Here is a 259,425-nt window from a genome sequence, read left to right as displayed (position 1 = left end):
GGCAGCGGTTAGCATTTCCACCGCTGTCTGTAGGGAGTTTCTACGTTCTGCCTGTGACCGCGTTTCCTCCTGGTGCTCTGGTATCCTCCCACCTTCCGAGACGTACGTACAGGTCAGGGTTAGTAAGCTGTGGGCGTGCCGGAAGCATGGCGACACTTGCGGGCTGCCCCCAGCACGTCTTCAGACTGTGTTTGTCGTGGACGTAAACGACGCATTTCACTCCACGTTTTGAAGTGACAAATAAAACTAATATTTAATCCAGAGGAAGTATGAGGAGCATTTGATGGCTCTGGGCCTGTACTCGATGCAGTTTAGAGGAATGAGGGGGAACCTCACTGAAACCTGTCAAATATTGAAAGGCCTCGAAAGAGTGGGTATGGAGAGGATGTTTCCTGTAGTGGTTGAGTCTAGGACCAGAGGACACAGCCTTAGAATAGAGGGATATCCCTTGTATTCAAGAGATGAGGAGGAATTTCTTTATCCGGAGCATGATGAAACTGGAATTCATTACCACATGTGGCTGTGGAGGGCAAGTCATTGGGTATAGTTAAAGTGAAGGTTGATAGGTTCTTGATTAATCAGGGTGTCAAAGATTACAGGAAAGCAGGAAAATGGAGTTGAGAGAGATAATAAATCAACTATGATGGAATGGCGGATCAGTGATATAGCCTAACTCCGCTCCCGTGTCTTATAGTTTTATTATCTTAGTCTTTAATCTTTAATCTTCCCTTCTCTCCTCCTACTTTACCATTCATTAAGAACCTTTCACCTCAGTCCCACCTTCCTTTAATCACCTTGTCGCCCTCAATGTCAACAAATCCCCATCTTGATCAGTGACTGTCTTAGGAAACTCTCTTGGGACGAGAGTTCTAATGACTTTAACGTGGGTAAGACAATTACAAAAGGACTCACAGTTGAAATATCGTTGTGGTTAACGTCAGCAGTAACATCAGCAGCTCTAAAAACTGCTGGGTCTCTAAAAACACAAACACGAGGAAACCTGCAGATGCTGGAAATTCAAGCAAAACACATCAAAGTTGCTGGTGAACGCAGCAGGCCAGGCAGCATCTATAGGAAGAGGTACAGTCGACGTTTTGGGCTGAGACCCTTCGTCAGGACTAACTGAAAGAACAGCTAGTAAGAGATTTGAAAGTGGGAGGGGGAGGGGGAGGGGGAGATCCAAATGATAGGAGAAGACAGGAGGGGGAGGGATGGAGCCAAGAGCTGGACAGTTGATTGGCAAAAGGAATATGAGAGGATCATGGGACAAGAGGCCTAGGGAGATCGTTTCGCTGAATACCTATGTTCTGTCCGCCAGAGAAAGCAGGATCTCCCAGTGGCCACACATTTTAATTACACGTCCCATTCCCATTCTCATTCTGATATGTCTATCCACGTTCTCCTCTACTGTAAAGATGAAGCCACACTGAGGTTGGAGGAACAACACCTTATATTCCGTCTGGGTAGCCTCCAACCTGATGGCATGAACATTGACTTCTCAAACTTCCGCTAATGCCCCACCTCCCCCTCGTACCCCATCCGTTATTTATTTATATACACGCATTCTTTTTCTCTCTCTCTCCTTTTTCTCCCTCTGTCCCTCTGACTATACCCTTGCCCATCCTCTGGGTTCCCCCCCCCTCCCCATTTTCTTTCTCCCTGGGCCTCCTGTCCCACAATTCTCTCATATCCCTTTTGTCAATCACCTGTCCAGCTCTTGGCTCCATCCCTCCCCCTCCTGTCTTCTCCTATCATTTTGGATCTCCCCCCCCCACTTTCAAATCTTTTACTAGCTGTTCTTTCAGTTAGTCCTGACGAAGGGTCTCAGCCTGAAATGTCGACTGTACCCCTTCCTAGAGATGCTGCCTGGCCTGCTGCGTTCACCAGCAACTTTGATGTGTGTTGCCTCTATGGGTCTGACAGGTTCCTCGTGGTGATAAGTCTGCATGAGGACTGTATCCAGCGCCAATGTCACACCTCACAGCTGAGTGACGTTTACAAGCTTGTGGAGTCCGAATAACATGTCACCGTCTGTGGTCGTACATTTTCACAACAGACTGACCAATCTAATCAGCAACACAGGGTAATGGACGGCACACACGAGTGTTAGTTCAAGTTCAAGACTATTGTCATTCACCCGTACATGTGAATACAGCTCAGCAAAACAGCAGTCCTCCGGGGCCAAGGTGAAACACAGTACACAACACATAGTATATATAGTTACAATCGCAGGAAAATATACAGTCACAAAAAACATTTAAAAATCTGCCTGACATTTGATGACAGTCGGATAAACTGCAACCCACGTAACCCCTGACATCAGCATTAGATCACATCAGACTCTGAACTATTCATTCAGGTGACTTGTTCTACTGAATACTAATCAGAATGACAACAAAAATAAATCACATCCTTTACTGAGCATTCATTTTGGGCACATTATTCAGTGCAGCAAAATAAAGATCTTTTATCCTCCTAGTGAACTACTGAATATACTTTCCCTGCAGAGATTTCTGGAGCAGAGTGAAAATAGAAACAGAACATAAAAAACGGAAGAGGCTCTTTGGCCCATCATGGCTGACCAAGACACAAATCTACTTAATTAATTCCTTCTGTCAGCACATGGCTCTTATTCTTCTATTCCAGGGGTTCCCAACCTTTTGTATGCCATGAACCTCAACCATTAACTGAGGAGTCCGTGAACACCAGGTTGGGAACCCCTGGTCTATTCCTGCAACTTATACTTTGCTATTTTATCTGCTTCTATCACCTCTCCAGTCAAGTTTTCCAGGCAGCCACCATGGTCTTTGTAAAATATTTGCCTAGTAAATCTCATTTTAATTTTCCCACTCTCACCTTAAACCATGGCCAACGTTTCCAAGTTGAAAAGCATTGAATAGTTACATAGAATTTCAGAGTGAACACAGAAACTGGCCAGTTCCCTGTCTGCTGTATACCAGTGTACGTACACACACACACACATACACATGCTGCATATTAGTATCTGTAGACTCATTCCAAAAACAACCTGCCGCACCATCGAGAACACCTTTAAGGGGCAATGCCTCAAGGAGAAGGCATCCATCATTGAGGGCTTCAGCATCCAGGTCATGCCCTCTTCTCATTACTACCATCGGGGAGGAGAAACAGGAACCTGAACAACCACACTCAACGATTCAGGGACACTTTCTTCCCCTCCACCCGGATTTCTTACTTAGTGCATGTTATGCCACTGGTGTTTAGGGCAACAATTAAGGTCTATCCTTGGCCAAAGAGATGTAGAAGGATTCTTCATTGCTATTTCTGTAACAGTTTTGTTTTATCAGTGAGGGTTGTTAGCCCTGAGTTGAACCTCCAAACCTGGAGGACCGGTGGACCACTCTTGTTCTGGCCTCTACTCTTTGACCTGTTTGGCATGGGTGACCTTACCAAGAAACAAAGTACAATTCTGATCATTACAATCTGTCACACGGTGTCCTTACAATGTGATGAATTCTCTATAGTGATGGTGACTCACAATTTTCTGAGAGAGCTTCACCCTATTTCTGTTGTAATGCATTTTTGTAAAAGGAACAATAGTGTGGGCTATTATTTAAATGGAGAGAAGGTTCAAACATCAGAGATGCTGAGGGACTTGGAGTCCTCGTGCAAAACTCCAGAAGGTTAATTTACAGGATGAGTCTGTGGTAAAGAAGGCAAATGCAATGTTGGCATTCATTTCGAAGGGAATAGAATATAAAAACAAGGAGATAATGCTGAGCCTTTATAAGACACTAGTCAGACTGCACTTGGAGTATCATCAACAATTTTGGGCCCCATATCTCAGAAAGGGGTGTTGTCATTGGAGAGAATCTAGAGGAGGTTCACGAGAATGTTTTTGGGAGTGAAGGGGTTAACATATGAGGAGTGTTTGGCAGCTTTGAGCCTGTACTCACTGGAAGAATGCACGGGGGCTACCAAATGTTGAAAGGACTAGGCAGGGTGGATGTGGAGAGAATGTTTCCTATTGTGGGGGTATCCAGAACTAGAGGGCACAGCCTCAGAATTGAGCAGTGACCTTTCAGAACAGAGGTAAGGAGGAATTTTTCCAGTCAGGGAGTAGTGAATCTGTGGAATACTCTGCCACAGACTGCAGTGGAGGCCAAGCCAATGGGTATATTTAAAGTGGAAGTTGATAGTTTCCTGATCACTCAGGGCATCAAAGGATATGTGAGAAGGCAGGTGTATGGGGTCCTGGATCAGCCATGATGGAATGGCGGAACAGACTTGATCAGCTGAATGGCCTAATTCGGCTCCTATGTTTTATGGTCTCATGGTCTTATGGTCTCAGATGGTTGAAGAAATTTGGCATAAGTCCCCAAATCCTAAGGACTTTCTACAGGGGAACAATCAAAAGAATTCTGACTGGCTGCTTCACTGCCTGGTCTGGGAACTGTACTTCCCTCAATCGCCAGAACTCTGTGGAGTGGTACGGACAGCCCAGCACATCTGTGGATGTGAACTTCCCAGTATTCAAGACATTTACAGAGATAGGTTCGTAAAAAGGGCCTAAAGGATCATCGGAGACCCAAGTCACCCCAACCACAAACTGTTCCAGCTGCTACCATCCGGGAAACGGTACTGCAGTGTAAAAGCCAGGACCAGCGGGCTCCGAGACAGCTTCTTCCACCAGGCCATCAGACTGATTAACTCATGCTGACACAATTGTATTTCTACGTTATATTGAATGTCCCGTTGTACATACTATTTATTACAAATTACCATAAAGTCCACTGCTGTTCACTCTGCTGACCCACGACTGTGCTGCAACACACAGCTCGAACCACATCATCAAGTTCGCCGATGACACGACCGTGGTGGGTCTCATCAGCAAAAACGACGAGTCAGCATACAGAGAGGACGTGCAGCAGCTAACGGACTGGTGCAGACCAACAACCTGTCTCTGAATGTGAACAAAACAAAAGAGATGGTTGTTGACTTCAGGAGGACACGAAGCGACCAATCTCCACTGAACATCGACGACTCCTCCGTACAGATCGTTAAGAGCACCAAATTTCTTGGTGTTCACCTGGCAGAGAATCTCACCTGGTCCCTCAACACCAGCTCCATAGCAAAGAAAGCCCAGCAGCATCTCTACTTTCTGTGAAGGCTGAGAAAAGTCCATCCCCCACCCCGCATCCTCACCACATTCTACAGAGGTTGTATTGAGAACATCCTGAGCAGCTGCATCACTGCCTGGTTCGGGAATTGCACCATCTCGGATCACAAGACCCTGCAGCGGATAGTGAGGTCAGCTGAGAAGCTCATTGGGGTCTCTCTTCCCACCATTACAGACATTTACACCACACGCTGCATCCGTAAAGCAAACAACATTATGAAGGACCCCACGCACCCCTCATACAAACTCTTCTCCTTCCTGCCATCTGGCAAAAGGCAACGAAGCATTCGGGCGCTCACGACCAGACTATGTAACAGTTTCTTCCCCCAAGCCATCAGACTCCTCAATACCCAGAGCCTGGACTGACGCCAACCTACTGCCCTCTACTGTGCCTATTGTCTTGTTTATTATTTATTGTAATTCCTGCACTGTTTTGTGCACTTTATGCAGTTCTGGGTAGGTCTGTAGTCTAGTGTAGTTTTGTCAACACACATCAAAGTTGCTGGTGAACGCAGCAGGCCAGGCAGCATCTCTAGGAAGAGGTACAGTCGACGTTTCAGGCCGAGACCCTTCGTCACTCGTCAGATGCTGCCTGGCCTGCTGCGTTCACCAGCAACTTTGATGTGTGTTGCTTGAATTTCCAGCATCTGCAGAATTCCTGTTGTTAGTGTAGCTTTGTGTTGTTTTATGTAGTTCAGTGTAGTTTTTGTATTGTTCATGTAGCACCTGGTCCTGAAAAACGTCGTCTCGTTTTTATTGTGTATTGTTCCACAGTCATGGTTAAAATGACAATAAAAAGTGACTTGACTTGACTTGACTTGACTTGACATTTAGACGGAGATGTAACATAAAGATTTTTACTCCTCATGTATGTGAAGGATGTAAGAAATAAAGTCAATTCAATTCAATTCAATTCTCTAAACATGTGACCTCAATCTAAACAAATCCTAATTACCTCTTTATTCATTCACAGAATGCAATTGTCACTGACAGGCCAGAGTCATATCCATCATTGAAGTCCTGGAGTCATAATGCACGGAAACAGGCCCTTCAGCCCAACTAATCCATGCTGACTAAATTGCCCATCCAAGTGAAGTTCAATTTCAAGTTTATTGTCATTCAACTGTACACATGTATACTGCCAAATGAAACAATATTCCTCTGGACCAAGGTGCATAACACAATACATATAACTCACACACAGCACATAAGGTAATACTACCACAAATAAATTAACAGATAATGAGCTTTTACAATACGAGTCAAAAAATAAACAGTATATGTTACTGGCACTTCAGACGTGATAAGAACTGGGTGGTGGCAGGGAATTCGGTAGTCTCATAGACCGGGGGGAGATGCAGTTTCCCACCCTAACAGTCTTTGTCCGAATGCTATAGTACCTCTTACCTGATGGTTGGGGGTCAAAGAGATTGTTAGAAGCCCATACTAACCCCTACTCTCGGGGTCCATGGCATAAAAATGGTTGGGAAACTTGGCTCTAAGCATTTCCAATCCATTTATCTGCCCAACTGCCTTTTAAAAGTTGTTATTGTACCTGCCTGTCTCCAAAGATGAAGTCCCAAATATGCTACACATGAGGTTGCTTAACAAGATAAGCGCCCATGGCATTACAGAAAAGATACTACCATGGATAGAAGTCTGGTTGAAGAATGGGTATAAAGCAGGTTTTTTTATTATTATTATTATTATTTATTAATCCGCAGTGGTTGGTGTTGGGACTACTTCTTTTCAAATTATATATCAATACTTTGGATGGCAGAATTAATGGTTTTGTGGACAAGTTTGCAGATGATATGGAGACAGGTAGAGGGGCAGGTAGCATTGAGGAAGCAGGGAGTTTACAGAAGGTCTTGGACAGCTTGGGAAAATGGGTAAAGAAGTGGCAAATGGAGTATTGTATAGAGAAGTGCACGGTGATGGACTTTGGAAGAAGGCATAAAGACGTGGACTACTTTCTAAATGGGGAAAAATTTCTGAAAAAAAAGTACTGTTTGGGTTACTGTTTACATGCAATTTTAATTATATTTTAACTTATTTGTGGTAATATTTTGGTTTTATGTGCAGTGTGATATATTCTTTGTGGCTGCACTGTGGTCTGGAGGAATATTGTTTTGTTTAGTTGTATATATGTACAGTGGGATGACAATAAGCGGGGTACTCCTTCATTTTAGACAAAGGAGACTGCTGAGCCCTCAAGGTGCATCAGTCTAGTACAGAGGTTCAACTGCAGACAACATAGACATTGGCAGAGGTGTTGCATTGTTGGAGGTCGACTCCAAGGGCAAAGTAGGCAGTAAATGGTAGGACCCTTACAAGTATTTATGCACAGGAGGATCTTGGGCTGCAAGTCCACAGCTCCCTGTAAGTAGTATGTACAGCATGGTAAAGAAGGCACAGCGTGTGCTTGCTTTCATTAGTTGGGGAATAGAGGATAAAAGTTGAGAATGTGAAATGAAGAGTCCTTGAAATGGAGGTCGTGGGTTGTGAGAACGGTTCAGTGTTGGGGCAAGTGAAGCTGAGAAAAGTTATCACACTAGTCCAAGAACCTGATGATTGAGGGGTAATAACTCTTCCTGAACCTGCTGGTAGTAGATAGGTAAACAACAGGAATTCTGCAGATGCTGGAAATTCAAGCAACATCGACTTCTCTAACTTCCGCTAATGCCCCACCTCCCCCTCGTACCCCATCTGTTACTTATTTTTATACACACATTCTTTCTCTCTCTCTCCTTTTTCTCCCTCTGTCCCTCTGAATATACCCCTTGCCCATCCTCTGGGCTCCCCCCCCCTTGTCTTTCTTCCTAGACCTCCTGTCCCATGATCCTCTCGTATCCCTTTTGCCAATCACCTGTCCAGCTCTTGGCTCCATCCCTCCCCCTCCTGTCTTCTCCTATCATTTTCGATCTCCCCCTCCCCCTCCAACTTTCAAATCCCTTACTCACTCTTCCTTCAGTTAGTCCTGACGAAGTGTCTCGGCCTGAAACGTCGACTGCACCCCTTCCTAGAGATGCTGCCTGGCCTGCTGCGTTCACCAGCAACTTTTATAGGTGGTAGATAGGTAGTGTTTTATTGCAGGGTAGAGGTGTCAAATATGAGAGGGCATGGGTTTAAGGTGAGAGGTAAGGGGGAAGTTTATACGGATTTAACAAGACCATTCACTTTCACAAGGAGTGTAGGTGCCTAGAATGTACAGTATAGTTGGGGCCAAGGTGTGAAGTGGTGAAAGAAGATATAATAGCAATATTCAAGAGGTTTTTAAGACAGTCACATCAACAGGTAGGGAATGGAGGGACATGGACCATGTACATGTGCAGTCCAATATGATATCATGATCATCACAGACATGATAGGCTGCAGGGCCTGTTCCTTAGGCTCCTCCGGGACTTGAATGTGTCTGGTTTGGAGGGGTGTCTGCACAGGTCAATAAAAGCTATATAAAAAGCAACAATTTTTATGACATATGATATTAAACCTGATTCTTATTCTGAGAATGTAATAACAATATTTTAATTTGAAATTCTAAATCATGTTTTTTATATATTCTTAAGTATTGTTTGTAGGTTTTTGGTGTGAAGCATTGTGAATATAAAAAACGCACGATTCCTGTGCTGTACTGTGTTCGACGTTCCAAAATACGAGGAAGAATGTGGTTTGAAATCGAGACAACATGGCCGGTGTGATCCCCATGGACAGAAGTCACTGACAGGCACGTGTGTTCTTCTGACTGGCAAATGGTGCAATTAGCCACACACACCCATCTCCCGAGCAGCTGAACCTCCAGTGACGTTCCCCAGCTGTGAGACCGGAGCTGTTCCCCAGTGGGATGGAACGGTGCACAGCACAGCAAGTCATGTAACTGAAGCTCGGCTTGCAACACACTGCAGATATCCGACACGGGAATCACTTTCGACTGCACCTTGCTTATCCCAAGGATATCCAACCAGATTCAGTAAATAATGTGTTCATTTCCCAAACCAGGATTGGACCCTACCTGTGCAAAATACACATCTGTGGAACAGTTCCAGTACTTACTGAACTTTGGTTCATAGAACATAGAAATGTTCAAGATTATTTAATGTCATTTCCAGTACACATTGTAAAGGAGAATAAAATAACTGTTAATCCAGACATATCAGTCCATGACTTCCTCTTTTGCCACGATGACGCAACTCTCAGGTTGGAGGATCAACATCTCATATTACGACATGGTTGCTTCCAACCTGATGGTATGAACATCGATTTCGCCTTCTGACAATTTTGCCTACATGTCCATCACCTCTCCCCAGTGCCGCTCCTCCTTCCCTTTCTCCCACGGTCCACTCTCCTCTCCTATCAGATTCCTTCTTCTCCAGCCCTTTACCTTTCCCAACCCAGCTGACTTCACCTATCACTTTCTATCTATCCTCGTCCTCCTCCTCCTCCTCCCAGCTTTTTATTCTGGCATCTTCCCCCTTCCTTTCCAGTCCTGAAGAAAGATCTTGGCCCGGTATGTCAATTCTTTGTTCATTTCTATAGATGCTGGCTGACCTGCTGAGTCCCCAGTTTGTGTGCTTTGCTCTGGATTTCCAGCATCTGCAGAATCTCTTGTGTTTGGGAAAGGGCCCTTTGCCTGGCATCAGGCCTCAAGGTCTTCCACCTCATCTCATTGTCATTGTTGGTTAGTCCCTCCACTATCATGCCATTGGCCAACATGACTATGGGATTACTTGGGTGTTTGGCCATGCAGTCATGTGTGAGCAGAGTGCACAGCAATGGGCTCGGCACACAGTCCTGGGGGGCACCCATGTCGAGATGTTGAGGATTATGGGGAAGGAGAAGTGGTTGTGCCTCCTGACCATCTGAGATCTGTTTGTTAGGAAGTCTAACACCCAGTTGCACAGTGGTGTATTTAGACCAAGGAGTAGGAGTTTCTTCACCAAGGTCTGTGGGACAATAGTGTTGGACACTGAACTGAAATCCAGAAACCGCATTCTGACATCAGAGTCCTAGAAAATAGAACATTACATCACAGTACAGGCCCTTCAGCCAACCTTTAACCTACTCTAAGGTCAATCTAATCCTTCCCTCCTACATAGCCTCCACTTTTCTATCGTCCATGTGCCTATCTAAGAGTTTTTAAAATATCCCTCATGTATCTGCCTCTACCACCACCCTGACAGAATGGTCCACACGCCCACCACTCTCTGTATAAATAAAACCTACCACAAACATCCACCCCATATTTTTACTCAAGCACCTTCAAATTATGCTCCCTCATATTAACCATTTCCACCCTGGGGAAAAAGTCTCTGGCTGTCCACTCAATCAATGCCTCTTATCATCTTGTACACATCTATCTAATCATAAGTCGTGCCCTTTAATCCAGGCATTATCCAGGTAAATCTCCTCTACACCATCTCTAACGCTGCCACATCTGTCCTATAATGAGGTGACCACAACTGAGCACAACATTCCAAGTGTGGTCTAGCCAGGGTTTCATAGAGCTGCAACGTTATCTCATGGCCCTTGAATTCAATAATTTGTTTGCCAGTTTGAAAAAAAAAATTAGACGGTGTTCCTATAACAGCACATGTAGGATAGAGGAAGGCTGTTGTCATGGTGAGTACTGAGGGAGGGTCACACGATGGGAGAGGTGATACTGATGGAGTGTCACACTGTGGGAGAGGCAGTACTGAGGGAGGATTTCACTGTGGGGTGGGAGGGAGAACAACACCAGGGGAGGGTCACACAATGGGACAGGTGGTACTGAGGGAGGGTCACATTGTGGGAGGGGTGGTACTGAGTGGGGTCTCACTGTGGGAGGGGTGGTACTGAGGGAGGGTCACACTGTGGGAGGGATGGTACTGAGGGAGGGTCACACTGTGGGAGGGGTGATACTGAGGGAGGGTCACACTGTGGGAGGGGTGGTACTGAGGGAGGGTCACACTGTGGGAGGGATGGTACTGAGGGAGGGTCACACTGTGGGAGGGGTGATACTGAGGGAGGGTCACACTGTGGGAGGGGTGGTACTGAGGGAGGGTCAGACTGGGAGGGGTGGTACTGAGGGAGGGTCACACTGTGGGGGGGGTGGTGCTGAGGGAGGGTCAGACTGTCGGAGGGGTGGAACCGAGGGAGGGTCAGACTGGGAGGGGTGGTACTGAGCGGGAGTCACACTGTGGGAGGGTTGGTACTGAGGGAGGGTCACACAGTGGGAGGGGTGGTACTGGCGGGGGGGGTCACACGGTGGGATAGTTGGTACTAAAAGAGGATCACACTATGGGAGAGGTGATACTGAGGATGTGTTGCACTGTGAGAGAGGCGGTACTGAGGGAGAATCTCATTATTGGGAGGCAACACCAGGGGAGGGTCACACAATGGGAAAGGTGATACTAAGGGAGGGATTTTCAAGGTCCAGAGGGAGTGGGGTGGTATTACTAGTCAGGGAAAATGTCACGGCAATGCTCAGTCAAGACAAACTGGAGAGGCCATCCAGTGAGGCTTTATGGGTGTAAGTGAGGAATAAGAAAGATATAATCAGGTTAATGGGGTTATATTACAGGCCAACCAATAGTCTGTGGGATTTAGGGGAGCAAATTTGTAAAGACAATTGCAAGAAAGGTAAGGCTGTAATACACACAAAATGCTGGAAGAACTCAGCAGGCCAGACAGCATCTATGGAAAAAAGCACAGTCGACATTTTGCGCCAAAACCCTTCAGCAGGACTAGAGGAAAAAAAGCTGAGGAGTAGATTTGAAATGTGGGGGGGAGGGGAGAGAGAAATGCCAGGCAATAGGTGAAACTTGGAGGGGGAGGGATGAAGCAAAGAGCTATGAAGTTGATAGGTGAAAGAGATAGAAGTCCATAAAACATTGGAGCAGAATTAGGCCATCTGGCCCATCGAGTCTGCTCCACCATTCAATCATGGCTGATCCTTTTTTTCTTCTGCTCCTCAACCCCAGTTCCTGGCCTTCTCCCCGTAACCTTTGATGCCATGTCCAATCAAGAACCTATCAATCTCTGCCTTAAATACACCCAATGACCTGGCCTCCACAGCCGCTCGTGGCAACAAATTCCACAAATTCATCACCCTTTGGCTAAAGAAATTTCACTGCATTTCTGTTTTGAAAGGGCGCCCTTCTATCCTGAGGCTGTGCCCTCTTGTCCTAGACACTCCCACCATGGAAAACATCTTTTCATATCTACTCTCCTCTTTTGACTCATTAGCCTTCATAAATCAATGTTTTCAGTACAGGAGATGGGATGTTCTGTTGAAGGTGTATACGATGTTGGTGAGGCTTAATTTGGAGTATTGTGCCCAGTTTTTGGTCACCTACTTACAGGAAAGAGGTAAATAAAATTGAAAGAGCGCAGGGAAAATTCATAAGGATGTTGCTTAGGCTTGAGGACCTGAGTTATAGGGAAAGATTGAACAGGTTAGGACTTTATTCCCTGGAACGTAGAGGACTGAAGGAGATTTGATAGAGATATACAAAATTATGAGAGATAGAGATAGGCTTTTTCCACTGAGGTTGGGTGAGAATACACCTAGAGGTCATGGGTTAAGGGTGAAAGGTAGAATTTTTTAAGGGGAACATGAGGGAGAATTTCTTCAGAGTGTGGTGACGGTGTGAAATGAGCTGCCAGAAGCGATGGATGTGGGGTCGATTTCAACATTTCAGAGAAGTTTGGGTAGGTATATGGGCGGGAGGCACATGGAGAGCTATGATCCAGATACAGGTTGATGTGACTCGGTAGTTAATGGCTCAGCACAGACTAGGTGGGCTAAAAGGCTCCTTTCTGTGCTCCAATGTTCCACGACTAGCGGAACTACCCCCAGGGCAACGGCTTTTCCACTTTAAAACCCTCCTGTCATCGTTGGATACGACAGACAACCAACAAATCTGGATATGACATACTGTGTCCAGCTGGCAGTCCCAGGTTTTATTTCAGGGTAGATTACTCAGGGCTGAGCCCAGGACGGAGAGGCGGAGTCAGGATGTGGCGATAATCTAATAACAGGTTTGAGGCTCTCTAGTTACGTAAATCAGCCAACAGCTGACTTGTTAAAAATACCATCTCTCAATCCAAGGCCAGCGATGTGAAATGAGAGTCCTCGTAGGCTAAGCTTGACTGACAAACCTAGCCTTTTTTTTTGAATGGTCATCTTCTCCCTAGCCAGTGCCCAGGTCAGCACCCTCAGTGAAGGTCCTGAACACCAATGCCCTGGAATGGAAAAATCTGCACGGCTCAGTCCAGAGGCAAAACCCTCCCAACCATTGAGCACAGCTAGATGGAGCAGTGTCACTGGAAAGCAGCATGCACCATCAAGGTCCCCCACCATCCCCATCAGGGAGGAGGTACAGGATACTTGGGTCCTATACCACCAGGCTCTGGAACAGTCATTATCCCTTAATGATCAGGCTCCTGAACCAGTGTGGATAACTTCACTCATCTCAATGCTGAACTGATTTCACAACCTATGGACTCACTTTCAAGGACTCTACAACTTATGTTCTCAGCATTATTAATTATTGTTTTCACATATTTGCACAGTTTGTCTTTTGCACACTAAGTATCAGTTTTTGTGTGTGTAATTTTTCATTGATTCTATTTCTTTGTTCTACTGTGAATGCCCACTAGAAAATGAATCTCAGTATTGTAAATGCTGCCAAATATATATTTAGATAATAAATGCCTGTGGCCATCGAACTTTGCAGCTCCTCCCGTGGAGGGTCAGACACCCTGAGACAATAGGCTGGTCCTGGACTTATTTTCCATCTGGCATAGTTTGCATTTTGTTGTTTGATTGTTTGTGGTTTCTGTATTGCTATATTTATGCTCTATTCTTGGTTGGTGCGGCTGTAATGGAACCCAATTTCCCTCGGGATCAATAAAGTATGTCTATCTATCTATAAATATACTCTGAACTTTATTTCAGATTTTCAGCATCTGCAGTATATCAATTCCTAGAAGGGCTTACATGACAACCCAGTGAATCCCACATCCCGAGAAACTGCCTGAAAGGAAACTTTTTGGATGTGGGCAGCCGAATCACTGACAATGGCCAAATTAAAGTAGGCAAAACAATCATATATTTCAAATGCTCAAAATGACTTACTGGAGAATAAAGCCTCTTCAGGCATATTTATCTTTGAACAAAGAAGCCTTCAAATTTTTTTTCCTCCTCAGGAGCTAAAGGCTGATTTCTCATTTCCATTAAAAGCCAGTCTCAGTCTTCATTTTCCTTTGTATATTGACAGCGACCAAATATTTTCTTGGGCTGCAGACAGTGGGTATGTTTGTAGATGAGTACAGGACCTCCAGACTCTGAATGCTCCCTTTACATTCAGAACCAAAGACGGGAGCTCCAAATGTTAACATTAACATGGATCAGCAAGAGCAGGCTGGCATGAGTTCATTCATATCATGAGATTAACATCGGAGGCATAAACACATATTGTTGGCCTGAAATGTTTGGAATTCTAATATTTGTCAGAATAATCATTGCGAAGCAAAGATGAAATATGCATGAAATCAGTTTTCGTTCATTCTCTTGAACTGAGATTGTGTGTCAGGGGTTAATTATTCTGTTTGCTAGCAGTCTTTAGTGGGGACTTATAAATGCAAATTTAAATCGCTCAAAGAATGGAGACTTTTAATAAACATCTCTGCTGGCTCGAACCCATCAGGCCAAAGACCAGGAACAGCAGCACATGGAGACCCAGGCCAGCCTGACAGAGGGAGCTTTCCCCAAGAATCTGCACTCTGTCCATTGTCCTTGTACATACCCGGCCATGTACAAAGATCAGCCTGTTCCTACAAACGTAGATTGTATGGTCAACAAAGACTAGCTCACTCACCCATGCTGGTGTATGGTCTGACTTCTGCCTAAACCCTTTAATACCAGACCAGGAAATGGTAAATGGCAGGGCCCTGGGGAGTGTTGTAGAACAGAGCAACCTCAGGATAAAAGAATAGTTCTTCGAAAAAGGTGTGACATCCCCGCAGAGTGAAGCCCTAGCTCGCTCAACCAATCCTCAAGACGTGCTCTAATCCAGGCAGACAAATGTGGTCCAACAGGGTTTATTGAGATGCAACATTACCTCATTGCTCTTCAACTCAAGTCCCCAACTAAAGGAGGCCAACACACCATATGCTGTATTAACCACCCTATAGAATGAATGAGGGAGACAATTTAGACCAAATGGCGAGAGATTTATTTTTCTTCCAAAAGACAAGCCTCTCAGGCTTAATTTACAACATCCCTGGTCTGTTGTCAAATTTTTCAGTACAGATTAATTCTCAATTATACATGGTTCTTAAGTTAAAAACAAATACTTGAATTATAGACAATTTTACAATTCAGAGACAAATATCCAGTCCAGTGGAGTGTTTCCTTATCACCAGAATTCAGGGACACCTTTGAGTAATCCAACCAACTAAAGTGACGTTCAACTTGTGCCCTTCAGTCCCCAGTGCCAACAGAAAGGAACACAGACAGTGAGCAGAAATACACAACGGAGTTAGCAGAGACCGACCCCAATACCAGCAATTTCCAGCGTTTATTGTGGTTTACACAAGGACTAAGGTTTTCAAACTCAAACACACAGTGGTTTATTCTAGTTACAAAGAGTGTTTTTCCTCATGGTCACAGTGTATAATACCCTTCAGCCCATTCAGCAAGCTCAAAAGCCCCTCATCCAGACTTCTGTTTTCTTCTCCAGTGCCATAAAGTTAAAGGATTCTGGTCCAAATGCTCGAGGTTAAAGATGACACAAGGCCAAGTGACCTTGAGACAACTTCAGTTGAAGTCACAGTCCTGGATATGTACACTACCTGTCCTGGTCTGGACTGGTTAACGGCACAGCCAATTCCTTCAGAACAGAGGGGGATGTGGTCACCTTAGTCCAAGGGCCTTTTGCAGCTTAGGAACAAGTCACATATCCAACCGAAGTGAATATAAAAACAGATAATTTATTCCCCCCCCCCCACCATTCACTTCACCCATTGTCAGAGTTTCTCTCCTGCACAGATTCAGAATGTCAGGTTTCTATGTCTTTAACTTCAACCTGTAAAACAAAAAGGGAAAAGGATACAAGCCCCGTGATACACCACAAGTTGTCAAACTAACGTTGAACAGGTAGACATCATTTACCAGTGGGTCTGAGAGAGCAGCAGGCAGAAGCAGCCTATTTCCCAGGCCTAGGTGTACCAGGGGTTCCTTAAAGTCATCATAGCCAGTGGGGAAGGGAGGCAAGTGTGGGCAATAGTGGGGATAAACTCCTACTACCTATTAAATGCTCTCAATGGCATTCATCTCAAATAGCCTCTGACAACCAAGTACGACTCCTCTCCTTCACATGTGGCTTAGTATCCAAGCCCAACAGAACTGTTTCTACTGACAGGAGAAGTTGCAAAGGCAGATTACTGATACCTTAAAACCAGTCATTTTGGGCAGATGGGGCTCATCAGCTCATGTAGGAGGGGGAAAAACTGATCTCAAACATTAGCCAGAGGAAACACGCGTGTTCACAGGGAGGATATACAAACCCCTTAAAGATAGCAGCAGGAATTGAACTCAACACCCCAAGCTGTGCTAACCACTATGCTACTGTGGCACCCAAATCTGCAATCAAATTTATTCAGTAGCAAGTAGCTGCTCTCCACACCATCCCGCCCCCCCGCCATTTCCTTCCTAAAGGTTCATTTTATCAATGTATGCAAAATACAACTGAGATGTCTTCTCCAGATAGCCATAGAAGTAATTGAAAGGCACCAATCCCCCTGCAAAATAAACACCGAACCCCCCCCCCAACAACTTGCACAAAAGCCAACAGATCACCCACATGAAGAGAACAGCAACAAGAACAAACCCCAAACCCACCAACCAGCAAGACTGGGTGAAAACACAAAGGAACTGGACTCTCTCACGGTGGTTTCTGAAAAGAGGATGCTGTCCAAGTTGCATGCCATCTTGGACAATGTCTCCCATCCACTACACAACGTACTGGGTGGGCACAGGAGTACGTTCAGCCAGAGACTCATTCCACCGAGATGTAGCACAAAGCGTCATAGGAAGTCATTCCTGCCTGTGGCCATCAAACTTTACAACTCCTCCCTTGGAGGGTCAGACACCCTGAGCCAGTAGGCTGGTCCTGGACTTATTTCCCAGCATAATTTACATATTACTAATTATTTATGGTTTTATATTGCTATATTTATACTCCATTCTTGGTTGGTGCAACTGTAACGAAAACCAATTTCCCTCAGGATCAATAAAGTATGACTATGACTAACAGAAGGTCCAATATGAATTAGTCTAATCTACAACTCTCAGAATTCCAGTGACGTCTCTGAAAGTATCAGCAACTTGAACCAACAGCTTCTGTGGGCAGTTGTCCCCATCCCTGTAACTGTGCCCTAACAGATCAATTGACTCAGGCTGGAATGGGTGTAGGAGCATGGGAGCAAGTACTTGCATTTAGTTAATATTTGACATCCATTGACCCCTTTCTAATGCATTAGGTCTAGAAAGGTCAACCAGGAATATCAGAACAGAAAAGCCAATCACCTTAATCTGCATATTGTGTTCAGTTCTGGTCCCCTCATAGGAAGGATGTGGCAGCTTTAGAGAGGGCACAGAGGAGAATTACCAAGATGCTGCCTGGATTACAGAGCACGTCTCCGAGGATAGGTTCAGAGAGCTAGAGCTTTTCTCTTTAGAGGGAAGGTGGATGAGAAGTCACTTGATAGAGGTGTACAGGAGGCATAGATTAAGTGGACACCCATAGAATCTCCCCACACCCATCCCCCACAAAAAGGTGGAAACCGCTAATACGAGGAACCACAATTTTATGATTGGAGGGAAGTATAGGGGATGTTAGAAGTATGTACGTGCCCGGGACATGCTGCCAGGGGCAATTGTAGTAGAGGCAGGCCCAATTTATTTATCTAAAATATTACTGTGAATGCCTGCAAGAAAATGCATCTCAGGGTTGTAGATGGCGACGCATGTACTTTGAATATTAGGGCCATTTAAGAGACGAGAGGCACATGAATGATAGTTACATTGGAGGGAAGGGTAGATTGATCTTGGAGTAGATTAAAAGATCAGTACAACATTTGGGCCAAAGGGCCTGTGTTGTACTGTTCCAAGTTACACCCTCTGTTAACCTCCTCCGCCCTGGGAGAAAGGTGCTGGCAGTCCAGCCCTCTCCTCATCAGGGTGTCACCAGTCGACAGTCAACATCTGAGGATCTGTCCTGGGCCCAACACATCAACGCAACTGCAACAGCGGCACGACAGCAGCTATATTTCATTAAGGGTTTGGGAGACTTGGTATGTCACACCAAAGACACTTGCAAATTTTAAAAATGGAGAGCATTCTAACTAGCTGCATCACCACCTGGTAATAAGGGTCCACTGCACAGGATTGGAAAGGGATATCTGATTGTAATCTATAGTTTTTAAACCTATGGCATTGAACTACTGCCATTACAACACTACTGGTGACTTTAAACCCAATCCTGATTCTGTCTCATTATGAGTGTTTCTAACATTTACTGTTTCAGTTTCACCTTTCACAGGCTAGCATTTGGACCCGACGGCCACCTTTCCCGCACTCACCTGTTGCAACAGCAGTAGAGGGAGAAAGGAACCTCCTCTTCCACTCGGTACCTCCCAGACTCCGGCAAGTCTTTACACTCTGCTACGAACATGTGCAGGTCTGTCTGTGGAAACCCGTTCTGCTGGTAAAGCTGAAGCAAAGAACAGAACAGAAACGTTGTGCGCCTGGGTATGTACCGAACAAAGCAGTGGCCTCTTCACCCCACCCCACCCCTTTCTCCAAAACCAGAGGGAATCCTCTGAAGGGTCCCAATGTGAAATATCAATTCCTTCCCAGCACAGATGTTGCTTGAAATGCTGATTTTGCCACTTGAGCACAGGGGCTAGTAGTGTGGCCATCCATGTACGGTGCCACCGATCAGTGCTCTCTTCCTGCAGCTATATGCAAGGAGTTTGATCACAAGACATAGGAGCAGGATTAGGCCATTCAGCCCATCAAGTCTGCTCTGCCTCCCCATCATGGAATATTATACTCAACCCCATTCTGTATTCTCCCCTTAACCTCTGACACCCTGACTAATCAACAACCTATCAGTAAATATACCCGATGACTGCCTTCACAGCTGTTTATAGTAATGAATCCCACAGATTCACCACTCTGGCTAATGAAATTTCTCCTGTTCTTCTACTGAGGCTGTGCCCTCTGGTCCTAGACAGCCCCACTATCGGAAACATCCTCTCCAAGCCCACTCTATCTAGGCCATTCAATGAGATCCCCCACCCCTTCGTTCTTCTACACTCCAGCAAGTACAGCCCAGAGTCATCAAATGCTCTGGTTAACCCTTTCATTTCTGGGATTATTCTCCTGAACCTCCTCTGGACTCTCTCATCTGGGAGCATTTGTCAGACAACCACAAATTCCATCTGTGGGCAGGTGGCCCCAGCTCCTCACTTTAATGGTTTCGTAGGTGTCAGTGATGAGGGCGATGAAGAGACTCAGCACCATGTAAATGAAGAGGCTGATGAAGGAGTACAAATAAAGCCGGCTGAACAGCCAGACCAGGTAGCTCTTGTCCGGCATTGAAGCGAAGGTCGAGAACATGTCGTCGCCATTCATGAGAGAAAAGAGGCACTCCAACACCATGTTCAACGATCGAAACTAGAGAAAGAAACAGGCATAGAATCATTCCCAAATTGTCCAAGCAGATCATTAAAGATGACTGACACATTTTCAAATTGTTCATCAACATGAGGAATGAAACAAAAAAACTGAGCTGTTGGATCATGAACATGAGATTGTGCAGATGTCACTACTGGAAAGACTAGACTGAAAGAGGGTAGAGAAAATTTGCAAGGATGTTGCCAGAACTGGAAGACACAAGTTACAGGGAAATAACGAATACGTTTGGACTTTATTCCAAAGAGCACAGGAGAATAAGGGGAGATTCGATAGAGGTATATAAAACTATGAAGGATATAGATAGGGTAATGGATGGAGATATGTCTAGCAATTTGCCAAGGCCACTTGCCTCCATGTCCAGCACAATTCTGAAATTTCTGCCATCTGCAACAGGATCCCACCACCAAGCACACCATTCCTCCCCCCCCCCCCCACTTTACCTTCCACAGGGATCACTCCCTTCGTGACTCCCTTGTCCATTTGTCCCTCTCCACTGATCTCCTTCCTAGCACTTATCCTCGCAAGCAGAACAATCTGCCCCTAACCCTCCTCCCTCACTAACATTCAGGGCCCCAAACAGTCCTTCCAGTTGAGGCAACCTTTCACTTGAGAGTCTGCTGGGGTCATTTACCGTGTCCAATGTGGCCTCCTGTTTATTGGCGAGACCCAACGAAGATTGGGAGACCACTTCACTGAGCACCCATGCCCCGTCCACCAGAAAAAGCAGGATCTCCCAGTGACCACCCATTTTAATTCCACTTCCCAGTCCCATTCCGATATGCTTATCCATGGCTGCCTCCACTGCCGTGATGAAGCCACACTTACGTTGAAGGAAAAATACCTTATATTCCGTCCGTTAGCCTCCAACCTGATGGCAGGAACATCTCAACTTCCAGTAATGCCCCTCCACCCTCCCTCATTTCTCATCCTTTTCCCTCTCACCTATCCCCTTGCCCATCCAATCACCTTCCTCTGGTGCTCCTCCCCCTTTTCTTTCTTCCATGGCCTTGTCTCTTTCACCAATCAACTTCCCGGTTTTCACTTCATCCCTCCCCCTCCAGATTTCACCACCCATCACCTGGTGTTTCTTCCTCTCCCCACCTTTTAAATCTACTCCTCAGCATTTTCCCCTCCAGTTCTACTGAAGGGTCTCAGCCCGAAACATCCACTGTACTCTTTTCCTAGGTGCTGCCTGGCCTGCCAAATTCCTCCAGTATTGTGTGTTGCTCGGATTTCCAGCATCTGCAGATTTTCTTGTTTGTTCAAAGATAATGATCACTCATGTCATGACATGGCACATAGCCAAATGAACAAGTTGGGGTAAATGAAAGCAAGCTTTTTAAAATTTTTAAACTGAGGTTGGATGTGACTAGAACTAGAGGTCATGGGTTAAAGGTAAAAGTTGAAACACTTAAGGGGAAACAGGTGGTCTTATCTCCCCTGCTGCCAGGTTCGGGAAGAGTTCTTGCATTGGGCTCCTGGAGTGACATGGGTGGCTTCGCTTGCCTCACTGACCAACTCCACAGCCTGCAGACTCTCTTTCAGTGACTCTGCCTTTGCCACGTATTGTTTGCATGGAGATTATGGCAGGTTATGGTCTGGGTGCAAATCAATGGGAATCAACATGGACTAGATGTGCTGAAGGCTGTGATACTCAGACACCATGCTGGAAATCCCGAGTAACACACAAAATGGAAGAACTCAACAGGCTTCTATGGAGATGAATAAACAGTCGACATTTCAGGCCAGGACACTTCAGGTCTGGAAAGGAAGGGGGAAAGAGGTCAGAATAAGGTGGTGGGAGGGGGCTGGTGGGGAGAAGAGGGAAGGATGACAGGCTAAGTGATGGGAATTAAGTGAGAAGATGGAAGTGATAGGTGGAAGAGGTAAAGGGCTGAAGAAGGAACCTCAAACATGGGATAATTAAGGGTCTTGGCCCAAAATGCCAACTGTTTACCCTTTTCCATGAATGTGCCCGACCTACTGAGTTCCACCAGCAATCTGTATGTTGTTCTGGATTTCTAGCATTGGAAAACCTCATGTCTGAGGGACTAATCTGGCCAGAGGGGGCAGCTGGCCTCAGGGTGGTGGTGGTGATGGTGGTGGTGGGGGGGGGGGCGGGGTTAAAAGGCATTAGCTTTGTTACATGTACATTGTATTTCACTGGATGTTTCAATGTTTGTGTCAAAGACCAATAGTCCAAGGATGTGCTGGGGACAGCCCACAAGCATCCTCCCATGCTTCTGGTGCCTGCAGACAGCATGGCCACAATTCACAAACACTAGTGTCTTTGAAATGTGGGAAGGAACCAGAGTATCTGGAGGAAACCCATGCAGTCACGGGGAGAACTTTTTCTCCCGCATTCCAAATACGTATACAGTAGTTGGGGTTAGTGAGTTGCGGGCATGCTATGTTGGCAGTAGGAGCATGCCTCCACACAACCCTTGGACTGTGTTGGTCATTAACACAAATGACACATTTCCTATATTCCCCCCATACATGTGGCAAATCAAGCTAATCCTGAGTAACCAGGACACTATGGAACTATCTGCTCTGCAGTCTCCCCAAACTTGGTCCGCCAGGGGCTGCATCGCCCTTGCTTGTGTCCCCACACCTTCTTGTGATAAGGTCCCAGCACGATCCAGCCACAGAAGCAGTAGCCCAGGTAGATCATGGAGGCACAGCAGCAGAAACGGATCACGTTAGGAAACGCTGCCCGGAGGGTCAAAATCAGGACCTGCAACCAAAATAGGGACAGTTAAAGGAGACAGACAAGCAGCATTTGAAGGCCCTGGGCCTGTACTCACTGGAGTTCCAGGCAGGGGTGGGGGAGGAGGGGTGTGAAATCTGATTGAAAGTTAACTTGCAAGTCGAGTTAGTGGTGATGAAGACAAATGCAATGTTAATATTCATTTTGTGAGGACTAATATATTAAAAACAAGGATTTAATGCTGAGACTTTATAGACATTGATCAGACCCCACTTGGTGTGCTGCAAGCAGCTCTGGGCCCCTTAGCTAAGAATAGATGTGCTGATATTGGAGGAGGTTCACTAGAATGATTCCAGGAATGAAGGGGTTAACATGAGTTTAGGAAAATGAGGGAGGAAACCTATCATTGAAAGGCCAAGATGGCGTCGAGGTGGAGGGGAAGTTTCCTAGAGTGAGGGAGTCCAGAACCAGAGGGCACAACCTGAGAATAGAAGGATATCGCTTTAGAAGAGGAATTTATTTAGCCAGACGATGGTGAATCTGTGGAATTCATTGCCACATATATCTGTTGAGGCTACGTCACTGGGTGCATTAAAAGCAGAGGCTGATAGGTTCTTGATTAGTCAGGGCATCAAAGGTTATGATAGGCAGGAGAATGGGGTTGACAGGGATAATAAGTCAGCCATTATGGAATGGTTGGGTGGATTTAATGGGCCAAATAGCCTAAATTCTGCTCCTACACCTTATGACCATAGATCACACTATACACAAAGTACAGGAAATAGCAGGCATCACCCCTCCTGCCCTTTAAGAATTTTCCACCATTCAAGATTATGGCTACTCTAACAAATGCAATGTTAGAATTAATTTTGAGAGGATTAGAATACAAAAACAGGGATGTATCGCTGAGGCTTTATAAGGCAGTGGTCAGACTGCATCTGGAGAATTGTGAACAGTGTTGAGCCTTAAGAAAGGATGTGCTGACATTGGGGAGGGTCCACAGGAGGTTCACGAGAATTATTGTGGGAATGAAAGGGTTAATGTATGAGGAGTTTGATGGCTCAGTCTGTACTCACTGAAGTGTGTTTATTTACTTACTGACACAAGGAGGAGCTTAGGAGGTTTACTGGTGCCTAACAGCAACTCCTTTACTTGAATCTTCAGAAACAGCTCTATTTCCATCTTTAATCTCTCTATTTTCCCTTTCAAAGTTCTTTTGAAGATCCTGACCTGGAGTTACATGCTGACTACGGTTCTTTATGGGAATGGGACCCGCTGTCAGGGTTTCATAACTGGCTGTTGTTCAGCATGCCAAGGGCTCGGCCAAAGAGCTCAGATTGCCTTTGGAGGACTGAGATCTCATGGCTCTGGAGACAGGCGAATTGAAGATTGGTGTCCCTGCAGGAAATCGGTGCGTTGTCAGGGGAGTCCACAAGACATAGGAGCAGAAGTAGGCCATTCTGCCCATTGAGTCTGTTCTGCCATTCAATCATGGGCTGATTCAATTCTTCCAGTCATCCCCACTCCCCTGCTTTCACCCCATACCCTTTGATGCCCTGGCTAATCAAGAACCTATCTCTGCCTTAAATACACCCAATGACTTGGCCTCCACAGCTACTCAATGCAACAAATTCCACAGGTTTACCACCATGACTAAAGTAATTTCTCTGCATCTCAGTTCCAAATGGACATCCTTCAATCCTGAAGTCATGCCCTCTTGTCCTGGACTCCCCTACCATGGGAAATAACTTTGTCGTATCTAATCTGTTCAGGCCCTTTAACATTTGGAATGTTTCTATGAGATCCCCTCTCATTCTCCTGAACTCCAGAGAATACAGCCCAAGAACTGCCAGACGTTCCTCATATGGTAACCCCTTCATTCCTGCAATCATTCTCGTGAATCTTCTCTGAACCCTTTCCAATGTCAGTATATCCTTTCTAAAATAAGGAGTCCAAAACTGCCCACAATACTCCAAGTGTGGTCTCACGAGTGTCTTATAGAGCCTCAATACATCCCTGCTCTTATATTCCATACCTCTAGAAATGAATGCCAACATTGCATTCACCTTCTTCACCACTGACTCAACCTGGAGGTTAACCTTTAGGGTATCCTGCACAAGCACCCCCAAGTCCGTTTGCATCTCTGCATTTTGAATTTTCTCCCCATCTAAATAATAGTCTGCCTGTTTATTTCTTCCACCAAAGTTCATGACCGTACACTTTACAACATTGTATTTCATTTGCCACTTTGTCCATTTCCCTAAACTACCCAAATCACTCTGCAGGCTGTTTCCTCAACACTACCCGCTCCTCCACTTATCTTTGTATCACCGGCAAATTTAGCCACAAATCCATTAATACCATAGTCCAAATCATTGACGTACATCGTAAAAAGCAGCGGTCCCAGCACCGACCCCCATGGAACTCCACTGGTAACCAGCAGCCAGCCAGAATAGGATCCTTTATTCCCACTTTCCGTTTTTTGCCGACAAGCCAATGCGCCACCCACACTAGTAACTTCCCTGTAATTCCATCGGCTCTTATCTTGCTAAGCAGCCTCATGTGCGGCACCTTGTCAAAGGCCCTCTGAAAACCCTAGTACACCACGTCCACTGCATCTCCTTTGTCTACCCTGCTTGTAATTTCCTCAAAGAATTAAAGAAGGTTTGTCAGGCAGGATTTTCCTTTCAGGCCAAAGCCAGCATGGTTTCCTATCCTGTCATGTGCCTCCAGATACTCCATAATCTCATTCCTAACAGTCGATTCCAACAACTTTCTTACCACTGATATCAGGCTAACAGATCTATAGTTTCCTTTCTGCTGCCTCCTACCCTTCTTAAATAGCAGAGTAACATTTGCAGTTTTACAGTCATCTGTTACAATGCCAGAATCTATCCATTCTTGAAAGTTCATCGTTAATGCCTCCGCAATCTCTCCAGCTACTTCCTTCAGAACCTGAGTGCATTCCATCAGGTCCAGCAGATTTATCCACCCTCAGACCATTAAGCTTCCTGAGCACCTTCTCAGTCGTAATTTTCAATGCACAAACTTCACTTCCCTGACACCCTCAAATCTCCAGTATACTGCAGACATCTTCTACAGTGAAGACTGATGCAAAATATGTAATTCAGTTCCTCTGCCATCTCTGTCTCATTACAATATCTCCAGCATCATTTTGTACTGGTCCTATATCTACCCTCAACTTTAAGTATATAAAGGGTAAAAGTCAGAATATCTACAGCTGTGTGCCTAGAGACCCAAGATCTTTGGACACAGAGCTCGGAAAAAGCAATTTAACGGACTTTTAACATTGCAAGCCAGTGAGTTGTTTGTTATGTCTCCCCTCTCGCTGTGAAACAGAGACACCCCTTTCTCCCATATTAGGGGGAGAGCCTGTGGTATGTCAAATACCAGGTGAACAAGTAGTCTTTGGGGTAACTGCAAGTTTGGCTTTGTTGTTGTCTTGCTCATGCTTGAGTGTTTGGTGGCGGGTGTCGATGCTTTTTTTTTGGTTAGTGTGGGGTGGAAGAATTGTTGCTTGCTGCCACTTACATGCGGGAGGGAGGGAAGGGAGCTGGGGGGGGGGACTTTTGGGGTTCTAACCAGTCATTCATTCTTTGGGGGGTGCTCCTGTTTTTGTGTATGGTTTGAGGAAAAAGCATTTCATGCTTCATGTACATTGTATACATTTAACATTAGGCCCTTCCAACCACAACACCCAGCAATCCCCCGATAATCCTAGCTTTATCACAACAATTCATTTGAATGACCTGGGTCTCCTATGTTTTATGTTAAAACAGACTCCAGACACTCAGCGATGCTTACATTGTACTCCTGGAAGAAGCCCAGGTATCGAATCACACCAATCCAAACAAGCAAGGTGGAGGTTCCCAGCAGAATGCTGCAGACATCATACAACGCAAAATTCTGCAAGACAAAAGGACAGAAGTTGGTGTTTGGTGCTGAATGACAATGGCTGGAGGGACAGTGACCCGAGCACAGACCGGGCATGTATTCACCTCACATGGGACGCCCCTGCGCATGCGGCAATGTCTGGGAGCAAGGCAGTTCCCATCACGGCCAACCCTGAATACCAAGCGAGGTGAGGGTCACACCAGGTACAAGGCAAAAAGGACTTGCCCTTTGTCTGCTCAATCAGGTTTTTAAAATACAGGTCATATGCCCACTCAATGTGGAAATGCCTGTTCCACAAATCAAGAGATTCGATAGATTCAACTTGTACAAGACAAATATATTAAAGTTTGCAACACTGAACAGCAACAGGCCCTTCAGCCCATCGTGTGTTGACCATGATGCCAATTTGAACCGGTTCTATCTGCCTGTTAGAGCACTGCAGCACAGAAACAGTCTCTTCAGCCATCTAGTTGCTGCCAGCTTAGACTTTTCAGTCAGGTCATCATTTACAATTTAATCAGAGCTTTGTGCCAGTTATCCGCGAGTTGAACAATTGAGATCAGGGAGTGTGTAAACAGCTAGCTTTCAATCAGAATGGTGGTCAAGAGTTGAAAGAGCTTTGTGGCAATTTGAGCTGAGAAGCAACCGAACATCAAGAGGGATTCATTAGCGAGGCCAATGAAAGTAGCCACAGGCACATGTGGAGCAGCATTGATTAGAGGGTGTCAGAGGCTTCGGCTCTTCAGGCTTGTGTGAGGTAAAGTAACTTGCAAGTTACTCTTGTGTTGAGAGAGAAAGGATATCAGAGGTCTGGGAGACATCCAGTCTCTCAGGGGGGAAAAAAACCACATCTGCACCAGGTGCAGCGAGCTACATAAAGCTCCTTAGAGAACTTGTTAAGGACCTGGAGCTGAAGCTCCATTTTCAACTCATACTGGAGAATGAGGTGGTGATAGATAGGAGCTACAGGAAGGTAGTCACCCCAAGGTTACAGGAGACAGGGAAAATGCACAGCCGGTGCAGAGTACACCGGTGGCCACACCCTTCAATAATGATACAACTTTGGATACTATTGAGGGGGTTGACACTACTTGGTCCATGACTGGACCTGGCACCGAGTCTAGTGCTGTGGCTCAGAAGAGCAGTGGGGTCAAGAGGCCTTGTGTTGATAGTAATTCCTTACTCAGAAAGGTGAGGTTTTGTGAGCACAATAGAGATATCCAGATGGCATGTTGCCTCCCTGGTGCCAGGATCAGGGATACCTTGGATTGGGTCCATGGCATTCTCAAGGGTGAGGTGAGCAGCCAGAAGTCTTGGTACATACTGGCACCAATAACAGTTAGATAAAGTGAGGAAATCCTGAAGAGGTCTTTGGAGAGCTAGGTAGAAAGTCGAGAAACAGGGCCTCTAGGGTAGTAATCTCTGGATTGCTGCCTGTGCTATGTGCCAGTGAGGGCAAGAATAGGATGATCTGGCAGGTGAATGCATGGCTGAGGAACTGGTGCAGGCTGCAGGGGTTCAAATTTATGGATTATTGGAATCTCTCCTAGGGAAGGTATGACCTGTACAAAAAGGACAGGTTACACCTGAACTTGAGGGGGTCCAATATCCTTGTGGGCAGGTTGGCTAGAATTATTTGGGTGGGTTTAATCTAATTTGGCAGGGGGATGGGAACTGGAGTGAGTGCTGAAGATGAGGTAGCTAGTTTACAAAGAGGCAATGTGTAGTGTGTGACGAGAATACACATAGATTAAGATGTTAGCTGTCCTGTGCTGGCACCAGTGGGATCAGCAGTTGGTCTGCCACCTGTCTTCAGGAGAGAGAGAGATAAGGAACAATGGAGCAGCATTTGGAGATGTTAATGAAGGGACGGAAGGAGAGCTGTCAAGATCGGCTCCCCCTTTGAACCCTGAACTGTTTGAAGTGATGGACAGGCGGTACCCCAGCAAGGGGATAAAAAGGGACAGGTTCGCTAAGGCAAGACACACACGACACCCCGAGGTAACGAGACCCTGGAAGCGGTGCCTCTCCCACAAGTCGGTGGGAAGTTTTGGAGGGCTTGTCGCGGGACCAAGCCATAGACCCACTGGTTGGAAAGGCACGATCGGCGGGAACCTGGTGTGTGTCCGCCCTTGCCTGGGTGCCAGGTTCACCGCAGAGAAACGATCGTATCTGGAAACGGAGGGGTCACGGTCGGTGACCTCAGAAGACATCACAAAGGGCTAGCCCGAAAGCTGACTGCGAAGAATATCGAAGGTCTGTGTGGAAGTCGTTTGAGTATTCATTCGTTTTTGCTCTCTCTCTCCTTCCCCCCACTGTCCATCTCCCACGGCAGTGATTACGGTGAACTGAACTGAACTCAATTGAACTGAACTTTGCATCACTTTGAAACTGGTCATTTACCCCTAGACGACGATAGAGCTTGATTGATCCTGTTACCCTAATTCTGTGTACATGTGTGATTATCATTGCTGAACTGTTGCATTTATTATCCTTTTGCTTAGAGTAGTGTTGCTTGTTTCTTTAATAAAACTTTCTTAGTTCTAGTAATCCAGACTCCAACTGAGTGATCCATTTCTGCTGGTTTGGCAACCCAGTTACGGGGTACGTAACATAAGTGGGGTTCTCGTCCGCGATTTTGAACGCTAAATTTGGGATGGGGTAAATTGATTGGGTTAAAATTCCCGTAAGAAAGAAAAGACAAACAGCAGAAATGGAGATTGAGGAATTTCTAAAGGCGCCGACCTTGGAGGCATTAGAGGATGCCAGGAAAGCGAAATTGGCAGCTGTGGCCAAACGGTTGAACCTTGTTAAGGGGAAGCCGACAATGAGGAGAGAGGAGATACATAGAGCTATCGTAAAGCACTATGTATCTAAAGGTGTGTTTCCCCAAGGGGAGCTGGAGGTGGTGTCTATTGAAAAACCTGCTGGAGACACGGTACAGGTGCAGCTTGAAAAACTGAGACTCGAGCACGAGTTCCGGGTACGGCAGTTAGAACACGAAGAGAAAGAGAGGCAATGGGAGCGAGAAGAGAGAGAGAGAGGCAGAGAGAAAGGGAATTTGAGCTGGAGAAGTTAAAGATAAGGGCAGAGCAGGGGCCCGTGCCGAACCAAGGTGGAGGGTTCCGGGCTACCCAGGAGGTTAGGCTGGTTCCCCCATTTGATGATACCTACGTGGATCGGTACTTTCTCCATTTCAAAAAAGTTGCTACAAGTCAGGACTGGTCGAGGGATAAGTGGACTGTTTTGCTTCAGAGTGTACTGAAAGGGAAAGCCCAATAAGCTTACTCAGCTTTGTCCGCGGAAGATGCCCAGAGGTATGAGGTGGTGAAAGAGGCCATCCTCAGGATTTATGAGTTGGTCCCGGAGGCATACCGGCAGAGGTTCCGGAATGTGAGGAAGCAGTGGGACTGCACGTATTTAGAGTTTGCCCGTGAGATGCAGACATATTGTGAGCATTGGTGCGCCTCGAAGGGGGTCAGTGGGGATTATGACAGACTGCTACAGCTCATCCTGATTGAGCAGTTTAAAGGTTGTGTCCCTGAAGGTATGAGACCCTACCTAGATGAGAAAGAGGCAGCCACGTTAGCCGCAACTGCTAGGTTAGCGGATGAGTATGCGTTGACGCATAAAATGAAGATTGCCCCGAGTAAAGGCTACCAGAAGGGTAGTCAGGACGGCGGGGAGAGTCCGCCAGAAAAGTCAGAAAGTAAGCCGGGGACTAGTGAGAAGGATAAGGTAGACTGGGAGCAGTCTGGTAGGAAGTCTCCTGGGGTAGTCTGTTATAATTGTGGGAAAGTCGGACACTTTGCGTCCAGGTGCTTTGCCCCAAAGAAGGAGACAGGAAAAGGAAAAACGGCGATTTTGACTGGCTGTATCGAGCTGGTAAACGAACCGCTAGGAGAGGAAAGGTCTGCCAAAGTTCAGGAAGGGCGCGAGAGGTTTATCTCGGCCGGATTGGTGTCAGTGAAGGAGGGATTAAACCCAGTTCCAGTGCGGATCTGGAGAGAAACGGGAGCGTGTCAGTCACTAATACTGAAGAGTGTATTAGAGTTTAGCCCAGAGACCCAGACTGGGGAGGTCAAGGTCAAAGGTATTGGGGAAGGGACAGAGGCAGTCCCTTTGCACCAGGTACACCTACAAAGCAACCTGGTCTCCGGACTAGTCACAATCGGGGTGAGGCCCAAATTACCGATGAAAGGTGTGGAGGTCTTGCTCAGTAATGACCTCGCCGGGGGAATCGTGTTCCCAGCCGTGAGATTGACAGGTCAGCCTGCCAGCATTGAGGCCCCGCCCATGGACTCACAGGTCCATCCCGGGACTGCCGAAGTAAATTTAGCTGAGATGTACCAGGAGAAGGTAGAAAGTGAAAAGAAGGAGTGTAGTGAAACAAGAGGTAGTGAGGGAGCTGAGACAGACTTAGCATTAGCCAGGAAAGAATTTGTGCAGGCGCAGGAGCGAGACGAGGGGCTGATGGTTTTGGCGGAGACAGCTCTCTCTGATGCAGAATTAAGAAGGGAGCCAGTAGGCTATTGTGTGGAGGAGGAAGTGCTAAGGAGGAAAGGCAGACCAAGTACTGTACCCGCAGATGAGGAATGGGGTGTGGTACAAAAGAGTTATGGGGATGAGATTTTTAACCTGGCCCACAAGGTACCCCTCGGTGGACATTTTGAGGTGCTGGAGGAAACAGTTGGTGGAATCATGAAAGAGGTTTACCGGCTGCACAGGAGGAAGGATGTTATTGATTATGGCAGACGCGAACTGAGACGGTCACAGGCTTTCGATATGCTAACAAACCTAGTCGGTATTAGCGCAGAAATCAATGAAGCTAGGGTCCCCCTGATAAGAAAAAAAAACATTTTGAAAAGATGAGCATGGTATCGACCAGATGGGAGAAGGCTATTGTTTTGGCCAGCTCTGCTGATAAGGTCTCTCCCTTAATCCCCGAACAAAGCGACTCTTTAGGAGAAGTAATTAAATGACTCGCACACGTGTGTTTGATTGTCCCGAGGCGATGCAAAGAACTGGGACGTTGGGTGGTGTTTGTTATGCTAGGGAAGCCTAGTGAGCAACATCCCTATAGAATGAGTAATTCAGTGACGAAAGGGCTAACGAACACAGAGGTGTGTATTGGCGATGTAATACAGCTGTCTGAAGCCAGCTTGATAGTGGACCTTGAAAAAAAAAATGAGTTTGGCCACACGAAGGTCACTTATCTGGGAATTGTGGTGACACAGGGGCAGCTGGCAGCGATGCAAGCTACAGTGCGGGCTATCTCTGACATCCCAACCCCGACAGACAAGAGGGCCCTCAGAAGGCTCTTGGAGATGGTGGGGTACTGTAGGAAGTTTTGCAATAACTCTGCGGTTACTACCCCTCCCTCTCCTGCTAAGCCCTTGCGAGAGAAAACTAAGTCGGAATGGGACGACCCTTGTTATTGTGGTCCGGGACGAAACCCAATGAGAGGTTACATTGATCGCAATTCATCAGTGTTTTCGGCCACTATGAAGTTTGCTAAGTTGGAGCCTGGGTTAAGGGATTATTAATAACACATATAAAAGGAACAGAAAATGTGATTGCTGACTGTCTGTCAGGTGTTGACAACTTAAAATTCGCTGTATTAGCCAGATAGCTGATAAAGATGTATATTTGTGTGTATCAAATAATGTATTCATGTTTGTAATTTTTACCCTGGTAAAAATCCTTAAAAGTGAGAGGTGTGACGAGAGTACACATAGATTAAGATGTTAGCTGTCCTGTGCTGGCACCAGTGGGATCCGCAGTTGGTCTGCCACCTGTCTTCAGGAGAAAGAGAGATAAGGAAAACAATGGAGCAGCATTTGGAGATGTTAATGAAGGGACGGAAGGAGAGCTGTCAAGATCGGCTCCCCCTTTGAACCCTGAACTGTTTGAAGTGATGGACAGGTGATACTCCAGCAGGGGGATAAAAAGGGACAGGTTCGCTAAGGTGACACACACGACACCCCGAGGTAACGAGACCCTGGAAGCGGTGCGTCTCCCACAAGTCGGTGGGAAGTTTTGGAGGGCTTGTCGCAAGACCAAGCCATAGATGCACAGGGTGGAAAGGCACGATCGGCGGGAACCTGGTGTGTGTCCACCCTTGCCTGGGTGCCAGGTTCACCGCAGAGAAACGATCGTATCTGGAAACGGAGGGGTCACGGTCGGTGACCTCAGAAGACATCACAAAGGGCTAGCCCGAAAGCTGACTGCGAAGAATATCGAAGGTCTGTGTGGAAGTCGTTTGAATATTCATTCGTTTTGCTCTCTCTCTCCTTCCCCCCACTGTCCATCTCCCACGGCAGTGATTACGGTGAACTGAACTGAACTCAATTGAACTGAACTTTGTGTCACTTTGAAACTGGTCATTTACCCCTAGATGACGATAGAGCTTGATTGATCCTGTTATCCTAATTCTGTGTACATGTGTGTTTATCATTGCTGAACTGTTGCATTCATTATCCTTTTGACTAGAGTACTGTGTTGCTTGTTTCTTTAATAAAACTTTCTTAGTTCTAGTAATCCAGACTCCAACTGAGTGATCCATTTCTGCTGGTTTGGCAACCCAATTACTGATGATGGGACAGAATTGTAGTCAACAGGATGAGTTACAACATAAAAGCTGGAAAAAACTGAAAAGGGTGAATGCAGGACTGAAGGTGATATATTTGAATGTGCGCAGTATACGGAATAAGGTAGATGAACTTGTTGCACAATTACAGATTGGCAGGCATGATGTTGTAGGCATTATTGGAGATGGCTGAAAGTAGGTTATAGCTTGGAGCTTAATGTCCAAGGAGGCATATTGTATCAAAAGGATAGAAAGGATCAAAAGGATAGGGGGCAGTGTTCTCTTTTGGTAAAAATAAAATCAAATTAGAAAGAGGTGACATAGGTTCAGAAGGTACTGGATTGTGGATAGAGGCAAGGTACCACAAAGGTAAAAAGACCCTGATGGGAGTTGTACACAGACAACCAACCAGTAGCAAGGATGTGGTCTACATATTACAACTGAGAGAGAATGCACCCCAAAAGGGCAATGTTACAATAGTCAAAGGGGGACTTCAATATGAAGGCAGATTGGGAAAAATCAGGTTAGTGCTAGATTACAGGAGAAAGAATTTCTAGGCAACACTCACAACACGCTGGAGGAACTCATCAGGTCAGGCAACATCCGTGGAAATGATCAGTCGACGTTTCGGGCCGGAACCCTTCGTCAGGACTGAAGAGGGAAGGGGCAGAGGCCCTCTAGAGTGCCGATGAGATGCTTTTTAAAGCAGCTCATGGTTGAGCCCACAAGGGGATCAGCTACTCTGGAATGCGTGTACCAGAATTGATTAGAGATCTTAAGGTAAAAGAACTCTTAGAGAAAGTGATCATAATATCAAATTCACCCTGAAATTTGAGAAGCTAAAGTCAGAATGTATCAGTGTCAGTGGAGTAAAGGGAATTACAGAGGCATGAGAGAGGAGTTAAACAGAATTGATCGGAAAAGAACACAGGCAGGGATGACAGCAGAGCAGCCATGGCTGGAATTTCTGGAAGCAATTCAGAAGGTACAGGACATACATGTCCGGAAGAGGAAAAGTATTCTAAAGGAAAGATGACAACCATGGCTAACAAGAGAAGTCAAAGCCAACATAAAAGCCAAAGAGGGCATATAATAGAACAAAAATTGGTGGGAAGTTAGAGGATTGAGAAGCTTTTAAAAACCAACAGAAGGAAACTAAAAAGTCATCCATACAAGATGGAATATGAATACAAGCTTGCCAATATTAAAGAGGATACCAAAAGTTTCTTCAGATACAAAGTGTAAAAGAGGCAAGTGTGAGTATTGGACCACTGGAAAACTATGCTAGAAAGGTAGTAATGGGAGACAATGAAGTGGCAGATGAACCAAGTATTTTGCATTAGTCTTCACTGTGGAAGACACTAGCAGTATGGTGGAAGTTCCAGGTGTCAGGGGTTATGAAGTGTGTGAAGTTACCATTACTAGAGAGAAAGTTCTTGGGAAATTGAAAGGTCTGAAGGTAGTCAAGTCATCTGGACCAGATGCTGTACACTCCAGAGTTCTGAAAGTGATGGCCAAAAAGATCATGGAGGCATTAGTAATGATCTTTCAAGAATCATTAGATTCTGGAAGATTGGAAAATTGCAAATGACACTCCACTCAAGGGAGAGAGGCAGAAGAAAGGAAACTATATTCCATTTATCTGACCTCAGTGGTTGGGAAGATGTTAGAGTTGATTATTAAGAATGTGGTTTTAGGGTACATGATAAAATAAGCCATAGTCAGCATGGTGTCCTCAAGGGAAAATCTTGCCTGACAAATTGTTGGAATTCTTTAAAGAAATAGCAAGTAGGGTAATTAATTGAGAATAGGCTGATGTTGTGCACATGGATTTTCAGAAGGCCTTTGACAAGGCGCTACACATGAGGCTACTTAACAAGCTACGAGCCCATGGTATTACAGGAAAGATGCTAGCATGGATAAAGCGGTGGCTGATTGGCAGGAGGCAGAGTGGGAATAAAAGGGAGTATTTTATGGTTGGCTGCCAGTGACTAGTGGTGTTCCAAAGGGGTTGATGTTGGGACTGAATCTATTGTAGTCGGTGCTCCTGATGCAGTTTCCTCTGCATTGGTGAAACCAGATGTAGATGGGGCGGGTGGGGTGAGAAAAAAAAAAGGGGAGGGAGAGAGGGAGGGATGTAGATGGGGGGGGGAGAAAAAAAAGGGGAGGGAGAGAGGGATGTAGATAGGGGAGGAAAGGGGGGAGAGAGAGAGAGAGAGAGAGAGACAGACACACACACACACACACACACACACACACACACACACACAGACAGAGAGAGAAAAAAAAATCAGTTGAGCATCTCTGCTCCATCCACAAAATACAGGACTTCCCAGTGGCCATTCATTTTAATTCCCATCCCAACATTAGTCCATGGCCTCCTCTACGGTCACAAGATCCTTCTCAGGTTGGAGGTGCAACACCAAAGATCCTTATGAAGGATTGAGCATCATCTGAAAGGACAGATGGCCCAACAGCAGCAACTGGAGGAGCCAACAAGAACAGCATCTCATATACAACACCAACTCCGATGGACAAGTCACGTCACCTGGATGCCTAACTCACGTCTCCCCAAGCAGATTCTTTACTCCCAGTTGAAGGTCAGTCAGTGAGTCCCTGGTGGACAAAGGAAACACTTCAAAGATGACATCAAAATCAGCCTGAAGAAATTCTACATTACACCTGAAAACAGGGAAGACATCACACTCAGATACACCTGGAGGAAATCTGTTCCAGAGGGAGCCGCACTACTTGAGAGCGACTTCCACTGTGTGGCAGAGAACAAGCGGCAGCTATGAAAGGGAGAGGCTGAACAACCAAAAGACCCAACCACAAATCACAGACAACACTTACTCTTGACCACGCTGCACCAGAACACGTGAATCCCGGATCAGCCTCTACAGCCACCCGAGGACCCACCAATTGACAACCCCTCCAGGAGAGCATCATACTAGACTTGAGTAACTGCATTACTGCTAGTTTCCTCTAATAATCTTATGTCCCTTCATATTAACCTTTCTACCATGGGAAAGTGTCTCTAATTGTCCACTCGATCCATGCCTCTCATCTTGCACACCTCTATCAAGTCACCCCTCATCTTCCAAAGAGAAAAGTACTCTAGACACTAAGTGGCTTTCCATCACCACACCATCAGGCTGACCCCTACCCATGCACCCCCCCCCCCTCACCTTGGCTTCGATCTCCATTTTCAGAATGGATCCAGTAATGGTCAGGAGGTCGCTCACAATGATCAGAAGGTACCAACCATTCAGGAACTCCAAGCGGTCGCTCCACGTCACCTGCTTATTGTAGTGCAGCGAGAAAAACTGGGCAAACTCCTGGAAGGATGCAGCAGAGACAAATCATTGGCCCTGGACCCAACTGGACCGCGCCAACCAAGATGAAACAGAACACTCCAGCAGCAGACAGGCCCTTCAGCCCAACTAGTCTATGCTGACAGAAACAGAACATAGAAAGGCACAGGTCTTTCAGCCATTGTGCCTACCTTTTAACCTATTCCAAATCAATCCAACCCTTCCCTCTCACACAGGCATATAGACAGTAGTAAAGTAGAGGTTAGAGTATTAAATGTCCTTAATATATTTCCCTGTACCACCATCCTTGGCAGCACATTCTACACACCCGCAACTTAAAATCCTACCCAACATTCCCCCCCCCCAACCAAACTTTCTTCCAATCACATTAAAATTGTGCCCCTTGCAAAGATGCCCAATCCAAGCTGTTCCCAGTTACAATCCTTCGGTTTGTAACCTTCGGAAGAGGTTCACAACCTGGGATCCACAGACCTTTCTGTTAATGGCAGGGGTCCATGGCACAAAAAGGTTGCAAACCTTTTCTATCCCAGTCACCAACTTTTAAAGGCTGGTAACTGGGAACAGCTCCATATCCAAGTACCTATCCAATGGTCTTTATCATTTTACTATGTCTGCCTGACTCTGCCTCTTCCAGCCTGCTCCACACTTCTATCACCCTGAGTGAGCACAGAGCCTTAATATTAAATCTTTCCCCATCTTCTTAAACCTTTGTCCTATAGTTTTACCCTGGGAGGTGGGAGGAATTGTGTGCATTCACCCTATGGCCTTCATGATCAATACACCTCCATAAGATCATCTCAGTCTTCTACCTACTATGGAATAAAGTCCCATCCTGTCCAACCTCTCCCTCAAGTCGTGACATCCTCAAATTTTTCTGCCTTCTCCCTGCATCCCTTCATACCCTGACCAGTCAAGAATCTACCAACCTTTGGCTTAAATATACCCAAAAGCTTGGCCTCCATAGCTGCCTGTGGCCATGAATTTCAGATTCACCACTCTCTAGCTAAAGAAATACCTCCTAATCTCCATTCTGAAAGGACACTCCTCTATTCTGAGGCAGTGTCCTCTGGTCTCATAATCTCCTACCACAGGAAGCATCCTCTCCACATCTACTCTATCAAAGCCTTTCACCATTCGATAGGTTTCAATGAGGTCACCCCTCATGCTTCTGGATTTTAGTGAATACAGGCCCAGAGTCAAATTCTCTTCATGTGACAAGCCTTTCAATTCTGCAATCATTTTTGTGACCCTCCTTTGAACCCTCGAGTTTTAGCACATCTTTGCTAAGGGTCCCAAACCTGCTCACAATGCTCCAAGTGAGGCCTCACCGGTGCTTTACAAATTCTCAATGATACATCCTTGCTTTTGTATTCTAGTCCCCTTGAAATGAATGCCAACATTGCATTTGCCTTCCTCACAACAGGCTCAATCTGCAAATCAGCCTTTAGGGGACACTGCACAAAGACTCCCAAGTTTCTTTGCCCCTCAGATTTTTGTATTTTCTCTCAATTAGAAATAGTCAACCTTTTCATTTCTATCAAAGTGCATGACCAAACACTTCCTCAACACTATTCCATCTGCCATTTCTTTGCCTATTCTCCTAATCTGTTTAAGTCCTTTTGTAACCTCTACTTCAAAACTACCTGCTCCATCTAGCTTCACAATGTCTGCACACTATGCAACAAAACCATCAATTCCATCATCTGAATCATTGACATAATGTAAAAACAAAATACAGTCTCACAGACCCTTGTGGAACACCACTAGTTACTGGGAGCCAGTCAGAAAAGGCTCCTTTATTTGCACTCTGCCTCCTGGTGATCAGCCACTGTTTCATCAATGCTAGAATCCTTTGTAATACCATGGGCTCATAGCTTGTGGAGCAGCCTCATCCAGCACCTTGTCAAAAGGCCTTCTGAAAATCCAAGTACACAACATCAACTGATTCTCTTTTGTCTATCCTACCTGTTACTTCCTCAAAGAATTCCAACAGATTCATCAGGCAAAATTTTCCCTTTAGAAAAAAATGCTGGATACAGCCTATTTTGTCATGAGCCTCCAAATACCCCTGAGACCCCATCCTTAATCCACTCCAACATCTTCCCAACCACTGAAATCAGACTAAATGGCCTATGGTTTGCTTTCTTTTGCCTTTCTCCCTCTCTTTTTGAAGAGTGGAGTGACATTTGCAATTTTCCAGTCTTTGGAACCATTCCAGAATCTGGTGATTATTGAACGATTATTACTAACGCCTCCATGATCTCTTCAGCTACCTCTGGAATGTACACCCTGGTCCAGGTGACTTATCCACCTTCAGATCTTTGTTTCCCCAATAGCCTTCTCTCAAATTCTGGTAACTTCATGCCCCCGACATCCGAAACTTCCACCATAAACCTAGTGTCTTCCGCAGTGAAGACTAATGCAAAACAGATATTCTGTTTGTCTGCCATTTCCTTACCTCCATTACTAATTCTCCAGCATCATTTTCCAGCAGTCCAATATCCACTCTTGCCTCTTATATCTGAAGAAACTTTTGGCATCCTCTTTAATACTGGCTAGCTTACTTTATTCCATCCTCAATTTCTTAATGATTTCAGTTGCCTTCTGTTGCTTTTTAAAAGCTTCCCAATCCTCCAACTTCCCACTAATTTTTGCCCTATTGTATGCTGTTTGGCAGCATCCTTGTGATCTAGACAGCGTGAAAGCTCAGGGCAAAGACAGATGTGGAATCATTGCAGGCAAGGGGGGGATAGGTACAGTTGTCAGGATAGGGCAGCACGGTAGCATAGTGGTTAGTTCAATGCTTTATAGTACCAGCGCAGGTTCAGTTCCCACTGCAGTCTAAGGATTGTACATTCCCACTGTACGTTCTCCCTGTGATCGTGTCTGTTTTCTCTGGGTGCCCCAGTTTCCTCACAGTCCAAAAAAGTACTAGTTGGTAGGTTAATTATACATTGTAAACTATCCCAAGACTAGGCTAGGATTAAATTCAGGGGATTGCAGGGTAGTGCAGTGCAAAAGACTGGAATGGCCTATTCCTTGATATAGCTCAATAAACAAATATCCTCTCCATAGCAAGGCGACCAAACTGGAACACAATACTCCACGTGCAGCCTCTACAACCCACCCCCTCTGCAATTTCCACACTCAGTGCCCTGATGGATGACAGCCAGCCTACTGAAAGCCTCCAGCACCCTGACTACCAGTAAAGTAGATGTACACTATTCTACAACACGATCCAGGACCCCTGCTGATCATCTTGATCCTGGGTCTCAACACCATTCTTCCACCCTCCCCTGGTAACTTGACACATTACAGCATTCACAGAACCACAAGGTCAGATCAGAACCAGGCCCTTCAGCCCATTAAACCTATGCTGATGACTACCTATCCCCCTGCCTGCAATAATTCCACATCTGTCTATCCCCTGCTCTTTCAAGCTGTCTAGCTGCACAAGGATGGTACCAGGAATGGAGGGTTTGAGTTACAAGGAGACCCCGTTTACCCTGGGCAAAGGAGGCTGAGGGGTGATCTTATAAAACCATCAGGTGCCTAGATTAAGGACCATCACAGTCCTTTCTGGACCATAGCACTTCATTCCCCTCCCATCCATGTACACATCCAAACTTAAATGTTTTAAATCAAACCCATATCCAACACTTCTGCCAGAAGCTTGTTCCACCCTCACCGAGTGAAGATCTCACTTATGTTCCCTTTAAATATTTCACCTTTCACCCTTAACCCATGACCTCTAGCTCTAGTCTCACTTAACATCAGTGGAAAAAGCCTGCTTGCATTTACCCTGTCTATACCCCTCTAACTTGGTTAACCTCCATCAAATCTCTCACCACAGCACTCTGGTGAAAAATGATGTCATATCTGATAAATAGGGGCCGTGGACAATTCTGATTTGATGGAGAATGGATGTGAAATCACAGAGGAACATCTGGAGAAATTTCTGAAACGCCCGTCCGCTGCTGTTGTTACTGTGTGGTCCGGAATCTTTCAGAGGGTAGGCCTCAAAATCCCCAGCCTTGCCTGCCGTTGGCGACCGAGGTTGAGGTCGAATCGTTCGGACAGAGATGGCGCTCAGTACTCGGTGTCTGAGAGTTGATCAGAGTTCGAAGTTTTCGGATGACTCAGAGTCGGATTGTGGGTCAGCATGGCAGGGAGAGTTTTTCTTCCCTCTCCCGACTGCGTGAGATGTGGGACATTTGAGAAACTTTGAGCTTTTACTGTGCTCACGGACTTCTTCGTCAAGTTATGGTATTGTGCACTGTTGTAACTTTATGTCATAATTATGTGGTTTTGTCAGTTTTTTCAGTCTTGGTCTGTCCTGTGTTTTGTGATATCACACCAGAGGAAATATTGTATCATTTCTTAATGCATGTATTACTAAATGACAATAAAAGGGGACTGCATGTCTTCATAATCTAAAATCTCCTACACTCCACGGAATAAAGATCTAACCCACTCAGCCTTTCTCTACAAGAAAATCTCCAAATTAGTAGTAAATCTTCAACTCTCCACCCAACCACCACCCCCATCCATGTCCTGAAACTTCCATTCAAGTGGAGAGATATTTTAAGTCATCTGGAAATCCAGAGACCTCTGCTGGCTCACCGTTTATGCTAGCCACTGATGACGCACAAATAGTTAACAAGGATGATTAAACATGACCGGATACATACGTGTTGCAGCTGTATCCCATTCACCACAGACCGTGTACACAGGATCAGCGAGATCACACAAATTCCAACAATAAAGATGTCAAAGATCATGGAGTGGGTCATCCTTTGTGCTGGGAGAAAGAAATCCAGTTTGGCGTCAAGAGTCCTCTAGAAAAGTACAGCACAGAGGCATGCCCCTCGGCCCATCTAGTCTGTACCAAGCCATTTATTAATTTGAGATACAGCGCAGAATAGGCACTTCGAGCCACGCTGCCCAGCACTCCCAGTTTAATCCAGGCCTAATCATGGGACAATTTAGTGACCAATTAACCTACTAATCCCCATATGCCTGGAATGTGGAGCACCCGCAGGAAACCTATACATTCATGGGGAAGACTTAAGCTCCAAGGAACGAGAATTAAGCCCGGGTCTCCTATACTGTAAAACATTGTGCTAACCGCTATGCTACTACACTGCCCCACTTAAACTGCCTAGTCCCATTGTCCTGCACCTGGACTATAGTCATCCACACCCCTCCCATCCTTGTAACCTATCCATACTTCTCTTAAACATTTCTTTTGGTGGTTTAAATTAAACAAAAGCCACTGCTCACTAATTTTTTTTTTTAAAAAAAAAAGCTCCCAAAGTGTATTCACTAACAAATATATACAATCAGGGGTCCACAAAACTACTTACAATTTCAAATTAAAACATGCTACCTGGGGTGGTGGTTGAGGCAAATATATCAGGGATTTTTAAGAGATATTTATATAGGTGTGTGAATGCAAGAAAAATGGAGAGATATGTGCATTGTGTAGGCGAAAGAGACCAATTTATTTGGCCATTTGATTTCTAATTTAATTGGTTCTGCACATCGTGGGCCAAAAGGCCTATTCCTGTACTGTTCCATGTTCTATAGAATTCAAGCCTCCGGAAATCCCCCAGTGTGCCCATAGAGATTGCATGCCCTTTCTCCAGGGACACCCAGGCACAGGTGCCACCCCAGACATGGGGCATGCAGTTTGCTCAGGCACAGCCCCTGTCTATTCACTGTCCAGACCCATGAATGGCTGGATTGGCCAGGCCCAGGAGCAAAGCAGACCATAGTTTGTCAGGGAACATATCGCCATCTCATGGAGAAGTAGAATTTTACAGTTCATCTGTTCCACAGCTACTTAAATACACACAAAAACACCGGAGGAACTCAGCAGACCAGGCAGCATCAATGAGGGGAATAAACAGTCAACCATTTGGCTTAAGACCCTTCATCAGAACTGGAAAGGGAGAAGGTAGAAGCTTGAATAGAGGACGGGGAAGGGGGGTACACAAGCTGGCAGGTTCCCATTCTAATTCTATGTCTGCCCCTTAACGAGCCAAACTCAGGTTGGAGGAAGAGTACCTCATTATGTCTCAGTAGTCTCTAACCTGACAACAAGACCCTCAATTTCTCCAGCTTTGGGCAATTTATTCCCCTTCCTCCTCATCATTTTGTTTCCCCACCCCCACCCCTTCTCTTCACCTGCTCATCACCTCCCCAGTGCACTCCCCTCCCATGGCCCGCTCTCTTCTATCAGGTTCCTTTTTCAGCCTTCTTGTCTTCCACCATTCCCCTTCTAGCTCTTCACTTCATCTCCCCTCTGCCACCTTTCCCCTTTCCCCTCAGCTTCTCACCCATCACCTGCCAATTTGTACTCCTCCCCCTGCCTCACCTTATTCTGGCTCCCCCCACCACCACCCTTCTTTTCCAGCCCCGATGAAGGGTTTCTGCCTGAAACGTTGACTGTTTATTCACCTCCACAGATGCTGCCTGACCTGCCGAGCTCCTCTAGCATTGTGTTGCTGCTCTGGATTTCCAGTATCTGCAGAATCTCATATTTATGATTTGATTTTAAACTCCATTGTTCTTCACCTTGGAATTCAGGTCTTTCACCTTTCGGTCTCCTCATTCATGATCAATGCCTTCTGCTATTTTTAAAAAATCAGCTAACAATGACCACAAATAGATGTGACTGTTTTGCTTTCACTGAGGGAAGATCCCATCACCAAGCACCCAAGGTGATGCAAGACCAGAATCCCTGAACCGCAGAGGCATCTCAGACACTCAGGGCAACAAGTGGAAGTGTTAGTGACTTTGAAGCCCAGGGAATGAAGAAATTGTGGGGAAGGAGAGGCAAAGGAGATTTAAAATTAGCAAGGAGCCTGTGGATTAGCTGAAACAGGATAGTACAGTACAGGAACAGGCCCTTCTGGCCATAATGTTGTGCTAAATCTGTTAAATTTGTAATCAATGGCCAACTAAACTAATTCCTTCTCCCTACACAGTGTCCATTTTCCTCACATTCACGTGCTAACCTCTTAAAAGTTTAGTGTTTCTCCTCTACCCACACACCGGGCACCCAGCACTGGGGAAAAACTTGCCCCTCACATCTGTTTTAAAATTAACCCCCCCCCCCCGCAAACCATAAATGTATACCCTCTGGTATTAAACATTTCAGCCCTGGGAAAAGATACTGTCATATTGTCTATATACAATATCTCAATCTCACAAATCTCTATCAGACTTCCCCTCCGCTTCTACCAGTCCAGAGAAAACAAACCCAAGTTTGTCCAGGCAACACACATCAAAGTGGCTGGTGAACGTAGCAGGCCAGGCAGCATCTCTAGGAAGAGGTACAGTCGATGTTTCGGGCCGAGACCCTTCGTCAGGACTAACTGAAAGAGCTAGTAAGAGATTTGAAAGTGGGAGGGGGAGGGGGAGATCCAAAATGATAGGAGAAGACAGGAGGAGGAGGGATGGAGCCAAGAGCTGGACAGGTGATTGGCAAAGGGGATATGAGAGGATCATGGGACAGCAGGCCCGGGGAGAAAGAAAAGGGGGAGGGGGGGAACCCAGAGGATGGGCAAGGGGTACAGTCAGAGGGACAGAGGGAGAAAAAGGAGAGAGAGAGAGAAAGTATGTGTGTATATAGATAAATAACGGATGGTGTAGGAGGGGGAGGTGGGGCATTAGCGGAAGTTAGAGAAGTCGATGTTCATGCCATCAGGTTGGAGGCTACCCAGACGGAATATAAGGTGTTGTTCCTCCAACCTGAGTGTGGCTTCATCTTTACAGTAGAGGAGGCCGTGGATAGACATGTCAGAATGGGAATGGGATGTGGAATTAAAATGTGTGGCCACTGGGAGATTGTCCAGCCTCTCATTAGAACAGAAAAACAGATCTTCCACTTTCTCCACAGAACACTCACCCTCTCCCGTTACATGTCGGCCTTTGCATTTCCTAATGGAAATATCGTCGTCCAGATTAATCTGGATTCTTCCACTGTGAGCTTTATTGTCAAAGGTTATCTAAAAACAAAATAATTAGAGGAAAAAAGATTTACCAGGATGTTGCCCATATTAGAACGCACGTCTTGTGAGGATAGGGCAAACAAGCTAGGGCTTCTCTTTGGAGAAAGGAGGACGAGGCAACTTGATAAACATGTATATACCAAGAGGCACACAGAGCATGGACAGCTACAGACTTTCTCAAGGCAGAAATAGTTAATACCAGAGGTAATCATTTTAAGATGATAGGAGGAAAGAATAGGTGGGATGTTGAGGCAAGCATTTTTTCATCTTAGTGTGTGGAACACCTTGCTAGATGGTGGTAGGAACAGGTGCATTAGGGGCATTTAAGACAGCAGTCTCCAACCACTGGGTCACGGACTGGTACCAGGCCACGACGAAACGGTATGTTTTGGCAATACGCGTCAGCTGCGCCTTTCCTCATTCCCTGTCACAGGCTGTTGGAACTTGAACGCACGCGAGGTCATTACGCACGCGTCATTCATGTCCACGCGGGAAGGAGATCAACTCCTCGAGCTTGCAAATGACAGCGAGCTGAAAAGTATGTTTGACATAACATCTCTGCCGGCATTCTGGATCAAAGTCAAGGCTGAATATCCTGAGATAGCCACGAAAGCACTGAAAACGTTGCTTCCATTTCCAACATCAGATCCCTGCAATGAATGCAACGAAAACTAAATTGCAGAATAGACTGGACATCAGGGACCCCTTTCGAGTATCACTGTCCCTCGATGGGTCCGTCTTGTTGCAGGGAACAAGTATTCAGCCCAGGGCTCCCACTGATTCAGCGATATTGGTGTGTTGCAATGATTTTGTATGTTCATATGGGGAATATGTGCTGTATGTTTAATATCCAGAAATTACTTAAAATGTTATGATGCTATTGACTTAAGTGACCTATATAACCATATAACAATTACAGCACAGAAACAGGCAGTCTCTGCCCTTCTAGTCCGTGCCGAACCTAGTCCCACCGACCTGCACTCAGCCCATAACCCTCCATTCCTTTCCTGTCCATATACCTATCCAATTTTTCTTTAAATGGTAATATCGAACCTGCCTCTACCACTTCTACTGGAAGTTCGTTCAACACTTACTTCAAGCTCCCCTGTCCTTCCCTGATAATTGACATCACTATATTCATGCGAGGAAAATATGCGGTGTGTTTAATATTAAATTCGTTAGATAAACCCTTTTAGAAACAAAATTGAGTGTATTAGCCACTTATCACCTATATTCCGGTCATGATTAACCAACCCCCCCCCCCCAAAAGAGAATCACCAAAACAATTTGTAGAAAAAAAGATCAGCACATACACTCATGCGCACTAGTGCCCGCGCAAGGCTTCATGGTCATTGTAGTCTTTCTTGGGGTAAACAACGTATTTGACTGCTACTCTTGTCCGTTGGTAACCCTACACACCCCGCCCCCCCCCCCCCCAGTCAGAAGAATATTGTCAATATTAAACCGGTCCACAGTGCGAAAAAGGTTGGGGACCCCTGGTTTAAGAGACTCTTAGAGGGGCATATGGATGATAGAGGAATGAAGGGTTACATGCGAGGGAAAGTTAGATTGTTCTTAAGAGGTTAAAAGGTCAGCACAACATTGTGGGCCAAGGGCCTGTACTATACTGTTCTACAGAAAACTAAATTACTGGAGAGCTCTTCCCATTGGGCGTGGGAGTGAAGTGACCAGCTCCTGCAAGTCTCTGCATACAAACGAGTGATATTTGTAGTCAGACAACATGGATATGGGCCCTGTGGGATCTTACCATGCTCAGTGGCTGAGGCCAACCACCTGTCAGAGCACAGAGACCGAGAGCTTGGTCCCAGAGCAGGTGCACAGTTGACAAGGTAGAACTCCAAATAGCTTTTGATACATGGAAACTTGGGGAGCTCCAGGGGATCAGAAATAACTGCAGAGCGTTGCAGACACAACAGGCTCCATGATGGGCACAAACTTTCCCACTAGAGGACATCTTCAAAAGACAATGCCTCAAGGAGGCAGCAACCATGAAAGGACCCTTACCATTCAGGATGTGCCATCTTCTCTTTACTGCTTTTGAGAGGAGATACAGGAGCCTGGAGACCCACACGATGTTTCAGGAAGAGGCTTGCCCTCCCCCATACATCTTAACGGTCTGAGCTCTACCTCTACTTTGCTCCCTTATTGCATTTCATCACATTGAGGTCACATGTACACAGACACACAAAATGTATTTTGTGATTACAACCAACACTCCTAAGGATGTGCTGGGGGCAGCCCGCCAGTGTCGCCACACAGCGTTCAACACAACATACACAAGAGCAAACAAGCCCCTTCCCCACCCTCTCACATACACAGGTTCCGGCCTCCAGTCCTTGGCCCTGGACACTCAAACACTGGGCCTCCAACCTTTTGTTCCTGGCCTGACTTGTTGTAAGTTGCATAAAGAACATGTCAAGTAACAACTCATGTCTTGCACTTTACTGCTACCACAATAAATAAACAAACAAACAAACGCCAGTGATAGTAAGCCTGATTCTGATGCAGTAGGGTTGGATTCTGAAGTTTTTAATCCAGGTTCCTTTTAGAAGTCAGGACAGAGGCACAACGCTCATTTCTTCGATCATTGTATTAAGTGTTAATAGAACAAAGAAAAGTTGGAAACATGCAGCAACAGGAGCAGAAGCTAATAGCCAAGAGCAGAGACTGAGGCTAAGACGATGCCACCTTGTGGTCAGATCTTTGTACTCCACAGCCAAGATAGCTACAATTTTGAGTGGAATCTGAAAATCAGCCACCTCAAAGTCTATTTAAATAACGCTGCACCAAGAGAAGCTTCCAGAATCTCAGTGTAATCACTAAGGGACACACTGAACAACTACATACTGTGATCACTAGGAAGCATGGTAAGCAATTACTGTATATAAAATACAAGTAGACAGTTAATTGTTAAATTGCAAAAACAATTATTAAATAGTCTAAAACCTACAGTTTAATCCAGCAGTGGCAACACCAACCTCACGAAGACAAGGCAGGGGGAAGCTACTTACAGTCACAAGGAAATCGTAGCAATCGGGTAGCTCATGACGCCGGATGGTTTGAAGGTTGATGGTTTTCAGTTTAAACTGGACTTGAATCATTAATAGTCTGCAAGAGACACGGCAACACAATTAAATAAAATGAGGCTCACTCCATTTCAGATCAGAAAATAATCCGCAAGCCTTACCTGTGGAAATGCAGAGTCAAATTCAGCTTCCCGTCCACCAGCAGAGCACGGAGGCTTTGGCTCATTGGTTTGATGTCCAGGCACTCTGGCACAGAACATACAGCAAGACATTATACTGGTGTTATCTCTATTGAGTTCACAGCCCTACCAACCTCTGGCTTGCACCCCAGCCCAATGTGGCTGTGTGGCCAATCATGCTGAACATAGACAAGGTCATACCAAGCTTAGAACAGCCACATTGGGCTGGGTGCAAACCAGTGGTTCATAGAGCCATGAACTCAATGGATGCTACAGCACAGTACAGGCCCTTGGGCCCATAACGTTGGGCCACACATAAACCCTCTCCAAGATTAATCTAACTTGGTCCCCTAATTTGAGGAAAGGCATTCTTGCCATAAAGGGAGTACAAAGAAGGTTCACCAGATTGATTCCTGGGATGGCAGGACTTTCATATGATGAAAGACTGGATGGACCAGGCTTATACTTGTTGGAATTTAGAAGATTGAGGGGGGATCTTATTGAAACGCGTAAAATCCTAAAGGGATTGGACAGGCTAGATGCAGGAAGATTGTTCCCGATGTTGGGGAAGTCCAGAACGAGGGGTCACAGTCTGAGGATAAAGGGGAAGCCTTTTAGGGCTGAGATGAAGAAAACTTCTTCACAGGGAGTGGTGAATCTGTGGAATTCTCTGTCACAGGAAACAGTTGAGGCCAGTTCATTGGCTATATTTAAGAGGGAGTTAGATATGGCCCTTGTGGCTAAAGAGATCAGGGGGTATGGAGAGAAGGCAGGTACAGGGTTCTGAGTTGGATGATCAGCCATGATCATACTGAATGGCAGAGCAGGCTCAAAGGGCCGAATGGCCTACTCCTGCACCTATTTTCTATGTTTTTAATGTAACTGTTCCTCCATTTATCCTATCATTCATGTGAATATCCGAAATGGCTTCAACCCATCTGCCTCCATCACCTCCACTAGCAGTACATTCCATGCACCCACCGCTAACAAAAAACCCTACTTCTGACATTCCCCCCCCCAATATACTTTCCTCCAATCACCTTAAAATTATGCCCCCCCCCCCCGTATTCACTATTTCCATCCTGGGAAAAGTCTCTTGCTGTCCACTATCAATACTTCTCATCTTGCACACATTTATCAAGTCACCCCTCCTTTGCCCCAAAGAGAAAAACCCTAGCACACTCAACCCATCCTCAAGACGTGCTCTCCAATCTAGACATCCTGGCAAATCACCTCTGCACCCTCTCTAAAGCTTCCACATCCTTTCTGTGTTGAGATGACCAGAACTGAACGCAATATTCTAAGTGTGGTTAATCAGGGTTTTGTAGAGCTGCAACATTACCTCCCAGCTCTTGAACTCAGTCCTCTGACTAGTGGCCTGACAGATGCAGGAATCAGGCATTGAAGGTTTGAGTTACAAGGAGAGACAGGCCACATTTTCCAGAGCAAAGGTGGTTGAAGGGTGGCATTATATAGGTTTAAAAAATCATGAGGAGCTGATAAGGTGGTCAGTCCCTGGTCAAGAGAGTCTGACACTAGATTCAAGATTGCTTAATGTCATTCCCAGGACACAAGTTTAAAGGCAAATGAAATAATTGTGACTCCGGATCTGATGCTGACAAAAATGCACAAGATAAAGAACACGATAACAGAAAATGCACAAGTTAGATCATCTCCACAGATTGTGTCCATAAAGAGAGGAAATGATAAAGTAGTGGTGGTTGGGGTGTGGAGGGGTGGGTTAGTGGGTGGAGGTGGTGATCAGCCTGTTTGGGGAAAGTAACTGTTTAGACCACGAGACCATAAGACAAAGGACCGGAAGTCGGCCATTCGGCCCATCGAGTCTGCTCCACCATTTTATCATGAGCTGATCCATTCTCCTATTTAGTCCCACTCCCCAGCCTTCTCACCATAACCTTTGATGCCCTGGCTACTCAGATACCTATCAATCTCTGCCTTAAATACACCCAATGACTTGGCCTCCACTGCTGCCCGTGGCAACAAATTCCATAGATTCACCACCCTCTGACTAAAAAAATTTCTTCGCATTTCTGTTCTGAATGGGTGCTCTTCAATCCTGAAGTCATGCCCTCTCGTACTAGACTCCCCCATCATGGGAAACAACTTTGCTACATCCACTCTGTCCATGCCTTTCAACATTCGAAATGTTTCTATGAGGTCTCCCCTCATTCTTCTAAACTCCAAGGAATACAGTCCAAGAGCGGACAAACGTTCCTCATATGTTAACCCTCTTATTCCTGGAATCATTCTAGTGAATCTTCTCTGTACCCTCTCCAATGTCAGCACATCCTTTCTTAAATAAGGAGACCAAAACTGCCCACAGTACTCCAAGTGAGGTCTCACCAGTGCCTTATAGAGCCTCAACATCACATCCCTGCTTCTATACTCTATTCCTTTAGAAATGAATGCCAACATTGCATTCGCCTTCCTCACTACTGACTTAACCTGGAGGTTAACTTTAAGGGTATCCTGTACGGGGACTCCCAAGTCCTGTTGCATCTCAGAACTTTGAATTCTTTCCCCATTTAAATAATAGTCTACCCGTTTATTTTTTCCGCCAAAGTGCATAACCATACACTTTCCAACATTGTACTTCATTTGCCACTTCTCTGCCCATTCTTCCAATCTATCCAAGTCTCTCTGCAGACTCTCCATTTCCTCAGCACTACCGGCCTCTCCACCTATCTTCATATCATCAGCAAACTTAGCCACAAAGCCATCTATTCCATAATCCAAATCGTTGATGTACAACGTAAAAAGAAGCGGCCCCAACACGGACCCCTGTGGAACACCACTGGTAACCGGCAGCCAACCAGAATAGGATTCCTTTATTCGCACTCTGGTTCCTGCCAATCAGCCAATGCTCTATCCATGTATGTAACTTTCCCGTAATTCCATGGGCTCTCATCTTGTTAAGTAGCCTCATGTGAGGCACCTTGTCAAAGGCCTTCTGAAAATCCAAGTATACAACATCCACTGCATCTCCCTTGTCTAGCCTACTGGTAATTTCCTCAAAAAATTGTAATAGGCTTGTCAGGCAGGATTTTCCTTTAAGGAATCCATGCTGAGTTCTGCCTATCTTGTCATATGCCTCCAGGTACTCTGTAACCTCATCCTTCACAATCGACTCCAACAACTTCCCAACCACCGATGTCAAGCTAACAGATCTATAATTTCCTTTTTGCTTCCTTGCCCCCTTCTTAAATAGCAGAGTGACATTTGCAATCTTCCAGTCCTCCGGAACCATGCCAGTATCTATCGACTTTTGAAAGATTATCGCTAATGCCTCCGCAATCTCCACAGCTACTTCCTTCAGAACGCGAGGGTGCATTCCATCTGGTCCAGGAGATTTATCGACCTTTAGCCTATTCAGCTTCCTGAGTACTTTCTCTGTCGTAATTGTGACTGCGCACACTTCTCTTCCCTGCCACCCTTGAGTGTCCGGTATCCTGCTGTCTTCCTCAGTGAAGACTGATGCAAAATACTCATTCAGTTCCTCTGCCATCTCCTCATCTTCCATTACAATTTCTCCAGCATCATTTTCTATCGGTCCTATATCTACTCTCACCTGTCTTTTACTCTTTATATACTTGAAAAAGCTTTTAGTATCCTCTTTGATATTATTTGCTAGTTTCCTTTCATAGTTAATCTTTTCTCTCTTAATGACCTTCTTGGTTTCCTTTTGTAAGGTTTTAAAAACTTCCCAATCCTCTGTCTTCCCACTAATTTTTGCTTCCTTGTACGCCCTCTCCTTTGCTCTAACTTTGGCTTTGACTTCCCTTGTCAACTATGGTTGCATCCTTTTTCCATTCAAAAATTTCTTCTTTTTTGGAATATACCTGTCTTGCACCTTCCTCACTTCTCGCATAAACTCCAGCCACTGCTGCTCTCCTATCTTTCCCGCCAGTGTCCCTTTCCAGTCAACTTTGGCCAGTTCCTCTCTCATGCCACTGTAATTTCCTTTACTCCACTGAAATACCGATGCATCAGATTTCGGCTTCTCTTTTTCTAATTTCACAGTGAACTCAATCATGTTATGATCACTGCCTCCTAAGGGTTCCTTCACCTCAATCTCTCTAATCACCTCCGGTTCATTACACAATACCCAATGCAGTACCGCCGATCCCCTAGTGGGCTCAACAACAAACTGTTCTAAAAGGCCATCTCGCAGACATTCTGCAAATTCCCTCTCTTGAGATCCAGCGCCGACCTGATTTTCCCAATTCACTCGTATGTTAAAATCCCCCACAATCACAACATTGCCCTTCTGACAAGCCTTTTCTATTTCCAGCTGTAATTTGTAGTCCACATCCCTGCAGCTGTTTGGAGGCCTATAAATAACTGCCATCAGGGTCCTTTTACTCCTGCTATTTCTTAGCTCAAGTCTGATGTCCTGGCAAGGATGCTATGTAGCCTTTTCCTTGATAGGAGTGGGACAAACAGTCTATCAGTAGGGCAAGGGATCCTTCATGATGCTCCTAGCAAGAAATAAAGGAGCTCCATTTAATGAGGGGGAAGAAAGCTGAAAGATTATATGGGGACATTTTTGTTTTAAATACAAAAGCACATAGTGGTAGGTGCCTACAACAGGATGCGAGAGTAGGGCAGAAACAGATAATTGTGGCATTTGAGGTATCTTGAATAAACATGCGTGTCTGAGAGCCCGGGGCCAAGGACTGGAGGCCCAGCAGAGGCCTGTGTGTTGAGAGGGGGTAGGTAGGAAAGAGGCTTTTTGTTCCATTATTGCTGCTCATGGTGTTCTGCAAAACATTGTGGGAACGCCAAGTTGGTGCTGGAATGTGTGATGACACTTGATGTGCTGAGGACAGCCCACCCTTAAGTTGAGTTGGTTGTTAATGCAAATTAAAATTTATATTTTAATGTACGTGATACACAAATCTGAAATGCAGGGGAAGGGAAGGATATGGATTACGTGCAGGCAAATGAGATGGAGTTTAATTGGCACTAATGCTGGCACTGACTGTGGGCCAAAGAGCCTGATCCTGTGCTGCGTTTCTGAGGGCAAAGGGTTTGAGCAGACATTTACAAATAGAGTTCATTCCACCTCCATCGCAGGAGGTGCAGGCAAATGGATGTGGTCTCCAAGCAAGAATATCTGATGCACATCAGAAGGAAGAGATTCTGCAGATGCTAGAAACACAGCAACTTACAAAATGTTGGAGGGACTCAGGTCGAGCAACATCTATGAAAGTGATAAACAGTCGATCCCCCCCCCTTCTATTCCCCACTCTGGCCTCTTACCTCTTCTCCTGCCTATCCACCTCCCAGTGCTCCTCCTCCTCTTTCTCCAATGGTCCACTCTCCTCTCTGAGTCCTTCTCCAGCCCTTGACCTTTTCCATGAATCACCTCCCAGCTTCTCACTTCATCCCCTCCCCCACACACGCGGCTTCACCCATCACCTACCAGCTTATCTTCCTTCTGTGCGCGCCCCCCCCCCACTCCTATTTCGGCATCTTTCCCCTTCCTTCCCAGACCTGCAAAGATCGTGGCCCGGAACGCTGACTGTTTATTCGTTTCCATGCATTGCTGCCTGACCTACTGAGTTCCTCCAGCACTGTGCGCGCCGCTCTGATGCGCACACTCACCTTTCTCCACCATTGGGTCAATGTTGAATGACTCGTTGCCAGGACTGACAGTCCCCCACTTGTAGAAATACTGACACACCGTCAACGGCATCAGGTCACTTCCTCGCCTTTCGTAAGCATGGTTACCAACAGAAATCTTATGCAGTTTGACATACTAGGAGAGAGCAAGGGAGATCTGTCCAAGTGTCTTTTTAAACACTTTAAAAAATAAAACTTGCCTCAGCCACCTCCTCTAGCAGCTTGTTCTAGATGCCTACCCTCTGGATCAGGGGTTCCCAACCTGGGGAACGTGGACCTCTTGGTTAATGGTAGGAGCCCATGGCATGAAAAGGTTAGGAACCCCTGCCCTGGGTGCGAAAGGTTGCCCCTCAACTTTCCATCAAATAAAAGTTAAACAGCATGGAAGCAGGCCCTTTGGCCCATCTTGGGCATGCCAGCCAAGAATCCCTTCCAAACTGGTCCCATTTGCTTGTGCTTGACTCATATCCCTCTAAGCTAGGGCTCCCCATGGACCCTAACCATTAACTGAGGGGGTCATGTACACCAAGTTGGAATCCTGTATCTAACCTTTCCTATCCATGCACCTGTCCAAGTGTCAATTTGACATTCTTTTCCTTTATGCCTCAATTTTTAATTGGAAAGTTTATTGTAAATTTACAATTCTACAATAAAGGAAAATCAGTGACCAAACTAAATTAAACCTTCACCACCTCTATCTAGGAAGACATTTATTTGCACATGGAGAAGTTTGGAGGGCAAGCATGCAGGGGGAGGACAAGGTTCCAGGCAGAATAACAGTTCAGCATGGACTAGATGGGCTGAGGGGCCTGTGTTCAATGACTATTGGATGGTAATTTTGTCTTTGCGCAGTACTGCACCCGCAAAACATTTTGCACGGAAGACATTGATACTAAAGTGGTTTTCAATTCAGATTCTGAGAAATTTCAGATTCAGGTAAAGCCCACCCAAACACTGAACACATCTACAAAGAGCACTGTCACAGCAAAGCTGCATCCAGTAAGGACCACCAGGAGCCCGGCGTGCCCTCTTCTCACTGGCAGGAGGTGGAGAAGCCTTGGGTCTCATACCACCATGTTCAGGAACGGTTATTACCCTTCAACTATCAGGCGAACTTCACTCACTGAACTGAATTCACAGCCTATGGACTCATTTTCAAGAGCTCTACAATTTATGTTCTCAGTATTTAATTATTTATTATTACTACTGCTTTTCATGCATTTGCAGTTTGTCTTTTGTACATTGGTTGTTTGTCAGTCTGTAGTTTTTCACTGATTATTTTATATTTTTGTTCCACTGAATGTCTGCAAGGAAATTATTCAGGGTACTATATAGTAACACGTACCGTGAAAATAAATTGAACTTTGAGAAGGGGCAATTATTTAAAAATCAATAGACATAGGAATTTCTTTTCGAGGCTGGTGAATCTCTGGAAATTCCGTACTCCAGGAGGTTATGTAGTCTGGCATATTGCAAGTATCTAAAGGCAGCCCAAGTGGTTCAAAATGGCTCTTACAACTCATGAAATTCCAGCATTGACCTGCACATCTTTCCCTAATTAATACTGCAAAACTGAATTCACTACAAAAAAAAGCAGTACACAGTAATATAATATTAAGTTTCCAGTGAACCCAAAGGGAGGCCCACAGGGAGGAGCAAAAGCCAGAAGCTCTTGATAAGGTCTAGAAGACAAACTTGCCTTGCCGACTGATCATTTCATTGTGACATCAAGGTAGTACAAGGGAAAACAATTGGAGAATACAGAATAACGTGCTACAGTGCAGGAGGGCAAGAAAGTGCAAGGCCATCACAAGGTAGATTGTGAGGTTAAGAAACATTGAACAATTTGAGAGATAGAAGCTGTCTTTGACCCTGGAAGTACATGCCTTCAGGCTTTTGCTTTGTCTGCCTGATGGGAGAGGGAGAGAAGAGAGCAAAACCCTACAATCCACCCAGAATGGGTCTAAGCACAGAATAAAAATACAAACAGGCCGTGAATCATAAGTACAAAATAATCTGCAGATGCTGTGATCAAAGCAACACTTTCAGTACGCTGGATGAACTCAGCAGGTGGGGCAGCATCAGTTAGAAACGATGAGTTGATGTTTCGGTCCTGACGAAGGTTTCCGGCCCGAATCTTCGACTCATTGTTTCTAACTGATGCTGCCTGACCTGAGTTCGTGCAGCGTACTGAAAGTGTTGCCTAGACCGTGAATCAGCACCATGGACAGTAAAGAATTTCTAAGCAGCTTCGCCTTAAAGTGGTAAAGTTACAGACACATCTGGATTCAGGTTATTCTTACATATCTCTCAGGAGAGGGATTTCCCACAATAATGGGTTATGTTACAAGACAACAGTACTGGAAGCCCTTTTTTTTTTAAATCTAGAAATTAAACTGAATATTGACAGTTCAGTAAAGTCAATAGACTCCAGACAAAATCTGCCTATAAAGCAGGCTTCCCAACATTATGCCATGGACAACTGCCATTAAGCAAAGGGTGTGTGGATCCCAGGTTGGGAGCCCCTGTTATAAAGGGAGAAACACAGGGAGCATGTAAACAACATGCTGGAGAAACTCAGCATGAAATGTCAAGTATTTATTTCCCTCCATAGATGCTGTCTGACCTGCTGTGTTCCCTCAGCATTTTCTGCATTGCTCTGGATTACCAGCATCTGTAGAATCTCTCATTTATAAGCACTTAAAAGTCTGGTTTAGGTTTTTAACAAATGCAGCTCATTTACAATTAAACTGACCCACAGTAAACATTAGACTTTGACAAACCTGGGTCAGGTTGATTGCTGACCCTACAGTCCAAAGAGCAAACAGAAAGATCAAAGTTTCAAAATAAATTTATCAAAGCACTTGAACGTGGAGTAGAAGGGCCTGTTTCTGTGCTGTAGTGTTCATGCTGATACAAGTTCATGTTTGATTATCATTCAACCATACACAAGTACAGCTGCATGAAGCAGCATTCCTCTGGGGCCAAGATGCAAAACATTACCAGCAGCAGACACTACAAATAGCATATATTGTTACGATTTCAGAAAAACAAAGTCAAAAAGAAAATATAGTTCAAGTCAGAGTGTCCAGCTTGTTGTTTCACTGAACACCAGAAGGCAGCATAACACTTCATGGCATACAGTGATAGAAACCTGATTCACCATCTCCCAGAGCCCAGGAGCAAGTTCACATCCTTTAGCCCATCAAGAACTTCACCCCCCTCATGGAATCACTTGTACTCTTACTTCCCCTGCCTGCCTTGGATTTGTAAATTTATAAACCTGCTCCTAACAGCAGTCTATCAATCTCAGATTTAGATCAAAAAGAACAGGATCTTACGCAAAAGAACAAAACATGCAGCAATGTTCAAAATAAATCAAAGTACACACGTCACCATATACAACCCTGAGATCTCTTCTTGTGGACATACATAGAAAAAGTTATAGGTGTTATGAAAGCTCAAAGACTAATAAACAATGTGCAAAAGGCCAAGTGCATGTCAAGGTAACACAGCACCACAAAACCAGAATTAGGTCACTCAGACCACTGAGTCTGTGACACCATTACAACATGGCTGATCCATTTCCCTCTCAGCCCATTCTTCCTGTAACCATTCACACCCTGACTAATCAACACCCACTTTAAATACACCTGATGTCTTGGCCCCCCACAGCTGCTGTGGCAATGAATTTCACAGATTCACCACCCTCTGGCTAAAGAAATTCCTCTTCATCTTTGTACTGAAGGACATCCCTCTATTCTGAGGCTGTGCCCTCTGATCCTAGTCTCCTCCACTACAGGAAACATCCTCTCCGCATCCAATCTAGGCCTTTCAATATTTGATAGATTTCAATGAGATACCTCCCATTATTCTACATTCCACCAAGTATAGGCCCGGAGCCATCAAACATTCCTCATACAATGCCTTTCATTCCTGGAATCATTCTCGTGAACCTCCTCTGAACTGCCCCCCACCCTCCAAAGTCAGCACATCCTTTCTAAATAAGGGGCTTCCAAACTGCTCACAATACTCAAAGTAGTGGTTACCATGACGCTATTAGAGCTCAGGATGTCAGAGTTCAGAGTTCAATCCCAGCATCCTCTATGAGATTGTACACCCTCCCCCTAGAATGCATGGGTTTCCTCCAAGTTCTCTGGTTTCCTTTCAGACCAGAGACGTACCAGTTAGTTGGTGAATTGTCATTGTAGTTGCCCTGTGATTAGGCTAGGTTAGATTGATGGGTTGCGTGTGGCACAGCTTAAAGGGCCAGGAAGGCCAGTTCTGCATCTCCAAGTATAAAGTGCGCAATAAAAAGTAATACTGAGGAACACGAGTTGTCGAATCCTTCAAAACAAGTGCACCGGTTACAGAATCAGTTCAGTGTTGAGGTGAGTGAAGTTACCCATGCTGGTTCAGGGCCCTGACGTTTAAGGGGTAAGAAATATTCTTGAAACTGTGGTGGGAACTAGACAGTCTTCCAAAAAAAGATGAAAATGCTCAAAATTCAGTCAGAGTTAGAGAAACATGACAACCAGCTCAGAGAAATCTCAAATAAAAGTAAAATAGAAATGGGAGCAGTTCACTTGGTCCATCAAGACTATCCTACCATTCAGTACAATGTCTGATCTATGCCAGACTTTAAGACTAGTTTGATTTGTCACACACGTCAAAACAGTGAAACATCATATCAAATCAGTAATGAGGGCAATCTCTTCCAGCACCAAAACAGTACACACTAAGCACTAACCCGAATCTTTGGAAGGTGGGAGGAAACCCATGCAGTCACGGGGAGAACAATCTCCTTGCAGACCCCAATTTGTGATCACTGGCACTGTAATAGCATTATGCTAACCACTACACTACCATGCCATCCACTCCTCACTGAGCCACCACCAGCTCTGCCAATTCCCCCGTATTTCTCAGTTCTTTGGCTCATTTGTTTCCACAGATTCATGACTCGGACTCCACTACCCTCAAGTGGAGAATTCCAGACATTACATGCCTCAGGGCTCCTGCAGTACACACCTTCATGTGAGGTGACTATAGAACAGTCAGCACAGGTACAAGCCCTGCAGCCCACCATGTCATAGCTGACTACTTACCCACCCCAAGATCAGTCTAATCCTTCCCTCCAACATAACCCTCGATTTTTTCTTCATCCATGTGCTAATCTAAGATTCTCTTAAATGTCCCTAATATCTACCACACAAAACCTTAGACATCCTCTATACCTTCCCTTCAATCACCTTAAAATTATGACCTCTTGCATTAGCCACTTCCACCCTGAAAAAAGGTCTATCTACTTGATCTATGCCTCTTACAAACCATAGAAACCATAGAAACTACAGCACAAAAACAGGCCCTTTGGCCCTTCTTGGCTGTGCCGAACCATTTTCTGTCTAGTCCCACTGACCTGCACACGGACCATATCCCTCCATACACCTCCCATCCATGTATCTGTCCAATTTATTCTTAAATGTTAAAAAAGAACCCGCATTTACCACCTCATCTGGCAGCTTATTCCATACTCCCACCACTCTCTGTGTGAAGAAGCCCCCACTAATGTTCCCTTTAAACTTTTCCCCCCTCACCCTAAACCCATGTCCTCTGGTTTTTTTCTCCCCTTGCCTCAGTGGAAAAAGCCTGCTTGCATTCATTCTATCTATACCCATCATAATTTTATATACGTCTATCAAATCTCCCCTCATTCTTCTACGCTCCAGGGAATAAAGTCCTAACCTATTCAACCTTTCTCTGTAACTGAGTTTCTCAAGTCCCGGCAACATCCTTGTAAACCTTCTCTGCACTCTTTCAACCTTATTTATATCCTTCCTGTAATTTGGTGACCAAAACTGAACACAATACTCCAGATTCGGCCTCACCAATGCCTTATACAACCTCATCATAACATTCCAGCTCTTATACTCAATACTTTGATTAATAAAGGCCAATGTACCAAAAGCTCTCTTTACGACCCTATCTACCTGTGACGCCACTTTTAGGGAATTTTGTATCTGTATTCCCAGATCCCTCTGTTCCACTGCACTCCTCAGTGCCCTACCATTAACCCTGTATGTTCTACCTTGGTTTGTCCTTCCAACATGCAATACCTCACACTTGTCTGTATTAAACTCCATCTGCCATCTTTCAGCCCATTTTTCCAGCTGGTCCAAGTCCCTCTGCAGGCTCTGAAAACCTTCCTCACTGTCTACTACACCTCCAATCTTTGTATCATCAGCAAATTTTCTGATCCAATTTACCACATTATCATCCAGATCATTGATATAGATGACAAACAACAATGAACCCAGCACTGATCCCTGTGGCACACCACTAGTCACAGGCCTCTACTCGGAGAAGCAATTCTCTACTACCACTCTTTGGCTTCTTCCATTGAGCCAATGTCTAATCCAATTTACCACCTCTCCATGTATACCTAGCGACTGAATTTTCCTAACTAACCTCCCAAGCGGGACCTTGTCAAAGGACTTACTGAAGTCCATGTAGACAATATCCACTGCCTTCCCTTCATCCACTTTCCTGGTAACTTCCTCGAACAACTCCAATAGATTGGACAAACATGACCTACCACGCACAAAGCCATGTTGACTCTCTGTAATAAGTCCCTGTCTATCCAAATGCTTGTAGATTCTGTCTCTTAGTACTCCCTCCAATAACTTACCTACTACTGACGTTAAACTTACTGGCCTATAATTTCCCGGAATACTTTTCGATCCTTTTTTAAACAACGGAACAACATGAGCCACTCTCCAATCCTCCGGCACCTCACCTGTAGACAGCGACATTTTAAATATTTCTGCCAGGGCCCCCGCAATTTCAACACTAGTCTCCTTCAAGGTCCGAGGGAACACCCTGTCAGGTCCCGGAGATTTATCCAATTTAATTTTCCTCAAGACAGCAAGGACCTCCTCCTTTTCGATTTGTACAGTTTCCATGATCTCACTACTTGTTTCCCTTAATTCCATAGACTTCATGCCAGTTTCCTTAGTAAATACAGACGCAAAAAACCTATTTAAGATCTTCCCCATTTCCTTTGGTTCCGCACATAGCCGACCACTCTGATCTTCAAGAGGACCAATTTTATCCCTTACAATCTTTTTGCTCTTAATATACCTGTATAAGCTCTTTGGATTATCCTTCACTTTGACTGCCAAGGCAACCTCATGTCTTCTTTTAGCCCTCCTGATTTCTTTAAGTATTTTCTTGCACTTCTTATACTCCTCAAGCACCTTATTTACTCCCTGCTTCTTATACATGTCATACAACTCCCTCTTCTTCTTTATCAGAGTTGCAATATCCCTTGAGAACCAAGGTTCCTTATTCCTATTCAATTTGCCTTTAATCCTGACAGGAACATACAAATTCTGCACTCTCAAAATTTCTCCTTTGAAGGCTTCCCACCTACCGATCACATCCTTGCCAGAGAACAACCTGTCCCAATCTACGCTTTTTAGATCCTTTCTCATTTCTTCAAATTTGGCCTTCTTCCAGTTCAGAACCTCAACCCTAGGACCAAATCTATCCTTGTCCATGATCAAGTTGAAACTAATGGTGTTATGATCACTGGAACCAAAGTACTCCCCTACACAGACTTCTGTCACTTGTCCTAACTCGTTTCCTAACAGGAGATCCAATATTGCATCCCCTCTAGTTGGTCCCTCTATATATTGATTTAGAAAACTTTCCTGAACACATCATACAAACTCTAAACCATCTAGACCCTAAGAGTATGGGAGACCCAATCAATATATGGAAAATTAAAATCCCCTACCACCACAACTTTATGTTTCCTGCAGTTGCCTGCTATCTCTCTGCAGATTTGCTCTTCCAAGTCTCGTTGACTATTGGGTGGTCTGTAATACAATCCCACTAATGTGGCCATACCTTTCCTGTTTCTCAGCTCCACCCATAAGGACTCGGTAGACAAGCCCTCTAATCTGTCCGGCCTGAGCACTGCTGTAATATTTTCCCTAACAAGCAATGCTACCCACCCCCCCCCCCCACCTTTCATTCCTCTGCCTCGATCACATCTGAAACATCGGAACCCTGGAATATTAAGCTGCCAGTCCTGCCCCTCCTGTAGCTAAGTTTCACTAATTACTACAACGTCATAATTCCACGTGTCAATCCACGCCCTCAACTCATCTGCCTTCCCTGCAATACTCCTAGCATTGAAATATATACACCTCAAGATTTTTACCACCACTCACAACCTTTCTATTAGCAGATTTGCTTGAACACCTCCATAAATTCACGTCATCCTCCTCTCCAGAGAGAAAAGCCTGAGCTCACCCAACCCATCCTCACAAGACATGCTCTCTAATCCACGTAGCATTCTGGCAAACCTCCTCCAATGAGGCAACCAGAACTGAACACAATATTCCAAGTGTGGTCTGACTGGGGTTTTATAGAGCTGCAACCTTCCCTCGTGGCTCTTGAACTCAGTTGATTTTATAAAGTTGATTTTATAAAGTTGATTTTATAATCAAAGTACATATACAACCGAGATTCATTTTCCTGCAGGCATACTCAGCAAATCCATAGAACAGGAACTAACAGGATCAATGAAAGACCAGAGTACAGGCAACAAACTGCAAGTATAAATAAGCAGCAATAAATAACAAGAACACGAGATGAGACACCGAGTCATTAAAGTGAGATCATTGGTTGTGGGAACAGCACAATGACCCCAATTCAAGGACCATTTTGTTACCTAAACTAATGAGGGCCAACGCCTTACACCTTTTCAAATCTTTTTATTGTTATATTATACAAAGAAATAACACGAGTACATTGAAGTAACAACACTTACAATGTCTCAAAAAAGACATTATCTTAAAGACTGAAAAAAAGCACATCTTCTTAACCAGCCTGTCAACTTGTGCAGCAATTTTGAGGGATCTATGGAGGTGCTCCTCCACACTGCTAAGAATCCTGCACTGACTACTCTTCCTTCAAGATTGACCTTCTAAAATGAACTCCACCCACTTTCACACTTTAAACATTTGAAGGAAATCTTAAAATAGACACTACACATTTCATTAAAAGCTGATGAAGATGAAATAGAAGAGGTAGAGAAATGGAACACAGTAACTCACCTGGCTGAATATGAAGGAAAGATACTCGTACACTTCACTTTGGGTATAGATTGCAAAGTCACTGCTGGTACCGTCCACGTAGTTCTTAATGAAGAGGTGCTTAAAAGCCACAGTATTCTCCTCTTTGAAGAGAACAACCATCTGATTGCTGAGCCCAAAGAGAACCAACTGCAAGAGAAGAGAAAGCTGATTGCGCGACTGACACCGAGGATAACACAAGTGGCTGTTACTCACAGTCCCATTTCTCAAGCTTCAAGTGGTCGAGAAACATTTCCCAAGTCAGCGTCCCCTACCAGTTTAGTTCAGCACGCCTAGCTGGGTGTGAGAGCAGTTTTGGGCCCCTGATCGAAAAAGGATTTGCTGGCCTTGAGGAGCTAGGTGGTTTATGAGAATGATGCTGGGAATGAAAAAAAATTATGAGTTTGATAGGCCTGGACCTGTACTCACTGGAATTAGAGGATAAGGGGGTAGGGATCTCAAAACATATTCAATATTGAAAGGCTTACAGTGGATGTGAAGAGGATGTTTCTACAGTGGTGGTGGGGGGGGGGGGGTGGTGAAGAAAATCAGACCAGAAGATTCAGCCTTAGAATAGAAGAATGTCCCTTTAAAACAGGTGAGGAATTTGTTTAGCTAGAGGGTGGCAACAGCTGTGGAAGCCAAGAACTGGGTATATTTAAAGCAGAGGCTGATAGGTTGTTGATTAGTCGGGGTGTCAAATGTTACAGGGAGAAGGCAGGAGAATGGGATTATAAATCAGCCATGGAATGGCAGGGCAGACTTGACAGGATGAATGGCCCAATTCTGCTTCTGTCTTGCCTTGTACTGTATTGCTGCTGCAAAACAGCAATCCTCATGACAAGAATGATAATAAATAAACTGATTCTAATTTGTGAGCATGTTAATTGGCATCTTCATTCTAACTCAGTGGATTTGTGCCCAAATTCAGATTTACATTTCACATGTACATTGAAACAGTGAAATGTTAGAAGAAATGTGCCCCATTGAGCACCTTTACGAGAAGCACTGTCAGAAAAAGCAGTACCCTTTAAGGACCACCACCCAGACCATACTTACTGCCATCAGAAATGAGGTACAGGAGCCTCAGGAACAGTTACTACCCCTCAACCATCAGGCTCTTGAACCAGAGGAGAGAACCATACTCACCCCAACTCTGACCCATTTCCACAACTTATGGATTCACTTTTAAGGGCTTGACAACTCAGAGTTATAAAATAGTAATGGGGAACAAGAAAACGACAGACACGCTGAACAAGCATTTGGCATCAGTCAGATACTTATTCTACTAGGTTACTGTGTTCCATTTCACTGTGGAAGACACTAGCAGTATGGTGAGAGTTCCAGGTGTGAATGGTCATGAAGTGTGTGAAGTTACCATAACTAGAGAGAAGGTTCTTGGCAAAACTGAAAGGTCTAAAGGTAGATTGTACACCCCAAGATCCTGAACTAGGTGGATGAAGAGATAATGGAGGCATTAGTAATGTTCTTGCAAGCACCACTAGATTCTGGAATGGTTCCAGAAGACTGAAAAATTGCCAGTGTCACTCCACACTTCAAGTGAGGGTGGGAGGCAGAAGAAAGGAAGCTATAGGCCAGTTAGTCTGACCTTAGTGGTTGAGAAGATGATGTTGGAGTCAATTGTTAAGGATATGGTTTTGGGATACTTGTAGGCACATGATAAAATAAGTTGTGGTCAGCATGGCTTCCTCAAGGAAAATCTTGCCTGACAAATGTGTTGGAATTCTTTGAAAAAACAGCAAGCAGGATAGAATCAATTGATGTTGTGTACTTGGATTTTCAGAAGGCCTTTGACAAGGTACTACACACAAGGGTCCTTAACAAATTACAAGCCCATGGTATTACAGGAAAGATTCTAGCATGGATAAAGCAGAGGCAGATTGGCAGGAGCAAAGCATGGAAATAAAGGGAGCCTTTTAGTTGGCTGCTGGTGACCAGTGGTGGTGGGACAGATTCTTTTTTACATTAAATGTCAATGATTTGGATGATGGAATTGATGGCTTCGTAATGTAGGTTTTCAAAGCTTGCAGAGAGATTTAGGCCAGTTAGCAGAGTGGGCTGAAAGATGGCAGATGGAGTTTAATGCTGATAAATGTGAGGTGCTACACTTTGGTAGGACTAATCAAAATAGGATATACATGGTAAATGGTAGGGCATTGAAGAATGCAGTACAGAGGGATCTAGGAATAATGGTGCATAGTTCTCTGAAGGTGGAATCTCATGTGGATAGGGTGGTGAAGAAAGCTTTTGGTATGCTGGCCTTTATAAATCAGAGCATTGAGTATAGGAGTTGGGATGTAATTTTGAAATTGTACAAGGCATCGGTAAGGCCAAATTTGGAGTATTGTGTACAGTTCTGGTCACCGAATTATAGGAAAAATGTCAACAAAATAGAGAGAGTACAGATAAGATTTACTAGAATGTTACCAGGGTTTCATCTCCTAATTTAAAGAGAAAGGTTGAACAAGTTGGGTCTTTATTCTTTGGAGCGTAGAAGGTTGAGGGGGGACTTGATAGAAGTATTTAAAATTATGAGGGGGATAGATAGAGTTGACGTGGATAGACTTTTTCCATTGAGAGTGGGGGAGATTCAAACAAGAGGACATGAGTTGAGAGTTAAAGGGCAAAAGGTTAGGGATAACATGACGGGGAACTTCTTTACTCAGAGAGTGGTAGCTGTGTGGAACGAGCTTCCAGCAGAAGTAGTGAGGCAGGTTCAATGTTGTCATTTAAAGTTAAATTGGATGGATATATGGACAGGAAAGGAATGGAGGGTTATGGGCTGAGTGCAGGTCGGTGGGACTAGGTGAGAGCAAGAGTTCAGCATGGACTAGAAGAGCCGAGATGGTCTGTTTCCGTGCTGTAATTGTTATATGGTTATACAAGTGTGGGCACGTGGCCAAGTGGTTAAGGCATTAGACTAGCAACCTGAAGGCTGAGGGAACGTGTTGTGTCCTTGAGCAAGGCACTTAATCACACATTGCTCTGTGACGACACTGGTGCCAAGCTGTATGGGTCCTAATGCCCTTCCCTTGGGCAACATTGGTGTCATGGAGAGGGGAGACTTGCAGCATGGGCAACTGCCGGTCTTCCATACAACCTTGCCCAGGCCTGCACCCTGGAGAGTGAAGACTTTTCAGGCACAGATCCATGGTCTCACAAGACTAATGGATGCCTTCATATTTATGGTTATATAATGTTGGGACTTTATAAAGCACTGGTGAGGCATCACTTGAAGTATTGTGAACAGTTTCAAGCCCTTTATCTTAGAAAAGGTGTGCTGAAACTGGAGAGGGTTCAAAGGAGGTTCATGAAAATTATTCTGGTATTGAATGGCTTGTCCTATGAAGAGCACCTGTACTTGCTGGAATTCAGAAGAATGAGGGGTGACCTCTTTGAAACTTATCAAATGGTGAAAGTCCTTGATAGAGTGGATGTTTGCTATGGTGGGAGAGTCCAAGACCAGAGGACACAGCCTCAGAATAGAGGTGTCCTTTTAGAATAGAGATGAAGAGGAACTTCTTTAACTGGAGTGATAAATCCATGGAATTCCTTGCCTCAGGCAGCTGTGGAGGCCAAGTCTTTACGTACATTTAAGGCAGAGGCTGATAGATTCTTAATTGGTCAGGACATAAAGGGATATGTGGAGAAGGCAAGAGATTGGGGCTAAGAAAATAAATCAGCCATGATGAAATGACAGCAGACTCAACAGCCCAATAATAGCCCAATTCTGCTGCTACATCTTATGGTCTCCATATTATCACCTTTGTCTTTTGTATTTACAGTTTGCCATCTTGTGTACATTGGTTGTTTGTCCATCTTTCTGTGTGGTCTTTCATTGATTCTATTCAGAATCTTTGTATTTATTGTGAATGCCTGCAATAAAATTAATCTCAGGTTTGTATATAGTGACACATGTACTTTAATAAGTTTACTTTGAACTTGACGGGAACATCTTTGGGGAGGGAATCCTGTACTGGATTTATTTCAATAATTGCAGTTGGAATGACCGTCTGACTACAGAAGTGGAACCCAAGCCACCGCCCTCAACTCCAGCGAACAGCCAGGGAACTGGTACCTGTAGAGTAACCATCGCTATCTTCAGGATCTGCACGCCTAGCTTCCAGGGTTTGCGGCCACGAGCCTGGAATTTCTCGCATGGGTTCATGAAGAAGAATTTGAGCTTCCGCCGGACGTGGTCGGCCGAGGGTGGATTGATGACTGACCCTTCGTCCCTTCTCTGCAGTATCGAGCCCGCCACAGCTCCACCACCGCCATTGGTGGCCAGGCCAGGACCCGCCATATCTAATGGAACAAGAACAATAGTGATTCCACATCACCAACCCTTCAGGGTCTGCACTACAGCACAGTAATAGGCCCTTTGACCCATCTAGTCCATGCAAACAATTAGTCCCTTGGATCCATACCCCCTCCCATCTATGTACCCCTAAATTTCTTAAATGCTGCAATCGAACCCGCATAACAAGACCATAAGAAATAGGAGCAGAATTAGGCCATTTGGCCCATTGATTCTGCTCTGCTATTCCATCATGGCTGATCGATTTCCCTCTCAGCACCAATCTCCTGCCTTCTTTGTAACCCTGACTAATCAAGAATCAAATAAGATTCTTGCATTCACCACTTCTGATAGTAGCTCATTCCACCCACACTGAGTGATGCTCCTTATTTCCCCTTAAATAATTCACTCTTCACCCTCAACCCATGGCCTCTAGTTGTCTCACCCAACCTCAGCGGGAAAAGGTTTGCTTGTATTTACCTTATCTACACCCCTCAATTTTGTATACCTCTATCCAATCTCCCATCATTCTCCTAAGCTGTAGGAAATAACATCCTCACCTATTCAGATTTTCCCTATAACTCAGGTACTCAAGACCTAGCAACATCACAATGAAGGGTTTTGGTGCACAATGTTGTCTCTTTATTCTCCTCCATAGATGCTGCCTGACCTGCTAAGCTTTTTGTGGTCCTCTGGGCTTTCAGCATCTGCAGAATCTGTTTGACATCCTTGCTTCACTTTCTCTTCATTTTCAATTTTATCGATGCCTTTCCTGTGTGGTAGGTGACCAGAACGGCACACATTACAAATTTGGCCTCACCTACATCTTCAAGTTCAACATACAGTAACATCCCAATCTTGTCTGTTAGAGAGTCAGGGTAAATAGCATTAATGAAGGCTCTTCAGCCCAACTAGTCAATGCTGACCAGTGCCACCCAGCTGGTCCCAATTTCCTGTGTTTATTCCATAATCCCCCAAACTCCATTCCTCCATAAAACAGGAGCAGAAGTAGTCCATTCAGCCCATCAAGACTGCTACAAATTTAGAGATCACCACCATAAACAGGCTCAGCAAGGCCACACCACCCAATTACACCCATGTGACCGAATAACCTCCTGACCTGTTCATCCAGGCACCTTTCCCAGTGCTCCTTCAATGGTATTTTTGTACCACTTCCTCCGACAGCTTGTTCCATATGCTTACCTCCTTTCCTCTCTTCCCCCTGCTTTGGGGAAAAGACACTGCTACTGGGCAGCAAACAGAGTTGCTACCTCACAGTTCCAGAGCCCTGGGTTCGATCCAGGGAGGGACTGTCAAGAGCACAGAACCTGAAGCCACAAAGCCTCCCAATGGTCAGGGTCGACCATGAAAGGTGAATCCTTGTTGTCACATGGAAGCCGGGGCAGTACGATATGGAGAGCAAGCTGTTAGCCATGCAGGCCTCCCCTCTGCACACAACTGATGAATCTAAAGGAACAGCAGACTGATGCAGTTTGGCACCAGTCGCGTTGCAGGAGTTGCCTGGTCAGTGTTGAATTCAATGTAGGATTGCCTTGGGGACTCCAACTGCAGATCTTTCCCTTGGGGTTTACTCCCAAAGCCTTCCTCATGAGTGGGTATAACTGCAAGGTAGCGGAGAGTTGAGATCAGAGGTTTTCTTCTCCTAGATTAGCTCCAATCATGGCTGGTGAGCCCCATCTACCCGAAGTGATGGGTTTCAAGGCTCCAGTAACCCACCTTTGCCCCTTCTCAGTTCTGCGTGCTTAGTCGCTAAGCCACACGTGAAGGCTAGGACCTGGAATTGGTAGTCAGAGGCTATTTGAGATGCACGCCATTGGGAGTGTTTAAATAGGCAGTGGGAGCTCAAACCCACTATGCCCCTTCCCCACCATCTAGGACGACCTTACGAACAACAAAAAGTAGAGCCTGCTCTATTTGCCTTGTGCCTATGACTGTGTAGCAAGTACAGAGCCAACACCATATACAAGTTTGCTGATGACACCACTGTTGTGGGCTGCATACAGGAGATTGAAAATTTTGCTGAGTGGTGCACAACAACAACCTCCCACTCAATGTCAACAAGGCCAAGGAACTGATTGTACACTTCAGGTGAGGGAAACCAGAGTCCATGAGCCAGTAATCAGATGGAGGGGATCAGTAACTTTAAATTCCTGGCTGTTACCATGTCAGAGCATTTGTTCAGTACCCATAATATTATGAAGAACAAACAGCACCTCTACTTCCTCTGGAGTCTGAGGGGGTTCAGAATGTCAAAAACCTTGGCAAACTTTGATAGATGTGTGGTGGAAAGTGTGATGACTGGCTTTGATAGATGTGTGGTGGAAAGTGTGATGACTGGCTTCATTGTGGCCTGGTGTGGGAACACCAATGCCTTCAAATGGAAAATCCTACAAAAGATAGTGGATTCAGCCAGTACATCACAGGTAAAACCCTCCCAACCATTGAGCACATCTATGTGAAATGTTGCCATAGAAAAGCAGCATCCATCATCAAAAGATCCTCACCACCCAGGCCATGTTCTTTTCTCACTGCCGCCATCAGGAAGGTGATACAGGAGCCTCAGGACTCACATCACCAGGTTCAAGAACAGTTACTACCCCTTAGCCATCAGACTCTTGAACTAAAAAGGGATAGCTACACTCATTGAAGACTCTGCTAATGTTATTTCATGCTCGTTATTTATATCTGCATCGTTTGTTGTTCATTGATCCTGTTTACAGTTATTCTATAGATTTGCCAAGGACAACTGCAGAAAAAGAATCTGGATACAAGGTGACATGCAAGTACTCTGATAACACATCTTACTTTAAAATGCTAACCAAGATGTCTTTACTTAGACCACGAGGTACAAGACGCAAGAGAAGAATTAGGCCATTCTGCCCATCAAGTCCATTCCACCGTTCCATCATGGCTAATCCTAGATCCCGTTCAACTCCAGACACCTGCCTTATAGCCATTTCCTTAGATGCCCTGACCAATCAGGAATCTATCAACTTTTGCTATAAATGTACCCACAGACTTGGCCTCCAGTGCAGTCTGTGGCAGAGCATTCCACAGATTCACCATTCTGGCTTTAAAAACAAAACAATTCCTCCTTACTTCTATTCTAAAGGGCTTGAGGCTATACTCTTCATATGTTAACCCATCATTCCCAGAATCATCCTCATGAACCTCCTCTGGACTCTCAAATGAGAACACATCCTTTGAGAAATGGGGCCCCAAAACTCCAACTGCAGTGTCTTATAAAGCCTCCCCCTCCAATTCACTTGGGAAAGCTCCTCTCTCATGCCTTTGTAATTCCCTTTATTCCATTGCAATACTGATAAGTGTTTTTTGTGCTTCTCCCTCTCAAATTACAGAACAAATTCAATCATATTATGATCACTGCTTTTTAATGGTTCCTTTACATTAAGCTCCCTTATAAGATCTGGGTTATTACACAACACCAAACCTAACAGCTTTTAAGAGCAGCTTGTTCTTGAGCCTACTCAGGGAAAGGCCATCTCAGGCATTCAACAGATTCCCTTTTGCGATCCAACACCAACCCAATTTTCCCCATACCCTGGCATATTGAAGTCACTTATTACACTGGACAACAAAGATTTTGCTTCCTGAATACCTTTAGGTGTATCTTATGAATTTTGGGCTACTGATCACGAAAATCACCATGAAACTTCCCTATCACACACTTTTTTTAAAAAAAAAGGTGTTTACTATTTCAATTCATAATTCAAATCAATTAAAATGTTGCCTACAATGCAAGCTGGAAAGTTTCCTATCTTGTCCAGGCATGCTTGGGAATGGTCAGGCAGTGCGGCTGCTGCATGGCAGGACAGGTTTTAGTAATAATTATTGGGTTCAGGACTGTAAGGATGGAATTTGCTATCACCAGGCACAAACATTTCTATGAAGGATTTTGATACTTGAGACAGATGCTTCCCAGAATAACTGATGCCAAGATTAAGGAAAGAATTTTTGTTGGTCCACAAATCAAACAGGTCATCAACAACAGGAAATTTTAAGAATTCATAGTGGGACTGGAGAAAATCACATGGAAGGCATTCAAGGAAGTTGTTGAAATTTTTCTCGGCATCTACAGAGCACCAAACTACATGCAGCTGGTTGAAAGCATGCTTCAAGCATATAAAACCATGAAATGCAACATGTCGCTAAAGATTCATTTTCTGCATTCCCATTTAGACTTCTTCCCTGTAAATCTTGGTGCTGCTAGTGATGAGCAGGTGAAAGGTTTCACCAGGACATTGCAGTCATAGAGAAAAGATACCAGGGCAACTGGAATCCATCAATGCTGGTGAATTATTGTTGGACACTTAAGCAAGAAGCCTCAGGCACTGAGTACAAATGAAAATCATGAACAATATTTTTAAACTTAGTTGAACTATTGCAAAGCATCAGCACCATTATGCAATTAAACACATTATATTCAATAAAAGTTAATTTGTTGTTTCTCCAAATTCCTATGTGATACAAGTAGTCTGAAATTACATTTGTGTTCATCTTCAAGCAGTCTATCAAACAAAAAAAATCTGAGGAAGAAACACTTCTGAAAAAAATTGTCATCTAGTGTTATAATTATGATATTACCCTCATTACAGGCTCTTTCCAGCTCTCTGCAACCCCAGCCCCACATCTTGGCTACTACTTGGAGGCCTATGTACAATTCTCATAATGTGCTTTTTTTTAAAAATGTGACGAGAATACACATAAATTAAGATGTTTGCTGGCCTGGGCGAGCACCAGTGGCATCAGCAGTTGGTCTCCACCTGTCCTCAGGGGAGGGAGAGATAAGGAACACAATGAAACAGCATTTGGAGATGTTAATGAAGGAGCCATCAGTCTGGGTATTGTCAAGATCGGCTCCCCCTTTGAACCCTGAACTGTTTGAAGTGATGAACAGGCGATTTGGAGATGCGTAACGAAGGGATGGGAGAGAGAGCTGTCTAGAGCAGCTCCCCCTTTGAACCCTGAACTGTCTGAAGTGATGGACAGGCGATACCCCAGCAGGGGGATAAAAAGGGACAGGTTCACTAAGGCAGGACACACGACACCCCGAGGTAAGGAGACCCTGGAAGCGGTGCGCCTCTCACAAGTCGGTGGGAAGCTCTTGGACGGCTGATCGCGGGATCAGCCTTAGACGCACAGGGTGGAAAGGTACGATCAGCGGGAACCCGGTGTGTGTCCGCCCTTGCTTGGGTGCCTAGTTCACTGCAGAGGATCGACCGCATCTGGAGGAGGGGTCACAGTCGGTGACCCCAGGTGACATCACAAAGGACTCGCCCGAAAGCTGCTTGTGAGCAATATCGCAGGTCTGTGAGTAGAAGCCGTTTTGAATGATCAGTCATTCTCGTTCTCTCTCTCCCTCCCCCCACGTTATCCATCGCCATGGCAACGATTACTGCGAACTGAACTAAATTGAACTGGACTTTGTGTCACTTTGAAATTCGTCATTTACCCCTAGACAACGATAGAGCTTGATTGATGCTGTTATCTTAATTCTGTGCACATGTGTGTTTATCATTGCTGAACTGTTGCATTTATTATCCTTTCAATTACTGTGTTGCTTGTTTCTTTAATAAAACTTTCTTAGTTCTAGTAATCCAGACTCCAACTGAGTGATCCATTTCTCTGGTTTGGCAACCCAGTTACAGGGTACGTAACAAAAAGCCGTAACAGTTTCTTAACTCCACCCACAAAGATCAACATTTTCTGACCCTATGTCACCCCTTTCTAAAGATGCAATTCCATCTCCTAACAACAGAGCCACATCACTGCCTATGGCTTCTGCCTGTTCTTTTTGGTACAAAGTATATCTTTTGAAGTTAAATTCCCAACTATGCCCTCTTTCAGCTATGACTAACACCCACAATGTCTTACCAACTAATCTCTAAATGTGCCACGAGTTCATCCACCGCATTCCAAATGTTACCTGCGTTTAAATACCGCATCTTCCGACCTGCATTCTTCGCCCTTTTGAATTTTACCTCTGAGGTGCAACTTAATTCTTTGCTCCGTCTGCATTTGTACCCAATCATTGACTTATCCTTCCTTACATTCATATTACATAAATCTCATACAAATGCGAAGTTATTATCAGTAATATAGAGTAGGCTATGAAATTTGTATAGCATAAAAATTACTATAAATTAAGTATACAAAAGTACCTCCTCCCTGATAGCAGCAGGCTAATTTAAACCCTTCTCCTCCACACATTTGTCTGAATAGTTTTTCTTCAACATTGTACCTACCTCAACTGCTTTCACCAGCAGCTCATTCCATACATCCACCTCTGAAGTTGTCCAGCAGGTGCCTCTTAAATACTAACTTCCCACCCTCTAGTTTTGTCTCGCTTGGAAAGGGTGATTCAAGTTTGGCCGGTCATATCTTTCTTCTCCTTTCAGAAGTATACCCTAATCACACAATTTGCAAACTGATAAATTTCATACCTCACCCTTGCACAATGGGCTATCACTCCATTTGCATAAGTGTTTCATTATCAATATGACATTAACAATACATCTCATTGCGAGTTTGCACCTTACTGTTATCTGAGCATTCTCTGTAACCAGAGCATTGTAAGCACACTCAAAACACCAGAGGAACTCGGCAGGTCAGGCAGCATCTACGGAAGTGAATAAACAGTCAACGTTTCAGGCTGAGGCGCAAGGGTCTCGGCCTGAACTATCCGCTCTTTCTACAGATGCTGCCCAACACCTGAGCTCTTCCAGCATTGTGGGGATTTGCAGAATCACTTGTTTATTAGTCTGCATTACTGCTGTTCTACCTCAATGCACCAAGTACGATCTGAACTTGTGAACAGCACGCAACACAAGCTTTTTCCACTGCATCTTGGTAATGTGACAATAATAAATACTTTTCATTAATACATTTTCAAAGTGACAAGCTTGACAATCCCAATCACTGAATGAAAGTGTGCTGTTTGGACTGTGAGCAGATGAGAAGTGGTGAGAGGGGAGACAGAATGGGGTAAAAAAAAAAAACAACACAAAACTAGAGTTGTGACACACCTCAGCACATCACAAACTAGCCTGCCCTCTATGGACCATCGATACTGCTCACTAAAGCAGGAAGCATGATTAAAGACCCTCACCCACCCAGACATTCTCTTTTATCCCCCTCCCCCCCACCCACAGGGCAGAATACAAGGACTGTTTCTATCTCACTGTTATCAGAATCTTGATTTCAACCTACCTCATGACTTGCAATTTATTTGCCTGTGCCGTACTCTGCAGCTGAGATACCATACTGCATTCTCACCGCGGACATCCCTCTTCTACATTGGTATTCTCTTCTCCAGTACTACATCAGTGTCCTGATGTGATGAAGTGATCCCTATGCAAAACACCTTACACTGTTCCTCTGTACATGAATAACCAATAAACCAAACCCTTTTGCCAGAAAAGCCACAATCCATTTGCCATCTCATTGACCTTGTATAGATTTCTGTGATCTATTTTAAGTAGAGAATTTGGTGATTGATTTCCAAATCTCTCCCTTCTCCCACTTCAATTCCCAAAGCTTTTGTTTCAGAACATAGAACAGTACAGCACAGGCCCTTCAGCCTACAATATTGTGCTAACCTATACAAGCCTACTCCACCACCAATCTAACCCTTCCTACATCACCCTCCAGTTTTCTTTCACCCATGTGTCTCCAAGACTTAAATGTCCCCACTGTATTGGCATCTATCACCACCCATGGCAGCACAGAGCACTAAAAACCCAACTGACATCTCCTCCCATCACCTTAAAGAGATGTCCTCTGGTATTAGCCTTTGTCATCCTGGGAAAAGTCTCTGGCTGTCCACAATATCCTCTTATACACCTGTATCACATCACCTCTCATCCTCATTCACTCCAGAGGGAAAAAAGCCCTTGCTTGCTCAACCTATCCTCAAAACATGCTCTCTAATCCAAGCAGCATCCTCAAGTTTCCACATCAGCATCCTGCCACATCTTTTCTTACAGCACAAGGCCACTCAACACATCAAGCCTACTAGCCCACCAAGCTATCTTGTTCTGGTAAGGAGAGGCCACTGCACAGGATTGGGAAAAAGCTGTAGAAAATTGCAAACTCAGCCAGCTCTATCATGGGCAGTTGTCTCTTGTAGAGAACACCTTCAAAAGCCAATGCCTCAAAAAGAAAAATAAAGTGGCATCCATTACAAAGGACCCCCATCACATGTTCTCTTCTTCATTGCTCCCATCACGAGCCTGAAGACCCATAGTCAACATCCCAGGAACAGCTTCTCCTCCAGATTTCTGAATGGAAAATGAATCCACGTACACCACCTCACTAGTTTGCTCTTTCTGCACCACTTGATTTTTTTTTAATCTACGTTTCTTATTGCAATGTACAGCTGCACAAAACTAATTTCAATACATATGCCAGTGATATTAAGCCTGATTGATAGCATGTCCATAAGGTGACACTAGGCACAGGAGACTATACAAGGCGAGTGACAGGAAATGATAGTAAACACGAGGAATTCTGCAGATGCTGGAAATTCAAGCAACACACATCAGAGTTGCTGGTGAAGGCAGTAGGCCAGGCAGCATCTGTAGGAAGAGGTACAGTCGATGTTTCAGGCCGAGACCCCTCGTTAGTCCTGATGCTGCCTGGCCTGCTGCGTTCACCAGCAACTTTGTGTGCTGCAGGAGATGGTAGTGGAGAACTAGCATCCTGCTACTGAGGTGGTGATTCCAACCCCCATTCAGTTACAGGTACTATGGTCACAGATTGTGCACATTCACTCAGCCTTTGCTTCAGCATGATCTAGACATTAGAGGCTGAATCCTTTTATTCTAAAAGATAATAAGTTTATACACTACTTTACTTCCGAATTCAAAACTTTCCCATCTATTAATTCCAAATCAGCTAGTAGTCCATCGATGCTCTGGGAAACTGCTAAGGCCTGTGCAAGGGGATTAATTATCTCCTACTCTGCTAGTGAGAAGCGACAAGCTGTGGAACAGCAGGGCCTGGAGCAAGCAAGGCTTGCGGCAGCTGAGAAGGATTGTATTAACAAACCTTCTGCAGCCAAGTTACAGAATATCACAGCCCTACGCTGTACACTAAACTCTTTACTTACACAAGCAGCCACTAAGCACATCTATCCCTCCCCCCCCCCCGCATTCCGCAGGGATCGCTCCCTACACGACTCCCTTGTCCATTCGTCCCCCCCATCCCTCCCCACTGATCTCCCTCCTGGCACTTATCCGTGTAAGTGGAACAAGTGCTACACATGCCCTTACACTTCCTCCCTTACCACCATTCAGGGCCCCAGGCAGCCCTTCCAGGTGAGGCAACACTTCACCTGTGAGTCGGCTGGGGTGATATACTGCGTCCGGTGCTCCCGATGTGGCCTTTTATATATTGGCGAGACCCGACGCAGACTGGGAGACCGCTTTGCTGAACACCTACGCTCTGTCCGCCAGAGAAAGCAGGATCTCCCAGTGGCCACACATTTTAATTCCACATCCCATTCCCATTCTGACATGTCCATCCACGGCCTCCTCTACTGTAAAGATGAAGCCACACTCAGGTTGGAGGAACAACACCTTATATTCTGTCTGGGTAGCCTCCAACCTGATGGCACGAACATCGACTTCTCTAACTTCCGCTAGGCCCCACCTCCCCCTCGTACCCCATCTGTTACTCATTTTTATGCACACATTCTTTCTCTCACGCTCCTTTTTCTCCCTCTGTCCCTCTGAATATACCTCTTGCCCATCCTCTGGGTCCTCACCCACCCCCCCCCCGTCTTTCTTCCCGGACCTCCTGTCCCATGATCCTCTCATATCCCCTTTTGCCAATCACCTGTCCAGCTCTTGGCTCCATCCCTCCCCCTCCTGTCTTCTCCTATCATTTTGGATCTCCCCCTCCCCCTCCCACTTTCAAATCTCTTACTAACCCTTCCTTCAGTTAGTCCTGACGAAGGGTCTCGGCCTGAAACGTCGACTGTATCTCTTCCTAGAGATGCTGCCTGGCCTGCTGCGTTCACCAGCAACTTTGATGTGTGTTGCTTGAATTTCCAGCATCTGCAGAATTCCTGTTGTTTAGGTATTTGGCTTATTTAGCTAGAAAGAAGAATGCCTCTCAGACTATTGCTTCAATTAGGGATGGGACAGGAGCCCTCACTAGTAATTCTAAAATGATTAATGTTGTGGTTAAGAATTTTTATTCTAAACTGTATCAATCTGAGCAATGGAATGATGGACAATCTAGGATGGAGTCCTTTATCAGGAATTTAGATTTCCTAGGTATTCCTTCTGAACAAGTGTCCCTCCTCAATGCTCCATTATCTATACATAAGATACAGGAAGGTGTGAGACAGCTCCAAAGTGGGACGGCCCCTGGTCCTGATGGACTCACGAGTGAATTCTATAAAGCGCTCACAGGGTTATTATCAGAGCCTATGCTAAACATGTTCAATCATGCATTTAATTGCGGTCTCCTCCCACCATCATTGAGAGAAGCTAATATCTCCCTAATTCTTAAGAAAAGAAAGAGCCCTGAAGATTGTGCCTCCTACAGGCCTATTTCGTTGTTAAATGTTGACTTTAAAATCTTATCTAAAACCTTAGCATTGCAATTAGAAACTGTTACCTTTTATCATAAAAGAGGATCAAATGGGTTTTGTAAAAGGCCGTAGATCATCTGACAATATAAGATTACTTAATATGATTCAGGCATGTCAGCAACAGGCAGTGGACAGCTTGGTGGTTTCCTTAGATGCAGAAAAGGCCTTTGATCGTGTCGAATGGCCATATCTTTTTTCACTTTAGAACGATTTGGTTTGGGCAATAATTTTATTAAGTGGGTGAAGGTTCTTTATAATGACCCTTTGGCTGCGATTCTCTCTAATGGTATTAGGTCGGATAATTTTAGTATTCTGCCCTTTTTTCACCACTACCTTTCACTCTAGTGATCGAGCCATTGGCTGAGGCTATTCGGCAAGACCCCAAAATATCTGCTCCGGACATAGGACTAAAGTCACGTAAAATTACATTGTATGCAGATGATGTTCTAATTTTCTAATCAAACCCCGTTATATCAGTGCACCACCTTATGCAATGCATCAATTCATTTAGTGCCTTTTCAGGTTATAAAATCAACTTTACTATATCAGAGGCTATGCCTCTGGGGAATCTGCAGCAGGTACCCGACCCTCAGGGTGTTTTCCCCTTTAAATGGCCGCAGACAGTTTTGTTTACTTAGGCATATTTATCACACCTACATTTGATCAATTGTTCAAAGCTAACTTTACAGTTCTTTGACAAAATCAAACAGGATCTTGAGCGATGGAGCACTCTTCCCATTTCTTGGCTTGGCCGAATATCCTTGCTCAAAATGAACATTCTTCCTCGTCCGCTCTACCCAATACAAATGATTCCAGTCATTTTTACCCAACAAATATTCAAATGGCTGGTTTGTTTCTTTCATCTGTAACAAGACCCTGAATTAAAATGTCCAAGTTACAGTTTCCCAGTAGTCTAGGGGGTCTGGATTTTCCAGACACAAGATATCAATTAAGTTCCATTTTATCTTGTGTGGTTGACTGGGTTTGCAGGGACCCCTCCTCAATTTGGCTAGACATTAAAGCTTCTCAAGCAAAATGCCCTCTTATTAATTTGCTTTTCCTCAATAAGATGAAACTAGTTAAGGAATATTGTCACAATCCAATAACAATTAATACAGTCAGGGCTTGGAGGGTGGTGTGACAAATTGAGGGCAATGCAGAGAAAATATCACCCTTCACTCCAGTAACCGACAGTCCAGATTTTCAGCCTGGTATAATGGATTCTCGATTTAAACTTTGGATTTCTAAGGGTATTTTCCATCTAAATTTGATGAAGGAACGATGATGTTTTTTTAGTCAAATTGTACAGAAATTTAACATACCCAACAAGGATTTTTTAAAATTTCTTTCAGATAAGAGATTATACACAGAAAAAACATTAACTGATTTCTATAGTTCTGACATAGAAAAGAGGGTGTTTCGTTCTAAGCGCAAAGACTCTATTAGTACTTTTTACAGCATCCTGAGGGAATGTTCTTGTGGAGAGGCTAAGCAGCTGGGAAGAGTCTGGGAGGAAGAGCTGGGAGTAGAAATTACAGCTGATACATGGGAAAACATCTGTGATAGTGCAAAGATGATATCAGTTTGTAATAGAACTAAAGCATTGCAACTCAAAATTCTGCATAGAGCCCATCTGACTCCAGACCATCTCTCGAAATTTAAGATGGGGCTTTCTCCAATGTGTTCTACATGTAAATACTGGAACTTTTCACCCACTGGTTTTGGATTTGTCATAAACTTCAGGCATACTGGAGTGATATTTTGGGTGAAATGGAAAAGATTCTGAACTGGACCCAGTGTCTTTTCTCTTGGGCTTACCCAGCGGTCATATTATTAATGCACATCAGAAAAAACTTTTTAACATCCTGACTTTTTGTGCGAGGAAGAACATTTTACTTCGTTGGATATCCGATAGACCCCTGGACTTTTTGGTAGGCGTAAATTAATCATGGAATACATTCCTTTGGACTTTGACATGTATGGTACACTCAAAAACAAATAGTTTTCATAAAACATGGCAACCTTTTCTGCAGTACATAGATTATAAACTTGTCTGCTATACTAATAAGGGCTCTTGCATAGCATGTTGTGGAGATGTCTATATTTTGATGGAAGTGTTCTGATGCCTGATATCTGAGGGGAAGAAATGTAAATGTAAGTGTATCTGGAAGATGAAAGTTTTGTTATGCTGAGAAAAAATTATATAAAAAACTCAACCTTTGCTCTCTGAAAGCAATCCTACCAAACTCAACCCCTTATTAAACATGCCAACATGAGGAATTCTGCAGATGCTGGAATTTCAAGCAACACACATCAAAATTGCTGGTGGAACGCAGCAGGCCAGGCAGCATCTCTAGGAAGAGGTAGAGTTGACGTTTCGGGCCGAGACCCTTCGTCAGGACTAACTGAAGGAAGAGCTAGTAAGAGATTTGAAAGTGGGAGGGGGAGGGGGAGATCCGAAATGATCGAAGACAGGAGGGGGAGGGATGGAGCCAAGAGCTGGACAGGTGATTGGCAAAAGGGATTGAGGGGATCATGGGATGGGAGGCCTAGGGAGAAAGAGGGGGGAAAACCCAGAGGATGGGCAAGGAGTATAGTGAGAGGGACAGAAGGAGAAAAAGGAGAGAGAAAAAATTAATAATAAAAAATAAGTAACAGATGGGGTACGAGGGGGAGGTGGGGCATTAACAGAAGTTAGAGAAGTCAACGTTCGTGCCATCAGGTTGGAGGCTACCCAGATGGAATACAAAGTGTTGTTCCTCCAACCTGAGTATGCTTCATCTTGACAGTAGAGGAGACCATGGATAGACATATCAAAGTGGGAATGGGACGTGGAATTAAAATGTGTAGCCACTGGGAGATCCTGCTTTCTCTGGCGGACAGAGCATAGGTGTTCAGCGGAAAGGAATTTTTTTATAATTATTAATTTTTTTTCTTTCTTTTTTCTCCCTCTGTCCCTCTCACTATACTCCTTGCCCATCCTCTGGGCTCCCCCCCCTCCTTTCTTTCTCCCTAGTCCCATGATCCTCTCATATCCCTTTTGCCGATCAACTTCCCAGCTCTTAGCTCCATCCCTCCCCCTCCTGTCTTCTCCCATCATTTCAGATCTCCCCCTCCCACTTTCAAATCTCTTACCATCTCTTCTTTCAGTTAGTCCTGACGAAGGGTCGTGGCCCGAAACGTCGACGGTACCTCTTCCCATAGATGCTGCCTGGCTGCTGCGTTCACCAGCAATTTTTGTGTGTGCCCCTTATTAATCATAGAGACTTTTGACTTCCTTACTCCCTTTGCCAAGGGATATTGATAAGTGAAAACAGGTGTTGAAAGAACAGTCAAATAAAGAACAGCCAACAGATAGGATTCAAAGAACAGGTTTTAAATAATTTATGCACCGAGCTAGATTTGATATTAACACATGCAAAACAGTTTGAAATCTATGGTGCATTGACAGATGGGTGACTAGTCCTGGCACCCAACTACAGTCTAATCATACCAACAGACTTCCCTCTGCCACGGGCAAGCCAGTGGGATGAAGGCATTTTTGGGTGCTGGGTTAACAAATTGTAAAGCCCTTTGCTTCACTTTGGAGGGTCAAACTTGAAGGTCAAATGCAGGGTTAATGGCAGAATTCATAGCAGTGCCGAGGAACTTGTCCACAGAAAGTCGCCATCCAAAGTGATAGGGTGGTTAATACAGTGTTGAGGCCTTCGTTCATTGAGGGATTGAGTTCATGAGCCACGAGGAAACGCTGCAGCTTCAAACTCCAGTCAGACCACACTTGGAGTATTGTGTTCAGTTCTGGTCATTTCACTATAGCAAGGATGTGGAAGCTTTAGAGGGGGCAGAGGAGATTTACAGAGTGTGTGTGCATAGAATATGCTGCTGGGGTGGTGATAGAGACAGATACACCAGGGAGATTTTTAAAAAACCCTTAGCTTGCAACATGAATGCCAGAACAACGGAGGGTATGTGGGGGGGGGGGGGAGGGGGTAGAAGGGTTAGGTTGATCTTGGAGCAGGTTATTGTGCCGATCAGCCTTACTGTGCTGTAGTGTTCCGTGTTATATTATTGTCACATGTATGAGATACAATGAAGAGCTTCGGCATGCAATCCTACAGATCACTTCATACACAATTACAACAGGTTACAGAATATAGTGTTGCATCTACAGAGCAAATGCTGTGCAGGTAGACAACATAAAATGAGTTCATCTTTAGTGTATGAGGAGTCTGATAACAGGTTGAACTTAGATCAGAAATATTGTGCAGTCTTCAATACATCCAACCTGACATTTCCACAAAACCAATTTCTGTTCTGTAGCTGGACACTCAAATTATCGGCAGGGGTATAACATCAACTGAGCATTGAATCAATAGCATGTGTTCTCCCTGACACAGGGGCTCAGTCCCTTCAGACTTGATACAAAGGTACATGTTAAGAGACAGATTGAGTGGATAGCAAGAGGTTTTTCCACAGGATGAAAATGGCTAATACAAGGGGGCATAATCTTAAGGGGATCGGAATAAAGTATAGGGAAAGTCTACACAGTGGTGGGTGAGTGGAATGTTGTTCTGGGGTGGCAGTAAAGGCAGATACATTAGGGACATTTAAGAGACTCATACAAGTACACGGATGTAAGAAAAATTGTGGAATGAGAGCAGCATTAAATTGATTGTGAAACAGGTTAAAAGGTCAGCACAGTATTGTGGGCTGAAGGGCCTGTTATTCCATCCATGTTGGATGGGTTTATATCCACTGTCCTTGCCTCAGATCAATCTTATTTCCATAAGAAATAGGAGCAGGAGTCGGCTATCTGGCCCGTCGAGCCTGCTCCGCCATTCAATAAGATCATGGCTAATCTGGCCATGACTCATCTCCACCTACCTGCCTTTTCCCGATAAACCTTAATTCCCCTACTATGCAAAAATCTATCCAAACTTGTCTTAAATACATTTACTGAGGTAGCCTCCACTGCTTCATTGGGCAGAGAATTCCACAGATTCACCATTCTCCAGGTAAAACAGTTCTTCCTCATCACCATCCTAAATCTACTCCCCCAAATCTTGATAATAGTCCCCCAATTCTAGTCTCACCTACCAGTGGAAACAATTTGCCTATCTATCCTTTTCATAATTTATACATTTCTACAAGATCTTCTCATTCTTCTAGTGCTAAGCTGTATGGGTCCTAATGCCCTTCCCTTGGACAACATCGGTGTCATGGAGGGGAGACTTGCAGCTTGGGCAACTGCTGGTCTTCCATACAACCTTGCCCAGGCCTGCACCCTGGAGAGTGAAGACTTTCCAGGCGCAGATCCATGAACTTGCAAGACTAATGGATGCCTTAAATTCTCATTCTTCTGAATTCCATAAGACCACAAGATATAGGAATAGAAGTAGGCCATTCAGCCCATCGAGTCCATTCTGTCATTCAATCATGGGCTGATCCAATTCTTCCAGTCATGCCCACTCCCCTGCCTTCTCCCCTTTGATACCCTGGCTAATCAGAAGCCCATCTATCTCTGCTTTAAATGCACCCAATGACTTGGCCTCCACAGCCATTTGTGGCTACAAATTCCACAGATTTACCATCCTGACTAAAGTAATTTCTCCACGTCTCTGTTCAAAATGGACATCCTTCAATCCTGAAGTCATGCCCTCTTGTCCTAGACTCCCCTACCATGGGAAATAACTTTGCCATATCTAATCTGTCAGGCCTTTTAACACTTGGAATGATAAAATTCCAACGAGTACAGTCCCAGGTGACCCACTCTCTCCTCAGTCTAACCCTCTCATCTCTGGAATCAATCTGATGAACCTTCTTTGCACCACCTCCAAAGCCAGTATATCCTTCAAGCAAGGAGACCATAACTGCATGCAGTACTCCAGATGCAGCCTCACCAGTACCCTGTACAGCTGCAGCATAACCTTCCTTCTTAAATTCAATCCCTCCAGCAATGAAGGCCAACACTCCCAATGTAGCGTGTGAAGGAAGATAAGTAGGTGCAGTTACTATACAAGAGAGGTGGTGCTCAAAATGTTGAAACAACTAAAGGTACACAAGTCACCCAGACCAGAGGAACTGCATCCTATGGTTCTGAAAGAGTCAACATTAGAGATGATCTTTCAGAAGTCATTGGACTCTGGCATGGTGCCAGAGGACCGGAAAATTGCAAATGTCACTCCACTCTAAGAAAGGAGGAAGGCAGCAGAAAGTTACAAACCAGTTAGCCTGACCTCAGTGGTTGGGAAGATATTAGAGTCAATTGTTAAGGATGAGGTGATGAAGTACTTGGTGACACAGGACAAGATAGTACAAAGTCAGCATGGTTTCCTTCAGGGAAAGTCCTGCCTAACGAACCTGTTTAAATTCTTTGATGAGATTACAGGTAGGATAGATAAAGGAGATGCAGATGTTGTATATTTGGACTTTCAGAAGGCCTTTGACAAGGTGCCACACATGAGGCTGCTTAACAAGTTAAGAGCCCTTGGTATTACAGGAAAATTACTAAAATTTAGAGCATTGGCTGGCAGGAGGCAGCAAGTGGGAATAAAAGGATCCTTTTCTGGTTGGCTGCCAGTGGTGTTCCACAGGGGCCAGTGTTGTGACCACTTCTTTTTATGCTGTATATAAATGAGTTAGAAGGTGGAATAGATGGCTTTGCCACCAAGTTTGCAGATCATAAAGATTGGTGGAGGGGCAGGTCGTGTTGAGGAAACAGGCAAGATGCAGAAAGACTTAACACAGATTAGGAGAATGGGCAAGTGACAAGTGAAATACAGTGTTGGAAAATGCATGGTCATGTACTTTGGTAGTAGAAATAAATGTGCAGACCACTTTCTAAATGAGGAGAAAATCCAGGAATCTAAGATGCAAAGGGACTTGGGTGCCCTTGTGTAGATCACCCTGAAGATTAACTTGCAGGACATTTCCACATCATGGGAGAGTCTAGGACAAGAGGGCACAGCCTCAGGATAGAGGGACACCCTTTCAAAGCAAAGGTGTGGAGAAATTTCTTTAGCCAAAGGATTATATTGAGGAATTTGTTGCCACATGCAGCTGTGGAGTCCAGGTCATTGGTTGTATTTAAGGCAGAGATTGATAGGTTCTTGAATGGACATGGTATCAAAGGTTATGGGGAGAAGGACAGGAACTGGGATTGAGGAGGAAAAAAGGATCAGCCATGATTGAATGGCAGAGCAGACGCGATGGGCCAGATGGCCCAATTCTGCTCCTATGTCTTATGGATTTATTCCATTTTGTCATAGTCCGGTCCGTAAAGTCCATATTCCGGTTCACGGTCCAGTCCATCGACCCTTGCTCCAGGTTTTCTTATCTACCCTGTTTCTGTCTTGTTGAGCTCTAATTGAGTCAGCTGATGCTCATTGGGGCTGGCTGCATAAATACCTCCAGAGACCAGGGTGTGGCCACTGGATTGTTCCTGTCCTTACTCCTTGGATCCCATCCTCTGCCTTCTGTTTCTTCACCTGAAGCCCTGCCTTGTCTTGCTGGTCACTCTCGCCTTGCCTGAAGTTCTGTCTTACCTTGCCTTGCCACCTTGTCCTGGAGCCACCCTGTACCTAGCTCCTTTCCTGTCCCTTGCCTCTGCCCAGGTAAGCCAGGCCATCTTGCTGTTACCTGGGGTTGGTTCTGTCCCTTCCTGTCCCTTGCCTCTGTCGGGTGGTGATCCACGCCCTGCCCAGGTGATCTGTGCCTTGCCTCCAGCCTCTTACCAAGCCAAGTCTCCAGCCTCAAGCTTCAAGTCTGTAGATTTCTGCCTCGTCCTGCCTGCCTGCCAAGCCTCGTCCTTGCCTAGTTCTGGGGTCCTAGCCAGAGGCAAGACCCAGGTACTGGATCCTTGTCCAGTCTCTAGCTCAGAGTCCAAGCCAGGGCTCCTAGCTCTTTCGTCTAGTCCTGTTCCAGGTTCCTCATTTTCCTGTCCATGTCCTTGCCACCGCCCTGTATCCTAGTCCTGTCCCTAGTACTTCAGTGTCTGTGTCTTGTACTTGGGTCTGTTCCCAGCTGTGCCCTTCTGACACATTTGCAGCCTTTGATAGCCTGCTGCACCTGCAAACCAAACTTGCTTTCCATTCTGCTCCTCCACCATATTCAAGGAGAGATTTTTCTCTTAAAACAAATAAAATCAGACCATTACAGCACATATAGGCCCTTTAACCCATCTAGTTCAAACCCAATTGTAATCCTGCCTAATCCCAGCAGTACTTTCCCAGAACAACATAGTATAAAGTCTGTATGTATATCCACAGGGCACAGAAAACAGCACATTTTATTCCACTTGGCCACTCACCCATTCAACAGAACACAAACTGCATCACATCTCTATCTGCACTATTCCACACAGACACATTCCAGCTTGTCATCAATCGTCCATGTACAGAGCAAACAGTGTTTCTCCAGGGCTAAAGTGCAAATCACAGTACCAACAGCACAATGTATATTTTTACTTAACCAGTCACAAAGAAAAATATAACCCATGTCCCCACATGGCATAACTGTAGACTTGGTAGTCATGAACCCTAGACTTACAGGACAGGTACCCGACGTTTGTGAGTTTACAGACCATCTAACAATCAACTCGCAAAATAAAATCAGATTGCCCAACACACACACACACACACACACACACAGTTATTCATAAAAAGCAATAATTAAGCTTCAAACTCCAACTGAATAGCAGAACTCCATATAGTTAGATAGGAAAATAGTTTGCAGTTAACAAGCAATCTCTCGTCGTTCAGAACTGGTGGTAGGAGCGGTTGGCAGTAAACGATGGACGGTGTTTAACTCCTTCAAAGGCTTAAATAACTGCAGGTTTTACCCGATTTCGAGCGTTTTGCCATGGGGGACCCGGTATCTATGATTCACTCAAAACAAACCTTATTTTACATCAGGGCACGCCGAATGCAGAGAGAGAACCTGCATCTCACACTCCGTGAGACCACTCACGAAACTTTCCATAGCACTTGATCTCTATGCAGCAAAATTAAACTACACCGGTTGGCTTTATCCTGCTCTTGCTCGCTGTGGCGTCAACAAGAAACGTCGAGTCCTCATCAACGCCAGTGCATTCAAAACGAGCCATTATTTGACGGTTGTAACAAGGGACTCACCTGCTGGGCTGGAGCGCAGTGGAAAGGTGTTAAAGAGACTTGATGGACGGACACGCGGGACCGCCCCGAGGCCACGTCACGGCGGCCGCCCGTCAATCCGCGCTCCGGGGCACCGCCGGCGACCCGCGCACAGGTTCGACCCTCCGCGCGAAGTTTTAAATGTCGCCAAACTTGAAAGCGAAGTTTCACATACACGTTCGAGGTCAGGTTGGGCTTCAGAGCAGGCGTCGTTAATTTAAACCCCCAGCCTGTGGCGGTAATAGAAATAATTCAACAGCTGTAAGGTTCAAGATTCAAGTGACTGACAGGAGGTGATAAAATGGTAGCTGGGGGTGTGGAGGGGTGGGTTAGAGGGTGGAGGTGATCACAGCCTCACTGCTTGGGGAATGTAGCTGTTTTTGAGTCAGGTGGTCCTACATAGCCTCCTCCCTGATGGGAGTGGGCCAAACAGTCCGTGAGCAGGGTGTGTGGGACCCTTCATGATGTTACTGGCCCTTATCCGGCATCATATGTCCTTGACAGTTTTAAAGGTAGTACAAGGCAAAACAATAATAGAATGCAGGCAGTGCTGTTTTCCATGGGTGCTGCCTGGCCTGCTGAGTTCCTCCGGCATTTCGTGTGTGTTGCTTGGATTTCCAGCATCTGCAGATTTGCTCCTGTTTGTGAGCAGAATAAAGTGTTGCAGTTACAGAGAAAGGGCAGTGCAGGGAGACAATAAGGTGCAAGGTCATGAGCAGGTAAATAGTGAGGTCTAAAGTCCACTTATCGTACCAGGGGACATTTAATAATCCTATAACAGTGAGGTGTTATGTACCCCTAGGGTTCCCTTTTGCTGTGGACTGTCACTTTAAGGCACTAGAGAGAACTGAATCTAACTTTTGGACTTCTGCTGAGAGAGAGAGGGGCAGAGTCTGCCTTTCAGCTGGTGTTTACACCTTTACAAGGACACTGACTACTGCTGTCAGCTTCTGGGTTGCCATGGAAAGAGAGAGAGAGAGGCGGAGTTATTTGATGGACAATCGATGTTATGGTTTCTCTGCAGCGTGTTTACTTTTTTCAAGGACAGTTACGGGCACACAGACACACACAGTTAGAGTCAAGATGGATTCGGTCAATGGAAGACACCAGTGAGTCGGTCGCTGGTTTAAACTTTCAGTAGCCCAAAAGGGGTGAGTTGAGATTGATTCTGAGTATTAATAAAGACTCTCACAAGTATTCTGCAACTAGAACAAGTTTGCAGAGGGGAGAGGAAGGTTTGAAACAGAAGAAACCTAGTGACAAAGAGGTCACTGTTCAGACTGTCTCCTCTGTAGCCTGTGAGGGTGAGTTTGAATTCCATTTGAATACGAAGGTGTGACTGTCACATAGTTAATCCACAGGAGTGGGTTCTCTGGTGAGGGGAGTACCTTTGTGAATACCACTTGTGTTTTACCCTTGTTTGGGTGTGGTAGTTCACTGAAGAAAGGCACCCCATGGGAAATCACTGTTGGAGTTATTTTGTATGTCGTGAAACTGGATAAGTGGCGTTAATCAAATCACGTGTGTGCTTGGGGTAACCTTGTGGAATATTCTGGTGTGTTGATCCTTGCCTGGATGGTGGTTCCCTTGAAACTGGTCCCCTTAGTGATAAGCTACTGTTGGTGATAATCCATATGTGGATTCTGTTTGAGTATCCTGTGGTCACCACCTTGAGATGTCCTGTAGCTGAATTCGGGTGTGGTACCACTTGTGTTGAAAGGATATTCGTTGAATATTACTGTTGGTGATATTTCATGTGTGGAGTGGAACAACTTCGGAGATAAAACCTACTACTATTGTTATCTGTATTGCTGTCATGGAATGTTCTCACAACATTCGCCTTTTGGATTACAAATATCTCTCATTAATTAACCTGAGCATTGAACTGAACTTTTCTTACCTATCATTCTAAGACTGTAGCCCTTACCACCTAAGCTTGAAGAAATTTGGGTTTTATATTTACACACCTGTATATGCATAAGTTCTGCTAACCTGTTTGATTTATCTGGTTATATATTACTGTATTGTGTAGTTACTAATAAAAATAACTTATGATAACAGCAATACCAGACTCCAGCTGTTTTCCATTTCTGCTGGTTCTTTAACCCATTACGGGGTACGTAACAGAGGTAAAGCTGTCAATAGACAATAGACAATAGGTGCAGGAGTAGGCCATTCGGCCCTTCAAGCCAGCACCGCTATTCACTGTGATCACGGCTGATCATCCACAATCAATATCCAGTTCCTGCCTTATCCCTATAACCTTTGATTCCGCTATCTTTAAGAGCTCTATCCATCTCTTTCTTGAAAACATCCAGAGACTTGGCCTCCACAGCCTTCTGGGGCAGAGCATTCCATATATCCACCACTCTCTGCATGAAAAAGTTTTTCTTCAACTCCGTTCTAAATGGCCTACCCCTTATTCTTAAACTGTGGCCTCTGGTTCTGGACTCACCCATCAGCAGGAACATACTTCCTGCCTCCAGCGTGTCCAATCCCTTAATAATCTTATATGTTTCAATAAGATCCCCTCTCAGCCTTCTAAATTCCAGAGTATACAAGCCCAGTCGCTCCAATCTTTCAACATATGACAGTCCCGCCATCCCGGGAATTAACCTTGTGAACCTACGCTGTACTCCTTCAATAGCAAGAATGTCCTTCCTCAAATTTGGAGACCAAAATTGCACACAGTACTCCAGGTGTGGTCTCACCAGGGCCCTGTACAGCTGCAGAAGGACCTCTTTGCTCTTATACTCAATTCCCCTTGTTATGAAGGCCAGCATGCCATTAGCTTTCTTCACTGCCTGCTGTACTTTCATGCTTGTTTTCAGTGACTGATGTTCAAGAACACCTAGATCTCGTTGTGCTTCCCCTTTTCCTAACTTGACTCCATTAAGATAATAATCTGCCTTCCTGTTCTTACCACCAAAGTGGATAACCTCACATTTATCCACATTAAACTGCATCTGCCATGCATCTGCCCACTCACCCAGCCTGTCCAAGTCACCCTGCATTCTCATAACATCCTCCTCACATTTCACACTGCCACCCAGCTTTGTGTCATTGGCAAATTTGGTAATGTTACTTTTAATTCCCTCATCTAAATCATTAATATATATTGTCCTTGGGTCTGGTGGTAAATGTTATCACGTTCTTGTGGCTTCTGCTCAGTGGAAGAGATGAGAAGAGAGAGTGTTCAGGTTGGATGACATCTTTGATTATGCAGGCTGCTTTAATGAGGCAGCAAGAAGTGTTGACAGAGTCCATGGAGGGGAGCCTGGTGTCTGTGATGTACTGAGTGTGTCTCCGCAGCTTTGAAGAGGTCAGTACTTGCAGTATGGGTGTAAGCAGGATAATTAAGCTTGGGACATTTTCACAACCTTCTAATTTAAAGATCAACATTAACATCAGATAACTGGAATTAACTGAATTTAGGGTGCTTGATTCCCACGTGGGATCTGAACTCTTATCCAGTTGCATGCACATGGAATTCTGCAGATGCTGGAAATCGAGAGGCACACGCACAGAATGCTGGGGGAACTCAGCAGGTCACGCAATACGTTTGGAAATGAATACACAGAGGACGTTTTGAGCTGAGGCCCTTCTTCAGGACTGGAAAGGAAAGGGGAGGAGTTGGACAATCCACATTTGGGGTGTGTGCAAAAAGCTAGTTTTTATTCAGGGCAATGATCAAGATTTTAAAGGCAGATTTTCCGAGCAGTTTTTCTGATCTGAGCCAATCAGCAAGAGGGATTCATTAGAAAGGGCAAATAATAATAATTCAAGTGCAAGAAGTGGCCATTCATTTGGGTTGTGCTGGTCTGTAGAGTGGCTTTGGCTCATCAGGCTGGGGTGAGGTAGATTGTCTTGTAATATATTCCCTCTCCCCTCTCCCCTCTCCCCTCTCCCCTGCAGTGTTGATAGCAGATTCCTTAGTCAGAGCAACAGAGACTAGGATCTGTGGGCGCGATACAGACACCCAGATGGTATGTTGCTTCCCTGGTGCCAGGATCAGGGACGTCTCGGATTGGGTCCAAAACATTCTCCAAGGTGCGGTGAGCAGCCAAAAGTCTTGGTACATATTGACACTAATGATATAGGTGAGGAGGTCCTGAAGAGAGACTTTAGGGAGCTAGGTAAATCGCTGAGAAACCACCAGGGTAGTAATCCCTGGATTGCTGCCTGTGCCACGTGCCAGTGAGGGCAAGAATAGGATGATTTGGCAGGTGAGTGTGCGGCTGATGACACTGGTGCAGGGGGCAGGGGTTCAGATTGCTGGATCATTGGGATCTCTTCTGGGGAAGGTATGACCTGTAGAAAGGTGGTAATCTCTGGATTAAAGGTGGTAATCTGGATTACTACCTGAGCCACCTGCAAATTGGCACAGGGCCAAGAAGATTAGAGAGTTAACTGCTTGGCCCAAGGATTGGTGTGGGAGAAGTGGGTTTGAATGCATGGGAAATTGACACCAGTATTGGGGAAGGAGGGAGCTGTACCAAAGGGATGGGGTCCACCTGAACCGTGATGGGACCTGGATCCTAGCGAATTGCATAACAAGGGCTGTGGATAGAGCTTTAAACTAAATAGTAGGGGGTGGGTACAACAGATTGGAGAAGTATGGATAAGGTAAAAGAAAAAAGTGTGGATAAAGATAAAGTAAAAGCAAAAGTTAAAAAAGAAAACGCAAATGCAAAAATCCAGATTTTAAAAGCACAATGAGTGTAAGGGCTTTTTATCTGAATGCCCTCAGTACTTGAAACAAGATCAGTGAACTTGTGGCACAAATCAGTACAAAGGGGTATGATTTAGAGGCCATTACAGAAACATGGTTGCAGGGTGGAGAGGACTGGGAATTAAATATCCAAAGATATCAGGTAATACGGAAGGATAAGCAGGAAGGTAAGGGAGGTGGAGTAGCACTCTTAGTTAAAGATGAGATCTGGGCGATAGTGAGAGATGATATAAAATCTAAGGAACAGAATGCTGAATCCATCTGGATAGAGATTAGAAATAGTAAAGGTAAAAAATCACTGTCTATCAGCCACCGAATAATAACATTACAGTGGCACAGGCAATAAACAGAGAAATATCTTGGGTATATAAGAATGGAACAGCAGTTATCATGGGGGACTTTAACTTGCACATAGATTGGGTGAATCATGTTGGTTGAGGTAGTCTTGAGGGAGACTTCATAGGATACACTCGTAATTGCTTTCTTGAACAGTATGTCACTGAACCTACAAGAGAACGTGTTATATTGGATCTGGTCCCATGCAATAAGACGGGTAAAATTAATGATCTTGTAGTTAGGGATCCTCTTGGAAAGAGTGATCACAGTGTGATTGAGTTTCTCATACAAATAGAGGATGCAATAGTTTGATCTAAAACCTGTGTATTATGCCTAAACAATGGAGACTGCGATGGGATGAGGGAGGATTTGGCTGGAGCAGACTGGGAACACAGGCTAGGTGGTTGAATGGTTGAAGAACAGTACAAGACTTTCAAAGAGATTTTTCATGGTGTTCACCAGAATTATATTCCAGGTAAAAGCAAAGACAGTAAGGGTGGGGAGAGCCAGCCTTAGAAAATAAAAGAAGGCATCAAACTAAAAGCTGGTGCGTACAAAATCGCCAAGAGCAGTGGGAAACTGGAAGATTGGGAAAACACTAAAAAGCAACAAAGAACCACTAAGCGAGCAATAAAGAAAGGCAAACACGAGGAATTCTGCAGATTCTGGAATTTCAAGCAACACACATCAAAGTTGCTGGTGAACGCAGCAGGCCAGGCAGCATCTCTAGGAAGAGGTACAGTCGACGTTTCAGGCCGAGACCCTTCGTCAGGACTAACTGAAAGAAGAGATAGTAAGAGATTTGAGAGGGGGAGGGGGAGATCTGAAATGATAGGAGAAGACAGGAGGGGGAGGGATGGAGCCAAGAGCTGGACAGGTGATAGGCAAAAGGGATATGAGAGGATCATGGGACAGGAGGCCCAGGGAGAAAGACAAGGGGGAGGGGGGGAAACCCAGAGGATGGGCAAGGGGTATAGTTAGAGGGACAGAGGGAGAAAAAGGATGTGTGAATATAAATAAATAAATAACGGATGGGGTATGAGGGGGAGGTGGGGCATTAGCGGAAGTTTGAGAAGTCAATGTTCATGCCATCAGGTTGGAGGCTACCCAGACGGAATATAAGGAGTTGTTCCTCCAACCTGAGTGTGGCTTCATCTTTACAGTAGAGGAGGCCGTGGATAGACATATCAGATTGGGAATGGGACGTGGAATTAAAATGAGTGGCCACTGGGAGATCCTGCTTTCTCTGGCATACAGAGCGTAGGTGTTCAGCGAAACGATCTCCCAGTCTGCATCAGACAGGTCTCGCCAATATATAGAAGGCCGCATCGGGAGCACCGGATGCAGTATATCACCCCAGCCGACTCACAGGTGAAGTGTCGCCTCACCTGGAAGGACTGTTTGGGGCCCTGAATGGTGGTAAGGGAGGAAGTGTAAGGGCAGGTGTAGCACTTGTTCCGCTTACAATGATAAGTGCCAGGAGGGAGATCGGTGGGGAGGGATGGGGGGTACGAATGGACAAGGGAGACACTTAGGAAGCGATCCCTGTGGAAAGCAGAGAGGGGCGGGGAGGGAAAGATGTGTTCAGCGAAACAATCTCCCAGTCTGTGTTGGGTCTTTCAGCGAAACGATCTCCCAGTCTGCGTTGGGTCTTTCAGTGAAACGATCTCCCAGTCTGTGTCGGGTCTTCAGTGAAATGATCTCTAATAAAGAAAGGGAAGTAGATTATGAAAATAGACTAGCACAAAATATAAAAACAGATGATAAAAGATTTTACAGTTACAAGGGCTGATTGATAAGATTGTGACCTAAGGTAGGAGTCAATTTTAGAAAACCTAGCACATTTATTTTTCAACATAGTCTCCTCCTATATGTACACACTTAGTCCAGTGGTCATGGAGCACACGGATCCCTTCTTTGTAGAAGTGGTCCACGGCAGGGGTGATTGTTAAGTTTGTGGCCTAAGGTAGAAGGAAATGAGTTGTACAGCTCTCGTTACATACACGTCCAGTTCAACTCTGAGTGAAAATGCAGGAAGTTTGAAGTTTCTCCTCATCTCCTTCGACCTTAGACAACGTACTTATCAATCACCCCTGCTGTAGACCACTTCTGGAGGTCCCAGACGCCGACTTCTACAAAGAAGGGATCCATATGCTCCACCACCATTAGACTAAGTGTGTAAATGTTGGAAAAATAAATGTGCTAGGTTTTCTAAAATTGACTCCTACCTTAGGGCATGAACTTATCAATCACCCTTCGTATATAAAGTGGAAAAGGGCAGCTAAAGGTAGACAATCCCCTTGTCCTGATGGAATGCATCCCAGGGTACTGAAAGAAATGGCAGAGGTTATAGTATAGGCTTTGGTGATAATTTACCAAAGTTCTTTGGACTCTGGGCAGGTCCCAGTGGATTGGAAGACGGTGAATGTCACACCACTGTTCAAAACAGTTTGTAGGCAAAAGGCAGGTAACTATAGGCCAGTTAGTTTAACATCTGTAGCTAACTATAGGCCAGTTAGTTTAACATCTGTAGTTGGGAAAATGCTTGAAGTTATCATTAAAGAAGAAATAGCGAAGCATCTGGAAAGAAATGGATCCATCAGGCAGACGCAGCGTGGATTCAGAAAAGGCAGGTCCTATTTGACAGACTTACTGGAGTTCTTTGAGGATATAATGAGTGCAGAGGGGAACAGATGGGCATTACTTGGATTTCCAGAAGGCAGTTGATAAGGTGTCACATAAAAGACTTATCCATAAGATAAGGATGCATAGAGTTGGGGCTGATGTATTAGCATGGAAAGAGGATTTATTAATCAATAGAAAGCAGGGAGTTGGGATACATGGGTGTTGGTGGTGAGTGGTGTGCCACAGTGGTCAGTGCTGGGCCCACAACTATCCCAATATCAATTAACGATCTGGAAGGGGGGCTGTGTGTAGTGTATCTAAGTTTGCTGATGGCACTAAATTGAGTGGAAAAACAAATTGTGCAGAAGATACGGAGAGTCTGCAGAGAGATATTAATAGGTTAAGCAAGGGTCTGGCAGATGGAGTACAATGTTGGTAAATGCAAGACCATCCACTTTGGAAAGGAAATGAAAGAGCAGGTTATTATTTAAATGGTAAAATTTTGCAGCATGCTGCTATGCAGATAGATTTGGGAGTGCTTGTGCATGAATCACAAAAGGTTGGTTTGCAGGTGCAGCAGGCTATCAAGAAGGCATATGGAATGTTGGCCCTCATTGCTAGAGTAATTGAATTTAAAAGCAGGGAGGTTATGCTGCAACTATACAGGGTACTGGTGAGGCCGCACATGGAGTACTGCATACAGTCCTGGTCTCCTTACTTGAAAAAGGATATACCGGCTTTGGAGACGATGCAGAGGAGGTTCACCAGGTTGATTTCAGAGATGAGGGGGTTAGACTATGAGGAGAGATTGAGTCACCTGGGACTGTACTCGCTGGAATTCAAAAGAATGAGAGGGGATCTTATAGAAACAAATAAAATTATGAAAGGGATAGATAAGATAGAGGCAGGAAAGTTGTTTCCACTGGTAGGTGAGACTAGAACTAAGGGATATGGCCTCAGGATTCGGGGAGTAAAATTTGGACAGAGATGAGGAGGAACTGCTTTTCCCAGAGAGTGGTGAATCTGTGGAATTCTCTGCCTAATGAAGCAGTGGAGGCTACCTCAGTAAATATATTTAAGACAAGGTTGGATAGATTTTTGCATCGTAGGGGTATTAAGGGTTGTGGGGAAAAGGCGGGTAGGTGGAGGTGAGTCCATGGCCAGATCAGCCGTGATCTTATTGAATGGCGGAGCAGGTCTGACAGGCCAAATGGCCACTCCTGCTCCTATTTCTTATATTCTTAAAAAGAACAGTTTAAATCTGAATTCAAGGGGGTCCAATATCCTTGCAGGCTGGTTGGCTAGAGTTGTTTGGGAGGGTTAAGCTAATTTGGCGTGGGGATGGGAGATGGAGTGATCATGCTGAAAATGAGGTAGCTGGTTTACAAACAGAGGCAATGTGTAGTGAGACTCCTAGCAAAGAGAGACTAATGACAGGGCAAAATTACAGTCAACAGGGTGAGCTGCAACATAACAGGCAGACAAAATCGAATGTCGGTGTTATATTTGAATGCACGCAATATACGGAATAAATTCAATGAACTTGTAGCACAGTTACAGATTGGCCAGTATGATGTTGTAGGCATCACTGAATCATGGCAGAAAGAAGATTATAACTGGAAGCTTAATGTCCAAGGATACATATTGTATTGAAAAGACTGACAGGAGGCAGAGGGGTTTGCTTGGCTCAGTTGGTAAAAATGAAATTAAGTCATTAGAAGGAGGTGACATAAGGTCGGAATGTAAGAACATAAGAAACAGGAGCAGGAGTCGGCCATCCAGCCCATCGAGCCTGCCCCGCCATTCAATAAGATCATGGCTGATCTGTCCGTAAACTCAGCTCCATCTACCTGGCTTTTCCCCATAACCCTTAATTCCCTTACTATGTAAAAACCTATCTAACTGTTTCTTAAATATATTTAGTGAAGAAGCCTCAACTGCTTCCTTGGGCAGAGAATTCCGTAGATTCACCACTCTCTGGGAAAAACAGTTTCTCCTCATCTCCATCCTAAATCTTCTCCCCTGACTCTTGAGGCAATGTCCCCTAGTTCTAGTCTCACCTACCAATGGAAACAACTTTCCTACTTTTTTCTTATCTATCGCTTTCAAAATTTTGTATGTTTCTATAAGATTCCCTCTCATTCTTCTGAATTCCAGAGGGTATAGTCCCAGGCAACTCAATCTCTCCTCATAGGTTAACCCCTTCATCTCTGGAATCAACCTGGTGAACCTCCTCTGCATCGCATCCAAAGCCAGTATATCCTTCCTCAAGTATGGAGACCAGAACTGCACACAGTACTCCAGGTGCGGCCTCACCAGTACCCTGTATAGTTGCAGCATGACCTCCCTGCTCTTGAATTCAATCCCTCTAGCAATGAAGGCCAACATTCTGTTTGTCTTCTTAATAACCTGTGTACTTGCAAGCCAACTGTTTGATATTCATGCATAAGCACTCCCAAGTCCCTCTGCACACCAGCATGCTGCAATCTTTCATCATTTAAATAAAAATCTGATCTTCTATTATTCCTTCCAAAGTGGATGATCTCACATTTACCAATGTTGTATTCCATCTGCCAGACCTTGGCCCACTCACTTAACCTATCTATATCCCTCTACAGACTCTCCACATCCTCTGTACAATTTGCTTTTCCACTCAGTTTAGTGTCATCAGCAAATTTTACTATGTTACACTCAGTCCCCTCTTCCAAATCATCAATGTAAATAGTAAACAGCTGCAGGCCCAGTACCGACCCCTGCAGCACCCCACTCACCACTGACTGCCAACCGGAGAAACACCCATTTATACCAACTCTCTGCCTTCTATTGGTTAACCAATCCACTATCCATGCCAATATACTTCCTCCGACTCCATGCATCTATATCTTATTTATAAGTCTCTTGTGCAGCACCTTATCGAACGCCTTCTGGAAATCCAAATATACAACATCCACCTGTTCCCCTCTATCCACTGCACTCATTATGTCCTCAAAGAACTCCAGTAAATTTGTCAAACAGGACCTGCCCTTTCTGAATCCATGCTGCGTCTGTCTAATGGAACCACTCCTTTCTAAATGTTTCGCTATTTCTTCTTTAGTGACAGCTTCAAGCATTTTCCTGACTACAGATGTTAAGTTAATTGGCCGATAGTTGTCCATCTTCTGCCTACATCCTTTTAAAAAAAAAAAGTGGCGTGACATTTGCTGTCCTCCAATCTGCTGGGACCTGCCCAGAGTCTAGAGAATTTTGGTAAGTGATTACCAACCCATCTACTATCACCTCCGCCAATTCCCTCAGCAGCCTGGGATGCATCCCATCAGGACCAGGGGACTTATCTACCTTCAGGCCCTCTAGTTTGCTCATCACTATCTCTTTAGTGACAGTGATATTATCGAGGTCCTCACCTCCCATTTCGTCCATAACATCATTCTTTGGCATATTAGACGTGTGCTCCACCGTGAAGACCGACACAAAATAGTCGTCCAATGCCTCAGTCATTTCCTTATCACCCAATATCAATTTCCCCTTCTTGTCCTCCAAGGGATCTACATTGACTTTAGCCACCCTCTTCCGCTTTATATATTTATTAAAAATTTTGCTATCTGTTTGTTTATTTTGTGCTAATTCACTTTCATACTCTATCTTCCCTTTCCTTATTTCTTGTTTAGTTGTTCTTTGTTGCTTTTTAAAGTTTTCCCAATCCTCCAGTTTCCCACTACTCTTTGCGACTTTGTACACGAGCTTTTAATTTGATACTATCTCTTATTTCCTTAGTTATCCAAGGCTGGCTCTCCCCACATTTACTGTCCTTACTTCTGACTGGAATATTCTTTTGTTGAGCACTGTGAAAAATCTCTTTGAAAGTATTCAAGTGTTCCTCAACTGTCCTACCAAATATCCTGTGCTCCCAATCCACATTAGCCAACTCCTCCTTTATCCTGTTGTAGTCTCCCTTGTTCAAGCATAATACACTAGTTTTCGATCTAACTAGTTTTAGAAGATGTTGAATCATTGTGGATAGAGCTAAGGGTAAAAATACACTGGTGGGAGTTGTATACAGACCCCCAAACAGTAGAACGATGTGGTCTTCAAGTTATAATGGGAGACAGAAAATGCATGCCAAAAGGGCAATGTCACAATAGTCATGGGGGATTTCAAAATGTGGGTAGATTTGGAAAATCAGGTTGGTGCAGGATTCCAAGAGGGGTAATTTCTGGAATACATACAAAATGACTTTTTAGAGCAGCTCATGGTTGAGCCCACTAGGGAATCACTGAATGGTGAAAGGTCTTGATAGAAAATGAGAGGACACAACCTCAAAATAGAGGGCTGTCCTTTTAGAAGAAAGCTAGATAGATAGATAGAAGAATGGATATGAGGAGGAATTCTTTAGCCAAAAAGTGGCGAATCTGTGGAATTCTTTGCAGCTGTGGAGGCCAAGTGTTTATAGAACATAGAATAGTACAGCACAGTACAGGCCCTTCGGCCCACAATGTTGTGCCGACCCTCAAACCCTGCCTCTCATATAAGCACCCATCTTAAATTCCTCCATATACCTGTCTAGTAGTCTCTTAAACTTCACTAGTGTATCTGCCTCCACCACTGACTCAGGCAGTGCATTCCACGCACCAACCACTCTCTGAGTAAAAAACCTTCCTCTAGTATCCCCCTTCAACTTCTCACCCCTTACCTTAAAGCCATGTCCTCTTGTATTGAGCAGTGGTGCCCTGGGGAAGAGGCACTTGCTATCCACTCTATCTATTCCTCTTATTATCTTGTACACCTCTATCATGTCTCCTCTCATCCTCCTCCTCTCCAAAGAGTAAAGCCCTAGCTCCCTTAATCTCTGATCATAATCCATACTTTCTAAACCAGGCAGCATTCTGGTAAATCTCCTTTCCAATGCTTCCACATCCTTCCTATAGAGAGGTGACCAGAACTGGACACAATACTCCAAGTGTGGCCTAACCAGAGTTTTATAGAGCTGCATCATTACATCGCGACTCTTAAACTCTATCCCTCGACTTATGAAAGCTAACACCCCATAAGCTTTCTTAACTACCCTATCCACCTATGAGGCAACTTTCAGGGATCTGTGGACATGTACCCCGAGATCCCTCTGCTCCTCCACACTATCAAGTATCCTGACATTTACTTTGTACTGTTTATGTATATTTAAGGCAGAGGTTGGAAAATTCTTGATTGGTCAGGGCATGGACAGATATGGGTAGAAGGCAGGAGACTGGGGCTGAGAGAAAAAATGGATCAGCCATGATGAAATGGCAGCAGACCTGATGGGCCAAATGGCCTAATTCTACTCCTATGTCTTATGGTGCCTTCTTCGGCACTGGGAAGGAAGGGGGGAGACGCCAGATTAAAATCTTATTCAGATTGTCGATTCAAACTGGAGTCACGATATTGCAAGTGCTGGAATGTAGAGAAACACACAAAACTTTGGCCGACTCAGCCAGCCAGGCAGCATCTATGGAGAGATGCTTTTATCAAACTGTGTTTCCCTTGTCCAATGAGATTGACTCTTGATCTCGCAGATTACCTCATCATGACTTTAAACACGAGAGTAGGCAGACTGTCTTGCACTATTTCATTAGGAGTCTGGCTGCATTTCATTAGGAGTTTGAGAAGGTTTGGTTTGTCACCTAAAACACTCGAAAACTTCTACAGGTGGAGACAATTCCGAGAGGCTGCGCCACTGTCTGGCATGGGAGGGGTCGACAGAAGTTACAGTAAGTTGTAAAGTTAGACATCTCCATCGTGGGCACTAGCCTCTGTAGTATTCAAGACATCTTCAAGGAAAGGTGTTTCAGAAAGGCGGCGTCCACATTAAGACCCCCCCCCCACCCAGGACAGACCCTCTTCTCACTGTTACCACCAGGAAGGAGGTACAGAAGCCTGAAGCCACACACTCAGCGATTCAGGAACAGCTTCTTCCCCTCTCCCATCCGACATTGAACCCGTGAACACTACCTCACTTCTAGTATTTCTGTTTTTGCACTATTTTAACTATTTAACATACATGATTGACTCGGTTATTTTGTTTTCTATATTTATGACGTATTGCATTGTACTGCTGTCGGTCAATCAACAAATTTCACGACCCATGCCGGTGCTATTAAACCTGAGTCGGTTGTGTTTAAGGTCGTGACGAGGTAGATTATGAACAACACATACAGAAGGCTTGAGCAACGCTAACACTTTCCTCTATCATTTTGTGTCTGCGTCTCGTTGTGCCGTTGTACCTGATTAAAAGTGCAATCTGTAACTGTAACACTTTATTCTGCATGATTGTTTATCTTTGTCTCCGTCAATGCACGGTGTAATAATTTGATCTGTATGAACAGTATACAAGTTTTTCACTGTACATGTCACAATAGTAGAACGATTTGCAATGAGGAATCCACTGTGGTGTGGGAATGGAAATATGACCAGATTAACCTGCGTAATGATATATCAGCAGTAAAGATAATTTTAAGTCTGTTAAAAACTATTTTAAACATTCAACCCGAAACCCCCAATATCCCGGGAATTCCGCGGATCGCACATGCGTACACTAGCCGTGGCAGCCAATCAGCAGCGCTCGTCGCCGACACCTAGCAACACCCCTGGAGACCAAGGACGCCGGAAGGGAGCGGTGGTCAATTTGGAGCGGGAGGCCGACAACGGCTGTGGCGGCCAGGATGAACGTAAGTGTCCCGGGGCCACTTAGCCACAGCAGCCGGGAGTTGGATGGGCTTTACTCCGAGAGTTTCAGCGACCCCGGTGACGCTTGGCCGGGTCTCCCCGCACTTCAGGACCAGATCGAAGTCCAGACGAGTGGCCGACACTGGCTCTGACCTGCAGTGCCCCTCTCCTTCCCTCCACACAACTGTAGGACAATCTACCTTGCACCTTATCGTCTGCCTGCACTGCACTTTGTTTTTAGTTACTCTTTCTCTGCATTCTGTTATTGTTTTATCCTCTTCTCCCTCATTGAATAATACAATGCTTTGATCTGTATGAACAGGTTTTTCACTGTACCTCAGTATATGTCAGAAGCTGGTTTCACAACATCAACGTATGTCATGAAAATTGCTGTTTTACGACAGCAGTACATTGCAATTCATTGTAATAAAACTATAAATTGTAATAAGTATATATAAATTAAATACGTAATGCAAAAAGAGGGAGAATTATTGAGGAAGCGTTTGTGGGTTCAAGATCTTTTCAGAAAGCTAATGGTGGAGGGAAGAAGATGTTCCTGAAACGTTGTGTGTGTGTGTGTGTGTGTGTGTGTGTGTGTGTGTGTGTGTGTGTGTGTGTGTGTGTTTGGGCTCCAGTACCAACTCCTTGATGGTAGCAAAGAGAAGAGGGCATGTCCTGGGTTATCGGGCAGTCCTTAATCCTTAATGGGGAAAATGTGGAGGTCAAAAGGGACGCGTTACCCCTGAACCGGAGAGGGGACCAATATTCTTGCAGGCTGGTTTTTCTAGAGCTGCAGAGGAAGGTTTAAACTAATTTGGCAGGGGCTTTGGGAAACTGAGTGATAGGACTGAAGATGGGGCAATTGGTATACAAGTAGGTGCAGTAGGTAGTGAGACTGTGAGGAAGGAGAGACTGATGATAGGGCAAAATTGCAATCAGTGGGACGAATTGAAGTGTAACAGGGGCCAGAATCGAAAATAGTGATGAATACAGGACTGAAGGTGTTATATTTGAATGCACACAGTATATGGATTAAGATAGATGATCTTGTGGTGCAGTTCGAGATGAGCAGATATGATATCATGGGCATCACCAAATTGTGGCTGAAAGATTATAGTTGGGAGCATCCAAGCATATACATTGTATTGAAAGGTCAGGGAGACAGGCAGAGAGAGTGGAGTGGCTTTGTTGGTAAATACTAAAATCAAATCCTTAGAAAAAGGTGACATAGATTGGAAGATGTAAAATCCTCGTGGATTTTCAGCTAAAAATAACCTGATGAAAGTGACATACAGACCTCCAAACAGAAGCCAGGATGTGGGCTACAAATTACAATGGTAGATAGAAACGGCATCTCAGAAGGACCATGTCATGATAGTCATGGGAGATTTCAATGTGCATGTAGATTGGGAAAATCCGGTTGATTTGAAAATTGAAAATCCCAAGAGAGGGAATTTGTAGAATGCCTTTGAGATGGTATTTTAGAGCAGCTCGTGCCTGAGCCCACTCGGGGAAAGGCTGTTCTGGTTTGGGTGTTGTGCAATGAACTGGAATTGATTAGGGAGCTTAAGGTAAAAGAACCCTAGGGGGTAAGTGATCATAATATGATCGAATTCACCCTGAAATATGAGGAGGAGCTAAAGTCAGATGTATCAGTATTACAGTGGAGTAAAGGGAATCGCAGAGCACGAGGGAGAAGCTGGCCAAAATTGACTGGAAGGGGACACCACCAAGGATGACAGCAGAACAGCAATGGCTAGTATTTCTGGGGGAACATTAGAAGGTGCAGGAAAGATACAACCCAAAGATGAAGAAGCATTCTAAAGGGAGGATGAGGCAACTGTGGCTGACAATGGAAGCTAAAAACAGGATAAAAGCAAAGGAGAGGGCATATAATAGAGCAAAAATTAGTGGAAAGTTAGAGGATTGGGAAGCTTTTAAAAACCAACAGAAGGCAACTAAAATGCCATGCAATGAGAAGAGATGAAGTAGAAAACTAAGCTAGCCAATAATACAAAAGTGGGTACCAAGCATTTTTTTGGCTATATAAAGAGTAAAAGAGAGATGAGAATGGATATCAGACAGCTGGAGAGATAGAAATGGGGGACAAAGAAATGGCAGAGGACCTTAGTAAGTATTTTGCACCAGTCCACTGTGGAAGACACTAACGGAATGCCAAAAATGTGTGAGGGTCAGTGGATAGAAGTGAGTGTTGTTGCTATTATTAAGGAGAAGGTGCTTGGAAAGCTGAAAAGTCTGAAGGTAAAAAGTCACCTGGATCAGATGGTGTACACCCCAGAGTTCTGAAAGAGGTGGCTGAAGAGATCGCAGAAGCATCAGTAATGATCTTTCAAGAATCACTGGATTCTGGAAAAGTTCCTCTGGACAGGTTAATTGCAAGTATCACTCCACTCTTTAAGAAGGAAGAGAGGCAGGAGAAAGGATGCTACGCCCAGTTAGCTCAGTGGTGGAGAAGATGGTGGAGTTGATTGCTAAGGACGTGGTTTTGGGTCCTTGGATCCACATGATAAAATAAGCCTTGGTCAGCATGGTTTCCTTAAGGGAAAATCTTGTCTGACAAATCTGTTGGAATTCTTTGAAGAAGTTATAAGCAGGATCGACAAAGAAGAGTCGGTGGCTTTTGTTTATTTGGATTTTCAAATGGTGTTTGACAAGATGCCACACAGGAGGATGCTTAACAAGATAAGAGCCCATAATATTATGTGAAAGGCATGAGCATGGATGGACCCTCTACCCTCTGCTATCTGATTTCCCCCTTCTCCAGCCCTTTATCTATTTCACCAATCAACTTCCCAACTCTTTACACAGGCTCAGAATTGAGGGACACCCATTTAGAACAGAGATGAGGAAAAATTTCTTTCGCCAGAGGGTGGTGAATCTGTGGAATTCTTTCCTGCAGATGGCTGTGTAGGCCAAGTCACTGGTTATATTTAAGATGGAGTTTGATAGGTTCCTGATTAATCACAGCATCATTTTCTGTTATTTGAGGAGAGGGGCAGTATGAGTGTGAGGGCAGTTTGTTGTTCTCGGTGTCGGATGTGGGAGGCCCTGGAGTCTCCAAGCCTCCCGGACGTCTACATCTGTGCCAAGTGCATCGAGATGCAGCTCCTAAGGGACCGCGTTACGGAACTGGAGCTGCAGCTTGATGATCCTCGTCTGGTCAGGGAGAGTAAGGAGTTGATAGAGAGGAGTTACAGGCAGGTGGTCACACCGGGGCCTCAGGACGCAGACAAGTGGGTCACGGTTAGGAGGGGGAAGGGGAAGAGTTAGGTAATAGAGAGTACCCCGGTGGCTGTGCCCCTTAACAATAGGTACTCCTGTTTGAGTACTGTTGGGGGCACAGCTTACCCGGGGGAAGCGACAGTGGCCGTGCCTCCGGCACAGAGTCCGGCCCTGTAGCTCAGGAGGGTAGGGAAAGGAAGAGGAGGGCAGTTGTGATAGGGGACTCGATAGTAAGGGGGTCAGAAAGGCGATTCTGTGGACGCAGTCCAGAGACCCGGATGGTAGTTTGCCTCCCTGGTGCCAGGGTCCGGGATATTTCTGATCGTGTTCAAGAAATCCTGAAGTGGGAGGGTGAGGAGCCGGAGGTCGTGGTACATATAGGTACCAATGACATAGGTAGGAAAAGGGAAGAGGTCCTGAAAGGAGAATATAGGGAGCTAGGAAGGGAGTTCAGAAAAAGGACTGAAAAGGTAGTAATCTCGGGATTACTGCCTGTGCCACGCGGCAGTGAGAGTAGGAATGTGATGAGGTGGAGGATAAATGCGTGGCTGAGGGATTGGAGCAGGAGGCAGGGATTCAAGTTTTTGGATCATTGGGACCTCTTTTTGGCACAGGCGTGACCTGTACAAAAAGGACGGATTACACTTGAATCCTAGGGGGACCAATATCCTGGCAGGGAGATTAGCGAGGGCTACTGAGGTGACTTTAAACTAGAATGGTTGGTGGTTGGGAATCAAATTAAAGAGGCTAGGCGAGAGGAGGTTAGTTCACAACAGGGGGATGGGAACCAGTGCAGAGAGACAGAGGGGTGTAAAGTGAGGGTAGAAGCAAAAAGTAGTAAGGAGAAAAGTAAAAGTGGCAGGCCGACAAATCCAGGGCAAGCATCAAAAAGGGCCACTTTTCAACATAATTGTATAAGGGCTAAGAGAGTTGTAAAAGAGCACCTGAAGGCTTTGTGTGTCAATGCAAGGAGCATTTGTAACAAGGTGGATGAATTGAAAGTGCAGATTGTTATTAATGATTATGATATAGTTGGGATCACAGAGACATGGCTCCAGGGTAACCAAGGATGGGAGCTCAACGTTCAGGAATATTCAATATTCAGGAGGGATAGACATGAAAGAAAAGGAGGTGGGTGAGCATTGCTGGTTAAAGATGAGATTAACGCAATAGAAAGGAAGGACATAAGCCGGGGAAGATGTGGAATCGATATGTGTAGAGCTGCATAACACTAACGGGCAGAAGACGCTGGTGGGAGTTGTGTACAGGCCACCTAACAGTAGTAGTGAGGTCGGGGATGGTATTAAACAGGAAATTAGAAATGTGTGCAATAAAGGAACAGCAGTTATATGGGTGACTTCAATCTACATGTAGATTGGGTGAACCAAATTGGTAAAGGTGCTGAGGAAGAGGATTTCTTGGAATGTATGCGGGATGGTTTTTTGAACCAACATGTCGAGGAACCAACTAGAGAGCAGGCTATTCTAGACTGGGTTTTGAGCAATGAGGAAGGGTTAATTAGCAATCTTGTCGTGAGAGGCCCCTTGGGTAGGAGTGACCATAATATGGTGGAATTCTTCATTAAGATGGAGAGTGACATAGTTAATTCAGAAACAAAGGTTCTGAACTTAAAGAGGGGTAACTTTGAAGGTATGAGTTGTGAATTAGCTAAGATAGACTGGCAAATGACACTTAAAGGATTGACGGTGGATATGCAATAGCAAGCATTTAAAGATTGTATGGATGAACTACAACAATTGTTCATCCCAGTTTGGCAAAAGAATAAATCAAGGAAGGTAGTGCACCCGTGGCTGACAAGAGAAATTAGGGATAGTATCAATTCCAAAGAAGAAGCATACACATTAGCCAGAAAAAGTGGCTCACCTGAGCACTGGGAGAAATTCAGAGTTCAGCAGAGGAGGACAAAGGGCTTAATTAGGAAGGGGAAAAAAGATTATGAGAGAAAACTGGCAGGGAACATAAAAACTGACTGTAAAAGCTTTTATAGATATGTAAAAAGGAAAAGACTGGTAAAGACAAATGTAGGTCCCCTACAGACAGAAACAGGTGAATTGATTATGGGGAGCAAGAACATGGCAGACCAATTGAATAATTACTTTGGTTCTGTCTTCACTAAGGAGGACATAAATAATCTTCCAGAAATAGTAGGGGACAGAGGGTCCAGTGAGATGGAGGAACTGAGCGAAATACATGTTAGTAGGGAAGTGGTGTTAGGTAAATTGAAGGGATTAAAGGCAGATAAATCCCCAGGGCCAGATGGTCTGCATCCCAGAGTGCTTAAGGAAGTAGCCCAAGAAATAGTGAATGCATTAGTGATAATTTTTCAAAACTCATTAGATTCTGCACTAGTTCCTGAGGATTGGAGGGTGGCTAATGTAACCCCACTTTTTAAAAAAGGAGGGCGAGAGAAACCGGGGAATTATAGTCCGGTTAGCCTAACGTCGGTGGTGGGGAAACTGCTGGAGTCAGTTATCAAAGATGTGATAACAGCACATTTGGAAAGTGGTGAAATCATCGGACAAAGTCAGCATGGATTTGTGAAAGGAAAATCATGTCTGACGAATCTCATAGAATTTTTTGAGGATGTAAGTAGTAGAGTGGATGGGGAGAACCAGTGGACGTGGTATATTTGGATTTTCAAAAGGCTTTTGATAAGGTCCCACACAGGAGATTAGTGTGCAAACTTAAAGCACACAGTATTGGGGGTAAGGTATTGATGTAGATAGAGAATTGGTTGGCAGACAGGAAGCAAAGAGTGGGAATAAATGGGACCTTTTCAGAATGGCAGGCAGTGACTAGTGGGGTACCGCAAGGCTCAGTGCTGGGACCCCAGTTGTTTACAATCTATATTAATGACTTGGATGAGGGAATTAAATGCAGCATCTCCAAGTTTGCGGATGACACGAAGCTGGGCGGCAGTGTTAGCTGTGAGGAGGATGCTAAGAGGATGCAGGGTGACTTGGATAGGTTGGGTGAGTGGGCAAATTCATGGCAGATGCAATTTAATGTGGATAAATGTGAAGTTATCCACTTTGGTGGCAAAAATAGGAAAACAAATTATTATCTGAATGGTGGCCGATTAGGAAAAGGGGAGGTGCAACGAGACCTGGGTGTCATTATACACCAGTCATTGAAAGTGGGCATACAGGTACAGCAGGTGGTGAAAAAGGCGAATGGTATGCTGGCATTTATAGCGAGAGGATTCGAGTACAGGAGCAGGGAGGTACTACTGCAGTTGTACAAGGCCTTGGTGAGACCACACCTGGAGTATTGTGTGCAGTTTTGGTCCCCTAATCTGAGGAAAGACATTCTTGCCATAGAGGGAGTACAAAGAAGGTTCACCAGATTTATTCCTGGGATGGCAGGACTTTCATATGAAGAAAGACTGGATGAACTAGGCTTGTACTCGTTGGAATTTAGAAGACTGAGGGGGGATCTGATTGAGGAAGATTGTTCCCGATGTTGGGGAAGTCCAGAACGAGGGGTCACAGTTTGAGGATAAAGGGGAAGCCTTTTCGGAACTTCTTCACACAGAGAGTGGTGAAGCTGTGGAATTCTCTGCCACAAGAAACAGTTGAGGCCAGTTCATTGGCTATTTTTAAGAGGGAGTTAGATATGGCCCTCGTGGCTACGGGGATCAGGGGGTATGGAGGGAAGGCTGGGGCGGGATTCTGAGTTGGATGATCAACCATGATCATAATAAATGGCGGTGCAGGCTCGAAGGGCCGAATGACCTACTCCTGCACCTATTTTCTATGTTTCTATGTTTCTATCAAAGTTTACAGGAAGAAGGCAAGAGAATAGGGTTGAGAGGAATAATAAATCCGTCGTGATGGAATGGTGGAACAGACTCGATGGGCTGAATGACCTAATTCTGCTGCTAGGTTTTATGGTTTTAACAATGGATGCCAGTTTTTGAGGCATTGCCTTTTGAAGGTGTCCTGGATGCTGGGGAGGCTATTGCCTGTGATGGAGTTGGCTGAGTTTTCAACTTTCTGCAGCGTTTTCCGATCCTGTGCAGTGGCCCCTCCGGGCTAGATGTTGATGCAACCGGTTAGAATGTCCTCCATGGTACATCTGGAAAAATTTAGACCAGAAGGCCATAAGACATAGGAGCAGAATTAGGCCATTCAGCCCATCGAGTCTGCTCTGCCGTTCTATCATGGCTGATCCCGGATCCCACTCAACCCTGTGCACCTGCCTTCTCACCATATTCTTTGCCATGACTGATCAGGAAACAATCAACTTCAACCTTAAATATACCGATGGACTTGGCCTCCATCACAGTCTGTGGCAGAGCATTCTGCAAATTTACTACTCTCTGGCTAAAAAATTCTTCCTTGCCTCTGTTCTAAAGGGCCACCGCTTAATTCTGAGGCTGTGTCCTCTAATTCTGGATACCCCACCATAGGAAACATCCTCTCCATATCCACCCTATCTAGTCCTTTCAACATTCAGTAGGTTTCAATGAGATACCCAACATTCTTCTACATTCCAGTGAGTACAGGCCCAAAGCTGCCAAACACTCATCATACATTAACCCATTCATTCCTGGAATTATCCTCATGAACCTCTTCTGAATTCTCTCCAATGACAACACACTGTTTCTGAGATATGGAGCCCAAAGCAGTTGACAATACTCTTAAGTGCAGCCTGACTAGTGTCTTAACAAGGCTCAGCATTATCTCCTTATTTTTATATTCTATTCCCCTTGAAATAAATGCTAACATTGCATTTGCCTTCTTTACCACAGACTCAACCTGTAAATTAACTTTCTGGGAGTCTTGCACGAGGACTCCTAAGTCCCTCTGCACCTCCGATGTTTGAACCTTCTCCCCACTTAGATAATAGTCTGCACTATTGTTCCTTTTACCAAAATGCATTATCATACATTTCCCAATGCTAATTTCCGTCTGCCATTTTTCCAATTTGTCTATATCCTACTATAATCGCATTGCTTCCTCATTACTACCTACCCCTCCACCTATCTTCGTATCATCTACAAACTTTGCCACAAAGCCATCAATTCCATTATCCAAATCATTAACAAACAATGTGAAAACAGTGTCCGTATACTTGCCACTGAGGAACATCATTAGTCACTGACAGGCAATCAGAAAAAAGCCCTTTTATTCCCACTCGCTGCCTCCTGCCTGTCAGCCATTCCACTATCTATGGTGGCATGGTGCGAAGACAATGACCTATCCCTCAATGTCAGCAAGACGAAGGAATTGGTTATTGACTTCAGAAGTAGCAGCGGACCGTACGACCCAATTTACAAGTGCGCAAGTGGAACAGGTCAAAAGCTTCAAGTTCCTCGGGGTCAATATCACAAATGACCTGACTTAGTCCAACCAAGCAGAGTCCACTGCCAAGAAGGCCCACTAGTGACTTTACTTCCTGAGAAAACTAAAGAAATTTGGCCTGTCCCCTAAAACCCACACTAATTTTTATAAATGCACTGTAGAAAGCATTCTTCTAGGGTGCATCACAACCTGGTATGGAAGTTGTCCTGTCCAGGACCGGAAGAAGTTGCAGAAGATCGTGAACACGGCCCAGCACATCACACAAACCAATCTTCCATCCTTGGACTCACTTTACACCGCACGCTGTCGGAGCAGTGCTGCCAGGATAATCAAGGACATGACCCACCCAGCCAACACACTTTTCGTCCCTCTTCCCTTCGGGAGAAGGCTCAGGAGCTTGAAGACTCATATGGCCAGATTTGGGAACAGCTTCTTTTCAACTGTGATAAGACTGCTGAATGGATCCTGACCCGGATCTGGGCCGTACCCTCCAAATATCCGGACCTGCCTCTCGGTTTTCTTGCACTATCTTACTTTCCATTTTCTATTCTCTATTTATGATTTATAATTTAAATTTTTAATATTTACTATCGATTTGTACTCTAGGGAGAGGGAAGCGCAGAATCAAATATCGCTGTGATGATTGTACGTTCTAGTATCAATTGTTTGGCGACAATAAAGTATAAAGCATCCCTGCCAGTATCTATCCCATAGGATTTTATCTTGTTAAGCAGCCTCGTGTGTGGCACCTTATCAAATGCCTTCTGAAAATCCAAGTAAATGACATCCACTGCCTCTCCTTTGTCCACCCTGCTTGTAACTTCCTCGAAGATCTCTAAAAGATTTATCAGGTTACATTTCCCTGTACAGAAATCATGTTGATTTTGACTTATTTTATCATTAGTCTCCAATTCCCTCGAAACCTCATCCTTAATAATAGACTCCAATACTTTCCCAGTCACTGAAGTTAGGCTAAGTGGCCTATAATTTCCTTTCATTTGCCTTCCTCCCTTCTTTATGCAGTGGAGCGACATTTGCAATCTTCCAGTCCTCCGGGATCATGCCAGAATCAAGTGATTCTTGAAAGATCATGACCAATGCATTCGTTATCCCTTCAGCAACCTCTCTCAGGACTCTGGGATGTAGTCCATCGGGTCCAGGTGACTTATCCACCTTAAGACTTTTGAGTTTGCCTTGAACTTTTTCATTTGTAATAGCAATGACACTCGCTCCTGCTCCCTGACACTCACGGACCTCTGACACACTGCTAGTGTCTTCCACAGTGAGGACAGATGCAAAGTACCCATTGAGTTCATCTGCCATTTCTTTGTCCCCCATTACTACCTCACCAGCATCATTTTCCAGTGGTCTAATATCAACTCTCACCTCCCTTTTATTCTTTATATAACTGAAAAAACTTCTAGTATCCTGCTTTACATTATTGGCTAGTCTGCCCTCATATTTCATCTTTTCCCTTCTTATAGACTTTTTTAGTTGCCTTTTGTTGGATTTTAAAAGCTTCCCAATCGTCCAACTTCCCACTCACTTTTGCTAACTTATATGCCTGTTACTGTTCCGTATCTCCAAATAAAATAAAAATACTCCCTGAAACTCGCCTGGTATGCTTACAACACTCTCTAAATTTCAACCACAACAACAGCAAAACAGCAGTGGTTCATCAAATCTCTGGACTTTGGAGAAGTTAAGGCTGCATTGATCCCATCTCTCCACTATTGAACTTTATCAGTGGCTTCCTGTTTCATCATCAGCACAAGTACGTCCTTTGTTACCAGTTTCTTTTCCCACCCCTGCTACACTCCAGGATCTTCTCTTTCACTCCAAATTCCAGCACCTTGTGTCAGATTCAGATTCATTTGCTTATCATGTGTACATCAGTAAAATGTGTGGTTTGCATTAACAACCAACACATGCAAAGGTGTGCCGGGGCAGCCCGCGAGTGCTGCAACACAATCCAGCTCCAACATAACGTGCCCACAGTGCTCTGCCAAACAACTCAAAAGATTGGTCAGTTTAGGAGAGTGGGCAAAGAAATGGTAGATGAGATACAATGTTGAGAGATATACGGTTGTACGATTTGGAAGAAGAAATAATCGGGCAGATTATTATTTAAATGGGGAGAAAATTCAAAAATCGGAAGTGCAAAGGGACTTGGGGGTCCTCGTGCAGGATACCCTTAAAGTTAACCACCAGGTTGGATCGGCAGTAAGGAAAGCGAATGCTATGTTGGCATTCATTTCAAGAGGAATAGTGTATAAGAGTAAGGAGGTGTTGATGAGGCTCTATGGGGCACTGGTGAGACCTCATTTGGAATATTGTGTGCTGTTTTGGGCCCCCTATTTTAGAAGGGATGTACTGATGTTGGAGAGGGTTCAGAGAAGATTTACGAGGATGATTCCTGGAATGCAGGGGCTAACATATGAGGAGCGTTTGTCGGCTCTTGGACTGTATTCATTAGAGTATAGAAGAACAAGAGGGGATCTCATAGAAACATTTCGAATGTTGAAAGGGTTGGACGGAGTAGATGTAGAAAGGCTGTTTCCCTTGGTGGGTGAGTCCAGGACAAGAGGCCACAGTCTTAGAATTAGAGGGTACCCATTTAAAACACAGATGTGGAGAAAATTTTTTAGCCAGAGGGTCATGGATTTATGAAATTCGTTGCCACATGCAGCTGTGGAGGCCTGATCATTGAAGGTGTTTAAAGAGGAGATTCATAGGTATCTAATTAGTCAGGGTATCAAGGGATATGGGGAAAATGCTGGAAATTGGAACTAGATGGGAGAATAGTTTAGCTCATGGTGGAGTGGCGGAGCAGACTCGATGGGCCGAATGGCCTACTTCTGCTCCTTTGTCTTGTGATCTTGTGATTCAAAGGCCCATTTATTATCAAAGAAGAAATGCAGTACACAACTCTGAGATTCATCTTCTCCAGGTAGCATAAAACAAAGAAAAGCTATGGAAGTCATTCAAAGAGAAACGTCAAATCTACCCCCACACAAAAGAAGGAAAGCAATACGAGCATCAACCCCCTCCCCTCCACAAAACGCAATAAGAACACTGACCCCCCCCAAACCCCGTTCCCCAACACAGAACAGGACATCAACCCCCCAACCCCATTCCCCCACACAAAACAGAATATTGACCACCAAACCCCGGTCCCCCACACAAAACAGAATATCGACCCCCCCATACCCCATTCCCCCACACAAAACAGAATATTGACCACCAAAGCCCGGTCCCCCACACAAAACAGAATATCAACCCCCCCCATACCCCATTCCCCCACACAAAACAGAATATTGACCACCAAACCCTGGTCCCCCCACACAAAATAGAACATTGACCCCCCCCCCAAACCCCGTTCCCCCACACAAAACAGAAGATCGACCACCAACCCCGGTCCCCCACACAAAACAGAATACAGATAGATAGATATACTTTATTAATCCCGAGGGAAATTTGCTTTCGTTACAGCCGCACCAACCAAGAATAGAGTATAAATATAGCAATACCAAAAACCCCAGCAATCAAACACCAAAATGCAAACAATGTCAGATGGAAATTAAGTCCAGGACCAGTCTATTTGGCTCAGGGTGTCTGACCCTCCACGGGAGGGAGCTGCACGTTCGATGGCCACAGGCAGGAACGACCTCCCGTGCCGCCAAGTGTTGTATCACAGTGGAATGTGGCCGAAGTCCAACAGTAAAAAGTTCAATATCCAGTCTGCAAACACGTTCCTCGATCGTAATATACCCCGGATTGCACCATCCGTTGTTAGCCAGATCAGTAAGCACCCGTCTCAACCGCTTATCAACCACCAAACCCTGGTCCTCCACAGAAAACAGAACATTGACCCCCCCCCCAACCTCATTTCCCCACATAAAACAGAATATCGACCACCAAACTCCAGTCTCCCACACAAAAAAAACAAACCTCAACAAGAATGTTAACCCCTAAACCCTCTCCCCCACACACCAAAACATGAAAGAATGGGTGAAAACACAGAATATAAAAACCATATAAGTGAAAAAAATTCCACAGTCCATAAGCGCAATAGTCCAATCCAAAAATGCAGAATCTCGATAGCATCCTCCGACATCATTGAAAGAGGCACCACTAGAACCACGAGCAAAATAACAGAAAACAAGGCCTATTCACACTCTCTCACTCACTTACCCACACCCCCCTTATTCACTCTCACTGACAAGCCTCCAACTCCAGGGCAGGCCACCTCATGGCCTCCTGGACCAGTCTTTGGCCTGGGACTCTCAGACATAAGGTCTTCAATTTGATAGACTGAAGAGTCACTACATGATGATATTTTTTTCCTTATTACTGCAGTTATGAGCATTGTGACCTTTAACCCTGCCCTGCATATAGGGTGTCTAACTTGCACTGTGTCTGTTTCTGCAGTCTGAGGACAAGAAAGATGACTCCCAAACTTCAAGGCCTTCAACGTCCAAAGATATGAAAGCATTCCCGAAACACTCAGAGAGACGGAAGTCCAAGACGCCATTAAAATCAGCAAGGAAAGCCAAATCTGCTGGTGAGTTAAAGATAAAAAGATTAAAGATGAGCTTTATTTGTCACATGTACATCGAAACATCAAAACATAGTGAAATGCATCATTTGTGTCAACAACCAGCACAGTACAAAAATGTTCCGGGAGCATGTCGCGAGTTGTGGTAAACCATATATATGTTGTAACTGGGTTAACTGTCTGGCACGCCCCTCTGCTGACTGCCCCTGTGGCTCCTCCCACACTCCTGTATAAAGGTGTTTCACCTTGCCCCTCCCCCTCAGTCCGGGGGCAGACACTCACCGTGGAGGTCGTATTGTACAGCGAATAAAAGCCTTTCAGTATTTTACCCAACCTCAATCTTTTGGAGTTATTGAATGTGCTTCACAAGTGTCACCTTGCTTCTGGCACCAACGCAGCATGCCCACAACCAACAAACCCTAACCGGTACATCTTTGCAATATGAGAGGAAACCAGAGCATCTGGAGGGAAAGCACATAATTACAGGGAGGTTGTATGGATTCCTTACGGACAGTGGCAGGAATTGAATGCTGAGCGCTGGTCCTGTAAAGCAGCGGTGCCCAACCACCGGGCTGCAAAGCATGTGCAACCGGGCCGCAAGGAAACGATATGAGTCAGCTGCACCTTTCCTCATTCCCTGTCACGCACTGTTGAACTTGAACATAGGGTTGCCAACTGTCCCGTATTTGCTGGGACATCCTGTATATTGGGCTAAAATGGTTTGTCCCATACGGAACCGCACTTGTCCCGTATTTCCCCCGCTAAGGTAGAGTGTTCCTGTGAAAGCTTTCGTGCCAAAATGGCGTGAAGTGAAGAAGCAATTACTGTTAATTTAAATGGGAAAAACTTTTGAGCGTTTCCAGACCCAAAAAATAACCGACCAAATCATACCAAATAACACATAAAACCAAAACTAACACTAACATATAGTAAAAGCAGGAATGATATGATAAATACGCAGCCTATATAAAGTAGAAATAGTGTATGTACAGTATAGTCGGGAAGATTAAGCCAAAACCGATTTGTGGAAAAAAATCGGCACGTACGCGCATGCGTACATAGGTGCCCGTGCAAGGCTTCATGGTCATGGTAGTCTTTCCTGGGGTAAGCACAAGTGTCCCGGGACTTGACTGCTACTTTTGTCCCTTATTTGGGAGTGAGAAAGTTGGCAATCCTAACTGTAAAAGACATGTTTAGGTGAGTTTAACCCTACTTGAACACCCCCCACCCCACCCGGTCAGCCGGTCCGCAAGAATATTGTCAATATTAAACTGGTCTGCGGTGCAAAAAAGGTTGGGGACCCCTGCTGTAAAGTATTACGCGAGCTGCTGTGCCACTGTGCCACCTGAGATGGAAACCGTCCATGTCGACCCTGCCTACCTGAGCTGATAACATCTCCTCCTCACTGACAGTTTACAAAAATCATTAGCTTTATTTGTCACATGTACAGCGAAACATTGAAGCACAGTTCGAAGATGTGCTGGGGCAGCCAGCGAGTCTCACTGCACTTCTGCGGCCAGCGTGGGATGGCCACAACTCACTAAGTCTAAACTGTACATCTTTGAAACCTGGGGAGAAACCAGAGCAGTCACGGGGAGAATGTGCAAACTCCTTACAGAACTGCTACACTAGGGTGCCATTCTCACAAAGAGTCTCGACCCAAAACGTTGGCTGTCACTGGCTTTTCACTGTAGCTTGGTGCACATGACAATAATAAATTGCCCATTTCCCTCTGTAGATGCTTCCTGACTCCTGAATTCCTCCAGATTTCCAGCATCTGTGGTCTCTCTTGTGTCATAAGACCGCAAGATATAGGAACATCCATTTGGCCCATCGAGTCTGCTCCGCCATTTCATTACAGCTAATCCATTTTCCTTCTCAGCCCCAATCTCCTGTCTTCTCCCCCATCCCTTCATGCTCTGACCGATCAAAAATCTATCAACCTCTGCCCTAAGTATACATAAGGACTTGGCCTCTACAGCTGCCTGTGACAAAAAATTCCACAGATTCACCACTCTCTGGCTAAAGAAATTCCTCCTCATCTCCGTTCTAAATAGATGTCGCTCTATTCTGAAGCTGCGTCCTCTGGTCTTAGACTCTCCCCCATAGGAAACATCCTCTCCACAGCCACTCTTTTGAACCTTTCAACATTCAATAGATTCCAATGAGTTTCCCCCCTCATCCTTCTGAATTCCTGTGAGTACAGACCGAGACCCATCAAATGCTGCTCATACAATAAGCCTTTCCTTCCCTGAGTCATTCTCGCAAACCTCCCTTGAACCCTCTCCAATATCAGCACGTCCTTTCTTAGATAAAGGGCCCAACAGTCGTTGATTGGAATACTGCACTGATGCAACAGAAGCATTCCCATGTAGGTCCAGTGAAGAGCTTTAAGAACCCAGTCTCTATAAAACAGAGGTACCATCTAGTGGAGTGGTCACTGTGGGAGCGGTCGTCGTCGGAGTAGTCTGAGGCACAGTAGTAAGGCTTCGGCTCAACAAGGCTTCAGTGAGATTGGGCGGAGGCAAGGTAGGGAGGTAAGTTAATTCCTTATTTCTTATTTAAATCTTGAGAGGATAATTGTATGTCTACAGAGCCAGTATTCTGTTCTGGGTATCAGATGTGGGATTTCCAGGAGACTTCCAGCCTCCCCGGTGGCCACATCTGTACCAGGTGCATCGAGATACGGTTCCTTAGAGACCGTGTTAGGGAACTGGAGCTGTGGATCGATGACCTTTGGCTTGTTAGGGAAAGTGAGGCAGTGATAGTCGGGAACTACAGGAAGGTAGTCACCCCAGGGCTACAGGAAACAGATAAATGGATGACTGTCAAGAGAGGGAAGGGAGAATGTCAGATAGTGGAGAACACCCCTATGGCTGTCCCCTCTCAAGAATAAGTACATTTTAAGTACTGTTGGTGGGGGGAGACAACCTACATGGGAGAAGCAACAGTAGCTGTGCCTCTGGCAATGAGATTGGCCTTGTAGCTCAGAAGGGTAGGGATTTGAATGGAATTGACCTTATTTCTTACATCCTTTACGTACATGAGGAGCAAAAATCTTTATGTTACGTCTCCGTCTGAATGTGTAATTTATACTAATTTGTAATAAATAGTGTGTACAAAAGGACAGTCAATATAACATAGAAATACAATCGTATCAGTGTGAATTGATCAGTCTGATGGCCTGGTGGAAGAAGCTGTCCCGGAGCCTGTTGGTCCTGGCTTTTATGCTGCGGTACTGTTTCCTGGATGGTAGCTGCTGGAATAGGTTGTGGTTGGGGTGACTCGGGTCCTTTGAGCCTTTTTTACACACCTGTCTCTGACAATGTCCTGTATAGTGTGAAGTTCACAACCAGATGCACTGGGCTCTCCGCACCACTCTTTGCAGAGTCCTGCGATTGAGGGAGGTACAGTTCCCATACCAGAGCACATAAAGGGGCTCTCAATTGTGCCCCTGTAGAAAGTCCTTAGGATTTGGGGACTCATGCCAAACTTCTTCAACTGTCATGAGGTGCAAGAGGCACTGTTGTGTTTTTTTCACCACACAGCTGTTATGTACAGACCACGTGAGATCCTCGGTGATGTGGATGCTGAGGAACTTAAAGCTGTTCACCCTCTCAACCCCAGATCCATTGATGTCAATAGGGGTGAGCCTGTCTCCATTCCTCCTGTAGTCCACAACCAGCTCCTTTGGTTTTGCGACGTTGAGGGAGAGATTGTTTTCTTGACACCACTGTATCAGGGTGATGACTTCCTCTCTGTAGGCTGCCTCATTATTATTTGAGATTAGGCCAATCAATATAATATCATCAGCAAATTTAATTAGCAGACTGGAGCTGTGGGTGGCGACCAGTCATGGGTATATAGAGAGTAAAGGAAGGGGGTTAGGACACAGCCCTGAGGGGCTCCTGTATTAAGGGTCAGAGGGTTGGAGGTGAGGGAGCTCACTCTTACCACCTGCCGGCAATCTGACAGGAAGTCCAGGATCCAGCTGCACAAGGCAGGGTCAAGGCCGAGGTCTCTGAGCTTCCTGTCAAGCCTGGAGGGAATTATGGTGTTGAATACTGAACTGTAATCCAAGGACAGCATTCTCACATAAATATTCTCTAGAGGTGTAAGGACAGTGGGTAGAGCTGTGGCTATTGCGTCATCTGTTGATTGTATCGGTAGGCGAATTGTAGGGGTCCAGTTTGGGTGGTAGCATGCTGAAGATAGAGTCCTTGACCAGCCTCTCAAAGCGTTTGCTCATTATTGATATGAGTGCGCCAGGATGCCAGTCGTTCAGACATGTTACCGAAGAGCATGGCAGCAGTAATAGTGGTCTCTGTCCTCGGGGTCAGAAAGGCGATTCTGTGGATGCAAAAAGGAAACATGGATGGTAGTTTGCCTCCCAGGTGCCAGAATCGGCAACGTTTTTGAACATGTCCTCAATATCCTGAAAAAGGAGTGTGAGCATCAAGAAGTTGTGATACACATTGGCACCAATGACCTAAGTAGAAAAAGGGAGGAGGTTCTGAAAACAGAATACAGAGAGTTAGGAAGGAATCTCGGGATCGTTGACTGTGCCACGCGACAGTGAGGATAGGAATAGAATGAGGTGACAGATAAATGAGTGGCTGAAGAATTGGAGTAGGTGGCAGGGATTCAGATTTCTGGACAATTGGGACCTCTTCTGGGGCAGGTGGGACCTGTACAAAAGGGATGGGTTGCCCTTGAATTCGAGGGGGACCAATATTGTTGCGGGTAGGTTTACCTGAGCTGTTGGGGGTGTTTTAAACTAATATGGCAGGGGGATGGGAACCAGAATGATAGAGCTGAGGATGAGCCAGCACCTTTACAAGTAGATGATGGGTGTAACATGAATATAAAGAAGGGCGAACCAATGATTGGGTACAAATGCATTTAGAGCAAAGAGATTGTACCAAAGAGTTAAAATTCAAAGGGGTGAAAAATGCAGGTGCTGTATTTAAATGTGTACAGCATTTGGAATAAGGTGGGTGAACTCGTCGTGCAATTAGAGGTTGGTCAGTATGACGTTGGGGGCATCACTGAGTCGTGGCTGAAAGAAGGCTAGAGTTAGGAGCTTAACATTAAAGGGTATACTTTAAGTTGAAAGGTCAGGCAGGAAGGCATAGGCGGTGGTGTGGCTCTGTTGGTAAGAGATGGAATTCCATCTTTAGAAAGAGGTGACATAGGGTCAGAGACTGCTGACTCTTTGTGGGTGGAGTTAAGAAGGGTAAACAAACATTATGGGAATCATATATAGTTCTCCAAATAGTAGCCAAGGTATGGGGTTGAGATTACAAAAGGAGCTGGAAAAGGCATGTAATAAGGGTAATGTCACAATCGTAATGGGGGACTTCAGTATGCAAGGGGATTGGGAAAATAAAGTTGGTGTCGGACTGCAAGAAGAAAAATTTGTTGAATGCTCATGAGATGGCTTTTTAGAGCAGCTTGTGCTCGAGCCTACTTGGGGAAAGGCTATTTTAGATTGGGCGTTGTGTAATAACCCCAGTCTAATTAGTCAGCTTAATGTAAAGGAACCCTTAGGAGGCTGTGATCATAATATGACTGAATTCGTACTGCAGTTTGAGAGGCAGAAGCATAAGACACATATATCTGTATCACAATGGAATAAAGCGGATTACAGAGACATGAGAGAGGAGCTTGTCCAGGTGGATTGGAGGAGGATACTGGCAGGGATGATTGCAGAGCAGAGATGGCTGAGGTTTCTGGGAGTAGCTCACAAGGCGCTGGATAGATATGTCCCACAGAAGTTGTTCTCAAATGGCAATGAGTGGGAAGTTGAATGATTGGAAAGCTTTTAATATCCAACAAAAGGCAACTAAAAAAGCTATCAGAAGGGAAAAGATGAAATATAAGGGTAAACTAGCCAATAATGTAAGATGGGATACCAAAAGTTTTTCAGTTATGTAAAGAGTAAAAGGGAGGTGAGAGTTGATGCTGGACCACTGGAAAATGATGCTGGTGAGGTAGTAATGGGAGACAAAGAAATAACAGATGAACTTAATGAGTACTTTGTGTCTGTCTTCACTGTGGAAGACACTAGCAGTGTGCTGCAGGTCTGTAGGTGTCAGGGAGCAGGAGTGAGTGCCATTGCTATCACAAAGGAAAAAAGTGTGAGGCAAGCTCAAGGGTCATAAGGTGGATAGGTCATCTGGAGCAGATAGACTACATCCCAGAGTCCTGAGAGAGGTTGCTGAAGTGGTAATTGATCATTATTTTTCAAGAATCACTTGATTCCGGCATGGTCGGAGGACTGGAAGATTGTAAATGTCACTCCACTCTTTAAGAAGGGATGAAGGCAAAAGAAAGGAAATTATAGGCCAGTTAGCTTAACCTCAGTGGTTGGGAAAGTGCTGGAGTCTTTTATTAAGGATGAGGTTTTGGTGTGCTTGGAGACTAATGATAAAATAAGTCAAGGTCAGCATGGTTTCTGTGAAGGGAAATCTTGCCTGACAAATCTGTTAAGAGTTCTTTGAGGAAGTAACAAGCAGGGTGAACAAAGCAGAGGCAGTGGATGTCATTTACTTGGATTTTCAGAAGGCGTTTGATAAGGTGCCACACATGAGGCTGCTTAACAAGATAAAATCCTGTGGCGTTATGGGAAAGATACTGGCATGGATAGAGGAATGGCTGACAGGCAGGAGGCTGTTAGTGGGAATAAAAGGGGCCTTTTTTGGTTGGCTGCCAGTAACTAGTGGTGTTCCTCAGGGACTGCTACTTTTCACATTGTTTGTTGATGATTTGGATAATGGAATTGATGGTTTTGTGGCAAAGTTTGCAGATGATACGAAGATAGGTGGAGGAGGAGGTAATGGTGAGGAAGCAATGCGATTGCAGCGGGAATTAGACAAATTGGAAGAATGGGCAAAAAAAGTAGCAGATGGAATACAGTGTCAGGAAATGTATGATAACATATTTTGGTAAAAGGAACAATAGTGTGAACTATTATCTAAATGAGGAGAAGGTTCAAACATCAGAGGTGCAGAGGGACTTGGGAGTCCTTATGCAAGACTCCCAGAAGGTTAATTTACAGATTGAGTCTGTGGTAAAGAAGGCAAATGCAATGTTGGCATTTATTTCATGGGGAATAGAATATAAAAGCAAGGAGATAATGCTGAGCCTTTAGAAGACACTAGTCAAGCTGCACTTAGAGTATTGGCAACAGCTTTGGACCCCATATCTCAGAGAGTCCAGATGAGGTTCACAAAGATGATTCTGGGAATGAAAGGGTTAACATCTGAGGAGCATTTGGCAGCTTTGGGCCTGTACTCACTGGAATTTAGAAGAATGTGTGGGGATCTCATCGAAACCTATAGGGTGGATGTAGAGAGGATGTTTCCTATGGTGGGGATATCCAGAACTAGTGAGCACGGCCTCAAAATTAAGGGGTGACCTTTTAGAACAGAGGTAAGGCATCAAAGGATAGGGCAAGAAGGTTATAGGGTTTAGTGGGATCCGGGATTAGCCATGATGGGATGGCAGAACAGACTCGAGCTGAATGGCCTAATTCTGCTCTTATGTCTTATGGCCTTAAAACTGCTCACAATACTCTAAGTGAGGCTTCGCCGACACTTTATGAAGTATCAACATTATATCCTTTCTTTGATATTCTAATTCCCTAGAAGGACCAGAAAGACAACAAACAGTATACTGTTGTATCTGACATTCCCAACCTGGGGACAAACTTCAATCATCAACACTCGTGCAGCTTTGTGGCACTTTACTCAAGGAAATTTGGGCTCCAGTAATTCAGAATCAGTTTTATAATCACTGTCTTATATGATGTGAAATTTGTTATTTTGTGGTGGGCACGTGGTCAAGTGGTTAAGGCATTCGACTAGCGATCTGAAGGTTGTGGGTTCGAGCCCCAGCCGAGGCTGTGTGTTGTGTCCTTGAGCAAGGCACTTAATCACACGTTGCTCTGTGACATCACTGGTGCCAAGCTGTATGGGTCCTAATGCCCTTCCTTTGGACAACATCGGTGTTGTGGAGAGGGGAGACTTGCAGCATGGGTAACCGCTGCTTTTCCATACAACCTTGCCCAGGCCTGCACCCTGGAGAGTGAAGACTTTCCAGGAGCAGATCCATGGTCTCGCAACACTAACAGATGCTGTAGTACTGTGCAAAGATGTAGAATTCTGCTAAATTACAAAATAAATAGTGTACATAAATGAGGAATAACAAGGCAGCAAATCATAAACTCAAGAGATTCTGCAGGTGCTGGAAATCCAGAGCAACACACTCAAAATACTACAGGAACTCAGCAGGTCAGGCAGTATCTATGGAAATGATAAACAGTTGACGTTTTGGCCCAAACCCCTTCATCAGGACTGGGAAGAAAGGAGGAAGAAGCCAGAGCTGCTGCCCATAAATGCTGATCACTTACGCAGAGCATCTTTGCAGAGATACTGCATAGATCTCTGTATATCTGCAGCTCTTTGTATTTGTGGCTCTGTGATTTTGATGTTATTCATTCTATAGGAGAAGTCGACTTCCACTAATTGACCTCCCTCCTCTTTCCCTTGGTTCCATCGTTCACTGTCCAGAGAGAATGATGGGGGTGGGGGGGAATTTGTTTATGCTGGATGCATTACTGAGGCAGAGAGAAGTGTGGACAGAGCCCATGGAGGGGAGGTTGCTTTCTGGGATGTGCCGAGCACTGCGGTTTCTTGTGGTCATGCACAGAGCAATTGCCATAAGCAGTCTCTAGTTATATCCCTGAAGGGATTGTTATCACAGGAAGTGTATTTTCTGACTTACGGGCAAACTGGATTTAAGGGCATCTGTGAAAATTGAACCCGTTCATTACCTAGGGCAGCCACCACCCAGATCATGCTCTCTTCTCCCTGCTGTCATCAGGAAGAAGCCACAGGAGCCTCAGGACTCACACCACCAGGCTCAGGAACAACCAGTCAGAGGGGAGAGTTTCACTCACCCCAACACTGAACTGTTCCCATAACCTGTGGACTCATTTTCAAGGTCTCTTCATCGCATGTCCTCGATATTTGTTGTTTATTTATTTATTATTATTTAAAATTTTTGTATTTGCCCAGATTGTTGTCTTTTGCACACTGGTTATCCAACTTGTTGTGTGTGGACTTTGGGTGATTCTATTATGTTTCTTTGCAACTACAGTGAAGCCCGCAAGAAAATGATTCTCAGGGTTGTAGATAGTGACATATCTGTACTTGGGTGATAAATTTACTTTGAGCTTTGATCTTCTGCTGCTAAGCAGTATGTGAGATTAGAGATCCATGTCTTTCTTTACAGTGTTCACTGAAGCCATGGCCCCTCTCCATCTCACCTCCAAGACTCAGGAAATCTTTCAATGTGTAATTGACCGGGATGTCACCCAGGAGAAGCCATACAAGTTAATCAAAAAGGAGTTCATCATCGATGACATGAAGACGAGGGCAGCTGTGTCTGATTTCCATCCCTACAAGCACCCAATCATGGTTGGTACTGAGTTAAGTTCAAATTCAACCATACCCATGTATAGTATACCCCCAAACAAAACAATGTTCCTCTGGACCAAGGTGCACAACGCAGTACATATAACTCACACACAACACATAAAGTAATATTACCACAAGTAGACTAACAAATAATAAGGTGCATATACGATACAAGTTTAAAAAGTACACTGTATAACACTACTGGTGCTTCATGTGTGATGAGGTCTATGATAAGAGTCATTCGTGGTGGCAGGGATTCAGTCATATTATGTCCCGGGAGAAGTAGCTGTTTCCCACCCAAACAGTTATTGACCTAATGCCATGTTACCTCCTGCCTGATGGTAGGGGGTCAAAGAGATTGTTGGACAGATGGGAGGGATCGTTGACAATGCTAAGGGGCCTGCGCATGCAGTGCTCATTATAGATATCTCGAGTAAGTTGAAGAGAGAACCCCAATGATCCTGTCAGAGGTTCTCGCATTCCTTGAGGACTTCATAGAATGCATCTGTGATGGCTTTCTTGAACAGCATGTTACTGAACCTACAAGGGAACGTGCTATCTTAGATCTGGTCTTGTGCAATGAGACAGGGAAAATTAGTGATCTTGTAGTTAGGGATCCTCTTGGAAAGAGTGATCACAGTATGATTGAAGTTCTTGTACAAATGAAGGGTGAAATAGTTTGACCTAAAACCAGTTTATTATGCCTAAACAATGGAGACTACAATGGGATGAGGGAGGATTTGGCAAGTGTAGAGTGGGAATATGGGCTATATGGTGGGACAGTTGAGGAAAAGTGGAAGACTTTCAAAGAGATTTTTCATGGTGCTCAACAAAAGTATATTCCAGTTAAAAGCAAGGACAATGAGGGTGGGGAGAGCCAGCCTTGGATAACTAAGGAAATAAAAGAAGTCATCAAACTAAAAGCTTGTGCATACAAAGTCACCAAGAGTAGTGGGAAACTGGAAGATTGGGAAAACTTTAAAAGCAACAAAGAACCACTAAGTGAGCAATAAAGAAAGGGAAGACAGATTATGAAAATAAACTACCACAGATATAAAAACAGGTAGTAAATTTTTTATAATTATATAAATCGGAAAAGGGTGGCTAAAGTGAATGTAGGTTCCTTGGAGAACGAGAAGCTGGAATTGATATTGAGTAATGAGGAATTGGCGGAGACTTTGAATGACTATTTTGTGTCAGTCTTCAAGGTGGAGGACGTATCTAACATGCCAAAGAGAGATGCAATAGGAAGTAAGGACCTCGATACAATAGCTATTACTGAAGAGGTAGTGCTGAGCAAACTTGTGGGCCTGAAGATAGATAAGTCCCCTAGTCCTGATGGAATGCATCCCAGGGTGCTGAAAGAAATGGCAGACGTTATAGTCGAGGCTTTGGTGATAATTTACCAAAATTCTCCGGACTCTGGGCAGGTCCCAGTGGATTGGAAGATGGTGAATGTCACACCACTGTTTAAAACAGTATGTAGGCAAAAGGCAGGTAACTATAGGCCAGTCAGTTTAACATCTGTAGTTGGGGAAAATGCTTGAAGCTATCATTAAAGAAGAAATAGCAAGGCATCTGGAAAGAAATGGATCCATCAGGCAGACGCAACATGGATTCAGAAAAGACAAGTGCTGTTTGACTGGAGTTCTTTGAGGATTTAACGGGTGTAGTGGATAGAGGGGATCAGATGGACATAATTTACTTGGATTTCCAGAAGGCATTCCATAAGGTGCCATGTAAAGACTTATCCATAAGATAAGGATGCATAGAGTTTTGGGTGATGTATTAGCATGGACAGAGGAATAGGGGACCAATATAAAGCAGAGATTTGGAATACATGGGTGTTACTCTGGTTGGCAATCAGTGGTGAGCGGTGTGCCACAGGGGTGATGCTGGGCCCACAACTGTTCACAATATACATTAATGATCTGGAAGAGGGGACAGAGTGTAGTGTATCTGAGTTTGCCTGTGGCACTGAATTGAGTGGAAAAGTAAATTGTACAGAAGATACAGAGAGTCTGCAGAGGGATATAGATAGGTTAAGTGAGTGGGCAAGGGTCTGGATAATGGAATACAGGTTTCCCCCGCCATCCGAAGGTAGAGCGTTCCTATGAAACGGTTTGTAAGCCGAAATGTCGTAAAGCGAAGAAGCAATTACCATTTAATTATATGGGAAAATTTTGTGAGTGTTCGCAGGCCCAAAAAAAACCTACCAAATCATGCCAAATAACACATAAAACCTAAAATAACAGTAACATATAGTAAAAGCAGGAATAATATGATAAATACACAGCCTATATAAAGTAGAAATACTTTTCCACAATCATTACTGAGCTGTTCGCCAAACCGAAAATCTCACGCAAGCGCTCTCGGCAGAAAATCTCACACAAGCACTGTTGGCATAAACACGCGCAAGCGCTCTCCAGTAACCTTTAAGCTATGAAGCTGCCAAATCATACCAAATAACACGTAAAAATACACAGCCGATATAAGGTAGAAATAATGTATGTACAGTGTAGTATCACTTACTGGAATCGGGAAGACAAGACAGAGCACACTGATGATGGTGTGTTAGGCTGAGTCGTCGGGGGCTGGGGTGGTGCAGTGGCCCCCACCCTCCAGACCGCCGACCGATACATTGCCGCAAAGCATGCAGGGGTCCAGCGGTAGCCGGGAGGCACACAGCACATCTTTAAGAAAAAAGCTGAAATAAATGCTGCCCGACATGTAATTGTCGGCCCAGATCAGTGCCGATTGCCGAGGGGCATGGTGTTTACACAGAGAGTGGAGGGTGCCTAGAATGTGCTGGCTGGGGTGATGGTAAAGGCCGATACAGTAGGGACTTTTAAAAGACGTTTAAGTAGGCACATGAATGTGAGGAAAATGAAAGGATATGGACATTGAGTAGGCCGAAGAGATTAGTTAGGTTGGCCATTGGATTACTAATTTAACTGAAGGTGCTGTACTGTTCTCAGTTCTACGTTCTAATAAATTTGTCAAAGCCTGACTACATACATAAATTTAGCAGATGACTGAGCATTGAATAGCATAACACAGAAGCCTGAATGTATTTACCTGTAGCTGTACACACCCCCATATATCTTTCTGGGATTTTTACTGAAGTTTTAAGAATGCTTTTAATAAATTATTCCTTCAACACAGGATTACCAAGGCAATGAACTTCTGGTAGTCTATGATATCGATTCCATGTACGGACAAAATTTCTACCTTGCACTCAATGAAATGATGAAGGGGATAATCCTGAATGTGAGTAATTTTATTCCGAAGAAACAAAAGGAGGACTCATTCAATACAATTACGTGTGATCTGTGACAACACACTCCAGATATCCTTGTTCCATCTGGCTTGGTAACAGTAACTAGGAAAGGATTATTGAGTTTAAATTATTAATCAGCAAGGAGGCTCAAAAGGGGCAGTGGATAAAAATAGTTGTGTAATTCCTGTATTGAGTTGCTTCTCAAGATAGATAGAGAGGGAGAGACACTCAGAGCGAGGGAGAGAGAGAGTGTGTGAGAGAGAGAGAGAGAGAGACAGAGACAGAGAGACACACACACACAAAGAGAGAGAAACTCAGAGAGAGAGAGAGAGAGACACTAAGCATGAGATAGAGACTCAAAGACAGAGAGAGAGAGAGAGAGAGAGAGAAAGACTTGGGAGGGAGAGACAGGGAGGGCGAAGGAGAGAGCGACTCGGAGAGGGAGAGACTCGAGGAGGGAGAGGGAGAGTGCCTGGGAAGGGAGAGAGAGAGAAAGAAAGACTCAGGAAGGGATGAGAGAGAGAGACTCAGAGTGAGAGAGTCTCGGCGGGTGGAGAGACAGAGAGAGACTCGGTGGGAGACAGAGAAAGAGAAAACAGGCTTTCTGGTCCCACTCATCCATAGTGACCACGGCACCTACCTAAGCCAGTTTCATGGTTTATCCAATTTACTGTATTTTCCCCCCTCTCTCTTCTATTCCCCATTCCAACCTCTTATCTCATTTGCCAATAATCTCCCCTTGGTGCCCCTCCTCCCATGGTCTACTCTCTTCTATCAGATTCCTTCCTCTCCAGACCTTTAACCTTTCCGCCTAACTCCTCCCGGTTTCTCACTTCCTCCCTCACCCAGCTGGCTTCACCAGTCACCCCGCAGCTTCTACTCTCTCCCGTCCCCTACCTGCTTATCCCGGCTTCTTCCCCCTTCCTTTCAAGTCTCGATGAACGGGCTCCACCAGAAACGTGTTCTGTTTATTCATTGCCATCGATGCTACCTGACCTGCTGAGCTCCTCCAGCATTTTGTGTGTGGCTCTGTTGTTGTTGTCTTGCCTTGTTTTGCCGTTGCTGTTGTTGTTTGTGTTGTTCGTGGGCATGCAATGTTGGCGCCGGGATGTGTGCCCTCAGTACATCCTCAGGTTGTGTTGGTCGTTAACTCAAACAAGGCATCTCACGGTTTCAATGTGCACATGGCAAATAAATCAGGATCAGAATCACCAGCACGTGTCCTCAGATTTGTTGTTTTGTGGCAGCACTACATTGTAATAATAATAAAAAAACTAAATTACAGTAAGAAGTATGTATATTTTTAAAAAGTTAAATTAAATAAGTAGAGCAAAAAGAGAAATAAAAGTAGTGAGGTAGTGTTCGTGGTTTCAATATACATTCAGAAATTGGGTTGTGGACAGGAAGAAGCTGTCCTGAATTGCTGACTGTGTGTGTTTCCCAATTTACTCCCAATGCTAGTAACGTATCACTCTCATCCCTATCCCAGTGATCCCCATCTCCTGGATACCCAGTAACTGATAGGTCTCATCGCTATCCCTGAGTCATTCCCATCTCCAGGATTCCCAGTCGCCTCTTGGTCTCATTCCTACCCCTGTCATTCCCATTGCCAGGATTCTCAGTAGCCTATTGCTATCAGCCCTATCACTGAGACATTCCCATCTCCGGATATCCAGTAGCCCATTCCTCTCATCACTATCCCGGAGTCATTCCCATTGCCCGGATTCCCAGTAGCCCATTGGTCTCAGTGCTGTCCCTTAGTCATTCCCATTGTCAGGATTCCCAGTAGCCCATCGCTCTTATCGCTATCCCAGAGTCATTCCCATTGCCAGGATTCCCAGTAGCCTATTGGTCTCAGTGCTGTCCCTCAGTCATTCCCTTCTCCAGGATACCAGACCACAATGGGACCAGTGTTGGATTTTGATGGTTTTAATCCAAGGTTCTTTCGGAAGTCAGGAAAAAGGCACAAAACTTGCTGTTTCCTGATCGTTTTATTAAGCGCCAATAGAACAGAGAAAATTGGAAATGGACCTTAAAAGTAACAGAGGCCAGTAGTGAAAGGGAGAGAAGAAACAAAAGATGGCAGGTTCTCATGGTCAGCTCTTTTTATACCCCATAGATAAGAAACGTTCCATTCAAATTCATAGATAGATACTTATGATTATGAGGACACGGAGTCCCCTGTTATTGCCTTTTATTGCATGCATTAAGAAATGATACAATGTTTTTCCAGAATGATATCACGAAAACACATGACAAACCGAATTAAAAACTAACAAAAACCACATAATTATAACATATAGTTACAACAGTGCAAAGCAAAACTGTAATTTGATAAGAACAGACCATGGGCACAGTAAAAGTCTCAAAGTCTCTCGAAAGTCCCATCATCTCACGCAGACGGTGAACCTCCAGCGCCGCCAACTTGCCGATGCAGCATCCTGGAAGCATCCGACCACAGTCCGACTCCGAGTCCGTTCGAAAACTCCGAGCCACCGACCAGCTCTCTAACACCAAGCACCGAGCACCATCTCTGCCGAGCACTTCGACCCTGGCCCCGGCAATGGGCAATAGGCAAAGCCGAGGATTCGGGGCCTTCCCCTCTGGAGATTCTTGATTGCACAGTAGCAGTGGCAGCGAAGCGGGCATTTCAGAAGTTTCTCCAGATGTTCCTCTGCGCTTCTCACAGCTGTCGCCATCAAATCCGGATTGTGCACGGCATCCCTAGATACACATATCGATATTCATTCGGAACAGCCGCGTGCACTGCATCGCGCCGTCATCTTCTCCTCCCTCTTTTATTGATCCCAAAGGAACTACGGTGTCACAGTAGCATTACAAGTGCACAGATTTACAAATATAGAAAGATTAGAAGAGACGTAAGAAAGAATAAAAAAATAAGTTACCTCAAACAGGAGAGGGTCGTCATTTCCCCAGCTAGGTTGACTCATTATAGAGCCTAATGGCTGAGGGTTAGAATGACCTCATATAGCACTCTTTGGAACAGCACAGTTGTCTATTACTAAAAGTGTTTCTCTGTTCAGCCAAGGTGGTATGCAGAGGGTGAGAAACATTGTCCAGAACTGCCAGGATCTTCTGTAGAGTCCTTTGTTCTACCACAGCCTCCAGTGTGTCCAGATTGACTCCTATAACAGAGCCAGCCTTTCTAATCAGTTTATTGATACTGTTGGCATCACCTGTGTTGATGCCATTGCTCCAGTACATCACCATATAGAAGATGGTACTGGCGACAACAGACTGGTAGAACATGTGAAGGAGAGGCCTGCATACTCCAAAGGATCTCAGTCTGCTCAGGAAGTAGAGGCGACTCTGGCCCTTCTTGTACATAGCCCCTGTGTTGGTGATCCACTCAAGTCTGTCATCCAGGTGCACCCCCAGGTACTTGTAGGTTCTCACCACATCCACGTCCTCACCATCTATAGTAACAGGGAGCTGTGCAGGCTGAGTCTTCCTAAAGTCCGTCACCATCTCCTTTGTCTTACTGATGTTGAGCTGCAGATGGTTCAGCTTGCACCATTCGACAAAGTCCTCAACCAGGGCCCTGTATTCATCCTTCCATCCTTCCTTTATATACCCGACTATTGCTGTCATCAGAGAATTTCTGTAGATGACCTGACCCAGTGTCCCAGCCTTCTCCTTCCCAACCTCCCCCCACCTTCTTTATAGGGCCTCTGCCCCTTCCCTCTACAGTCCTGATGAAGGGTTCCAGCCCGAAACGTCGACTGATCTTTTCCACAGATGCTGCTCGACCTGCTGAGTTCCTCCAGCGTGTTGCCAGTGTTGTGTCTGAAGTCCAAGGTATACAGGGTTTACAGAATGGGAGCCAATACAATCCCCTGTGGGGCCCCAGTGCTGTTTATAGCCATGTGACACACAACTCTGAAGCTGCACGAACTGTGGTCTGCCAGACAGGTAGTCCATTATCCAGGATACATTGGAAGTGCCAATCTGCATTGAATGGAGCTTTTCCCCCAGCAATGAGGGCTGCATGGTATTGAAGGCACTTGAGAAATCAAAACATGATTTTCACAGTGCTGACCTGCTTATCCAAATGGGAGTAGGCTCTGTTCAGTGGATAGATGACAGCATTACCACTCCAGTGTGCTCTTCATAGGCAAACGTCAGGGGATTGAAGGCTGATATGACCGGGGATAGGAGGTAAGCCAGGCCCAGCCTTTTAGGGTCTTCATGATGTTTGAGGTCAGGGCCACTGGACAGTAGTCATTCAGGTCTTTCGGTTGGCCCTTCTTGGGTGCTGGTACCACACTTGATGCTTTCCATTCAGTTGGCCTGCTGCGTTCACCAGCAACTCTTATGTGTGTTGCTTGAAATTCCAGTATCTGCATACTGTGACCACTAGAAAATATACTATACAGTCACATGTATATAAGTAGTTATAAAAAATATTAACAGGCAAGAATTGTTAAACTGCAAAAATGATGACAATTAAACAGTCACCCAACACCAGTCAGGACACGCAGTGGGCTGAAGGGCCTGTTTCTAAGCTGTATCTCTCTGACTCAATCTCCTGACCTTTCAAAATGGCATGGGTAGGGCAGCACAGTAGTGTAGATAGATAGATAGATAGATATACTTTATTGATCCCGAGGGAAATTGGGTTTCATTACAGCCGCACCAACCAAGAATTGAGCATAGATATAGCAATACAAAAACCACAAACAAAAACCAAAAACGGTTAGCAGTTAGCACAACCACTTTACAGCATCCACGATGACTGATTGGAATTCAGTTCCCGCTGCTGTCAATAAGGGGTTTGTATGTTTTCTTAGTGACAGGTTCTCTGGTTTCCTCTCACAGTCCAAAGATAGACCAGTTAGTTACCTTGTTTCGAAGTAATCGAGTTGCTTTACCTCTTTCTCAAAGTAACCTTCCATAATTGACAATCAGTCTGAGCGAATTTTGTTCACTGCTGGAAACACCAGTGTTTACCGGGTGGCATGGTAGTATGGTGTTTAGTGCTACATTTTACAACACCAGCAACTGAGGCTCGGTTACCACTGGTTTCCATAAGGAGCTTATGTTCTCCAAGTGACTGTGTGGGTTTCCTCCCACATCCCAGAGATGTATAGTTAGAGTCAGCGAGTTGTGGGCGTGTCACGGTGACGCGGGAAGTGTGGCGACACCTGTGCCACCACAATCCTTGGACCATGTTGGTCACTGACACAAAGTGATGCATTTCGCTGCTTCGAAGCACAAAGCTAATCATAAAAAGTATGCAAAAAAATACATCACCTGAAAGGAACTGATTCCAGATCTTGGTCTCTCTCTTGCAGTCTTTCGAGGCCACTGAGAATCAAAATCCAGACTTCGAGGTGGTGATTGAAACTAAAAGAAGGCCGTGGATTGACCTGGGCAGCGGCATTGAAATCGAAGAGGAAAAGTTTGAAGAATCTCCAACTAAGGTCACAGCTGATATCTATGTGCATATTTACTGGGATGGAGAACGGCCAATCTAAAATGCCTGGGCTTTTGTTATCTTGGCCAACCTCATTATCTGCACCAGTGCAAGCTGGTTCCCTTAGGTTGTCACAGCTGGGTAGGGGGAGGAGGGGGTTTGGGGGGGTGGGGATGGGGATGAGCTCCTCAAATAGCCCCTGACAACCAAGTTCAGCTCCTGGCCTTTACGTGTGGCCTAGCTACCAAGCCCAGTGGATCCATTTCTACTGACAGGAGAAGAGGCAAAGGTGGGTTACCGGCGCCTCAAAACCAGTCGCTTCAGGCAGACGGGGCTCGTCAGCCATGGTTGGCAGCTCATCTAGGAGAAGGAAAACTTTGATCTCAAACCTCTGCTGCCTTTCAGCTATACCCACTCATGGGGAAGGTTTTGGGAGGAAGCCCCAAGGGGAGGATGCGGAGCTGGAGTCCCTAAGGCAGTCCCATGTTGAGTTTAACGCTGACTGGCAACTCTTGTGATGTAGGAAGTAGTCTATTTTGTTATATGTATTGAGGTACAGTGAAAAGCTTCTCTTGTATACAGTTTACGTAGATCAGATCATTACACAGCAGAACAAGGTAAAACAACAGGATTCCCAATAAATCTGCAGCTACAGACAGTACAATGCAGTAAAATGCAAGATTATAATCATGCAGGATGTGAGTTCAAGAATCCAAGAGTCCCTGAATCAAAATCTGATGGTGGAGGAGAAGAAGCTGTTTCCCAAATAACTGCAAGGCCGTGATGAAGTAGATCAGGAAATCAAGAGTTCATCTTTGGTGTAAGAGAGGCTTGTTCAAGAGTCTCATGACAGTAGAATGGAGGCTAATCTTGGGCCTGCTGGCACGTGATCTCAAGCTTTCGTACCTTCTGCCTCACGGGAGACGGGGGAAGAGAGAATGGCTAGGATGGGTAGGGCCTTTGATTATGCTGCCTGAGGCTGGATTATAAATGTCAGATCTGCATCTAGATAGAGAAGCAGCAATATAAATCAGATCAGATTTATCATCACTGACCTAGATGGTGTGAAATTTGTCGTTTTGTGGTAGAAGTACATCATGAAGGCGTTGAGTTACGAGAACAGGTAAACTGTGGAAAAATGGGATAATGAGGTGGTGTTCATGGATTCATGGACCATTCAGAAATGTAATGATGGTGGTGAATGAGCTGTTCCTAAAACGTTGCGTGTGGATCTTCCTCTTCCCTGATGGTAGTAATGAGAAGAAGGCATGTTCCAGATGGTAAGAGTCCTTTGTGATGGGTGCCGCCTTATTGAGACATCACCGACTGAAGAAATTCTCAATGGTGGGAAGGGTCATGCCTATGATGATATTCATGCTGTCTCCGAAATCCATTCATGTCATTACAGCTGAAATTCGTGGTGTCACGCGTCCGTCGGCAGTTTGGGGCTCCAGTGACCTTGTCTGACTGGAACGTTGCTGATGCCAGGGACAGCTACGTGGAGTGCACATCCTATCAGGACAAGAGCTTCAGCATCAGAAAGCTGGAGCGGGACATTGGGATTCAGGCGGTGCCGAAATTGTGGGAAAGCAGCACACAGACTAAATGGTGAGTGGTTACGGGCTGTTCACGAACACATCGCTAGCCATGACTCTCACACGGTGGAGTGCGGAGCGTCTAAGCTGTAGTGGAGTTGTGTGTTTTTCTGATTGGACAATCAGTAGCCCAGGTAACCTGGGACAGATATGGGCAAACTAACACAATAACCGAGGTAACCTTGGGTAGCTACAAGGTCAATGACTCAGTAGGTTATTGAGAGCCGTTCTGAGTCTCATATCTACAGAAAGATGAGCTGACAATGGAGAGAGTCCAGAAGTGGTTCACAAGAATGATCCCAGGAATGAAAGGGTTAATAGGTGAGGTGCGTTTGATGGCCCTGGGCCTGCACTCGCAGGAGTTTAGGAGAATGGGGGGAGGGGGTAATTTCATGGAAACCTATCAAATATTGAAAGTATAGAGTCGATATTTCCCAGAGGAGGGTAGTCTAGGACCAGAGGGCATTTCGAGCATCATGAACAGCTTTGGGCCCCTTTTCGAAGAAAGGATGTGCTGGCATTGGGGAGAGTCCTGAGGAGGTTCACGCGAATGATCCAGGGAATGAAAGGGTTAATGTATGAGGGGCGTTTGATGACTCTAGCCCTGTACTCACACAGTTTAGAAGAACGGGGAGGGGGGTTCTCATTGAAACCTGCCAAGGCTGTGTGTGTTGCCCCCTCCCACCGATCTAACCCTGTACACTTGTGACTGGGTGACCCAGCACAGCTCCAGTGCCACACTCAAGGCTGCTGATGACACCGTTCCTATTTCCCTCTCTCACTTCATCTCCTTACCTGCCCATCACCTCCCTCTTCCCCTTCTTCCATGGCCTTCTGTCCTCTCCTATCAGGTCCCCCCTCCAAGCCTCATCCAGGAGGGCCGGTGAAAGGGGGGCAGTTTCTGGACACAAATTACTCTGCAGATGCTGGGGTCAAAGCAACACTCACAGCACGCTGGAGGAACTCAGCAGGTCGGGCAGCATCCGTGGAAACGATCGGTCGACGTTTCGGGCCGGAACCCTTCATCAGGACTGAAGAGGAAAGGGACAGAGGTCCTATAAAGAAGGTGGGGTGAGGGTGGGACGGAGAAGGCTGGTAGGTTCCAGGTGAAAAACCAGTAAGGGGAAAGATAAACGGGTAGGGGAGGGGAGCGGGGAGGTGATAGGCAGGAAAGGTGAGGAAGGAATAGGGGAAAACACAATAGGTAGTAGAAGAAGGTGGGACCACGAGGGAGGTGATAGGCAGCTGGGGGAGGGGGCAGAGTGACATAGGGATAGGGGAAGGGAGAGGGAGGGAATTACCGGAAGTTGGAGAATTCTATGTTCATACCAAGGAACTGGAGACTACCTAGACGGTATATGAGGTGTTGTAAGGGGCAGTTAGAAAATAGAAACCATAGAAAAACTACAGCACAGAAACATTTAATTCCACATCCTATTCCCATTCTGACATGTCTATCCACGGCCTCCTCTACTGTAAAGATGAAGCCACACTCAGGTTGGAGGAACAACACCTTATATTCCGTCTGGGTAGCCTCCAACCTGATGGCATGAACATCGACTTCTCTAACTTCCGCTAGGCCCCACCTCCCCCTCGTACCCCATCTGTTACTTATTTTTATGCACACATTCTTTCTCTCACTCTCCTTTTTCTCCTTCTGTCCCTCTGAAGTTACGGAGAATAATATGTCGGACCCGGAGGCTGGTGGGGTGGTAGGTGAGGACCAGGGGAACACTATTCCTAGTGGGGTGGCGGGAGGATGGAGTGAGAGCAGATGGACATGAAATGGGGGAGATGCGTTTAAGAGCAGAGTTGATAGTGGAGGAAGGGAAGCCCCTTTCTTTAAAAAAGGAAGACATCTCCCTCGTCCTAGAATGAAAAGCCTCATCCTGAGAGCAGATGCGGCGGAGACGGAGGAATTGCGAGAAAGGGATGGCGTTTTTGCAAGAGACAGGGTGAGAAGAGGAATAGTCCAGATAGCTGTGAGAGTCAGTAGGCTTATAGTAGACATCAGTGGATAAGCTGTCTCCAGAGACAGAGACAGAAAGATCTAGAAAGGGGAGGGAGGTGTCGGAAATGGACCAGGTAAACTTGAGGGCAGGGTGAAAGTTGGAGGCAAAGTTAATAAAGTCAACGAGTTCTGCATGCGTGCAGGAAGCAGCGCCAATGCAGTCGTCGATGTAGCGAAGGAAAAGTGGGGGACAGATACCAGAATAGGCACGGAACATAGATTGTTCCACAAACCCAACAAAAAGGCAGGCATAGCTAGGACCCATACGGGTGCCCATAGCTACACCTTTAGTTTGGAGGAAGTGGGAGGAGCCAAAGGAGAAATTATTAAGAGTAAGGACTAATTCCGCTAGACGGAGCAGAGTGGTGGCAGAGGGGAACTGATTAGGTCTGGAATCCAAAAAGAGGCGTAGAGCTTTGAGACCTTCCTGATGCGGGATGGGAGTATATAAGGACTGGACATCCATGGTGAAAATAAAGCGGTGGGGGCCAGGGAACTTAAAATCATCGAAAAGTTTAAGAGCATGAGAAGTGTCACGAACATAGATCGGAAGGGATTGAACAGGGGGTGATAAAACAGTGTCGAGGTATGCAGAAACGAGTTCGGTGGGGCAGGAGCAAGCTGAGACAATAGGTCGGCCAGGACAGGCAGGTTTGTGGATCTTGGGTAGTAGGTAGAAACAGGAAGTGCGGGGTGTGGGAACTATAAGGTTGGTAGCAGTGGATGGGAGATCCCCTGAGCGGATGAAGTCGGTGATGGTGTGGGAGACAATGGCCTGGTGCTCCTTAGTGGGGTCACGATCGAGGGGTAAATAAGAGGAGGTATCCGCGAGTTGTCGCTGTGCCTCGGCAAGGTAGAGGTCAGTACGCCAGACTACAACAGCACCCCCCTTATCGGCGGGTTTAATAATAAGGTTAGGATTAGTGCGGAGGGAGTGGAGAGCAGAGCGTTCCGAAGGAGTGAGGTTGGAATGGGGACAAGGTGCGGTGAAGTCGAGACGGTTGATGTCCCGTCGGCAATTAGTGATAAAGAGATCCAGAGCAGGCAGAAGACCAGAGCGGGGTGTCCATGAAGAAGAGGAGGGTTGAAGACGGGAGAAGGGGTCATCGGTGGGGGTGGAAGAGTCCTTGCCGAAGAAGTAGGCTCGGAGACGGAGACGGCGGAAGAAAAGTTCCGCATCGTGGCGAACACGGAACTCGCTGAGGTGTGGGCGAAGGGGGACAAACGTGAGGCCCTTACTGAGAACAGAGCGTTCTGCCTCCGACAGTTGAAGGTCGGAGGGGATGGTAAAGACCCGGCACGGATGAGAGCTGGGATCAGAGGGGGGAGGGGGGAGGCTGGGGGTGTCAATGGAGAGGGGAGGGTTGGGGTGAGAGGAAGATGGAGCCTCTGAGGGCCCAGGAGTTGACGGTGGGATCTGAGGGAGACGGAGCTGCGGAGTGGTGGTGGGGGAAGGGGAGACAGGAGTTAGAACAGCAGCACATAAAGACCCAGCCTGGAGTTCAAGGCTGGCGTCGCAGTTGGTGGTTGCGCATTTACCACCTCGTCTGGCGGCTCATTCCACACTCCCACCACTATCTGTGTGAAGAAGCCCCCCCCCCAATGTTCCCTTTAAACTCTTCCCCCCTCACCCTAAACCCATGTCCTCTGGTTTTCTTCTCCCCTTGCCTCAGTGGAAGAAGCCTGCTTGCATTCACTCTATCTATACCCATGATAATTTTACATACCTCTATCAAAGCTCCCCTCATTCTTCTACGCTCCAGGGAATAAAGTCCTAACCTATTCAACCTTTCTCTGTAACTGAGTTTCTCAAGACCCGGTAACATCCTTGTTACTGGAAGTTTGAGAAGTTTATGCCATCAGGTTGGAGGCTACCCAGACTGAATACAAGTGTTGTTCCTCCAACCTGAGTGCGGCCTCATTGCAGCAGTAGAGGAGGGCGTGGACTGACATACCAGAACAGGAATGGGAAGTAGAATTGAAATGAGTGGCCACACAGAGATCCTGCTTTTTCTGGCGGACTGCTCAGCAAAGCAGTCTCCCAGCCCATGTCGGGTCTCACCGATATAGAGGAGGCCACACCAGGAACAACAGACACAGTAGATGACCCCATCAGACTCCCAGGTGAAGTGTCACCTCACCTGGAAGGACTGCTTGGGGTCCTGAATGAGGGAGGAGGTGTAGGAGCAGGTGTAGCACTTGTTCCGCTTGCAGGGTAAGTGCCAGGAGGGAGACCAGTGGGAAGGGTGAATGGACAAGGGAGTCCATTCATTCAATGGATATGGTGGAAGTTGCAGAGAATTATGTGCTGGGAATGGAGGCTAGTGGGTGATAGGTGAGGACAAGATGAACCCTATCCCTGGGGTGAGGGCAGCGTTGATGGTGGAGGAAAGGAAGCCCCTTTCTTTGAAGAAGGACATCTCAGTAGTTCTGGAATTGAAAGCCTCATCCTGAGAGTAGATGCAACAGAGATGGAGGAACTGAACGAAGAGGATGCCATTTTTACAAGCGACAAGGTGTGAAGAGGTATAGTCCAGATAGCTGTGAGAGACAGTGGGTTTATATAAGAAAAAATGTATCAGTAGATAGATTGTCTTCAGAGATGGAGACAGAGAGATTAAGAAATGGGAGGGAGGTGCTGAAAATGGATCAAGTAAATTTGAGGGCAGGGTGGAATTTGGAAGCAAAATTGATGAAGTGGATGGGCTCAGCATAGATACAGGAAGCAACACCAATACAGTTGTCGATGTAGCATAGGAAGAGTTGGGGAGCGATGCCGGTGTAGGCTTGGAATGTAGACAGTTCCATGTCACCTGCAAAAAGGCAGTAATAGCTGGCACCCATGCAGGTGCCCGTGGCTACACCTTTGGTTTGAAGGAACTGGGAGGAGCCAAAGGAGAAGTTATTGAGCGTGAGGACCAGTTCCGCCAGACAGAGGAGAGAGGTGGTGGAGGGGAACAGGCTGGGTCTGTTGTCCAAAGGAGTGGAGAGCTTTAAGGCCCTACTGATGGAGGCTGGAGGTTTATAGAGTCTGGACATCCTCAGTGAAAATGAGACAATCGGGGCCAGGGAACGCTGCCATAGAAAAAATCAGGAGCATGTGAGGTGTCACGGATGTAGTCACTGGGGAGGTAAAACAGAGTTGAGTCATACAGAGATAAGTTTGGTGGGGCAGCGACAAGCACAAACAATGGGTTTGTCAGGACAGGCAGAGGTTTGTCAGGACCCTAACCACCAGATTCAGGAATAGTTATCACCATTCAACCACCAGGCTCTTAAACCAGAGGTGATAACTTCACTCACCCCATCACTGAACTGTTCCCACAACCTAGGGATTCGTTTTCAATGACTGTATCTCATGTATTTGATATTTATTGCTTATTTTTTGTTTTATTTTCTCATTTTGTATTCGTACATGCATGTTTACTTGTCCTATGGGGTGCAATCTTTCATTAATTCTACTGTGTTTCTTGTATTTACTGTGAATGGCCACAAGGAAATGAATCTCAGGGATGTATATGAAGATTGAGAATAAACTTACTTTGAATATTGAAAGGCCATGGTAGAGTGGACATGGTGGGGCAGCCAAGGACCAGAGGGCACAGCCTCAGAATAGAAGAACATCCCTTTAGAGTGGAGATGAGGAGGAATTCATTGGGTGAATTCATTGCCACAGACAGTTGTGGAGACTAAGATATTGGGTGCATTTAAAGTGGATGTTGATAGGTTGTTGATTGGTCAGGGTGTCAAAAGTTACAGGGAGAAGGCAGGAGAATGGGGTCGAGAGTGATGGTAAATCAGACATGATGGAATGACACAGACTCGATGGGCTGAATGGCCTAATTCTACTACGTTTTAATGTCTAGCCAAGGCAACCTGAAGCAGCTAGAGGATAACAGATACAGGAACTAGTAGGTAGGAGGTCTAACCCAGGAAGCTGCTGCACGCTCCATCGGACTCGCTGGAAAATGGATAAAAATGCATTCCAGACGGTGGAGAGGATGCAGCGTTAGACGCAGGAACAGAGTTACCCATCTACCATCTGAAATTTGCGCTCGGGGTGTGACCACCTCACTAAAAGCCTCACCTCTAGGGGTCTCAGTTCCAGCTCCTTTCAGAAGGTGACTCATTGTTCACCGTTTGATAAAGGTAGCTCAGGCACGATGAGTTGAAACCTTCTCCTGTTCAATCATTCCACAAGACATTTCTCTCTCAACATTTAATAGAAATTTGGATAGGTCCGTACAAAGATGAGAGGGGTATGGAGGGTATGGTCCGGGTGTAGGTCAATGGGATTAGATTAATAGTTTGGCATGGACTAGATGGGCCAAAGGGCCTTTGTGCAGCAGTGTTCTATGTCTCTATGACTCTGAGACAGAGCAGTAGGTGATGCAAAGGATTGTATTTGTGTTTTCTTCTCGTACAAACTATTATCCATTACTTTTCCAGGACCTACCCAAGGAATGCCTGTACCCAGTACACACCCAGAGAATTCACCGCAGAGGAGAAGGAGCAGCTCCTGAAATCTGAAGCCCTCACCAACTTCATCAACTCCGTGGCCTCGAGGTTCCTTTCTTTTATCTTTGTTCATAGGACATAGAAATCACCAGCATTCATTGCCACCCCTAACAGCCCCAAACCTGACTTAGGACATAGAACAGTACAGCACAGGAAAGGCCCTTCAGCCCACAGTGCTGTGCTGAACCAATTAAATTAGTAATCAAATGGCCAGCTAAACTAATCCCTTCTGCCTTCACAATGTCCACGTTTCATCATCTTCCTCACATTCATGAGCCTATCTAAATATCCCTGAAAAGCCTCTAATGTATCGGCCTCCACTACCATCCTAGGCAGCGCGTTCCAAGCACCCACAACTCTTTTCATTTAACTGCGTAAGACAACAATAACAACAACTTGCCCTTCACATCTCCTTTGAAATCACCTCTCTTACCTTCAATGCATGCCCTCTGGTATCAGACATTTCAACCCTGGGAAAAATACTCACTGTCTACTCTATCTATGGCTCTCATAGTTTTATAAACCTCTATCAGATCTCCCCTCAGCCTCCCCACCGCTCCAGAGAAAAGAACGCAGGTTTATCCAACTTCTCCTCTTCTTATAACACATACCCTCCAGGCAGCATCCTGGTAAACCTCTTCTTTACCCTGTCCAAAGCCTCGACCTCCTTCCTATAATGGGCAACCAGAACTGTTTGCAATACTACTTTGGAACTCAGTGCCTCGACTGATAAAGACAAGCAAGCCGTAGTCCTTCTTAACCACCCGATCAACCTGTGTAGGTTCTTTCAGGAAGCTGTGAACTTGGAGCCCAAGATTCCTCTGCTCATGGAAGACCGACTGGGGCCTGTCAGGGGATAGTTTAATGCTGACCACAGGGTTTGAAGTCACATATAAGATCAGTTTATTATTATCATGTGTACTGGGGTAGAGTGTAAAAGCTTTCTTTTGCCATGTCATCCACACAAATCATTTCATCACATCCGTACACGAGGTGGGTTAAACAACAGAGAATGCAGAATAAAGTGTTACTGTTACAGAGAAAATGCAGTGCAGATAGACAATAGGAGCAAGATCATAACGAGGTAGATTGTGAGGTCAAGAGCTCATCTTAATGTCATCGCCATTATGGGCCATGCCATGGCATGGGTGATTATGGTCTTTCCAGGATCATGGTCATTCTTGGCAAATTTTTTGCCAGAAGTGGTTTGCTGTTGTCTTCTGGACAGTGTCTTTACAAGGCGGGTGACCCCAGCCATTATCAATACTCTTCAGAGATTGTCTGTCTGGCATCAGTGGTCACATAACCAGGCACCTCATACCTCTTTCGGGAGTATCTTGACCCCACCATCCTACATCTTATTGTACTGGAGAAAAATTCAGTAGTTTTATAACGCCTGGTGATGCATGCTTTCAGGCTTTTGTATCTTCTGCCCGGTGGGAGAGGGGAGAAGGGAGAACGTCTGGGGTGAGTGCTGGCCTTGATTATGCTGGCTGCTTCACTGAGGCACCGTAAAGTGCAGACAGAGTATAAACTGGATAAACCAGACCAAGTAATGACATTGGCGAAGCGTGGGGGGTTTTAATGACAATCATAGTTGACATTACAAACTATTTTTTAATTACAGTTGTGTTAAGTTAAATTAATTAATTAAATTCACAAGCTCTTTTCCCAAGTCTTCCAAGTCTACAGAAGTTGATGACCGTGTCTACCTGGAGTCACAGAGGGGCTTCTGTGCCGGAAGGTCAACTGTTAACATGATCTTCTCTCTCTGCCAACTCCCGGAGAAGTGCGGAGAACATAAAAACCCTCCCTATGTTGCATTTATTGATCTCACCGAGGCATTTGACTTGGTCAGCAGAGATGGGCTTTTCAGATCTTCTGTAAAGTGGGCTGCCTGCTGAGACTATAGAGCATGATCAAATCCTTCCACAACAACATGAAGGGGTCAGTGCAGTCCCGCAGCAGCTCTTTGGAGCTCTTTACCATGAGTAGTGGTGCTATGCGAGGCCGTTCTCACCCCAGCGCTGTTCAGGATCCTCTTTGCCTTTCTCCCGAGGCAGCATTTGACACGGTGACAGAGGGGATCAACCTCCACACTAGATCAGACAGCAGGCTTTTTACCCTCGCCACCTAAGAGCCAAAACGAAAGTGCGCGAGTCTGCGATCAACCCATGCTCCGCGGCACTTCCAGAGCTTGATGTTTCGCCTCTCCAAGGCCTGCAAGGAATTTGGTCGGACTATCAGCCAGAAAAAGACGAACATCTTGGGACAAGCCGTGGAGGCACCCCCAGTCATTACCACTGATAACTACAAACTGGATGTTGTTCATCAGTTCTCATACCTGGGGTCCAACGTCAGTGACAAACTCTCCTCGGATGCAGAAATCGACAAGGCTGCGACAGCTCTTGCCTGCCTCGCCACAGGAGTCTGGGAGAACTGCAAACTCCCAGTCAAAACAAAGATGGCAGTGTACAACACTTGTGTCACCTGTACGCTGCTGGTCAACAGCGAGACCTGGACAACATGCACTAAACAGGCGAGAAGGCCCAAACCTTCCACTTAAGGAGGCTTTGTCACCCCGGGACATCTCCTGCGGAGTCAGGGGACCCAGTGCTGAGGTTCTCTCTCGAGTCGGCCTCCCCAGTGCCTACACCCTGCTCAGGCAGTGTAGGCTGGGCCATGTCTGCCGTGTGTCTAAACCCTGCTCAGGTAGTGTAGGCTGGGCCATGTCTGCCCTGTGTCTACACCCTGCTCAGGCAGTGTAGGCTGGGCCATGTCTGCCATATGTCTACATCCTGCTCAGGTAGTGTAGGCTGGACTACGTCTGCCGTGTGTCTACACCCTGCTCAGGTAGTGTAGGCTGGGCCACGTCTGCCGTGTGTCTACACCCTGCTCAGGTAGTGTAGGCTGGGCCATGTCTGCCGTGTGTCTACACCCTGCTCAGGTAGTGTAGGCTGGGCCATGTCTGCCGTGTGTCTACACCCTGCTCAGGTAGTGTCGGCTGGGCCATGTCTGCCGTGTGTCTACACCCTGCTCAGGTAGTGTAGTCTGGGCCATGTCTGCCGTGTGTCTACTCCCTGCTCAGGTAGTGTAGTCTGGGCCATGTCTGCCGTATGTCTACACCCTGCTCAGGTAGCGTAGGCTGAACCATGTCTGCCACATGCAGGATGGTCGCATCCTGTACAGTGACCTGGCTTCAGGTCAGAGAACCACTGGCTGCCCACACACTACAAGGACGTCTGCAAGCTGGAAATCAGCGTTGAGTCCTGGGAGGAGCTTGCAGCCGACCACACCAGATAGAGAAGCATCTTGAAATAACACCTTAAATTAGACAAAGAAAAACAAATGGGCCAATAGAAAGATGCATCTCCAGCTGAGACTACTTGTAGATGTGACATTTGTAACAGACACTGCCCTTCTCACATTGGTCTCGTCAGCCACAGACTGATCTGCATCAGTAACGTATTGTAGATAGCTAAGGACACAATATCCATGGTCGACCTCAAACAACGGAGGGCCACGCAAGGATTTAATTAAATTAACATAAATTCCCCTGTTGCTAGGATTGGAAGTGATCTGCTATTTGCTCAGGGTACTAGTGCAGTAACAACTACTGCATTGCTGTTTCCCATTGATACAGGTTTTGTATTCGGCTGAGAATTAGGTCAGGTGTCTTGTTGGAGGTTCCACCTCCAGTCACTGCTAACAGCAGCTCTCTCTCTATCTTCCACACTACCTGTCCTATAGGAATTGGTTTATTGCCACATGTGGTGGGTAAGGTGGAGATATATCTCTACGAAAGGAGGTATAAGGCTCTCCCTCCCTCTGCTAGCCTACAGGTCACCCTTGGGCAAGGTGTAGCACCTGCTTAGCCCCCCGATCAGGGTCATGTGAAGCCATGAGAGCAGGTGGTGGATGGTCGTATGAGCAGTTGGTGCATATTGCAAGTCCCAGTTATGCGACTACTGACACCAGGCAGACCATCTCTGAAGAGTATTCATAATGGGTGTGGTCACCTGTCTTGTAAAGACGCTGCGCAGAAGAAGGCAATGCCAAATCACTTCTGTAGAAACATTTGTCAAGAAACAGTCTTGGTCAGGAGACAAAGATCATCCATGTCATGGCATGGCACATGATGATGATGTGGAGTGAAAAGCTTGCCTGGCATACTGTTCATACAAAGCAAATTATTACACAGTGCTCAGGTAGAACAAGATAAAACAATAACAGAGTGCAGAATAAAGTGTAACGGTTACAGAGATAGGACAACGCAGTCACACAATAAGGTACAAGGTCACAACAAAGTAGATTATGAGGCCAGGAGTCCTTATTGTACAAGGGGACTGTTCAATAGTCTTAATACAGCGGGATGGAAGCTGTCCTCGAGCCTGGTGGTACGTGCTTTCAGGCTTTTGTGTCTTCTGCCTGTGGGAGTGGAGAGATGAGAAAACAAGCAAATACAAATTCCTGTGGTTATCTCTTGATTGTTTATTTCAATTGTCCCTGGAGCAATAATATTTCATCCTAGAGATCACCAGATATTTGGCATCCTCTTGGTAGAATGTAGAGGGTAAATTTGACTTCTAAGTTCCAAGGTACATTTATTATCAAAGTATGTATGCAGTATACACCCTGGGATTCGTCTTTCCACAGACGAAGAAACACCACAGAGCCCGCTCAAAGAAATCATCGAACACCCAAAGCGCAAAAAGAACAAATTGTGCAAACAGCAAAGAGCAAGCAAATAACTCACAGAGTATTAAACATCGGACCGTAGAGTCCCCAACATGATCCAGGAGTGATGAATGACAGCCACTGAGTCCATTCCGTGATCAGCAAAAACCAACCCCGAGCTTCACCACAATTCCAACGGTTAGACCAGTGATTCTCAATGGGGAATGGGAATGTGTCCTAAGGGGGCATGAGGGGAAATGAAAGTCATCAAGGGGCATACGAGATTCCTGGGGGGGGGGGAATGCAGTGCGGAGCACCCTGATTTGAGGCATGATACCTGACCAACCGGTACTGGAGCAGGCACTTCCAAAAAAAGGGTGAGGCACTGGAACCCAGGAAGAACCATAGTTCTGCAGGTGGTGAGCACTTATCATCACAATGTGTCTGAAACTCGGCAATCTCATCCCACCTTACCAACCAGACAGACATTATTGGTGATGCATAAATTAGCAAACAGGGTGTCCAATATTTCCCCTTGACTTGTGGCATGGAATGAGTTCATGCAATTCAACAGTTGGTAAGTCAAGTATATCCTCTCAACTTTCTCTACAGACATGTCATGCAATGATACAGCCTTGGCCAGAACTAAACAGTGAAATAGTGACCTTGGCTTCATATGTGTGGATCAAGAACTATCTTTAGGATTATAAGACCGGATGTGATTGATCAATTGTTGTTACTGGAATAAAGGTGGCTTGCTGAACACCAGCTCTATCCCGACTAACATCCAGATTCCAATCTGAATCTTTGTCAACATAAGTTTTGCTGTTGTGATCGTCTTCATCTTCGCCTCACTGTTCTATTTCTGTGCCACTACCATCGTTTCATCCATTTCAGCTCGCTGTCGTCGTCAGCATCCGATAGGCATTCCCAGGTTGTGATAATTTTTTACGTTTGTTTGCTTCACACTGAAGTGCGTTGGCTGTCAAAAGGCTGCTGCTTAAAAAATTTCATTGATTTTTTTGATGCTGTGGTTGATTTTTTTTGCTCAAAGTTGACAAGAGCTTGGGAAGCAAGATTGAATTTCTATGTGGAGATGTGGCATGCTTAGCCAGTCTGTATGACAAAATGATCATTCTAAATATGAAACTGCATGGTGAGAATTTCAATTTAATCCAGGCAAAAAGTGTAGTGTCCCCTTTTATCGGAAGATTGTAAATATATACCATAAGCAAAATATTGGGAGACGAATGTTCTCACAGTTTTTCTGCATGGGAAGTACAGCACTCTCTTTCACAGACAGTGATTTTCAGGAGTACTGCTTACACCTGCAGTCACTGAAGAAGGATTTTCAGAATCGATTCAATGATTTGAACGATCTGGAAATTCTGGACTGTGTAATTGAACCATTTCTTTGCAAGGTGGAAAAACAGGAAGAAATTATCAAAATTCAGAATGATGAAGCAAAAATGCTTTTCAAAAATGTTGGCTTTTGTGGTTTGGCTACACTGTCATACAAAGTTTCCCCATCTTTGGAGACGCGCCAAACTGCTCTTCATTGCATTTCCGTCTTCCTACTTTGTTGAAACAGGCTTCACTGCAGTGAATCACATACTCACAAAAACAGAAACTGCCTGGACATTGTTATGTGTGGGGAATTAAGGCTTTTGGTGTCATAACTTGAACCAGATATTTCAACTCTTGCTAAAAACCATCAAGCTCAAGGCTCACATTGATATTGAAACAGCTGTATAGTGCACAGGTACTATGTAAGCTAGGTTTGAAGACAAATAAATATTTAAGGCATAATCATTTTCCTCATGTTATCATATGGTAGACATGTTTTTACACTGTAAAGTATATTGTGCCCAAAAGGGGCATTGGCAAGTATGAGAGTGCTTTAGGGAGGCTTTGGGCTGAAAAAAGGTTGGGGGCACTCGGTTAGACTCTGAAGCCAGACTTGTGTTCATTAGGGTAACCAGAAAAGTTTGATTGAGATGTGGAGAATTTCAAGAATTCTTAAAGTGTATAGAGAGGTGATTGTTCCACTGTCATTGCTGCCATCAAGGAGGAGATACAAGAACTTAAAGACACACCAGGAACAAACCCCGCCATTCAGAGGGTACGCATTCAATGTGAGGGGTAAGTTACTTACACAGAGGGTGGTGGTAGAGGCAGATACATTTACAAATCCCATTTCCAGAAAAGTTGGGATATTTTCCAAAATGCAGTAAAAACAAAAATCTGTGATATGTTAATTCACGTGAACCTTTATTTAACTGACAAAAGTACAAAGAAAAGATTTGCAGTAGTTGTACTGACCAACTTAATTGTATTTTGTAAATATACACAAGTTTAGAATTTGATGGCTGCAACATACTCAACAAAAGTTGGGACAGAGGCATGTTTACCATTGTGTTACGTCACCTTTCCTTTTAATAACACTTTTTAATCGTTTTGGAACTGAGGATACTAATTGTAGTAGATTTGCAATTGGAAATTTTGTCCATTCTTGCTTGATATAAGACTTCAGCTGCTCAACAGTCCGTGGTCTCCCTTGTCTGATTCTCCTCTTCATGATGCGCCATACATTTTCAATAGGAGATAGATCTGGACTGGCAGCAGGCCAGTCAAGCACACGCACTCTGTGTCTACAAAGCCACACTGTTGTAGCCTGTGCAGAATGTGGTCTGGCATTGTCCTACTGAAATAAGTATGGACGTCCCGGGAAGAGACGTCGCCTTGATGGCAACATATGTATCTCTAAAATCCTAATATACGCCTCAGAGTCAATGGTACCTTCACATACATGCAACTCACCCATGCCGTGGGCACTGATGCACCCCCATACCATCACAGATGCTGGCTTTTGCATCTTACGCGATAACAATCTGGATGGTCGTTTTCATCTTTGGCACGGAGAACTCAACGCCCGTTTTTTTCCGAAAGCTAGCTGAAATGTGGACTCATCTGACCACAGCACACGGTTCCACAGTATTTTGGTCTATCTGAGATGAGCTCGGGCCCAGAGAACTCGCCGGTGTTTCTGCATAGAGTTGATGTATGGCTTCCTCCTTGCGTAATACAGTTTCAAGTTGCATTTCTGGATGCAGCGGCATACTGTGTTGAGTGACAATGGTTTTCTGAAGTACTCCCGAGCCCAGGTGGCTATAATTGTCACAGTAGCATGGTGGTTTCTTAGGCAGTGCTGCCTGAGGGCTCGAAGATCATGCGCATTCAACAGTGGTTTCCGACCTTGCCCTTTACGCACTGAGATGTCTCTGAATTCTCTGAATCTTTTCACAATATTATGTACTGTCGATGTTGAAAAACCTAAATTCTCTGCAATCTTGCGTTGAGAAATGTTCCTTTTGAACTGACTAACAATTCTCTCAAATTTTGGCATAAAGGGGTGAGCTATGACCCATCCTTGCTTGCAAAGACTGAGCCTTTGATGGACGCTACTTTTATACCCAGTCATGATAGCTCACCTGCTACCAATTAGCCTGCTTAATGTGGAGTCTTCCAAACCAGTGTTACTTGAATATTCTGTGCACTTTTCAATCTTATTTTAACTCTGTCCCAACTTTTATCGAGTGTGTTGCAGCCATCAAATTCTAAATTTGCATATATTTACAAAATACAATTAAATTGGTCAGTAAAACTATTGAAAATCTTTTCTTTGTACTTTTGTCAGTTAAATAAAGGTTCATGTGAATTAACATATCACAGATTTTTGTTTTTATTGCATTTTGGAAAATATCCCAACTTTTCTGGAAGTGGGGTTTGTAGATAGGCACATGAATATGAAGAAAACCGAGGGACATGGACATTGTGTAAGAATAATGGATCAGTTCAGTTGGCCATTTGATTATTAATTACCCATTCCCGATGAAGGGTCTCAGTCCAAAACATCAACTGTTTATTCCTGTCCGTACATGCTGCCCAACCTGCTGAGTTCCTCCAGCATTTAGTGTGTGTTGCTTTGGATTTCTAGCATCTGCAGATTTTCTCACTGCTTTTCACTGTTTCTCACTATTTCTCACAGATTTTCTCACAGTTTTGTGTATGTTGCTGTGGATTTCCAGCATTTGCAGACTTTCTCACCGTTGTGGGCTGAGGGCCTGTTCCTGTGCTGTGCTGTGCTGTTCTATGTTCTAGGTTCTCTTTCTGGATAGTCCATGAACACCACCTCATTTTCTACACTATTTTAAATTTTTGATGTATTGTACTGTAATTTATATTATTTTTTGTGTGGTACTGTACTGCTGCTATGAAATGACAAATTTCATGATCTGTGTCAGTGACAGAAAATCTGATTCTGCTTCTGACTGGAGGGGTAGCCCAGGGTGGTGGAGCACAGTTCTGCTTGTCACATGCAGTCCATTATGAACAGTTCTGTCTCCAGGCTGTAAGAAGGATGTGATTAAGCTACAGAGCGTGCAGAGGAGATTCACAGGAATGTCTCCTCAACTGGAGGGTTTGCGTGATGAGGGGGGATTTGATAGAATCCTGGAGTAAAGGAGATTAAAGATTTATAAAGACATGAGGGGCATAGGAAAGGTAGAGTGACAGGAGTGATAGGTATTGGGATGGAAGGGGCATGGAGGGCTATGGCACAGGTGCGGGTCGATTGATGAAGGTAGAGCAGTAGATGTAGTGTACATGGATATCAGCAAGGCATTTGATAAGGTACCCCATGCGAGGCTTATTGAGAAAGTGAGGAGGCATGGGGTCCAAGGTGACCTTGCTTTAGGGATCCAAGGTGACCCTGCTTTGGGGATCCAGAACTGGTTTGCCAACAGAAGGCAAAGAATGTAGATGGGTCATATTCTGCATGGAGGTTAGTGACCAGTGGTGTGCATCAGGGATCTGTTCTGGGACCCCTTCTCTTCGTGATTTTTATAAATGACCTGGATAAGCAGGGATGGGTTAGTAAGTTTGCTGATGACACAAAGGTTGGGGGTATTGTGGATAGTGTGGAGGGCTGTCAGAGGTTACAGCGGGACATTGATAGGATGCAAAACTGGGCTGAGAAGTGACAGATGGAGTTCAACCCAGATAACTGTGAGGTAGTTCATTTCGGTAGGTCAAGTATGATGGCAGAATATAGTATTAATGGTAAGGCTCTTGGCAGTGTGGAGGATCAGAGGGATCTTGGGGTCCGAGTGCAGATTAACTGTGTGATTAAGAAGGCATATGGTGCATTGGCCTTCATCAACCGTGGGATTGAGTTTAAGAGCCGAGAGGTAATGTTGCAGCTGTATAGGATCCTGGTCAGACCCCACATGGAGTACTGTGCTCAGTTCTGGTCACCTCACTACAGGAAGGATGTGGAAACTATAGAAAGGGTGCAGAGGAGATTTATTACAAGGATGTTGCCTGGATTGGGGAGCATGCCTTACGAGAATAGGTTCAGTGAACTTGGCCTTTTCTCCTTGGAATGATGGAGGATGAGAGGTGACCTGATAGAGGTGTATAAGATGATGAGAGGCATTGATCGTGTGGATAGTCAGAGGCTTTTTCCCAGGGCTGAAATGGCTAACAAGGGAGGGCACAGGTTTAAGGTGCTTGGAAGTAGGTACGGAGGAGATATCAGAGGTAAGTTTTTTATGCAGAGAGTGGTGAGTGCGTGGAATGGGCTGCCGGCGATGGTGGTGGAGGTGGATATGACAGGGTCTTTTAATTGAGTCCTGGATAGGTACGTGGAGCTTAGAAAAATAGAGGGCTATGGGTAACCCTAGGTAATTTCTAAAGAAAGTACATGTTTGGCACAACATTGTGGGACGAAGGGCCTGTATTGTGCTGTAGGTTTTCTATGTTTCTATGATTGGATTTGCCAGAATAATGGATTAGCACAGACTAGTTCGGCTGAAGGATCTGTTTAAGCTTGTAGTGCTCTGAGTCCATAGCTTTAGAAAGCTCTACACTATTTTTGGAAGACATGGGTTTAGGGTGAGAGGGGGAAGATGTAAAGGGAATCTGAGGAGTATGGATTATTGATTTGCAGTTCGTTGTGTGTTGGTGTCAGGTTTGAGTTGGGTCTATTATAGAGTCCTGAGATCCCGAGACAGGTTATTGATGCGTGCTGTGCTGTGTGTTGGTGTCAGGTTTGAGTTGGGTGTACTACTGAGGGTCCTGAAATTCCAGTATAGGTTATTAATGAATGTTTTGCTGTGTGTTGGTAACAGGTTTGAGTTGGCACTCCAGCAAAACGAGATCATGGACGTGTTCTACGATGACTGGAATGGGCTCTCGGAGGAGGACAGTACCTTTGGAGGGAAGGCCGACGGCCACTTGAAGGAGTACCAGTCGTTCACAGACCTGCAGAAGAGCCAGGGCAGAAGAATCAGCAACATCGAATGGCACCCCGCAATCCTCGGTGAGGTCAGCCCCACAGGATGTAGCATACACAAGGGAGTGACTGGTTTATTCCTGTCACATGTACGGAGATACAGTGAAAACCTGTCTCACACACTGTTCATACAGTTCAGATCATCACACAGTGCATTGAGGTAGAACAGGGTAAAACAGTAACAGTGCAGGATAAAGTGTAACAGCTACAGAGAAAGTGCAGCTCAGGTAAACGATAAAACACAAGATCTTAAAAAGGTAGATAAGACTATAAAACATAGGAGCAGAATTAGGCCATTCAGCCCATCAGCTCTGCTCTACCATTTCATCATGGCTGATTTATTATCCCTCTTAACCCCATTCTCCTGCCTTCTCCCAGTAATCTGACTAATCAAGAACCTACCAGCCTCCATTTTAAACATACCCAATGGCTGAGTCTCCTGAGCAGTCCATGGCAGTGAATTCCACAGGTTCACCACTCTCTTGCCAAAGAGATTCCTCCTGATCTTTGTCCTAAAGAGACCCACTCCCCAGCACCCTCTCTGCCTTGGTGATTCAACTGCTCATCCACATACTTGTTCAATGTTGTGAGGGTCTCTGCCCCTACCACTCCTTCAGGCAGCGAGTTCCAGGTTCCAGGCTCCCTTTGAGTGGAAAACTTTTCCCCAGATCCCTTCTAAACCCTCACCCCATCCCCTAAACCAGTGGTCCCCAACCTCCGGGCCGTGGACCGATACCGATCCACGAAGCATGCAGGGGTGCAGCAGTAGCCTGGATGCACCCAGCACATCTTTATGAAAAAAGCGGAAATAAACAAGCTAATTAATTAGGTGCCGCCCAGCATGTAAATGTCAGCCCAGATCAGAGGCGATGTAATTGGGCAAGACGGGGGCAGGTGGTGTCTGCCTACTGATCAACACTGCGTGGTGCTCGGACACAGTGGCACTGTGGCTGCTGTAGTCAATGAAAAGGAGCCTTACGTATGCATCTTTATTCTCCAGGTGTTCTAAGGAGGAATGTAGGGCCAGAGAGATGGCATCTGCCGTTGACCTGTTGCTCCAGTAGGCGAATTGCAAAGCGTCCAGGTCTGGGCTCCTGCAGCCCAGACCTGGGACACCTGTCAGTGAAGTGTCGTCCCTACTATCTGCCACGGGAATTCACCTCGGTCATACTGACAGCGGTCTAAATTCCCCCCCCAGGCGGACGTGGAGTGTGCTCTGAACATACTGTATGCCAACATCAGTGAACGTGAGACCAGGTATCCAGAGGCCTTGCTCATTACAGCCGGGGACTTTAACCAGGCCAACCTCAGAAAGGCGCTGCCAAAGTTATACCAACATGTCTCCTGCCCCACTAGAGGCCCGATTATACTTGACCACAGCTACACAGCAGTCAAGGATGCCTACCGTTCCATCCCACGACCTCACTTCGGAAAATCGGACCATCAGGCCGTACTCCTCCTCCCGGCTTACAAACAGAAACTGAAGCGGGAGGTCACGGTGTCAAAAGTGGTGTCACGTTGGACGGAGGAAACGGATGAGGTCCTCCGTGACTGCTTTGAATCGGTGGACTGGTTAGTATTCAAGGACTCGGCAGCTAACCTCTGAGTATGCCTCAACTGTCACGGACTTTATTTGGAAATCCACGGAGGACTGTGTGTCTCGCAAGACGATCCGGGTATTCCCTAACCGGAAACCTTGGATGAATTATGAGGTCAAGTCCCTTTTAAAGGCGAGAGCTGCGGCTTTTAGGTCCGGGGATACCAGTCGCTACACGGAATCCAGGCGTGAACTCCAGAAAGCCATTAAGGGTGCCAAGAGGCAATATCGAGCCAAGTTGGAAGCCCAGGCTAACCAGAGGGATGCCAGTAGACTATGGCAGCGTCTAAATGAGATCACTGGGTGCAAAGAAAAGGCTGGGAATATCGATAACTGTGGCGCTTCTCTTCCTGATGAACTTAACGTATTCTACGCAAGATTCGAACAGAAGAGGAGCGTCCCGCTCCCTCCGGATGAACCGGACCTGGTGGCATCGAGATTCATCGTCACCGAGGAGGACGTTAGAAGGGCCTTCCTGAAGATAAATCCAAGGAAGGCAACGGGCCCAGATGGTGTCCCGGGACGGGTTCTCCGGGCCTGTGCAAGCCAGCTAGCTGGAGTGTTTGCTGACATCTTCAACTGCTCCTTGCTTCAGTCTAAGATCCCCTCGTGTTTTAAGAAGGTAACGATAATCCCAGTGCCGAAGAAGAGCAAGGTGGCATGCCTGAATGACTGTCAATTGCTATGAAGTGCTTCGAGAGATTGGTTATGGCACGCATCAACCACAGCCTACCGGTCAACCTCGACGCTTTGCAATTCGCCTACTGGAGCAACAGGTCAACGGCAGATGCCATCTCTCTGGCCCTACATTCCTCCTTAGAACACCTGGAGAATAAAGACGCATACGTAAGGCTCCTTTTCATTGACTACAGCTCTGCCTTTAATACAATCATTCCAAATAAACTGATTCCTAAGCTCCAGAACCTGGGCCTTAGCTCTCAAATCTGCAGCTGGATTTTCAACTTCCTCACAGACAGGACGCAGGCTGTAAAAATAGGGGACAAGCTCTCCTCTACAATCACTCTGAGCACCAGTGCCCAACAAGGCTGTGTACTCAGCCCCCTGCTGTCCTCACTGTACACCCATGATTGTGTAGCCAAGTTTCCATCGAACTCTATATATAAATTTGCTGATGACACCACAATTGTAGGCCGTATCTCAGGTAATGATGAGTTTGTGTACAGAGAAGAAATTAAGAACCTGGTGGCATGGTGCGAAGACAATAACCTATCCCTCAACGTCAGCAAGACGAAGGAATTGGTTGCTGACTTCAGAAGGAGTAGCGGACCGCACGACCCCATTTACATCGGTGGTGCGCAAGTGGAACAGGTCAAAAGCTAAGTTCCTCGGGGTCAATATCACAAATGACCTGACTTGGTCCCACCAAGCAGAGTCCACTGCCAAGAAGGCCCACCAGTGCCTTTACTTCCTGAGAAAGCTAAAGAAATTTGGTCTGTCCCCTAAAACCCTCACTAATTTTTATAAATGCACCGTAGAAAGCATTCTTCTAAGATGCATCACAACCTGGTACAGAAGTTGTCCTGTCCAAGACCGGAAGAAGCTGCAGAAGATCGTGAACACGGCCCAGCACATCACACAAACCAATCTTCCATCCATGGACTCACTTTACACCGCAGGCTGTCGGAGCAGTGCTGCCAGGATAATCAAGGACACGACCCACCCAGCCAACACACTGTTCGTCCCTCTTCCCTCTGAGAGAAGGCTCAGGAGCTTGAAGACCTGTACGGCCAGATTTGGGAACAGCTTCTTTCCAACTGTGATAAGACTGCTGAACGGATCCTGACCCAGATCTGGGCCGTACCCTCCAAATATCCGGACCTGCCTCTTGGTTTTTTCTTTGCACTACCTTACTTTCCCTTTTCTCTTTTCTATTTATGATTAATAATTTAAATTTCCAATATTTACTATCGATTTTGTACTCCAGGGAGCACGATGTGCAGAATCAAATATCGCTGTGATGACTGTATGTTCTAGTATCAATTGTTTGGCGACAATAAAGTATAAAGTATTAGCCATCTTGATCTCTCCAAATCAGCTTGGCACTGAGAGCAATCCAACCCCACACCGGGGTTAGTTGGATGGAAATTGAAACGCCTCCTCTCTGAATCACTTACTCCAATTCCATTTACGTCAATTTTGCAACATGGCTCATCCCTTGAATTCACTTCGTATTCACTTGCCTCTTCATTGTTTACAGTTCTAGGTTACCACAACTTAATTAAGAGAAGGTATTATTAATAACGTTTTCAGTCGAATTTATTGCCCTTTGAACCACCAGTAAGCTGTTGCTCACCTTTAGTAGTGCCATATTGACCTCTCTTGTGCCATTGCAATGAGCCAGGTCCGGGACAGGACTGAACGTTTCTCCTACCTTATTCATTTATTTAATTATAGACACAACAGAGAACAGGCCCTTTCGGCTCTTCAAGCCACGCTGGCCAGCAGTCCCCCAATTTAACCCTGGCCTAATCTCAGGACAATTTACAATGACCAATTAACCTACCAACCGGTACGTCTTTGTGCTGTGGGAGGAGACCGCAGCACCCGGTGGGAACCCGTGTGGTCGCACGAGCTGGAATGTCCGTACAAAACCAAGTCAGGTCCGGGGATTAAATTAAGACAGACCAAGGGTTTCTCATTTTGAAACAGTGAAATCATTTTTATGGAGATATTTTCAATGTTTTTGTCGGTGACTTTTCAGCTAAATTTGGAAAACCCCACCTTTGTTTTCCAGGGTTGGTGGCTGTGTCCGTGGTGGATATCATAACATTGGAGGACAGGATCAAGTCGATCAACAGAACAGTCCGTAGTCACTCGTACATCCTCTTCTGGAACTTCAGCGACCCAATTCACCCACAGGTACCCGAAGGTCTTCAGTACAACTCCTGTCAAACACCAGTCCAGAGCCAATGGTCATAAAGCACTGCAACACAGGAGCAGCCCTTTGGCCCATCTAGTCCTTGCCAAACTATTATTCTGTCTAGTCCCATCGACCTGAACCTGGACCATAGCCCTCCATACCTCTCCCATCCATGTACCTGTCCAAATTTCTCTTAAACGAAATCAAACCCAAATCCACCACTTCCACTGGCACACACTCACCAGCCTGAGTGAAGAAGTTTAAGTCCAGTCAAGTTTATTGTCATTTAACTATGTACATATATACAACATATATAACCATATAATGTACATAGAAATGAGACATTTCTACAAACCAGATTGCACAGAACACACAACATGATAATTTATGAAGGTAAGGATAAAATCTACAGATTAATTGCACATAAATAACAAACTGAAGTGTATTAAAATTAAATATTGTAAGGTGTGGAACAGATTAACCAGTGACACTTCGAATATGATGTGGCAGGGAGTTCAGAATCCTAACGGCCTGGGGGACAAAACTGTTTCCCATCCCGACTGTTCTTGTCTTTATGCTTCATAGTCTCCCGCCTGATGGTAGAAAGTCAAAGAGGATGCTGGATGGATGGGTGGGATTCTTAATACTACTAAGGGCTCTGCGTATGTAGCGCTCCTGATAAATGTCCCCGGTGGATGGTAGGGAGACCCCTATGATCCTCTCAGCTGTTCTCACAGTCCTCCGTAGGGACTTCCGGTCCGATGGCCGACTGGTCCCAGACCAGATGGGGATGTAACTTGTCAGGGTGCTCTCAGTGGTGCTCCTGTAAAATGCAGGATGGGGTCGGGGAACCATGCCTGCCTCAGTCTTCGGCAGTGGAGGCATTGCTGTGATTGTTCAGGGAGGCGATGTTAAGAGACCAGGTGAGGTCGTCCATGATTTGAACTCCCAGGAACTTAGTGCATTTAACTCAGGAGCCATGTATTCGCAGAGGGGGTTGGTTTGTCTGCATCTTGCTGACGTCCACAATGATTTCCTTTGTTTTCTCCATGTTCAGGCTTAGGTTGCTCTTCTCACACTCATCCACCAGCCACTCCACTTCCCCTTTACACTCTGTCGTGTCATTGTTCCTGATAAGACCAGCTGCTGTTGTGTCATCCACTAAGGAGATGACAGGGTTTGAGCAGGGTCCTGAGCACAGTCACACGTCAGCAGTGTGAACTGCAACGGGCTGAGCACACAGCACAGCGCTCAGTGTAATGGGACTAGAGACGTTGCTGCCCACACTGACTGACTGTGGCCCGTATTCAATTGCACCGAGGACAGTTTCCTCACCAGTTTCTGAGATGTGGTGAACACCAAACTGAAGCCTATAATCAGCGGTCTGGGACATGAGACCTCACTTTCAAGGTTGGACAGGAGAGAGTGGAGGGCAGAGGCTGTTGTATCATCAGTGGATTGACTTGAGTGATAAGTGAACTGGAAAGGGTCCAGTCCTGGGAGAAAGGCTTTAATGTGCTCCATGGTGAGTCGCTGAAAGCATTTCATAATGGTTGACGCTAATACCACCAGCAATACTCAATCAAGCAGGTTACTGTTGCCTTCTTTGGCAGTGGAACGATTGTTGCCACCGTGAAGACTGAGTAGACAATAGATTGTTCAAGAAAGATATTGAATGAATCGGTCAGCACCATCGTCGGCTGGGCTGAGCGGTCTTTCAGAACCTGACCAGCTTTCTGAAGTGTCTGCTCCCCTAGGCGGAGGGGTGCCTTCCTCACCAGCTCTTTGTTCTGTGCATCAAACCGGGAATCGAAGACACTCAGGGAGTGAAGCATCCTGGTCACTGATACACAGGGTAGACTAGCAGCCTGTAATCCTCTGAATTTCCTGCCACCATGTGCCCATGTCCCCTTCAGGTTTCCCCTTCAGGTTTCCTGTAAATATTTCACCTTTCACCCTTAACCCATGACCTCTAGTTCTCGTCTCACCCAACCTCAGTGGAAAAAGCCTGCTTGCATTTATCCTGTCTATACCCCTCATAATTTTGTAAACCTCTATTAAATTTCCCCTTGTTCTCCTATGCTTCAGGGAAAAAGAAGTCCTAACGTACTCAACCTTTCCCTATAACTCAGGTCCTCAAGTCCTGGCAATGTCCTTGTCAATTTTCTCTGTCCTCTTTCAATCTTGTTAACATCTTTCCTGCAGGTGAGTGACCAGAATCATTATCTCTGTTTCTCCACTTAACCTGCTGGTCTTGTTTCAGATTCCCACCAGCAATTTTTTTAAACACAAGAGATTCTGCAGATGCTGGAAATCCAGAGCAGCATCCACAAGATGCCAGAGGAACTGAGCAGGTCGGGCAGCGTCTAGGGAGGGAAGTAAGCAGCCAACGTTTCAGGTTGAGACCCTTCATCGGGACCTTTTTTTTACGTTTTAGGTTTGTTGATCTTTCCCAGTTAAACCACTAGACGGGGACACAAGTGTCCTGATTCAGGGTTTCAACCCAAAGTGTCAATTATTTCTTTCTCTGCCCCCCTCCCCCAAGGTTGCTGCTCAGCCTGCTAATTCCTCCTGCAGATTATATGTTGCAGCCACTAGATGGGGTTCAAAGCATTTGCAAAGCAGAATACATAGACCATGAGTGCAGTACATAGAACAATACGACATAGTACAGGCCGCTCTGTACACAGTGGTGTGCAGCATGATCAATCTAACCCTTCCCTCCCAATGTATTTCAATATATTCTTACAGGGGAAGTCCAGGGCCAAGCCCAGTGGCTCAGTTTCATGTGCAAACCAGCAGTGACAGTGATGACTTCACTTCCAGCATTTCCTTGTTGACCTTCACCACTCATTACCGATGCATCCTTGCTGGATACATCTCAGCTTGGTAGGGCAGCTGCTCTGGCCGTGGCCCCAGAGAGTTGTGAACACATTACGGAAACTAGCCTCCTCTCCACGGACTCTGTCTACACTTCTCGTTGCCTGAGGAAAGCAGCCAGCTTTATGAAATACCCAACTCAACCCGGACATTCTCTCTTCTCCCCATCGGGCAGAAGATACAAAAACCTAAAAGCACGTAGCACCAGACTCAAGCACAGCTTCTACCCCACTATTATAAGATTATTGAGCAGTCCCCTCCTACAATAAAAGGACACTTAACTTTACAGTCCGTCTTGCCGTGACTTATTGCCTGCCTGCACTGCAGTTTCTCCGTAACTGTGACACTTTATTCTGTGTTTGTTATTTTCTTACATTGTTCTACCTCAATGCACTGTGTAATGAAAATATCTCTATGGATGGCATGTAAAACAAATTTTTTTACTGTATCTCAGGACATGTGACGATAATAAACCAACTTACCAACTTTACGCCGCCACTGAAATCAGGTTTCATAGCCCCTCATTCTCCATTGCTCAGTGCAGCTCCCGTCTGCCGCGCCTCGAGGGAGGGACACGATGACATCAGAACTGTGTCTGCTGGCTCTAGTGCTGCCTGCTGTTCAGAACACAGCATGGGGCCTGTGTCTGAAAGACATTCAACTCCCTTGACCTAGTTCATCCTAACTCGAAGGCTCTCACTGAAAGATCACTGGTAAATAATTAACCCAAGTAAGTGATTCTGGAGTGTAAAAAGGGCAATTAACCTACTGTCCAAACACAGGTACGCAAGGAACAGAACTAATATGCATCCCGTTGTCAAATCCAGGCAACGCCTGGGATTATAAACGTACTCAATGAGAGACCAATGGAGGACCATGGTCCAGGTGCAGGTCGATGGGGACGAGGCTGAAGAGCAGGCCGACATGAAGTGGATGGGCCGTAGGGCCTGTTTCTGTGCTGTAGTGCTCTGAGACTCTGAGAATAAGGGGAAAACTAGCCCTGACCTCCATCACAACCCTGACCCTATTGCAACCGCAATTCAATCCCTTACCCTAACCGCAAACCCACCCCCTATCACAACCCCAACCGCAATCGCAACCCTGGCCCCATCACAAGCCTGACCCAAGAGAGAGGCTTTCCATTGGTCGAGATCTACCATGGACGTTATGTTCTAGCTGCCTCCTGTCAATACACAAGACAGTGTAGAAGCCAGGACCGTTCAATATGGAGAGCAAGCTGTTGCACATGCAGCAGGCTCCCATGCTCCATGCACCTGATGAATCCAAAGGAACGGCAGAGACTGATACAATTTGGAATCATGGTATCGCAGGAGTTGCCAATCAGCGTTGAACTCAATGTAGGACTGCCTTATGGACCCCAGCTCTAGATTTTCCCTCGCAGTTTACTCTCGAAGCCTTCCCCATAGCCGCAAAGCAGTGGAGGTTTGGGATCAGAGTTTTCCCTCTCCAAGCTGAGCTGCCAACCACGGCTGACAAGCTCCATCGGCCTGACACAACTTGCTTTAAAGCACCAGTAACCCAACTTTGCCCCTTCTCCTGTCAGAAGAAATGGTTCCACCAGTCTTAGTATCTAAGCACACGTGAAGTTCAGGAGGTGGACTTGGTTGTCTGAGTCTATTTGATGTGCACACCATTGGGAGCACTTAAAAGGCAGTGGGAGCTTGTCCCTATTGACTCTCCCGGCTATAACAACCTTAAAGAACGTCCGGAGACCCAACCCACATTCCAATCCCTCAATCTGATCCCAAACCCTTATTCCTTCCCAACAGCATCGTTCATCCCAGTCTGAAGCCCCAACTCAGGACCCACCCCCATCGCAGATCATGACTGCAGTTCAACCCCAGCGCTAGCCCCTACCCCACTCTGAATGTGTGCAGGCAGTGTGACTGGATAGACCCCTACCCTCTCTCTAACCCTCACCTCCCACTGTTTTCCAGATCATGCTGGAGGCTCCAGATGAAATTTACTGTTTCCAGTTTTGTCCCACAGACACCAACATTGTGGCGGGCGGCTGCACGAATGGCCAGGTATGGACTGACCCGTGAGTGAGTTACAGGAGCTCATCGGTAGTTAGCGGCAGCACGGTAGTGTAACGCTTCACAGTGCCAGTGATCAGGGTTCAATTCCCACCGCTGTCTGTAAGGAGTTTGCGCGTTCTCTCTGTGACCATGTAGCTTTCCTCCGGGTGCTCTTTCCTCCCACATTCCAAAACTTATGGGTTAGTAGGTTAACTGATCCCATGCGAGTTATTGGGGGGCGTGAGCTTGTTGGGCCGGGTACTGTGCCATATCTCTAAATAAAAACAAGTTAGAAACATAGAAAACCTACAGCACAATACAGGCCATTCAGCCCACAATGCTGTGCTGAACATGTACATACTTTAAAAATTACCTCGGGTTGTCTATAGCCCTCTACTTTTCTAAGCTCTATGTACCTGTCCAGGAGTCTCTTAAAAGACACTATCGTTTCCGCCTCCACCGCTGCCACCGGCAGCTAATTCCACGCACTCACTGCGTAAAAAAGCTTACCCCTGACATCTCCTATGTACCTACTTCCAAGCACTTGAAAATGTGCCCTCCTGTGCTAGCCATTTCAGCCCTGGGAAAAAGCCTCTGACTATCCACATGATCAATGCCTCTCATCGTCTTATACACCTCTATCAGGTCACCTCTCATCCTCTGTCACTCTAAGGAGAAAAGGCCAAGTTCATTCAACCTATTCTCATAAGGCATGCTCCCCAATCCAGGCAACATCCTTGCAAATCTCCTCTGCACCCTTTCTATAGTTTCCACATCCTTCCTGTAGTGAGGTAACCAGAACTGAGCACAGTGCTCCAAGTGGGGTCTGACCAGGGTTCTATATAGTTGTAACATTACCTTTCAGCTCTTGAACTCAGTCTCACGATTGATGAAGGCCAATGTACCCATATGCCTTCTTAACCACAGAGTCAACCTGCGCAGCAGCTTTGAGTGTCCTATGGACTCGGACCCCAAGATCCCTCTGATCGTCCACACTGCCAAGAGTCTTACCATTAATGCTATATTCTGCCATCATATTTGACCTACCAAAATGAACCACCTCACAGTTATCTGGGTTGAACTCCATCTGCCACTTCTCAGCCCATTTTTGCATCCTATCAATGTCCAATTGTAACCTCTGACAGCCCTCCACACTATCCACAACACCCCCAACCTTTGTGTCATCAGCAAATTTACTCTGGGTGCTTTGTTTTCCTGCCATGTTGCAAGGATGTACGGGTTAGGTTAGGAAGTCGTAGGCGTGCTGGTTGGCATCAGAAGCATGGCAACGCTTGCGAGCTGCCCAGCACAATCCCTTGACCACTACCCTACTGTGTGGCTGTAATGCTTGTGGTGGGGTGTCGCATTTGGTTTTGTGATACCCCTGTGAACTGCCCTGGGTCGTCGTACACAAGTGGAGAGGGTGTATATAAAAGAAGGTTGTCACAGTTAATGATGTTTGCACTCTAACCCCTGAGCAGGTTGTGCTGTGGGACATCAGTGAGTTTGCAGAGAGATTGCAGGGCTACCTTCCAAACGCAAAGCCCGAAACCCACAAATCAAACCTGCTGGTGAGTACAGGAAGGCACAAAATGAAATTTTGTGAGAGGGAGGGAATTGGAATTAGATTATCATTGTAACATGTACTGAGATACAATGAAAAGCTTGTCTTGTCATACTGTTCATACAGATCAAATCATAATACAGTGCAGGTAAACGAAGAAGTGCAGGATCACAACGAGGGTTTAATAAAGTTGTTCTTAAATTAAAATATAATTTAAAACAACTGAAATGTTTGTTGATGGCTTCAGTAAACACTATTGAGGGCCCAGAGGAGGTTCACAAAAATCTATTGTATATTGAAAGACCTCGACAGAATGGACGTGGAGAGGATCTTTCCTATAGTGGGGGAAGATAGGACCAGAGGGCACAGTTTATATTAGAGGGATGTCCATTTAGAACAGAGATAAGGAGGGATATCTTTAGCCAGGAGTAGTGAATCTGTGGAATTCCTTACCGCAGACAGCTGTGGAGGCCAAGTCATTAAGTATACACAGATCTCTCAGTGGGTGAGCATCTGGGGGACAGTGACCACTGCTCTCTGGCCTTTAGCATTATCATGGAAAAGGACAGAATCAGAGAGGACAAGAAAATTTTTAATTGGAGAAGGGCAAATTATGAGGCTATAAGGCTAGAACTTGCGGGTGTAAATTGGGATGATGTTTTTGCAGGGAAGTGTACTATGGATATGTGGTCGATGTTTAGAGATCTCTTGCAGGATGTTAGGGATAAATTTGTCCCGGTGAGGAAGATAAAGAATGGTAGGGTGAAGGAACCATGGATGACAAGTGAGGTGGAAAATCTAGTCGGGTGGAAGAAGGCAGCATACATGAATTTTAGGAAGCAAGGATCAGCTGGGTCTATTGAGGAATATAGGGAAACAAGAAAGGAGCTTAAGGGGCTGAGAAGAGCAAGAAGGGGGCATGAGAAGGCCTTGGCGAGTAGGGTAAAGGAAAACCCCAAGGCATTCTTCAGTTATGTGAAGAAAAAAAGGATGACAGGAGTGAAGGTAGGACTGATTAGAGATAAAGGTGGGAAGATGTGCCTGGAGGCTGTGGAAGTGAGCGAGGTCCTCAATGAATACTTCTCTTTGGTATTCACCAATGAGAGGGAACTTGATGATGGTGAGGACAATATGAGTGAGGTTGATGTTCTGGAGCATGTTGATATTAAGGGAGAGGAGGTGTTGGAGTTGTTAAAATACATTAGGACGGATAAGTCACCGGGGCCTGACGGAATATTCCCCAGACTGCTCCACGAGGCGAGGGAGGAGATTGCTGAGCCTCTGGCTAGGATCTTTATGTCCTCGTTGTCCACGGGAATGGTACCAGAGGATTGGAGGGAGGCGAATGTTGTCCCCTTGTTCAAAAAAGGTAGTAGGGATAGTCCGGGTAATTATAGACCAGTGAGCCTTATGTCTGTGGTGGGAAAGCTGTTGGAAAAGACTCTTAGAAATAGGATCTATGGGCATTTAGAGAATCATGGTCTGATCAGGGACAGTCAGCATGGCTTTGTGAAGGGCAGATCATGTCTAACAAGCCTGATAGAATTCTTTGAGGAGGTGACCAAGCATAGAGGTGAGGGTAGTGTAGTGGATGTGATCTATATGGATTTTAGTAAGGCATTTGACAAGGTTCCACATGGTAGGCTTATTCAGAAAGTCAGAAGGCATGGGATCCAGGGAAGTTTGGCCAGGTGGATTTAGAATTGGCTTGCCTGCAGAAGGCAGAGGGTCATGGTGGAGGGAGTACATTCAGATTGGAGGATTGTGACTAGTGGTGTCCCACAAGGATCTGTTCTGGAACCTCTACTTTTCATGATTTTTATTAACGACCTGGATGTGGGGGTAGAAGGGTGGCTTGGCAAGTTTGCAGATGACACAAAGGTTGGTGGTGGTGTAGATAGCATAGAGGATTGTCAAAGATTGCAGAGAGACATTGATAGGATGCAGAAGTGGGCTGAGAAGTGGCAGATGGAGTTCAACCCAGAGAAGTGTGAGGTGGTACACTTTGGAAGGACAAACTCCAAGGTAGAGTACAAAGTCAATGTAGGATGCTTGGTAGTGTGGAGGAGCAGAGGGATCTCGGGGTACATGTCCACAGATCCCTGAAAGTTGCCTCACAGGTGGATAGGGTAGTTCAGAAAGCTTATGGGGTGTTAGCTTTCATAAGTCGAGGGATAGAGTTTAAGAGTCGCGATGTAATAATGCAGCTCTATAAAACTCTGATTAGGCCACACTTGGAGTACTGTGTCCAGTTCTGATTGCCTCATTATAGGAAAGATGTGGAAGCATTGGAAAGGGTACATTGGAGATTTACCGGGATGCTGCCTAGCTTAGAGAGTGTGCATTATGATCAGGAATTAGGGGTGCTAGGGCTTTACTCTTTGGAGAGAAGGAGGATGAGAGGAGACATGATAGAGGTGTACAAGATAATAAGAGGAACAGACAGAGTGGATAGCCAGCGCCTCTTTCCCAGGGCACCACTGCTCAATACAAGAGGACATGGCTTTAAGATAAGGGGTGGAAAGTTCAAGGGGGATATTAGAGGAAGGCTTTTTACTCAGAGAGTGGTTGGTGCGTGGAATGCACTGCCTGAGTCAGTGGTGGAGGCAGATACACTAGTGAAGTTTAAGAGACTACTAGACAGGTACGGTATATGGAGGAATTTAAGGTGGGGGGGTTATATGGGAGGCAGGGTTTGAGGGTCGGCACAACATTGTGGGCCGAAGGGCCTGTACTGTGCTGTACTATTCTGTGTTCTATGTTTTATAATTAAAACGGAGGTTGGTAAGTTCCTGTGATGTACTGGGCCTCTTCCACTACTTTCTGTAGATTTTTCCATTCCTGGGCATGGGTGTTTCCATACCAGGTCGTGATGTAACCTGTCAGGACTCTCATCCTGTCTCTCATCCAAGCTCTTCTCCATCCAGTTAACCAGACTAGATTCTCCCTTCGCTTTCCCAGAGTATGTTGGCCCAAATTCCAAATGTGCTTCAGGGACTTTCTCATAAACCTTGGGCTGTTTCTCTTCAAGAAATGAGCTGGGCAGATGTTAGTAAAGGCAGACAATAGTGAAGCCCCCAGCAGATCCCACTGATTCCCCAGAAGCCATGGACAGTAAATGTCCTGACGAAGGGTCTCGGCCTGAAACGTCGACTGCACCTCTTCCTACAGATGCTGCCTGGCCTGCTGCGTTCACCAGCAACTTTGATGTGTGTTGACAGTAAATGGAATGAGGATTCTGGGCTGGAATCACTGCACAGCCAAAGCAGCAGCCAAACTTCAGAAATACTTCAGGAGTTGACGTGTCTACCAGTCTTGCTTAGAACATAGAACAGTACAGGCCCTTTGACCCACAATGTGGTGCCAACCTTATAACCTACTCTATGATCAATATAACCCTTTCTTCAGATTCAGATTCAGAACTATTTATCTCACATACATCATAACATAGAGAGAAATGTGTCATTTGCATCACACCTTGACCAGTGGGATAACTTCACTCAATTTCATCTGTCCCATCACTGAGCAGATCCCACAACCCATGGACTTCCTTGTACAATGCTGTAAGGTTCTATGTTCTAACCCCCTGTAAGTCCGATGATCATCTTCAACCCTAAGGATTGAGCAAAGCAGTCGAGCACCTCCCCTCCATCTGAAAAAAAAACAGGATTTCCCAGTGGACAACCATTTCCATTCTAATCCCCATTCCCATTATGACATGTCGACCCATGATCTCCTCTCTGCCATGATGAGGTTGGGAGAGCAATCCCTAATATTTCATCTAGTAGCCTGCAACCTGATGGATCTCTGTTTATTTTCTGATCCTTACAGTTCTTCCAGGAGTCAGGAATGACAATCTGTCTTAATTCCAATATTTCAGTTTATCTTAGAGTACAAACAAATGCTAAGCAAACTAAATAAAGAGCTGAGAAACAATGCTAAGAGGTTGGAAAAGCAGCACTTATATTCTGTCTGGGTAGCCCCCAACCCGATGGCGTGAGCTTTAATTTCTCAAACATCTGGTAATTGTTTCCCTACCCTGCTTCACATTCCCTTTTCCCTCTTTCACCTTACATCCTTACCTGCCCATCACCTCCCTCTAGCGCTCTTTGCCCTTCCCTTTCTTCCAGGACCTCTGTCCTCTCCTATAACATTCCCCCTTCTCCAGCCCTTTACCTCTTTCACCAAACAACTTCCCAGATCTTTACTTCACCTCTCCCTCTCTCCCAGTTTCACCAATCACCTACTACCTTGTACTTCTTCCTCCCCCCCCCTCCACTTTCTCACTCCACTTCTCATCTCTTTTTTCCCGTCTTAATGAAGGTTCTTAGCCCAAAATGTCGACTGTTTCCTCTTTTCCATTGTTGTTGCCTGGCCCGCTGCATTTTACGTGTGTTGCTTTGGATTTCTAGCATCTGCTTCTTTTATTTCTGATTATTAAGGTGATAAACTGTTAGTTTAGCTACTATACAACTTTCTGCCAGTGAGTGGGGATGAACCACCACTGACTGAAAAATTTGTTAAAAGTACAAATGTTATAAAAGATGTTATTTAAAAAAAACAGTGGCTTCCAACAAACATGATGGCATGTACACTGAATTCTTTAACTTCCTTTAATTTTTTTCCCTTCCCCATCACCCCTTACCTCTGCACCTCACCAGCCTATCACCTCCTCCTGGTGCCCCTCCTCCTTCCTTTTCTCCCATGGTCCACTCTCCTCTCCTATCAGATTTCTTTCCCTCCAGCGGTTTACCTTTTCCACCTATCACCTCCCAGCTTCTTACTTCATCTCCCCTCCCCCACCCACCTTCTTATTTTAGCATCTCCCCCCTTCCTTTGCAATCCTGATGAAGGATCTCAGCCCAAAACGTCGGCTGCCTATTCCTCTCCACGGATCCTGCCTGCCCTGCTGAGTTCCTTCAGTGATTTCTATGTTTGTTTGGAATGCTGCTTACAAGATATGTTAAAGTAAAGTTGTTCCTGATGTTTCAATTCCCAGCCTGAGTTGGATCCGGCATCTCCTTGTGAAGTCCCTATTGCTCGTCACTGTGCAGTGTCATCCATAGACAATGGCCACAAGTCCCTCATCACTGACCTGTGCTGGCTGCCCGATCACTTTCAGGTAAGAAAAATTCTTGTCCAAATGTTTAGTGAGATGAGAACTGGAGGTCATGGGTTAAAGATGAAAGGTGAAATGTTTAAGTGGAACCTGAGGGGGTACTTCTTCAATCACAGAATGGTCAGAGTGTGGAACGAGCTGCCAGAAGATGTGGTGGTGCTGGGCTTGATCTCAACATTTAAGAGAAGTTCGGATACATGGATCAGAGGGATATGGAGGGATATGGTCTGGGTGCAGGTCAACGGTACTAGACATAATAACAGTTCGACATGGACTAAGTTGGCCAAAGGGCTTGCTTCTGTTCTGTGGTGTTCTATTGGTTGTGGTCATCAACTGGGAAGGTCACCATTTATCACCCCTGGCCTCCTGGTCTCTGAGAAGTTCAATAGTTTCAATAGGTACATATAATGTCAGAGAAATGTACACAATATACATCTGGAAATTCTTTTTCTTCATTTGGGGGAGAGCCGCCTTCTCGATCCACTGCAGTCCTTGGGGTGAAGGAGCTCCCTTACCGCTGTCAGGGAGGGAGTTCCAGCATTTAGATATAAACGTCCATGTTACATGGGATTACAATTCAGTGGGGAACCCGCAGGAACCTCTGCCCTCCTTGATGCTCAAGGTCATGGTTCTAAGAAGGAATCAGGAGGTCCAGGGGCCTGAAGACTCACACCTCAAAGTTCGACAACAGCTTCGTCCCCACTGTCAACAGGTTCTTGAACCAATCTAAAAATCCTTCATTCTGACTCGTTGTTATTTCCCTCGACTTACACTAATGCATTATGCCTCATTCCGATAGGACTGTCATGTTGATTTTAGTTGATGTAATTCATGTTTGTCTAGTCAACAATGTATTGTGCTGCTGTTGTCGCAAAAAGGTTATTTTCAAGAACATGAACATTGGTTTCTCCAACTTCCAGTAATTTTTCCCTCTCCTCCTCCCCCCTTCTTCAATTCTACACTCTGGCCTCTTATCTCTTCTCCTCCCATGCCTATCACCTTAAAGTTCAAAGTACAATTTATTGTCAGAGTACTTACAACCCAGACATTCTTTCTCCTGCAAGTCTATAGTATAGTAACTGTAAACAGGATCAGAGAAAGAGCAAGACCATAGAAAACAAACTGTGTAAATGCAAATATAAATAAATAGGATTAAATAACAAGAGCATGAAATAACAAGATAAAGAGTCCTTAAAGTGAAATCATTGATTGTGGGAACATCTCAATGGATGAGTGTAATTATCTCCTGTTGTTCAAGAGTCTGATGGTTGAGGGGTAGTAACTGTTCTTGAACCTGGTGGTGTGAGTCCTGGGGCTCCTGTACCTTCTAATTGAAAGCAGCAGCGAGAAAGAAGCATGGCCTGAATGGTGAGGATTTTTGATGATGGATGCTGCTTTTCTACAGCAGTGTTTCATGTAGATGTGTGGAGTGGTTTGGCTGGCTTTACTTGTTATGTACTGGGCCAAATCCACTACCTCCCTTGGGAGTTCCTCCTCCTTCACTTTCTCCTATAGATCCTTCTCCTGTCAGATTCCTTCTTCTAAAACCCTTTACCTTTTTCACCTATCACCTCCCAGCTTCTTACTTCACCCCCACCCCAACTCCCCCACCCATCTGGCTTCACCTTCTAGCTCTTCCTCTTTCTTTTCCCTCCCACCGACTTATTCTGATATCTTCTGCATTCCTTTCCAATCCTGATGAAGGATCTCGGCATAAAAAGTCAACTGTTCATTCATTTCCATAGATACTGCCTGACTTGCTGAGTTCATCCTACATTTTGTGTGTGTTACCTTTCAAGAAATCTTGGTCTGGACCCCCATACCAATAAACTTAACACATAGAACATTACAGCACAGTTCAGTACAGGCTCTTCAGCCCACAATGTTGTACGAAACTTCTAACCTACCCTAAGGTTAATCAAATCCTTTACTCCCACATACCTCCATTTTTCTATCATCTATGTGCCTACCAAAGAACCCCTTAAACTTTTATTTTTATTTTATTCAGAGATGCAGCACAGACCAGAACCTTCCGGCCCAACAAGCTGGGCCACCAGCAGCCCACCTATTTAACCCTAGCACAATCATGGGGCCATTTACTGGCCTAGCCGGTCCGTCTTTGGACTGTGGGAGGAAACCGAAGCACTGAGAGAAAACCCGCATATTCCTCGAGGAGTGTGTACAAACTCCTTACAGAGGACACCAGGATTGAACTCTGATGCCCTAAGCTGTAATGTGCTAAGCACTACGCTAATGTGGTGCCCAAATATCCCTGATGTATCAACCTCCACCACCCACCCAGGCATCTACCACTCTCTGTGTCAAAATAAAAACTTACCTCTGATATTGCCCCCTATACCTTTCTCCAATCTCCTTAGATTTATGCCCTGCTCTCCTTGTCACTGTGAAGGTAGGGTGAGCCATTTTCAGTCTGGTAAAATGTCTCTGGTTGCCCACTTGATCTATAAACACCTCATGATGTAGCAGGGGAGACTGGGTCTGTTAGGCTTGTGTTCACTGGAGTTTCAAAGAGGGGGAGGGGGATCTCAAAGCAGCGTTTTTAAGGACTGGTCAGACCAGATATGGGAAAGCTGTTCCTGCGCTGAGGAGTTTTGACCTACCATTCAATGGTTCAGGTAACCGGATGCAGAACCAAAATCAGGAGAAATGATTGAATCTCAATCAGGTTTATTAACCCTGTCATAGATGTTGTGAAATTATCTCCAGTCCGTTTCGACATGTCAGTTCATGGCCTCCTCTTCTACAACAATGAGGCCACTCTCAGGTTGGAGGAGCAACACTTTATATTCCGTCTGTTTAGCCTCCAACCTGATAGCACGAACTTCGATTTCTCTCCGTCATTTCTTTCCCCTCCCTCTTCTCTTTTCTTCAATTTCCCTCCCTGGTCTCTTACCTCTTCTCTTCACCTATCACCTCTTCCCGGTGCTCTTCCTCCTCCCCTTTTCTCACCTGGTTCACTCTCCTCTCCTATCAGATTCCTCCTTCTCCAGCCCTTTATCTTTTCCACCTATCACCTCCCAGCATCTTCCTTCAACTTCTCTCCCACCCACCTGGCTTCACCTTCCACCTTCGAGCTTGTCCTCTCCCCCTCCCCCAACCTTATTCTGGCATTCTCCCCTTTTCTTCCCAGACTTGATGAAGGGTCTCAGCCTGAAACGTTGACAGTTTATTCATTTCCACAGATGCTGCCTAACCTGCTGAGGTCCTCCAGCATTTTGCGCGTGTTATTGTGAAATTTGTTCTTTTGTGGCAACAGTACTCCGCAAAGACAGAGAGAAATAACAAGGTTTATACACAGAATGCTCAGAAATCTTGTGGCAGGAGGGAAGGAATTCTTCTTGAATCATTGAATGTGGGTCTTCAGGCTTATGTACCTCTTCCCTGATGGTGATAATGAAAAGCAGGCATGTCCCAGATGGTAAGGGCCCTCATTACTGGATGCCCCCTTCTTGAGACATCACCTCTTGAAAATATCTCAGAGGGTGGTGACTGTATGGAATTCTCTCCCACAGAAAGCAGTGGAGACCAAGTCATTATATATAATGGATGCAACACACATCAAAGTTGCTGGGGAACACAGCAGGCCAGGCAGCATCTCTAGGAAGAGGTACAGTCGACGTTTCAGGCCGAGACCCTTCGTCAGGACTAACTGAAGGAAGAGTGAGTAAGGGATCTGTCCAGCTCTTGGCTCCATCCCTCCCCCTCCTGTCTTCTCCTAGCATTTTGGATCTCCCCCTCCCCCTCCAACTTTCAAATCCCTTACTAACTCTTCCTTCAGTTAGTCCTGACGAAGGGTCTCGGCCTGAAACGTCGACTGTACCTCTTCCTAGAGATGCTGCCTGGCCTGCTGCGTTCACCAGCAACTTTGATGTGTGTTGCTTGAATTTCCAGCATCTGCAAAATTCCTCTTGTTTGCATATATAATGGATTCTGGTTAACTGGGACACACCGGGGCCAGTACGTTTAGGGCCAATTAAGTGGCTGCCTCAATTAGCCCAAGTTTAATGGAAATAGTTGAAAAGATATAAAAAAAGACTGTTACTGTTCAACTGAGTAACATATTTTATATATATATATATATATATATATATATATATATGTGTGTGTGTATGAAATATAGAACAAATTAGAATACTAACAATATGACTACAGTACTATAAAACTGTGCATGAGTTCCTTATAGTTATTGACAGGGGAATTCATACCGAGTTCTTTTGGTTGACTGTAAATAAACAAAATCAGTGCAGACACTTAGTGCAGATAACAGAATGCCTTTGTTGCTTTCCTGCATGAAGTAGTGTTGCAATCCAACAATAAGTTTCCTGGCACGTTATCAAAAATCACTGCTTTTAGAACCGGCATCCATCGGCCCAAATGAATAACACAAGCACACGTAATTGATGCTGTTTAAAAACTGTTCCCTCTGTGCACAGCGTAGTGTCCAACTGCAACACAAGCGCAAGTGACAGACACTAGTTAGAAATTGTTCGGCAACAGTCTCCTGCCCCAATTAAGTGGCAAAATGTCCCAAATAAATGAGGGGACTCCAAGCTATTTTCCTCGATTAGTTTTTGTTCTTTAAGAGTTGTCCCAAATAAAAGGCTATGCCAATTAACCGGAATCATGGATATATTCAGGAATGAACAGGATACATTATTTGATGCCAAAGGGATGAAGGGATATGGGGAGAAAGTGGGAACGGGTGAGTTGGATGATCAGACACGATTCTCTTGAATTTGAAATGGAAGGACCAAATGCCTTCATTCTGCTCCTATTTTCTATATTTCTATGTTTTATCTGGCATTACTTAAATTAAATTTATGTTTATTTCCAGCTAACAAAGTATGGGGTCCCATATGAGAACACAGATGGGCTGTGTGTCCAACTTATCACCTGCTCTCCAGACTGGTAGGTATATACTGTGTGTTCTTATTTATCACACACAGATATCCATCAACCATTCATCTTGAGTAGTATAGAGACCCTCTATGGATCGCGGTCAACCATGGAAGATGCGTCCTACCTGACTATGTTGTCGGCGGAGCACTGTTGGTCAATACACAGGCTAGTGCAGTACAATATGGAGGGCAAGCTGTTGCCCATGTGACAGGCTGCCCCCTCTCCACGCAGCTGATCGATCCAAAGGAATGGCAGAGACTGATACAGTTTGGCACCGGTGGTGTTACAGGAGATGCCAGTCAATGTTGAACTCAACGTAAGACTGCCTTGGGGACTCCAGCTCTGGAGCTTTCCCCCCCGCGTTGGTATAGCCACAAGGCAGCGGAGGTTTGAGATCTGAGTTTTCTTTCTCCTTGATGAGTTGCAACCATGGCTGACGAGCCCCATCTGCCCAGAGCGACTGGTTTTAGGGCACCAGTAACCCACCTTTGCCCCTTCTCCTGCCAGTAGAAACGGTTCCACTGGGCTTAGTGGCAAAGCACATGTGAAGTCCAGGACCCCAAACAAGAGAAAATCTACATTTGCTGGAAATCCGAAGCAACACACACAAAGTGCTGGAGGAACTCATTGGGCCAGTCAGCATCTATCAGGAAGAGTAAACAGTTGATGGTTGGGCTGAGAAAGGACTGGAAAAGAAGAGAAGTCAGAATAAGAAGGTGGGGGGAGGGGAGGAATAAGTACAAGGTGGTAGGTGATAGGTGATAGTTGAAACCGGGAGAGGGGAATGAGTGAAGTACAGAGCTGGGAAGTTGATTGGTAAAAAAGATACAGGGCTGGAGAAGGGGAAATCTTATAGGAGAGGACAGAAGATCATGGAAGAACAGGAAGTGGGCCATTTCTTTAGCCAGAGAGTGGTGAATCTGCGGAATTCAGCTGTGGAGGCCAAGCCTTTATGTATATTTAAGGCAGAGGGTGATAGATTCTTGATTGGTCAGGACATGATGGGATACCATAAGACCATAATATATAGGAGCAGAATTAGGCCAACTGGCCCATTGACTCTGCTCCATCATTTCATCATGGCTGATCCAATTTTCCTCTCTGCTTTAATATCCTGCCTTCTCTCCATAACCCTGACCAATCAAGAATTTATCTACCTCCCTTTTCTTTCCTTCATGGCCTTCTGTCCTCTCCTATCAGACTCCCACTTCTCCAGCCCTGTATCTCTTTCAGCAATCAAATTCCCAGCTCTTTACTTCACCCCTCCTCCTCCTGGTTTCACCTATCACCTTGTCTTCCTCCCCTACCCCCACCTTCTAACACTGACTCCTCATCTCTTTTTTCCAGTCCTGATGAAGGGTCTCAGCCCAAAATGCCGACTGTACTCTTTTCCATAGATGCTGCCTGGCCAACTGAGTTCCTCCAGCATTTTGTGTGTGTTGCTTGGATTTCCAGCATCTGCAGATTTTGCTTTGCTTGCGATCGTACACTGCATACAATTATAAGGGAAGTATATTTACAAATTTCAGCTTTATCGAACAGTTGGTAGGAAAAAGAAAAGAAAAAATAAAAAGGGCCTATCACAGTTAAACCAGTCCAAATGTGTACATAAGCTGGAGCTCATGTTGAAGTTGTCTTTAACTCACGCGCTGGACCCCGGTCTGTGTGAAAGCACACACCACCTTCTGAATGTCACTCGAAATCCATCTCGAACGATCGGGCTCCCCCACGGGAGTATTGGTCCTTCTTCCTTGCAGCTATTCACCTGCACCAACACCTTGTGTAACAAGCTATGCATCCTCAGCCATCTTCCCTCCTGTCTTCTCCTAGCCTCTGCCAAAAAGTCCTCGACCCACACCAGTGTCCATTATCAAAAACCTCTCCGCCAGTTTCTTCTAGAATCTTCTCCCAATTCCACCATCCTGATTCGCTGACACAACATTCCTAAGTTGAACAACATAGCCCCTTATCTTTAGCTCAAATCCAAACATGCTAAAAGCAGAACAGACTGCTCTTACAGAGCTGTTAAAATGAAATGTCTGCAGCATAGCAGTAAAAATCTTAGCCAGGGCATTACATCCTTGCCCCACCAAAGATAGTCATGTCCTCATGACTTTGAACTTTATCAACCCATTATTAATAACACAGTTTTCAAATGTGATGTCAGGATCTCCAATGCATTTGTGAATGTGAATCTGAATATCTCACTAGGGGGATAGACACAACACTCTGTTCTCCTGGTGTGTCACAGGCCAGCCTATCCGGGGTTTCCTGACTCTTTGAGACCTGCTTATCCCATCTTTAACCCTTCCAGCTTCAACCACGTCTTGTGACCCTTCCTGTCTACTAGAGGGTGGCTCCCTCATCTATCACTTGAGTCTTTGGTGGCTCAGGTACCCCTGCTCCATGACTGAATTTAACTTCCTTCAGTTTAAGCAAGAGTTGCCATATATCTTCAACCTCAGCTGGTGCTAACTGGTGAGACCTCTCTTAGAAAAGGTATCCTCAGTCACTCTAATAGTGTGGCAAGTACTCCTGGAGTAACCAACATCAAACTCATCAGTAGAAAACTCATCTTCACATCCCAACATCTTCTCAGTTAATCTCCTTTTCCATTCCTCAGACATTCTGGTAAATTTGGGTGTTCCTGTCACTCTAGTTACTCCTCCAGGATGTAACATGACAGGTTTAGACTGTGTGTACCACACAGTTCCTTGTTTCTGCTCACCATCCTGCTCAAGGGGAACTTGCACCGTCTCAAAAGCAGCTTTGAACATGGTGAATGGAGAAGGTTTTCAAAAAGTTCTCTCCATTCCTCTCCTTGCATGCTTCCAGGAGCCTTCTCACAACGGCAGTATTTGTTCTCATAATACTGTAATGGAAGCTTCGCTCTTTACAGCTGGATCTGGGCAGACCAGCACTGGTGTGTCAATAGTCTCAGTTACTCCAACATCTGCTTCTGAAAGCTCCAGCTTCAATGACGTAACCTTTGTGTGGATATCCATCAGTACTAAGCTCCTGAATTTCAAGGGCACCGAGTGGCATCAATGGTAAATGCGTCAAATATCAGTTGCAAATGGATCGACAAAGTAAAGTAACTTGAGAACCTGTGTCAAGTACGGTTCCAGCACCTCCAGTCCGTATGGATACATCTTAGCTTGGTCCCACTAAACCTTCAGGAATAGTGTTGCGTACTTTACTATTTCCCTTGGTACACTAATAGGAATTGTATCCTCTCTGGAATGCCAGCCTGGTCCTTTACTGGATCTTCGGTAGTTTTACCTATTTTCTTCTCTGTTTGATAAACCGCCGATTTACTTTCCGAAGATTTTCCTGTCCTTCACACTCCTGTTTGAAATGTCCATCTTCTCCACAGTTGTAACAGAAAATACCGGTCACTACCCTGGTCAAGGGACCCCGCTCAGTAGCAGCTCTCACCTTGGTACGTCCCACCAGTGGGTCCAGCTTCCTATCGGCCTTGCCATGCCTGGTGGCAGCACCAACCGATATCATCCAAAATACCTCGGCCCTCAGATCTTTCACAACATCCTGCAAAACTGCTTGTGTGACATCAGGGGTCGCTTTAGCAACAGAGGCTGCTAGCAAGGACTGTGCCCTGCTGACGGAGGCCTCCCGCTCCTCCATCGCGTTTTCCTCCTCTCTAACTTCTCTGAGTAACGCAGTAAAAGGTGGAGGCCGATGCATCTTGTGGGTCATTGGAATACGTAGAGCAATCACATCATGTGACAACGTGCCCTTCACAACTTGCTCCGTCCTCAAGGAATTTCTCTCAGACGGTTGAATGCCCCCTTTGTGGCACAAACAGTAGCAGTTTCTGCAACCTGAAAATGTCGGCAGACAACTTCTCTCCTTCCTCCTGGAATGAGTGCCTAAACTTCTTCCTAAGATCAGCTGCACTTCTAGCAGTGCCAAAGATATCTTCCAGAGCTTGTAGGTAATTAGCTGATGTGGCTAATAGATTTTCTGCTTTTAGGAACCTCACTATGCCAGCCGCCAGCCCCTTTAAACTCTCCACATGTTATCTGAGCCCTGCCATTCATCCAGTGACTGAGATGTCTGCTCAGGCCAAACCTCACATTCGTCTTTCCCATCAGGTGTGGGCTTGACCCCAGAGAACACTCCCACCCTACAGTAACTTTGGCTCTCTGCAGATATACATCTGAATTTATCAACCAGTGATGTAATATAGAAATATAGAAACCTAGAAAATAGGTGCAGGAGTAGGTCATTCAGCCCTTCAAGCTTGCACCACCATTCAGTATGATCACGGCTGATCATCCAACTCAGAACCCTGTATCAGCCTTCCCTCCATACCCCCTGATCCCTTTAGCCAGAAGGGCCATATCTAACTCCCTCTTAAATATAGCCAGTGAACTGGCCTCAACTGGTTCCTGTGGCAGAGAATTCCACAGATTCACCACTCTCTGTGTGAAGAAGTTTTTCCTCATCTCGGTCCTAAATGGCTTCCCCTTTATCCTCAAACTGTGACCCCTGGTTCTGGACTTCCCCAACATCGGGAACAATCTTCCTGCATCTAGCCTGTTCAATCCCTTTAGAATTTTATACGTTTCAATAAGATCCCCCCTCAATCTTCTAAATTCCAATGAATATAAGCCTAGTCGATCCAGTCTTTCTTCATATGAAAGTCCTGCCATCCCAGGAATCAATCTGGTGAACCTTCTTTGTACTCCCTCAATGGCAAGAATGTCTTTCCTCAGGTTAGGGGACCAAAACCGCGCACAATACTCCAGGTGTGGTCTCACCAAGGCCTTGTACAACTGCAGTAGTACCTCCCTGCTCCTGTACTTGAATCCTCTTGCTATGAATGCCAGCATACCATTCGCCCTTTTCACCGCCTGCTGTACCTGCATGCCCACTTTCAATGACTGGTGTATAATGTCACCGAGGTCAACAAGCTCAGAATTTAAATCAACCACTGAAGGACTCATTAGACAGACAGCTCCTTACCCTCACTCCGCACAAACGAGAGTAAATTGTCTTTAATGTCTCCGCTCGCAGCTATGGGAAACTTGTCTCCCAGTTCTTCCCCCTCTCCTGCACTTCCCCCTTCTCTAAAATGATAGCTCTCCTTGTCCAGGCACCCCAATCATACCAGGCAGACCCACCCCAGTCATGTCCTTGCAAGTCTGAACTAAAGTGACATCTTTGCCCGCTGTTTAGTCAAACTGCCGTTCTATGATCGCAAATTTCCCTAATGCTTTAACTGTACTTAAAACGCTAATCAACAATTCATCTGAGCTGCGGATATCCACCCTATTCAATTCTTGTGGGCGTTGCTCGGATTTCCAACATCTGCAGATTTTGTCTTGTTTGTGATTTCTTGTGGGTAATCTCTTTGAATAGCACCAAAGCTTAATCTCTGCGGTGTCCGTAATCAAGTATCTTAATCACTTTCCCGGCACTAATTTAAACACAGGTTTAAGCACACCAACCACTTCATCGTTTTCTCAGCAAATACACAGTATTAGTGAATCAGATCAAAGACGAGTTCCCACAGTGAACCATGCCTCTGGAAACGTGGCTAGTTAGTCCTCACTAGCAAGTCCATGGAAAACCACCTTTCTTGAGCTCCATACGTCTAGGGTGGATATGACTTGGGTCCCACCAGACCGGGAGAGCTGGGATGTTTTGACCACCCACACCACAATCTGAGTGAATACTGTGTAAATGCTGCCCACTTGCAATTATCCATCGGCAAGAAATAACGGATCATACACTGCACACAATTTTAAAGAAAGTATGTTTAAAAATTTCAGCTTTACCGAACAGTTAGTAAGAAAAAAGAAAAGAAAAAAATTAAAAAGGGCCCATTACAGTTAACTCAGTCCAAATGTGCACATAAGTTGCTCATCTTGAAGTTGTCTTTAACTCACGCGCTGGACCCACCTTCTGAATGTCATTCCAAATTCATCTCGAACAAATGGGCTCCCTAGTGGGGTTATTGGTCCTTCCTCCTTGAAGCCATTCACCTGCACAAAGCACTTTGTGCAACAGGGACGGCATCCTCAGCCATCTTCCCTCTTGTCTTCTCCCAGCCACCACCAAAAGTGCCTTGACCCCCACCTCAGTGTCCATCCCAAAAACTTCTCTGCCTAGCTTTCTCTAGGACCTTCTCCTAATTCCACCATCCTGATTGGAACAATACAGTACAGGAACAAGCCTTTTGTCCCACAATGTTGTGCTGAACCAGCTAAATTAGTAATCAAATGGCCAACTAAATTAATCACTTCTGCCTACACACTGTCCATATACTTCCATTTTCTTCACACTCATGTGTCTATCCAAACGTCTCTAAAAATCTCTAATATATCTGCCTCTGCCATCTCCCCAGGCAGCCAGTTGCAGAAAAGATATTTATACACTAGAAATTGTGCAGAAAAGATTAAGCAGGATGTTGCCTAGAATTGGGGGCCTGAGCTACAAGGAGTGATTGTGTAGGCTAGGACTTTATTCCGTGGAATGTGGATTAAGGAGTGTCTCGATGGAGATACAGTATATCAGACTATGAGAGGCTTAGAGAGCATGAAAGCATGTAGTCCTTTCTCCCCAAGGAAGGGGGTACTAACAACAAGAGGGCAGGGGTTTAAGATGAGGACATCAGCGGCAGCTTCTTCACACAAGGGGTGGCACATATTTAGAATGAGCTGCCAGGAATACTGGACACATTAACACCACTTAAAAGCCATTTAGAGAATCACAGAGCTAGGATAAGTTTGGAGGGCTATGGGTCAAGCGTGGGAAGATGGGACTCGCTTGCTGGGCAGCACAATCAGCATGGACCAGTTGGACTGAATGGCCTGTTTCTATTCTTTCTCACTGTATGACCGTGTTGGATCTTACTCACTTCAGAATGAGTTGAAAGACCTTTCTGTAAATGTCAGGAATCTGCTGGTTGGATCAAAAGATAAACTCTCTCTCTCTGCCTTTCCCAGAATTCCACCAGTGGGAATTCTAATCTATCACTATCATGACCTCTCTGAGGAGCAGCCTGACTGTATAGTTGGAATCCCTATTCCCTCCCTGCAGCGCCATTCTGTTCTGGGATATACGACATACAAAATCTACTGTCCAGTCAATGAAAGAGAAACGGAAAATCGGGAAGGAACTCCAGAATCCCAAGGGAGTTCCCAACACCTTCAAACATCTGGATCTCCACTGGAAGCCAATGCATAAGGTAAGGTCAACATGTCCCATCTGGAGGGAAGGGCAAGATCTCTGGAGGTAGCTCTGGTTTTTACTGTAGGCAATTGACATTTCCTGTAGGTAGGTGACCAAAACTGCACACAATGCTCCAGAGTAGGCCTCACCAACATAACATCCTAACTCCTGTACTCAGTACATTGATTTATGAAGGCCAAGGTGCCAGAAGTTTTCTCTACCATGCGATCTACTTCTGGTGCTATTTTCAAGGAATTATAGATCTGTATTCCCAGATCCCTCTGTTCTACCACACTCATAGTCATACTTTATTGATCCTGGGAGAAATTGGTTTTCGTTACAGTTGCACCATAAATAATAAATAGTAATAGAACCATAAATAGTTAAATAGTAATATGTAAATTATGCCAGTAAATTATGAAATAAGTCCAGGACCAGCCTATCGGCTCATGGTGTCTGACCCTCCAAGGGAGGAGTTGTAAAGTTTGATGGCCACAGGCAGGAATGACTTCCTATGACGCTCTGTGCTGCATCTCGGTGGAATGAGTCTCTGGCTGAATGTACTCCTGTGCCCACCCAGTACATTATGTAGTGGATGGGAGACATTGTCCAAGATGGCATGCAACTTAGACAGCATCCTCTTTTCAGACACCACCGTCAGAGAGTCCAGTTCCATCCCCACAACATCACTGGCCTTACGAATGAGTTTGTTGATTCTGTTGGTGTCTGCCACCCTCAGCCTGCTGCCCCAGCACACAACAGCAAACATGATAGCACTGGCCACCACAGACTCGTAGAACATCCTCAGCATCGTCCGGCAGATGATAAAGGACCTCAGTCTCCTCAGGAAATAGAGACGACAAACAGCACAGGCCCAACACTGATCCATATGGCACACCACTAGTCATAGACCTCCAGTCAATCTACCGCCACGCTCTGGCTACTTTTACAAAGCCAGTATCCAATCCAATTTACTATCTCGTCTTGAGTGCTGACTGGCTGAAACTTCTTGATGAGGATAGGACTGTGGATGGTGTATTTGTGGACTTTAGTAAGGCATTTGACAGAGTCCTTCATGGGAGAGTAATCCAGAATATTAGGATGCATGGGATCGAGGGCGAATTGGCTGTTTGGATTCAGAACTGACTTGCGCATCGAATACAGAGGGTCGTGGTTGAAGGGACTTATTCGAGCTGGATGTCTGTAACTAGTGGAGTTCTTCAGGAATCTGTGCTGGAACGTCTGCTGTTTGTGATGCAAATAAATGATGTAAATTAAAATATAGATGGGTGGGTCAGTAAGTTTGCAGATGATTCCAAGATTGGTGGAGTTGTGGTTAGTGCAGAAGACTGGCAAAGAACATAGCACGATGTAGACAAGTTGCATATATGAGCAGAGAGATGGTAGATTCTTACCAGCTTTGCTGAGCAGAGAGATCTTGGGATCCAAATTGATAGGTCCGTGAATGTGGCTACATAGGTCGATAAGGTGGTTAAGAAGGTTTATGGAATTTTCTTTTTTAAACTAGTCGAGGCATTGAGTTCAAAACTCATGAGGTTATGATCCAACTTTATAAAACTCTGCTTAAGGCCACATCTGGAGTATTGTATACAGTTCTGGTCACCCCACTATAGGAAGGAATTTGAGGCTTTGGAGAGGATGCAGAAGAGATTTACCAGGATGCTACCTGGTTTAGAGGACATGTGGTATCATGAGAGGTTAGATAAACTTGGTTTGTCTTCTCTGGAGCATCGGAGGCTGAGGAGAAATCTGATGGAGGTTTACTAGATCATAGAGTGGACAGAGTATCCGTTTCCCAGGGTTGAAATGTCTAATACCAGAGGGCATGCATTGAAGGTGCGAAGGGGTAGGTTCCAAGGAGATGAGAGGGGCAAGTTTTTTTACTCAGAGAGTGGTGGATGCCTGGAATGCGCTGCCTGGTGTGGCGGTACAGGCAAATACACTAGAAACTTTTAAGAGCCGTTTGGATAGGCTCATGGATGTAAGGAAGATGGAGGGATATGGACATGGCATAGGCAGGAGGGATTAGTGTTTGGGTGTTTTTGATTTGCTCTTTAGCTGGTTCAGCACATTATTGTGGGCCGAATGGCCTGTTCCTGCGCTGTACTGTTCTATGTTCTTGACCAGCCTCTGATTCAGGACCTTTTCAATGGCTTTGCTAAGATCCATGTAGGTAACATCCACTGGCTTGTCCTTACCAACTTTCCTGGTAAATTCCTTGAAAAATTCTAAGATTGATTATGGAGAATGTGCAATTTTCCTAGAGACAGCAGAATGAATTGAACATGGGTTGGTGCTGTAATAGTGTTACGCTCAGTGCTACACTACCATGTGCATGGTGTTGCTAAACTCTAGCGATTAGAGTTGTGCTGGCAGGTTCAAAAACCAAATGGTTGAATGGAAGTAGCTGTTCCTGAACATGGTGCTGTGGGATTTCAGGCCTCAGTACCTCCTGCCCAATGTTGGATGGCGTGGAGCAGATCGTGTGGATCTTTGATGATGAATGTTACCTTCCTGAGGCAGTGCCTCTGTAGATACAACCGACGGTGGGGAGGGATGTGCCTGCGATGTTTATTTTTTATTATTTATTTAGTTATTTGTTTATTTAGAGGTACAGCAGGGAACAAGCGCTTCAGAACCATAAGCCTCACCACCCAGCAAACCAGCTATTTAACCCTAGTCTAATCACAGGAAAGTTACAATTAGTCTATTAACCGGTACGTCTTTGGAATGTGGGAGGAAACTCAAGCCCCGGGAGGAGCATGGGTTTATGGAGAGGACATACAAACTACTTAAAGTGTTGGAATTGAACTCTGAACTCCGCTGCCCTGATCTGTAAAAACATCGCGCTAATCACTGCAGTATCGTGGCGTCCACGGTTATACCAATATTAATTAATACCAATACAGATATTACCAATGTTGGAGAGTACGTGCCCGTGATGTTTTGGGCTGAGTACACATTCCATGATTGTCTGACATCTCTCTCTTCCTGCCTCTCCACAGGTGACACTACCTCGGATCGAAGGCAATGGGGAATACAGCCCGGTACGAATAAGCATGAGAGAGAAATGCACTGACAGGATAAATGGTATGGTTTTGTCTCCCACCCCGCAAGTTCAAAATAAGGTCTGTGTGTGACAAGGGTATTTTATCTAAAGGAATGTGTTCGTGGGTTCATGGACCATTCAGAAATCTGATGGCGGAGGGGAAGAAATTGTTTCTGGAATGTAAATCCTCTCTGTACAAACCATCTCAACCAATCATTATCCTAGCATGCTATTTATCTTATGTTTTCTTCTACTTTTATTGAATTTAGAGATACAGGCCCTTCTGGCCCTTGGAGCCCCCACCGCCCAATCACACCCATGTCACCAATTAACCAACTGACCGGGACTTCTTTGGTATTGTGGGAGGAATCCGGAGCATCCGGAGAAAACCCACCATGTCACGGAAATAACGTACAAAGCTCAGGAACCAAACCCCGAAGAAGATCCCCCTCAGATTCCCCTTAAATACTTCACCTCTCACCTAAACCTGTGAGCTCCAGTTCTAGTCTCACCCAGCCTGAGGGGTAAAGACTCCATATACACATCATAGGACTTTACAGCACAGTTCTAACCCTTCCCTTCCAAGTAGCCCATCTTCTTTCATCCATGTGCCAGTCTAAGAAACTCTTAATTCTCCCTAATCTACCACCACCCCTGGTAGCGTGCCCCACACACCCACCACTCCGTGTGCCTCTGGCATCCTCCCCATACTGTCTCCTAATTACCTTAAAATTATGTCCCCTTTTATTAGCCATTTCCTGGGGGAAGAGTCTCTGGCTGTCCACTCGATCTATGCCTCTGATCATCTTGTACACCTCTATCAAGTCATCTCTCATTCTTCTTCGCTCCAGAGAGAAAAGCCCTAGCTCGCTCAACCTCTCCTCATAAGACACGCTCTCCAATCCAGGCAGCATCCTGGTAAATCTCCTCTGCACCCTCTCTAAAGCTTCCACATCCTTCCTATGATGAGGTGACTAGATCTGAACTCAATAGTCCAAGTAAGAGCATTGACCATGTTTTTCTCAAACACAGAGAGGTGATTGCCTGGGAGAGACCACACGGGATGGTGGTAGAAGCAGATACGATAGTGACATGCAAGAGGCTGTTAGTCAGGCACCAGAGTATTCAGGAAATGGAGGGATATGGATTATATGAGTCATAAGAGATTTAGTTTTTCTGTGGCATTGTGTTCGGTACAGACATTGTGGGCTGACAAGTCTGTTCCTGTGCTGTAATGTTACAATCATAGAGTCATACAGCACAGAAAAAGGCCCTTCAGCCCAACTGATCCATACTGACTCTGTTGCTCAGCAAGCTAATCCCATCTGTCATGTTTGGTCCATGGCCATAGTCCACAATACTCCTCAGTTTCTAGCCAAAGATGCACTGAAGAGCTTCATTTGCGCTCTGTCAATATGTGATTGCAAGAATCTGCGGATAATTGTGGACACAGCTCAGCATATCACAGAAACCAGCCTCCCCTCCATGGACTTCTCGCTGCCTCAGTAAAGCACACAGGATAATCAAAGATCGCACCCACCCTGGACATTCTCTCTTCTCCCCTCTCTCATCAGGCAGAAGATACAAAAGCCTGAAAGCACGTACCACCAGGCTCAAGGACTTTTGAATGGACCTTTAGTATGAACTCTAGTATGATGCACTCTTGACCTCAGAATCTATCTAGATATGATCTTGCATCTTATTGTCTGTCTGCACTGCTCTTTCCCAGTAACTGCTGCACTTTGTTCTGCATTCTGCTATTGTTTTCCCTTGTTGTGCCTCAGTGCACTCTGTATCAACAGTATGCAAGACGGGCTTTTCACTCTACCTCGGTACAGGTGACAATAATAAACCATTTCCAATTCCAAAATTATCTGTGGAACTGAGCGATTCCATGTAAATATATTTACTGACTGTATCCAGGAGACGTTCTGAAATGTCTACAGATCAGGACTTGTCCCAAACCACTGCACAATCAATCCACAGCCAGCTGCAAGACCGAATAACTCCTGTTGTCACAGTGGTGGCAAGTCGGATTGTGTAGAATTTGGAATTTTGGGTTTTAGCATTTCTCATTCTAAAAGCCACATTTTAATCACTTGTGTTTTCAATGAAAATTCTGTGATGTCGACAGTGATGGATGGTTGTCCTCCCTATAGAGCAGTCCCAACTACACCTCCTAAAAGACAAAGGGGAAAACAAAGAGTACAGCAGCAAGGACGTTCCTTCAGCCAGAGATCTGACCACCCTGACAGACATCAACACCTTCCTCTTCATCGGTACCGAGGTAAGTCAATCTGATCTTTGTTGCTATTGGACACAAGTTGGGCCAAGTAATCATTTTTGTAATAATAATAATCATCATAACTTGTTTATAGAGCACTTTTCATTTAGACACTGTAATTCAAGGTGCTTTTCAAGGTGAAGGATAAACAAGAAAATAGAAGACAAAATGATGTTAGTTAACAGCAAGGTTAAATAAATAGGTTTTGAGCTGGCGTTTAAAAGTGTCATGTGAACCTGCATTCCTTATATTTTAGGTATTGAGCTCCACTGTTTAAGAGTGTAGTCCAAAATAGCTGACCTGCCAATTACCTTCTGAGGGAGGTAGTTTAAACTTAAGAGGCTGGTGGAAGAAGACCTGAGAGCTCGAGCAGGATTATAAAACAAAAACGATTCCGGTCCCAAACAATTAAAAAGTTCAAAAATAAATAAGATAACTTTAAAATCAATTCTGAAAGCTAATGCAGAGTAGTTAGGACAGGACAGATATGTTTCGTCAGGCAACAAACACAAAATGCTGAAGGAACTCAGCAGGTCGGCAAGCATGTACGGACAGTCAACGTTTCAGGCCAAGATTCCCCATCAGAATGGTGGAGACAAAACCATACCGTTTATCCTGTCAGTGCATTTCTCTCTCATGCTTACTCGTATCGGGCTGTATTCCCCACTGCCTGCAATCTGAGGTAGTGTAACCTGGAGAAGAAAGAAGAGAGACGTCACAAAAAACATGGAATGTGTACTCAGCCCAATACATCACGGGCACGTACCTCCCCACCATTAGTAATATCTGTATTAATAATGGTATAACTGCTATGCTACTGTCGGCACCACGATATTGTACTGGTTAATGTGATGCTATTACAGCTCAGGGTGTCAGAGTTCTAAGTTCAACTCCAATATTGTTTGTAAGAACTTTGTACGTCCCGCTTTCTGCACATTGCACATTGGTGTTTGTCAGTCCCTGACATTTCATAAGACCATAAGACATGCAAGCAGAATTAGGCCATTTGGCCCATCAAGTCTGCTCCACCATTTGATCATTGCTGATCCATGCCCCTCCCAACCTCATTCTCCTCCCTTCTCCCCGTATCCTTTCATGCCCTGACTTATCACGAATCTATCAACTGCCGCCTTAAGTACACCCAATGACCTTGCCTCCACAGCTGCCTATGGCTAAAGAAATTCCCCCTCATCTCCATTCTAAATGGACGCCCCTCTGTTTTGAGATTGTTGCCCTGGTCTAGACTTCCCAGTATAGGAAACATCCTCTCCAAATCCCCTTTATTGAGGCCTTTCAACATTTGATAGGTTTCAATGAGATCCCCAACTCACTTTTTTCTAAATTCCAGTGAGTAGAGGCCCAGAGCAGTCAAACACTCTTTTCATTCAAGGAATCATTCTTTTGAACCTTGTCCAATGTCAGTACATCGTTTCTTAGGTGAGTGGTCCAAAACTGCTGACAATGTTCCAAGTGCGGTCTGCCCAATGCCTTATGAAGCCTCAGATTACATCCTAGCTTTTATATTCTAGTCCTCTTGAAATGAATGCTAACATTGGATTTGTCTTCCCTTCCTCCCCACAGACTCAACCTGCAAGTTAACCTTTGGGGAATCCTGCACAAGGACTCCCAAGTCCGTTTGCACCGCAGATTTTTGAATTTTCCCTCCATTTAGGAAATAGTCTACACTTTTATTCATTCCACCAAAGTGCATGACCTTACATTTCCTGACACTGTATTCCAGCTGCTACTTTTTTGCCAAATCTGCCTAAGTCCTTCAGCAGCCTCCCTGCTTCCTCAATGCTACCTGCCCCTCCACCTATCTTCACATTACTGTATCCTCAAACTTGGTCACAAAGCCACCAATTCCATCATACAAATCATTGACAAAGAAGTGGTCCCAATATCGAGCCCTGCGGGACGCCGTTCGTCACTGGCAGCCAATCAGAAAATTCTTCCCACTCTTTGCCTCCTGGCAATCAGCAAATGCTCTACCATACTAGTATTTTTCCTATAATTCCATGGGCTCTTACCTTGCTAAGCAGCCTCATGTGAGGCACCTTGTCAAAGTACACAACATCCACTGATTCTCCTTTGCCTATCTTGCTTGCTATTTCCTCAAAGAATTCCAACAAATTTGTCAGACAAGATTTCCCCTTGAGGAAATCACAGGGCCTTCAGCCTATTTTACCATGTGCCTCGAGTACCCTGAAACCACATCCTTAACAGTGAACTCCTACATCTTCCCAAACACTGGTCAGGCTAACTGCCCTGCAATTTCCTTTCTTCTGCCTCCTACTGTTCCTGAAGTGCAGAGTGTCATTTACAATATTCCAGCCCTCCAGAATCACGCCAGAATCCAGTAATTGTTGAAAGATCAGTATTAATACCTCCACACTCTCTTCAGCTACCTCCTTCAGAACCCCAGGGGGTAGTCCTTCCAGTCCACCTTCAGACCTTTCAGCTTCCTGAGCACCTTCCCCTAGAAATAGCAACTGCCCTCACTTCTGCCCCTTGTCACTCTTGAACTTTCAGCATACTGCTCATGTCTTCCGCAGTGAAGACTGACACAAAATACCTGTTCTGTTCATCTGCCATTTCCTTGTCCCCGATTACTGCCTCTTCAGTGTCATTTTCCAGTGGTCTAATATCTACTTTCACCTCTCTTTTACTTTTCATATGTCTGAAAAAACCTTAGGTATCGTCTTTGATATTATTGGCTAGCTTACCTTCATATTTCATTTTGCCCCTCCTTATGGCTTTTTTAGTTGCCTTGTGTTGGTTTTTAAAAGCTTCCCAAACCTCTTTAACTTCCCACTGATTTTTGCTCTATTATATGCCCTCACTTATGTTTTTACGTTGATTTCCCTTGTCAGCCACAGTTACACATTCCTTCCTTTCGAAATCTTCTTCTTTGGGATGTATCTATCCTGTGCCGAAATTGCTCCCAGAAACTCCTGTCTTTGCTGCTCTGTGTAATCCCTGCTAGCGTTCCCTTCCAATCAATTTTGGCTAGCTCCTCTCTCATGCTTCTGTAATTTCCATTACTCCACATTTGACTTTAACTTCTCCCTCTCAAATTTCAGGGTGAATTCTATCATATTATGATCACTGTTTCCTTAAGGTTCCTTTACCTTAAGCTCCCTAATCAAACCCGGTTCATTACACAACACCCAATCCAGAATAGCTGATCCCCAGTGGTCTCAACCATAAGCTGTTCTAAAAAGCCATCTCAGAGGCTTTCTACAAATTCTCTTTCTTGTGATCCAAAATTAGCACTGACCTGATTTTCCCAATCTACCTGCATATTGAAATCCCCCATGAATATTGTAACATTGCTCTTTTGAAGTGCATTTTCTATCTTGTGTTGTAATTTGCAGCCCACATCCTGGATAATGTTTGAAGGCCTGTATATAACTCCCATCGGGGTCTTTTTACCCTTGCAGTTCTTTAACTCTACCCACAACAATTCTACATCTTCCAGTCCTAAGTCACTTCTTTCTAAGGATTTGATTTTATTTTTTACCAATAGAGCCATGCCTATCTGCCTGTCCTTTCAATATAATGTATCCTTGGATGTTAAGCTCCCAACTATGATCTTCTTTCAGCCATGATTCAGTGATGCCCACAACCTCATACCTGACAATCTCTACCTGCCCTACAAGATCATCTACCTTATTCCATACACAGTGTGCATTCAAGTATAACGCCTTCAGCCCTGTATTCATCAGCCTTTTTGATTTTGTCTCTGTTACACTGCAATGCACTCCACTGACTGCAACTTTGCCCCATCAGCTGTCTGTCTTCCTCACAGTCTCACTACATACTGATTCGACTTGTATACAAACTGCTCCATCCTCTGCCCCATCATTCTGGTTCTCATTCCCCTGCCAAATTAATTTAAACCAGGGCACCGTGAGAGGTCAGTCGGGTTTCTGTGAGAGATCGTGATTGAAAAAAAAAATTAACATAGTTTTTTGAACTTTGTGCAACGCAGGATGCTAGTGCTCGCAGTGACTGAGCTGCCCCATCAGCAGTCTCTCTCAGATTAGTGTGGCAGTGTGCAGTAGGACCATGCTTATTCTCACAGTTTCTGACACGAGATAGGGAAGGCTGTTGATAATTGGTGAGTGTTGTATTGCACGGAGGGGAGGATGGTAGGCTGATGAGGAACGTGAAGTGCGTTTTCTGAGCATTGAATAGGCTTGCCCAACTTGGGCTGTGACATCAGTGTCTCCCTCATGAATTACCTCTCCCAACTTCCCCTTAATCTCTGCTGACTGACTTATAGGAGCGAAGAAACTCTACTAGTGTAGTAGAAAATTGGAGGGAAATTTTCCATACAAATCCATAGAAACCATAGAAAAACTACAGCACAGAAACAAGCCTTTTGGCCCTTCTTGGCTGTGCCAAACCATTTTCTGCCTAGTCCCACTGACCTGCACACGGACCATATCCCTCCATACACCTCCCATTTATGTATCTGTCCAACTTATTCTTAAATGTTAAAAAAGAACCCGCATTTACCACTTCGTCTAGCAGCTCATTCCACACTCCCACCACTCTCTGTGTGAAGACGCCCCCCCCAACAATGTTCCTTTAAAAACTTTTCCCCCTTCACCCTTAACTCATGTCCTCTGGTTTTTTTCTCCCCTTGCCTCAGTGGAAAAAGCCTGCTTGCATTCACCCTATCCATACTCATCATAATTTTATATACCTCTATCAACTCTCCCCTCATTCTTCTACGCTCCAGGGAATAAAGTCCTAACCTATTCAACCTTTCTCTGTAACTGAGTTTCTCAAGTCCCAGCAACATCCTTGTAAACCTTCTCTGCACTCTTTCAACCTTATTTATATCCTTCCTGTAATTTGGTGACCAAAACTGTACACAGTACTCGAGATTCGGCCTCACCAATGCCTTATACAACCTCATCATAACATTCCAGCTCTTATACTCAACAACTTCATTCTAAAGAAGGAATTTTTACGTGCTGTGACTCAGCTGCTGGCCTGCTGCTTGCGGTTGTAAATGTTGTAAAAGGTGGATTGTGTAGGTTAGAAGTGAATAGTATTGTGAAGTGTTTGTATTTTTTGCAGTTTTCTTGTTTAGTTACTTACTATGCCGTTCTTTTTTATATTATATTAACCCCTATTCCATCGTGCCTAGTCTGTGGCAAATAACTTACATATGCAGCAATGGCTCCAGCAGAATTGAAAAGACACTTAACTACAAATCCCAGCCATTTATTCACTTCCAATTCATCTGCCAGATCATCCTATTCCTACCCTCACTGGCTTACTTTGAACTTTGACAGATGAATGACAAAAGGGATGATGGTGGCTGATAAGAGGGACCTCTCAAAATCTGTCAGAGACTCATAGAATATTACAGCACAGTAACAGGCCAATCTATTCTGTGCCAAACTATTTAAACTGCCAGCTCCCATTGACCTGCACCGGGACCGTAGCCCTCCATACCCCTACCATCCATGTACCTATCTAAACTTCTCTTCAATGTAGAAACCAAGCTCGCATGGACCACTTGTGCTGGCAGCTTGCTCCACACCCTAACAACCCTCTGAGTGAAAAAAGTTTCCCCTCATGTTCCACTTAAACTTTCTACCTTTACCCTTAACCCATGACCTCTCGTTGTTGTCCCACCCGAACTCAGTGGAAAAAGCTTGCATTTTCCGTAACTATACCCCTCATAATTTTGTATATCTCTGTCAAATCTCCTCTCAATCTTCTACGTTCAAGGGAATAAAGTTCTAATCCATTCAATCTTTCCTTATAATTCAGGTCCTCAAGACCTGGCAACATCCTTGTAAATTTTCTCTGTACTCTCTCAACCTTATTTACATCTTTCCTGTAGGTAGGTGACCAAAACTACACACAATACTCTAATTTAGGCCTCACTAACATCTTATACGACTTTAACATAACATCCATCTCCTGTACTCAATAATTTGATTTATGAAGGCCAGTGTGCCAAAAGCTCCCTTTACCTGTGACAGCCCTATCTACCTGTGACACCCTTTTCAACAAGTTATCAGACCTGTATTCCCAGAGCCCTTTGTTCTACCACACTTCTCAATGCCCTACCATTCACTGGGTAAGTCCTAACCTTGTTGGTTTTACTGAAGTGCAACACTTTACACTTGTCTGCATTAAATTCCATCAGCCATTTTTCAGCCCATGATAGCCTTCCTCACTGCCCACTACACCCCCAATCTTGGTGTCATCTGCAAATTTGGTGATCCAGTTAACCACATTATCATCCAGATAATTGATATAGATGACAAAAACAACGGATGCAGCAGCAATCCCTACTTCAAATTAAATTTATTATCAAAGTTTCAAAAGTTCATTTATTATCAAAGTTCACAACTCTGAAATTCTTTAGTTCTCTGGGTAGCCATGAAACCAAGAAAGAAAAGAAAGACATTATGATCATCAACCCCTAAATCACACCTTCCTGCAAAAAATAATTAATAAGAACAGAACAGGCACATCAGCCCCCAAATCCCTCTTCTCACACAGAAGATCGAACAAAACGGCACATTAACCCCGATATCACCCACCCTACGCAAAAAAAAAGAGATTGGGTATGGGTTAAAAAAAACACAAAATATAAAAACTGTAAGACTGAACAAGAGTCTACAGTCCAAAGTTCATGTCTAAAATGCAGAAAAAACCTGGGCAGCACTCTCTGGGTGAAGTGGCGGCTCTCCCCTCTCCGGTACGTACAGAGTAAATGATCAAAAGATAGGCAGCCAGCGCTTACCCTCTGCACTTGCTCTGATGTTTCGGTCTCCCTCATCGCTTTAATCAATGATCAATGGAGCTTTAACTGGTGAAATGGAGCCAAACATTGTTTGTGCCCCATCCTCAGCCTGCCCACTACGAGGTGCGTGCACGCTGCCTCTGCCACTCAGAATCCTCTCGGAGACTGAAGAGCTCAGTACGTATTTGTCACCATATATTTCCTTAAGGTTTGTTTTTTTTTGCAGGTATTCACAGGAAAGTAAAGTAATACAGTAAAATTTATGAAAAACTATACATAAATAAAGACTGACAAACAACCAATGTACAAAAGACAAATTGCAAATAAATAAATAATGCTGAGAACATGAGTTGTAGGGTCCTTGAAAGTGAGTCTGTTGCTTGTTGAATCAGGTCAGTGTTGGGGTGAGGGAAGTTATCCACATTGGTTCAGGATGGCAGTAGGGTAATACAATCATCAGGTGAAGGATCATACAATGTCTGCAGTGGTTGTCTGAAACTGTGGAGCTCAGTGTTAATAAGTAGTTCACAAAGAGAGAAATGTTCAATGTCCATTCCAAAATCTGATGGCAGAGGGGAAGAAGCTGTTCCTGAATCACTGAGTGTGTGCCTTCACACTTCTGTACCTCCATAAGACCATATGACATAGGAGCAGAATTAGCCCATTCAGCTCATCAAGTCTACTTTGCCATTCCATCATGGCTGATCCTGGATCTCACTCAACCCCATACACCTGCCTTCCCGCCATATCCTTTGAAGCCCAGACCGATCAGGCAATGATCAGGTTCCGTCTCAAATATACACACAGACTTGGCCTCCACCACAGTCTGTGGCAGAGCATTCCACAGATTTACTACTCCCTGGCTAAAAAAAATTCCTCCTTACCTCTGTTCTAAATGGGTCACCCCTCAGGTTTGAGGCTGTGCCCTTTAGTTCTGGATACCCCCACAAGAGGGAACATCCTCTCCACATCCACCCTATCTAGTCCTTTCTACATTCGTTAGGTTTCAATGAGATTCCCGCCCCCCCCCCCCCCACGCCAATTCTTCTAAATTCTGGTGAGTACAGGCCCAAAGCTGCTGGATACTCCTCATATGTTAACCCCTTCATTCCCAGAATCATCCTCATGAACCTCCTGTGGACTCTCTCCAATGATGACACTTCCTGAGAACAAGGCGTGATCTGGGTGATGGGGGTCCTTATTGACTGACACAGCCCCTTTGAGGCATCGCTCCTTGAAGCTGTCCTAGATGCCGGAGAAGCTAGTGCTCATAATGGAGCCGACTGAGTTTGCATCTCTCTGCAGCTTATTTCAATCCTATGCAGTGCCCCCACCCCATACCGGATGGTGATGCAGCCAGTTACAATGCACTCCATGGTACATCTGTAGAAATTTGCTACAGTCTTCGGTGACATACCAAATCTCCTCAAACTCCTAATGAAATATCAGAAGCAACACACACAAAACACTGGAGGAACTCAGCTGGTCAGATAGCATCTATAGAAATGAATAAACATTCCATCTTTCAGGACTGGAAAGGAAGGGGGAAGTTGCCAGAATAAAAAGATGTGGGAGGGAGGGAAGGAGGTGATAGGTTGCTGGAAAAGGTCAAGGGCCGGAGAAGAAAGAACCTGAGAGGAGAGGAGAAGGGCCCATGGGAGAAAGGAGAAAGTAATGGTTAGGTGAGAAGTAAAAGGTCAGAGGGCGGAATCGAGGAGGGGGTTGCTTACGGAGGTAGAAATCAATATTCATGCTATCAGGTTGGGAGCTACCCAGATGGAATATAAGGTGTTGTTTCTCCACCCTGAGGGTGGCCTCTTTGTGACACATGAGGAGGCCATGTATCAACACATTGGAATGGGAATAGGAATTGGAATTTAAGTGTTTGGCTGCCGGTAAGTCCTGCCTCTGGCAGAGAGTGCAGAGGCGCTGGACAAAACCGTCCCTCAATTTACGCTGGATCTCACCTATGTAGAGGGGGCAGCATCAGGAGCACCGGATGTGATAGACAACCCCAGCAGGTTTGCAGGTGAAGTGTTGTCTCACCTGGAGGGACTGTTTGGGCTCCGGAATGGAGGTGAGTGGGCAGGTGGAGCACTTGGGCTGCTTGCATGGATAAGTGCCAGGAGAGAGATTAGTGGGGAGGGATGAATGGACTAGGGAATCACGGAGGGAGTGATCCCTGCGGATGTGGAAAGCAGAGGGAGAGAGGTAAGGATATGTTTAGTGATGGGATCCCTTTGGAGATGGTGGAAGTTGTGGAGGATAACGTGTTGGATGTGGAGGCTGATGGGGGCGTGGTAGGTAAGGACAAGAAGTACTCTATGACTATTAAGGCGGCAGGATGATGAGGTGAGCATGAGTGGATGTGAAATGGAAGAGGTGCAGGTGAGGGTGGTGTCTGTAGTAGAGGGAGGGAAACCCCACTCTCTAAAGGAGAACATCTCTGATGTCCTGCAATGGAAACCGCATCCTGAGAACAGATATGGTGGAGGTGAAGAAGCTGAGAAAAGGGAATAGCATTTTTACAGGAGATAGTGTGGGAAGAGATATCATTAATACTTTATACTTTATTGTCGCCAAACAATTGATACAAGAACATACAATCATCAAAGCCATGTTTGATTCTGTGCTTCCCGCTCCCTGGAGTACAAATCGATAGTAAATACTAAAAATTTAAATTATAAATTGTAAATAGAAAATAGAAAATGGAAAGTAAGGTAGTGCAAAATGACCGAGAGGCAGGTCCAGATATTTGGAGGGTACGGCCCAGATCCAGGTCAGGATCCATTCAGCAGTCTTATCACAGTTGGAAAGAAGCTGTTCCCAAATCTGGCCGTATGAGTCTTCAAGCTCCTGAACCTTCTCCCGGAGGGAAGAGGGACGAAAAGTGTGTTGGCTGGGTGGGTCGTGTCCTTGATTATCCTGGCAGAACTGCTCCGACTGCGTGTGGTGTAACGTGAGTCCAAGGACAAAAGATTGGTTTGTGTGATGTGCTGCGCCGTGTTCACGATCTTCTGCAGCTTCTTTTGGTCTTGGACAGGACAACTTCCGTACCAGGTTGTGATGCACCCTAGAAGAATGCTTTCTACTAGTGAGGGTTTTTAGTTGAGGCAACTGTGGCAATCTGTAGGTTTATAAATAATGTCAGTTGACAGTTTGTCTCCAGAGACGGAGACAGAGAGATTGAGAACTTGTTATTGATGGACGAAGTGAATTTAAGGGCAGGCTGGAAGTCAGAGGCAAAGTTGATAAAATTGGTGAACTCAGTATGGATGCATGAAGCAGCACCAATACAGTCATTAGTGGCACGGAGGAAGAGTTGGAGAGTATAACTGGGGTAGGCTTCGAACATACACTGTTCTACATTGCCAGTGAAGAGGCAGGCATAGCTACGGCCCATGCGAGTGCCCACGGCTACCCCTCGAGTTTGGAGAAAATGGGAAGAGCAGAAGAAAAAATGGTTCAGGGTGAGGACCAGCTCTGCCAGATGGAGGAGGGTGGTGGTGAAGGGGGATTGGTTGGTTCTCTTACTAAGAAAGAAGAGGAGGGGTTTGAGTCCTTCCAGATGAGTGATTGAAGTGTATAGGGACTGAACATCCATGGTGAAGGTGAGGTGGTCAGGGCCAGGGAGTTAAAAGTTACTGAGGAGATCGAGGCCATGAGAAGTGTTATGCGTATAGGTGGGAAGCAGGGCCGATTTAGTGGGCTGGAGGCCCTGATGGGCCCCTGCCGACACTGTAAAATGCTGCGGCACCAAGCAAAAAAAGGCAAGAGCAAGAGCAAAGGTCGTACTGGTCTAAATATCAAAGCTGTGGACCAAGACATTGGTTTAGTACAATACGTAGGCTATAAACTTACAGGCCTTAAGAGGGAGGACAGAAAGTAATGCAGATTCTTAGTTTGAAGGAAAGCACCTAAAGCACTCAAAAATTGACATGGGCTTAGTTGGCTCAGTAAAGTTATAAGGGAGACGAAGTATGATTGTACCCAATCTTAAATCTTTATTTAGCTATTGCTGCACATACCATAGGCCTTAATTCTCAAACAATGCCAAAGCATTTTTATCTAGGTACTTCTCTCAACCGTGTGCTCTGAGGAAGTAAAATGGAAATGAGAGACAAAAAGGCCAAGAGAGATGGCACTATGGCAAATTAGGAAACTTGACAATACTCCAACAATCTTCTTGAAAAATGAGATCTAGCACATACTAACCTATTGCTGTGCTGTGTGGCATGCAGAGTAAAGACCACTTATTAGAAGACACACTCTGACTTGAGCTATTTTTGCAGTTCTGTATCTATTCTTCTGCTGTCAGATGCTAGTGTAACGTAGGTCAGTATCGTTTTCCTGTGGTGTTCGCTATTTTCATGCTCTCCTATGCGCTCAGCAGCATGTTTCCAGTCGCTAAAGCCAGTTTCGAAGATGGACTGACAGTTACCATCACTGAAGATGCGGCATGCAAAACAAAACACACAGCCAGTGGAAGGGGAATATAAGAGCCATCGCCTTGATATGTACTCACCATTTACCAGCTTGCATTTGAAGTGAAATTTGGAGAAAAAAAACATCTCTGCTGTTTGTATACTCGTTCCGAAGCTTTGATATCCACATTCTTATTCTGGCAGGTTAGCCCAGTATGCTGGGAATGAATCATCTAACGTTTCCCCTGCGAGCAGGATCAGTGCCATAAGGATCCTCAGTAGCGGTAACATTAGCATTAATGGCGGCCCAGTGGTTGTGAGGCTTCTGTGGTCGGGAATCCCAAAGTCATGCCCTCTGCCTCTTCAACGTTAGCTGCTGACTGTGGCAAGGACAGTGGTCCTGTGCTAATGCTGGTGCTAGTGCTAGCTGTTGAACAAATCTCCATTTGTCCACCGGTCTCAGACTGTGACAAGGGCGATGGTACTGCTCCATTATCAAGAAAAGGTTTAAAAAATTCTGTCAATTTCCCCCTCCCCTTCCCACTTTCAAATCTCTTACTATCTCTTCTTTCAGTTAGTCCTGACAACGGGTCCCGGCCCGAAACGTCGACTGTACCTCTTCCTTTAGATGCTGTTTGGCCTGCTGCGTTCACCAGCATTTTTTGTATGTGTTGCTGTCAACTTCAATGTCTTTTTTAATACTTCTTTCTCACAGTCCTCTTTTTGTTTCTTTTTTCTTTTCTGATTCATTCTCGTTTTTTTTTGTCTGCCATGCTGATAGCTACCTATTTTGGGCCCCTCTGCATCTCTGGCCCCTGGGCTGCAGCCCAGCCTAGACCTGTCTAAAGTTCGGGCCCTGGTGGGAAGGGACTGAACCAAGGGGGATGGAATGGAATGGAACCAAAATATGAGGACATGAGTTCAGTCAGGCAGGAGCTTGCAAAAGCAACAGGCCTTCCCGGACAGTCTGACTTGTGGATTCTGTGTAGGAGGTAGAAGCGAGCAGTATGGGGTAAGGGTAAGGGAACTATGAGTTTGGCAGCAGTGATTGGGAGTTCACCGGAGCTAATGAGGTCAGTTATGAAATATAGCCGCTGTGTGCCTTCTTCGTAACTGCATCAATATGTTCGGCCCACATTAAGTTCTCAGAGATATTGACACACAGGGACTTGAAAATGCTCACCCTTTTCACTTCTGATCCACCTTTGAGGACTGGTAGCACTCAAGTCTGGCAACCCAGGGCTGCACCAGAAAACCAGGTATGACTTGCGGAGGGCTATTTCAAGGGCGAAGAGACAATTTCAAATGAAGTTGGAGGCAACATCGGATGCACGGCAACTCTGGCAGGGTTTGCAAGACATTACTTCCTACAAACCGAAACCCAATAGCATGAATGGCAGTGATGATGTTTCACTACCAGATGAACTCAATGCCTTCTATGCCCACTTTGAAGGGGAAAATATAACTATCAGCTGTGAAGATCCCTGCTGCACCCAGTGACCCTGTGATCTCTGTCTTGGAGGTCAATGTTTGGCTGTCTTTAAAGAGAGTGAACCATAGCAAGGCGGAAGGTTCCGATGGAGTACCTGGTAAGGTTCTGAAAACTGGTGCCAACCAACTAGCGGGAGTATTCAAAGACATTTTGAACCTCTCACTGCTACGGGCGCAAGTTCCCACTTCCTTCAAAAAGGCAACAATTATACCAGTGCTTAAGAAGAATAATGTGAACTGCCTTAGTGACAATCGCCAGTGATGAAATGCTTTGAGAGGTTGGTCATGACTGGACTGAACTCCTGCCTCAGCAAGGACCTGGACCCATTGCAATTTGCCTATCATCACAATAGATCAACGGCAGATGCAATCTCAATGGTTCTTCACACGGCCTTAGACCACCTGGACAATACAAACACCTATGTCAGGATGCTGTTCATCGACTATAGCTCAGCATTTAACACCATCATTCCCACAATCCTGATTGAGAATTTGCAGAACCTGGGCCTCTGTACCTCCCTCTGCAATTGGCTCCTCAACTTCCTAACTGGAAAACCATAGTCTGTGCGGATCGGTGATAACATATCCTCCTCACTGACGATCAACACTGGCACACCTCAGGGGTGTGTGCTTAGCCCACTGCTCTACTCTCTCTATACACACGACTGCGTGGCCAGGCATAGCGCAAATACCATCTACAAATTTGCTGATGATACAACCATTGTTGGTAGAATCTCAGGTGGTGATGAGAGGGTGTACAGGAGTGAGATGTGCCAACTGATGGAATGGTGCCGCAGCAACAACCTGGCACTCAACGTCAGTAAGACGAAAGAGCTGGTTGTGGACTTCAGGAAGATTAAGAGAAGGAACACATACCAATCCTCATAAAGGGGTTAGAAGTGGAGAGAGTGAGCAGCTTCAAGTTCCTGGGTGTCAAGATCTCTGAGGACCTAACCTAGTCCCAACATATCGATGCAACTAAAAAGAAGACAAGATAGCAACTACATTAAAAGTTTGAGATTTGGTATGTCAACAAAAACACAAAAATTTCTATAGATGTACCGCGGAGAGCATTCTGACAGGCTGCATCACTGTCTGGTATGGAGGGGCTACTGCACAGGACTGAAAGAAGCTGCAGAGGGTTGTAAATTCTTGGGTACTAGCCTACAAAGTACCCAGGACATCTTCAAGGAGCGGTGTCTCAGAAAGGCAGCATCCATTATTAAGGACCTCCAGCACCCAGGGCATGCCCTTTTCTCACTGTTACCATCAGGTAGGAGATACAGAAGCCTTGAAGGCACATACTCAGCGATTCAGGAACAGCTTCTTCCCCTCTGCCATCCGATTCCTAAATGGACATTGAACCTGTGAACACTACCTCACTTTTTAAATATATATAATTTCTGTTTTTGCATGATTTTTAATCTATTCAATATACATATACTGTAATTGATTTACTTATTTATATTTTTCTTTTATATTATGTATTGCATTGAACTGCTGCTGCTAAGTTAACAAATTTCACATCATATGCCGGTGACAATAAACCTGATTCTGATTCTCCTGGTGGTGATCGCTCGTCTTGCCCTTCCTGAAGTCTGCAATCAATTCTTTAGTCTTACTGATGTTGAGTGCAAGGTTGGTTTTGCAACACCACTCCACTAGCAGATCTATCTCACTCCTGTATGCCCTCTCATCAGCATCTGAACTTCTGCCAACGATACTTGAGTTGTCAGCAAATTTATCGATGGCATTTGAGCTGAGAACAAAATGCTTGTTACTCTGGATCCAACAGAACGTAAAAAACACAGTAAGCATAAAAACACCACAAATATAAATTCAAAAGCAATCCTATTAAACACAATGTACTAGTGACTGTTGAATGTGGGTGTACATATGATAGCTTATATACATAAATTCATTGTCTGTCCGTAAGGTGATGTTAGGCACATGAGTGTCTGTACATAAGGTGACTCTGACAGGAAATGATAAAGTAGTGGTGGTTGGGGGTGTGGAGGGGTGGGTTAGTGGGTGGAGGTGTTGATCAGCCTTTCTGCTTGGGGAAAGTAACTGTTTTTGAGTCTGGTGTTCCTGGTGTGGATGCCACTTAGCCTCCTCCCCGATGGGAGTGGGACAAACAGTCCAGGAGTGAGGTGAGTGAGGTCGCTCATGATGTTACTGGCTCTTTGCTGGCAGCTTATATATATGTAACCCTCGGTTCAGCTAGCAGCTTAATCTAGGGGATGATAGCCCCTGGCCCGGCCAAACTTAAGAAATCTTGTTTAGGTGGATGCTGTGCGATGTGCCCTCTGTTATAAATCAGTACCGTGAAATAACAAACAGTACTCAATATACAATTAAATGATTGAGCTTCATAATTCTTAATTTGACTATATGGTTAGTAAAGAAACAAAAAAGAAAGAAAAGGGCCCATTCTCATGAAACAGTCTATTGCACAACGTTGGAGCTCACTGATAAGCCGTTCGTCCACCATTGACCTCCTCCGATCGTCACTGACCTTCGGATCCTCGCTCCAAGTCCATCCCGTCTGGTGGTCTCCCAACTCTCTCCATTCCCGTCTTCTCTCCTCATCTCTCCCCGGCAAAAGACCATGAAATCCCTGCTTCCAGACCCACAAGAAAGAACAACATCTATCTCATTGGATAGCTCCACATTCCAAAGCCCTGTTATCTCTTGTCATAACCCAAACATTGCTGCTACAGAGAAACCATTACATTAGCAGTGAAAGCTTACAGCACGTTACGTATATATAGATATATGTCCTTGATGGCATTGTTTTGTGCTTTTTCTCCAGGATGGAGAAGTTACTTATGTAGACTGGCAAGTGGAGAGGGACATGGACACTGGCAAAATGACCAGTAAGTGAACCACTTTCTCGTGAAATCACTGGTCTAATGCCCTCACTGTGCATATGTATACAGCTATGCAGTGAGCTAAACAACTGAAAAATCACCTGAGATGGAAGCTTTCTTCAGGGTTTTTATGAGCTCTCTTTTCTGTTAAACTGCAGACAGTTAAGTAAAATATATATTAAATTCAATACAGAATTATTGCATACCTCAATACACTAATACTATTGATAATTCTCACAACTGCTGTTGATACAACCATTCTCACACATACGCAACACTCCATAACTATGCTGACTAAACAAGAGTAAACTTGTGGTGCAATGTAACATATCAATTCAATGTTTGCCAGTAACTTTAGACTCACAGATATTGCTATTTTCAAGATATGTGTCTTTCCACTGTTCACTGCAAATTAAATAAATCTAACCCATGCAGGAAATGATATAAAAAAACAGCTTGTGTATAGGAAGTGATGTTTATACAAGATGAGTTGTGCCTCTAGAAGCAGGATTAGGGGAAGTGATTTTTTTGTGTCCTGCACAGTGGTTGTCCAGTGAATAATATTGGTAATGCAATAAACATAAGGGATCCTACAGATGCTGGAAATCCAGAGCAACACACACAAAAAGCTGTAGGAGTCTTCCTGCCGTCTTAACACATCCACACATCATTCTGTGCTACTTCTACCACCTTCAGTGGGATCCTACTGCCAAACACATCTTTATCTCCACCCCTCTTCACTCTCTGTTTTCCACAGGATTGCTCCCTCCATAATCCGCTTGTCCCTCTCCGCTAATTTCCTTCCTGGCATATATCCCTGCAAGTGACATCTGCCCATTTACCTCCTCCATCACCTCCATTCAGAGCCCCAAACAGTTCTTCCAGGTGAGGCAGCACTTCACCTGTGAATCTGATGGCGTCGTCTATTGTACCTGCTGTTCCCAATGCGGCCTCCACTACATTGGTGAAACCTGACGTAACTTGGGGCACCTGCACTCGATCTGTCAAAAGCAGTATTTCCCGGTGGCCAACCATTTTAATTCCTCTCCCCGTTCCCCTTCCAACATGTCGGTTCATGGCTTCTTCTGCCAAGATGAGGCCACTCTCAGGGTGGAGGAGCAACACCTCATATTCCATCTCGGTAGCCTCCAACCTGATGGCATGAACATCAATTTTTTCCAGTAATTTTTTCTCTCCCCCTTCTCTTCTTCTATTCCCACTCTGGCCTCTTACCTTTTCTCCTCATCTGTCCGTTCCCTCTCCCCTGATGTCGCTCCTCCTTGCCTTTCTCCCCGGTCCACTCTCCTCTCCTACCAGATTCCTTCTTCTCCAGCCCTTAACCTTTCCCGTCCATCTGGCTTCTCCTATCACCTTCTAGTTGTCCTCCTTCCCCTCCCCCATCTTTTTATTCTGCCTTATTCACCCTTCTTTTCCAGTCCTGACGAAGGGTATGATGCCTGATTTGTTGACGGTGCCTGTCCTGCTGAGTTCCTTCAGCACTTTGTGTGTGTTGTTCTGGATTTCCAGCATCTGCAGAATCTCTTGTGTTTAACATCAGCTGAGGTCAAGAGTCCATCTAATTGTATCAGGGGGCTATTCAATAATTCTGCTAATCTGCTCCAATGTCTAAATGGTCTGATGGTCTTATAACAGTGGGGTAGAAGCTGTCCTTGAGCCTGGTGGAATGTGCAGATGGGAGTGGTGTGTGGTGACTTATCGCAAACTGCTCTCTGCAGATCCACACAAGGTAACAACTGTGTCCTGGAAAGGACTTTGGCTGCTCTGAAGCACCTGAAAGACAGCCTGAGGCTGCGAAAGATGCAACTGAAATCCACATTTTTTCATTTTATTTATTAGATGTTTAATATGGACCGTGGATGTTGACCCAAAATATCAGAGGTAGAATCAGAATTGTAATCTAAATCAGAATGAGGTTGAGTATCACTGCCATATGTCATAAAACTTGGTGTATTGCGGCAGCAGTCTACTGCAATACATAAAAATTACTATAATTCACAATCTAAATGAATAATGTTGACAAAAAGAAGTTGTGAGGTTGTGTACATGGGTTCATTGTTCAGAAATCAGATGGCAGAGGGGAAGAAGCTGTTTCTGAAATATTGAGTGTGTGTCTTCAGTTTCCTGGACCTCCTCCCTGATGGTAGCAATGAGAAGAGGGCACGTCCTGGGTGATGGGGGTCTTGGGTGATAGATGCCACCCTCTTGGGGCCTTGCCTTCTGAAGGTGTCCTCAGTGCTGGGGGAGAGTTGTGACTGTGATGGAGTTAACATAGAAACACTGAAAACCTACAGCACAGTACAGGCCCTTCGGCCCACAAAGCTGTGCCGAACATGTCCTTACCTTAGAAATTACCTAGGCTTACCCATAGCCCTCTATTATTCTGAGCTCCATGTACCTGTCCAGGAGTCTCTTAAAATACCCTATTGTACCCACCACTGTCGCCGGCAACTCACTCCATGCACTCACCACTCTCTGTGTAAAAAACTTACCCCTGACTTCTTTTCTGTACCTACTTCCAAGCACCTTAAAACTGTGCCCTCTTGTGCTAGCCATTCCAGCCCTGGGGATGATAAGCCTCTGACTATCCACGCGATCAATGCCTCTCACAAGAAGTTGGCTGAGTTTGCAACTCTCTGCAACATCTTGTGATCCTGTGCATTGGAGCCCCAATTTCAGAAAATTCTCACCTGAAGACAAAATTGTGCTGCAATTCTCCTTGTGTGGAAGTGTTGAAATTCCATTTGACAATATCCCCCTCCACAGTAAAGGGATGGCAATTCAGTTCAGGCTGGAATTTGGAGATTTTTATCTAATTCTGACCCTAGTTGCTTTCACAAGTGTCCAATGTACAGGGTCAGACCTGTACCAACCCTGAGATGTCTGATGCAGGCCTGCTGCATGAACTTGGCGGTGCTGAATTCTAACTGTTTGTGTCACTGCCTGGATCAGAAAAAGCTGCAGAGGATTGTAAACTCAGCCAGCTTCAACACGGGTACCAGCAAGTTCTTTTCTGCATTCTTTCCAGTTAATCACATCTTCCCTATAGTAGGGTGACCAAAACTGAACACAATACTCCAAGTGCAGCCCACAGGTGTCCTGTACAACCACACCACAACCTTCGAACTTCTGTACTCAATGGGAGTAGATAGACTGAAAGGAAAGGTGAGAGTGGAAAATGATCAGCCTGGGAGGGAGTCCTGCATTCCTGAGGCAGCAGGATATGAAGACAATCAATGGGAGAGGAGCTGGTTTATGTGCTGGACTGGGCTGTGTCCACATCTCTCTGGGCAGCTGAAGAATTAATGTAAACCTTTCCATGTATATATTGACCGGTGGGACAGACTGCTCCTGTTCCGGTTTCTTGGTGTCTGACATAGCTTCTGGTATATGTTCCCATGACAGCCCCAAAACCCACCCACTGCTACGCTGTTCACGATGGGCCTGTGAACACCGTGCAAAGATCGCCCTTCTTCAGGGATATCATCCTAACCGTCGGAGGATGGACAGTTGCAGTTTGGAAGGAAGGGGCCACCGTGAGTATCTGCTGGCTGACTCAAAGTCAATCGCAAATGTTTTCTGCACATCCAAATGCTTCTCACTTCTCAACGCCACAACTCCTCACCATTGTGACTTCCTTTCAGGGCTCAGCCAGTATGTACTAAGATTTTTTTTCTGGGAATGCAGATCCATAATTCTTTGAAGTGGCATCACAGGTAGATAGGGCCATAAAGAGAGCTTTTGGCATGTTGGCCTTCGTAAATCAATGTAATGAGTACACGAGTTGGGATGTTATGATAAAGTTGTATAAGACATTGGTGAGAATTGTGTACAGTTCTGGTCTACAGGAAAGATGTAAGAGAGCAGAGAAAATTTACAAGGATGTTGCCAGAACTTAAGGACCTCAGTTGTAGGAAAAGGTTGAATAGGTTAAGACATTTATTCCCTAGAGTGTAGGAGAATGAGGGAAGATCTGATAGAAGTGTATACACTAGATTATGGAATAGTTCTGGAGAGTGTCCCTTCAGAACAGAGATAAGGAGGAATTTCTTTAGCCAGAGGGTGGTGAATCTGTGAAAGCCATTGCCACAGATGGCTGTGAAGTCCATCTCACTGAGTATTTAAAGCGGAGGTTAATAGGTTTTTGATTAGTCAGGACGTCAATGGTTACAGGGAGATGGCAGGACAATGGGGTTGAAAAAGATTATAACTCAGCCATGATGGAATGGTGGATCAGGTTCAATGGGCTGATTGGCCTAATTCTGCTCCTGTGGGTTATGGTGTTCTGAGCTTATACAGTATATATTTGATAGGGTAAATGCAGAAAATCTTTTTCCAATGAGGTTGGGTGAGACCAGAACTAGAGATCATAGGTCAAGGGTGAGAGGTGAAATACTTGAAGAGGAACTTAAGGGGGAATTTCTTCACTCTGAGGGTGGTTTGAGTGTGGAACAAGCTGCCAATGGAGGTGGTGAATGCAGGTTTGATTTTAACATTTAAGAGCAGTTGGGACAGGTACATGGATGGGAGGGAAATGGGCAGCTCTGGTCCAGTTGCAGTTCAATAGGACTAAGCGGAAAAATAGTTTGGTATGTTACTGTGCTGCAGTACTCTATGATTCTATTCCTGTACACGTGTCATGTATCAGTGTCTCTGTAGGGTCTTTATGCGAGGTCAAGTGTAAGGGGAATGCACACCATTATTGGCAGATACTGACATGGATAAAACGATGGCTGACAGGCAGGAGGTTGTCAGTGGGAATAAAAGGGGCCTTTTCTGGTTTACTGCCAGTGACTAGTGATGTTCTTCAAGGGTCAGTATTGGAACCGCTACTTTTCATATTGTTTGTCAATGATTTAGAAAATGGAATTGATGGCTTTGTGGCAAAGTTTGTGGACGATACGAAGATAGGTGGAGGGGTACGTAGTGCTGAGGAAGCAATGCAATTGCAGCAGGACTTCGACAAATTGGAAGAATGGACAAAGAAGTGGCAGATGGAATACATTGTTGGGAAATGTATTTTGGTAAAAGGAACAATAGTGCGGACTATTATCTAAATGGGGGGAATGTTCAAAAATCAGAGGTATAGAGAGACTCAAGGCTGATTTATACTTGAGTGTCAAATTGACGCCGTAGGTACGGCGCAGCCGCGAACCCTACGCAGTGCCTACGCGAATCCCTACACCGTAGCCCGACGCGCACCTCTCCCAAAATGTAACTACGCATTGCGGCAACGCAGACCGCAACAGCTGTGATTGGTCTGCTTGGTAGCATCGCATTTCCTCCTACGCTGCAATAGCTTCCCATTGGGCGACTGAATGGCAGGGAAGGAACTCTGACTGCAATGTTTTCCATAAAGCTTTACAGACCTCTGAAATTATGGAGGACACATTTCGCTTTTACAAAAAAAAGACGCTCGCTTTAAACTTGTTTACCCCGAGAAAGACTACCATGACCATGAAGCCTTGCACGGGCAGGTGTGTGCACATGTGTGACGTGCGTGAATTGCAGAGCGATGCAGACACACCAATGCACAAGTATAAATACTCACAACAGCATTGCCAACCTGCGTAGGCTACAGCGCAAGCTAGTATGCACAAGTATAAATCAGCCTTTAGGAGTCCTCATGCAAGACTCCCAGAAGGTTAACTTACAGGTTGAATCTGTGGTAAAGAAGGCAAATGGAATGTTGGCATTTATTTCAAGGGGAACAGAATATACAAGCAAGGAGATAATGCTGAGGCTTTATAAGACACTAATTAGGCCATACTTGGAGTCAACAGTTTTGGCCCCATATCTCAAAAATACTTTGTTTTCAATGGAGAGAGTCCACAGGAGGTTCACAAGGATGATTCTGGGAATGAAGGAGTTAACATATGAGGAGTGTTTGGCAGCTTTGGGCCTGTACTCACTGGAATTTAGAAGAATGCGGGGGATTTCATTGAAACCTACCAAATGTTGAAATGACTAGATAGGCTGGATGTGGAGAAGATGTTTCCCAGAGTGGAGATATACAAAACTAGAGTGCACAGCCTCAAAACTTACGGGTGACTTTTTAGAACAGAGGTAAGGAGGACTTTTTTTTAATCAGAGAGTTGTGAATCTGTGGAATGCTCTGCCACAGACTCTGGTGAAGGTGAAGTCCATGGGTATACTTAAGCAGAAGTTGATAGTTTCCTGATTGGTCAGGGCATCAAAGGATATGGTGAGAAGGCAGGTGTATGGGGTTGGGTGGTATCTGAGATCAACCATCATGGAATGGCGGAGCAGACTCGATGGGCTGAATGGCCTAATTCTGCTGCTATGTTTTATGGTCTTATGGACCCTTAACAGCACTGACGCACAGAGGGAACTCCAGGTCCAAGTTCACTGTTTGCTGAAAGTGACCACACAGTGTATAGTAAAGTACAGGCCCTTCAGCCCACAATGCTATGCCGACCTTCCCTTCCCTCCCACATAGCCCTCCATTTTTCTATCATCCATGCGCCTATCTGAGAGTCTCTTGTGTCCTTATGAAGGGTCTCAGCCAAAAACTTCGACTGTTTGTTCCCCTCCATAGACACTGCCTCACTTGCCATTATGTGTGTGTTGCTCTGGATTTCCAGCATCTGCAGAGTCTCTTTGTTCTTAAATTGCTCTAATGTGTCTGCTTCTACCACCACCCCTGGCACTGTGTTTCATGCACCTCTCTATCTCTGTGTAAAAAAAAACTACCTCTGAACTCCCCCTGTACTTTCCTCAAATCAAGTTCAAATTCCTTTCATTCAAAATCAAGTCATTCCTGCCTGTGGCCATCAAACTTTACAACTCTTCCCTTGGAGGGTCAGACACCCTGAGCTAAGAGGCTGGTCCTGGACTTATTTCCTGGCATAATTTACATATTACTATTTAATTAATTATGGTTTTATTACTATTTAATTATTTATGGTGCAACTGTAATGAAAACCAATTTCCCTTGGGATCAATAAAGTATGACTAAATTCATTGTCATCTGACTGTACACATAAACAACTAAACAAAACAACGTTCCTCCAGACAATGGTGCACCCATGAAACATATATCACACACAGCACATCAACCAAAATGTTACCATCAATAAAATATAATTAAAACTCATGTAGTGCGCAGGGTATCCATTAGTCTCACAGCCTGAGGAAAGAAGCTGTTACCCAGTCTGGCAGTCCTAGTCCTGATGCTCCTGTACCTCCTTCCTGATGGTCGTGGGCCAGAGAGATTGTGTGATGTGTGGTAGGGATCCTCAACAATGCTTCAGGTCCTTTGTATACAGCATTCTCATTAAATGTCACAAATGGGGGGAGGGAGACCCCGAGAAGTGAGATCACCTTAAAATTACAACCCCCTCACATTAGCCATTTCCACCCTGGGGAAAAAAGTCTCTTGCTGTCCAGTCAATCTATGCCTCATCTCATCTTGTACACCTCTATCAAGCCATCTCTCATCCTCCTTCCCTCCAAAGAGAAAAGCCCAAGCTCACTCAACCTATCCTCATAAGCCATGCTCTCTAATCCAGGCAGCATCCAGGTTGTGTAATGAAGAAGGCATGTGGTGTGTTTGCTTTTATTGGTCAGGGCACTGAGTATTAGACTCAGGAGTTCAACTGTATAAATCTCGATTAGGCCACACTTGGGGGATTGAATTTATTTTTGGTCACCCCATTACGGGAAGGATTTGGTGAGGGTGCAAGAAGTTTCACCAGGGTGCCGCCTGGACTTGAGAGCATGAGCGGTAAGGTGAGGTTGGACAAACATGGATCGTTTTCTCTGGAGCGTCAGATGCTGACGGGAGATACAAGATCTCAGATCCCGACAATAAATCAGACTCACCTCTTACGCATCACAGGTCGGACCTCTCCTGCACTCAGCCTGCAGGGACAGACGCTGCACCACGGGGCACTGGTCCCTCTCCAGACCTGGCGTCTTTGTCATTGGGAAAGAAGACGGCAACATCGATATCTGGGATTTACTGGAAAAGACACATGAGCCTTTGCAGACACAGAACATTTCATCTGTCCCAATCAGTTGTATGAAGCCTTGCATTGTGTCACGTGAGTATGTGGGCTGGAAAACTGGCCGGTACACTGCCACAGAGACAAGCTATGGAAATGGGTGCTTTAGCCCACCAATTCAGTGCTAATGTGGTGCCCCTGAAAAGGGGAGACAAATGAAACATACACTCTGTAATGTTCATGCATCGGTCATTTTATGGTGAAGGAGTACCGTGTGCACTGCCCCTCCCCAGGCACTCTGGCAGGCAATCGCATGCTGAAGGTTGAATGCCAGCCCTTACAGGTTGGTGGTGGAGTCTGTGCTCAATACTACAGTATTACAGAATACCCTGCCCACAAATTCTCAGAATTCTAACTAAATACGGTTGCACGTTTTCAAAGTTTTTATCCTCACCTTGAAATGATATTCACATTAAATAAATTATTTTAATTCTTTTTAAAAATATATTTTGAACTATTATTTATAACTAAATTGAACAGATTTCAACCTTGTCACACTAACTCTTACTCCAAGTACTCCACCTGCATTCAAGGCCCCATACAGTCCTTCCAGGTGAGGCAGCACTTCACCTGTGAATCTGCTGGGGTCATCTATTGTGTCTGGTCCCCAGTGCTCCCAATGTGGCCTCATCTACATTGGTGAGACCCATTGTAAATTGGGGAATCTCTTCATCCAGTACCTATGCACCATCCGCCACAAACATGACTTCCCCATGGCCAAACATTTTAATTCCAATTCCCATTCCCATAGTCAACTGGTGGCGTAGTGGCATCAGTGCCGGACTTCGGAGCGAAGGATCCCAAGTTTGAATCCAGCCGGCTCCCTTGCACGCTTTCCATCCGCGCTGGATTGAGCATCGAGCTAGCAACTCGACCGTAAAAATAAGAAAGCCTGCTAAAAAAAAAAACGCCGTCATGACAGCGTCCCAATGACTCCACTCGGAGTTAAGGGCCGCCTTCCTCTTCTTCTTCTTCCTCCTCCTCCTCCTCTCACCCCCCCCCCCATTCCAACATGTTGATCCATGATCTCCTCTTGTGGCTATGCTGAGGGTGGAGGAGCAACACCTGTCATTCCGTCTGGGTAGCCTCCAACCTGATAGCATGAATATCAATTTCTGCTTCTAGTAAAATAAATTTTCCCTCCCCCTTCCTTCTGCTTTGGCCTCTCGACTCTCCTCACCTGCCTATCACCTCCTCCTGGTCCCCCCTTCTTTCCTTTTCTCCTATGGTCTACCTTCGTTTACCTTCCCCACCCACCTGGCTTCACCTGTCACCTTCTAGCTATCCTCCTTCCCCAGCCCCCCACCTTTTTTCTGGCATCTTCCCCCGTCCTTTCCCGTTCTGATGAAGGGTCTCAGCCTGTAACATCAATTGTTTATCCCCCTTCATAGATGCTGCCTGACTCGCTGAGTCACTCCAGCATTTTGTGTGTGTTGCTCAGGATTTCCAGCATCTGCAGAATCTCCCATGTTTGTGATATGCTGCTCCATACACTTCCCTTCGGCCCTCTCTGTGTGGAGTTTGCATGTTCTATCTGAGACAGCGTGGGTTTTCCCCCAGGTGCTCTGATTTCCTTCCACAGCCCAAAAAGGTTGGTGGGTTAATCAGCCACTGTCAATTGCCCTGGCATGTGGGTGAGGGGTGGGGAGGAATGGGATTGGGGTTAATGGGTGGGTGTTTGTTGGCATGGACTTGATGGGCCAAGGGGCCTTCTTTGAAGTGACTGGGACTGCAGGGGAAAGGGTCTTCTGTCCTTGTAGAGAATGTCCATCGACTGGAGAGGACATTCTAGTTCTACTGATGGTACAATTTCATTGGTAGAGAGAACAGACTGAAGGGGCCAATTGGCCTCCTCCTCTCCCATTTCTATTGACCATTCTTTTGCTTTATCAAAATTCTGCCTCAGACATGAGGGACTGAACGGCCTCCTCTGTGACCAATGACCGAGAGTACGTATTGGCATTGGTTTATTATCGTCACAGGTACCGAGATAAATTGAAAGGTACAGTGAAAGGCTTGTCTTAAGACCATAAAACGTAAGAGCAGAGGCAATTGTCTCATCCAGTCTGCTCCACTGTCCTGTCTGATTTATTACCCCCGGAGTGCCGGAGGCTGCCAGCAGATCTGATCCAGGTTTATAGATTATGAGAGGCATAGGGTCAGAGCCTTTTTCCCAAGGAACAAATGTCAAAGACTAAAGGGCAGGGGTCTAAGTTGAGAGGGGAAAATTTAAAGGGGATTTATGAGGGAAGTGTTTTTTACACAGAAGGTGATGGATGCCTGGAACAGGTTGCCAGGGGTGGTGGAGACACGTTTGATGGGAATGTCTAACAGGCATTTAGACAGGTACACGAACAGGCAGAGAATGGAGGGGCGTGAACTGCGTACAGTCAGAAGGGATGAGGCATCATGGTCAGCACAGACAGGGTGGACCAAAGAGCCTCGACCTGTGCTCTTTTTGTTCATGTTCCACGGCCTCCTCTACTGCCACAATGAGGCCACGTTCAGGTTGGAGGAGCAAATTCTCATATTTCATCTGGGACATCAATTTCTCCATCTTCTGGTAATTTCTTCTCCCTCCCCCTTCTCTTTTTTCCCATTCTCCATTCTGGCTCCCCTCAAGTTCAAGTTCAAATTTAATTGTCGTTCAACCGTACCTGAATGCAGCTAAATGAAGCAACATTATCCCTTCCCTTCCCACAGAAGGAGAGTCTTATCTCCTTCTGGTGTCCCTCCTCCTTCCCTTTCTCCCATATTCCACTCTCCTCTTCTATCAGATTCCTTCTTTATCTCTTCCACCTATCACCACCCAGCTTTTCACTTCATCCACCCCTCTCCCACCTACCTTCCCCCTCAACTTCTCTCTCTTATCACCTCCTACCAGCTTGTACTCCTCCCTTTCCCTCGACTTTCTTATTCCGACTTCTTCCCTCTTCCTTCCCTGTCCTGATGAAGGGTCTCGATATGAAATGTTGACTTTTTACTAATTTCCATAGATGCTGTCTGACCTGCTGAGTTTCTCCATTATTTTATGTGTGTTGCTCTGGATTTCCAGCATCTGCAGAATCTCTTGTAAGAAAACGCCAACGACAACTCACAACCATTGGACCGTCCCAGAATCTCTTGTTAAGAGCTCAGTTTCTGATTGGTTGTGAATTCCTTTACCCTTTCCACCCACCACCTCTCAGCTTCATCCACCTTTCCCACCTATCTGGCTTACCCATCACTTTCTAGCTTGTCCTACTTCTCCTCCTCCCGCCTTCTTACTCTGCTTCCTGCCCTCTTCCTTTCCAATCCTGAAGATAGGTCTCAGCCCGAAGCGTTGACTGTTTATTCATTTCCATTAATTCTGCCTGAGCTGTTGGGTTCCTCCAGTATTTTGAGTGTGTTGCTCTGGATTTCCAGTATCTCCAGTGTCCCTGTTCTGTGTTTATCTCAACAGAGAAGCAGCATCTCCTGGCAGTGTCTGATGACTTTGGAACCCTGCACATTCTGGAGGTGCCCTGGTCTCTGAGACATCCACTTAACCAGGAGGTGAGGAATGGGATCGTTTCTCTGCCTCATCTCCGGCAGATCTTCCCCAACTCTGTCCCATCAGAACTTATGTTTGGCAGACAAATTCAGTGGAGAGAAGCTTGTATTTGCACCCCATATGCTGAACAGTCCGGCAAGGAGTAGACCATCAGACGTGTCAATACTCCTCCATCATTCTGTGCAATCCACCATTGTAGCTCCACTTTACACCAAATTCATCGCCTCACATTGTCTGTTTCTATTCACAGAGAAAAAGTACTTAGGAAGTACCCAGGTATGGTGGTAGAGGCAGAAATGTTAGGGACATTTAAGGCACCTGGAGGTAAGAGAAATGGAGCGTTATTTGGGACCAAGGTGACCACAAGCTTGTCGTTGGGTTTGGAGGCTTGCGTGCTTCAATGACCCAGAGAACTTTGCTGGCTGGAGTCAGGGCTTGATGCACTGGCGCTTGGTAGGGGCACTCATGCCAAAAAGATCAAAGGGTAGAGGGCAGACTAAGAGTGGTCCGCTGGTCCTCCAGGTTGAGGAGAGATAACAACCCTAACTGGTCAAACAAAATAGTTACAAAAACAGCAATGAAGAATCCTTCTACGTCTGAGTGTGATGGTGTTCCTGAACCTCCACCCAGACTTGCATGAGTGACAGTGGTGAAAACTGAGGGGCAGCTACCGACATGATGAAGGAAGCCTGGAAATCTGCCATAGATGGAGGACCTTCATAGCTGCCCTCAAGACCAGCGGCGTAATGGGCAGTAAGTAATTGGGAGGGAAGGGTTAGATTGATCTTAAGGTCGGCACAACATAGTGGGCTGAAGGGCCGGTAGTGTGCTGTACTGTTCTCTGTTCTATGATCAGGAGCATGACTAAAGATAGAGAAGTAAGATTACCTGTATTTGTCACACATATGTTGAAACATGCATTGTTTGCACAATGACCAGCTCAGTCTGAGGAAGTACTGGGGAAGCCTGCCAGTGTCCATGCACAACTTACTCACCCTAACCCATTTGCCGTTGGAATGTGGGAGGGAAGTCACACGGTCACAGGGGAGGATGCACTAACTCCTTACGGACAGCAGTGGGAATTGGTGCTGTTAAATGTTGCACTAAACGCCACCTGATAAACGATGGTGTTTGCAGCGGTGAATTAACAAGAATGACAGTCGCTCAGACTGATGCTCACTGCCTTTTGCAGAAGTCCATTGTGGAAGGTTACTTTGAGAAAGAGGTGAAGCGACTCAGTTATTTTGGGACAAGAAAACTACAAAGAACAGAAAAAATTGAAAAGGAAGATGAAAAGAAGCAGGTGAGTGAGGAGACACAAGAGAGCAGAGGTGCTGGGGTCTGCATCTACAACACTGGGGTGTCTCGGCAGCTGCGGGCGAGGGCAGGACAGTCAACGTTTTGAGTTGAGACCTTTCATCAGGACTGAAATATAGAGCAGAAATAGCCATTTTTAAGAGTTTAGGAGAAAGGGTGGAAAAAGCTGCCAAGTGATGGGCGGATCAGGTGAGGAGGGGTGATAGTCAGATGGAGGAGGGGGAGTGGGGATAGTGACAGAGGCTGGGAGGTGAGGAGGGTGATAGTCAGATGGAGGAGGGGAGAGTGAGGATATCACAGCTGTTTTATTATCCCTCTCAGCCATATTCTGCTGCCTTCTCACTGTAACCTTTGACACTCTGTCAATCTCTGCTTTAAATATACTCAATGACTTGGCCTCCACGGGCGTCTGTGACAATGAATTCCACAGATTCACTAGCCCCTGGCTAAAGAAATTCCTCCTTAACCCTGTTCTGAAGGGATGTCACTCTATTTTGATGCTGTGCCCTCTGGTGCTAAACCCACCCACTGTAGGAAACATCCTGTTCGTGTCCTCTCTATTTAGGCCTTTCAATATTCAATATGTTTCAATAACATCATTTTTGTAAACTCCAGTGATTACAGGGCCGAAGTCATTAAACGCTCCTCATACATGAAACCAGACATTCCTGGGATCACTCTCGTGAACTCCTCTGAACTCTCTCCAATGCCAGCACATCCTTTCTTAGATAAGAGGCCCAAAACTGCCCACAATACTCTAAGTGCAGTCTGCCCAATACCTTATAATGCCTCAACATTACATCCTTGCTCTAATATTCTGGTCCTCTTGAAATGAATTCTAACATTGCATTTGCCTTCCTCACCACTGACTCAACCTGCAAATTAACCTTTAGGAAATTCTGCATGAGGACTCCCAAGTCGCTTTGATTTCTGAATTTGCTTCCTGTTCAGAAAAAAATCTATGTCTTTATTCCTTCTACTAAAGTACATGACCATACACTTCTCTACATTGTAACATTGTATTCCATTTGATATACTTTGTCCACTCTCCCATCTCTAAGTCATTCTGCAGACTCCCTGTTTTCTCAACACTACCTGCCCCTCCATCTATCTTTGTATCATTCGCAAACTTGGCCACAAAGCCATCAATTCCGTCATCCACGTGTAACATGGAAAGAAGCAGTCCCAATTCTGATGCCCGAGGAACTCTACTCTTCAATGACCTTGTCCTGACGAAGGGTCTCGGCCCGAAACGTCAACTGTACCTCTTCCTAGAGATGCTGCCTGGCCTGCTGCGTTCACCAGCAACTTTGATGTGTGTTGTTTTCAATGGCCAGTATAGTTCAAACTAAATGTATTATTGAAGTAGATATATGTCATCATATACAAGAGAAGAGAGCATGGCCGAGATGGTGGAGGTCCCTGATGATGGATGTCCCATGACAGCACTTGGTAGAGATATGCTCAATGGTGGGGAAGGCTTTATTTTCATTCTTTGGCTCCTGCCAGTCAGTGATTTTCTATCCATGCTAGTATGTTCCTGTAATACCATGGGATCTTATCTTGTTAAGCACGTGTGTCACCTAAAGGCCTTCTGAAAACCCAAGCACGCAACATCCACTGACTCTCCTTAGTCTATTCGGTCTGTTACGTTCTTAACGAATTCCAACACGTTTGTCAGGCAAGGTTTCCCATTAAGGACACAGTGCTGACTTTGGCCTATTTTATCATGTGCTTCCAACACCCACCTACTTCATCACAGGGCAATTTACAATGATCTACCAACCAATACGTCTTTGAACTGTGGGAGGAAAGCAGATCTTTAAAAAGAGGTGACATGGGATTGGAAGATGTAGAATCCTTGTGGGTAGAGTTTAAGAAACAGCAGGGTAAAAATACCCTGACTGGAGTTATGGGAGTTATATACAGGACTACAAACAGTAGCCAGGATGTGGGCTGCATATTACAAAAGGAGATAGAAAAGGCACATAAAAAGGGCAATGTTGTGATAGTCATGGGAATTTCAATATGCAGGTAGATTGAGAAAATCAGATTGCTGCTAGATCCCAAGCCAGAGATTTTATAGAATGCCTGTGAGGTGGCTTTTTAGAGCAGTTTGTGGTTGAGTATTCTAGGGGATCAACCATTCTGGATTAGATTTTGTGCAATAAAACAGAATTGATTAGAGAGCTTATGTTTAAGGAACCCTTAGGAAGCAGTGATCATAATATGACAGGATTCACGCTGCCCTTTGAGAAAGAGAAGCTCAAATGATCAGGACACAGGAGTAAAGAGAATTATAGAGGCATCAGGAAGGAGCTGGCCAAGATTGATTGAAAGGGGATACTAGCAGGGATGACGGCAGAGCAGCAATGGCTGGAGTTTCTGGGAGCAATTCAGAAGGGGCAGGATAGATTCATTCCAACAAAGAAATTGAATTTTAAAGGCAAGATGACACACTGTGGCTGACAAGGGAAGTCAAAGCGAGAGTAGATATTGGACTGTTGGAAAATGACACTGGAGAGGCAGAAATGGGGAACAAGGAAATCGCTAATTCGCTAAATAAGTATTTTGCATCGATCTTCACTATGGAAGACACTAGCAGTATGCTAGAATTTCAAGAGTGTCAGAGGGCAGAAGTGAGTGTAGTTGCTATTACTCGGGAAAAGGTGCTTGAGAAGCTGACAGTCCTGAAGGTAGATAAGTCACTTGAACCAGATAGACTGTACCCCAGTGTTCTAAAAGAGATAGCTGAAGAGGTCATGGAGGGATTAGTAATAATCATTCAGGAATCACTAGATCTTGGAATGGTTCTGGAGGACAGGAAAATTGCAAATGCTTCTCCACTCTTAAGGAAGGGAGGGAGGCAGAAGAAAGAAAATCAAAGGCCAGTTAACCGACTTCAGTGGTTGGGAAGGTATTGCAGTCAATTATTAAGGATGCGGTTTCGGGGTACTTGATAAAAAAAAGGCTGTAGTCAGCATGGTTTCCTCAAGGGAAATCCTTGCCTAACAAATCTCTTGGAATTTTCTGAAGAAATAAGCAGCAGGATAGACAAAGGAGGGTTGGTGGATATTTGGTACTTGGATTTTTAGAAGGTCTTTGACAAGATGCCACACATGGCTGCCCGTAATATTACAGGAAAGATGCTAACAAGGATAGAGCATTTGCTGATTGGCGGGAGGCAAAGAGTGGGAATAAAAGGAGCCATTTTTGATTGGCTGACAGTGACTAGTGATGTCCTGCAGACGTTAGAGTTGGGACTGCTTCTTCTTACTTTATACATCAATTAATTTGATTGTGGAATTCAAGCATTTGTAACAAAGTTTGCGGACAATACAAAAATTGGGGGAAGGGCAGGTAGTGTTGAGGAAGCAGGGAGGCTGCCGAAGAACTTGGACAGATTAGGACAGGGGTCCCCAACCTTTTCTGCACTGCGGACCGGTTTAATATTGACAATATTCTTGCGGACCGGCCGACGGGGGGGGGGGGGGGGGGGGGTCGGGTTGCCAACGAACAGGAGTAGCGGTCAAATGCGTTGTTTACCCTAAAGACTACAATGACCATGAGGCCGTGCGTGGGCACCAATGCGCATGCGTATTGTGACCTGCCGATTCCTCCACCCCCCCCCACACCCCCACCCCCACCCCCACCCCAGCAAATCCTTTTTGGCGATTCTGTTCGTGGGGGTGGGTGTTAATCACTACCGGAATATAGGTGATAAGTGGGTAATACACTCAATTTTGTTTCTAAAAGGGTTTATCTAACGAATTTAATATTAAACACACAGCACATATTTTCCTCGCATGGATATAATGGTAAGTCAATTATCAGGGGAGCGTGAAGTGTTGAACGAACTTCCAGTAGAAGTGGCAGAAGCAGGTTTGATATGATCATTTAAAGAAAAATTGGATAGGTATATGGACAGGAAAGGAATGGAGGGTTATGGGCTGAGTGCAGGTCGGTGGGACTAGGTTCGGCACGGATTAGAAGGGCCAAGATGGCCTGTTTCCGTGCTGTAATTGTTATATGGTTATAAAGGTCACTTATAAGTCAATAGCATCGTAACGTTTTAAGTAACGTTTGGATATTAAACGCACAGCACATATTTTCCCCGTATGAATATATAAAATCATTGCAACACACCAATATCGCTGAATCAGTGGGAGCCCTGGGCTTGTTTCCCTGCAACAACACGGTCCTATCGAGGGGTGATGGGCGACAGCGATACTCGAAGGGGGTTCCTAATGTCCAGTCTATTCCGCAGTTTAGTTTTCGCTGCATTCATTGCAGAAAACTCCACTTCGCAGAAAAATGTTGGAAATTAAAGCAACATTTTCAGTGCTTTCGTGGCTGTCTCAGGATATTCAGCCTTGACTTTGATCCAGAATGCCGGCAGAGATATTATGTCAAACATACTTTTCAGCCCGTCGACATTTGCAAACTCGAGGAGTTGATCGCCTTCCCGCCCTGACACGGATGACGCGCGGGTCATGACCTCGCATGCGTAATGGCTGATCAGTGGGCGTGACAGGGAATGAGGAAAGGTGCAGCTGACCAATCATATCGCTTCCTCGCGGCCCGGTAGCGCATGCTCCGCGGCCCGGTTGTTGGGGGCCGCTGGGTTAGGAGATTGGGCAAAGAAGTGCCAGATGAAATACTGTGTCATGAAGTGAATGGCCGTGCACTTTGGTAGCCCCAAAGGAAGCACAGGCTATTTTCTAAATGGGAAGAAAACGGGAAGAGGTTACAACGGGACATTGATAAGATGCAAAACTGGCCTGAGAAGTGGCAGATGGAGTTCAACCCAGATAAGTGTGAGGTGATTTATTTTGGTAGGTCAAATATGATGGCAGAATATAGATTCTTGGCAGTGTGGAGGATCAGAGAGATCCATAGGACACTCAAAGCTGCTGCGCAGGTTGAATCTGTGATTAAGAAGGCATACGGTGCACTGGCCTTCATCAATCGTGGGATTGAGTTTAAGAGCTGAGAGGTAATGTTGCAGCTATATAGGACACTGGTCAGACCCCACTTGGAGTACTGTGCTCAGTTCTAGTCACCTCACTATAGGAAGGATGTGGAAACCATAGAAAGGGTGCAGAGGAGATTTACAAGGATGTTGCCTGGATTAGGGAACATGCCTTACGAAAATAGGTTGAGTGAACTCAGCCTTTTCTCCTTGAAGTGACGGAGGATGAGAGGTGACCTGATAGAGGTGTTCAAGATAATGAGAGGCATTGATCGTGTGGAAAGTCAGAGGCTTTTCCCCAGGGCTGAAATGGCTAGCATGAGAGGGCATAGTTTTAAGGTGCTTGGAAGTAGGTGCAGAGGAGATGTCAGGGGTAAGTTTTTTTACACAGAGAGTGGTGAGTGTGTGGAATGGGCTGCTGGCAACGGTGGTGGAGGCGGAAACGATAGGGTCTTTTCAGAGACTCCTGGATGGATACATGGAGCTTAGAAAAATAGAGGGCTATGGGTAAAGCCTAGGTAGCTCTAAGGTAGGGCCATGTTCGGCACAGCTTTGTGGGCCGAAGGGCCTGTATTGTGCTGTAGGTTTTCTATATTTCTAAAACTCAAAAAACTGAGTTGAAAAGGGACTTGGGAGTCCTCATGCAGGTTGAGTCGATGAAGAAGGCAAATATAGTATTAACATTAATTTCAAGTGCACCAGAATGTAAAGGCAAAGATATAATGCTGAGGCTTTATAAGGCACTGGTGAGACCTCACTTGGAGTATTGTGAGCAGTTTTGGGCCCCTTATTTAAGAAAGGACATGGAAGGTGTTCAGAAGGAGTTCACAAGATTGATTCCAGGAATGAAAGGCTTATTGTATGAGGAATGATTGATGGCTGTGGCCTTTACACACTGGAATTTGGAAGAATGAAGGGGGATCTCATTGAAATCTGTCAAATGCTGAAAGGCCTAGATAGAGTACATGTGGAGAGGATATTTCCTGTGCTGGGGGAGTCTAGGACCAGAGGGCACAGCCTCCAAAATAGAGGGATGCCAATTTAGAATAGAGATGTGGAGGAATTTCTTTAGCCAGAGGGTGGTTAATCTGTGGAATTTGTTGCCACAGACGGCTGTAGATGCAAGGTCATTAGATGTTGTTAAGGTGGAGGTTGACAGGTTTTTGATCAGTCAGGGCATGAATGGTTATGGGGAGATGGCAGAGATTGGAGTTGAGAGAGAAATGGATCGGCCATGATGAAATGGCGGAGCAGACCGAATAACACAAAACCATTCCTCTGTCTTATGGAAACCGGTGCACCCAGAGGAAACCCGCGTGTACACGGGAAGATGCATAGAAGCCTTCTTACCAAGGACACTGGAATTGAACTCCGAACACCTACGCCCTGAGCTGTAACAGCGGCGTGCTAACTGCTACGCCACCGTGGCGCCCTACGCTGATCAGATTAATTGCCTGGGGGAAGAAACCTTTGAGTTGGCATCAAGTTTTTGAATGTTTTGTCATTGAAATGGAATATAAAAGGCTTTAACAACACTCTGTTGTATTTTAGGCTTCCCCGGTTGTCGAGGCAAAGACAAAAGAACAAATTGAGGAAGAAATGAAGAAGGAATATTCCATGTATCTAATTGAGGAGAAGAAAGCCATCTTTGCCCAACTTGGAAAGACCTGATAATCTTTGAACCTCTATATTTTGTGATTAAAAAATAAAATTTGGTAATGTTGGATCTAGGTATTTAAGAAACCTCAGCAACTGAGTCCACCTGTTATCAGCATCGACAGACCTGTGCACTTATAGACTCATATTTGACTTCCCATAGAGCCCTTAGAGAGACTGCGTGTACACGAGTAGACCATAAGATACAGGAGCAAAATTAGACAATTTAGTCCATCATTTCCACCATTTCATCACGCCCGATCCATTTTCCCTCCCAGCCCCAATCTCCTGCCTTCTCCCTGTATCTCTTCACACCCTGACCAGTGAAGAATGTTTCAACCTCTACCTTAAATATACTCCAAAGACTTGGCCTCCACAGCCACCTGTGGCAATGAATTCCATAGATTCACCACTCTCTGGCTAAAGAAATACCTCCTCGTCTCCGCAGACTCATAGACAAAGTTCAAAGCAAATTTAAAATGAAAAATACAACTTGGTAAGATAAAAGACTGTTGGTTCTAGGTATGTAAGAAACCTCAGCAAATGAGTCACCATTCACAGCCCTGAGATTCATCTTCATATGGACATTCACAGCAAATACAAAGAAACAATAGAATCAATGGAAAATCACGCCCAACGAGATGGACAGACAACCAATGTGCAAAAGACAACAAACTCTAAATACAAAAAGAGAAAAAATATTAAGAAGATGGCACAGTGAACAACAGAACCAAGGGCAACATCCTCCAGATGTTTCATGAAATTACTTTTCACTTCTTTTATGTCTTTCCCTTTCAAATACGGTTCTGTTACTGTTGGATCATGTGCGTCTTGTTGGTGTGTTTTTGGGCTGATTGAGCAATCTGGGGCTCTGCTGCCTCCGAGGGTCTTCCGTTTGGCTTTGAGCAAAGTGTGCAGCCTCGAGGCCAAGAAACCTGAAAATGGGCACCAGCCAAAGATTGACTACACTTCTCACCAATCTCATCTGTTAGAGCGCCAAGGAAGATTGAAATCATCGAGCCTACTGCGGACAGTGAGTGGGTGTTCAGCACCATCTACCAGTCTCCTACTTGCTGCTGCCAGGGGAAGGTGTCTGATGTGATAGTGTCTCTCTCTCTCCTCTCGCCTCGCTCACTACTCCCAACAGACTGTCCCTGCGTGTTCAAATGGTCTGTGTCTGTGTCTGTCTCTCTGTCTCTCTGTCTCTCCCCTCCCCCTCTCTCTCCATCTCCCCCCCGCCATCTCTCCCCCCCCCCCCCGAGTTGGAGGATGATGCCAGAGTTCTGGGTCTTGGGCAAGGTTTAATCGACGCGGTTTGTGGACTGGACTCTGTCGTTCATGTTATAATATGTTTCTGGTTACTCCTTTTTTAGTTGCTGTTTTGGGTGATTTTGAATTGGGGCAGTCCGCTATAATGAACACTGAGCTGAACTCATTCTATCTTGTGTTTTTATATCCTGTATTTTTTGCTCAATTTTTGTTGCTGTTGATGTAGTTTGCTTTTTCTTTTGCACATGGGGGAGTGTTTGTGATTTTCTTTGAGCAGATTTCATAGTTTTCTTTGTTTCATGGCTGTCTGTGGGAAAAGGGAATCTCAGGGTTGTATACTGCATGCATACTTTGATAATAAATATACTTTGAATATTGGATAAGCAATAAATATTAAGAACATGAGGGGAAAAGTCCTTGAAAGTGTCCATAGAGTCATCAACCACTACAGCATAGAAACCACCCCCTTAGCCCATCTAGTCCAAGCCAAATTGCTCAATCCCATCAAACCGCACCTGGATCGTGGCCCTCTGTCCCCCTCCCATCCAGGTGCTTATCTGCTCAGAGGAAATCTGTGAGTGAAGGAGGAGGGAGTGGTATGTTAAAGACAAACTACCTTTCTCAAGTTCAGTGTTTCACTGACGGGACTTTCACAGAAGACAGGACAATACAGCACAGTACAGGCTTTTCAGCTCACAATGTTGTGCCAGCCTTTTAACCTGCTCCAAGATCGATCTGACCCATCCCTCCCACATAGCCTTCCTTTTTTTTTCATTCATTTGCCTAAGAGTTTCTTAGATGTCTCTAATGTTCAGTATCTGTTTCTACCACCACCCCGGTCCCACTCTCACTCTATTTCTCCTCCTGTTCCTCATGTATGTGTACAGCACCTTGGGGTTTTCCTTAATCCCACTTGCCAAGGCCTTCTTATGCCCCCTTCAAACTCTCCTAAGTTCTTTCTTAAGCTCCTTCCTGGCTTCCTTGTAACTCTCTAGACCCTGTCTGATCCTTGCTTCCTAAAGATGGTGTCCCAGGACGGGTTCTCCGGGCCTGTGCAAGCGAGCTAGCTGGAGTGTTTGCTGACATCTTTAACTGCTCCTTGCTTCAGTCTAAGATCCCATCATGTTTTAAGAAGGCAGTGATAATCCAGGTACCGAAGAAGAGCCAGGTGGCATGCCTGAATGACTATCGACCTGTGGCTCTGACATCAATTGCTATGAAGTGCTTCGAGAGATTGGTTATGGCACACAGCAACCACAGCCTACCAGTCAACCTCGACGCTTTGCAATTCGCCTACCGGAGCAACAGGTCAACGGCAGATGCCATCTCTCTGGCCCTACATTCCTCCTTAGAACACCTGGAGAATAAAGACGCATACGTATGGCTCCTTTTCATTGACTACAGCTCTGCCTTTAATACCATCATTCCAAATAAACTGATTCCTAAGCTCCGGAACCTGGGCCTTAGCACTCAGATCTGCAGCTGGATCTTCAACTTCCTCACAGACAGAACCCAGGTTGTAAAAATAGGGGACAAGCTCTCCTCTACAATCACTCTGAGCACCGGTGCCCCACAAGGCTGTGTACTCAGCCCCCTGCTGTCCTCACTGTACACCCATGATTGTGTAGCCAAGTTTCCATCGAACTCTATATATAAGTTTGCTGATGACACCACAATTGTAGGCCGTATCTCGGGTAATGATGAGTTTGAGTACAGAGAGGAAATTAAGAACCTGGTGGCATGGTGCGAAGACAATAACCTATACCTCAACTTCAGCAAGACGAAGGAATTGGTTGTTGACTTCAGAAGGAGTAGCGGACCGCACGACCCAATTTACATCGGTGGTGTGCAAGTGGAACAGGTCAAAAGGTTTAAGTTCCTCGGGGTCAATATCACAAATGACCTGACTTGGTCCAACCAAGCAGAGTTCACTGCCAAGAAGGCCCACCAGCACCTTTACTTCCAGAGAAAACTAAAGAAATTTGGCCTGTCCCCTAAAACCCTCACTAATTTTTATAGATGCACCGTAGAAAGCATTCTTCTAGGGTGCATCATAACCTGGTATGGAAGTTGTCCTGTCCAAGATCGGAAGAAGCTGCTGAAGATCGTGAACACAGCGCAGCACATCACACAAACCAATCTTCCATCCTTGGACTCACTTTACACCGCACGCGGTCGGAGCAGTGCTGCCAGGATAATCAAGGACACAACCCACCCAGCCAACACACTTTTTGTCCCTCTTCTCTCTGAGAGAAGGCTCAGGAGCTTGAAGACTCATACGACCAGATTTGGGAACAGCTTCTTTCCAACTGTGATAAGACTACTGAACGGATTCTGACCCGGATCTGGGCCGTACCCTCCAAATATCTGGACTTGACGCTCGGTTTTTTTGCACCACCTTACTTTCCATTTTTCTATTTTCTATTTAAGATGTATAATTTAAATTTTTATATTTACTAATTTTTACTATTTTTAATATCTTTAATATTTAATATTTGTAATCCAGGGAGCAGGAAGCGCAGAATCAAATATCGCTGTGATGATTGTACGTTCTAGTATCAATTATCTGGCGACAATAAAGTATAAAGTAAACCTTAAGTAACCTTCTTTCTTCCTCTTGACTGGATGTTCCACGTCTGTTGTCAACCATGGTTCCTTCACCCTACCATCCTTTCCCTGCCTCAATAGGGAAAAGCCTTTCCACAACCCCATGCATGAGTTTCCTAACAACCTCCAAGTTTCCACTGTGCATTTCCCTGAATACATTTATGCTCCCAAATTCCTGCCTAATAGCATCAGGATTCACCCTCCCCCAAATTGAATCATTTTCCATGTAGTCTGCTCCTGTCCCTCTCCAAGGCCCACAGCGTTGTACCAAACTAATTAAACAAATAAGTAAACTAATTGCTCTGCCTACACAATATCCCTATCCCTCCATTCTCTATATTCCATGTACCTGTCCTGAACACCTGTATCTTTTCTGTCTCTACCATCACTCCATGCAGTGCATTCCAGACACCCATCACTTCTATGTAAAATAAACTTGCCCCCTCACATCCCCCTTGAAATTGCCCTCTCTCGCCATAACTGCATACTCTCTGGTATTAGACATTCCAACCTGAGTTAAAAACTCCATCTATTGTATTTCTGGATCTTAATAATCTTATAAACTTCTAACAAGTCTCCTGTCAGTCTCTGATGCTCCAGAGAAAGCAACCCAACTTTGTCCAAGAAGGATCTCGGCCCGAAACATTGACTGTTTATTATTGTCCGTGGATGCTGCTTGACCTGCTGAGTTCCTCCAGCATTTTGTGTGTGTTGCTCTGGATTTCCAGCATCTGCAGATTTTCCTGTGTTTATGATATTTTGTTCGTCTGAACTCTCCTTACAGTAGATAGCATCTAATCCAAGCGGCATTATCTGCACCCTCTCCACCCTTTCAAACCGTGTGTGGAAGCGGGATGCATGGCAGACTTCTCACCAGTGGATCAGATATTTATCAAGCTACAGTGAAAAATCTTTTTACAAACGAGAAAATCTGCAGATGCTGGAAATCCGAGCAACGCACACAAAACGCTGGAGGCCGGGCAGCATCTATGGAGAAGAGTACAGAGTTCGGGCTGAAATTTTGTGAATCTTTTGTTTAATAGAACATAGAACAGTACATCACCGTACAGGTCCTTCAGCCCACAATGTTGTGCTGACCTATATAAACCTACTCCATTGTTAACCTAACCCTTCACTGTTAACCCTCCATTTTTATTTCATCCATGGACCACAAGGGTTCCCAACCTTTTCTTTTACCATGTACTGAGAGGTTTACGTGTCCCAGGCTGGGAGCCCTTGATGTGCCATCTATACAAATCGTTTCATCCTTCAGCTTGGGGGTATTAACTCTCAAACCTTTCTATCCGCTGACGGACAGGAGGATGAAGAAGGGACAATGTCCAGGATGGGTTGCGTCTTTCATCATGTTGGCTGCTTTCACAAGGCAGAGGGAAGTGTAGATGGAGTCCGTGGAGGGGAGGCCACTATGTCCAGCTAGTCTGGCCTGTGACCACAACTCTCAGCAAGTTCTTGGATACCAGAGATTTTTATTTATTTAGAGATACAGCTTAGAACAGGCCCTCTGGCCTAAAAGGCCACACTGCCTGGCAACCCACCAATTTAATCCTGGCCTAATCACAGGCCATTTACTGTGACCAATTACCTACTACCCAGCGGTCCCCAACCACCGGGCCGCGAGGAAGCGATATGATTGGTTAGCTGCACCTTTCCTCATTCCCTGTCACGCCCACTGATCAGCCATTACGCATGCGAGGTCATGACCCGCGCGTCATCCGTGTCAGGGCGGGAAGGCGATCAACTCCTCGAGTTTGCAAATGACGACGGGCTGAAAAGTATGTTTGACATAACATCTCTGCCGGCATTCTGGATCAAAGTCAAGGCTGAATATCCTGAGACAGCCACGAAAGCACTGAAAATGTTGCTTTAATTTCCAACATTTTTCTGCAATGAATGCAGCGAAAACTAAACTGCGGAATAGACTGGACATTAGGAACCCCCTTCGAGTATCACTGTCGCCCATCACCCCTCGATAGGACGGTGTCGTTGCAGGGAAACAAGCGCAGGGCTCCCACTGATTCAGCGATATTGGTGTGTTGCAATGATTTTATATGTTCATACGGGGAAAATATGTGCTGTGTGTTTAATATCCAAACGTTACTTAAAATGTTACGATACTATTGACTTATAAGTGACCTTTATAACCATATAACAATTACAGCACGGAAACAGGCCATCTTGGCCCTTCTAATCCGTGCCGAACCTAGTCCCACCGACCTGCACTCAGCCCATAACCCTCCATTCCTTTCCTGTCCATATACCTATCCAATTTTTCTTTAAATGATCATATCAAACCTGCTTCTGCCACTTCTACTGGAAGTTCGTTCAACACTTCACGCTCCCCTGATAATTGACTTACCATTATATCCATGCGAGGAAAATATGTGCTGTGTGTTTAATATTAAATTCGTTAGATAAACCCTTTTAGAAACAAAATTGAGTGTATTACCCACTTATCACCTATATTCCGGTCATGATTAACACCCACCCCCACGAACAGAATCGCCAAAAAAGATTTGCTTGGTGGGGGGAGGAATCGGCTGGTCACGACACGCATGCGCATTGGTACCCGCGCAAGGCTTCATGGTCATTGTAGTCTAACTGAAACAACGCATTTGACTGCTTCACACAGAAAAGTTGCTGGTGAACACAGCAGGCCAGGCAGCATCTGTTGGAAGAGGTGCAGTCGACGTTTCAGGCCGAGACCCTTCGTCAGGACTAACTGAAGGAAGAGTGAGTAAGGGATTTGAAAGTTGGAGGGGGAGGGGGAGATCCAAAATGATAGGAGAAGACAGGAGGGGGAGGGATGGAGCCAAGAGCTGGACAGGTGATTGGCAAAAGGGGATACGAGAGGATCATGGGACAGGAGGTCCGGGAAGAAAGACAAGGTGGGGGGACCCAGAGGATGGGCAAGAGGTATATTCAGAGGGAGAAAAAGGAGAGTGAGAGAAAGAATGTGTGTATAAAAATAAGTAACAGATGGGGTACGAGGTGGAGGTGGGGCATTAGCGGAAGTTAGAGAAGTCGATGTTCACGCCATCAGGTTGGAGGCTATCCAGACGGAATATAAGGTGTTGTTCCTCCAACCTGAGTGTAGCTTCATCTTTACAGTAGAGGAGGCCATGGATAGGCATGTCAGAATGGGAATGGGATGTGGAATTAAAATGTGTGGTCACTGGGACATCCTGCTTTCTCTGGCAGACAGAGCGTGGATGTTCAGCAAAGCGGTCTCCCAGTCTGCGTCGGGTCTCGCCAATATATAGAAGGCCACATGGGGAGCACCGGACGCAGTATATCACCCCAGCCGACTCACAGGTGAAGTGTTGCCTCACCTGGAAGGACTGTTTAGGGCCCTGAATGGTGGTAAGGGAGGAAGTATAAGGGCATGTGTAGCACTTGTTTCGCTTACACGGATAAGTGCCAGGAGGGAGATCAGTGGGGAGGGATGGGGGGGACGAATGGACAAGGGAGTCGCGTAGGGAGCGATCCCTGCGGAATGCAGAGAGAGGCGGGGAGGGAAAGATGTGCTTAGTGGTGGAATCCCGTTGGAGGTGGCGGAAGTTACGGAGAATAATTTGTTGGACCCGGGGGGTGGTGGGTGAGGACCAGGGGAACCCTATTCCTAGTGGGGTGGCGGGAGGTGGAGTGAGAGCAGATGTACGTGAAATGGGGGAGATGCGTTTAAGAGCAGAGTTGATAGTGGAGGAAGGGAAGCCCCTTTCTTTAAAAAAGGAAGACATCTCCCTCGTCCTAGAATGAAAAGCCTCATCCTGAGAGCAGAACGGCGGAGACGGAGGAATTGCGAGAAGGGGATGGCGTTTTTGCAAGAGACAGGGTGAGAAGAGGAATAGTCCAGATAGCTGTGAGACTGCTACTCTTGTTCGTTGGCACCCCTACCCCCCGCCCTCCACCGGTCGGCCGTCCGCAGTGCAAAAAAGGTTGGGGACCCTTGTACTAATCAGCCTGTCTTTGGACTGCAGGAGGAAACCAGAGCACCTGGAGGAAACCTACGGCATCAGAATTGAACTCTGAACTCCAACCCCCCGACCGGTAACAGCGTTGCACTAACTGCTATGCTACTGCTGCACCCTTTGTTTGTTAATACAGTTCATTTTTGAGAATGTGACTAAACACATTGATGAAGGTAGAGCAGTAGATGTAGTGTATATGGATTTCCAGGCATTTGACAAGGTACCCCATGCAAGGCTTACTGAGAAAGTAAGGAGGCATAGGAACCAAGGGGACATTCCTTTGTAGATCCAGAACTGGCTTACCCACAGAGGCAAAGACTGGTTGTAGACAGGTCATATTCTGCATGGAGGTCGGTGACCAGTGGTGTGCCTCAGAGATCTGTTCTGGGACCCGTACTCTTTGTGATTTTTATAAATGACTTGGATGAGGGAGTGGAGGAGTGGGTTAGTAAGTTTGCTGATGACACAAAGGTTGGGGAAGTTGTGGATAGTGTGGAGGGCCGACAGAAGTTACAGCGGGACATTGATAGGATGCAAAAATGGGCTAAGAAGTGGCAGATAGAGTTCAGCCCAGGTAAGTGTGAGGTGGTTTATTTTGGTAGGTCAAATATAATGGCAGGATGTAGTATTAATGATAAGACTCTTGGCAGTGTGGAGGATCACAGGGATCTTGGGATCCGAGTCCATAAGACACTCAGAGCTGCTGCGCAGGTTGACTCTGTGGTTAAGAAGGCATACGGTGCATTGGCCTTCATCAACTGTGGGATTCAGTTTAGGAGCTGAGAGTTAATATTGCAGCTATATAGGACCCTGGTTAGACCCCACTTGGAGTACTGTGCTGAGTTCTGGTTGCCTCACTACAGGAAGGATGTGGAAACTATAGAAAGGGTGCAGAGGAGATTTACAAGGATGTTACCTGGATTGGGGAGCATGCCTTATGAAAACAGGTTGAGTGAACTCGGCCTTTTCTCCTTGGAGCGACGGAGGATGAGAGGTGCATAAGATGATGAGAGGCATTGATTGTGTGGATAGGCAGAGGCTTTTTCCCAGGGCTGAAATGGCTACTATGAGAGGGCACAGCTTTAAGGTGCTTGGAAGTAGGTACAGAGGAGATGAGATGATCTTTTACACAGAGAGTGGTGAATGTGTGGAATGGGGTGACGGTGGTGGAGGCGGATATGATAGGGTCTTTTCAGAGTAATAAAGGCATCTATTAGTCTTGTGAGACCATGGATCTGCGCCTGATCGACACTTTATCCTTGTAGTGTTCCTTGATACTGCTTTTTTTTCTATACGAGATATCTTTATTTCAAATTCAATATTATATATACAAAACAGTGACTAACACAATTACTTCACTATAAATAGACAATATGCGTTAAACCAAAATGTTTCCATCTCTGTCAATGATGGCATTTACGCCCCGCGGAGCCCAGTGGTCCCGGAACGCCTCTAAGGTCACTGTGGACTGCACGTGTTCCTTCAAAATATTTACCCGGGCACAAACATACCCCCTAAACATTGCCAGGCAGATCCTCCCGCCACCCATTTCCAAGACCCACGGATGGCTGTTTTCGCCAGCCCCAGGAGCAAGTTGACAAGGACATCCTCATCCCTCCATGCCACAATAGGTCAAAGGCAGACACAATCTCAATGGCTCTCCACATGGCTTTAGACCACCGAGACAACACAAACACCTACGTCAGGATGCTGTTCATCGACTGTAGCTCAGCATTTAATACCATAAGTCCCACAATCCTGATTGAGAAGTTGCAAAATCTGTGCCTCTGTACCACCCTCTGCAATTGGATCCTCGACTTCCCAACCAGAAGACCACAGTCTGTGAGGATTGGTGATAACATATCCTCCTCACTGACGATCAACATTGGTGCACCTCCGGTGTGTGCTTAGCCTACTGCTCTACTCTCTCTATACCCATGACTGTGTGGCTAGGCATAGCTCAAATACCATCCATAAATTTGTTGATGATACAACCATTGTTGGTAGAATCTCAGATGGAGACGAGAGGGCGTACAGGAGTGAGATATGCCAACTAGTGGAGTGGTGCCGCAGTAACAACCTGGCATTCAACTTCAGTAAGACGAAAGAGCTGATTATGGACTTCAGGGAGGGTAAGACGAAGGAACACATACCAATCCTCATAGAGGGATCAGAAGTGGAGAGAATGAGTAGGTTCAAGTTCCAGGGCGTTAAGATCTCTGAGGATCTAATCTGGTCCCAACTACCGATGTAGTCATAAGGAAGGCAAGACAGCAGCTGTACTTTTTAAGGATTTGAAGAGATTTGGCATGTCAACAATTACACTCAAAAACTTCTATAGCTGTACTATGGAGAGCATTCTGACAGGCTGCATCACTGTCTGGTGTGGAGGGGCTACTGCACAGGACCGAAAGAAGCTGTGGAGGGTTGTAAATCTAGTCAGCTCCATCTTGGGTACTAGCCTACAAGGCAGCGTCCATTATTAAGGACCTCCAGCACCCAGGGCGTGCCCTTTTCTCACTGTTACCATCAGGTAGGAGATACAGAAGCCTGAAGGCACACACTCAGCAATTCAGGAACAGCTTCTTCCCTTCTGCATCCGATTCTGAAATGGACATTGAAGCTTTGGCACTACCTCACTTTTTTTAATATACAGGTGTCCCCCGCTATTCCAACATTCGCTTTACGAAACCTCGCTGTTACGAAAGACCTACATTAGTTACCTGTTTTCGCTAACAGAAGGTGTATTCACTGAAACAAAAAAAATCAGTGCGTGATAAAAGGCAGCGCGCGCCCCGAGCAGCCGCTCTCCCCCGGATTCAGAACTGCATTCTAGCCGGTATTGCTTAAACACGTGCCTGTGTGCAGCCGTTTGCAAGATGAGTTCTAAGGTATCGGAAAAGCCTAAAAGAGCTCATAAGGGTGTTACATTTAGCATAAAACTAGACATAATTAAGCGTTTCGATCGTGGTGAACGAAATAAGGACAAGGTGAGTTTGGCTTGTGGAAGTTGACGAAGATGATGTTGAAGCGGTTTTGGCATCCCTTGACCAAGAACTGATAGGTGAAGAGCTGATGCAATTGGAAGAGGAAGGGATAACAATCGAAACCGAATGCAATAGCGAATGGACCGAAAGTGAAGTCGTCCAGGAACTGAACGTGAAGCAACTGCGTGAGATTTTCGCTGCAATGATAAAGTACGACTTTAATTTTGAAAGGGTACGTAGGTTTAGGACAAATTTGCAAGATGGTTTGAGTGCTTACAAAGACTGTATGATAGAAAAATGCGTGAGGCTAAGCAGTCAAGCATACTGTCGTTTTTCAAGCCTTCCACATCAGCCACAGCAGACGACGAACCTCGACCTTCGACATTGAGGCAGGCAGACATAGAAGAAGATGACTTGCCTGCCCTGATGGAAATAGACGATGATGAGATGACACCTCAGTGTCCCACCACCCCAACCCCCGGGCTGCAGACCGATACATTGCCGCGGAGAATGCTGCGGTAGCTGGGTCACAAAGAATGCAGCGGTAGCCGGGATGCACTCAGCACATCTTTAAGAAAAAAGCCGAAATCAACAAGCTAATTAATTAGGTGCCGCCCGGCACGTAAATGTCGGCCCAGATCAGAGGCGATTGAGGATTGCGTCACCTCTCATCTGGGCCAACATTTACGTGCTGGGCGGCACCTAACTAATTAGCTTGTCTATTTCGGCTTTTTTCTTGAAGATTTGCTGGGTGCGTCCCAGCCACTGCTGTACCGCTGCATTCTTCACGGATTGGTATGGTTTCGCTGCCTGGAGGGTGGGGGCCACTGCACCGCCCCAACCTCCGACGACTCTGCTTAACACACCATTATCAGTGTGTTCTGCGCTGTCTTCCTTATTCCTTTAAGTGATACTACATTGTACATGCATTATTTCTGCTTTATATAGGCCGTGTATTTTTATGTGTTATTTGGTATGATTTGGCAGCTTCATAGGTTAAAGGTTACGGGAGAGTGTTTCTGCCGAGAGAGCTTGCGTGAGATTTTCGCTACGGAGAACAGTGCGGCAATGATTGTAGAGAAGTACTTCTACTTTATATAGGCTGCGTATTTATCATATCATTCCTGCTTTTACTGTATGTTACTGTTATTTTAGGTTTTATGTGTTATTTAGCATGATTTGGAAGGGTTTTTTTTGGGTCTGCGAACGCTCACAAATTTTTCCCATATAAATAAATGGTAATTGCTTCTTCGCTTTACGACATTCCGGCTTACGAACTGTTTCATAGGAATGCTCTACCTTCGGATGGTGGGAGAAACAGTATTTCTGCTTTTGCACATTTTTTAAAATCTATTCAATACACGTAACAGAATTACTTGTTTATTTATTATTATTATTTTTTTCTCTCTCTGCTAGATTATATATTGCATTGAACTGCTGCTGCTAAGTTAACAAATTTCACGTCACGTGCTGGTGATAGTAAACCTGATTCTGATCCTAGATGGGCACATGAATGTGAGGAAAATGGAAGGATATGGACATTGTGTAGGCAAAGAGAATTAGTTAGGTTGCCCATTTGATTACTAAATTGGATCAGTACAATATTCTGGGCAAAGGATCTGTTCTTCTACTGCACCGTTCTATGTTCTACTGTCTGTAAGGAGTTTGTGTATTCTCTCCGTGACCACAAAGGTTTTATTTAGGTGCTCCAGTTTCTTCCCACAATCTAAAGATGTATGGTTAGAGATAGTGAGTTGGGTCATGCCATGTTGGTGCCAGAATCATGGCGACACTTGTCGGCTGCCCCCAGCACATCCTCAGGCTGTGTTGGTCATTGACACAATGAGACATTTTCAATGTTTTGATATTCAGTACTTGTGGCAAATAAAGCAATTCTCTGTCTTTCTCTTTACTATCTAGTATAACACCCTGAGTTCCAAATTATAACATTTGCACACTTAACTTTTTATTTGGGCCCTTTTTAAAAGTGTTTAGAAAATCCAACGCCCCACACGTAATCATTCTATTTGGCAAACACAATAACCTTTTGCTAGTTCCGTGTGAAGTTTGTCATTGTATTGCTAATAGTTTCTATGTGCTGTTGTTTTATTCTTTCAGCAACTATAATGGGGGTGGGGCGGGAGGGTAAGGCAATAATCTGAGATTTTAAACAAACTTCTTGCCCCTGTCTTCACAGTAGCAGACACAAAGTAAACAGTCCAATTACACGAGATCAAATTTTAGGGAAATGCTAATATTAAATAGAAACATTGGAGAAAGTAGTGAGACCAGAAGTAGACAAATCCTCTGAAAGTGATGATCACAACACATGAGTCTGGATGAATGACTGCAGAAACCCCCTCTCCTCTCTCCCCTGATGTAGCAATGAATTCCACAGATACACTGCCAGAGGGATAAAGAAATTCCTCTTCATCTCTGTACTAAAGAGATGTCCTTCTATTTTAAGGCTGTGCTTTCTGGTCCTAGACTCCTCCACTATAGGAAACATCCTCTCCACGTCCACACTATCTAGATCTTTCAATATTCGATAGGTTTCAATAAGATACATCCTTGTTCTACTAAAGTCCAGAAAGTATCGGACCACTGGAAAACGATGTTGGAGAGGTAGTAATGGGGGGATAATGAAATAGTGGATGAACTGAATAAGTATTTTGCGGCAGTCTTCACTGTGGAAGGCACGAGCAGTATGGTGGAAGTTCCAGATATCAGGGGGCATGAAGTGTGTGAAGTTACCATAACTAGAGAGAAGCTTCTTGGGAAACTGAAAGATCTGAAGGTAGATAAGTCACCTGGACCAGAAGCTGTACACCCCAGGGTTATGAAAGATATGGCTGAAGGGATCATGGAGGCATTAGTATTGATTTTTCAAGAACCACTAGGGTTTGAAATGGTTCTGGAAAACTGGAAAATTGTAAATGTCACTCCAAGCTTCAAAAAGGGAGAGAGGCAGAAGAAAGGAAACTATAGACCAGATAGACTGACCTCAGTGGTTGGGAAGATGATGGAGTTGATTATTAAGGATGTGGTCTCAGGGTACTTGGAGGCACGTGATAAAATAGGCCACAGTCAGCATGGTTTCCTCAAGAGAAACTCGTACTCGACAAGAAATAAAAAGCAGGATAGAAAAAGGAGAATCAATTGATGTGTGTACTTGGATTTTCTGAAGGTCTTTGACAAGGTGCCATACATGAGTCTGCTATCTATGAGCCGTTGGTATTACAGGGAATATTCTAGCATGGGTAAAGCAGTGGCTGGATGACAGTGGGCAAAGAGTGGGAATGAAGGGAGCCTTTTCTGGCTGACTGCTTTACAGGGGTCTGCGTTGGGACTGATTCTTTTTTACATTATATATCAATGATTTGGGTGATGGAATTGATGGCTTTGTTGCAAAGTTTGCAAATGATATGCAGACTATGTGAAGGGGCAGGTAGTTTTGAGGAAGTAGAGAGGCTACAGAAGGACTTAGATGGATTAGGAGAATGGGCAACAAAATGGCAGATGGAATACAGTGTTGTGAAGTGTATGGTCATACTCTCGGGTAGAAAAAATTGAAGGGTAGACTATTTTTATAATTGGAGAGAAAATACAAAAAACAGGCACAAGGGAACTTGGGAGTCCTTATGCAGGATTCCCAAATGGTTAATTTGCAGGTTGAGTCGGTGGTGAGGAAGGCAAATGCAATGTTAGCATTCATTTCAAGAGGACTAGAATATAAAAGCAAGGATGTAATGTTGAGACTTTATAAACCACTAGTGATGCCTCACGTGGAGTATTGTGAACAGTTTGGGGCTCCTTTGAAAGGATGTGCTGAAACTGGAGAGGGTTCAAAGGAGGTTGACAAAAATGATTCCAGGATTGAAAGGCTTGTCACGTGAAGAGAATTTGATGGCTCTGGGCCTGTATTCACTGGGATTCAGAAGAATGACGGGTGACCTCATTGAAACCTATCGAATGGTGAAAGGCCTTGACAGAGTAGATGTGGAGAGGATGTTTCCTCTGGTGGGGGAGAGATCAAAGGACACAGCCTCAGAATAGAGTGGTGTCCTTTTAGAATAGAGATGAGGAGGAATTTCTTCAGCCAGAGAGTGACGAATCTATGAATTCATTGCCACAGGCAGCTATGGAGGTCTTGTCCTTTTGTATATTTAAGGCAGAGGTTGATAGGCTCTGGGTTGGTCAGAGCATGAAGGGATACGGGTAGAAGGCAGGAGACTGGGGCTGAGAGGAAAATTGGATCAACTGTGATGAAATGGTGGAACAAAATAGATGGGCTGAATGGCCTAATTCTGCTCCTATGTCTTATAGTTATATGGTCTAAGTACAAATTCAGAGCCAACAAACATTCCTCATACATTAACCCTTTCCAGAATCATTCTCATGAACCTCCTCTGGACTCTCTCCAATGCCTGCACATCTTTTCTTAGATAAGGAACACAAAACTGCTCACAATACTCCAAGTGCTGTCTGGCCAATGTCTTATAAAGACGTAGTATTCCAGTCCTCTTAAAAGGAATACTAGCATTGCATTTGTCTTCCTCACCATTGACTTAACCTACAAACTAACCTTTAAGGAATCCTGCATGGGGACTCCTAAATCCCTTTGCACCACTGATTTCTGAATTTTCTCCCAATTTAGAAAAAGTCTATGCCTTAAATCTTTCTACCATACACTTTTATCTGCCACTTCCTTGCCATTCTCCTAATCGGACTAAGTCCTTCTGCAGACTCACTGCCCCTCTACGTATCTTCGTATCATCTGTAAACCTGCCCACAAAGCTATCAATTCTAAGTCATTGACACATCACGTTAAGTCGTGTTTCCAATACCGACTCCTGCAGAACACCACTAGTCAAGAGCAGCCAACTAGAATAGAACCCATTTATTTCCACGCTTTGGCTCCTGCCAATCAGCGAATCTTCTATACACACTCGTATATTTCCCATATCATGGGCCCTTATCTTGTTAAGCAACCTCGAGTGCGGCACCTTGTCAAAGATCTTCTGAAAATCCAAGTACACACACCATCCACTGGCTCTCCTTTGACTATCCTAATTGTTATTTCCCAAATAAGAAAATCTCTTAAAGAAGGCAATAAAAACATTGCAATCTCATGGTTGCTTCTCAAAATAGGGTATTGTTGTTTGGGGATAAGATGTTAATAAAGATAGAGGATGGATTGAAGGACAAAAGAGTCGGAACAAATGGAAAATTTTGTCAAATCGAGAGAGCATATGTATTTCAGTTCTCATCTCCAACTCAAGGCAATCCCTCTGTCTACACTTGATTATACACGATACTTCTGATTAAAATACCTGCTGGATTCCACACTTGGTTCATTCACTCCCAAACACTTGGCCCATCTCCTGCACCCAATTACCACCAAACAGATCGGATGATTTGTGCTTTGCGGAGTTGTTTACACAGAATTTATTCAGTCTGGGGGACTGGAGTATTTGTATTGTAGGTGGAATGCTCTGATGCCCAGGTCCCCAGTGTGTTCTGTAGATCATCTTACCAAGTAGACAAAATATGGGGCTTTCCAATCATCGTCCCAGAACCTGCCAGTGAGTGATCTCGACAGACTCTGCATGATGTGTTTGTATGGGATCCGTCTTGCTGCAGTATAACTACACGGGACAGATCGAGAAGTCATTTCCAGTTCACAGTCACCCATCTGAGAAATATATAAAAAAACAAGAAATTGTGTGTCTGAATTCAGTGATCAGCATAGACAGGTTGGTCTGAAGAGCCTGTTTGTCTGAACAATGGGAACCATATTCTGTCCAACAGACTGCCTCATTCCATAGGATTTCTCCTGGTCCAGTACACAGGTGCCGTTACAAAAAAAGCACAGTAGTGCCCTGACTTTCTTAGAAGTTTACAAAGATTGGGCTTGTCATCTAAAACTTTGGCAAACTTCTATGGTTACGTAATGGAGAGTATATTGACTGGTTGCATCACAGGCTGGTATGGAAACACCAACGCCCTCACATGGAAAATCATACAAAAGTAGTGATCACAGCCCAGTCCATCACAGGTAAAGCCCTCCCCAGCACTGAGCACACTTACATGGGACATTGTGAAGTAAAGCAGCATCCGTCATCAGGGATCCCCAACATCCAGGTCATGCTCCCTTCTCACTACTGCCATCAGGAAGGAGTCTTATGTCCCACACCACCAGGTTCAGGAACAGTTATCACCCCTCAACCATCAGGCTCCTGAACCAGAAGGGGTAACTTCACTCAAATTCACTCTCCCCATCACTGAACTGTTCCCACAACCGATGGACTCACTTTCAAGGACTCTTCATCTCATGTTCTTGCTATTTAAGACTATAAGACCATAAGATATAGGAGTAGAAGTGGGCCATTTGGCTCATCGAGTCTGCTCCGCCATTCAATCATGGGCTGATCCAATTCTTCCAGTCATCCCTACTCCCCTGCCTTCTCCCCATACCCTTTGATGCCCTGGCTAATCAAGAACCTATCTCTGCCTTAAATACACCCAATGACTGCTCCACAGATACTTGTGACAACAAATTCCACAGATTTACCACCCTCTGACTAAAGTAATTTAGAAACACAGAAAACATACAGCACAATACAGGCCCTTCGGCCCACAAAGCTGTGCTAAACATGTCCCTACCTTAGAATTACCTAGGCTTTACCCATAACCCTCTAATTTTCTGAGCTCCAAGTAGCCATCCAGGAGTCTCTTAAAAGACCCTATCGTTTCCGCCTCCACCACCGCCACTGGCAGCCCATTCCACACACTCACCACTCTCTGCGTAAAAAAACTTACCCCTGACATCTCCTCTGTACCTACTTCCAAGCACCTTAAAAGTATGCACTTTCATGGTAGCCATTTCAGCCCTGGGAAAAGCCTCTGACTATCCACACGATCAATCCCTCTCATTATCTTGAAAACCTCTATCAGGTCACCTCTCATCCTCCGTCGCTCCAAGGAGAAAAGGCCAAGTTCACTCAACCTATTCTCATAAGGCATGCTCCCCAATCCTGACAACGTCCTTGTAAATCTCCTCTGCACCCTTTCTATGGTTTCCACGTCCTTCCTATAGTGAGGCGACCAGAATTGAGCACAGTGCTCCAAGTGGGGTCTGATCAGGGCCCTATATAGCTGCAACTTCTTCGCATTTTTGTTCTAAATGGATGTCCTTCAATTCTGAAGTCGTGCCCTCTTATCCTAGACTCCCCTGCCATGGGAAATATCTTTGCCATATCTAATCTGTTCAGGCCTTTTAACATTTAGAATGTTTCTATCAGATCCCCCCTCATTCTCCTGAACTCCAGGGAATACAGCCCAAGAGCTGCCAGACATTCCTCATATGGTAACCCCTTCATTCCTGGAATCATTCTCGTGAATCTTCTCTGAGCCTTCTCCAATGTCAGTATATCCTTTCCAAAATAAGGAACCCAAAACTGCACACAATACTCCCAAGTGTGGTCTCACAGGCGCCTTATAGAGCCTCAACATCACATCCCCGTTCTTATATTCTATACCTCTAGAAATGAATGTCAACATTGCATTCGCCTTCTTCACCAGATGATGCAGTGAGGGTTGTGCTGTTGGGAATTGATCAAAAGTCAAAAGGTGAGGAAAGCTCAGGTGCAGAGGATAATAGCCCAGCATTATATAGATAAGGGAACATTTGACGAGGAGTTGTTAGAGTTACTTGCTGAAGGTAAGGTACTTACTGAGCCTGTGATTCAGTTGCGATTGAAATTGAAATTAAAACAGCTCGAGGCTGATGAAGCAGAAAGGCAGAGGATCGATGAGGCTACAGAAGCAGAAAGACAGAGACAGTTTAAAAGGGAGATGTGGCAGCTGTAATGTGTGTAACTATATGCACTGTGTGTGACTGTATGCTCTGTGTTTAGATTCCTAGCCGCAGAGGAACAATGCTTCATTTGGCTGTATACAAGTGTATGGTTGAATGATGGTAAACCTGAACTTGAATATCAGCATCTTACCCTGGGAAAGCGCTTGCAGGTGTAGTTGTAACCGTACCAAGCAACGCCCATCACCAGCTTTCTGGAGTCAATGCCCAGTTTGATATAATCTGACATTCCTGAAAGGACAAATTGAATAAGGAAATTGTAGGCCACTTATCCTGTCTTCAGTCATTGGGCAGATGTTGGAATCAATTATTAAGGATGGGGTTTCAGGGTACTTGGAGGCACATGATAAAACAGGCCAAAGTTAACATGGCTTCCTTAAGATTGCCTGACAAATCTGTTGGAATTCTTTGAGGAGGTAGCAGGCAGGATAGGCAAAGGAGAGTCAGTGGATGTTGTTTACTTGGATTTTCAGAAAGCCTTTGTCAAGGTGCCACACATGAGGCTGATTAAAAAGATAGCCAGTGGTATTACAGATAAGACACGAGCATGGAGAGAACCGACACAAGAAAATCTGTTGATGCTGCCAGTCCAAAGCAACACACACAAAATTCTGGAGGGAACTGAACAGGGCACGCAGTGTCTATGGAAAAGAGTAAACAGTCAAAATTTTGGGCTGAGACCCTTCATCAGGATTGGAAAGGAAGGGAAGAAGTCAGAACAAAATGTAGGGTTGGGGAAGGAGTACAAGATGACAGGTGATAGGTGAAAGCTGGAGATGGGGAGGAGATGAAGTAAAGAGGTAGGAAGTTGATTGGTGAAAGAGATAAAGGGCTGGAGAAGAGAATGGCACCTTTGCTCTGTCCACCACACAAAGCTGCCTGGCCTGCTGAGTTCCTCCAGAATTTTGTGTCTGGAGCATGGAATGAAGATTGGCTGATTGGCAGGAGGCGAAGAATGTGAATAAAGGGGCCTTTTCTGGTTGGCTAGTGGTGTTCCACAGGGGTTAGTGATGGGACCACACACAACATGCTGAGTAACTCTGCAGGCCAGGCAGCATCTATGGAAAAAAACTACAGTTGATGTTTTGGGCCACTGTCATTTCTCTCAACCATGTCTGTCAACTACGTGGATGATGGAATCGGTGGCTTTGTGGCCAAGCTAGTGTTTGATACAAAGATAGGTGGAGGGGCAGGGAGTGTTGAGGAAGTGGAGGCAAAGAAGCGTCAGATGGAATACAGTGTCTGGTCATGCAACTTGGTAGAAAAATGAAGGCATAGACTATATTCTAAACGGGGAGAACATTCAAACAATCAGAGGTGCAAAGTGTCTTAGAATTCCCTGAAGGTCAACTTGCAGATTGAGTAAATGGTAAGGAAGGCAAATACAATGTTAGCATTCATTTGGAGAAAACTAGACTATGAAAGCAAGGATGTGGTGCTGAGGCTTAAGGCATTGGTCAGTCCTTATTCGGAGTATTGAGAACAGTTTTGTACCCCTTATCTAAGAAAGGATGTGCTGGCATTGGAGAGGAGGTACATGAGAATGATTCTGGAATGAAAGGGTTAGCGTATAAGAGCACTTGATGGCTTTGGGCCTGTACATTCTTGAGTTTCGAAGGAAAGATCTGAAGGAAATCTATCAAATATTGAAAGGCCTAGATAGAGCTGAAGTGGAGAGGATGTTTACTATAGTGGGGGGAGTCTATGAATTAGAGGACACAGCCTCAGAATAGAGGGATGTCCATTTGGAACAGGGGTGAAGAAGAATTTCTTTATCCAGACGGTAGGGAATCCATGGAATTTATTACCAAGTCATTAGGTATATTAAAAATGGTGGTTGATAGGTTCTTGAATAGTCAGGGTGTTAAAAGTTACAGGGAGAAGGTAGAAGAATGGGGTTGAGAGGAAAAGTAAATCAGCCATGATGGAATGGTGCAGTCGATTCAATTTGCCAAATGGCCTAATTCTGCTCCTATGTCTCATGGTCTTATCTCAGTCAGCTTTGTGAGAGGGTGAGGCTGAGGGTCTCATTGAACCTACCTGACAAAACCCGGTGATAGGGAGCACTTGACCTTGCCACACAGCCATCCCGCAGGTCATTTGGAATGTCATACAATGCCACAAATAAAATGTCACAGGCTCGTGAAATTGCTAAGAAGTCATAACATTGTTCGTTCTTGCAGTGTGGAGACCAAGGTACGTGAAAGGAGATCTGAAGGCCAAAGAACAACAAGAAATCAGTCTCATATTATTATTTGCACTGGGAATAATTCAAGACTCAAGATGCAGGATTTAAATTTATTTGTTATGTGAGTATCGAAACATATATATGTGTGTGTTATGACTTCTAGAGTGAAATATGTCATTTGTGTTAACAACCTATAGTTATATATTACAAAAATGAAGTCTTTTTTGCTTGTGAGGTGTTTTGTGCCTCTTATCTGGCATTGAAAAAGGTCCAGAGGAGGTTCACGAGAATGATTCTGGGAAGGGAAGGGTTAATATATGAGGAGCATTTGAGGGCTCTGGGCCTTTACTGACTGGAGTTCCGAAGAATTGGGGGAGGACCTCACTGAAACTTATGAAGATTGAAAGATCTAGATAGAGTGGACTTGGAGAGGCTGTTCCTATAGTTGAGGAGTCTAGGACCAGAGGGCACAGCCTCAGAACAGAGGGACATCCATTTAGAACAGAGATGAGGAGGAATTTCTTTAGCCAGAGGGTGGTGAATCTGTGGAATTAATTGCCACAGATGGAGCTGTGGAGGCCAAGTCATTTATAGGCATTTATAGCGAGAGGATTTGAGTACAGGAGCAGGGAGGTACTACTGCAGTTGTACAAGGCCTTGGTGAGACCACACCTGGAGTATTGTGTGCAGTTTTGGTCCCCCAATCTGAGGAAAGACATCCTTGCCATAGAGGGAATACAAAGAAGGTTCACCAGATTGATTCCTGGGATGGCAGGACTTTCATATGAAGAAAGACTGGATGAACTGGGCTTGTACTCATTGGAATTTAGAAGATTGAGGGGGGATCTGATTGCAATGTATAAAATCCTAAAGGAATTGGACAGGCTAGATGCAGGAAGATTGTTCCGGATGTTGGGGAAGTCCAGAACAAGGGGCCACAGTTTGAGGATAAAGGGGAAGCCTTTTAGGACCGAGATTAGGAAAAACTTCTTCACACAGAGAGTGGTGAATCTGTGGAATTCTCTGCCGCAGGAAACAGTTGAGGCCAGTTCATTGGCTATATTTAAGAGGGAGTTAGATATGGCCCTTGTGGCTATGGGGGTCAGGGGGTATGGAGGGAAGGCTGGGGCGGGGTTCTGAGTTGGATGATCAGCCATGATCATAATAAATGGCGGTGCAGGCTCGAAGGGCCGAATGGCCTACTCCTGCACCTATTTTCTATGTTTCTATGTTTCTAAGTCAATGGGTATATTCGAAGCAGAGGTTGATAGGTTCAGGGTTTGTAAAGTTGTCAAAGGTTACGGGAAGAAGAAGGGAGAATGGAGTTGAGAGGGATAATAAATCAGCCAGATGGAGTTGCAGAGTGGGCTCAATGGGAGAAATGGCCTGATTCTACTCCAATAGTGTGTGCTATGGTCTTGTGGCCTGAGTGTGTTGTGTTGGTGATGGGCGGATAAAATAATCTGGGGGTCAGAAAGAACAGGATGAGGACAGGGTACTGGAATGTAAGAGGGGCTGTGGGTAGATCAGAGGGGGAGAATGGAACAGAGTAGATGTGAATAGAGAAACTGTTCATGCCACAGGGATGAACTTCAACTTTCAACTTTCCTTTGCTCTATTAACACTTAATAAAACGATCGTGAAGCAACAAGTTTTGTGCCTCATTCCCCACTTCTGAAAGAACCTTGGATTACAGACCATCTCTACCTCTGATCCTCCGATGATTACTGGCCCATGGGCCTCTGGTTTCCCTCTCCTGAGGTCCACAATCAGTTCATTGGTCTTATTGACATAGATTGAGAGGTTATTGTAATTATACCATTCAGCCAAGTTTTCAATCTCCCTCCTGTATACTGATTCATCCCCATGTTTGATAAGGCCCACAACAGTGGTGTCATCACCAAACTAGTATATGGTGCTGGAGTTGTATTTAGCCTCACAGTTATTGGTGTTCTGCTAAATTCCCATCATCACTGAACCGATCACTAAACACAACCCATGGAAGGGTCTCGGCCCGAAACATCGACTGTACCTCTTCCTAGAGATGCTGCCTGGCCTGCTGCGTTCACCAGCAACTTTTATGTGTTTTGTTACACAACCCATGGACTTACTTTCAAAGACTCTACAACTCATCACTGATAAAGTGCCAGTCGCGTTTTACTGTACTTTTTAAACTTGAGTTGTATATACACCTTATACTAACTGCCAATCTTCTGGAACATAATTTATTACATGTTAATTTATTTATGCTAATATTACTCTGTGTGTTTGCGAGTTATATGAACTGTGTTGTGCACCTTGGTCCATTGGGTGATATATATGCATATGGATGAGAGACAATAAACTTGAACTAGATTATTTATTATTATAAAAACATAGAAACATCAAAAATCTACAACACAATGTAGGCCCTAAGGCCCACAATGCTGTGCCGAACATGTACTTACTTTAGAAATTACCTAGGGTTACCCATAGCCCTCTATTTTTCTAAGCTCCATGTACCTATCCAGGAGTCTCTTAAAAGACCCCATCGTATCCACCTCCACCAGCGTCACCGGCAGCCCATTCCACGCACTCACCACTCTCTGCGTAAAAAAACTTACCCCTAACATCTCTTCTATACCTGCTTCCAAGCCCTTAAAACTGTGTTCTCTCGTGTTAGCCATTTCAGCCCTGGGAAAAAGCCTCTGACTACCCACACGATCAATACATCTCATCATCTTATACACCTCTGTCAGGTCACCTCTCATCCTCTGTTGCTCCAAGGAGAAAAGGCCAAGTTCCCTCATCCTGTTTTCATGAGGTACGCTCCCCAATCCAGGCAACATCCTTGTAAATCTCCTCTGCAACCTTTCTATGGTTTCCACATCCTTCCTGTAGTGAGGTGACCAGAACAGAGCACAGTGCTCCAAGTGTGGTCTGACCAGGGTCCTATATAGCTGTAACATTACTTCTCAGCTCTTAAGTTCAATTCCAAGGTATGCCTTCTTAACCAGAGAGTCAACCTGCACAGCAGCTTTGAGTGTCCTATGAACTCAGACCCCAAGATCCCTGTGATCCTCCACACTCCCAAGAGTCTTACCATTAATACTATATTCTGCCATCATATTTGACCAACCAAATTGAACCATCTCAGACTTAATCTGGCTTGAACTCCATCTATCACTTCTCAGCCCAGTTTGGCATCCTATCGATGTCCCGTGGTTACCTCTAACTGCCCTCCACACTATCCACAACACCCCCAACCTTTGTGTCATCAGCAAATTTACTAACCCATCCCTTCACTTCCTCATCCAGGTCATTTATAAAAATAACGAAGAGTAGGGGTCACAGAACAGATCCCTGAGGCGCTCCACTGGTCACCGACCTCCATGCAGAATATGACCTGTCCACAACCACTCTTTGCCTTCTGTGGGCAAGCCAGTTCTGGATCCACAAAGCAATGTCCCCTTGGATCCCATGCCTCCTTACTTTCTCAGTAAGCCTTGCATTATTGTTATTATTATTATTCTCTGCTTGAACGGCATGTCTTTTTGCAGATTATTGTCAGCTTTTGTGTATCGTTTTTCATTGATTCTATTGTATTTCTTTGTTCTATCATGATGCCTGCAAGAAAATGAATCTCAGGGTAGTATGGGTGACTTCATGGTCTCTTCGCAGTTCGTGTGATGTATTACAGCCTGGGGCATTAGAATTCAGAGTTCAATCCTTGTGTCCTCTGTAAGGAATGTACATGTCCTACCTGTGGAAAGCATGGATTTTGTGCAGGTGCTCCGATTTCCTCCCAGTGTAAAGACATACTGGTCAGTAGGTTAGTTGTCCCTGTGATTAGATCTGGATTAAATCAGGGGCTGTTAATGGTACAGCTTAAAGGGCCAGAAGGATTCCGAGCTGCATCTCTACATAATTACATAAAAGGAATAAGGTGACGTGGACGTATTTTGATTATAAATGTACTTTGAATTCAGCTGAGAAGATTTGTTTATGTTTTGTGGAGTGAATTCCTATCATTCTGGGTTAAAAATCTGAAATTTCTGGCCTTTTATTTTACCTGAGATCCAGGTAGTTCTTCACGGAAGTATGATGAAATTTCTCTAACCGTCTCAGTTACTTTGTGATAAAGATGACACCCTTTTTCAATTTTCTCCAGGACATTTAAATATATTCCATCCATATATGTCTGTTTTATGAACCTTAGAATGAATTTAATCCAAATGTTTCGAAATCTCTTGTTTGTCAACTGGTTGACTGATAAGTCACCTGAAGGAGGGCAGAGAGAAACACAGTTTAGAGAGAATTAAAACATAGAATATAAGAACATTATAGCACAGAGCTGACTGTCTCCATATCGTACTGCCCTGGCTTGCATATGGCTTGCGTAAAACAGAAAGGACGTATCACCCATGGTTGACTCTGATCAACAAGGAACCTTCTTGTCCATGAAGTGACACTAGGCTCAGGAGTGTCTGTACACAAGATGACAAACAGGAAAAGATAAAGTCACAAACAACAGGAATTCTGCAGATGCTGGAAATTCAAGCAACACACACAAAGTTGCTGGTGAACGCAGCAGGCCAGGCAGCATCTCTAGGAAGAGGTACAGTCGACGTTTCAGGCCGAGACCCTTCGTCAGGACTAACTGAAGGAAGAGCTAGTAAGAGATTTGAGAGGGGGAGGGGGAGATCCAAAATGATAGGAGAAGACAGGAGGGGGAGGGTTGGAGCCAAGAGCTGGACAGGTGATTGGCAAAAGATAAAGTCACGGTGGTTGGGGGTGTGGAGGGATGGATACATATTTCACTAAGACCTGGTGGCTGCAGTGGACACAACATGGGAGTGTGTTTAATTCCAGTAAACATTTTAGGAACAGCTTCTTCTCCTCTACCATCACCTAACCTATTCACGAGACAATGGACAACGAACACTATTTTCCCCCTGTCTTTTTGAACTACTTGTTTAATTCAGTTTGCTTTTTAATTATGTACTTCTTATTGTAAGTTATAGATTTTATTATTGTGTATTGTAATGTACTGCTGCCACAAAACAACAAATTTCACCACATACGGCAGTGATATTAAACCTGATTCTGATTCGCATTCTAAGGATGTGCTGGGGGCAGCCTGCAAGTGTCACCACACATTTAGGCACCAACAGAGCACGCCACAATGTTCAGCAGGACAACACGGGCAACGACAACAACTTCCACCTGAATCGTTTCTACTAACATTGCATTATGTAATTTAGAGTCGATGAGTCATTGAGTTACACAGTATGACCCAACTCAACCGTGCTGGCAGAGATGACTATCTGTGCCAATCCATCTGTGCAATTGCCACTGCCTATCGCTTCCACCGGCACTGGAGAAGGTCCAGAGGAAGTTTATGACAGAGATTCCAGGAATGAAAGGGTTAAAATATCAGGAGCATTTGGTTGCTCTGGGCCTGTATTCACAGGAGTTTTGAAGAATGAAGAGGGTGGGATCTCACTGAAACTGAGAAACTAAGATTTAAAGGCTTAGATAGAGTGGTAGTGGAGAGGATGTTTCCTATAATGGGAGTCTAGTATCAGAATAGAGGAATGTCCATTTAGAACAGAGATGAGATGGAATTTCTTCAGCCAGAGGGTAGTGAATCAATAGAATCCTTTGCCACAGATACTGTCATTGGGTACATTTAAAGTGGGGGCTGATAGGTTCCTGATTAGTCAGGGTGTCAAGAATTACAGGAGACGGCAGGAGAATGGGGTTGAGAGGAACAGTAAATCTGCGGAGATGGAATGGTGTAGCAGAGTCGAGGGGCTGAAAGGCCTGATTCTGCTCCTATGTCTAATGGTGTCTTCCTCACACAACTGAGAGCCTTAAATCTATGTTTTCTGGTTTTAGACTTCCTCACTTTGAGAAAGGTACCAATGGCAACTGACCTTAGTTGTTTATTTATTTAAAGATGCCGGTCTTCCGGCTCAGCAACCCACCTAACCTAATCTCGAGACAATTTACCGATTAACCAACTAACCAGTATGTCTTTGGACTGTGGGAGGAAACTGAGCACCCAGAAAAGTCCACGTGGTCATGGGGAGAACTTTGACACTCCTTACATACAAATGAACACCAACACCGAGCTGCAACAGCGGTATACCAACCACACTACCGTAGTGCCCCTCGTGATCTTATACACCTCGATGCCATCACCCGTTAGCCCTAAGGACAAAAGTCCCAGTGCAGATGACGGAAAAATGAAGGCTATGTATGAGGGAAGGGTTAGATTGAATACATGAAATTCCACAAATGCTCTAAATCCAGAGCAACACACATGACATGCTGAAGGAACTCATCAGGTCTGGCAGCGTCTATGGAAATGAACAAACTATCGATGTCTTGGGCTGAGACCCTTCATCGGGACGAGAAGGAAAGGGGGGAAACGGCAGAACAAAATGGTGGGGGGAGGGGGAGGAGCACTAGCTGGAATGTGATAGGTGAAGCGAGGTGGGTAGGAACGGTAAAGTTCTGGAGAAGAGGGAATCTGATAGGAGAGAAATGGTGACCATAGGAGAAAGGGAAGGAAGAGGGGTCCCAGGGGGCGCTGATGGGCAGATGAGGAGAAGAGGAAAGAGGCCAGAGTGGGGAATAGAAGAAGAGGTAAGGCGAAGGGAAAAACTTACTGGAAGGAGCAACTGATGTTCATGCCATCAGGTTGGAGGCTTTGGACAGGGATTCTGAGGTGTGGCCCCGACAACCTGAGAGTGGGCTTATCATGGCAAAAGAGGAGACCATGGACTGACATGTCAGAACAAGAATGTGATCTTGGCGTAGGCTTTAAGTTTGGCAGAACATCATGCACAGAAGGGGCTGTACGGAGGTGGCAGAGGAGTGTAGTGGTTAGCACAATGCATGACTGACCAGCAAACCAGGTACTTTTCCCACTGCTGCCTGTAAGGAGATTGTACATTCTCCCCGTGTCCGCATGATCAGCTGGTCTGGATGGTAATTCCTGACTGTGATCAGCTGCTGAGGACATTGCTTAAGGTCTGTGATCGGATGGTGACCACATTACTTACAGACTGTGATCGGATGGCGACGACGTTACTCTGACGACTTTACTTACTGACTGTGATCTGATAGATAGATATACTTTATTAATCCCGAGGGAAATTTAGTTTCGTTACAGCCGCACCAACCAAGAATAGAGCGTAAATATAGCAATACAAAAAACCCCAACAATCAAACACCAAAATGCAAACTATGCCAGATGGAAAGTAAGTCCAGGCCCAGTCTATTGGCTCAGGGTGTCTGACCCTCCACGGGAGGAGCTGCACGTTCGATGGCCACAGGCAGGAACGACCTCCCGTGCCAACAAGTGTTGTATCACGGTGGAATGTGGCCGAAGTCCAACAGTAAAAAGTTCAATATCCAGTCTGCAAACACGTTCCTCGATGGTAATATGCCCCGGATTGCACCATCCGTTGTTAACCAGAACAGTAAGCACCCAACTCCTTTACGCTTACCGCTCTCAGTGCACTTCCAGTCAGGCGGAACGGTATTACCCACTGATCTCCTCTTCTCCAAAAGTCTCTGTTGTCTCAACCCGGTCCTCTTTCCTTGACTTTGTGATCCCCCTCTGTGTGTTTTCCTCCGGATTTCAGCAGGGGTGTCCGCCGCTCTGCTCGCTAAACCGGCTGGCATTTGCTGGTCCGTGGAATACACAATGCGACCTTGCTTCTGTCCCGTGTGTCGGGATGTAACCATTTCCAGCGCTAAAGAAAACCCAAATAAAACTCTCTCTACCAGCATGTTAGAGAGGGTGCAGCTTCGACGTGTTACCGTGAGAAAAAAAATACAAAAAATAACGTAAATTAAAAAGTAAGAAGAAGAAAATAAGAATAGATCGGAACGCTGTACCAGGCTGCGTGCACGACCGGCACATGCGCACTACAGCACTACGATAGACAGTATATTACTGACTGTGATCAGATGCTGAGGATGTTACTGACTGTGATCAGATGGTCAAGAGGAGGCTTACTGACTGTGATCAGATGGTGATGACGTTACTTACTGACTGTGATCAGATGGTCAAGAGGAGGCTTACTGACTGATCAGATGGTGACGATGTTACTTACTGACTGATCAGATAGTGAGGATGGTCTTACTGACTGCAGTATATTGCAGACAATCTGTTGGTCGCATCTGAGAAAATTTTTCATGACACAATTATTACTTCACCTAATATTACTGTTACTAGGCTGGCATCTACATGGCTTCAGATCGACAGCTGTAGGATTGAGTATTTGAGCAGTTTTGGACCCGTTATCTAAGAATGGATGTGCTGGCATTGGAGGAGTTCCAGAGGTGGTACCAGAGGGCACAGCCACAGAATACAAGGACGCGTCTTTAGAACAGAAGTGAGGAACAATTTCTTTAATCAGAGGGTGATGAATCTGTGGAATTCAATGCCACAGGTGGCTGTGGTGGTCAAGTCATCAGGTATATTTAAAGCAGAGGTCAATAGGTTCTTGATTAGCTGGGGTATCTAAGGTTACGGGATGATGGCAGGAGAAAGGTGTTGAGAGGGATAATAAATCAGCCATGATAGAATGGTGGAGCAAACACTATAGGCTAAAAGGCCTAATTCTACTCCTATGTCTTATGGTATTTTCCGAATATATTTCCCCATTATGTGCATTCCAATTCTTGTTGCTGACTCCAAGGGTCTTCCACAGAATGTTAAAGCAGTACAGTAGCATAGTGATCACGGAGCAGACTTGATGGGCTGAATGGCCTAATTCTGCTCCTTTGATCTTATGGTCTTCTGGTCTAATGGACTCCTGTTTTTCACTGCAGCAGCGAAGCAAAACACTTGGATCAGCGTCATTTCCATCCCGTCAGTAACTGATGCTTCGCACCACCGTGAAAGAATAAGATTTACTGTTCCACCCATCTCTACACCCTAACGTTTACTCATCATCTAGACCTTTAGATTATGAGCGATAAACGCAACGGGCTTTCCCTGCTGAGCTTGGGAGAGACTAGAACCAGGTGTCATGAGTTAAGGATGAAAGGTGAAAAGTTCAAGGGGAACATGAAGGGAACCTTCTTCACTCAGAGGGTGGTGAGAGTGTGGAATAAGCTGCCAGTGCAAGTTGCATGTGAGTGCGATTTCAACGTTTAAGAGAAATTTGGGTAGATACATGGATAGTAGGGTTTTGGAGGGCTATGGTCCAGATGCAGGTTGATGGAACTAGGAAGTTTGAACGATTTAGCATGGATTAGATGGGCCAAAGGGCCTGATTCTCTGCTGTACTTTTCTATGACTCTTTGAGATAGTCTGCTTGACCCCCTGTCAGCAGGCAGGAGGTACCACAGTATGATGATAAGGTCTGTTAGAATGGGACACAGCATTTTCCCTGCCCCTTCCCCCTCTGGGCCATGAGACTACTGAACTCCCCGCCACCACCCAGGTCTCATCACGTATGAAGCAACAGTAGCATTATACTGTTTACTTTTTAACTTGTGTCATTAATACACCTTTTTACTTGTGGTAATATTACCTTATGTGTTATGTGTGTCAGTTATATGTACTGTTCTGTGCATCTTGGTCCAGAGGAACATTGTTTTGTTTGACGATATACATGTGTACGGTTGTATGTGAGTTATATGTACTGTGTTGTGCACCTTGGTCCAGAGGAACATTGTTTTGTTTGACAGTATACATGTGTACGGTTGTATATGAATTATTTGTACTGTTCTGTGTACCTTGGTCCGGAGGAACGTTGTTCCTAACCCTAATGCGTGGTATACTGTCCATGTGTACGGTTGCGTGACAATAAACTGAACTTGAGCTTATAATCACAACCTATTCACTCTATCAACTGGGATAAAACGAGTTACCTTTCAAGACTATTTGAGCTTTATTTGCATGTGCAGTACAGACAGCGTGGAGGTCCATATCTGGAGGGATTACAATTGTTGTAATCTTTGACCAATCATAATGCTTCAGTTCGGCATTCCCAAAGTGAAAGGCAAACACCTTGAATAAAAACAAAGCTGCCATCTGAGGTAATGAAGACATCAATGTCCCATACAATGATATAGATTTGTATAACTGAACACAGTGCAGAGGAACTTCACAAGGAGCAGGGCTCACTCACAGGGATGCCGGCTCCATTGGTGTGTGTCATCTATATCAATGAGCTGGATGGAGGTCACGTTGGACAGGGTAAGGCATGGAGATTGCATCCTAGCTGTCTACACAAGCCAGGGCAGTACGATGTGGAGAGCAAGCTGTTGCCCATGTAGCAGGCTTCCCCTCTCCATGCAGCTGATAAAAATTCAAAGCAACAGCAGAAACCGATAAAGTGTGCTCACAACGGCAACGCAGGAGTTACCAGTCAGCGTTGAACTTAGCATAGGGCTGCCTCAGGGACTCCAGTTCTGGGTTTTTCCTCAGGGTTTACTGAGGAAGCCTGCCCTGTGAATGGTTATTTCCGCAGGGCAGAGGAGATCTGAGATCAGAGCTTCCCTTCTCGGAGATCAGCTGTCAACCATGGCTGAAGAGGCCCATCTACCCGGAGCGACTGGTTTTAAGGCATCAGTAACCCACCTTTGCCCCTCCTCCTTTCAGTAGAAATGGTTCCGCAAGGCTTAGTAGCTAAATCACACGTGAAGGCCAGGAGCTGGACTTGGTTGTCAGAGGCTATTTGAGATGCTCTCCATTGGAAGGATTTAATAGTTGGTGGTAGTTTATCCCCACAACCCCTCCCCTTCATCCTGGCTATGACAACCTTCGGGAATCTGGTTGGTAATGTGATAAATTGGATCAGCAAGTTTGTGGATGACACCAAATTTAGGAGCTTAGTGGACAGTGAGGAAGACTATCAAAGCCTGAGGTAGGACCTGGACCTGCTAGACAAATGGGCTGAAAAATGGCAGATGGAATTTAATGCAGACAAGAGTGGGGTGTTGCATTCTGGTGGGACCAACTAGAGTCGGTCTGACACAGTGAACGATAGGTAACTGAGGATTGTGGTAGAACAAAGGGATCTGGGAATACAGGTCCATAATTCCTTTGAAAGTGACATCACAGGTATATAGGGTCATAAAGAGTTTTTGGCATATTGGCCTTCATAATTCAAAGTATTGATTACAGGAGTGGATGTTATGCTGAAGTTGTATAAGTCGTTGATAAAGCCTAGTTCGGAGTATTGTGTGTAGTTTTGGCCACCTAACTACAGGAAAGATATCAACAAGATTGAAAGAGTGCAGAGAAAACTTACTAGGATGTTGCTGGGACTTATTCCCTAGAATTTAGGAGAATGACGGGAGATTTGATACAGTAGATGTATTCCAAATTATGAGGGGTGTAGAGAGGGTAAATGTAAGCAGGTTTTTTCCACTGAGGTTGAGTGTGATGTGAACCAGAGGTCATGCGTTAAGGGTGAAAGGTTAAATGTTTAAGGGGAACATGATGGGGACCTTTTTCACCCAGAGGATGGTGAGAGGGTGGAACGAGCTGCCAGCAGAAGTGGTGGATGTGGGTTCAGTTTCAACATTTAAGAGAGGTTTGGCTAAGTACATGGATGGATGGGGGAACTGTGCTGTAGGTGCAGGTCCTGGGAACAGGCAGAATAATAGTTTGGCATGGATTAGATGGACCGAAGGGTCTGTTTCTGAGCTGCTGTTCTCTAGGATTCTTTAACACAGAACAGTACCACACAGGAACAGGCCCTTCAGCCTATTACATCTGCCCCGAACAGCATTCCAATTTAAACTAAATAAAAGCAACCAGACTAAAACCACACAATCACAGGGAGGAGTTCTTCCAGACAGCAGCTGCAATCAAATCCCAATTGCTGATTGTGATTGCACTAATGACTAGGCCAGCATACCCCGCTGACTTTCCATGAAAGGATTGTGGTGGCAGCTAACAAGAATTGAATTGTATTTAACGGGAGGATAATATCAGGCCATTCTGCCCATTGAGTCTGCTCCACCATTCTATCATGGCTGATTTATTATTCCTCTCAACCCCGTTTTCCTGCCTTCTCCCTGTAATCTTTGAAGCCCTGACTAATCAAGAACCTATTAACCTTCACTTAAGTATACCGAATGACTTGACTTCCACAGTCATCTGTAGCAATGAAATCCAATAACCTCTGCCTAAAGAATCTCCTCATCTCGGTTCTAAAGGGATGTCTATTCTGAGGCTGTGCCCTCTGGTCCTAGACTTCTCACTATGGGAAACATCATCCACACATTCACACTATCATGACCTCTCCACATCTGGTAGGTTTCAATAAGATCCATCTTCAGTCTTCCAATCTCTTTGCCTCTTACCAGTGTACACCTCTATCAAGTCACCTCTCATCCTCCTTCACTCCAAAGAGAAAAGCGTTAGCTCACTCAGACTATCATTATAGGACACGCTCTCTAATCCAGGCAGCATCGTGGTCAATCTCCTCTTCACCCTTTCTAAAACTTCCACATTCTTCCTGGAATGAGGTGACCAAAACTGAACACAATGCTCCAAGTGTGGTCTAACCAAGGTTTTTAGAGCTGCAACATTACCTCGTGGCTCTTGAACTTAATCCTTCGACTAACGAAGGTCAACACACAACGTACCTTCTTAACCAAACTATTAACTTGTGTCGCAATACTGAGGGATCTAGGGATATGGATCACAAGATCCCACTGTTCCTCCACACTTCTTTAGAATCCTGCTATTAACTCTGTATTCTGCCTTCCAATTTGTACTTCCAATGTGAATCACTTCACACTTGTCCACATTAAACACTATCTGCCACATGTCAGCACAGCCCTGCATCCTACCAATGTCCTATTAGAACGTAACTTAACCAGACGTAGCATCTTACACAGAGGAACTCACATGGCGTGCCATGGTAGCATAGCTGTCAGAGTTTGGAGTTCATTTCCAGCCTCCTCTATAGGCAAGTTTGAACATTCCTCTCTGCCTGCATTTAGCTTTCCCCCAGGTGCTCCAGTTTCCTCCTACATTCCAAAGACGTACCGGTTAGTGGGTTAGTAGGTCATTGTCAATTCCCCTGTGATTGGGGTAGGTTTAAATCAGTTGGTTGCTGGGTGCCGCGGCTCGTTAAGCCGGTGGGGCCTGTTCTGTGCTGTATCTCTAAATAAATATAAATAAAATATCTCACCTCGAATTGGACGTTATTGTCTTTATGGAGGGGCCGGCACAGATCTGGATCATCACACAAACAATGTAAAGCAACGGAAAGTTGCTTGTTGAAACTGTGGATCCACGGTGTGGTTATGAACAGACCCAGCACCAATTCCAGACTCCAGACCATCCTCTCTGTACAAACTCCACCAGAAATGTGACTTCTTTCCAGTAATCTGTACAGGGCTGAGAATGGCTCCTCTGTTGTCTCTCTATTTCTCTTCTCTCTCTCTCGCTCCCTGTATGTGGTAACAATGAAATATTGACGTAAAATTTGTGCTATCAAATGTAACTTTGTAGGATAAGCTACTTTCTCTCATCTCTCACAGCCTTGAACAACAGCCACAACTGACACAGCATCCTCGCCTCCTCTTTGGACAACATTCCATAAGATCATAAGACCATAAGATGTAAGAGCAGAATTAGGCCATTTGGCCCATCGAGTCTGTTTTTCCATTCATCATGGCTGATCCAATTTTCCTCTCAGCCCCAATCTCCTGCCTTCTCCCCGTTTCCCTACATGGCTTGACCAATCAAGAATCTGTCAACTTTTGCCTTAAATATACATAAAGTTTTGGCCTCCGTAGCTGCCTGCGGCAAAAGATTCCACATGTTCACCATTCATCAAGATTATATCCTGAGAGACAAAGTAATAGCACCCACTGTGGCATCTTTTTCTTCAACGTCAGTAAGGTAACGTAATGGACTTTTAATGTCCTAAACCAACAAGTTGCTTGTTATGTCTCCCCGCTCACTATGAACCGGAGACACCTCTTATTAGAGAGAGAGAGAGCCTGTGGTATGTCGGATGCCGGGTGAAGGAGTAGTCTTTGGGGTAACTGCAAGTCTGTGTCTTTACTGTTGCTTTGCTCACATTTGAGTGCTCGGTGGCGGGTGCCAATGCTTTTTTTTTTGCTGGTGGGGGGAGGGGGGGATTTTTGCTTGCTGCTGCTTACCCGCGGGAGGGAGGGGAGCTGTGGGGGGGGGGACTTTGGGGTTCTAACACTCAACTGTTGTTCATTCTTTGGGCCACTCCTCTGTTTTTGTGGATGGTTGCGAAGAAGAGGCATTTCAAGATGTATATTGTGTATATTTCTCTGACATTAAATGTACCTTTGAAACCTTTGAAACGTCACTGACCCCATCATGGAACTGTTTCCACAACCTGTAGACTCAATTTTCATCTCACGTTCTCGTTATTTATTCCTTATTTATTTATTATGATTATTTTGCATGTTATATCTGTTTCTTTGTATTTACTGTGAATGCCCACAAGAAAATGAATCTCAGAAAACGACGTATATCTAGTTTGATAATAAATGTACTTTGAATGTTTAGAGTAGGTGTGTGGGTGGGATGGGAAAGGAGCAAGTTTTGCTGTTGTTAGGTTTTTTTGTTGTTGTTTGTGTAGTTCTGCCGAGCATTGTGAGTGTGCTATGTTGGTGCTGGAATGTGTGGTGACACTTGTGGGCTGTTCCCAGCACACCCTCCGGTTGTGTTGGTTGTTAACGCAAATGATACATTTCACGGTATGTTTCGATGTACACATGATGAATATATTTGAATCTGAAGCTGATCTCTGTTCACTGTCTGAATCAGAACCTGGTTAATATCACCGGCATATGCTGTGAAATTTGTTGTTTTGCAGCAGCACAACATTTCCATACAAAATAATAATAAATAACTATAACTTACTATGAAAAATATATTTAAAAATAGAAAATGAAATTAAATAAGAGGAGGGAGGAGAAGATGGCCGCGCGATGCTGTGCGGGCGGCCATTCCGAATGATATCGATATGTGTAATTAGGGGGGCCGTGCACAATCCGGATTTGATGGAGACAGCCGTGAGAGTACAGAGGAATACCTGGAGAAACTTCTGAAATGCCTGCTTAGCTGCCGCTGCTACTGTACGATCGAGAATCTCCGGAGACGAAAGCCCCAAATCCTCGGCTTTGCCTATTGCCTGTTGCCGGGGCCAGGGTCGAAGAGCTCGGCAGAGATGGTGTTCGGTGCTTGGTGTCGGGAGGTGGTCAGTGGCTCGGAGTTTTCGGATGGGCTCGGAGTCGGACTGTGGTCGGATGCTTCCAGGATGCTGCATCGGCAAGTTTGCGGCGCTGGAGGTTCACCGTCTGCGTGCGATGATGGGACTTTCGAGAGACTTTGAGATTTTTTACCGTGCCATGGTCTGTTCTTATCAAATTACAGTATTGCTTTGCACTGTTGTAACTATATGTTATAATTATGTGGTTTTTATCAGTTTTTAAGTCGGTTTGTCATGTGTTTTCATGATATCATTCTGGAAAAACTGTATCATTTCTTAATGCATGCATTACTAAATGACAATAACAGAGGACTGCGTGTCCTCATCATCTAATCTAATCTAATCTAATAATCTAAATACGTAGTGCAAAAGAAATTTTAAAGTAGAGAAGTAGTGTTAATGGGTTCCCTGTCCATTCAGAAATCTGATGGCGGAGGGGAAGAAGCTGTTCCTGAAACATTAAGTGTGTGTCTTCAGGCTTCTGTACCTCCTCCCTGACGGTAGCAATCAGAAGAGGGTGATGTGGGTGCTTAATGATGGAAGCTGTGTTAATGAGGCTTTGCCAATTGAAGATGTCCTCAATGCTAGGGGGAATAGTACTCGTGATGGAACTGGCTGAGTTTACAGCTCTCTCTGATCCTGTGCAGTGGCCCCTCCAGACCAAATGGTGATGCAACCAGTCTCCCCTCTCACCTTAACCCCGAGCCCTCTATTTCTAAATTTCCTATTCCAGCAAAAAGGATTCTGATTATCTACCCCATCTAGATAGATAGATAGATACATAGATATACTTTATTAATCCAGAGGGAAATTTAGTTTCGTTACAGCCGCACCAACCAAGAATAGAGCATAAATATAGTAAATATAATGGATCTGAATGTGTGGCTGAGGAACTGGTGCAGGAAACAAGGATTTACATTCTTGGTATGTTTTGGGGTAAGGATGAATTATACAAAAGGGACAGGTTGCACCTTAATAAGTGGGGCACCAGCATTCTGGCAGGCAGGTTTGCCTCTGCAACACGGGTGTGTTTAAACTAAGTAGTCGGGGGGAGGGGACGAACTGGAAACATAAGGATGGAGATAAAGGGGAAGTGAGAATAAGAAAAGTTAAGAAAGACAGCAGAATTAACAGAGCAGAAAGCTCAAGAAGGGATCATACTGTATGGCCAAGTGAGATAGGAATTGATATGGGAGGTGAGGGGAGTAATGAATTAAAAGTATTGTATATGAATGCACGGAGTATAAGAAATAAAGTGGATAAGTTTGAGGCACAGTTGGAAATTGGTAAGTATGATGTTGTGGGAATAACAGAGACATGGCTTCAAGTGGACAGGGCCTGGGAAATGAATATTCAAGATTATACGTCCTATCGAAAGGACAGACTGATGGGCAGAGGGAGTGGGGTGGCTCTGTTGGTGAGGAATGATATTCAGTCCCTTGCGAGGGGGGACATAGAATCAGGAGACGTAGAGTCAGTATGGATAGAACTGAGAAATTCTAAGGGGAGAAAGATCCTAATGGGAGTTATCTGCAGGCCCCCAAACAGTAGTCTGGATGTAGGGTGTAAGTTGAATCAAGAGTTAAAATTGGCATGTTGCAAAGGTAATGCTACAGTTGTTATGGGGGATTTCAACATGCAGGTAGACTGGAGGAATCAGGTTGGCACTGGACCCCAAGAAAGGGAGTTTGTGGAGTCCCTCCGAGATGGATTCTTAGAACAGCTTGTACTGGAGCATACCAGAGAGAACGCAATTCTAGATTTAGTGTTGTGCAATGAACCGGATTTGATCAGGGACCTCGAGGTAAAGGAGCCATTAGGAGGTAGTGAGCATAATATGAAAAGTGTTAATCTACAATTTGAGAGGGAGAAGGGAAACTCGGAAGTGTCAGTATTACAGTTGAACAAAGGGAACTATGGTGCTATGAGGGAGGAGCTGGCCAAAGTTCAGTGGAACAACACCCTAGCAGGGATGACAGTGGAACAGCCATGGCAAGTGTTTCTGGGAATAATGCGGAAGGTGCAGGATTAGTTCATTCCAAAGAGGAAGAAAGATCTAAGGGAAGTAAGGGGAGGCCGTGGCTGACAAGGGAAGTAATGGACAGTATAAAGATAAAAGAGAAGAAGTATAACATAGCAAAGATGAGTGGGAAGCCGGAGGATTGGGAAAATTTAAAGAGCAACAGAAGGTAACTAAAAAGGCAATACGCAGAGAAAAAATAAGGTACGAAGGCAAACTAGCCAAGAATATAAAGGAGGATAGTAAAAGCTTCTTTAGGTATGTGAAAAGGAAAAAAATGGTTAAGACCAAAATTGGGCCCTTGAAGACAGAAACGGGTGAATTTATTATGGGGAAGAAGGAGATGGCAGATGAGTTGAACAGGTACTTTGGATCTGTCTTCACTAGGGAAGATGCAAACGATCTCCCAGATATAATAGTGGCCAAAGGACCTAGGGTAATGGAGGAACTGAAGGAAATTTATATTAGGCAGGAAATGGTGTTGGATAGACTGTTGGGCCTGAAGACTGGTAAGTGTTCGGGACGTGATGGTCTGCATCCCAGGGTACTTAAGGAGGTGGCTTTAGAAATCGTGGACGCATTGGTAATGATTTTGCAATGTTCTATAGATTCAGGATCAGTTCCTGTGGATTGGAGGGTGGCTAATGTTGTCCCTCTCTTCAAGAAGGGAGGAAGAGAGAAAACAGGGAATTACAGACCAGTTTACCTGACTTCGGTGGTGGGAAAGATGCTGGAGTCAATTATAAAAGATGAACTTATGAGACATCTGGATAGCAGTAACAGAATCGGTCTGAGTCAGCATGAATTTACGAAGGGGAAATCGTGCTTGACTAATCTTCTGGAATTTTTTGAGGATGTAAATATGAAAATGGACAAGGGAGAGCCAGTGGATGTAGTGTACCTGGATTTTCAGAAAGCCTTTGATAAAGTTCCACATAGGAGATTAGTGGGCAAAATTAGGGCACATGGTATTGGGGACAGAGGACTGACATGGATTGAAAATTGGCTGGCTGACAGAAAAGAAAGAGTAGTGATTAACAGGTCCCTTTCAGAATGGCAGGCGGTGACCAGTGGGGTACCGCAGGGTTCAGTGCTGGGACCGCAGCTGTTCAGAATATATATTAATGATTTCGATGAGGGAATTAAAAGT

General features: G+C 45.1%; 2 protein-coding genes across 6 annotated transcripts; one reads left to right on the top strand and one right to left on the bottom strand.

Annotated features, from left to right (window-relative positions):
* Window positions 1–15,363: 15,363 nt before the first annotated feature.
* LOC140206253 (mucolipin-3-like) lies at window positions 15,364–86,628 on the bottom strand. 4 transcript variants are annotated; one of them, XM_072274576.1, is made up of 14 exons: window positions 86,575–86,628; window positions 66,583–66,809; window positions 62,466–62,633; window positions 53,326–53,479; window positions 47,680–47,764; window positions 47,504–47,600; window positions 44,369–44,468; window positions 41,145–41,254; window positions 36,307–36,456; window positions 26,440–26,541; window positions 22,519–22,641; window positions 19,677–19,883; window positions 18,785–18,915; window positions 15,364–16,227 (listed from the first exon to the last, which is right to left on the bottom strand). In XM_072274576.1, the coding sequence occupies exons 2-14, from the start codon at window positions 66,805–66,807 to the stop codon at window positions 16,209–16,211; spliced, it is 1,671 nt and encodes a 556-aa protein (XP_072130677.1). In that variant the 5' UTR covers window positions 66,808–66,809; window positions 86,575–86,628; the 3' UTR covers window positions 15,364–16,208. The 4 variants fall into 4 exon arrangements, with proteins under 4 accessions (XP_072130677.1, XP_072130678.1, XP_072130674.1 ...); XM_072274577.1 differs by lacking the exon at window positions 86,575–86,628 and adding an exon at window positions 86,341–86,415; XM_072274573.1 differs by lacking the exon at window positions 86,575–86,628 and adding an exon at window positions 67,472–67,559.
* A 14,283-nt stretch (window positions 86,629–100,911) lies between these two features.
* Window positions 100,912–221,776, top strand: dnai3 (dynein axonemal intermediate chain 3). Of its 2 annotated transcripts, XM_072274571.1 has the most exons (22): window positions 100,912–100,983; window positions 113,983–114,115; window positions 123,407–123,591; window positions 126,757–126,861; window positions 132,187–132,315; window positions 133,717–133,916; window positions 140,364–140,480; window positions 151,301–151,491; window positions 155,817–155,941; window positions 160,781–160,870; window positions 162,343–162,432; window positions 167,425–167,547; window positions 172,400–172,473; window positions 179,533–179,680; window positions 182,691–182,775; window positions 184,894–185,021; window positions 200,530–200,593; window positions 204,011–204,141; window positions 208,467–208,671; window positions 212,075–212,166; window positions 213,357–213,467; window positions 220,005–221,776. In XM_072274571.1, exons 1-22 carry the CDS (start codon window positions 100,978–100,980, stop codon window positions 220,122–220,124), a joined length of 2,652 nt encoding a protein of 883 aa, XP_072130672.1. In that variant the 5' UTR covers window positions 100,912–100,977; the 3' UTR covers window positions 220,125–221,776. The 2 variants fall into 2 exon arrangements, with proteins under 2 accessions (XP_072130672.1, XP_072130673.1); XM_072274572.1 differs by lacking the exon at window positions 213,357–213,467.
* Window positions 221,777–259,425: the final 37,649 nt, after the last annotated feature.

The sequence above is a fragment of the Mobula birostris genome, chromosome 12 (genome assembly GCF_030028105.1).
Source record: "Mobula birostris isolate sMobBir1 chromosome 12, sMobBir1.hap1, whole genome shotgun sequence".
NCBI lineage: Eukaryota > Metazoa > Chordata > Chondrichthyes > Myliobatiformes > Myliobatidae > Mobula > Mobula birostris.
The sequence above is the reverse complement of the archived record's forward strand: the minus strand, read 5'-3'. Positions and strand labels throughout refer to the sequence as shown.

Excerpts from the sequence above, each read along its gene's own strand:
- LOC140206253 (XM_072274573.1), bottom strand. The coding sequence starts at position 67,508 with ATGCTGAAAGCCCAGAGGACCACAAAAAGCTTAGCAG. Across the intron at positions 44,469-47,503 it reads GCTACGATTTCCTTGTGACT|ATAACCTTTGACAATAAAGC; the intron begins GTAAGTAGCTTC and ends TTTTGTTTTTAG. Across the intron at positions 18,916-19,676 it reads ACACCTACGAAACCATTAAA|CTTTACCAGCAGAACGGGTT; the intron begins GTGAGGAGCTGG and ends TCTTTGCTTCAG.
- dnai3 (XM_072274571.1), top strand. Across the intron at positions 114,116-123,406 it reads AAGGAAAGCCAAATCTGCTG|TGTTCACTGAAGCCATGGCC; the intron begins GTGAGTTAAAGA and ends CTTTCTTTACAG. Across the intron at positions 179,681-182,690 it reads ACTGGAAGCCAATGCATAAG|GTGACACTACCTCGGATCGA; the intron begins GTAAGGTCAACA and ends GCCTCTCCACAG.